At 45.6% G+C, this 251,217-nt stretch overlaps 8 protein-coding genes, 4 long non-coding RNA genes and 4 other non-coding genes across 26 annotated transcripts; 9 read left to right on the forward strand and 7 right to left on the reverse strand.

Moving 5' to 3' along the window:
- Positions 1-2,139: 2,139 nt before the first annotated feature.
- Positions 2,140-20,687, reverse strand: LOC116950635 (anoctamin-5-like). Its single transcript, XM_032968556.2, has 16 exons — positions 20,303-20,687; positions 19,453-19,560; positions 18,608-18,723; positions 18,030-18,164; positions 16,553-16,658; positions 15,746-15,806; positions 13,668-13,813; positions 12,702-12,776; positions 11,257-11,482; positions 9,894-10,060; positions 8,425-8,522; positions 7,436-7,566; positions 6,055-6,260; positions 5,148-5,353; positions 3,823-3,928; positions 2,140-2,643 (listed from the first exon to the last, which is right to left on the reverse strand). The coding sequence occupies exons 1-16, from the start codon at positions 20,564-20,566 to the stop codon at positions 2,263-2,265; spliced, it is 2,532 nt and encodes an 843-aa protein (XP_032824447.1). The 5' UTR covers positions 20,567-20,687; the 3' UTR covers positions 2,140-2,262.
- Positions 20,688-20,817: 130 nt separating this feature from the next.
- On the reverse strand, positions 20,818-25,304 carry LOC142930513 (anoctamin-5-like). The gene is made up of 4 exons (XM_076073024.1): positions 24,990-25,304; positions 24,159-24,251; positions 22,576-22,644; positions 20,818-21,487 (listed from the first exon to the last, which is right to left on the reverse strand). Exons 1-4 carry the CDS (start codon positions 25,197-25,199, stop codon positions 21,389-21,391), a joined length of 471 nt encoding a protein of 156 aa, XP_075929139.1. The 5' UTR covers positions 25,200-25,304; the 3' UTR covers positions 20,818-21,388.
- An 8,610-nt stretch (positions 25,305-33,914) lies between these two features.
- Positions 33,915-39,450, reverse strand: LOC116950637 (uncharacterized). The gene is made up of 3 exons (XR_012946450.1): positions 39,347-39,450; positions 38,025-38,130; positions 33,915-34,396 (listed from the first exon to the last, which is right to left on the reverse strand). It is a non-coding gene; the product is annotated as an uncharacterized LOC116950637 (long non-coding RNA).
- Positions 39,451-39,611: 161 nt separating this feature from the next.
- LOC142930514 (uncharacterized) lies at positions 39,612-59,969 on the forward strand. Its single transcript, XR_012946449.1, has 2 exons — positions 39,612-58,946; positions 59,338-59,969. It is a non-coding gene; the product is annotated as an uncharacterized LOC142930514 (long non-coding RNA).
- A 31,894-nt stretch (positions 59,970-91,863) lies between these two features.
- LOC116950632 (uncharacterized) lies at positions 91,864-95,683 on the reverse strand. The gene is made up of 3 exons (XR_012946451.1): positions 94,157-95,683; positions 92,679-92,784; positions 91,864-91,924 (listed from the first exon to the last, which is right to left on the reverse strand). It is a non-coding gene; the product is annotated as an uncharacterized LOC116950632 (long non-coding RNA).
- An 8,467-nt stretch (positions 95,684-104,150) lies between these two features.
- LOC116950631 (lung adenoma susceptibility protein 2) lies at positions 104,151-113,267 on the forward strand. Of its 2 annotated transcripts, none has more exons than XM_076073030.1 (8): positions 104,151-104,362; positions 106,622-107,041; positions 107,699-108,577; positions 109,066-109,201; positions 110,208-110,298; positions 111,600-111,728; positions 112,215-112,288; positions 112,638-113,267. In XM_076073030.1, the coding sequence occupies exons 2-8, from the start codon at positions 106,726-106,728 to the stop codon at positions 112,702-112,704; spliced, it is 1,692 nt and encodes a 563-aa protein (XP_075929145.1). In that variant the 5' UTR covers positions 104,151-104,362; positions 106,622-106,725; the 3' UTR covers positions 112,705-113,267. The 2 variants fall into 2 exon arrangements, with proteins under 2 accessions (XP_075929145.1, XP_075929146.1); XM_076073031.1 differs by having other exon boundaries at positions 106,625-107,041.
- Positions 113,268-115,046: 1,779 nt separating this feature from the next.
- On the reverse strand, positions 115,047-126,603 carry POLI (DNA polymerase iota). Its single transcript, XM_032968661.2, has 10 exons — positions 126,221-126,603; positions 125,648-125,839; positions 124,206-124,334; positions 122,347-122,511; positions 120,670-120,819; positions 119,678-119,914; positions 118,974-119,152; positions 118,345-118,436; positions 118,119-118,255; positions 115,047-117,828 (listed from the first exon to the last, which is right to left on the reverse strand). Exons 2-10 carry the CDS (start codon positions 125,748-125,750, stop codon positions 116,792-116,794), a joined length of 2,229 nt encoding a protein of 742 aa, XP_032824552.1. The 5' UTR covers positions 125,751-125,839; positions 126,221-126,603; the 3' UTR covers positions 115,047-116,791.
- Positions 126,604-127,836: 1,233 nt separating this feature from the next.
- Positions 127,837-144,044, forward strand: HAUS6 (HAUS augmin like complex subunit 6). 4 transcript variants are annotated; one of them, XM_032968545.2, is made up of 17 exons: positions 127,837-128,110; positions 129,031-129,126; positions 129,411-129,489; positions 129,675-129,810; positions 130,276-130,450; positions 131,412-131,534; positions 131,964-132,027; positions 132,144-132,317; positions 132,918-133,111; positions 133,230-133,341; positions 133,847-133,955; positions 134,305-134,389; positions 134,557-134,674; positions 138,017-138,133; positions 138,853-138,991; positions 139,286-140,797; positions 143,291-144,044. In XM_032968545.2, exons 1-17 carry the CDS (start codon positions 128,010-128,012, stop codon positions 143,299-143,301), a joined length of 3,345 nt encoding a protein of 1,114 aa, XP_032824436.1. In that variant the 5' UTR covers positions 127,837-128,009; the 3' UTR covers positions 143,302-144,044. The 4 variants fall into 4 exon arrangements, with proteins under 4 accessions (XP_032824436.1, XP_032824437.1, XP_032824438.1 ...); XM_032968546.2 differs by having other exon boundaries at positions 133,847-133,946; XM_032968547.2 differs by having other exon boundaries at positions 131,412-131,519.
- On the forward strand, positions 134,720-134,852 carry LOC116950859 (small Cajal body-specific RNA 8). Its single transcript, XR_004404079.1, has one exon.
- On the forward strand, positions 138,637-138,769 carry LOC116950860 (small Cajal body-specific RNA 8). Its single transcript, XR_004404080.1, has one exon.
- Positions 144,045-144,252: 208 nt separating the features above from the next.
- Positions 144,253-149,370, reverse strand: LOC116950630 (translocon-associated protein subunit beta-like). The gene is made up of 6 exons (XM_032968549.2): positions 149,257-149,370; positions 147,905-148,068; positions 147,203-147,301; positions 146,119-146,227; positions 145,317-145,394; positions 144,253-144,849 (listed from the first exon to the last, which is right to left on the reverse strand). Exons 2-6 carry the CDS (start codon positions 148,066-148,068, stop codon positions 144,739-144,741), a joined length of 561 nt encoding a protein of 186 aa, XP_032824440.1. The 5' UTR covers positions 149,257-149,370; the 3' UTR covers positions 144,253-144,738.
- Positions 149,371-150,529: 1,159 nt separating this feature from the next.
- TTC24 (tetratricopeptide repeat domain 24) lies at positions 150,530-182,157 on the forward strand. 6 transcript variants are annotated; one of them, XM_076073026.1, is made up of 16 exons: positions 150,530-154,966; positions 156,285-156,385; positions 159,857-160,049; positions 161,420-162,010; positions 163,751-163,902; positions 164,762-164,999; positions 165,590-165,802; positions 168,787-168,915; positions 169,884-170,005; positions 170,842-170,961; positions 172,088-172,164; positions 173,837-173,968; positions 174,359-174,541; positions 174,925-174,995; positions 176,805-176,937; positions 179,450-182,157. In XM_076073026.1, exons 3-16 carry the CDS (start codon positions 160,046-160,048, stop codon positions 179,559-179,561), a joined length of 2,277 nt encoding a protein of 758 aa, XP_075929141.1. In that variant the 5' UTR covers positions 150,530-154,966; positions 156,285-156,385; positions 159,857-160,045; the 3' UTR covers positions 179,562-182,157. The 6 variants fall into 6 exon arrangements, with proteins under 6 accessions (XP_075929141.1, XP_075929140.1, XP_075929143.1 ...); XM_076073025.1 differs by having other exon boundaries at positions 150,530-156,385; XM_076073028.1 differs by having other exon boundaries at positions 150,530-156,385; positions 176,811-176,937.
- A 1,147-nt stretch (positions 182,158-183,304) lies between these two features.
- Positions 183,305-205,511, forward strand: LOC116950627 (SAFB-like transcription modulator). 2 transcript variants are annotated; one of them, XM_032968544.2, is made up of 23 exons: positions 183,305-183,504; positions 185,567-185,654; positions 185,776-185,825; positions 186,297-186,494; positions 187,330-187,404; positions 187,677-187,701; positions 188,751-189,264; positions 189,859-189,899; positions 190,221-190,354; positions 190,808-190,957; positions 191,908-192,023; positions 192,398-192,594; positions 192,835-192,932; positions 194,247-194,404; positions 194,704-194,902; positions 195,748-195,872; positions 196,768-196,944; positions 198,074-198,364; positions 199,269-199,440; positions 200,473-200,621; positions 202,028-202,104; positions 203,001-203,064; positions 204,079-205,511. In XM_032968544.2, the coding sequence occupies exons 1-23, from the start codon at positions 183,361-183,363 to the stop codon at positions 204,254-204,256; spliced, it is 3,420 nt and encodes a 1,139-aa protein (XP_032824435.1). In that variant the 5' UTR covers positions 183,305-183,360; the 3' UTR covers positions 204,257-205,511. The 2 variants fall into 2 exon arrangements, with proteins under 2 accessions (XP_032824435.1, XP_032824434.1); XM_032968543.2 differs by having other exon boundaries at positions 183,306-183,504; positions 194,244-194,404.
- On the forward strand, positions 196,383-196,516 carry LOC116950861 (small nucleolar RNA SNORA42/SNORA80 family). Its single transcript, XR_004404081.1, has one exon. It is a non-coding gene; the product is annotated as a small nucleolar RNA SNORA42/SNORA80 family (small nucleolar RNA).
- On the forward strand, positions 198,881-199,014 carry LOC116950863 (small nucleolar RNA SNORA42/SNORA80 family). Its single transcript, XR_004404082.1, has one exon. It is a non-coding gene; the product is annotated as a small nucleolar RNA SNORA42/SNORA80 family (small nucleolar RNA).
- Positions 205,512-226,762: 21,251 nt separating the features above from the next.
- LOC142930515 (uncharacterized) lies at positions 226,763-231,629 on the reverse strand. The gene is made up of 2 exons (XR_012946452.1): positions 227,904-231,629; positions 226,763-227,754 (listed from the first exon to the last, which is right to left on the reverse strand). It is a non-coding gene; the product is annotated as an uncharacterized LOC142930515 (long non-coding RNA).
- Between the last annotated feature and the right edge of the window lie 19,588 nt (positions 231,630-251,217).

The raw sequence follows: 251,217 nt of genomic DNA on the forward strand, positions 1-251,217 counted from the left end.
GTTTCCTCCACTGCTGGATGAGCTACGCCGGCGCGTGCTCTTTCCGCTGCTGTAGTATCTGACGCTGCGCTCGCCGGCGACAGGTCAAGTTTTTCTTCTGCTGAGTGAGCCGAGTGGCACGCGCTCTCTTTGTTGAGGTTGTTGGCGGCTCTCTGACAGCAGGTTTCCTCCACTGCTGTATGACTCAAGTCGCACGCGCTTGGCCACTGGTTTGCTGAAGTTGTTGGCGGCTGCCCAAGCTTTTCCGCTGCTGGTTGAGCCACGTTGCACGTGCTTTCTTTGTGGAGATGCTCGAGCGCTGTCAGCACTGATTCGCTGATAGCAGTTTCTCTCCACTGCTGTATGACTCACTTTCGTTGATACATCGCGACTCAGCGATCCTCGCTACTCAGCGAGGCTCGGAGCCAGCCGCTCCATGCGACTGCTCGTCCTGTGGACGTCTTGACTCGCTGATCTGTCTTGACTCTTGACTTAACTTCACTGACTTTTTGAAAATGCGGCTGACTGTTATATTCAAAGACAATTCTCTCTGCGCAGTGGAAAAGGGGGGGCGGGGTCTGTGTGTGTGAGTTCGTGTGTGTGTGTGTACAGATGGCTCCTGCGATAACGATCTGTTTGCCCTGGCGTGAAATTCCTCTCTCGCGCTCTTCGGAAGAGACAAAGGTGGTCGGGCTTGCTTGGGATATTGTTTAAACTCTTTCGTAAGTTTGCCCGTTCGCCTCATTCCTTCTCGATAACCTTTGATGTGACTCGGTATTCCTGCTCCAAGCTTTGTTTTAACAGTAAAAGTATTAAAGGTGAAAATCATTTGATAGCGAATTAATCATTGGATAATAATTCACTGATGTGTCTGGTGGCTTGTTCTTAATTGGAGTGAGCGTTAGGATCGCTACTTTTAGCTCATTCTTGTTATTGCATTTTAAATTTGAACCGTTGTTTAAAAAAAAAATAGTTTAACCCGTGGGCGTCCTCATTTCTGGCTTGCGGGAGGGCTTCCCTCTGCTTGACCTCCCTTAGGGCACATCAAACTCTTGTTCATCTGGAGATCTTCGCAGATAGCTGCTAACATCCTCGCCTCGAGAGTTTTATTATTTCTTTATTTATTAATGGCCTGTTTATGACCGACACCTGGTTTTTTGTGTGCCTGGCTTACGGGTTTATTAATTATTTTGTTTCGTTTGTTAAAAAAAAAATCTGATATATATAACGGCAAATATTGTTAATATCAATTTTGGAAAAAGGCTCATATACAACATCTCTCACCTCCGGTATTTCTTCCGATGCGCTTTCTTAATCTCGCTTGCTGTGTGTATCGACTCTATCATTCAACAAGGGCAAATTAAAAAATTAGCTTTTTTTTCCTCCACTGCTTTACCACTATCCCTCCTGAGTCGCTACTCGGAGTTTCATCTAATGCATTTTTTGATTAGTCGCTTCCACACAGCACAAAGGCGGTAGCTATCCGAACTGTAAATTTTTCTTTCAATTTCGATAGATTCTCGAATTATTCTTGGCCAGTAGTAGCTAGTTTTGCACAGAACTGCAACATTTAAATCAACTGAGTGTCCTTGTTGGCACTTGTGTTCTGCTACAGCTGAACACGGGTGCCAAGAAATAATACATTTTTTAAATGCATGCCTATTAAGGGCAGCATACTTCTATAGGGATTACCACTGGTATGGCTATTTTAATACACAATAGGCAGGAAGGACAAGATCACAGGGCTCTCATAAAGCACATGCATAATGTACGTTGACTCGGTAATCTCCCTCCTCCCCCCCCCCCCACTTTGCGCGACAGCGCCACATATCTGGCTGTCGCCTGATGAAGCTAGTTGTAATTACTGGCAAAACGTCGTACTCCGATTGTAAATGTTGTGGCTTGGCTCTCCAAAGTACCAGTGACGAATTGGCTTGTTCTGTTTCCATGACAACCCTTACTAGTTGGCTGTGTCGAGTGGTGGCGGGTTTTAACGACACGTTTATATATGTACGTGATCCAACCCAAAAAAAACCTCTAAGGATAATATTGGGCGCGAAAGCCTACGTGTTAAACCAAAATTAAAATGTACACAAAACAAACAATAATTGCTAGTTTTCCTCATTCACATCGTGATTCGTATGAAAAGACATGAGATGATTGAGACATATAAAATCAGAAACGCATTTATTAATATATATACAGATAGTCCTTGACTGCAATGTCCTTGTCCACATGCAAACAGAGTTAGGATAGCAGCCTCCTTTAACAGTCCGAGTAGATTTATACGCTGTAGAAGACAGTTGACGAATCCTCGCTGCTTGATTCCTCCTCGGATCCCTTCAGCAGTGAGTCGTCACCAGTCTTCTCTGCCTGCTCATTCTCCATGTGGCACCGCTGGGGTGGGTGCGATACGCCAGGAGACTCCGTGTGTAGCGAGCAGCGAAGCAGGCCCATCTCTGCCTGCTCATCCTCAACGTGGAATTGAGGCGATGGCGGTGAGCTGGGGGCATCGGTGAGGAGGGTGTTACGGAGACGGCCCAGCTCTGCCTGCTGCAGAATCGTCTGTACGACGAAGCGCTCGCGGCGCATGCAGGCGCGCACATGGGATGGCGTGTCCGGGATGATGTATGCAATGCAGGCCTTCGTGAGTAATACCACGTGCTGCACACGTCCACACACAGGTAAAGGATTTTCAGTTTCAGGATTTGCATGTAAAGGGTGCTTACTAAATATAATATGGCAGCATCTCAAAGTGCTTTACATCTCAGGTCAACTATTCCGGTGACCTGCAGCCTAGGGTTGTTATATTGTTACGTCGTTTTTCCCAATTAAATTAAGTCATGAGTAATTTTTGAACATTTGGCAAATTATACCGAGGCATTTTTTTTATTACTTAATGGGTTTTTTACGTTCACTATGCAGCAGGCAACATTTATGATGTGCAGTTAATGCACCCACCGTATTCACCTGGGCAGCCGCAAATTACCGCAACAATCAGCAAACACACTCGGCCATGTCACTATACAAAGATTCCCTGTGTAGCCTTTCACAGACTGAGACAAGTGCATCTATGAAGGGTGGCACAGTGCCTGTGGAGGTGATGTGCACCTTTATCTCGCCAGTGATGATTTTCACACACTTCATCAAGTACTCATTTTAAGACAGAATCAACTTAAGGGAAGCTCAACACTGGTTCTAATATTTTCCACTGATGTTGGCTGTGGCCAGGAATATTACTCCGGTCACACAGGATTGGTAGCGCAATTCACGATCAACAACATGGATCGTCTGCTGCATGATGACAGCGTATTGTATTACCACTATTATTTGTGATCTCAGAAATACTGTACAATTGTGAGGTGTAATAGCATTACTGGCATTATCTGTAATGACCCATTGACAATGATCACGGTTTGCTCTGCTGACCTTAACAACTGCTCACAGATGAGTCTATACGATGGTGCCGTAGTGTAAGGCTTTGCACACTAGACTTGCAATCCAGAGGTCACAGGTGTGAATTGATCTTTGGTCGTGGCAGTGTAAACAATGGTGAAACTTTTTTACATTCCACTGCCTCTATCCACCTAGCAGTGTAAATGGAATATCCAGTCAATTTGTCGGCTGAGTTTGGTGCTGTTCAGTGTGGGAACTCCCACCTCTTCCCAAGACGTCTGACCAGTGTGGAAGAGCAGTTAAAATACATCTTAAGGGTCTCTTTTGAGCTCCCTATGGCAGGAGACCTTTTGCCATCAGTGATATGAGCAAAGTAATTGGAGGGCTGTACCTTTATCTTTCAATGGGTTTATGAATGTGTGTGTGTGTGTGCATGTTGATGTGTACCTGCATGGCAATGACGAAGGCCAGCTTTGCCGTCAGTACTTGCCAGTACTGCTTGGTGACGGAGTAGGCTTGGGGATGATCCGGCGGGTAGCGATAACCTGGATACCTACACACGTACAACCACAAGCACGCATGGACTATATTGAGCAAAGTTCCTCGAAAGTAGAGTTGGCACTAAATTGAAGAAGTATGGTTGTGCACAAACGGTATATGCGTTCACAGCCCTTTAAAAAATCCGCTTCTGAAAGAGGGCCTTCCCACAACGTGCAGCTTGTGGGGGCTATTTTGACCATGGTTCACGCTGGTCCGTGCCAGGTTGGTGAAGGCAGGGAGTACAGATAATAGGAGAGCAATATAGCACAACTATTAATTTTGCTGAACTACCCACTGCTGACAACCTAGCTCCACAGTCGCCTACGGCACCTGCATTGTGCATGGTGATCATCAATCTAAGCACGAACAAGGCTCAAGCCTGCTTGACTTCCGGAATCTAAGATCAGCTGTATTCGTGGTGATTTGGTCATAGTCAAGTAAGGTTATATTAATTATCGATCAATATGGTTATGTTGATTATAGTTGTGTATGCCAGCAATTCAAAAAGTTAGAGAAAAGGGTTGGTAGATCGCATCATTTTCCTAACTAACTGTGCTGTGAGTTGACCAGAAGATGGCTGTAGAGCAAGTGGTTTCATGTCTGTGTGGACCTTTAAGCTTCATTTCATTATCATGAGTTCTCCAGGACCTCTTATTGCATCCCACATGCATAAAACCACCTTAAACTGGAATCCCAATGCACGGCCTTCCTGCAAAGGGATCTTGAGACTCAATTAAGCAGTCGTGGATCGATAGATAAATAAACAACATTACTCTTTAGCAAGGTAACAATGAGCTAGAATTTATATCAATCTATTATTATATTTCTCTAAGTGGGACTTTGGTTGTGAAGCCATTCCACCCATACCCACTGCTCCCCCTCCCCTCCAATTCCCCCCCCCCCACACCCCTTTTACTGTCCCCGCCCACCACGCACACTCCTCCCCCAACCCTACCACAACCCCTTACTACCCAACTAAGCCAAACCCTGTGTCCAGGGTAAGGGGCAGGGCCTAAACAGAGGTGGGGCCTAGGGGAAGTGTGGGTCTTAAAAGGAAAGTCACGGAGTGAAAAGAGGAAGAGAACGAGCCTAATCAGGAAGGGGCGGAGCCAGGAGGACGCCACACCCAGAAGGATGTCGCATCTACCTGGACAACACACCCAGACATCAGTGCATCACATTCGCAGGGACGGCACCCCCGATAGCTGGGCATGACACTGAATGGCACAAACCTGCAGGTTGTGTGGATTGCCGGATCAAACCAGGCTGGCAGGATGTTGGGATGATTTTGCTCCTTGAAGTCGCTGATCTTGAAAATTGAAAGGCTGTCCTCCGTGTACCCATGCATTGTAGGCGAACCTGTGCCATATTCTGCTGAGTATCCATAATAATACACCAGGCGTGGGATGATGTCCGTTGTGAACGCCAAGATGCATGACTGTGGAATTAGCATACAGAGACACAGCGATAGCGGTCACTTAGCATGCAATGATTTGACCAAGGCTTCTGAACATCTCACCTTGGCAATTACATTAATTTTCACAAATACAATTTGGGGAGTTGCCGCCAGAGTGTAATGGTTAGCATATAAGGACTTGCAATCTGGCAGTCATCAGTTCAGTCTCCTGACAAAACAGTTGAAGCAATGGATCATTTTCTTCAATTTCCCCAACCTCTGTCCAATTAGCAATATAAATGGGTTCATCACTGTTTAGCGCAGGTAATGCCACATCTTACAACATGTCTGGTCATCATGGAAGAGTAGGCCAAATACCGTGTAGAGGGGTTCTCTAGAACTACCTTTAGTTGAGGCCCTTCTGCCAGCAGTGACATGAGCAAGCAATTGCAAGGCTTTACCTCTTGCGATTTTGGGAGAGAGTGGATAGGAGCGGTGGTGCAGTGATTCCTGCACTGCACTTTGAATTCAGCACACATGCAATTGACTTCCAGCTACGACTAACATCAGTGACGAGTGATACCCGAACCCCTCCTGGTCCCCCACTACACCTCTTCTCAAACCTGCCATGACCAGAATGGTGAAGTATGGTAAAAAGAACCCACACGGCTAACATGACATGTTATGTCACTCATAAGATGGGATATTCAGCGAGAAAGCGAGCGGACAATCTGGCAACTTACATTGGTGATTACGGAGAGGGTGGCAACGATACTCAGAATGTCGGCCCAGGCTCCAATTCCTCTTGCTCGCGAAACCACAGGCCTCCTCATCTTTGTTACAAGCTTCCACGCGTCGACCCGCACTTCGATGATGTTGTTGAGCAGTGCGAGCAATGGCGCAAGTGGAAATGATGCCACGAAGAGAGTGACAAACCCGAATTGGATAACTGGGGTATATTTTGAGAATGGGTAGGGGGGCAAGGATAGGATAATGAGTGAAACAGGATATAGACATACACTCTTAATGCTGTTATGCTGTGATTACTTTAAGCAAATAAAACATGTTTCAATGCATTGAATGTGTTTTAGTCAAAGGAGACCCCAAAATATGATCACATTTTCGTATCATTTGTTCACAAAATTATCGTGTCCATTACATTGGCCACTGAGATGCGACCAGCCACTACCATCTTTAATGCTCAGCTCTGGTTCATCTGGGTTTCTTTTGCAGCATTTTCCACCACTAGGTGGCTATAATAACTAGATCACATCCTGTATTGAGGACTCCATTAACCGTACCACACATTTTTAGGCATATGCACTGTGGCTGAAATGCCAACAAATCACAGCAGTTAACCACAGTGGACATGATGCACAAGAGTTTTAAATAAATAGTATGGGGGAGAAACGTCAACCCAAGCTGGCCAATGTAGCTGCATTGGTTAGCAGACAAGAGGAGCAAATATGTGCTCCTATTGTTTCTAAAACTTAACTCCGTACATATGCACATACGCGCATGCACAAAGACAATTATGTTACAGTATATACATCGATTGGTGCCTATGGCCAAATCACCCAGTATGCGTCAGATTTAATCAGATCCCAGAAGTTAAGGAGAGCTGAGCCTGGAAATAGGTTGGATGGGTGACCATGCAACAGTTCTATTGGGTAAAGTCACGTAGGTAAAAAATAAAATAACAAAAATCACGACGTTTCGGACACAACACAAGCGGCCTTCGCCTGATGAAACGTCGTGATTTTTGTTATTTTATTTTTTACCTACGTGACTTTACCCAATAGAACCAAAGAGTATGGATCCTTGCAGTCACAAAAGCTTCAAATCTAGAATACATGCAACAGTTGTTGTGGGGTTGTGAGCAGCAGAGGACAGTGCAGCAAATTACATTGTTGTATTGTACATCTAGGCTCTCACATCTGTGCTCCCTGCCTTCAACAACCCGAAGTGTGGGTAATTTCCCTCCCACAACAATGTCCGACAGATACACAGGGGCCGTACACACGTGCCTATATAGTCAAATAATACCCAATTGTGTTTTTAAAAATAATATTAATCAAGTAAAACGCGTTGACTCCGTAGAGTGATCCTCTGAGCTCATTGTACCCATCTCGAGGTATTCATCAAAGAGTCCAAGTGGGCTCTGGGGCTGTAGGTCCATGTCTTGCTCCCAGCGCGTGTAGACAGCCTCAGGCCTTAGCTTGGCCCGACGCTGGGCCCACCAATTGCTGAACCATCTGGGGAATTGTGGAGGGAGGTACGCATGTGCACACAGAGACACCCTTACACAGGTGCATATCCATTTGTTCATCAACTCTAGGTTGGCTATTTCATAGCTTTCCACTGCGTTTTCAGGTTGTATCATGTGAACATCCCAAGCACGTGGAGCGAAACGTCAAGACATGCCAAACTATGCGGTATGACACAAAACATGTCAGAGAGCTGTACAGAACAACTGCTAAAACCTAAGTAGTAGCTGTTTTTCATTTAGCCCGTTGTCAATCCACTACACTCTTTCAGTCGTGGGAGTTGCTTGTCTAATATTATGAAACTATGTACCAAGCGTCTGATCGGAATAACGCATGATACTCACGAGGTGTACTTTGTCCAGTTGACTGGTGTTCACTGCTTAGCCAGTGCACACTGCTAACAAGCTGTCGAGCCGACTTTTCGCTGAATGCGTTTTCACACAACACATTTTCATTGTAACATGGTTCTTATATTTGGGAAAACTTTTCACACAACGTGGAACGTGCCCATTATAATGTGGAATGCACACTGTTAAAACGCCGAACGCGGCCATTATAATGCGTTCCTGAGCAGTCGACGATGAAAGACTGTCTTGAGTTGCGCGGCTGAGCAGTTTGATAAAGTATGCCGAATGATACAGTAACACGGCAGCCTAGCCTGAGTTATTTATCCCACCATGGGATGACTGCAGGTTGATTTTACTGTGCAAATGTGATTAACTCAGTAATTCCTTGCTTTGCGCGTTTTTACTTCGCGCGGAAATTTTCAGGAACGCATCTACCACGTTACACGAGGAAACGCCATAATCACACTTCACAGCTATCATGTGTTCATGCAATACTTACGGGATGATGACCTCCTGAAAATTGCCAACCATCTGCTTCACTACCATGATGACAGTGAGTTGAGAAGTCAGTTCAAAGAGACAGCCGTTTGGGGGACACTGGAGGGGGGATGGGGTGGAGAATAGATTCGGGTTAAACACTGAAGATATGAAATATTGGGTAATACATATATGGATACCACACATCATTTCTAACGATCCTCTCACTTTCTCCTCTTCAGGCAATTGCATACTGCAAAAGTGACGGCTCCATAAGTTAGAGGGGAGAGTGATTAAGAATATCAATATTCTCCAGATTATAAGAAACACTTTCCCCCCTCCCCCCCATTTATTTTAAATAAAGAAAATGGTGGCGCATCTGATAATGTTTTGTTTGTTGCCCTTCCCCCACACATCCGATGCAGGCTGTGTACGGTGCAAAATAAGTTCAACACACAACATGCATACTGCAGTTGGTGTTTAGTATCAGGTGAGTTTAATTCCAGAGCATCGTTTAGTAAATATAATAATCGTAAAACATGAAATTAAGTTGGGAGAAAACACAGAGGCACTTAAATAATAAGCTGTATTCTTTATCCTTTATCTGTATTGTTTTTGAGAGGATATCAATCAATGAATCGCCCTCGTGACGATTTTCTGCAAATCTGCAGCAGGAGAAGTAGGCACCTTAATATAACACCAAATATACTCATTATAATCATCTCATGTGTCAACAAGTCTGCATTCAAACAGAAACATGAGCAACAGGTGCACATTTTGGGCAATGGACTTTCTTCCGAGCATAGAGTGACTGCAAATACTCAGGGTGACTCTGAATGGCAATTATGTAAATGTTAAACTACGTGTCATTAACACTGTCTTAATGACATTGATTTAACGTGTGCACAACGCAATGCTGCTTAATTCCATACTCCAGAATTCGTTCTTGATATCATATTACGGGGCCGTTCTCTAACACAACGTGCTCCACTGCGCCACAGTGAGTCATAGGTAGTGGCTAAACATATCCTTGAGGGGGCCTGAAATACTGTACATTTTTAAGGATGATCAAATATATAATTTTAAATAAATGGCGTTTGATAAATACGGTATATAAATGAAAATGTCCAATGAGAGACCACAAGGGTACTACTTGCAAAGTTTTGTGATAAACTAACACCCTCAAGGTAACTGGGTTACCAATTGCATCAGTCTAACACCTGTTATGCTCGTGGTCACCTCGTGCTCTCTCAAGTCTGGTTTCGAAAACTTTCTTACTCCGGAGACTGTGTTAATGCTAGAGCTTGTGACTTGGTGTGAAGACAATAAGGCCTATTAGAGTTCCAAAAGAAAGAGTCCTTATTTCGACATTTCACCAACAGCACGGTGTGAAGACAATTGTTGGGAACAATATCAACTACAAAAGTAAAACATAAAAATGATGTACAAACGGCATAGAAAACACAGGGCCAACCCCTCAGATCTACACACCTCCTCGATTCTCCATTTTCCAAAGTAAGTGTAGCTTCCGGGGAAGCCGATGAATTTCCCTTTGAAAAATGCAATGTAGAAAGACGCCGAGTAGAAGTTGACGAACTGAAATAAGAATTTCTTGAACGTCAGCCGATACTCATATTCTCCTTGCGTCTTGGGCATCTCTGTGGGTGTGATACAAAGGCACACACGGACACAAACATCAAACAGGGCAATCAGTTTTGATGTTACTTACATAGTTTCTGGCACACAGGCTACGAAAAGCCACTGATAATGATGCCGCATTGAGGAATAGCAACATTTCACAATGTGACGTGCTTTGATATCCATTAAAATGAATTTGAAGATCAAAAGTGAATTTCAAAGATGTTACTGGGGAATAAGTGACAGCGGACAAGTTGTTTACCAGGTGTTGTTCACCACATTCGCCCTGTGGAGTGTCCTTCAGTCTCCATTTGCAATTAAGCCATTGACACTGTCCGCATGATGTCTGAAAGCCAGTGCACTTGATTTTCAAATATCTTTAAGGTGTATCATAGTAATTATCATGGGCCACCTTTCAAAGGGGGTGCAGGCTTCAGCAGGATAAATTACTAATAAAGGGCTCAGTAGCAGGCAACATGAGCAACACAAGCAGATAGCTGACAGCTGACTAGAAGGTAGTAATGCAGCAGTGAGGGTCAGCCCACAATTACATTCAGTGATTCAATGGATCGAAAGGTGAAATCAGAGTGCTAAGTTGGCACCATTGAGATCCTGGGTTTAAATCCAGGCAGCGGCCTCTGGTAACATGTGTTCTCAAGTGCAGTGAATTGATGGCTTCAGGACGATTACTAATGATGACATATACATCTGTAACATACACCATTTGGTTCATCACTTAATTTGGTGAAATTCTAGTTGTGAGAATGAGCAATTTGACTGTTACGAGATTAACATTATATTCCGTAGCAGTGTGGATTGAAAAGTGCTTCCCCCTAATGTGTGAACCAGAGTTCACTTGAATGAAGGGTCTCAGAGGTAGCTCACTACTAGGGCCATTTAATGACATTGCACTGGTCTACAAGAGAACCCATTGGATGCTTCATCTCAAGACACGATTCTGATAGCCCAATCGGAATGACTGGAGGAAAAATTTAACAGAGTTCTGACAAAAACAGGCAGTAGTTGAACAAGTGACTGGATGATGCACTGATGCTGCTATTCATGGCCCCATGGTGCAAGGTTAAAATCATGATGACATTTTTACAGCGACATTATTTACCATGCACAACATTTATCCAAGCTTCAAATTTACATGTGTTCTCTGTGCCGTATAATAAAATAAACATATGCAAACCGTGATGGTGATGACACCTACCCAGATCAGTGAGGACGAGGGCCAGCTTGTCGTAACCTTTGTTGAGTAGTAATATGATTACGATGTTGAGGATGGAGGCCGTGATGGTGGTAACCATATCAGGTGTGAGTAGGGCACCGATCACCTTGATCTTGGTCACATGATTGGGGATACTCGAGGAGAGTATGCCAAAGATGGACAGGCGGTAAACAACCACACCCAAAATTGCAGCAAGAATCAGGAGGATCTGCGAGTAACACAAGAAACACAGAGGTGGGTGAGATTTACAGTCTTGTAGCTCTTTTCCACTGTATAACCAAGCCGTGAGTTAGCTGTGCCAAGCTAGCCTGGTGTGACTCAGGAGGTGCCAGTTCGTTTGTCTACTGCAGAACCAAATGACTGACAAAACGTCGTACTCAGATTGTAGATATTGTGGATTTGCTGTACTAGTAACGAATTGGCATGTTCTGTTTACGTGAACAACTTTAATAATTGGCTGTGTCGGGTGGTGGTGGGTTTCATGGCATATATTTACGCGATCTAACCCAAAAAAATATTATGAACGTGTAATGGTAACGTCACTTGGTCAAATGTAGAAAATGACGCAAGGTTATGAAAGGAATTACTATCCCTGGCCCAGCTTGACCTCGAGCCACGTTCAATGTGAGGTTGAGACCAAAAGCGACAAAGCCAAGGTGAGGCCAAGGCGGCAGCTTTTTAGGCCACAATCAGTGTCAAGGTCACTCAAGGCTGGGTGCGCTAGTATGAGGCCAGTGTCAAGGTCGGTACCTCTAAGAAAACTCCTCGGACTGAGGCCACACACTCAAGGCCAAGGAGCTGAGGACATGTTTTTCATCTGGCCTTAAGGCCGAGGACTGGTCTCGAGAAACCCAAATCGAGGTTGACAGGAGCAGGTGGATAACATGATATGGCTCATGATGTATTCATTGCCTTGGGGCACCAGTAGATATTTCAGGTGATTGGATTGACAAAGGGCTGTAAGTTATATGATTATACATGTATCTATACCCCCACTTGTAATCACTCAATGGATCACACAGGAGGAGGAACATAGATTGAGAGTGATTCTGACTGGTGGAGCAGAGTGTGGAGGTTGGGATTGGGTCAAGTAAAAATATATATGTATAACCCGTATATGAATCCACTGCTGGATGATGGCCTCGCCAAACCTGTGCAGGTTGTCAGGGTTATTTTCCCATACTTCACCATGCACACCAGTACAGGTTGGTAAAGGATGGAAGCATAAGAATGCAGTTCTCTGTTGGCCACAAGGTAGCTCTGCAGCCGCCTACAGTCCATTTTGTGCATAATGGTTACCCATTCGTGCAGTACCCAGGCTCAAAACCTGCTTCGCCTCCAAGATGAAGCACATAGCAGGTGACTTGGCCATAGCTCACTGGATCAGGAGAAGGGGTTCAATGTTGCTGTTGAGTTGGCGGACTCACCCAGAACAACACCATGATCCCGGAGAGGCAGTAACGGAACCTCAGTGTCCTCTTAGGCATATGAGGCTCCTCCTCCTGCACTCACAATGCACGGACATAGACGGAAAAGCATGTGTATATAGATTAGTCTGTAGGAGTGACAAATGTTAGTGTGAGCCGTTAAGGTTGACTGATGAACCATTATTTGTTTTCCTCACTACTAGATAAGCATGTGATGATATAAAGGAATGGATTTGATGGTTCTGATGTCTGAGAGTTGAGCTGGCAGCGCTGAGATTCATTGGTTTGAATCCAGGCAGCTGCCTCCAATTAAACCAAGTAGTAAGCCGATCAGCCTGGTCACCAATATTACATTTGTTTCTTTTCTTAATTTGGCCAAATTTCACCTTTCAGAATTAAAAAAAGATTAGTTTAACCATCATGAACATTTCTTTGTAGCAGGGCTGATGGGAAAGGGCCACCCTCTAGTGTGTGTTCACTTGAAGGGATATTAGAAGTAATTATGTAACATATGCTTGAGCAAACCTTTCCATAACATTGAGTTCCAAATGGACATTGTTTCATAACGATTCCGATAGTACAATCGGGATAATATTGGGAGGAAAACAAAATTGAGCAAAGGCCAACAAATATGTTAAAAGAAAAACTAGGAAAACAGTGAACAGTTACACATGCAACAGTACAAAACAGAGGTATGTGTCTTATTTGGTTCTTTCGGTAAAGTCACGTAGAATGAGAATAAAATAATAAATTGATAAAATAAAATAACACAATAATATTCTCACGACGTTTCGGCCACAGAATATTATTGTGTTATTTTGTTTTATCAATTTATTATTTTATTCTCATTCTACGTGACTTTACCGAAAGAACCAAAGAAGATGAATCATTGCAGTCACGAAAGCTTTAAATCGAGAGGTGTGTGTGTAATGAGGTAGTCGCCGTGGTGACGGCAGAAAGCATTACCATGGTGATGATGTTACATTTCGTGGTCGTGCAGCGAGCCAGGTACTCGGGCCGGATGGGGTCTCCCTCCTGCGCCGCTGCCGTCAGGTCCCAGCGGTACGCGAGCGATGCCTGGCGACGCTTCCAAAATTCCAGGAACACCGTGGCTGTTGCGACACACCACACGGGGAGGATTTACTTTGAAAAGTAATTTGACTATCGATTGCTCAAGGGTTCAAAAGTTACCTGATGTAGTCTGTTAAATGTAATGTTCAAAGTAACTTCATGAGTACTTTTTTTTTCTTTCATAAATACCTTTATTGGATTTTTTTGGTACATTGCCACAATTTTATCCCATACTCTTTGGTTCTATTGGTAATGTCACGTAGGTAAAAATAAAACAACAAAATCACGACGTTTCGGCCACAACACAAGTAGCCTTCTTCAGGTGAAGGAACAGAACTGTCGGCACGACAGAGCTTCAATGAACGCTGCTAAGATTCGTAGCGTCTTTTAAGCTGGGTGAGAGAAGTGAGGCACCTTGACAAAGGAGTTTACATATCAAACAGGAGAATGTAGCATTGAAATAGCTGAGGGATTAGCTTGTGACTGGTCACAGAAATAGCTATGTTAAAGTTAATTCCTCTCACACAGCTTAAAGGTCGCGGTCTGAGCTTGGCTGTGTTCACTCCAACATTGAGGTAGTTTATATTTTAGTTTGTATTAGTTTCCTATATGGTATTCATTATATAGTGTAGTGTATACCCAGTTGCTGTTAATAGCTCAGCTTATTGAAGAATATATTGAGTACATTTATTATATTGATGTAATTTAGACTTAGTTTTTCACATCGGTTTACTGTATGATAGTTGGGTAGTGCAGCCCCTTTGGCGTCCATGTACTAGGTGTCTCTGTGGATGTGTAAACTTTGACTTTAACATAGCTATTTCTGTGACCAGTCACAAGCTAATCCCTCAGCTATCTCAATGCTAAATTCTCCTGTTTGATATGTAAACTCCTTTGTCAAGGTGCCTCACTTCTCTCACCCAGCTTAAAAGATGCTACGAATCTTAGCGTTCATTGAAGCTCTGTCGTCCCGACAGTTCTGTTCCTTCACCTGAAGAAGGCTACTTGTGTTGTGGCCGAAACGTCGTGATTTTTGTTATTTTATTTTTTACCTACGTGACTTTACCGAATAGAACCAAAGAGTATGGATCCTTGCAGTCACGAACGCTTCAAATCTAGAATTTTATCCCACTTGCACTATGAGTGGCATGGCATGAGATTGAGTTTTCTTTCGGATCTATAACAGAGCAGTGCTGCTCTTCGTGTTACAAAACGTTACACAAAAGCGAATGTCACAGAGCTACCTCTGTGACCTCTGATCCACACAGTAGGGGTAGCTCTTTCCCAACTGCTTTGCCACGGAGAGGAGCGTTTGTTACGTGATAGTCAAGCTAACATTTTTATTCTCAGAGCTGGAATGTAGCCTAATTAAGTACAGAACCAAATTTAACATTATGGATGTTTTGTATTTTTTGTGCAGATATCGGTGACTGAGTTGAGACCATTATCTCACTATAATTGATAAACTGGTTTAATCGCAGGTGGCCACTTTCATTCCAACACAGAATCTCAGCGGCGGCAACGCAGCACTCTGAACTCTGAGCCACCTGGCCACTTTGTATTTTTCATGGAATCGCCTTGGGGTAGCGCATTCGTTGCTTGTTGCAGAGGTTCGTGGTTCAAATTATGTGGCTGCCCTGATTAATATTGCCAGTGTATTAATTACACAAAAAATACACACCATCTGCTTCACAGTGGACATTAACGATTATTGGTTATCATTCATAAGAGTAGGACAATGTGTGCAAGTCATGATCCAAATTTGCCCTCATTGAGCAGTGGGTTCATAATAGGACTGTCAGGATCACTGCATACGAACATTGCAAGACATGATGGTACTGTATATGGTTGTACGTATGTATGTTGAACTTCTTTAACACTGTACGTGGCCAAATGTGCTCATCATCATTGCAAACATGTTGATAATTGTCACTGTGTCTGGACAATGTGTGTCAATGCTTAGCATCACTTACCCCAAAGTCCCATGAAAACTGCGAAGAATATGGTGACCGGATTTTCATACATGTGTGAAGTCTGCAACGGCACAATCAGAGGTGTTAGTCACAATTAAATCATAACATTCACGTCTTTTCAATGTCAACAGCAGGAAAGTAACGATGCATCGATTGATTTTTAAGTTAAAATAGATTAATCACTCATGAAACATCCATTAAATTGTGGAGATGAGAATGCTCTACAATGTCTGATATTATAGCGCTATTCATGTATCAAACAAATCTGTATAAATGTGACAGAAAGAGCAAAATAAGCAATGGGCAGGTCCATGATTGTGGACATCCATTTCAGACACTTTAAAGTGAATAATCATTATTTCGGCATGACATGTCAACTAATTAGCACTGAAATTCAGATTTCAAAAATACTTTGTCCACTTGTATTGACCGTGGAGAAATACTCATGAAATACATCGTGTCGGATTTACTCAAAGTCACTTTTGCACTCCCGCTGGGATGTGACGATACATTCATTTTAATGTATTTATCAAACCATCGACTTAGTCCATTAAAATGCCCTATTTACTAAAACTATAACTACCTTCAAAATGATCACACGTGTATTATTAGTATAATAAATTCTCTAACACCCACACGAATGGCAGAATATTGTTTAGCATGATGTGCTACAATCTAGTGATCATGGTTAATGTTAATGATACAATCTCATTAACGTGAATTCGTCTTGTGATAATGATGCACAGCACCAATAACCAATAAGTATCCTTATTTAGAGGGAACATCGATGGTGTATTTGTGTGATACCTTCGCAGTCTCGCAGGTATCATTTAGCCTCCAAAAGGTGCATCTTTGGTCACACTGGGGACACATGACCAGGGATCCTCCGATGGTGTTGTTGCATATTTCTCCACTGCACACATAGACACGCACGAACATAAACACACTAATGGGCATAGTACACTTGGATGAGAAATATAATTTGCCTAAAGGACATGCTGCCTTTGAATGTGTCTTACCCTGCCTTTAAACAAAGTCAAACTAAACGATGGGTGCTAACATCGAGCATTTTCCAAAGTAAAATGTATTTCCTGATGTTTAATTATTATTTTCGTTGATATCAGTGGTGTAACATCTCTATGTATTGATTTGCAGGGGTGTTTACAGCCCTTTTATCAATCCACTGCTGGCTGAGGGCCTCCCCACACCTTGTGGGTCGTGCGGGCTATTTGGTTCTAGTCTACCACACCGGTCAGTACGGGCTGAATATGGGAAGCGAAGACTCCAGACATAGAGTACAGCAATGTATTTCCTGCACTTCCTCCCCGCTGTCCGTCATGCAGCCCCACAGAGTCTATGTGTGTAAGTCGTATTATAAGGATACGTTTCACATTTAAACATTTTGGATTTGAATATTTTTTGCTTTTGTATTTCGGATTATTTACAATTTGTAAGAATGTACAATATATTCATGTGAACAAGAGTGACGAAACCCGATGCCACGTGATACGTGTCGTCGTGAGTGACGTCACAATGGGCGATGTCATGTTTTCTGAGCAATCCAAAACAATGTTTAATTTTCCCTGGATTGTCCAAAATATTGTATCTAGGTTCGATTTTTTAAATTTACTTTTATATAAACAGAGACATTTGGAACATATACAATATATTTAATGTACTATATTTGTACTGTATATGTATATAAACTGTATAATGAGATTGTATATATGTGCATATGTACATTTAGTGGTGAAATGTTAAAGATGTGGCCCTGAAATTTCTTGCTCATGCCACTGCTGGTGGAAGGTCCTCCACTAAAGGATACTCTAGATTGCCCCTCGAGATGATATTTGGCCTACTCGTCCATAATGGCCAGACGTCTTGGACATGGTGGGAGTACCCACATTTTACCCCACCACATGTGAACTGCCAATCATCTAACCGCAGTGTCTCTGTTTATACTGCTGATCATAGGTGGGATAATTGAAGAAATCTAGCCATTATTTCAGCTGTCATGCCAGGCGATCGCACTGGAAAGCTCTAAACTGCAATTCCAGTGATATAACTATATCACCATGGCAGCATCCCATGGGATTGTATATAAGTGTATATGTATGTTCATGTGTACTGTACGTGTATATGTAGCCTTAGTAGGTGCTTGCTGATACTCATTATTCAGTCTGTATTGCCATGCAAGAGATCTCTGTGTGAGTTCTACATCTGACACATGAGTGTATGTGTGTGTTTGTATGCATTTGTCTGTATGCATGTGTCGGGCCAGTACCTAGTGATGTCACGGTCCTTGCTGAATACTCCAAAGAAAAAGGAGATCAGGCCGACGATTGCAGCGAAGATCAGCATCTTTGTGTAGAAGCCGAGCCATGCAAAATAGAGCCCCACTTGCTCCCCGAAGTATGACCTGTGCCGACAACATCACTCGCACACACAGCGCAAACATCACCAACCGCACATGGCACCAGTGGTGTAGCTATCGAATATGTAAGCAAGGACCATGTGGTGGAGGGAAATGTGAAGAGCAGGGAAGGCATGGGCAAATGCTATTCTGGAACTCCATTTCCCCAGTCGTCTGTGCTATCAACTCCCAGCTACCATTCAAGTCCAGCCTTAGGACCTTCCTGGACAGGGCACATCCCTAAGAGGTACGATGACCTGTGGTCAAGACTAAGAATGATGTGGCAGTCAAGAGAAGGAATGCATCTGAAAGGATGTGCGCCACAGAGATTTAAGTAATGAAATCAGCATGTGTGCAGGAGCTACATGGATCGTTGCATCAGGAGACTGGGAGAGATGGTGAAGGCTTGGAGAAGTCTTCATCCAGCAGTGGATAGGGCATGAACCTACCGCACAAGGTCAAGAGGCTGCTCCTTGAAAGAGCGCCCGGCTCTCGCCCACTCCCGTCGCAGCGTGTTGCGGTCGCCCAGCGTGTTCGGGTTTTTGGTGGGATGAACAGACTCACTCTGACATGGGGAACGTAATTGTTAGTCACAAACACTGCATGGACATTCACAAATTACCAGCTCCACCCCCCAAAACTCTGCCGTGGCGCTGCTGTGGTGTAATGGTGTTGCACAATGGGGAACGTAATTGTTAGTCACAAACACTGCATGGACATTCACAAATTACCAGCTCCACCCCCCAAAACTCTGCCGTGGCGCTGCTGTGGTGTAATGGTGTTGCACACTGCACTGGACTTGCAAAGTTAGAGGTCGCCCATTTGATTTCATGGGAACGACAGTTAAAACAATGACCACGTTTCTTAATCACGCTGCTTCTGCCCAGCAAGCAGTGTAAATGGGTGCACCACAGTTAGTCTATTGGTTGGTCACGTGTTGTGGGATGAAGTGTGGGTACTTCTAATTCTTCCAAAGACTTCTGTCCCACGTGAAATAGTCGGCCAAATACCGTTGAGAATGTCTCTCTAGAGGGCTCGTGGAGTCCTTTCCAATGCATGGATATTGAACTTCTTTTGCACCGTATGTAGCCAACCATGCAAATCAGTGTTGTTTAGTGAGCTGGGGAACCTGGACACCTATGCGGCGCATCTCTGTGGGACACTAATGTTAAATATGTGGTAAGCTTTAGACTATGCTGTAGCGTCCTATACAGGTGTGCAATTCAGGTGTCATAGATGGGCCTCCCGTCGGGTGTCAGTGTGCCCTCCACCCCCTTCCCCCCCAACAACTTACGTCATGTAGTGGATAGGCTGCTGTATAGCAGCCATTTTCAATCATTTGGTTGATATTTAATATGTTCGTGCTGTCTTGTGGCATGGGGCTTTGCAGCATGTAGTGGACCTGTGTGAGCACACATGACACACATGACAAACATAACATGCATGAAACATAGGACTGCGTGGGTAAGCTATTATTTACTCACTCCACTCTTAAATGTTTCCCCCTCTCCAACCACCACCAGCCTACACAGTTATAATGGGCCCATAACTCTTATTGAGTCCCTACTCGGAAGGGTCCCAGAACACCCCAAAAACTGAAGAAGATATGTACAGATTTCAGCAAGTACAATGTCCAGATTTCAAGGAGACATTTTCTGCATGCTTCCCATACACAAAGGCAATTTATTCAGAATACAAATAGTTTCAAAACCCCAAATGCCCACAATATTGGCTCGACAGGATACCTGCTCACCAGGAACCATATCAACAGTAGTCTGTCATTCTTTTGTTGTGCAAGGGAGAGTGATTGAGGGGGCGTGGTTATATAATGTGGGCAGGACTTACAAAGGGAGGGGCTGCTAGCTCACCATGTCTCCTGGTTAAGCATCCCAAAAATTTGGTAGCTTTCTCTACAGGGACACATTACCACAACCCCTAAACCATAAATCCAGGCATTCTTAATAAACCATAATGATTTACACTTCTAACCACATGTCACTCAGAGATCACAAGTTGCGATACAGAGCTAAAAACTTTAATTAAAATGATAAAAACACGACAAAACCCTATTAAATTAACATGTTTTTGCAAAAAAACCAACCCATTCTGGCATTATTCATACAGCATTATTGATACAAACGTACGATTTGGCTGCGTACGGCCGGTGGGATGAGGACGTCATGATCCTTTATAGGATAGATGTCCTGCTGCGAACGCCGGAAGGGTGCTGTGAAATAGTCTGGTTGTTTGGGCACGGCTCCCGGGTTCAGGTGGTGAATATTTCCCAGGTAGTGAAGAGGCCCACTGTCTGAGCCTGACACCTGGGGGAGGTCGCTCTCCTTGAGTGGCACCTGTTTGATTTTAAACGTATTAAACGCTTTGCCTCGAGCACATGGAATCATCATCATCAGCCAAAATCAGTCCACGAATGGTTGAAGGTCTCCCAAAGTTGTTGCAATCTATACAAGTCCTATAATACAACAAGTCCTATAATACAAGTCCTATAATACAAGTCCTATAATTAAACAAGTCCTATAATACAAGTCCTATAATACAATTCCAATAATACAACAAGTCCTATAATACAAGTCCTATAATACAACAAGTCCTATAATACAACAAGTCATATAATACAACAAGTCCTATAATTCAACAAGTCCTATAATACAACAACTCCTATAATACAACAATTAATATGCCAAAAGCCTCCACTGCATACCCCACCCACTCTTCAAGTTGTCCCACCAATACCCCCAGTCATGAGCACACGCACATGAGCCAATCTTATCTCGAAATCTCTATGATATACATCATCTTGGGCACGTTCTCTCCTTCGGCTGCCATCCCAATGTCATTTTCGGCCAGGAGACATCATCCCTTCAAGCAACGTGCCCTTCCCGAGCCCATTCACTTTTCTAAAAAAAGAGTCACTATAATGCTGCTAATATGCATATTTTTTTCAAATGTACGTTTCTCTAATCCGTTTGTATATTTACGTCTCTTGATATCTCATGTCAGTGCTACAATTATTATCTTTGGACGTCATAAATTATAATCATCACAATCATCACCCTCACCATCATACTCTGTATCACATGCATGATCATCGCAAATATCACAACCATGTATCCTCACAAACATTATTATCATCACATTCATTATCACCATCATAATCACAATCATCACCACAATCATCATCACAATCATCAGCATCATCATTACAATGATCATCAGAATCTTGCCTGGATGTGGAGAATCTCGGCATAGGTGGTGAGTGGGTTCCATGGCGCGTGTACTTTCACAAAGGTGGTGCGTCCGCTCACCGACTCCTAGTGGATGGCACGAAGTTCATTGTCAGACTATAGATGAGTGCGCTTAGTTGTTTTTGTAGACTGGAGACGTTGTTTTTAGAGGCAATACGATGTATTTGTAACTCTAAACCAGACTCCCCTTAACTCCCACTATCTAGGGAGGTACAGCCTCCGGGCTAGCGTGCCCTCACATTTAGTCAACCTGGCTCTTAGCCCTCCGGCTATCTGTGCCCTAGGGGAGGCTAACTGACCCGACCCAGCCAAGGTGCGGGTCCTAACTACTGGTCCGCGCTCGGCCCCGGCCCTTACAAAGACGTCAGGGCCCAGGGTCCCAGGGGCACCTCGAGCTGTGCTTGAGGTGCCCCTTTTATACACTTCCTGGGGACTCTCCGCCCCTGGTACCCACCCTTTCTGGAACCTTCCAGGGGGCTCTGGAAGAACCCCCCAACCCCTCACCTGGGGTCGGGGGGGGGGAGAATCCGGCCCCTCAATGGTCCGGCTCTTTCCGACCATCCCCAGCTCAGGGTGGCACCCCCTATGGGCCCGTGCCCGCAACTGCAGTTGAGTATTATACCAACGGTATAAGGTGTGCATTTCCGACGCTACATATTTATTAGACTTTCTTTGACCAGGTGAGAGCTCAAGGGAACAGGATGGTCTCATTTGCAAGAGTGTCCACGGCCGCGTGGATTTTCGAGCTTGTGTCACGTGTTGTTGGGACCTCGTGCCGATCAACGTGTGGCACAACCCAAAAGCAAATTGCATAATGTACGTGCAGTTAGCGAACACTTATTACTACAGTATAAATAGCTGGCATGCCACATTAAGGTGGAGGCGGTTTATACCCTGCAGTATAAATGGGTAAGCCACAATTAATCCATCTTAGGATTGTGCATGGTGGGGTAAAGTATGGGTATTCGCTATCTCTTTCAAGACGTCTGGCAAGCATAGAAGATTAGGCCATATACCCTCCAGCGGGGATCTTTAGCGCTCCTACTCAAGGAATGTATGCCAGCAGTGATATTATGAAGCAATCACAGTCTTACACCTTTTTATTTGTATACAGTGTCTGTCATCTATAGCAGAGAGACACGCAGGAAACTTACCTCCTTGCGTTCAATCTCGAGATCTAGCCCCATCTTCATCAGGCTTGCCTGATATTCGGTCCTCTTCTTCTGTCAAACAAAATTGACCATCTGTGTTATACATTATTCTCAGTTGTGTCACTGTGGGAGTCAAGTCAAGAGGTGAGGAAGCTTCTTGAACTCTTACAGTGAGCAGAGCCTCACATGGGAATAAATCAGATAACGACTCTGCAAAGTAGCATCACTGAACTGCTTCAGTCGGTGTCACTTCAGCAGACCTTAATAAAATAAAAATGTGCACAGCTCTTTGTCAATCAACTGTTTGAGTTCACCTTATTTGTTACAGGGATGGTCCCACTTAGCTAGTTGCTTTGCTATTTTACAAGGGAGATCCATTGTGCGTGGGTACAGTAGCAACAAAATAAACACCAAAACATCAATATTGCAGAGAATGCGTACTGGGTACTTCAGGAATATTGCACAACTAAAAAGGCATTAATGGTCACAAACTAAACACACGTGAATCTGAAAAAAGTTCAAACAATTTGAGCAAGAAGTGGCAGAAAATGTTAGGTACAGGTGCAACTAAGCTCAGTGTTTTTGTTGAATAGGGACACAAATTGGGTGGTGAAGGGAGGGAACCCAGCTGCAGATGACTGGCAATGGTATTTCAGAAACGTTGAGCAGCAATGCAGAAATAATTATACCAAATAAAGTTTTAACAAATGGGATGTTTAATAGGAGTAAGATATGTCATGCCACTGCTTAGCCTTGAACTGAATTACGCTACATTGCAGAGTTCATAGTGCAGTGCGCTAACCAGTGAACCAGCACTCCTCCATCGAGGCCTCACACAGGACTTAACAGCGCTGCTTTAAGGCAAAATCACAATAACATTGATCGGAGCTCAGAAATTAAGCAGGATGGAGCCTGCTTAATAATTGGATGGGTGGCCACCAGACCTTGCAAAGCGTTAATAGGCATTGTGATTGTGAGGTGTGGCGGGGAGATGGTAGTGCTGGGCATCACCTTTATTCCGGCATCCTCCCACACCGCGCCAAACTCCCATTCATGGTATTGGCCAAATATCTCAATGTAGGGCCCTCCTATAAGAGAATCTTGAGGCTCGCTGATTTTTTTCCTGATTAAATAATTAGCACTGTTATAATAGTTTTCCATTTGGCAGTTAGAATGTGGATATTACATATATCCTGTAAGTTATCTGTCTGGGTGTCGGTGTGTGCAATATAAAAGTGGTGTATTTATTGAGTTGGGGATGGAGTGTGATACGTAAAGATAATTGGTTGTTGTTCGCCAAAGCAGTGAGGCGTATGGTTCAGGGTGTGGATGTGCGAGTTGAGTGATGGGAGTCTAGCGTTCATTGAATAGCGTGGTCTGCAGTTGACGATACAATTTGATAAAGGATGTATACTGTGGATTTAAAGACTCGTATGGAGGTGGCAGGGTGACTCAGCGGTCAGAGAGCTGAGTTGGCACCACTGCGTCAAACCTGGGTTTCGAGGCGTGTGGTGTTGCACGTGGGGAGAGGTGATAATGCTGGGTGCAGGAAGGTGGAGCATTTTTTATAGGTTCCTCGTTCTCACCTGATTGTTGATGGCGTCCTGAGAATGAGCCTCATCATCGAACGCGAGGATGAAATCGATCCGACGGACTCCATCGCAAAAGTAGACAGTGTCCTACACGCAAACGCAAGCACACACACGAGAGATGTAATAGCGTATGCATGAAATGTATATTAATTCATACGCTCATGATACATGTAACAGGACATAAGTTAATCTGCTATTTGTATGCAAGTTGTTCATTGCTATGATGATGTGCTTGTTTACCCAGGAAAACCTCAATGAGTTAACATTTTTATTTTCAAGGAGGATCCTACCAAGTTCTGTTTTTTTGCAGTCGAGAACGAAGTTGCTCAGTTTAATTCCAATTGAATAATTTGCATGTATTTTTTCAGCATTGGTATGTTTGGCCAATACCAGTTACACTGTGTCATTTAGCTATGGGAGGAAATTAGAGCCCTGGAGAAATGTGTACACAAAGCATCCAGCCCCTGTGCATTATACAAAAAACATCAGTATTTTCCTAAGTGCATTGTGGTAATGTTATCTTAAACCACCATCAAAATAAAGTTGAGCAAATGTGACAGACTAACAGCAGCAGTGATGCAGTGATATGCAACTGTGGACCGGTGTCATCCTCATTCGGACTCATCAGCACTGTATAGTCACCAAAGCGCACCGCTGCAAAGGCTGGAAATCTATAAATGAGAAGCAGCCATGTCTACACTTTGGGGCCCATTAGTTGGCGAATACAAACAACAACTAAATCTGTAAATACCAGGAATCTCCCATCTTTAACATTAGCCAAGCTAATTTATAGGCTGTGCAAATCCACGTTGTGCCGCATCGTACCTGGGCCAGGGTAGATTGAAATGATGACGTCGAAAAGTCTTGCGGCACCGTTGAAGGTTGAGCCTCCTGCCCCTCCGCTCCCTCCTCCTCATTCATTCTCTCCACGAACTCTGCATAGGTAATGTGGGGGTAGAGGGTTCGTTGCATTAGGGACAGGGGAGGCAGGTGCAGGGATAGGAATGTCGGTAAAGAACCGCACATGGTACTCATGTGTAACGCTTTCTCATAAATGTCGACGCTGCTCCAGTGTGAGTACACCTGTGGTATAAAGTTGTATTACTATTAGGGGACTTTTACCCCATTTAATATCGTACAATTTAAGAAAAGCCGTGCCCAGCATGGTCAGACACAAATCAGGGCCAAAAATGTTATTTGGAATTTGCAAAATAATTTTTGCCCTGACAGCTTGCCAGCTTCCATTCTGCTCATTGAATACTTCCCAATTCAGCACATTGGAGAGTGATACATAATGCCTCATTTAATTTCAGTCTGAAGATACCTTTGGTGTACCTTTCAGCAAATAACCCAACTAATTCAGGACGTTCTTGCCAACTTTTATCAGTCGGGGGTGACGTTGCTAATTAAAAGATTAACAGTAATTTATCAGCAATGGGATGTTTGGCCAATGCACATTACAGTATATTGGGTTTACTCATTGTTTTTTTCGGTAAAGTCACGTATGCAGAAATACAATAAAATTATATTGAAACAAAAATATAATTTTATAATTATATTTTATTGTATTTCTACATACGTGACTTTACCGAAAAAAACAATGAGTAATTTTATGCAGTCACGAAAGCTTTAATTCTGTATTGGGTTTGTTTCTAACCTATGGGAAAACACAGAAGAATCCGTCAAAACTAGGGAGCTAAACAGGTTTGAGCCTGGATAATTATTGGATGGGTATGTCTAAGTTTTGTGAAGTAGGGTCATTGCCCAAAATGTCGCCTTTAATATGTTTATGTTTAAGGCTACAGTTATGTTCTTTGTAATTGTGCACTCCTGTCCACGCAGCAATTTCACCATATACATAAAACAGGTTGCTATAGGCTGCTGCGTTGGCGCAATGTGTGCAGCAGAGGGCAGTGCACCAAAATCCATTGATGTAATTGTACTGTACTAAATTTCGATTTAAAGCTTTCGTGACTGCAATGATTCATCTTCTTTGGTTCTTTCGGTAAAGTCACGTAGAATGAGAATAAAATAATAAATTGATAAAATAAAATAACACAATAATATTCTCACGACGTTTCGGCCACAACACAAGCGGCCTTCATCAGGTGAAGGGAGCGAGACTGTCTGGTAGGACAGCGCTGGAGTGAGAGAGCCACGTTCAGATCACGGCTTTTAAGCCGTGATCTGAACGGCGAGCGGTGGTGGTTATTAGAGGAATGCTGCTGATGGTAGTGTAATGGTTTGTTTGTTAGTTTGTTCAGCACCCGTCCTTCGTGCATATTTCATCTCAAAACGCTGCACAGTTGGTAATGCGTCCAATTTTCGCAATTCGGGAAACCTCAGGCCACGCGTGGAAGGAAGCCTGCACGGGCGCGAGCAACAATTGCCAAGTTCTGTGATCTGTCAGCAGGGGCGATACTTACTGTGTACGTAATCCTAATTGATTCATTGATGGGAGATACAGTATTGTATTCCAAACTGGTAAATTTTCACCGTGACGCCAACATACAATAAACGACGCTTGCGAATGACGTAACGGGATCTTAACGTCCACTGTGAAGCAGACGGCACGTATTTTAATGCTTAAGACAAACGGAGTATTAATCAGGGCAGTCACTGGATTCGAACCCTCGACCTCTGAGACAAGCGGTGAACGCGCTGCTGCTGCAACAAAAGCCTGCAACGCGAGCTGGATTCCCAGCCACGGCTAACATCACTGCTTTCCCTAGGTCGAATCAGTCTTAAATAAGTACCTGGTGTAATGAGTAAATATCACCATTGGGGAGACAAAGGCGGCCGGACGTGTTCTGGCCACACTACAAACCTCAGAGGTCTTAATAGGTACTCGCTAGCAGTCTTTACCACTATACGGGAGATCTGTACAGCCGTAGAGCTCCTTTAAGACCTCTGCCCATACCCAAAACACCTTAACGCTAACACAAACATTAACCCAAACTTTAACTCGAATACAGCTCTTCGTCAATCCACTACGAGAGCTTCGCCGTGACCACACAAATCATGGTGGTTATTTGACCACATTTCACCACTCTGGTTAATGTGGGTTGGTGAAGACGTATAGTATGTATAGTACAACCAATTTTGATGGACTGCCCTTTGCTGCCCACCATTTAGCCCGACACCACACTTTTAGACCTGTTATGCACTATCCTGGCTCAAACCCTGCTGAGCGTCCGATTAAAACACTGACGAGATCTCAATATTAAAAACTGGCCCAAAGCCCCGTCATAGCACAAACATTACACTTTACCTATCTCAACAAAGGTGGACTTCATGAATCTTTGGTCTAATCTCAGATCTTGTGAGTTAGAACTCGGGGGCTCCTCATGCACAGCCAGCCAAGGATAACTCCCTGCTTGAGTGACGTCACACAAAACGGGCGTGACGTCACCTAAATATGGGCGTGGTCAAAAGCGGCCCCTTCCCCCGCTCTTCCCGACCTTGCTTCCCCCCTCGCCGAGGTTACCCACATGAACAATAATAATAAATCATAGATGTGCATTATGAAAGGATCAATGATTTTTCACAAAACTGCTCCTGCACGGCCTTTTGCCAATCCACTGCTGGAGAGCCTATTGACGATCGCACGAATCGTGTTGGTTATTTGCACATACTTCACCATGCCGGTGAGTATGGGTTGGTAAAGGAGGAGCATTGACGTACAAACAAAAACCTATTTTACTAGAATGCCTTCTGCTTCCTATCATGTAGCCTGTAACACCTGGTATGTGCTATCCAGGCTCCAACCTCCTTAACGTTAGATGGAGACATCTGGCACATCCCTAGCGGTTTTGTCCACAGGCTCAACATTTAACACAAACACACATCCCTAACACTAACGTTAAACTTTACCTATCTCGACGAAGGTAGACATCGTGAATCTTTGATCTTTTCTCGAATTCAGAGTCAGAAGTCAGGAGCTCCTCGCGTGTACAGGCAGCCAACGATAAAGTCCGACCCAGAATGATGTCACCGTGACGTCAGTTAAATATGGGCGTGGCCTGAATGTGGGTGTGGCCAACAGCGGTCGCTTTCCGCCCCCCGCTGCCCCTCCCCGCAGGTTTCTCTCAACCCTCAGTGCGCATGCGCGGGCCGCGCTTCGCGGACATCGCCTTCAGTGGCCGTTGGCGACGCGGCGGTTGTGGCGGGAAAATTAATAAAAAAAACCTCTCCGAATAACCGCGACCTTTAACTACCCTCACGGATAATCCACACGGATCTCTGGACGGCAAGGCGAAGACGATCAATGGAATAATCTCCGGTGAGAGAGACGGAGAGAGATGGGCAGGCGTGAGGACGCCGCGGGTTTAAGGGCGAGCCAGGTTCAACTTTGTTGAACGCTGAGCGCAGAGTGAATGGGGTTTGCTTCACTCAGCACGCGGCTTGGACACTTCGGTGTGCAAAGTGTCGTCTGGTTGTGCCGTGTAAAGGAGGACATTCAGTAAATGTCGTTGGTTTGTTAATGGGAGTGTGTGGCACGGTAATGGACTGGGTACGACTTACAATACAAGTTCTGCTCACATTGCACGCTAAGGATTAGCACGGCGATTACTACGTGTGCAATTATTAGTAATTGTTTATGTTAAAAGTAGTATTGATTGTTAAGACAATAATGTTTAGTATTTGTAGGTGAATCATTTCAATATTGTACAGTATAGCATTGTCCTGCTGTGTGGCTCTCACGTGGCGAGCATCAGTGCAGCAATATTCAGTACGTGGTTGTAATGTACTTCTATAGCCCCCTGCCATCAGTGCAGCAATATTCAGTACGTGGTTGTAATGTACTTCTATAGCCCCCTGCCATCAGTGCAGCAATATTCAGTACGTGGTTGTAATGTACTTCTATAGCCCGCTGCCATCAGTGCAGCAATATTCAGTACGTGGTTGTAATGTACTTCTATAGCCCGCTGCCATCAGTGCAGCAATATTCAGTACGTGGTTGTAATGCAATTCTATAGCCCCCTGCCATCAGTGCAGCAATATTCAGTATGTTGTTGTAATGCACTTCTATAGCCCCTTCCCACCAGTGCAGCAATATTCAGTATGTGGTTGTAATGTACTTCTATAGCCCCCTGCCATCAGTGCAGCAATATTCAGTACGTGGTTGTAATGCACTTCTATAGCCCCCTGCCATCAGTGCAGCAATATTCAGTACGTGGTTGTAATGCACTTCTATAGCCCCCTGACATTTGTGCAGCAATATTCAGTGCATGGTTGTAATGCACTTCTATCACCCGCTGCCATCACCAAACTCACACTGACCAGCGTGGTGAAGTATGGTAAATAACCCCTACCCCTGGGAGCTGCATAGCTTGGGACAGCTGTCAGCCAGCAATGGATTTCAAAAGGAGCTGTACTCCGCACACGTTGTTATCAGAATCAGAATCAGGGTAGGGTAAGGAACTTGGAGGTTCGCTACGCATAATGTGCTCGGATAGTTTTGTATTCTGTATGTGTGTTGAATCTCTTTCGCACCGTACAAAGCCAACCGTGCTCTTCGGAGGTGCGATAATATATAAATATAAGTAGTCATACTACTGTAATACCACTTAATATTTAGCATTCATTGTATTAGTAGTACGGTAATTTTTTGATATGCAGGTGTGCATGCCAAACGTTAACCAATGTTAAATGTTAAGCCTTCTCTTTTGAATACAGTGTGTTTTAAATATGGAGTTGCCTCCAGCAATTTCTTAAATGTATATCATTCATAATGTAGTAGTAGGCAGGTAGTGCATTTGTGATATTTCAATTGTACATAGAGCTTGCAGGTGTGATGAAGGAAACCATGGGAAAGGCAGGAATTTTTGTTGAAAAAGGACAACAGCCACAGTAGCTTAAGAGACCTAACGCTGAAGCTGCTAACGCGAAGTGGTCGACACTGGCCCATGCGTTGTGACGTCGGACCCACTTTCCGCACACAGCAGCTCCTCATGGTGCCCCCCATACCAGGACCAGTGGTGACCTGGTAGCCACAGCCATTCCTCTCCCTGGCCCCATCCGGTCCGGGCATCCCAAATCGTACAAAATGTACAGCAACGGTGGTGAGACAAGCAGCCCTTCGGGCGACAGCATGGTGACGGACCTCTTCACAAGCCCCCGCGGCAGCCTGGGCAGCTCGCTGCTCCGGACCGGAAGCGGGGGCTACCGCAGCCCTGTGGTGTATGGAGATCAGTGCTACTCGTCGGCGAGCGATGTGCTTGACGCCTACATCGAGGACTTTGAGCAGAGCGGAATCTGTGCGTCACCGCCACCCAGGATACGTGCAGAGCACAGCGTTGCGCAGCATGGCGGAGCGGAGACGCGCGGAGGAGAGGAGGATGCGCAGTGTGGATGAGGGTGGGTTGCGCCTCTCACCACGCAAGGAATCGCTCCGTGGTGCTTGCGCTCGAATGGCTATCGAGTGTGCAGGCAGTGCAATGGTATCGAAGCTAGTTACTTATACTGGGTGCTTGCCAAGTATGCTATGCTATCATGAATGTAATGTTATTCCCCGAGAAAAAAAACCTTAATGAGGTCTAAAGAGACATTTTCGTGAGAGTCCCACACTGGGATGCTTGGCAAATTCCATTAATGAGTTCATTTTATGTCAGAGAAAACTATCCACAGTAAGCACACGCATATGAGAGGATAGCATAGGTCTGAACAGATAGGTCGGTGCATGCAATTCTTTCTCCTGTCATCTTCCAGCAACTTCACTGATTATCGAGTTTGTAAAGTTTGTGAAATCTAAGTGATCCTCTAACCTTTGTGTAAAAATTTGCAGATCCTAGACTGGACACATCTGAAGTTTAAACAGTAACAGCTCATGCACTGATTTATCCCATATTCTTGACTTTTTTTCACAAACTCCACAAACGGATGACATCATTAGTTACTGATGGCGCAAAGTAAGGCAACATTGCAGGATTGCCGTTCAGGGGTAAAGGAATCTAGGAGAGAGCAAATTCATTGTGTACCAGTAAAATGTCTGTGGGTCTTACATTGCAGGTGGCATGCTGCTTGTGGAGGACCTCATCTCGGGCACGTGCAGCCTCACTGCTGCGCTGCAGCGGGCGTGGCTCAGAGCCCGATGGTCAGTCTAACCACGGACCAGCTCCTCGCGGCGCCAGCTGACGGTTCCTCCATGTCCTTGCTCCGCTCGCCTGGCGCCCACCGAGGGCTCGTGGTGTCGCACAGAGGCATGTGGTCATCTCTCGGGGTCACCGCGCACAGCCTCGGCGCATCATTGGTGAGGGGCAATAAGCCAACTGAACGGTTGAGCTCAACAACGAGAAGCAACAAGGCTCTGCCGCCGTTTGTCAGCGAAGCCCAAAAAGTATTTCTTTTCTAACCAGTAGAACGTTTTGTCATACTTACGGAGTAGTAAAGCAACTAGGCGTGAGCACTTGCCGAACGGCGGCGGCTGTGCGACAAGTACCTATCCCAGGTGGTTGACAAGCCAAAAGGATGAGCTGGATGTGTCAGGGATCACAAGCATTCCTGCGCTCAGGTACCCGGCCTAGCTGCGTGACTGCGATGTGGAATCCCAGACCAGCAGCCACTAGACGGATACCAGCGCGAAGAGAGCAGTGCTGCTCAGAGCCCGCAAAGCAGACCAAAGTACCCAGAGTGGCTCAAAGATTTGGACATCTCCGGCCTTATGAATGTAGCCAACGAGGAGCCCGTGTCAGAGGACCTTAGATCCCTAGGTGTGTGTATATATATAGTCTGTATATAGCAGGTGACATTTCATATCTTTTCAGGTGCATATTCAGTATTTTCTCACAGAGACGGCCGAGCGGCCACCCATGTGGTTGTGACGTGCGATGCGTGATTCTTGATGCACAGCCTCATTGGAGGAGCTGCTGAGCAGGGCGCGCATGGCGTTGGACTCCCCCGGCTTGGAGGCCCCCTCCCCGGGCAGCTTCAACACGGACATCTTCCTAGGGGCTGATCGTCCCTGGGAAAACCCCTCCACGCCATTGTGAATTTATTTCTGACCCCCGACCCCCCCGTCCCGCGCCTGCGATTGGTGTGTCGCTCTAAAACCGACTCCAAATCCCCGCCCCGCAGCCCTTTAAACAATCTCCATTGCCCGCCCTCGGCGGCAACGCGTGTGCGAAGGACGTCATTGCCCTCTGACCCCTGACCCCCCGTTCAGTTCATGTGAGTGGTGCGCGGGGTTGTGTGAGCGGAGACGTCGCGTGTGAGTGGCTGAGAAGCGACGGATTGATTCCAGGCAGCCATGTGCCAACCCCGAGCTATGACCCACAAACAGGACCCGCGGACCCGAGGGGCTGCGGCGCGAGGAGAGGAGCCGGAGAGCGGCAGCCCTCTCCCCGCGAGCGAGGAGTCGAGTAGCGGCTGCTCTCACTCGAGCGAGGAGTGCGGAGCCCGCAGCCCTCCCGAGATCAGTCCTCCCCCGGGGGGGGGAGCCGGGGGCCCGCGTCCCCCACAACTGACAACCTGTGTACCAACTGGCCGAGCGAGAGTTTGTGTGTATTTGAGCGCAATCGTGCCAGTGTTTAGCTGTACCAGGGAGTTTGGTGCAGCAGAGTGTTTCGGTGTAGCAGGGTATCCGGATTGTGCCGGCACACTACCCTTCTATCCATAATGTCGTAGGGTGAGCTCCATTAAACGTTAACTCCGACCCCAACCTGTCAAAGCGCCTAATCTCGGAACGTGGTTCTCAACATCGTACCTCACCCATGCTACGTAGCTTTGAGACGTCCTGCTTTTACAAATGTTGATGAACTGGAGGACAAAGGTCTGGAGGACCCCACATGGAGTCTGGTTTCTCACACCTGAGCCTCCTGTGACATTTCTGGAGGCTCCTCCGGAATCTTTGTCCCATTTATTGAGTGCGGATTTGGTTTTCTTCTAGCTTCATCCCAAGATGTCATCCAGTTTGGAAATACCCGAAGGTTGTGGGAGTGGCCCCGTGCTTCAGTTTCTTTCCAACCCTCGCAATGGCCGGTTGCTCACCAGCCGGAAGTCTTTTGCTGCATACACTACGACCGAGGTGTTGAGAGCAGCCATCTCGTGGCTGGTCGGCAATGGAGATGGTATCGTCGATTAGGGGAGCGTGAGTCTGTGGCGTTGGTGGTGCTGCTGTCACGGAGGCGACACGAGTTTAGGAAATGCAGTTTTGTGGGTTTCCTGTAGGGAGCACTGAAAGATCCTCCCTTCCTCTTTCTCCACCCTTATCTCTGCTATCTCCATGTCCCCGTTCAACTCTTTCTTCGCCGCTTTCCTTGAATGTGCAGCCGCCTTTACGGCCTCCCCTCTCCCCTTCTCTCCACCTCCAACCAATCTCCGTCATAATGCACATGCATAATGTACGTTGACTCGGTAATCCCCCCCCCCCCGCCCACTTTGCGCGAGAGCGCCACAAATCTGGCTTGTCGCCTGATGAAGCTAGTTGTAATTACTGGCAAAACGTCATACTCCGATTGTAAATGTTGTAGCTTGGCTCTCCAAAGTACCAGTCACGAATTGGCTTTTGTTCTGTTTCCGTGACAACCCTTACAAGTTGGCTGTGTCGAGTGGTGGTGGGTTTAAACGACACGTTTATATATGTACGCGATCGAACCCAAAAAAGCCTCTATGGATGATATTGGGCGCGAAAGCCTACGTGTTAAACCAAAAATATATATATACAAAACAACAATCATTTCTAGTTTTCTTCATTCACATCGTGATTCGTATGAAAACACATGAGATGATTGAGACATGTTAAATCATAAACGTATTTATTAATATATACACAGATAGTCCTCGACTGCAATGTCCTTGTCCACGTGCAAACAGAGTTAGGATAGCAGCCTCCTTTAAAAGTCAGAGTAGATTTATACGCTGTAGAAGACAGTTGACGAATCCTCGCTGCTTGCTTCCTCCTCGGATCCCTTCAGCAGTGAATCGTCACCAGTCTTCTCTGCCTGCTCATTCTCCATGTGGCACCGCTGGGGTGGGTGCGATACCCCAGGAGACTCTGCATACAGCGAGCAGCGAAGCAGGCCCATCTCTGCCTGCCCATCCTCAATGTGGAATTGACGCGATGGCGGTGAGCTAGGGGCATCGGTGAGGAGGGTGTTACGGAGACGGCCCAGCTCTGCCTGCTGCAGAATCGTCTGTACGACGAAGCGCTCGCGGCGCATGCAGGCGCGCACATGGGATGGCGTGTCCGGGATGATGTATGCAATGCAGGCCTTCGTGAGTAATACCACGTACTGCACACGTCCACACACAGGTAAAGGATTTTCAGTTTCAGGATTTGCATGTAAAGGGTGCTTAGTAAATATCTCAGGTCAACTATTCCGATGACCTGCAGCCTAGGGATACGATATTGTTACGTCGTTTTTCCCAGTTAAATGAAGTCATTTGAGTAATTTTATAAAATTTGGCAAATTATACTGAGGCACTGACCCACAAAGGCCACTTTTTGGAATTATTTAATGTTTTTTTTTTACGTTCACTATGCAGCAGGCAACATTTATGATTTACAGTTAATGCACCCACCGTATTCACCTGGGCAGCCGCAAATTACCGCAACAATCAGCAAACACTTACACTCGGCCATGTAATCACTACAAAGATTCCCTGTGTAGCTTTTTACAGACTGAGACAAGTGCATCTATGAAGGGTGGCACAGTGCCTGTGGGGGTGGTGTGCACCTTTATCTCGCCAGTGATGATTTTCACACACTTCATCAAGTACTAATTTTAAGACCGAATCAACTTAAGGGAAGCACAACACTGGTTCTAATATTTTCCACTGATGTTGGCTGTGGCCAGGAATAGTACTCTGGTCACACAGGATTGGTAGCGCAGTTCACAAACAACTACGCAGCCGCTCCCCTTCCCACACGCACACATGCTTACGTGTGACAAATGTCATCAACAACATAGATCGTCTGCTGCATGATGACAGAGCGTATTGTATTACCACTATTATTTGTGATCTCAGAAATACTGTGCAATTGTGAGGTGTAATAGCATTACTGGCATTATCTGTAATGACCCATTGACAATGATCACGGTTTGCTCTGCTGACCTTAACAACTGCTCACAGATGAGTCTATACGATGGTGCCGTAGTGTAAGGCTTTGCACACTAGACTTGCAATCCAGAGGTCACAGGTGTGAATTGATCTTTGGTCGTGGCAGTGTAAACAATGGTGAAACTTTTTTACATTCCACTGCCTCTATCCACCTAGCAGTGTAAATGGAATACATTCAGTCAATTTGTCGGCTGAGTTTGGTGCTGTCCAGTGTGGGAACTCCCACCTCTTCCCAAGACGTCTGACCAGTGTGGAAGAGCAGTTAAAATACATCTTAAGGGTCTCGCTTGAACTCCATATAGCACAGGGGTCGGGAACCTTTTTGACTAAGAGAGCCATGAAAGCAAAAAATTTGGAAATTTATTTCAGTGAGAGCCATATAATATATTTTAAAAGTGAATTCAACTAAATGTCAGTATAATAAGCCTCTGAATTTATTCTTTTAAATAATGTTATAACACTCACCATTAATGCGACTTCTGGTGCTGCATGGATTTGCTGATGTCTTTGTAGTCGGGTTGGTACTTGGTGAGGTTAAGCTTCATGCAAGCGTTGAGGCTTTCATCCGTTAAACGTGATCGTAGGTTGGACTTGATGTTTTTAAGATGTGAGAATGACTGCTCACATGCATACGTAGATCCAAACATGGTCAATACAGCAATACTCACACGCTGCAGTGTGTGGTATGTGACAGGAAGCGCGTTCCAAGTTTTGAGAATCAGCTGGTCTTCGGGTTGGAGTTTTTTCATTTCTGTCCACATGTGCTTGCTCGCCAACTCCGCTTTCTGTCATGTGATTCTTTCCAAATCTTCATTCAGTGACTTGAACTTATTCACCCACATGTCTGAGGCCTTCAGGTCAGCCACTTCTGCTTCAAAATCTCTGACGGAGACACCAGGGATGTAATTCAGGTCGGCTGTGTTCAGTGAACACTCGTTTGGATGGGTGATGAACTTAAAAAGACGAGTGTGCTCACGAAATTCTCCAAAGCGTGCTTTGAAGGACTGTAGGAGACTGGATGTGCAGCCAGCTAGCTGGTGGAGATCAAGGTTTTGAATGGGCTCACTTGCTGTGCATGCATCTTTAAATTGGCTCAGTTTTTCAAAATGTAGTAAACGACCTGTTTCAAGATCCGTGATGAAAAGCTCCAGCTTGTTTTCAAAAGCAAATACAGCTTGTTGAAGGGATAACACTGTATTTCCAATGCCTTGCATTTTCACGTTGAGCTGGTTCAGATGTTCAGTCAGATCTACGAGATAGTAAAACTTGAGGAGCCACTCGGTGTCGGCTAGCTCAGGATGCCCGACGCCTTTCATTTCAAGGAAAGTCCGGATTTCGTTCAGGCAAGCCGCAAAACGGCTAAGCACCTTCCCTCTTGACAACCAACGCACATTGCTGTGCAAAAGCAGACCAGGATAGTTATTTACAACTTCATCCAGCAGTGTTTTAAACTGGCGATCATTTAAGGCTCGGGCAACAATAAAGTTGATCACACGAATGACCAGCGACATCACTTCGCCAAACGGCCTGTCACACATCTGAGCACAAAGTGCCTCCTGGTGTATAATGCAATGGAAACTTAGGATGGGTCTATTTTCATGTTCACGGAGAAGCGCCACAAATCCTTTGTTTTTCCCCACCATACACGGAGCACCATCAGTACACACTGAGAGAAGTTTATCCATAGGTAGACTTTTTTCTTGAGCGAACTCCATGAAAGACTTGAATAAATCCTCACCTCTTGTGGACCCTTTTAATGACAGAACAGCAAGACTTTCTTCGCGCAGTGTGTCACCAACAGCATATCTTGCAATCACGCTGAACTGCGACAAATGGCTCACGTCTGTTGACTCATCCAAAGCCAGAGAAAAGAACGGCGCTGCATTTATGTCCTTCACTTGCGTTTCCTCCACTTTGTTTGCCATCACGATGGTACGATCATGAACAGTTCTTGCCGACAGAGGCATGTCTTGTATCCGTTTGATTATCTTGTCTTTGTTCGGAAGATCATCAAAAAGTTCATTGGCTACATCCAGCATGAACGTTTTAGCATACTCGCCATCTGTGAATGGTTTTCCGTTCCTCACTATTGCTAAAGAACCAGCAAAGCTAGCCGAATTATAGTCACCTTGCCGGGTCCATACGCGGAGTGACTGCTGGCTAGCTTGCACCCTGCTCAGAAGCTCTTGGCACGCTTTCTTTCTGCTGTCTCCCGCAGGGTATTTTGATGCAAAGGTAGCGTGGCGCGTGTCGAAGTGCCGCTTTACATTCGACCGTTTCAACGATGTAATTTTGTCATTGCAAATTAGACACACCGCAGAACCCGCTCTCTCCACAAAGGCGAATTCTTCGGTCCATTCGTCCTGAAATGTACGATACTCGTCGTCTTTTTTTCTTTTCGCCATCTTCTTCGTCGAAGGGTTAGCTTTGAGCTAATGACCGAGCAGACGCAGTCTCAGACTGATTCAAAAGGGGGCGTTTACCTGTTTTACCCAGCAATGGCAAACGTAGGCCAGTATCATCCAATTAAAATAATGGACAATTGCTCCTGCAGCCCTGAACAGGACATGCGCAGTGAAAAATCGATGGATGGATTAAAACAAGTGAGAATATTTTGTTTTATCTGCGAGCCATATGCAATCATCAAAAGAGCCACATCTGGCTCGCGAGCCATAGGTTCCCGACCCCTGCTATAGCAGAAGCCCTTTTGCCATCAGTGACATGAGCAAGTAATTGGAGGGCTGTACCTTTATCTTTCAATGGGTTTATGAATGTGTGTGTGTGCATGTTGATGTGTACCTGCATGGCAATGACGAAGGCCAGCTTTGCCGTCAGTACTTGCCAGTACTGCTTGGTGACGGAGTAGGCTTGGGGATGATCCGGCGGGTAGCGATAACCTGGATACCTACACACGTACAAACACAAGCACGCATGGACTATATTGAGCCAAGTGCCTCGAAAGTAGAGTTGGCGCTACATTGAACAAGTATGGTTGTGCACAAACGGTATATGCGTTCACAGCCCTTTCAAAAATCAGCTTCTGAAAGAGGGCCTTCCCACAACGTGCAGCTTGTGGGGGCTATTTTGACCACAGTTCACGCTGGTCCGTGCCAGGTTGGTGAAGGCAGGGAGTACAGATAATGGGAGAGCAATATAGCACAACTGTTAATTTTGCTGAACTACTCACTGCTGACAACCTAGCTCCACAGTCGCCTACTGCACCTGCATTGTGCATGGTGATCATCAATTTAAGCACGAACAAGGCTCAAGCCTGCTTGACTTCCGGAATCTAAGATCAGCTGTTTTCGTGGTGATTTGGTCATAGTCAAGTAAGGTTATATTAAATATCGATCAATATGGTTATATTGATTATAGTTGTGTATGCCAGCAATTCAAAAACGTTAGAGAAAAGGGTTGGTAGATCGCATCAATTTCCTAACTAACTGTGCTGTGAGGTGACCAGAAGATGGTTGTAGAGCAAGTGGTTTCATGTCTGTGTGGACCTTTAAGCTTCATTTCATTATCATGGGTTCTCTAGGACCTCTTATTGCATCCCACATGCATAAAACCACCTTAAACTGGAATCCCAATGCACGGTCTTCCTGCAAAGGGATCTTGAGACTCAATTAAGCAGTCGTGGATCAATAGATAAATACATAACATTACTCTTTAGCAAGGTAACAATGAGCTAGAATTTATATCAATCTATTATATATCTCTAAGTGTGACTTTGGTTGTGAAGCCATCCCACCCATACCCACTGCTCCCCCCCCCCCTCCAATTCCCCCCCCCCCACCCCCTTTACTGTCCCCGCCCACCACGCACACTCCTCCCCCAACCCTACCACAACCCCTTACTACCCAACTAAGCCAAACCCTGTGTCCAGGGTAAGGGGCAGGGCCTAAACAGAGGTGGGGCCTAGGGGAAGTGTGGGTCTTAAAAGGAAAGTCACGGAGTGAAAAGAGGAAGAGAACGAGCCTAATCAGGAAGGGGCGGAGCCAGGAGGACGCCACACCCAGAAGGATGTCGCATCTACCTGGACAACACACTCAGAGATCAGTGCATCACATTCGCAGGGACGGCACCCCCGATAGCTGGGCATGACACTGAATGGCACAAACCTGCAGGTTGTGTGGATTGCCGGATCAAACCAGGCTGGCAGGATGTTGGGATGATTTTGCTACTTGAAGTCGGTGATCTTGAAAATTGAAAGGCTGTCCTCCGTGTACCCATGCATTGTGGGCGAACCTGTGCCATACTCTGCTGAGTATCCATAATAATACACCAGGCATGGGATGATGTCCGTTGTGAACGCCAAGATGCATGACTGTGGAATTAGCATACGGAGACACAGCGATAGCAGTCACTTAGCATGCAATGTTTTGACCAAGGCTTCTGAACATCTCACCTTGGCAATTACATTAATTTTCAGAAATACAATTTGGAGGGTTGCTGCCAGAGTGTAATGGTTACCATATAAGGACTTGCAATCTGACAGTCATCAGTTCAGTCTCCTGACACAACAGTTGAAGCAATGGATCATTTTCTTAAATCTCCCCCACCTCTGTCCAATTAGCAATACAAATGGGTTCATCACTGTTTTAGCGCAGGTAATTCCACATCTTACAACATGTCTGGTCATCATGGAAGAGGAGGCCAAATACCGTGTAGAGGGGTTCTCTAGAGCTACCTTTAGTTGAGGCCCTTCTGCCAGCAGTGGCATGAGCAAGCAATTGCAAGGCTTTACCTTTTGCGATTTTGGGAGAGAGTGGATGGGAGCGGTGGTGCAGTGATTCGTGCACTGCACTATGAATTCAACACACATGCAATTGGCTTCCAGCTACGGCTAACATCAGTGACGAGTGATACCCGAACCGCTCCTGGTCCCCCACTCCACCTCTTCTCAAACCTGCCATGACCATAATGGTGAAGTATGGTAAAAAGAACCCACACGGCTGACATGACATGTTATGTCACTCACAGAATGGGATATTGAGCGAGAAAACGAGCGGACAATCTGGCGACTTACATTGGTGATTACGGAGAGGGTGGCAACGATACTCAGAATGTCGGCCCAGGCTCCAATTCCTCTTGCTCGCGAAACCACAGGCCTCATCATCTTTGTTACGAGCTTCCACGCGTCGACCCACACTTCAATGATGTTGTTGAGCAGTGCGAGCAATGGCGCAAGTGTAAATGATGCCACGAAAAGAGTGACAAACCCGAATTGGATAACTGAGGTATATTTTGAGAAGGGGTAGGGGGGCAAGGATAGGATGATGAGTGAAACAGGATATAGACATACTCTTTGGTTCTATTCGGTAATGCTCTTATGGTGCAATTACTTTAAGTAAATAAAACATGTTTTCAATGCATTGAATGTGTTTTAGTCAAAGGAGCCCCTAAAATATGATCACATTTTTGTATCATTTGTTCAAAAAATTCTCATATCCATTACATTGGCCTCTGAGATGCAACCAGCCACTACCATCTTTAATGCTAAGCTCTGATTCACCTGGGTTTCTTTTGCAGCATTTTACACCACTAAGTGGCTTTAATGACAATATCACATCCTGTATTGAGGACTCCATTAACTGTACCACACATTTTTAGGCATATGCATTGTGGCTGAAATGCCAACAAATCACAGCAGTTAACCACAGTGGACATAATGCACAAGGGTTTTAAATATATAGTATGGGGAGAAACATCAACCCAAGCTTGACCAACATAGCTGTATTGGTTAGCAGACAAGAGGAGCAAATATGTGCTCCTATTGTTTATAAAACTTAACTCTGTACATATGCACATACGCGCATGCTCAAAGACAATTATGTTGCAGTATTTACAAAGATTGGTGCCAATGGCCAAATCACCCAATATGCGTCAGATTTAATCAGATCCCAGAAGTTAAGGAGGGCTGAGCCTGGAAATTGGTTAGATGGGTGACCATGCAACAGTTGTTGACAGCTGTGGGGTTGAAGCAGCAGAGCACAGTGCAGCAAATTACATTGTTGTATTGTACATCTAAGCTCTCACATCTGTGCTCCCTGCCTTCAACAACCCGAAGTATGGGTAATATACCACCCACAACCTGTGCGACAGATACACAAGGGGCCATACACATGTGCCTATATAGTCAAATGATACCCAATTGTGTGTTTTTTTATAATAAAGTAAAACGCGTTGACTCCGTAGTGTGATCCTCTGAGCTCATCGTACCTATCTCGAGGTATTCATCAAAGAGTCCAAGTGGACTCTGGGGCTGTAGGTCCATGTCTTGCTCCCAGCGCGTGTAGACAGCCTCAGGCCTTAGCTTGGCCCGACGCTGGGCCCACCAATTGCTGAACCATCTGGAGAATTGTGGAGGGAGGTACGCATGTGCAGACACAGATACACCCTTACACACCTGCATATTAATTCGTTCATCAACTCTAGGTTGGCTATTTCATAGCTTTCCACTGCGTTTTCAGGTTGTACCATGTGAACATCCCAAGCACGTGGAGCGAAACGTCAAGACATGCCAAACAATATGCAGTATAACACAAAACATGTCAGAGAGCTGTAAAGAACAACTGCTAAAACCTAAGTAGTAGCTGTTTTTCATTTAGCTCGTTGTCAATCCACTACACTCTTGTCAGTCATGGGAGTTGCTTGTCTAATATTATGAAACTATGTAGCAAGTGTCTGATCGGAATAACGCATGATACTCACGAGGTGAACTTTGTCCAGTTGACTGGTGTTCACTGCGTAGCCGGTGCACACTGCTAACAAGCTGTCGACCTGAGTTTTATTCCCAGGCGTGGCTAACCTCAGTGGGGAGTGGTATCTGAATCAGTTCTGCGCACTAGCTTCACCAACCCGAAATGAAGACAGTAGTGATGTATGGTCAGATAAGCCCCAGGACCCAACTGGCATGAGGCACCCCTCATTGAGCAGTGGATTGACAGCACTGTACATGTGCATGTGGGTCTGGAATGCTATTGCCAATACACTTCAACTTGAATCACTACCTATGAGATCTTCACTCAAAACTGCTCTAGAGGAGTTGTACACCCCTAGCTGCCACTGCCATTCAGTGGCCTAAAATATGGCTCTAGATTTTGGTGTTATAATTTATTTATGTAGTTTATTGTTAAAAATTCGGTCACAGTCCCTATGATCACTGTTACATTGCATTTATGGCTTTTATTTTGGTGATTTCGAAAACGTTCATTTTTTGTTTTTGGCCATGTTTTTGTTTATTGTAGTACGGAGTTAGACTGATGGCCTTAATCTTAGTTGTCTTGTGGTTGTTGTTGTTATTTGACTTGCATCTCACTGGGATTTTTGCACACAGCGTTGGTGTACGGTGCTATTTCAGGAATATTTTTATTGTTTTTTTCCTGGATTTTCTGTTTGCACAGTCACATAATCACTTTAAGATGGTTTCTTGTTCATGTTTTTTGTTTGTTGAGGTTGCACCCGATTCAAGAGCCGAATGGCTCACAGGGCTATACCAAATAAATAAACTATGATAAACTATGTACGTACTGTGCCCAAATGGTGCTAACAAGGTATGCATATACACAAAGAAGTATGATGTGCAGGTGTCTTTGTGTTTTACAGTTTGATGCCTGGCCACGGTTAAGATTAATGGTGATAATTTGAGCCAGTCCTGAGCCTCCCCTAAGTCAAATCAGCCTTAATGAGTTATTGGTGTGTTGAAGAACATCAACACTGGGGAAACAAGATGGCCGACTGTGGTGCTGTGCCATGCTGTTAGTGAGCACCCCTTTGGGTAATAACAACACTTGCTCCAACAGTCTGTGTAGGCTATATCAGGGATCTTTATCTAATGTGTTCTAGAACTGGGACGATTAGATGATTTATTGTTCAACTAAAAATTGTAATCGGCTACTTATTTCATGATTGATTACACAGGCCATGTTAAAAATGGCAATCTCCCAAATATTTTCCTTCAAGGAAGTGGGGAAAGCCCCTGAAAGCCCTGCCCAGCGTGACATGGATGGCGATGTCAGATAGCCCCACCCATTACCTCCCGTCCATTGGCATACGTGGGAACAGAGATTATCTTTTTTACAACCTTTTTCATGCTTTCCAATAATGTGAGTCATTGAACCGATAATTAATCTATCAAGTATAATCATAAATCTGGCCTGTCCTCGCTGAATGCGTTTTCACATGACACATTTTCATTGTAACATGGTTCTTCTATTTCGGAAAACTTTTCACACAACGTGGAACGTGGACATTATAATGCAGAACGCACACTGTTATAACGTCGAACGCGGCCATTATAATGCGTTCCTGAGCAGTCGACGATGAACGACTGTCTTGAGTTGCGCGGCTGAGCAGTTTAATAAAGTATGCCGAATGATACAGTAACACGGCAGCCTAGCCTGACTTATTTATCCCACCATGGGATAACTGCAGGTTGATTTTACTGTGCAAATGTGATTAACTCAGTAATTCCTTGCTTTGCGTATTTTTGCTTCACGCGGACATTTTCAGGAACGCGTCTACCGCGTTAAACGAGGAAACGCTGTAATCAGACTTCACAGCTATCATGTGTTCATGCAATACTTACGGGATGATGACCTGAAAATTGCCAACCATCTGCTTCACTACCATGATGACAGTGAGTTGAGAAGTCAGTTCAAAGAGACAGCCGTTTGGGGGACACTGGATGGGGGATGGGGTGGAGAATAGATTCGGGTTAAACACTGAAGATATTAAATATTGGGAAATACATATATGGATACCACACATCATTTCTAATGATCCTCTCACTTTCTCCTCTTCAGGCAATTTCATACTGCAAAAGTGACGGCTCCATATGTTAGAGGGGACAGTGATTAAGAATATCAATATTCTCCAAATTATAAGAAACACTTTCCCCCCTCCCCCCATTTATTTAAAATAAAGAAAATGGTGGTGCATCTGATAATGTTTCGTTTGTTTTCCTTCCACCACACATCCGATGCGCACGATTGGCTGTGTACAGTGCAAAATAAGTTCAACACACAACATGCATACTGCAGTTGGTGTTTAGTATAAGGTGAGTTTAATTCCAGAGCATCTTCTAATTGAAAAAATATCGTAAAACATGAAATTAAGTTGGTAGAAAACACAGATGCACTTCAATAAGCTGTATTCTTTATCCTTTATCTGTATTGTTTTTGAGAGGATATCAATCAATTAATCGCCCTCGTGACGATTTTCTGCAAAGCTGCAGCAGGAGAAATAAGCACCTTAATCTAACACCAAATATACTCATTATAATCATCTAATGTGTTAACAAGTCTGCCTTCAAACAGAAACATGAGCAACAGGTGCACATTTTGGGCAATGGACTTTCTTCCGAGCATAGAGTGACTGCAAATACTCAGGGTGACTCTGAATGGCAATTATGTAAATGTTAAACTACGTGTCATTAACACTGTCTTAATGACATTGATTTAACGTGGCACAACGCAATGCTGCTTATTTCCTTCCTCCAGAATTCGTTCTTGATATCATATTCAGGGGCCGTTCTCTAACACAACGTGCTCCACTGCGCCACAGCGAGTCATAGGTAGTGGCTAAACATTTCCTTGAGGGGGGCTGAAATACTGTACATTTTTTAGGATGATCAAATATATAATTTGAAATAAATGGCATTTGATAAATACGGTATATAAATGAAAATGTCCAATGAGAGACCACAAATGTACTACTTGCAAAGTATGTGATAAGTAACACCCTCAAGGTAACTGGGTTACCAATTGCATCAGTCTAACACGTGTTCTGCTCGTGGTGACCTCGTGCTCTCCAGTCTGGTTTCGAAAACTTTTTTACTCCGGAGACTGTGTTAATGCTAGAGCTGGTGACCAGGTGTGAAGATAATGAGGCCTTTTAGAGTTCCAAAAGAAAGAGTCCTTATTTCGACATTTCACCAACAGCACAGTGTGAAGACAATTGTTGGGAAAAATATCAACTACAAAAGTAAAACATGAAAATGTTGTACAAACAGCATTGAAAAGACAGGGCCAACCCCTCAGATCTACACACCTCCTCGATTCTCCATTTTCCAAAGTAAGTGTAGCTTCCGGGGAAGCCGATGAATTTCCCTTTGAAAAATGCAATGTAGAAAGACGCCGAGTAGAAGTTGACGAACTGAAATAAGAATTTCTTGAGCGTCAGCCGATACTCATATTCACCTTGCATCTTGGGCATCTCTGGGTGTGATACAAAGGCACACATGGACACAAACATCAAACAGGGCAATCAGTTTTGATGTTACATAGTTTCTGGCACACAGGCTACGAAAAGCCACTGATAATGATGCTGCATTGAGGAATAGCAACATTTCACAATGTGACGTGCTTTGATATCCATTAAAATGAATTTGAAGATCAAAAGTGAATTTCAAAGATGTTGCTGGGGAATGAGTGACAGTGGACAAGTTGTTTACCAGGTGTTGTTCACCACATTCGCCCTGTGGAGTGCCCTTCAGTCTCCATTTGCAATTAAGCCATTTACACTGTCCGTATGATGTCTGAAAGCCAGTGCACTTGATTTTCAAATATCTTTAAGGTGTATCTTAGTAATTATCATGGGTCACCTTTCAGAGGGGGTGCAGGCTTCAGCAGGATAAATTACTAATAAAGGGCTCAGTAGCGGGCAACATAAGCAACACAAGCAGATAGCTGACAGCTGAATAGAAGGTAGCAATGCTGCAGTGAGAGTCAGCCCACAATTACATTCAGTGATTCAATGGATCGAAAGGTGAAATCAGAGTGCTAAGTTGGCACCATTGAGATCCTGGGTTTAAATCCAGACAGCGGCCTCTGGTAACATGTGTTCCCAAGTGCAGTGAATTAATGGCTTCAGGACGATTACTAATGATGGCATATACATCTGTAACATACACCATTTGGTTCATCACTTAATTTGGTGAAATTCTAGTTGTGAGAATGAGCAATTTGACTGTTACGGGATTAACATTATATTCCGTAGAAGTGTGGATTGAAAAGTGCTTCCCCCTAATGTGTGAAACAGAGTTCACTTGAATGAAGGGTCTCAGAGGTAGCTCACTTCTAGGGCCATTTCATAACACAAAGGTTTGCACTGGTCTACAAGAGATCCCATTGGATACTTCATCTCAAGACACGATTCTGATAGCCCAATCAGAATAAAACTGGAGGAAAAATTTAACAGAGTTCTGACAAAAACAGGCAGTAGTTGAACAAGTGACTGGATGATGCACTGATGCTGCTATTCATGGCCCCATGGTGCAAGGTTAAAATCATGATGACATTTTTACAGAGACATTATTTACCATGCACAATATTTATCCAAGCTTCAAATTTACATGTATTCTCTGGTGGCGTATAATAAAATAAACAAGCAAACCGTCATGGTGATGACACCTACCCAGATCAGTGAGTACGAGGGCCAGCTTGTCGTAACCTTTGTTGAGTAGTAATATGATTACGATGTTGAGGATGGATGCCGTGATGGTGGTAACCATATCAGGCATGAGTAGGGCACCGATCACCTTGATCTTGGTCACATGATTGGGGATACTCGAGGAGAGTATGCCAAAGATGGACAGGTGGTAAACAACCACACCCAAAATTGCAGCAAGAATCAGGAGGAGCTGCCAGTAACACAAGAAACACAGAGGTGGGTGAGATTGACAGTCTTGTAGCTCTTTTCCACTGTATAACCGAGCCGTGAGTTAGCTTGCCGAGCTAGCCTGGTGTGGCTCAGGAGGTGCCAGTTCGTTTGTCTACTGCAGAACCAAATGACTGGCAAAACATCGTACTCAGATTGTAGATATTGTGGATTTGCTGTACTAGTAACGAATTGGCATGTTCTGTTTACGTGAACAACTTTACTAATTGGCTGTGTCGGGTGGTGGCGGGTTTAATGACATATTTACGCGATCTAACAGAAAAAAATATTATGGATGATATTGGTCGCGAAAAGCCTACGTATTAAACAGAATCTGAGCTGTTTCGCTAACATCACACACAATGAACGTGTAATGGTAACGTCACTTGGTCAATTGTAGAGAATGATGCAAGGTTATGAAAGGAATTACTATCCCTGGCCCTGCTTGACCTCGAGCCACGTTCAATGTGAGGTTGAGACCAAAAGCGACTAGGCCAAGGTGAGGCCAAGGCGGCAGCTTTTTAGGCCACAATCAGTGTCAAGGTCACTCAAGGTTGGGGGCGCTAGTATGAGGCCAGTGTCAAGGTCGGTACCTCTAAGAAAACTCCTCGGACTGAGGCCACACACTCAAGGCCAAGGAGCTGAGGACGTGTTTTTTATCTGGCCTTAAGGCTGAGGACTGGTCTCGAGAAACCCAAATCGAGGTTGACAGGAGCAGGTGGATAACATGATACGGCTCATGATGTATTAATTGCCTTGGGGAACCTAGATATTTCAGGTGATTGGATTGACAAGGGGCTGTAAGTTATATAATTATGCATGTATCTATACCCCCACTTGTAATCACTCAATGGATCACACAGGAGGAGGAACAGAGATTGAGAGCGATTCTGACTGGTGGAGCAGAGTGTGGAGGTTGGGATTGGGTCAAGTAAAAATATATATGTATAACCCGTATATGAATCCACTGCTGGATGATGGCCTCCCCAAACCTGTGCAGGTTGTCAGGGTTATTTTCCCATACTTCACCATGCACACCAGTACAGGTTGGTAAAGGGTGGAAGCATAAGAATGCAGTTCTCTGTTGGCCACAAGGTAGCTCTGCAGCAGCCTACAGTCCATTTTGTGCATGATGGTTACCCATTCGTGCAGTACCCAGGCTCAAAACCTGCTTCACCTCCAAGATGAGGCACATAGCAGGTGACTTGGCCATAGTTCACTGGATCAGGAAAAGGGGTTCAATGTTGCTGTTGAGTTGGCGGACTCACCCAGAAAAAGACCATGATCCCGGAGAGGCAGTAACGGAACCTCAGTGTCCTCTTAGGCATATGAGGCTCCTCCTCCTGCACTCACAATGCACGGACACAGACGAAAAAGCATTTGTACATAGATTAGTCTGTCGGAGTGACCAATGTTAGTGTGAGCCGTTAAGGTTTACTGATGAACCATTATTTGTTTTCCCCACTACTAGTTAAGCATGCGATGATATAAAGTAATGTATTTGATGGTTCTGATGTCTGAGAGTTGAGCTGGCAACGCAGAGATTTCTTGGTTTTAATCCAGGCAGCTGCCTCCAATAAAACCAAGTAGTAAGCCGATCAGCCTGGTCACCAATATTACATTTGTTTCTTTTCTTAATTTGGCCAAATTTCACCTTTCAGAATTTAAAAAGATTAGTTTGACCATCAAGAACATATATTTTTAGCAAGGCTGATGGGAAAGGGCCACTCTCTAGTGTGTGTTCACTTGAAGGGATCTTAGGAGTAATTACGTAACATCTGCTTGAGCAAACCTTTCCATAACATAGAGTTCCAAATGGGCATTGTTTCATAATCATGCCAATAGGACAATCGGGATAATATTGGGAGTAAAACACAATTGAGCAAAGGCCAACAAATATTTTAGAAGAAAAACTAGGAAAACAGTGAACAGTTACACATGCAACATTACAAAACAGAGGTGTGTGTGTGCAATGAGGTAGTCGCCGTGGTGACGGCAGAAAGCATTACCATGGTGATGATGTTACATTTCGTGGTCGTGCAGCGAGCCAGGTACTCGGGACGGATGGGGTCTCCCTCCTGCGCCGCTGCCGTCAGGTCCCAGCGGTACGCGAGCGATGCCTGGCGACGCTTCCAAAATTTTAGGAACACCGTGGCTGTTGCGACACACCACACGGGGAGGATTTACTTTGAAAAGTAATTTTACTATCGATTGCTCAAGGATTCAAAAGTTACCTGATGTAGTCTGTTAAATGTAATGTTCAAAGTAACTTCATTAGTACTTTTTTTTCTTTCATAAATAACTTTATTGGCTTTTTTTGGTACATTGCCACAATTTTATCCCACTTGCACTACGAGTGGCATGGCATAAGATTGAGTTTTCTTTTGGATCTATAACAGAGCAGTGCTACTCTTCGTGTTACAAAACGTTACACAAAAGCGAATGTCACAGAGCTACCTCTGTGATCTCTGATCCACACAGTAGGGGTAGCTCTATCCCAACTGCTTTGCCACGGAGAGGAGCGTTTGTTACGTGATAGTCAAGCTAACATTTTTATTCTCAGAGCTGGAATGTAGCCTAATTAAGTACAGAACCAACTTTAACATTATGGATTTTTTGTATTTATTGTGCAGATATCGGTGACTGAGTTGAGACCATCATCTCACTATAAATGATAAACTGGTTTAATCGCAGGTGGCCACTTTCATTCCAACACAGAATCTCAGCGGCGGCAACGCAGCACTCTGAACTCTGAGCCACCTGGCCACTTTATATTTTTCATGGAATCGCCTTGGGGTAGCGCATTCGTTGCTTGTTGCAGAGGTTCGTGGTTCAAATTATGTGGCTGCCCTGATTAATATTGCCGGTGTATTAATTACACAAAAAATACACACCATCTGCTTCACAGTGGACATTAAAGATTATCGGTTATCATTCGTAAGAGTAGGACAATGTGTGCAAGTTATGATCCAAATTTGCCCTCATTGAGCAGTGGGTTCATAATAGGACTGTCAGGATCACTGCATACGAACATTGCAAGACATGATGGTACTGTATATGGTTGTACGTATGTATGTTGAACTTCTTTAACACTGTACGTGGCCAAATGTGCTCATCATCATTGCAAACATGTTGATACCTGTCACTGTGTCTGGACAATGTATGTCAATGCTTAGCATCACTTACCCCAAAGTCCCATGAAAACTGCGAAGAATATGGTGACCGGATTTTCATACATGTGTGAAGTCTGCAACGGCACAATCAGAGGTGTTAGTCACAATTAAATCTTAACATTCACGTCTTTTCAATATCAACAGCAGGAAAGTAACGATGCATCGATTGATTTTTAAGTTAAAATAGATTAATCACTCATGAAACATCCATTAAATTGTGGAGATGAGAATGCTCTACAATGTCTGATATTATAGCGCTATTCATGTATCAAACAAATCTGTATAAATGTGACAGAAAGAGCAAAATAAGCAATGGGCAGGTCCATGATTGTGGACATCCATTTCAGACACTTTAAAGTGAATAATCATTATTTCGGCATGACGTCAACTAATTAGCACTGAAATTCAGATTTCAAAAATACTTTGTCCACTTGTATTGATCGTGGAGAAATACTCATGAAATACATCGAGTCGGATTTACTCAGACAAAGTCACTTTTGCACTCCCGCTGGGATGTGACGATACATTCATTTTCATGTATTTGTCAAACCATCGACTTAGTCCATTAAAATGCCCTATTTACTAAAACTATAACTAACTACCTTCAAAATGATCACACGTGTATTATTAGTATCATAAATTCTCTAACACCCACACGAATGGCAGAATAGTGTTTAGCATGATGTGCTACAATCTAGTGATCATGGTTAATGTTAATGATACAATCTCATTAACGTGAATTCGTCTTGTGATAATGATGCACAGCACCAATAACCAATAAGTATCCTTATTTAGAGGGAACATCGATGGTGTATTTGTGTGATACCTTCGCAGTCTCGCAGGTATCATTTAGCCTCCAAAAGGTGCATCTTTGGTCACACTGGGGACACATGAGCAGGGATCCTCCGATGGTGTTGCATATTTCTCCACTGCAGACATAGACACGCACGAACATAAACACACTAATGGGCATAGTACACTTGGATGAGAAATATAATTTGCCTAAAGGACATGCTGCCTTTGAATGTGTCTTACTCTCCCTTTAAACAAAGTCAAACTAAACAATGGGTGCTAATATCGAGCATTTTCCAAAGTAAAATGTATTTCCTGATGTTTAATTATTATTTTCGTTGATATCAGTGGTGTAACATCTCCATGTATTGATTTGCAGGGGTGTTTACAGCCCTTTTATCAATCCACTGCTGGCTGAGGGCCTCCCCACACCTTGTGGGTCATGGGGGCTATTTGGTTCTAGTCTACGACACTGGTCAGTACGGGCTGAATATGGGAAGCGAAGACTTCAGACATAGAGTACAGCAATGTATTTCCTGCACTTCCTTCCCGCTGTCCGTCATGCAGCCCCACAGAGTCTATGTGTGTAAGTCGTATTATAAGGATACGTTTCACATTTAAACATTTTGGATTTGAATATTTTTTGCTTTTGATTTTCGGAGTATTTACAAAGAATGTACAATATATTCATGTGAACAAGAGTGACGAAACCCGATGCCACGTGATGCGTGTCGTGAGTGACGTCACAATGGGCGATGTCATGTTTTCTGAGCAATCCAAAACAATGTTTAATTTTCCCTGGATTGTCCGAAATATTGTATCTAGGTTCGATTTTTTTTATTTAATTTTATATAAACGGAGACATTTGGAACATATACAATATATTTAATGTACTATATTTGTACTGTATATGTGTATAAACTGTATAATGAGATTGTATATATGTGCATATGTACATTTAGTGGTGAAATGTTAAAGATGTGGCCCTGAAATTTCTTGCTCATGCCACTGCTGGTGGAAGGTCCTCCACTAAAGGATACTCTAGATTGCCCCTCGAGATGATATTTGGCCTACTCGTCCATAATGGCCAGACGTCTTGGACACGGTGGGAGTACCCACATTTTACCCCACCACATGTGAACTGCCAATCATCTAACCGCAGTGTCTCTGTTTATACTGCTGAGCATAGGTGGGATAATTGAAGAAACCTAGCCATTATTTCAGCTGTCATGCCAGGCGATCGCACTGGAAAGCTCTAAACTGCAATTCCAGTGATATAACTATATCACCATGGCAGCATCCCATGGGATTGTATATAAGTGTATATGTATGTTTATGTGTACTGTACGTGTATATGTAGCCTTAGTAGGTGCTTGCCTGATACTCATTATTCAGTCTGTATTGCCATGCAAGAGATCTCTGTGTGAGTTCTACATCTGATACATGCGTGTATGTGTGTGTTTGTATGCATTTGTCTGTATGCATGTGTCGGGCCAGTACCTAGTGATGTCACGGTCCTTGCTGAATACTCCAAAGAAAAAGGAGATCAGGCCGACGATTGCAGTGAAGATCAGCATCTTTGTGTAGAAGCCGAGCCATGCAAAATAGAGCCCCACTTGCTCCCCGAAGTATGACCTGTGCCGACAACATCACTCGCACACACAGCGCAAACATCACCAACCGCACATGGCACCAGTGGTGTAGCTATCGAATATGTAAGCAAGGGCCATGTGCTGGAGGGAAATGTGAAGAGCAGGGAAGGCATGGGCAAATGCTATTCTGGAACTCCACTTCCCCAGCCTTCTGTGCTATCAACTCACAGCTAGCATTCAAGTCCAGCCTTAGGACCTTCCTGGACAGGGCACATCCCTAAGAGGTACGATGACCTGTGGTCAAGACTAAGAATGATGTGGCAGTCAAGAGAAGGAATGCATCTGAAAGGATGTGCGCCACAGAGATTTAAGTAATAAAATCAGCATGTGTGCAGGGGCTACATCGATCGTTGCATCAGGAGACTGGGAGAGATGGTGAAGGCTTGGAGAAGTCTTCATCCAGCAGTGGATAGGGCATGAACTTACCGCACAAGGTCAAGAGGCTGCTCCTTGAAAGAGCGTCCGGCTCTCGCCCACTCCCGTCGCAGCGTGTTGCGGTCGCCCAGCGTGTTCGGGTTTTTGGTGGGATGAACAGACTCACTCTGACATGGGGAACGTAATTGTTAGTCACAAACACTGCATGGACATTCACAAATTACCAGGTCCACCCCCCAAAACTCTGCCGTGGCGCTGCTGTGGTGTATTGGTGTTGAACAATGGGGAACGTAATTGTTAGTCACAAACACTGCATGGACATTCACAAATTACCAGCTCCACCCCCCAAAACTCTGCCGTGGCGCTGCTGTGGTGTAATGGTGTTGCACACTGCACTGGACTTGCAAAGTTAGAGGTCGCCCATTTGATTTCATGGGAACGACAGTTAAAACAATGACCACGTTTCTTAATCATGCTGCTTCTGCCCAGCAAGCAGTGTAAATGGGTGCACCACAGTTAGTCTATTGGTTGGTCACGTGTTGTGGGATGAAGTGTGGGTACTTCTAATTCTTCCAAAGACTTCTGTCCCACGTGAAATAGTCGGCCAAATACCCTTAAGTATGTGGTAAGCTTTAGACTATGCTGTAGCGTCCTATACAGGTGTGCAATTCAGGTGTCATACATGGGCCTCCCGTCGGGTGTCAGTGTGCCCTCCACCCCCTTCCCCCCCAACAACTTACGTCATGCAGTGGATAGGCTGCAGTATAGCAGCCATTTTCAATCATTTGGTTGATATTTAATATGTTCGTGCTGTCTTGTGGCATGGGGCTTTGCAGCATGTAGTGGACCTGTGTGAGCACACATGACACACATGACAAACATAACATGCATGAAACATAGGGCTGGGTGGGTAAGCTATTATTTACTCACTCCACTCTGAAATGTTTCCCCCTCTCCAACCACCACCAGCCTACACAGTTAAAATGGGCCCACAACTCTTATTGAGTCCCTACTCGGAAGGGTCCCAGAACACCCCAAAAACTGAAGTAGATATGTACCGATTTCAGCAAGTACAATGTCCAAATTTCAAGGAGACATTTTCTGCATGCTTCCCATACACAAAGGCAATTTATTCAGAATACAAATACTTTCAAAACCCCAAATGCCCACAATATTGGCTCGACAGGATACCTGCTCACCAGGAACCATATCAACAGTAGTCTGTCATTCTTTTGTTGTGCAGGGGAGAGTGATTGAGGGGGCGTGGTTATATAATGTGGGCAGGACTTACAAAGGGAGGGGCTGCTAGCTCACCATGTCTCCTGGTTAAGCATCCCAAAAATTTGGTAGCTTTCTCTACAGGGACACATTACCACAACCCCTAAACCATAAATCCAGGCATTCTTAATAAACCATAATGATTTACACTTCTAACCACATGTCACTCAGAGATCACAAGTTGCGATACAGAGCTAAAAACTTTTAGTGAAATAGTCTGGTTGTTTGGGCACGGCTCCCGGGTTCAGGTGGTGAATATTTCCCAGGTAGTGAAGAGGCCCACTGTCTGAGCCTGACACCTGGGGGAGGTCGCTCTCCTTGAGTGGCACCTGTTTGATTTTAAATGTATTAAACGCTTTGCCTCGAGCACATGGAATCATCATCATCAGCCAAAATCAGTCCACGAATGGTTGAAGGTCTCCCAAAGTTGTTGCAATCTATACAAGTCCTATAATACAACAAGTCCTATAATACAAGTCCTATAATACAAGTCCTATAATTAAACAAGTCCTATAATACAACAAGTCCTATAATACAACAATTTCAATAATACAAGTCCTATAATACAAGTCCTATAATACAACAAGTCCTATAATACAACAAGTCCTATAATTCAACAAGTCCTATAATACAACAAGTCTTATAATACAAGTCCTATAATACAACAATTAATATGCCAAAAGCCTCCACTACATACCCCACCCACTCTTCAAGTTGTCCCACCAATACCCCCAGTCATGAGCACACGCACATGAGCCAATCTTATCTCGCCATCTCTATGCTATACATCATCTTGGGCACGTTCTCTCCTTCGGCTGCCACTCCAATGTCATTTTCGGCCAGGATACATCATCCCTTCAAGCAACGTGCCCTTCCCGAGCCCATTCACTTTTCTAAAAAGAGTCACTATAATGCTGCTAATATGCATATTTTTTACAAATGTACGTTTCTATAATCCGTTTGTATATTTACGTCTCTTGATATCTCATGTCAGTGCTACAATTATTATCTTTGGACGTCATAAATTATAATCATCACAATCATCACCCTCACCATCATACTCTGTATCACATGCATGATCATCGCAAATATCATCACAACCATGTATCCTCACAAACATTATCATCACATTCATTATCACCATCATAATCACAATCATCACCACAATCGTCATCACAATCATCAGCATCATCATCATTACAATGATCATCAGAATCTTGCCTGGATGTGGAGAATCTCGGCATAGGTGGTGAGTGGGTTCCATGGCGCGTGTACTTTCACAAAGGTGCGTCCGCTCACCGACTCCTAGTGGACGGCACGACGTTCATTGTCAGACTCTAGATGAGTGCGTTTAGTTGTATTTATAGTGGGTTCCACGGAGACTGGAGACGTTGTCTTTAGAGGCAATACGATTTAGTTGTAACTCTAAACCAGACTCCCCTTAACTCCCACTATCTAGGGAGGTACAGCCTCCGGGCTAGCGTGCCCTCACATTTAGTCAACCTGGCTCTTAGCCCTCCGGCTATCTGTGCCCTAGGGGAGGCTAACTGACCCGACCCAGCCAAGGTGCGGGTCCTAACTACTGGTCTGCGCTCGGCCCCGGCGCTTACAAAGACGTCGAGGCCCAGGGTCCCAGGGGCACCTCGAGCTGTGCTTGAGGTGCCCCTTTTATACACTTCCTGGGGACTCTCCGCCCCTGGTACCGCCCTCTTTCTGGAACTTTCCAGGGGGCTCTGGAAGAACCCCCCAACCCCTCACCTGGGGTCGGGGGGGGGGGAGAACCCGGCCCCTCAATGGTCCGGCTCTTTCCGACCATCCCCAGCTCAGGGTGGCACCCCCTATGGGCCCGTGCCCGCAACTGCAGTTGAGTATTATACCGACGGTATAAGGTGTGCATTTCCGACGCTACATATTTATTAGACTTTCTTTGACCAGGTGAGAGCTCAAGGGAACAGGATGGTCTCATTTGCAAGAGTGTCCACGGCCGCGTGGATTTTCGAGCTTGTGTCACGTGTTGTTGGGACCTCGTGCCGATCAACGTGTGGCACAACCCAAAAGCAAATTGCATAATGTACGTACAGTTAGCGACACTTATTACTACAGTATAAATAGCTGGCATGCCACATTAAGGTGGAGGCGGTTTATACCCTGCAGTATAAATGGGTAAGCCACAATTAATCCATCTTAGGATTGTGCATGGTGGGGTAAAGTGTGGGTATTCGCTATCTCTTTCAAGACGTCTGGCAAGCATAGAAGATTAGGCCATATACCCTCCAGCGGGGATCTTTAGCGCTCCTACTCAAGGAATGTATGCCAGCAGTGATATTATAAAGCAATCACAGTCTTACGCCTTTTTATTTGTATACAGTGTCTGTCATCTATAGCAGAGAGACACGCAGGAAACTTACCTCCTTGGGTTCAATCTCGAGATCTAGCCCCATCTTCATCAGGCTTGCCTGATATTCGGTCCTCTTCTTCTGTCAAACAAAATTGACCATCTGTGTTATACATTATTCTCAGTTGTGTCACTGTGGGAGTCAAGTCAAGAGGTGAGGAAGCGTCTTGAACTCTTACAGTGAGCAGAGCCTCACATTTGAATCAATCAGAGAACGACTCTGCAAAGTAGCATCACTGAACTGCTTCAGTCGGTGTCACTTCAGCAGACCTTAATAAAATAAAAATGTGCACAGCTCTTTGTCAATCAACTGTTTGAGTTCACCTTATTTGTTACAGGGATGGTCCCACTTAGCTAGTTGCTTTGCTATTTTACAAGGGAGATCCATTGTGCGTGGGTACAGTAGCAACAAAATAAACACCAAAACATCAATATTGCAGAGAATGCGTACTGGGTACTTAAGGAATATTGCACAACTAAAAAAGGCATTAATGGTCACAAACTAAACACACGTGAATCTGATAAAAGTTCAAACAATATGAGCAAGAAGTGGCAGAAAATGTTAGGTACAGGTGCAACTAAGTTCAGTGTTTTTGTTGAATAGGGACACAAATTGGGTGGTGAAGGGAGGGAACCCAGCTGCAGATGACTGGCAATGGTATTTCAGAAACGTTGAGCAGCAATGCAGAAATAATTATACCATATAAAGTTTTAACAAATGGGATGTTTAATAGGAGTAAGATATGTCATGCCACTGCTTAGCCTTGAACTGAATTAAGCTACATTGCAGAGTTCATAGTGCAGTGCGCTAACCAGTGAACCAGCACTCCTCCATCGAGGCCTCACACAGGGCTTAACAGTGCTGCTTTAAGGCAAAATCACAATAACATTGATCGGAGCTCAGAAATTAAGCAGGATGGAGCCTGCTTAATAATTGGATGGGTGGCCACCAGACCTTGCAAAACGTTAATAGGCATTGTGATTGTGAGGTGTGGCCGGGAGATGGTAGTGCTGGGCATCGCCCTTATTCCGGCATCCTCCCACACCGCGCCAAACTCCCATTCATGGTATTGGCCAAATATCTCAATGTAGGGCCCTCTCCTGTCATCTTCCAGTAACTTCACTGATTATCGAGTTTGTAAAGTTTGTGAAATCTAAGTGATCCTCCAACCTTCGTGTAAAAATTTGCAGATCCTAGCCTGGACACATCTGAAGTTCAAACAGTAACAGCTCATGCACTGATTTATCCCATATTCTTGACTTTTTTTCACAAACTCCACAAACGGATAACATAATTAGTTACTGATGGCGAAAAGTAAGGCAACATTGCAGGATTGCCGTTCAGGGGTCAAGGAATTTAGAGGAGAGCAAATTCATTGTGTACCAGTAAAATGTCTGTGGGTCTTACATTGCAGGTGGCATGCTGCTTGTGGAGGACATCATCTCGGGCATGTGCAGCCTCACTGCTGCGCTGCAGCGGTCGTGGTTCAGAGCCCGATGTTCAGTCTAACCACGGACCAGCTCCTAGTGGCGCCAGCTGACGGTTCCTCCATGTCCTTGCTCCGCTCGCCTGGCGCCCACCGAGGTCTCGCGTTGTCGCACAGAGGCAAGCGGTCATCTCTCGGGGTCACCGCGCATAGCCTCGGCGCATCATTGGTGAGGGGCAATAAGCCAACTGAACGGTTGAGCTAAATAGCGAGAAGCAGCAAGGCTCTGCCGCCGTTAAATTTGTCAGCGAAGCCCAAAAATTATTTATTTTCTAACCAGAAGAACGTTTTGTCGTACTTACGGACCAGTGAAGCAACTAGGCATGAGCACTTGCCGAACGGCGGCGGCTGTGCAACAAGTACCTATTCCAGGTGGTTGACAAGCCAAAAGGATGAGCTGGATGTGTCAGGGATCACGAGCATTCCTGAGCTCAGGTACCCGGCCTGGCTGCGTGACTGCGATGTGGAATCCCAGACCAGCAGCCACTAGACGGATACCAGCACGAAGAGAGCAGGTGCCGCTCAGAGCTCGCAAAGCAGACCAAAGTACCCAGAGTGGCTCAAAGATTTGGACATCTCCAGCCTTACGAATGTAGCCAACGAGGAGCCCGTGTCAGAGGACCTTAGATCCCTAGGTGTGTGTATATATAGTCTGTTTATAGCAGATGACATTTGATATATTTTCAGGTACATATTCAGTCTTTTCTCACAGAGACGGCCAAGCGGCTACCCATGTGGTTGTGACATGCGATGCGTGATTCTTGATGCACAGCCTCATTGGAGGAGCTGCTGAGCAGGGCGCGCATGGCGTTGGACTCCCCCGGCTTGGAGGCCCCCTCCCCGGGCAGCTTCAACACGGACATCTTCCTAGGGGCTGATCGTCCCTGGGAAAACCCCTCCACGCCATTGTGAATTTATCTTTATATTCACACTCACGCGCAGCATAGAGGCTGCACCGCCTCTAAGTATGATGTCAGATTATGAATGTTATAAGCTAAGCAGGTAAGCCTGGTTATTACTTGGATGGGAGACTATTTGGGAATAGCATGTATTAGACATTTTGGCTGCGAGGTAACCAGGAGTTAGTAATACAGCAATGGAATCTTGAATCCATTTGCGGAGTTTTGCATTTTACTCCCTCTGTTTTCACCGGGTTCTCCGGTTTCCTCTCACATACCACTCGCTGATGAAATTTGCAAAATATCACTACCAAACCCTCCTGAGACTTGGTGAGATTGTTCTGGCTTCCACCATGATAAGTCAACCAAGTAATTTTCTCTCAATCGTGTCTCTTCTCAGGGCCGTGTACCACCTGTCGTGTCTGAAAGAGCTGGTTGACATCATCAAGAAGAACAAGGATGGCTGACTACCTGTGATGTAGAAAGCCCAAAAGCACTTTATGGCGGTGGTCGAGGTTTGTCCTCAGAAGGATATGTTCGCTTGGTCCTCCTGCTAATTAATGGTTGTTAAACATCAACGGTACTCCAGGTGCTGTGGTGTGAATCGCAATTACTTGTGAACTTGTGGGGCCCGTGGGGCACAGTAATTGCCCTGTTAACGGAAGTGCCACAACAAAGTATTGGAAAAATGTGATGAAATTCGTTCAGGGTTGGAGTTAGTGAATGGTTGCAGCAGTATTTTGCACAGCAACTCCATACAGACTCAAACGTCACTTGAAAGAGAACGGATATGTGAACAATATTTTGAGCACAACTAAACCAATTTTGGTTTTAGCCATTTTGGAAGGAGCCTACTTTATTGGGAACATACATGCTAGTATTTTTGTAGTTATAAACATTTGGGAAATCACTGTAAAAGTACATTTGCTTATTTAGATTGCACTATACCTGTATTGTAAAATTTCAGAACCTTTTACGTAATTTGTAATCAATAAACCAAAGTTGTATATTGTATGCAACCCATGACTTGGATTGTTTTTATCATGTCTTGTTTAGCATGGTTGGTTATGTACAGTGTGAAATAAATTCAACATACATTAAATATTTTCTGATATTTGAATGTTTTATATTGTACATGTCTCAGATTTATTGTAAAATAAATATACAAAGGCTTATACACATGGAATTGAAAATATTCAGCTATGATTTGTATTTCTCAAGTATTTTAAGAAAAGTCAGCGAGTCTCGTGACATGTCTTCACATTTGGGGGTGATGATTGTGTTGGATATCCAAGCATTAACCTGCTTACATTCCTAGAGTATGTAAGCTTTAAATCTAGAATATGTATGGTGAATTTGGGCATTCTGGGTGATTGGGTTTTAGACCAAACACAGGCAGATGGTTGGGGATAGATGTTTTCAAGCATCTATTAATTATTCATCGGCATGTACTATCTTACTAGGATGTAAAGTTCAAAAACATGGTTCATGAAGGGAATGGAATAAAAACTCAACTGGAATTCAATGCAAAGATCTAGCCATATGTCGTTTACTGGACACCAGGGTTGCCAAACAACACATAAAAGATGTGTATCAGGCACAGCCTCTGCATTATGAAAAAAATATCACTTCCTGAAGTGCATTTTTCTTCTCCTGTCTTAGGACACCATCAAAATAAATTAGAGCAAATGTGACTCGACTGACACAGGCAGCATTTATACTTGTGAAGTGTCCTCCTTCCAACGTGTGGTGTGTGTCGCACACACTGTCGGAGACGAGGTAGTTGCGGGAGACATCGTCTCTTTATTATCTTCTTCTTTGGTTCTTTCGGTAAAGTCACGTAGAATGAGAATAAAATAATAAATTGATAAAATAAAATAACACAATAATATTCTCACGACGTTTCGGCCACAACACAAGCGGCCTTCATCAGGTGAAGGGACGAGACTGTCTGGTAGGACAGCGCTGGAGTGAAAGAGCCACGTTTAGATCACGGTCTTTAAGCTGTGTGAGAGGAACAAAGCGCCTTGACAAAGGAATTAGCATATAATTTAGCATTGAAATGGCTGAATGATTAGCTTGTGACTGGTCACAGAAATAGTTATGTTAAAAGTTAAAGCATACACATCCGCAGAGGCACCCCTTGACAATGGAATTAGCATAGAATTTAGCATTGAAATAGCTAAGTTAAAGCATACACATCCGCAGAGGCACCCCTTGACAATGGAATTAGCATAGAATTTAGCATTGAAATAGCTGAGTGATTAGCTTGTAACTGCTCACAGAAATAGCTACGTTAAAGTCAGACCATACACATTCACCGAGGCACTTAGTACAAATCAAACAGGATAATTTAGCATTGAAATAACTAGGCGAATTTAGCATTGAAATAACTGAGTGATTAGCTAGTGACTGGTCACAGAAATGACTATGTTGAAGTCAAGGCCTACACATCTGAGCTATTCACAGTACTATATAGTGAACCAATAAAAACTAAATGTTATCAATAAACTCTATATTCTCCAATCAGCTAAGCTACCAACAATAAGTCGTTATATGTCACAATGCTATATGGCGAAAAAAATGGGTGGATTCTTACCCTCAACTTTAGCACCACGGATAGCTACGGGCCCCGTTCAGACGGACGAGTTCGTCCATGGTCGGAACAGAGGAGGGGGAGAGAGACAGCTGCGAGGCCCTAGTATACTCCATGTTGTAAAACCATACCATTAACCGTGGTGTGAGAGGTATTAAGAGGCAATGCTGGTGAAAGAGCTGTGGTCTGAAGGTCATCGTAAAAATACAATTAATTAAGAACAGAAATGATTTAAAACATCTTTCCAGTGGTTACTAAGCCAGAATCCATCTTCTCGGTTGAAATTGTCTCTGTGCTTGTATATGTGAATGGCCTCATGAACGAATCTCTCATGGTAGCCGGTTGGTTTGCAAAGAACCTCTGTCTTGGACAAGTCAATGTCATGTGAGCCCACTGAATTATAACAGTGATCTGCCACGGCAGAGGAGTTCGTCCTACCGTGTTTCAAGTCTGCTTTATGTTCGCGGATGCGGTCCGAGATATGTCTTTTGGTTTCTCCAATGTAGCTACTACCACAGAGGCACTTTAGTTTGTAAACGCCTGGGTACTGTATGTCTGGAACAGCATCTTTTACAGATGGAACTAAATCACGGATTTTTTGTACTGTGTTGAATCGGACCTGGATCTTGTGTTTATTCAGGATTTTGGAGATCTTTTTAGTGACCCCTGCAATGTAGGGTAAGGTGATGGTTTTGAGTGGCTCCACAAGAGGATCCTTCTTCATGACTGGAGTGATGGCTTTGCGGATTGTGTAGTCGGAGTAGCCATTAGCCCTGAGAGCCTGGTGTACGTGCTTGAGTTCGGATCCACACACCGAAAAGATAGATGTCAACAAAGTCGTAATTAATCGCAGTAACAGTTCCATTTCTGATGGTCTGAAATCCGTTTTAGCTAAAGGTCTAAACTTTGCTGTCACACCGAGACACTTACCGGTTAATGATATCATTGCCCATGTCGACGTTGCACTCAAGGGCTTGAGTCACATCTCTGCAGACGTAGCAAGATCTGAAATCGCTGCAACCCTCAAAAACGCTAAGTTGCCACCCAGCAACATCAGCAAAGACGAACGTTTTGAATTATCTCAATTAAAAAAGAGGGATGATATTGTCGTCCTCTCAGCCGACAAAGGCAATGCCACTGTCATCATGGACAAAACAGAATATAACAACAAAATTCAAGAACTACTCAACGATGGCAGCTATACAAAAATAAAAAGAGATCCCACCAACAGCCTGGTCACCAAAACGAACAAAATAATCTCTGATTCAACAGCATTAATTGATGAGATCAAACAGTTCTCGTTGAAACCCTCTGCTGCCAGACCACCAAGATTATATGGCCTTCCAAAGATACACAAAGAAGATACACCCCTTCGTCCCATCGTCTCTACTATCAGCTCCCCCAACTACAAACTGGCACGTTTCCTTGCTGATATACTGCGACCTTTCACTGGAAAAACACCTCTGCGGTACTAAATTCTACTCACCTGGTATCGACAATCAAAGGCATTTCCCTGTCCCCAAACGACCTGCTTGTCAGTTTTGATGTGGTGTCCTTGTTTACCAAAGTCCCGTTACCTGACACCATCGCTATCATTGAAGACCTGGTTCATCAAGGACCGCATACTGATGTACCCCCCCTGGTGAGACATTGCTTAACCAATACATACTTCACCTGGAATGGAACTTTCTACAAACAAACTGAGGCCACCCCAATGGGCTCCCCCCTATCTCCGGTTGTAGCCAACGTATTCATGGAAAAATTTGAAACTGACGCCATCCAGACTGCCACTCTACGCCCGACCTTATGGAAGAGGTACGTTGATGACACCTTTGTCATCTGGCCACATGGCCAGCCTGCTCTAGACCAATTCCGCGACCACATCAATTCCATACACCCAGCCATCAGATTTACCATGGAGGTCGAAAAAGATGGCAAACTACCCTTTTTGGATGTCTTAATTAAAAGGAGACATGATGGTTCAATAAGCCACTCTGTCTACAGGAAAGCTACCCATACAGATGCTTACTTGAAACCGGATTCCCACCACCATCCATCCCAGAAGAACTCCCTCATCAAGACTCTATACCATAGAGCCCAATGCATTTCCGACCAGGAACACATTACCAGTGAACTCAAGCACGTACACCAGGCTCTCAGGGCTAATGGCTACTCCGACTACACAATCCGCAAAGCCATCACTCCAGTCATGAAGAAGGATCCTCTTGTGGAGCCACTCAAAACCATCACCTTACCCTACATTGCAGGGGTCACTAAAAAGATCTCCAAAATCCTGAATAAACACAAGATCCAGGTCCGATTCAACACAGTACATAAAATCCGTGATTTAGTTCCATCTGTAAAAGATGCTGTTCCAGACATACAGTACCCGGGCGTTTACAAACTAAAGTGCCTCTGTGGTAGTAGCTACATTGGAGAAACCAAAAGACATATCTCGGACAGCATCCGCGAACATAAAGCAGACTTGAAACACAGTAGGACGAACTCCTCTGCCGTGGCAGATCACTGTTATGATTCAGTGGGCTCACATGACATTGACTTGTCCAAGACGGAGGTTCTTTGCAAACCAACCGGCTACCATGAGAGATTCGTTCATGAGGCCATTCACATATACAAGCACAGAGACAATTTCAACCGAGAAGATGGATTCTGGCTTAGTAACCACTGGAAAAATGTTTTAAATCATTTCTGTTCTTAATTAATTGTATTTTTACGATGACCTTCAGACCGCAGCTCTTTCGCCAGCATTGCCTCTTAATACCTCTCACACCACGGTTAATGGTATGGTTTTACAACATGGAGTATACTAGGGCCTCGCAGCTGTCTCTCTCCCCCTCCTCTGTTCCGACCATGGACGAACTCGTCCGTCTGAACGGGGCCCGTAGCTATCCGTGGTGCTAAAGTTGAGGGTAAGAATCCACCCATTTTTTCGCCATATAGCATTGTGATATATAACGACTTATTGTTGGTAGCTTAGCTGATTGGAGAAAATAGAGTTTATTGATAACATTAAGGTAATTTATATTTTAGTTTTTATTGGTTCACTATATAGTACTGTGAATAGCTCAGATGTGTAGGCCTTGACTTCAACATAGTCATTTCTGTGACCAGTCACTAGCTAATCACTCAGTTATTTCAATGCTAAATTCACCTAGTTATTTCAATGCTAAATTCTCCTGTTTGATTTGTACTAAGTGCCTCGGTGAATGTGTATGGTCTGACTTTAACGTAGCTATTTCTGTGAGCAGTTACAAGCTAATCACTCAGCTATTTCAATGCTAAATTCTATGCTAATTCCATTGTCAAGGGGTGCCTCTGCGGATGTGTATGCTTTAACTTAGCTATTTCAATGCTAAATTCTATGCTAATTCCATTGTCAAAGGGTGCCTCTGCGGATGTGTATGCTTTAACTTTTAACATAACTATTTCTGTGACCAGTCACAAGCTAATCATTCAGCCATTTCAATGCTAAATTATATGCTAATTCCTTTGTCAAGGCGCTTTGTTCCTCTCACACAGCTTAAAGACCGTGATCTGAACGTGGCTCTTTCACTCCAGCGCTGTCCTACCAGATAGTCTCGTCCCTTCACCTGATGAAGGCCGCTTGTGTTGTGGCCGAAACGTCGTGAGAATATTATTGTGTTATTTTATTTTATCAATTTATTATTTTATTCTCATTCTACGTGACTTTACCGAAAGAACCAAAGAAGATGAATCATTGCAGTCACGAAAGCTTTAAATCGAAATTCTTTATTATCTTGTTCACACCAACTCTGTCCTCATTCTCTCGACCACGTTGCCGTAGAGCCCGGCCTAGACACGACCCTGTCCGCGTTGCACTGACGGCGTCTACCGAGAAGGCCAACTACTGTCTGGCCACGCAATGATTGGGCGAATGCGGTGGCAACGACAGCGACAACGAGACGAGTCCACTCCCAGAACCGGCAGCCCAGAGCTCTCGCTCTCCGCTGCTTATATTCTACTCGGCGCGGCTTGGCTCTGCCCTAGCCACGCCTCCCTTCTCGAACCGACCAGAGGGTTCCAGCGGCTTCCCTATGAGGTCTTCCATGACTCTTGCCCCAATTCCGGCACACCTTCGTATATATGCTCAACAGCGTGTGCACAAACTTTCCACTGCAGTTGCCGCTGCTGGACAGCAGTCGGCGCTGTGTCACTACACTTGTATGAACACAACAATTACATAATCACATTAACACTTATATGTAATTGGCTGATATAGGCGCACACAACTTCTTGGGAGGCAACATTTTATTAACACCAACACATTACACTTAACAGTGTGGTAACTACTGACCTGTTCTCGCTAACACACACTGTCACTAACACAGACTCTCGGATACACAAGCGTGACCCAGCCAGATGGGCTACTGGCTGGTCCGCTGACTGGAGGCTTGACTCTTCTTAGGAGACGTCTTCACGATGCATCTTCATTCTTGACCTCGGTGTGTCCGGGCCCAACTCCGGTCATGCCTTCCTATGAGAACCCTCTCGAAGCTGCTCGGCTGTCCACGTGGCCCCCCAAGCTGCCCCCGGCCCCCACCTTGATCCGGTCACGTGTCCAGAAGGGTTCACTCAGAGTGCCACGGCCTTACACAACCTCCGTGGTCTCACTCATGTCCTCCAGATTCCCGAACCGGCCCTGACGTCATTCCCGCCTCCAGACGGGATGACGTCATGTTTGTGTTTAGTGACGCTCCCCTGCATAGTGACATCACACGTGTGCGTGTGTATCCAGTAGTGACACCGCAAGTCACTACATCACCCCCCCCCCCCCCCCCCCCCACGTAAAATTACAGCCGACTCGGCTGTGACAATACCAAAACAAAACCATGTGCCCCCAACAACATCAATAAATAACCGTAAGTAATAAATAATGCGAGAACATATGTACAACACAACTGAACACATGATAACCTATGTACGCGGCGAGAGGGACAAAGCAACCCTCAACGCCAACCCTGTGGGGGAACAACAAGGATGACACACGCTCGCAACAATAAAGAACCCAAAACGTGACACCCGCGTGGAAGTGTCATTTGAAGCGAGCGGTGCGGGAGCGAGTCCGCGTGGCCGGACTACCAGGCGAGGCCGGAGGGCGATGTGGCAACATCAACACAGGTAGGTGGCCGCGGCCACTCCGTCGGGGGCGGCAGGGCTGGCGGAGGTCCATGAGACGACCCCCACACCACCTTCAGAGGGATGTCCGGACAAGCAGCTCCTGACGACGTGGAGGGGATCACGGGCTCTGCTCCTGCGGGCAGGACCACAGAGCCAACCTGAGGGAGCACCTCAACAGGCGCATCCCCCAGCTCGCCCGGCGCACCAGACACGCGGCCCTCGGGGATTGGGGATGAATGAACGCGCCGGGGCGGAACGAACGGTTTAAGCCGCGACGGGTAAACAAACCAAGACCGACGACTGAACCGAATTTTTACACATTGAGGGCGGTCGGCCTCCACAACCTTAACCAGCCCAGACCAAGGTTTGTATGACTTCGGGGACGTCCCGACTGGCACCTGCGGGCAGTGCAGCCAGGCCCTGTCCCCAAGGACCCACTGTTTGCCCGACACCCGACGGCCCCGCAAGCGTTCGTTGTCCCCCTGCTTGGTGGTCGAATGAGCCCTGGAGGCCTTGCGCGCCTCCGAGACATGCTGAAGGGTGATTCGTATTGGATCGGGAATGACCACCTTGCCCTTAGAAGTGCTCACCTTGAGCTTAATTTCAATGGGGGGCTAGGTTCCCGGCCATACATTAGGAAGAAGGGCGAGTAGCCCGTTGAAACATGGGAGGCCATTCTGAAACCAAGCTCCGGTTAAGCCTTTCCACCATCCCATCCGTTTGTGGGTGGTAGGGCGAGGTGCGAACCTTCTCTCTGGCCGCCAAAGGGAAGCCGCTACAACACATCAGCGTTAGTGTGCTGGGTCCCTTTACAATGCGACACCCGGAAGGAGTAATCCTGGAGGATTTCCAACTAGCGCGACAACTGTCCCGAAGGCTCGTCAAAACGCAACGTGTATTGTAGGGCGGTGTGATCGGAGTGCACCTCAAAAGTCCGGCCATATAAATAGGGCCGGTACTGCTGAACAAAAAATACAATGGCGAGCAGCTCCCTCCGTCTTACACAATAATGCTGCTCGGCCAGCGAGAGCACCCTGCTCCCGTACACCACCACTCTCTCGACGCTGTCAATCACCTGCGACAAGACAGCCCCAATGCCCGTATTACTGGCATCGGTGTCCAGTATGAAGGGTAGGGATAAATCAGGGTACCGCAGGGGAGGGACGCGCACCAACCCATCCCGGAGTGCAACATAAGCGGCCTCCTCCCCGCCCCAGTAAATTTTCTGCCCCTTTGCCGTGAGAGTGTAGAGAGGCTTGGAAATGGTGGCGAACCCAGGCACAAATTGACAATAATACGAAGCGAAGCCAATAAATCTGTGGACCTCACCCACGGACGTGGAGGTGGGCCATGTGCGCACACACGCAGTTTTATCGGGATCAGTCGCGATGCCCGACTCGCTCTCAATGTGTCCGAGGTACCGTACCGATTTTTGCAACAAATGGCACTTTTGGGGCTTGAATTTTAGATTGGCCTGTCTCATCTTGAGAAAAACAGCGCACAACCTACTGAGGTGCTCCTCAAACGTACGTCCAAAGACAATGACATCATCTAGGTAAATTAGGCAGGAGTTCCACTAGAGTCCTGCCAAGACCAATTCCATTAACCTCTGGAAGGTACCCGGGGCGGAATGTAAGCCCATCGGAAGTCTGTTGAATTTGTACAGGCCTTACAGCATTCAAAAAGCTGTCTTAGGCCTGGACGAATCATCAAGAGGCGACTGCCAGAACCCAGAGTGGAGATCCAGTGTAGAAAATAATTTGGCCCCAGCCAACGCGTCCAACGAGTCATCCATACGGGGCAGGGGATAGGCGTCAGCCACCGACCCTTTATTGAGCTTGCGGAAGTCCACGCAAAAGCGCAGACTCCAGTCGTGCTTTTTCACAAGCACTACAGGGGTCACCACCGGGACTCGTGGACGGGCATTGAACATCGGCCGCCAACATTTCGTTAATAGCGAATCATACGTGTTCCTTCTCAGCCGGACTCAGCCGGTAAGGGTTTTGTTAAATAGGGGGGGAGTCCCCAGTATCAATGCGGTGGCTTAAAAGTGTGATACAACCAAGATCAAACTTCCCGTGACTGAACATGTCCCCGAATTTCAGCAGCAAAGCCCACAACACGGACCTCTGGACGTGGGAAAGGTCCCAATTCTCATTACAAAGGGCGTCCACCCACTTAGTATCGCAAGTCCGCACGTGCACGCCACCGCGCGACCCATCAAAAGTCGCAACACAGTCAGCCCCTACCCTCGCGGACGATGCGTGCGCGAGTACCGTACTCACCTGAATGACCGACGCGTCGAGCCAACATTTAAAACCTGGATAAAGGGCTGGCGGTCCCGAGACACCAAAGTATGCACCCCCACAAGCGCCATCGCTTGGGCCGCTTTATTTGCGGGCGTAAGCACGATACCCCCCTCGGTGGCATCGTGATCAAACGGCTTGTGCAACCATAGGGGGACGAGCATCTGTCCCCAGGGGGGAACCGTAAACGTGTCCATCACAAGGGCCTGCACCAACGCCCTTGGCCGTGTGACTGGGTGACGACAAGAACGCTATCTGCCTTCCCGAAGGCAACTCAAGACACCATGTTCTGTCAATATTTTTAGGGGCATCTTCCCAAGGAAGTCTGCCCCCAACAGACATGGCACCGCTAGGGATTCTGACACCAGGACAGGCCTCCGCAGCGAAATGCTGCGACAATTTGTCCCAAAATTCCCAGCGAACCACCGTTAGCAACAAAATAGGGAACGGGGATGGGACACAACAGACGGCAATGAGCCGGCAATATGTTGAAAATCAATTCCGAAATAATGGTGACGGAGGTGCCGGTTTCAACGAGGATCCGCACATCAATGCCCTGGATGGTACCGACAACCGTAGATAACCCAACGGCCGCAGCCACAACTCAATGGGCCAACTGTGACCACTAAGCGGGCCCCAAGGCCCAATTCTCCTCCGACACGACGGAACCCCCGTGCGGCGCAACCCGACGTGACGGAGAGACGACCGTGTGCGGATTGGCACGATCGTAAGATGGGTGAGGTGTGAAGGAGGGCCGCATGTGTGGTGCACCGCGACTCGCCTGGGGACCCTTAGATGTCGAAGGCGGGCGAGGAGATGAAGACGGCGGCCAAGGAAATCCTCGACGCGGCGCCCGGCACTCCACAGTGACATGTCCTGGCCACCCGCAGTTGAAGTAGACGCCGCAAGTGGAGCTCGGACGCGGAGGAACCCGCGGAGGCCGGTCGCACCATCCTCTGCGCTCAGCAAGCTCGCCGCTGGCCTTCGGCGCCGGTCAAGGTGGCGCAAGCAGGGGTGGAATCGTCCTCCTCGTATGTCTCGCCCACTGGCGTAACAGAGGCCACGAGGGTCGAGTGATTCTACAACCAGAGATGGGTTAGGATGCATTGCGCGATGACGCGGGACGTCGGGTCGTCGTTCTCGGACGCGGGCAGGGCAACGTTCAACTCTTTAGCCAGCCCCAATAACCGGTCCAACACCAGGGAGTCGACACCCGATTGCCCACGATTCAGATATGCCGCCTGAGCCAGCGACAAAAGGGCACTTCTGAAGGCGAGAGGTGACTCAGTTTCCCCCCGCCGTCGTTCCACGAATCTGTTGCGAATGGTGGACGACGAATCATACATGGTGTCCATTTCCTTGAAGGCCAACGCCAGCGTAAAGCGCCGTGCAGGCGGAATGGTGTAAAACGCCCCCAACGCGTCGTCGTCCAGACACGTGGGGAGCGCCTTCAATGCTTCCTCGTCCGTCCACCCCGCCAAGGAGCAATTCGTGGAGAACCGGCGTTTGAACGCCTCCCAATCCCCACCAGCCGCTGTGAACTCTCGGACAAAGGGGAGTCAGCGATGCAGCGCAGGGACGTCCCGCTGCGCAGCTGGTGGGTGAGGGGAAATGGCGGCCTCCACGCCCCGCAATCCCGCCAAAATGGCTGCCGCATGGTCCACCGGAGTGGCAGGAATTTCACGCGGTCAGACCGCAGCCACGGCAGCGGCGTCGCCACTCAGTCCCAGCTCGCCCGTCGACGGCTGGCCAACGTCCAGCTTGGCAACCAGCTCTGCCACGGCACCCAGCAACTCCCTGATGCGGGCGCTCATCGCCCCGCGATCGTCGGCCAGAGACGGGTCCGCCTGTCGAAGCGCACGGCGCTGCTCCACCACCGGCGGCACGTCGGCGGGGCCCTCCGGAGCTGCCATCCCTGGGGCTGTCGGCGGGATGAGAGCCCCGTCGTCGTCTTCCTCTCCAGAGAAGTGCCTTGCAGGTTGCCTACGGCATGTGGTCATAGCGCCTCAAGGTAAGTCTAACCTTAACGATTGCCTCTTCTGGCACCAAATGTAATGGGCTCAGATAGGCGCACACAACTTTTTGGGAGGCAACACTATTTATTAACACCAACACGTTACACTTAACATAGAGTGGTAACCATCGACCTGTTCTAACTAACACACATCATCACTCACTAACACAGACTCTCGGATACACAAGCGTGACCCAGTCAGGTGGGCTACTGGCTGGTCCGCTGACTGGAGACTTGACTCTTCTTAGGAGGCGTCTTCACGATGCATCTTCATTCTTCACCCAGGCAGCCTCGAGCCCCGTGACGAGGCTGCTTATATGGGCCTCGGCATGTCCGGGCCCCACCCCGGTCACGCCTTCCTTCGATAACCCTCTCGAAGCTGCTCGGTTGTCCACGTGGCCCCCCAAGGTGCCCCCAGGGCCCCCGGCCCCCACCTTGATCCGGTCACGTGTCTAGCCGGGTTCACTTAGAGTGCCATGGCCTTACACAACCTCCGTGGCCTCACCCACGGCCTCCAGATCCCCGAACCGGCCCTGACGTCATTCCCGCCTCCAGACGGGATGACGTCATGTGTGTGTTTAGACCCGCGAGGTAGTGACGCTCCCCTGCATAGTGACGTCACACGTATGCGTGTGTGTATCCAGTAGTGACACTGCAAAGTTACTTCATATACAAGAGCAGTTGTATCAATAACGATTGCACTTAATATTTGTTACGTGCAGCAGGCATTGTCAGATTTATTATAAAGCAAGTAACATGACAAAGGCATCAAATAGCAAAATACAGTATTAAGTATAACATATAATGTACTGAAGGCACTTAAACTTGATTATTTTTACAAACGACTAATGGCAACTGGTAATTACTGTCAAGACAGAACATTGACAAGTACATAAAACTGCACGATCATACTGTTCAGTCACTGTCAATGGGTTTCTTATCTTAATGAGCTTTATATAGCGCTTTTAGAAGTAGAGAACCCATGTGCATGTACAGCCCTTATGTCAATCCACTGCTGGATGAGGGCCTCCCCACACTTTGTGTGTCATGAGGGTTATTTGACCTTACTTCACCACGCTGGTTAGTGCAATGGCTGTATCATGTAGTCTGCATGCCCAGCCACCGCATGCCAAAGCTCCCCCAGGCCCTCCCAAGGCGGTCGAGCCCAACCTGTCTGGAGGACCGGCATCATAACTCGATTTGCATGATTCCTCACATTGCACACTTCTACATCATCATGGGCTGTCGCGCTTGCGTGAGTCATGGCCAGTATTTGGCTAATCCTGCTCGCCATCGAGCTCATGAGCGTTGTTACACGTTGAGGGTGGGAGATGTTGATTGTGGGGATTTCGTGCGCCGCGGTTGTCGGTTTGACCGGTTGTTTTTTGGTCTTGTTGTCATGTGTATATATTGTACAGTTGGGTTGGGTTATTTATTGTTGCCTTGTTATATTGTTGGAGCACACTTGTTGGTTGTTATGGTCAGTTAAGTCGGTTGCTTGTTTTGGGGGGAGTTAACAGCCGGGATGGCTGGACGCTGCGTGGGGGAGGGGGGGGGTGATGTAGTGACTGTACTTGTCACTGTGTGGTGCCAGGATATGCGAAGTTACGGCCGATAATGTTGTCATTGCGGGCAGATCGGGTTGCAGTACCAGCACTAGCGGTGGTTGGCTGAGCGCTGGTTAGCGCGGAGGCACTGCGAGCAGTGTGCGGTGCCGGCTCCCAGTGAGGGAGCGAGAGCGAGAGTCAGCCAGCCAGGGTTACTCTGGGGCATGATACTCTGGCTGACCTGTTGTCACGTGACCGGACGATACTGGAGGGGGGCCACCATTGGACGGGGGCCGAGGGGTGGCCACGTGGTCCCGGAGAGCTCTCGGGAACATTCGAGAAGGAGCTCGAGAAGCCTGGAAAGTGGGCGGGGCTAGGGGTGGAGCCAGCCCTAGCCCGGGAGCATATAAAGAGAGCTCCGTGAGGAGCTCGGGGTTCTTCAACTGTTGATGTTCGAAGATCCACGTCGGGGAGAAGAAGCCTCTAGCCACGCGGTCCGGGACCCAGCAGTGGTCCGGACCGGGATAGCGAACCTTGTCTAGTTCTTCCGTAGCGTGGTTAGATGGGCATTCGAGACCCGAGCATAGGTTGTGTTATGTTACGTATTGTTACGTGAATAAATAGTGTTGCTCCCAAGATAACGTCTGCGACTCAGTTGGACTCGCTACACTTGTTTCAGGAAGCCAGGCTGGGGATGCCAGTTCGCCTTTTCAGGACGCATCAATGATTGCGTGTGGCCATACAACAAATGTAAATTTCAACAGCTGTTCAATGTGGTTTCTTTGCATTGCTTACATGTCAAGTATTGGACCATGAGTAATACTTGCCAAATCAGACATTAATCATCCCCGAATAATAATGGGACTTACAATTATCCACACCTATGAAAAGGAGATGCTTTTAGGGAGCGAGGAGATAAGGAAGGAGGAGCAGAGGCGAGCAAGTACAGGAGTTGAATGGTGTAACCCAGGGTCACCGAATTCCTGCCTTAGATGTCCTGCTACTGAGTTTCCTGGGAGGAAACCGGGGACCAGTTTTGAGTGACGTATTGTTGTGGAAGTACTCATAGTCGGGCATGTGAGCCGTACTTCAGGGAACTGAGCGTGCATGTTCTGAACCCTGAGTGTTTCACTTAGAGATGAACACAGGAGAGGTAACTGAGGGCACATGGTGATTGTTGCACGGAGCAATGTGGAACAATGTGCCTATAACAAATTTCGAATAAGCGAGTGAGTAAGCAGAACTTCTATCTGGTGCTTCGAAGTAAGCCACAGCTCATTGTCCAGGGGCTTCCCTAGTCTTACGTGGTTAATTCAGCCTTAACTGTAGGTAATGTTAACACCAGGCTACCGGGGTTTGCATTGATCAACCTATAATAATATGAGGTGGCACCAGTGCGGTGCGACTCCTATCTAATACAGTTGCTACATGGGTTGGTGACTGTGATGCCGCAGCAGCGAAGCCGTGCTGCCGACACCGTGGCCGCGACGCTGCCACCTCAGAGCGACGGGACCGACGCTGCTCTTCCCTCATCACCCCCCACATGAACACACACACACCCCCACATAGGGCCCCGAGGGGAGGTCACCTGGCCGACAGGTTTTCACCCACAAGCCCTCTCATGGGACTAATCTTCATGGTTTCCTGTGGTGCGAGACAAGCTTGCACCGCGGCGCCGTGACTTTGATTGTAATTACATGGTCACGACAGGGCTGCTCATCAACCGTGGGTAGAAAAGACACACGACACACACGGGTCATCAGGCAGGTAGGGGGGCGGAGCCACGAACGGCGGGAAAACAGGGCCGGCCCTCTGATTGGTAGGACAAATGTGCTTGTGCAGCCCCACGGTCGTCCCTTTTCATGTAGAAGGTAAAATGAGAGAGCACCGGTCCGGGGAGAGTGGCAGGAATCCGAGCCACCTGATTGGCTGGGAAGGGCAGGGGATCAGCGCCGAATTCTCTTTGATGTAAAGAACAATAAAAGGCGAGATAAGGTAGGGATAAGGGAGTCGTGTTCTTCTCAAGTCAGGGATCGGAGTAGTCGCCTTGCCGGCCACTGGATCGTCTGTGAGACGAGTCTCAGCGCAGCCAGGCCCCTCTTCCACCAAGAACTTCGTGCAGCCTCGCCTCTCCACGGCTTCCAGCATATCCGAGTTGAACCGTGAGTACGCAAGAGGGAGTTGGGATTTAGCGTAAGATCCTAGGGAGTTTATTTCCAAGTAGACGAGGTAGATCGGGTTTAGACCATCGGGAGATAGGTTGGACCTGCCCTTGTGGGGGCTACCGTCCCCCGCCATCACTGAATTGTCGGGCCGTTGCCCACCGACTCCCCCGTTCCATTCATACCGCTACCCCCCGGCTGCTCTGTCAGGTCCAGACTACCGACCCCTAATGTCTCGCCCCCCTATACCTCTGCCTGGGATGTCGACCGCGTTTGCGTAGCTTAATTAGCGGCTCATACGCTTTGCGCTTGCGATGCGCTACACTGTTCAACGACGGCGTGCCACGGTGAGCGCGCTCGCAAAGTAAAACCCCGTCCTGCACGGGAATAAACAGGTGCGGCGCGCCGCCATGGGATTCCCTCCCACCCACTCTCAACGCGCTTAAGCAAAAACAAACACGCCACGATTACTTTGCTCTGATTTAACGGGCTGTTTACACAGCTGCGTATTCGCGCACGCTAGGTGCTTAATTCGCTATCTCGCTATAAGACAATCGCGGGGGGCGCGACCGCCACCCGGCCACCCCATCACACAGGTGCGCGAGCATTAAGCCCTACTGTAAACAATTGTACAGGTATGCGAGCGCTAAACGCCACCAAAACCAGACGCGTAGGCACGCGCACACTGAGCACTCCGCCTCGTTGGAAACAACCGCGCACGCACGCGAGCGCAAAGCTCTACTGTAGGCGATTGCGCAGGTACGCGAGCGCTGGGCACCACCGAAAATAGTCGTGTAGGCACGCGCGCGCTGAACAATACTGTAAACGATCGTACCGGTACGGACACCAAGCACGCTCTACTCCCTTATTCGCCGCAAACAGCCGCGTGTGCGCACGAACACAAAACACTCTCCACCCTCCTCTTCACCCTCCAAAGGACCACACGAAACAGTTTATTCCCCTACCAGTTATTTTATTTACTGCGAGCAACCCGTTAAGCTACGCGTAATTGTGTGGGTAAGTGGATGTCAGCCTATTCCCCTTGGGATCCTAGACTGTATTTCATCTGCCTATCGCTCTGCTTTCTACCCTCGATCAAATAGCCCAAACTTACCTCTCTCTCTTACTCACGTGTACTTCCACTCTGCTGCGCTGGAAGCTGTAGAAAAGCGATCAGTAGAGGGTTGAGCCTGGCTGCGCTGAAGTTCGTCACGCGGACGTCTCGAACGGCTGACTCCTCTCCTGCGTGGACCGCGATGATTATTGAAGAAGACTGTCTTGCTACCTGAATCCCCCTCCCTTTATCCCACCTACAACAAAGAAATTTCGCCGTTTCGCTCTCTTGGCCTCCTGTCCAATCAGGGGCTCGGATTTTCCCGCCCTTTCGATACCCGGATCCCAGCTCGGGTGATGTCGCTGCAGTGATCTCTCCGACGTCCGCTCTCTGTTCTCCCGCTACCAGTCCACTGACCCGTGCTTGTGCGTGCGTGGTTCCACTCGCGGTGGCACGATGGCCCTGCAACTTTAATATTAGGTCATGGCGCCGCAGTGCATGTCAGCTACAGGGGAAAGATCGCCCAATTTCCCGGCCGCAGGAAACCATGAAATTCGATCCCATTAGGGACTTCTGGAAAAAAACCTATCGGCCGGGTGACCTCCCCTCCCGGCTCTACGTGGGGCGTGTGTGCGTTCGTGCGGGGGGGGGGGGGGGAGTAGCGAGGGTGCACCGCATCGGCGTCGGCATCCATCGGTGGCGGCTTCACTGTGGTGGGCATGGCCTCGCAGAGCGGCTCTGCTGCGTCGTCCTCACGACTGTGCAGTGGGCAAAACGCGGACATCTGAGAAGGCACCGGCCCCGGGAGAGTGGCGGGAAATCCGAGGCATCGGTGGCGGCGTCGCGGCAGTGGGCACGGCTCCGCTGGAGTGGCTCCGCTGCGGCGGCACCACACCCTGCTGACTCAGACTGATTCGGGTAATAGTGGCTCACAGACACGCCGGGAATAAATCGTTAGTGATCGATAACAGCCTCGTGTGGTTTCTACGAGTGTGGGGAAAGTGCATGGTGGTGTGTTTGCGCTCGCCGTAACGCGTGTGGTCGGTGCGCGGTGTGACGGTTGAAGAAACGCCGCGCCGGAAGGACTCGGCGAGTGAGCGCTTCGTCCTGTGACCCCGGACTCCCGCCCTGCTGCGTGCGGGCTAACACCAATCCCGAATATCCGCCCCTCCAGCCCTTTAAATAAACTCCAATACAACTCCCCAATCGGCTACGCGTGTACGAGTGACGTCCCTGCCCTCTGACCCCCGACGCCCCCGTCCCGCGCGTGTGATTGGTGTGTCGCTCTAAAAAAATCCCCGCCCCACAGCCCTTTAAACAATCTGCATTGCCCGCCCTCGGCGGCAACGCGTGTGCGAAGGACGTCATTCCCTCTGACCCCTGACCCCCCGTTCAGTTCGTGTGAGTGGTGCGCGGGGTTGTGTGAGCGGAGACGTCACGTTTGAGTGGCTGAGAAGCGACGGATTGATTCCAGGCAGCCATGTGCCAGCACCGAGCTATGCCCCACAAACAGGACCCGCGAACCCGAGGGGCTGCGGCGCGAGGAGAGGAGCCGGAGAGCGGCAGCCCTCTCCCCGCGAGCGAGGAGTCGAGTAGCGGCTGCTCTCACTCGAGCGAGGAGTCCGGAGCCCGCAGCCCTCTCGAGATCAGCCTTCCCCCGGGGGGGGAGCCGGGGGCCCGCGTCTCCCACAACTGACAACCTGTGTACCAACTGGCCGAGCGAGAGTTTGTGTGTATTTGAGCGTAATCGTGCCAGTGTTTAGCTGTACCAGGGAGTTTGATGCAGCAGAGTGTTTCGGTGTAGCATGGTGTCCGGATTGTGCCGGCACACTATCCTTCTATCCGTAATGTGAGCTCCATTAAAACTTTACTCGGACCCCAACCTGTCAAAGTGCCTAATCTTGGAACGTGGTTCTCAACATCGTCCCTCACCCATGCTACGTACCTTTGAGACGTCCTGCTTTTACAAATGTTGATGATCTGGAGGGCAAAGGTCTGGAGGACCCCACATGGAGTCTGGTTTCTCACACCCGAGACTCCTGTGACATTTCTGGAGGCTTCTCTGAGATCTTTGTCCCATTTATTGAGTGCGGATTTGGCTTACTTCTGGTTCATCCCAAGACGTCATCCAGTTGGGAAATACCCGAAGGTTGTGGGAGTCACCCCGTGCTTCAGTTTATTTCCAACCCTCGCAATGGCCGGATGCTCACCAGCCGGAAGTCTTTTGCTGCATACACCACGACCGAGGTGTTGAGAGCAGCCATCTCGTGGCTGGTCGGCAATGGAGATGGTATTATCAATTAGCAGAGCGTGAATCTGTGGCGTTGGTGGTGCTGCTGTCAAGGAGGCGACACGAGTTTAGGAAATTCAGTTTTGTGGGTTTCCTGTAGGGAGCACTGAAAGATCCTCTCTTCCTCTTTCTCCACCCTTTGTCTGTTGTCTCCATGTCCCCATTCAACTCTTTCTACGCCGCTTTCCTTGAATGTGCAGCCGCCTTTACGACCTCCCCTCTCCCCTTCTCTCCACCTCCAACCCATCTCCGTCGTAATCTCCTCCCCTTTGTTCAGGCTCTTCCCTTTCTTCCTCAGTCTATGGATGGGGTTATTGTTTATCAGGCTCTTATATAAAAAATGGAGCTTATTTTAGCCTTTGAATAGGATTTTCTGTTTTCCTTCGGTAGCGTGTTGCGCACATAGGGAAGATCGAGTCACGCCACCGGTTCCCATTATCAAAATCTTTGTCAACTTGTCTCCCTCGGTAGGAATGCCTTTCCTTCTCCAGCAGGCAATTGTCTTCTCTCTCTCACCTCCGGTATTTCTTCCGATGCGCTTTATTAATCTCGCTTGCCGTGTGTATCGACTCTATCATTCAACAAGGACAAATTCAAAAATTTGCTTTTTTTTCCTCCACTGCTTTACCACTATACCTCCTGAGTGGGTACTCGGAGTTTCATCTAATGTACTATTTGATCAGTCGCTTCCACACAGCACAAAGGCGGTAGCTATCCGAACTGTAAATTTTTCCTTCAATTTCGATAGATTCTCGATTTATTCTTGGCCAGTAGTAGCTAGTTTTGCACAGAACTTCAACATTAAAATCAACTGAGTGTCCTTGTTGGCACGTGTGCTCTGCTACTGCTGAACACGGGTGCCAACAAATAAATACATTATTTAAATGCATGCCTATAAAGGGCAGCATACTTCAATAGGGATTACCATTGGTACGGCTATTTTAATACACAATAGACAGGAAGGACAAGATCAAAGGGCTCTCATAATGCACATGCATAATGTACGTTGACTCGGTAATCTCCCCCCCCCCCCCCACTTTGCGCGACAGTGTCACAAATCTGGCTGTCGCCTGATGAAGCTAGTTGTAATTACTGGCAAAACATCGTACTCCGATTGTAAATGTTGTGGCTTTGCTCTCCAAAGTACCAGTGACGAATTGGCTTGTTCTGTTTCCGTGACAACCCTTACTAGTTGGCTGTGTCGAGTGGTGGCGGGTTTTAACGACACGTTTATATACGTACGCGATCTAACCCAAAAAACACCTCTATGGATAATATTGGACCCGAAAGCCTACGTGTTAAACGAAAATTAAAAATACGTACAAAATAACAATAATTTCTTGTTTTCCTCACTCATATCGTGATTCGTATGAAAAGACATGAGATGATTGAGACATGTTAAATCATAAACTATTTATTAATATATATACAGATAGTCCTCAACTGCAATGTCCTTGTCCACGTGCAAACAGAGTTAGGATAGCAGGCTCCTTTAAAAGTCAGAGTAGATTTATACACTGTAGAAGACAGTTGACGAATCCTCGCTGCTTGATTCCTCCTCGGATCCCTTCAGCAGTGAGTCGTCACCAGTCTTCTCTGCCTGCTCATTCTCCATGTGGCACCGCTGGGGTGGGTGCGATACGCCAGGAGACTGCTTATGCAGCGAGCAGCGAAGCAGGCCCATCTCTGCCTGCTCATCCTCAACGTGGAATTGAGGCGATGGCGGTGAGCTGGGGGCATCGGTGAGGAGGGTGTTACGGAGACGGCCCAGCTCTGCCTGCTGCAGAATCGTCTGTACGACGAAGCGCTCGCGGCGCATGCTGGCGCTCACATGGGATGGCGTGTCCGGGATGATGTATGCAATGCAGGCCTTCGTGAGTAACACCAAGTGCTGCACACGTCCACACACAGGTAAAGGATTTTCAGTTTCAGGATTTGCATGTAAAGGGTGCTTACTAAATATAATAGGGCAGCATCTCAAAGTGCTTTACATCTCAGGTCAACTATTCCGGGGACCTGCAGCCTAGGGATATTATATTGTTACGTCGTTTTTCCCAATTAAATTAAGTCATTTGAGTAATTTTTGAACATTTGGCAAATTATACCGAGGCACTTTTTTTGAATTACTTAATGGGTTTTTTACGTTCACTATGCAACAGGCAACATTAATGATGTGCAGTTAATGCACCCACCGTATTCACCTGGGCAGCCGCAAATTACCGCAACAATCAGCAAACACTTACACTCGGCCATGTCACCACTACAAAGATTCCCTGTGTAGCCTTTCACAGACTGAGACAAGTGCATCTATGAAGGTTGGCACAGTGCCTGTGGGGGTGGTGTGCACCTTTATCTCGCCAGTGATGATTTTCACACACTTCATCAAGTACTCATTTTAAGACAGAATCAACTTAAGGGAAGCTCAACACTGGTTCTAATATTTTCCACTGTTGTTGGCTGTGGCCAGAAATAGTACTCTGGTCACACAGGATTGGTAGCGCAGTTCACAAACAACTACGCAGCCGCTCCCCTTCCCACACGCACACATGCTTACGTGTGATAAATTGCATCAACAACATGAATCGTCTGCTGCATGACGAAAGTGAGTATTGTATTACCACTATTATTTGTGATCTCAGAAATACTGTGCAATTGTGAGGTGTAATAGCATTACTGGCATTATCTGTAATGACCCATTGACAATGATCACGGTTTGCTCTGCTGACCTTAACAACTGCTCACAGATGAGTCTATACGATGGTGCAGTAGTGTAAGGCTTTGCACACTAGACTTGCAATCCAGAGGTCATGGGTGTTAATTGATCTTTGGTCGTGGGAGTGTAAACAATGGTGAAAGTTTTTTTACATTCCACTGCCTCTATCCACCTAGCAGTGTAAATGGAATACATCCAGTCAATTGGTCGGCTGAGTTTGGTTCTGTCCAGTGTGGGAACTCCCACATCTTCCCAAGACGTCTGACCAGTGTGGAAGAGCAGTAAAAATACATCTTAAGGGTCTCTCTTGAGCTCCCTATAGCAGGAGCCCTTTTGCCATCAGTGACATGAGCAAGTAATTGGAGGGCTGTACCTTTATCTTTCAATGGGTTTATGAATATGTGTGTGCGTGCATGTTGATGTGTACCTGCATGGCAATGACGAAGGCCAGCTTTGCCGTCAGTACTTGCCAGTACTGCTTGGTGACGGAGTAGGCTTGGGGATGATCCGGCGGGTAGCAATAACCTGGATACCTACACACATACAACCACAAGCACGCATGGACTATATTGAGCAAAGTGCCTCGAAAGTAGAGTTGGCGCTAAATTGAACAAGTATGGTTGTGCACAAACGGTATATGCGTTCACAGCCCTTTAAAAATTCCACTTCTAAAATAGGGCCTTCCCACAACGTGCAGCTTGTGGGGGCTCTTTTGACTATGGTTCACGCTGGTCCATGCCAGGTTGGTGAAGGCAGGGAGTACAGATAATGGGAGAGCAATATAGCACAACTGTTAATTTTGCTGAACTACCCACTGCTGACAACCTAGCTCCACAATCGCCTACTGCACCTGCATTGTGCGTGGTGATCATCAATCTAAGCACGAACAAGGCTCAAGCCTGCTTGACTTCCGGAATCTAAGATCAGCTGTATTCGTGGTGATTTGGTCATAGTCAAGTAAGGTTATATTAAATATCGATCAATATGGTTATATTGATTATAGTTGTGTATGCCAGCAATTCAAAAACGTTAGAGAAAAGGGCTGGTAGATCGCATCAATTTCTTAACTAACTGTGCTGAGATGACCAGAAGATGGCTGTAGAGCAAGTGGTTTCATGTCTGTGTGGACCTTTAAGCTTCATTTCATTATCATGGGTTCTCCAGGACCTCTTATTGCATCCCACATGCATAAGACCACCTTAAACTGGAATCCCAATGCACGGTCTTCCTGCAAAGGGATCTTGAGACTCAATTAAGCAGTCGTGGATCGATAGATAAATAAATAACATTACTCTTTAGCGAGGTAACAATGAGCTAGAATTTATATCAATCTATTATTATATTTCTCTAAGTGGGACTTTGGTTGTGAAGCCATCCCACCCGTACCCACTGCTCCCCCCCTCCAATTCCCCCCCCCACCCCCTTTACTGTCCCCACCCACCATGCACACTCCTCCCCCAACCCTACCACAACCCCTTACTACCCAACTAAGCCAAACCCTGTGTCCAGGGTAAGGGGCAGGGCCTAAACAGAGGTGGGGCCTAGCGGAAGTGTGGGTCTTAAAAGGAAATTCACGGAGTGAAAAGAGGAAGAGAACGAGCCTAATCAGGAAGGGGCAGAGCCAGGAGGACGCCACACCCAGAAGGATGTCGCATCTACCTGGACAACACACCCAGACATCAGTGCATCACATTCGCAGGGACGGCACCCCCGATAGCTGGGCATGACAATGAATGGCACAAACCTGCAGGTTGTGTGGATTGCCGGATCAAACCAGGCTGGCAGGATGTTGGGATAATTTTGCTCCTTGAAGTCGCTGATCTTGAAAATTGAAAGGCTGTCCTCCGTGTACCCATGCATTGTAGGTGAACCTGTGCCATACTCTGCTGAGTATCCATAATAATACACCAAGCGTGGGATGATGTCCGTTGTGAACGCCAAGATGCATGACTGTGGAATTAGCATACGGAGGCACAGCGATAGCGGTCACTTAGCATGCAATGATTTGACCAAGGCTTCTGAACATCTCACCTTGGCAATTACATTAATTTTCACAAATACAATTTGGGGGTTGCTGCCAGAGTGAAATGGTTACCATATAAGGACTTGCAATCTGGCAGTCGTCAGTTAAGTCTCCTGACACAACAGTTGAAGCAATGGATCATTTTCTTAAATCTCCCCCACCTCTGTCCAATTAGCAATATAAATGGGTTCATCACTGTTTTAGCGCAGGTAATTCCACATCTTACAACATGTCTGGTCATCATGGAAGAGTAGGCCAAATACCGTGTAGAGGGGTTCTCTAGAGCTACCTTTAGTTGAGGCCCTTCTGCCAGCAGTGACATGAGCAAGCAATTGCAAGGCTTTACCTTTTTGCGATTTTGGGAGAGAGTGGATAGGAGCGGTGGTACAGTGATTCGTGCACTGCACTTTGAATTCAGCACACATGCAATTGACTTCCAGCTACGACTAACATCAGTGACGAGTGATACCCGAACCGCTCCTGGTCCCCCACTACACCTCTTCTCAAACCTGCCATGACCAGAATGGTGAAGTATGGTAAAAAGAACCCACACGGCTAACATGACATGTTATGTCACTCATAAGATGGGATATTGAGCGAGAAAGCGAGTAGACAATCTGGCGACTTACATTGGTGATTACAGAGAGGGTGGCAACGATACTCAGAATGTCGGCCCAGGCTCCAATTCCTCTTGCTCGCGAAACCACAGGCCTCCTCATCTTTGTTACGAGCTTCCACGCGTCGACCCGCACTTCGATGATGTTGTTGAGCAGTGCGAGCAATGGCGCAAGTGGAAATGATGCCACGAAGAGAGTGACAAACCCGAATTGGATAACTGGGGTATATTTTGAGAATGGGTAGGGGGGCAAGGATAGGATAATGTGAAACAGGATATAGACATACACTCTTAATGCTGTTATGTTGTGATTACTTTAAGCAAACAAAACATGTTTTCAATGCATTGAATGTGTTTTAGTCAAAGGAGACCCCAAAATATGATCACATTTTCGCGTCATTTGTTCACAAAATTATCGTGTCCATTACATTGGCCGCTGAGATGCGACCAGCCACTACCATCTTTAATGCTCAGCTCTGGTTCACCTGGGTTTCTTTGCACCATTTCCACCACTAGGTGGCTATAATAACTAGATCACATCCTGTATTGAGGACTCCATTAACCGTACCACACATTTTTAGGCATATGCACTGTGGCTGAAATGCCAACAAATCACAGCAGTTAACCACAGTGGACATGATGCACAAGAGTTTTAAATAAATAGTAAGGGGGAGAAACGTCAACCCAAGCTGACCAATGTAGCTGCATTGGTTAGCAGACAAGAGGAGCAAATATGTGCTCCTATTGTTTCTAAAACTTAACTCCGTACATATGCACATACGCGCATGCTCAAAGACAATTGTGTTACATAATATCCATAGATTGGTGCCTATGGCCAAATCACCCAGTACGCATCAGATTTAATCAGATCCCAGAAGTTAAGTAGAGCTGAGCCTGAAAATTGGTTGGATGGGTGACCATGCAATAGTTATTGTGGGGTTGTGAGCAGCACAGGACAGTGCAGCAAATTACATTGTTGTATTGTACATCTAAGCTCTTACATCTGTGCTCCCTGCCTTCAACAACCCGAAGTGTGGGTAATTTCCCTCCCACAACAATGTCCGACAGATACACAGGGGCCGTACACACGTGCCTATATAGTCAAATGATACCCAATTGTGTGTTTTTTTATAATAAAGTAAAACGCGTTGACTCCGTAGTGTGATCGTCTGAGCTCATTGTACCCATCTCGAGGTATTCATCAAAGAGTCCAAGTGGGCTCTGGGGCTGTAGGTCCATGTCTTGCTCCCAGCGCGTGTAGACAGCCTCAGGCCTTAGCTTGGCCCGACGCTGGGCCCACCAATTGCTGAACCATCTGGGGAATTGTGGAGGGAGGTACGCATGTGCAGACACAGAGACACCCTTACACACGTGCATATCCATTTGTTCATCAACTCTAGGTTTGCTATTTCATAGCTTTCCACTGCGTTTTCAGGTTGTATCATGTGAATATCCCAAGCACGTGGAGCGAAACGTCAAGACATGCCAAACAATATGCGGTATGACACAAAACATGTCAGAGAGCTGTACAAAACAACTGCTAAAACCTAAGTAGTAGCTGTTTTTCATTTAGCCCGTTGTCAATCCACTACACTCTTTCAGTCATGGGAGTTGCTTGTCTAATATTATGAAACTATGTACGAAGCGTCTGATCGGAATATCGCATGATACTAACGAGGTGAACTTTGTCCACTTGACTGGTGTTCACTGCTTAACCAGTGCACACTGCTAACAAGCTGTCGACCCGAGTTTTCGCTGAATGCGTTTTCACACAACACATTTTCATTGTAACATGGTTCTTATATTTGCGAAAACTTTTCACACAACGTGGAACGTGTCCATTATAATGTGGAATGCACACTGTTAAAACGTCGAACGCGGCCATTATAATGCGTTCCTGAGCAGTCGACGATGAACGACTGTCTTGAGTTGCGCGGCTGAGCAGTTTGATAAAGTATGCCGAATGATACAGTAACACGGCAGCCTAGCCTGAGTTATTTATCCCACCATGGGATGACTGCTGGTTGATTTTACTGTGCAAATGTGATTAACTCAGTAATTCCTTGCTTTGCGCGTTTTTACTTCACGCGGGAATTTTCAGGAACGCATCTACCGCGTGACACGAGGAAACGCCGTAATCAGACTTCACAGCTATCATGTGTTCATGCGATACTTACGGGATGATGACCTCCTGAAAATTGCCAACCATCTGCTTCACTACCATGATGACAGTGAGTTTAGAAGTCAGTTCAAAGAGACAGCCGTTTGGGGGACACTGGAGGGGGGATGGGGTGGAGAATAGATTCAGGTTAAACACTGAAGATATGAAATATTGGGTAATACATGTATGGATACCACACATCATTTCTAATTATCCTCTCACATTCTTCTCTTCAGTCAATTGCACACTGCAAAAGTGACGGCTCCATATGTTAGAGGGGACAGTGATTAAGAATATCAATATTCTCCAGATTATAAGAAACACTTTCCCCCTCCCCCTCATGTATTTTAAATAAAGAAAATGGTGGCGCATCTGATGTTTTGTTTGTTGTCCTTCCCCCACACATCCGATGCAGGCTGTGTACGGTGCAAAATAAGTTCAACACACAACATGAAAACTGCAGTTGGTGTTTAGTATCAGGTGAGTTTAATTCCAGAGCATCGTCTAGTAAATATAATAATCGTAAAACATGAAATTAAGTTGGTAGAAAACACAGAGGCACTTAAATAATAAGCTGTATTCTTTATCCTTTATCTGTATTGTTTTTGAGAGGATATCAATCAATGAATCGCCCTCGTGACGATTTTCTGCAAATCTGCAGCAGGAGAAGTAGGCACCTTAATATAACACCAAATATACTTATAATCATCTCATGTGTCAATAAGTCTGCCTTCAAACAGAAACATGAGCAACAGGTGCACATTTTGGGCAATGGACTTTCTTCTGAGCATAGAGTGACTGCAAATACTCAGGGTGACTGAATAGCAATTATGTAAATGTTAAACTACGTGTCATTAACACTGTCTTAATGACATTGATTTAACGTGTGCACAACGCAATGCTGCTTAATTCCTTACTCCAAAATTCGTTCTTGATATCATATTACGGGGCCGTTCTCTAACACAACGTGCTCCACTGCGCCACAGTGAGTCATAGGTAGTGGCTAAACATATCCTTGAGGGGGGCTGAAATACTGTACATTTTTAAGGATGATCAAATATATAATTTTAAATAAATGGCGTTTGATAAATACGGTATATAAATGAAAATGTCCAATGAGAGACCACAAGGGTACTACTTGCAAAGTATGTGATAAACTAACACCCTCAAGGTAACTGGGTTACCAATTGCATCAGTCTAACACGTGTTCTGCTCGTGGTGACCTCATGCTCTCTCAAGTCTGGTTTCGAAAACTTTTTTATTCCGGAGACTGTGTTAATGCTAGAGCTGGTGACCAGGTATGAAGACAATGAGGCCTTTTAGGGTTCCAAAAGAAAGAGTCCTTATTTCGACATTTCACCAAATGCACGGTGTGAAGACAATTGTTGGGAAAAATATCAACTACAAAAGTAAAACATAAAAATGTTGTACAAACAGCATAGAAAAGACAGGAACAACCCCTCAGATCTACACACCTCCTCGATTCTCCATTTTCCAAAGTAAGTGTAGCTTCCGGGGAAGCCGATGAATTTCCCTTTGAAAAATGCAATGTAGAAAGACGCAGAGTAGAAGTTGACGAACTGAAATAAGAATTTCTTGAACGTCAGCCGATACTCATATTCTCCTTGCGTCTTGGGCATCTCTGTGGGTGTGATACAAAGGCACACATGGACACAAACATCAAACAGGGCAATCAGTTTTGATGTTACTTACATAGTTTCTGGCACACAGGCTACGAAAAGCCACTGATAATGATGCCGCATTGAGGAATAGCAACATTTCACAATGTGACGTGCTTTGATATCCATTAAAATGAATTTGAAGATCAAAGGTGAATTTCAAAGATGTTGCTGGGGAATGAGTGACAGTGGACAAGTTGTTTACCAGGTGTTGTTCACCACATTCGCCCTGTGGAGTGTCCTTCAGTCTCCATTTGCAATTAAGCCATTTACACTCTCCGTATGATGTCTGAAAGCCAGTGCACTTGATTTCCAAATATCTTTAAGGTGTATCTTAGTAATATTCATGGGTCACCTTTCAGAGGGGGTGCAGGCTTCAGCAGGATAAATTACTAATAAAGGGCTCAGTAGCAGGCAACATGAGCAACACAAGCAGATAGCTGACAGCTGACTAGAAGGTAGCAATGCAGCAGTGAGGGTCAGCCCACAATTACATTTAGTGATTCAATGGATCGAGAGGTGAAATCAGAGTGCTAAGTTGGCACCATTGAGATCCTCGGTTTAAATCCAGGCAGCGGCATCTGGTAACATGTGTTCTCAAGTGCAGTGAATTGATGGCTTCAGGACGATTACTAATGATGGCATATACATCTGTAACATACACCATTTGGTTCATCACTTAATTTGGTGAAATTCTAGTTGTGAGAATGAGCAATTTGACTGTTACGGGATTAACATTATATTCCGTAGCAGTGTGGATTGAAAAGTGCTTCCCCCTAATGTGTGAACGAGAGTTCACTTGAATGAAGGGTCTCAGAAGTAGCTCACTTCTACGGCTATTTCATAACATTAAGGCTTGCACTGGTCTACAAGAGATCCCATTGGATACTTCATCTCAAGACACGATGCTGATAGCCCAATCGGAATGAACCTGGAGGAAAAATTTAACAGAGTTCTGACAAAAACAGGCAGTAGTTGAACAAGTGAATGGATGATGCACTGATGCTGCTATTCATGGCCCCATGGTGCAAGGTTAAAATCATGATGACATTTTTACAGCGACATTATTTACCATGCACAACATTTATCCAAGCTTCAAATTTACATGTGTTCTCTGGTGGCGTATAATAAAATAAACATATGCAAACCGTGATGGTGATGACACCTACCCAGATCAGTGAGGACGAGGGCCATCTTGTCGTAACCTTTGTTGAGTAATAATATGATTACGATGTTGAGGATGGAGGCCGTGATGGTGGTAACCATATCAGGCGTGAGTAGGGCACCGATCACCTTGATCTTGGTCACATGATTGGGGATACTCGAGGAGAGTATGCCAAAGATGGACAGGCGGTAAACAACCACACCCAAAATTGCAGCAAGAATCAGGAGGATCTGCCAGTAACACAAGAAACACAGAGGTGGGTGAGATTGACAGTCTTGTAGCTCTTTTCCACTCTATAACCAAGCCGTGAGTTAGCTGTGCCGAGCTAGCCTGGTGTGGCTCAGGAGGTGCCAGTTCGTTTGTCTACTGCAGAACCAAATGACTGGCAAAACGTCGTACTCAGATTGTAGATATTGTGGATTTGCTATACTAGTAACGAATTGGCATGTTCTGTTTACGTGAACAACTTTACTAATTGGCTGTGTCGAGTGGTGGCGGGTTTAATGGCATATATTTACGCGATCTAACCCAAAAAAAATATTATGGATGATATTGGTCACGAAAAGCCTACATGTTAAACAGAACCTGAGCTGTTTCGCTAACATCACACACAATGAACGTGTAATGGTAACGTCCCTTGGTTAATTGTAGAAAACGATGCAAGGTTATGAAAGGAATTACTATCCCTGACCCTGCTTGACCTCGAGCCAGGTTCAGATGTAAGGTTGAGACCAAAAGCCACAAGGCCAAGGTAAGGCCAAGGCGGCAGCTTTTTAGGCCACAATCAGTGTCAAGGTCACTCAAGGTTGGGTGCGCTAGTATGAAGCCAGTGTCAAGGTCGGTACCTCTAACAAAACTCCTCGGACTGAGGCCACACACCCAAGGCCAAGGAGCTGAGGACATGTTTTTTATCTGGCCTTAAGGCCCAGGACTGGTCTCGAGAAACCCAAATCAAGGTTGACAGGAGCAGGTGGATAACATGATACGGCTCATGATGTATTCATTGCCTTGGGCCACCTGTAGATATTTCAGGTGATTGGATTGACAAAGGGCTGTAAGTTATATAATTATGCATGTATCTATACCCCCACTTGTAATCACTCAATGGATCACACAGGAGGACGAACATAGTTTGAGAGCGATTCTGACTGGTGGAGCAGAGTGTGGAGGTTGGGATTGGGTCAAGTAAAAATATATATGTATAACCCGTATATGAATCCACTGCTGGATGATGGCCTCCCCAAACCTGTGCAGGTTGTCAGGGTTATTTTCCCATACTTTACCATGCACACCAGTACAGGTTGGTAAAGGATGGAAGCATAAGAATGCAGTTCTCTGTTGGCCACAAGGTAGCTCTGCAGCAGCCTACAGTCCATTTTGTGCATGATGGTTACCCATTCGTGCAGTACTCAGGCTCAAAAACCTGCTTCGCCTCCAAGATGAGGCACATAGCAGGTGACTTGGCCATAGCTCACTGGATCAGAAGAAGGGGTTCAATGTTGCTGTTGAGTTGGCGGACTCACCCAGAACAACACCATGATCCCGGAGAGGCAGTAACGGAACCTCAGTATCTTATTAGGCATATGAGGCTCCTCCTCCTGCACTCACAATGCACGTACACAGACGGAAAAGCATTTGTATATAGATTAGTCTGTCGGAGTGACCAATGTTAGTGTGAGCCGTTAAGGTTGACTGATGAACTATTATTTGTTTTCCCCACTACTAGTTAAACATGCGATGATATAAAGGAATGGATTTGATGGTCCTGATGTCTGAGAGTTGAGCTGGCAGCGCTGAGATTTCTTGGTTTAATCCAGGCAGCTGCCTCCAATAAAACCAAGTAGTAAGCCGATCAGCCTGGTCACCAATATTACATTTGTTTCTTTTCTTAATTTGGACAAATTTCACCTTCCAGAATTAAAAAATATGAGTTTGACCATCATGAACATTTCTTTGTAGCAGGGCTGATGGGAAAGGGCCACCCTCTAGTGTGTGTTCACTTGAAGGGATGTTAGAAGTAATTATGTAACATCTGCTTCAGCAAACCTTTCCATAACATAGAGTTCCAAATGGACATTGTTTCATAACGATGCCGATAGGACAATCGGGATAATTTTGGGAGGAAAACACAATTGACCAAAGGCCAACAAATATGTTAGAAGAAAAACTAGGAAAACAGTGAACAGTTACACATGCAACAGTACAAAACAGAGGTGTGTGTGTGCAATGAGGTAGTCGCCGTGGTTACAGCAGAAAGCATTACCATGGTGATGATGTTACATTTCGTGGTCGTGCAGCGAGCCAGGTACTCGGGACGGATGGGGTCTCCCTCCTGCGCCGCTGCCGTCAGGTCCCAGCGGTACGCGAGCGATGCCTGGCGACGCTTCCAAAATTCCAGGAACACCGTGGCTGTTGCGACACACCACACGGGGAGGATTTACTTTGAAAAGTAATTTGACTATCGATTGCTCAAGGGTTCAAAAGTTACCTGATGTAGTCTGTTAAATGTAATGTTCAAAGTAACTTCATTAGTACTTTTTTTTCTTTCATAAATAACTTTATTGGCTTTTTTTGGTACATTGCCACAATTTTATCCCACTTGCACTACGATTGGCATGGCATAAGATTGAGTTTTCTTTTGGATCTATAACAGAGCAGTGCTACTCTTCGTGTTACAAAACGTTACACAAAAGCGAATGTCACAGAGCTACCTCTGTGATCTCTGATCCACACAGTAGGGGTAGCTCTATCCCAACTGCTTTGCCACGGAGAGGAGCGTTTGTTACGTGATAGTCAAGCTAACATTTTTATTCTCAGAGCTGGAATGTAGCCTAATTAAGTACAGAACCAACTTTAACATTATGGATTTTTTGTATTTATTGTGCAGATATCGGTGACTGAGTTGAGACCATCATCTCACTATACTTGATAAACTGGTTTAATCGCAGGTGGCCACTTTCATTCCAACACAGAATCTCAGCGGCGGCAACGCAGCACTCTGAACTCTGAGCCACCTGGCCACTTTATATTTTTCATGGAATCGCCTTGGGGTAGCGCATTCGTTGCTTGTTGCAGAGGTTCGTGGTTCAAATTATGTGGCTGCCCTGATTAATATTGCCGGTGTATTAATTACACAAAAAATACACACCATCTGCTTCACAGTGGACATTAAAGATTATCGGTTATCATTCGTAAGAGTAGGACAATGTGTGCAAGTTATGATCCAAATTTGCCCTCATTGAGCAGTGGGTTCATAATAGGACTGTCAGGATCACTGCATACGAACATTGCAAGACATGATGGTACTGTATATGGTTGTACGTATGTATGTTGAACTTCTTTAACACTGTACGTGGCCAAATGTGCTCATCATCATTGCAAACATGTTGATACCTGTCACTGTGTCTGGACAATGTATGTCAATGCTTAGCATCACTTACCCCAAAGTCCCATGAAAACTGCGAAGAATATGGTGACCGGATTTTCATACATGTGTGAAGTCTGCAACGGCACAATCAGAGGTGTTAGTCACAATTAAATCTTAACATTCACGTCTTTTCAATATCAACAGCAGGAAAGTAACGATGCATCGATTGATTTTTAAGTTAAAATAGATTAATCACTCATGAAACATCCATTAAATTGTGGAGATGAGAATGTGCTACAATGTCTGATATTATAGCGCTATTCATGTATCAAACAAATCTGTATAAATGTGACAGAAAGAGCAAAATAAGCAATGGGCAGGTCCATGATTGTGGACATCCATTTCAGACACTTTAAAGTGAATAATCATTATTTCGGCATGACATGTCAACTAATTAGCACTGAAATTCAGATTTCAAAAATACTTTGTCCACTTGTATTGATCGTGGAGAAATACTCATGAAATACATCGAGTCGGATTTACTCAGACAAAGTCACTTTTGCACTCCCGCTGGGATGTGACGATACATTCATTTTCATGTATTTGTCAAACCATCGACTTAGTCCATTAAAATGCCCTATTTACTAAAACTATAACTAACTACCTTCAAAATGATCACACGTGTATTATTAGTATCATAAATTCTCTAACACCCACACGAATGGCAGAATAGTGTTTAGCATGATGTGCTACAATCTAGTGATCATGGTTAATGTTAATGATACAATCTCATTAACGTGAATTCGTCTTGTGATAATGATGCACAGCACCAATAACCAATAAGTATCCTTATTTAGAGGGAACATCGATGGTGTATTTGTGTGATACCTTCGCAGTCTCGCAGGTATCATTTAGCCTCCAAAAGGTGCATCTTTGGTCACACTGGGGACACATGAGCAGGGATCCTCCGATGGTGTTGTTGCATATTTCTCCACTGCACACATAGACACGCACGAACATAAACACACTAATGGGCATAGTACACTTGGATGAGAAATATAATTTGCCTAAAGGACATGCTGCCTTTGAATGTGTCTTACTCTCCCTTTAAACAAAGTCAAACTAAACAATGGGTGCTAATATCGAGCATTTTCCAAAGTAAAATGTATTTCCTGATGTTGAATTATTATTTTCGTTGATATCAGTGGTGTAACATCTCCATGTATTGATTTGCAGGGGTGTTTACAGCCCTTTTATCAATCCACTGCTGGCTGAGGGCCTCCCCACACCTTGTGGGTCGTGGGGGCTATTTGGTTCTAGTCTACCACACCGGTCAGTACGGGCTGAATATGGGAAGCGAAGACTCCAGACATAGAGTACAGCAATGTATTTCCTGCACTTCCTACCCGCTGTCCGTCATGCAGCCCCACAGAGTCTATGTGTGTAAGTCGTATTATAAGGATCCGTTTCACATTTAAACATTTTGGATTTGAATATGTTTTGCTTTTGATTTTCGGATTATTTACAATTTGTAAGAATGTACAATATATTCATGTGAACAAGAGTGACGAAACCCGATGCCACGTGATACGTGTCGTCGTGAGTGACGTCACAATGGGCGATGTCATGTTTTCTGAGCAATCCAAAACAATGTTTAATTTTCCCTGGATTGTCCGAAATATTGTATCTAGGTTCGATTTTTTTTATTTACTTTTATATAAACAGAGACATTTGGAACATATACAATATATTTAATGTACTATATTTGTACTGTATATGTATATAAACTGTATAATGAGATTGTATATATGTGCATATGTACATTTAGTGGTGAAATGTTAAAGATGTGGCCCTGAAATTGCTTGCTCATGCCACTGCTGGTGGAAGGTCCTCCACTAAAGGATACTCTAGATTGCCCCTCGAGATGATATTTGGCCTACTCGTCCATAATGGCCAGACGTCTTGGACACGGTGGGAGTACCCACATTTTACCCCACCACATGTGAACTGCCAATCATCTAACCGCAGTGTCTCTGTTTATACTGCTGAGCATAGGTGGGATAATTGAAGAAACCTAGCCATTATTTCAGCTGTCATGCCAGGCGATCGCACTGGAAAGCTCTAAACTGCAATTCCAGTGATATAACTATATCACCATGGCAGCATCCCATGGGATTGTATATAAGTGTATATGTATGTTTATGTGTACTGTACGTGTATATGTAGCCTTAGTAGGTGCTTGCCTGATACTCATTATTCAGTCTGTATTGCCATGCAAGAGATCTCTGTGTGAGTTCTACATCTGATACATGCGTGTATGTGTGTGTTTGTATGCATTTGTCTGTATGCATGTGTCGGGCCAGTACCTAGTAATGTCACGGTCCTTGCTGAATACTCCAAAGAAAAAGGAGATCAGGCCGACGATTGCAGCGAAGATCAGCATCTTTGTGTAGAAGCCGAGCCATGCAAAATAGAACCCCACTTGCTCCCCGAAGTATGACCTGTGCCGACAACATCACTCGCACACACAGCGCAAACATCACCAACCGCACATGGCACCAGTGGTGTAGCTATCGAATATGTAAGCAAGGACCATGTGCTGGAGGGAAATGTGAAGAGCAGGGAAGGCATGGGCAAATGCTATTCTGGAACTCCACTTCCCCAGCCTTCTGTGCTATCAACTCACAGCTAGCATTCAAGTCCAGCCTTAGGACCTTCCTGGACAGGGCACATCCCTAAGAGGTACGATGACCTGTGGTCAAGACTAAGAATGATGTGGTAGTCAAGAGAAGGAATGCATCTGAGAGGATGTGCGCCACAGAGATTTAAGTAATGAAATCAGCATGTGTGCAGGGGCTACATCGATCGTTGCATCAGGAGACTGGGAGAGATGGTGAAGGCTTGGAGAAGTCTTCATCCAGCAGTGGATAGGGCATGAACTTACCGCACAAGGTCAAGAGGCTGCTCCTTGAAAGAGCGTCCGGCTCTCGCCCACTCCCGTCGCAGCGTGTTACGGTCGCCCAGCGTGTTCGGGTTTTTGGTGGGATGAACAGACTCACTCTGACATGGGGAACGTAATTGTTAGTCACAAACACTGCATGGACATTCACAAATTACCAGGTCCACCCCCCAAAACTCTGCCGTGGCGCTGCTGTGGTGTATTGGTGTTGCACAATGGGGAACGTAATTGTTAGTCACAAACACTGCATGGACATTCACAAATTACCAGCTCCACCCCCCAAAACTCTGCCGTGGCGCTGCTGTGGTGTAATGGTGTTGCACACTGCACTGGACTTGCAAAGTTAGAGGTCGCCCATTTGATTTCATGGGAACGACAGTTAAAACAATGACCACGTTTCTTAATCATGCTGCTTCTGCCCAGTAAGCAGTGTAAATGGGTGCACCACAGTTAGTCTATTGGTTGGTCACGTGTTGTGGGATGAAGTGTGGGTACTTCTAATTCTTCCAAAGACTTCTGTCCCACGTGAAATAGTCGGCCAAATACCCTTGAGAATGTCTCTCTAGAGGGCTCGTGGAGTCCTTTCCAATGCATGGATATTGAACTTTTTTTGCACCGTATGTAGCCAACTATGCAAATCAGAGTTGTGTTTAGTGAGCTGGGGAACCTGGACACCTATGCGGCGCATCTCTGTGGGACACTAATGTTAAGTATGTGGTAAGCTTTAGATTATGCTGTAGCGTCCTATACAGGTGTGCAATTCAGGTGTCATACATGGGCCTCCCGTCGGGTGTCAGTGTGCCCTCCACCCCCTTCCCTCCCAACAACTTACGTCATGCAGTGGATAGGCTGCAGTATAGCAGCCATTTTCAATCATTTGGTTGATATTTAATATGTTCGTGCTGTCTTGTGGCATGGGGCTTTGCAGCATGTAGTGGACCTGTGTGAGCACACATGACACACATGACAAACATAACATGCATGAAACATAGGGCTGGGTGGGTAAGCTATTATTTACTCACTCCACTCTGAAATGTTTCCCCCTCTCCAACCACCACCAGCCTACACAGTTAAAATGGGCCCACAACTCTTATTGAGTCCCTACTCGGAAGGGTCCCAGAACACCCCAAAAACTGAAGTAGATATGTACCGATTTCAGCAAGTACAATGTCCAAATTTCAAGGAGACATTTTCTGCATGCTTCCCATACACAAAGGCAATTTATTCAGAATACAAATACTTTCAAAACCCCAAATGCCCACAATATTGGCTCGACAGGATACCTGCTCACCAGGAACCATATCAACAGTAGTCTGTTATTCTTTTGTTGTGCAGGGGAGAGTGATTGAGGGGGCGTGGTTATATAATGTGGGCAGGACTTACAAAGGGAGGGGCTGCTAGCTCACCATGTCTCCTGGTTAAGCATCCCAAAAATTTGGTAGCTTTCTCTACAGGGACACATTACCACAACCCCTAAACCATAAATCCAGGCATTCTTAATAAACCATAATAATTTACACTTCTAACCACATGTCACTCAGAGATCACAAGTTGCGATACAGAGCTAAAAACTTTAATCAAAATGATAAAAACACGACAAAACCCTATTAAATTAACATGTTTTGCAAAAAAAACACCCCATTCTGGCATTATTCATACAGCATTATTGATACAAACGTACGATTTGGCTGCGTACGGCCGGTGGGATGAGGACGTCATGATTCTTTATAGGATAGATGTCCTGCTGCGAACGCCGGAAGGGTGCCGTGAAATAGTCCGGTTGTTTGGGCACGGCTCCCGGGTTCAGGTGGTGAATATTTCCCAGGTAGTGAAGAGGCCCACTGTCTGAGCCTGACACCTGGGGGAGGTCGCTCTCCTTGAGTGGCACCTGTTTGATTTTAAATGTATTAAACGCTTTGCCTCGAGCACATGGAATCATCATCATCAGCCAAAATCAGTCCACGAATGGTTGAAGGTCTCCCAAAGTTGTTGCAATCTGTACAAGTCCTATAATACAACAAGTCCTATAATACAAGTCCTATAATACAAGTCCTATAATTAAACAAGTCCTATAATACAACAAGTCCTATAATACAACAATTCCGATAATACAAGTCCTATAATACAAGTCCTATAATCCAACAAGTCCTATAATACAACAAGTCCTATAATTCAACAAGTCCTATAATACAACAAGTCTTATAATACAAGTCCTATAATACAACAATTAATATGCCAAAAGCCTCCACTACATACCCCACCCACTTTTCAAGTTGTCCCACCAATACCCCCAGTCATGAGCACACGCACATGAGCCAATCTTATCTCGCCATCTCTATGATATACATCATCTTGGGCACGTTCTCTCCTTCGGCTGCCACTCCAATGTCATTTTCGGCCAGGATACATCATCCCTTCAAGCAACGTGCCCTTCCCGAGCCCATTCACTTTTCTAAAAAGAGTCACTATAATGCTGCTAATATGCATATTTTTTACAAATGTACGTTTCTCTAATCCGTTTGTATATTTACGTCTCTTGATATCTCATGTCAGTGCTACAATTATTATCTTTGGACGTCATAAATTATAATCATCACAATCATCACCCTCACCATCATACTCTGTATAACATGCATGATCATCGCAAATATCACAACCATGTATCCTCACAAACATTATTATCATCACATTCATTATCACCATCATAATCACAATCATCACCACAATCATCATCACAATCATCAGTATCATCATCATTACAATGATCATCAGAATCTTGCCTGGATGTGGAGAATCTCGGCATAGGTGGTGAGTGGGTTCCATGGCGCGTGCACTTTGACAAAGGTGGTGCGTCCGCTCACCGACTCCTAGTGGACGGCACGAAGTTCATTGTCAGACTCTAGATGAGTGCGTTTAGTTGTATTTATAGTGGGTTCCACGGAGACTGGAGACGTTGTCTTTAGAGGCAATACGATTTAGTTGTAACTCTAAACCAGACTCCCCTTAACTCCCACTATCTAGGGAGGTACAGCCTCCGGGCTAGCGTGCCCTCACATTTAGTCAACCTGGCTCTTAGCCCTCCGGCTATCTGTGCCCTAGGGGAGGCTAACTGACCCGACCCAGCCAAGGTGCGGGTCCTAACTACTGGTCCGCGCTCGGCCCCGGCGCTTACAAAGACGTCGGGGCCCAGGGTCCCAGGGGCACCTCGAGCTGTGCTTGAGGTGCCCCTTTTATACACTTCCTGGGGACTCTCCGCCCCTGGTACCGCCCTCTTTCTGGAACTTTCCAGGGGGCTCTGGAAGAACCCCCCAACCCCTCACCTGGGGTCGGGGGGGGAGAACCCGGCCCCTCAATGGTCCGGCTCTTTCCGACCATCCCCAGCTCAGGGTGGCACCCCCTATGGGCCCGTGCCCGCAACTGCAGTTGAGTATTATACCGACGGTATAAGGTGTGCATTTCCGACGCTACATATTTATTAGACTTTCTTTGACCAGGTGAGAGCTCAAGGGAACAGGATGGTCTCATTTGCAAGAGTGTCCACGGCCGCGTGGATTTTCGAGCTTGTGTCACGTGTTGTTGGGACCTCGTGCCGATCAACGTGTGGCACAACCCAAAAGCAAATTGCATAATGTACGTACAGTTAGGGACACTTATTACTACAGTATAAATAACTGGCATGCCACATTAAGGTGGAGGCGGTTTATACCCTGCAGTATAAATGGGTAAGCCACAATCCATCTTAGGATTGTGCATGGTGGGGTAAAGTGTGGGTATTCGCTATCTCTTTCAAGACGTCTGGCAAGCATAGAAGATTAGGCCATATACCCTCCAGCGGGGATCTTTAGCGCTCCTACTCAAGGAATGTATGCCAGCAGTGATATTATGAAGCAATCACAGTCTTACGCCTTTTTATTTGTATACAGTGTCTGTCATCTATAGCAGAGAGACACGCAGGAAACTTACCTCCTTGGGTTCAATCTCGAGATCTAGCCCCATCTTCATCAGGCTTGCCTGATATTCGGTCCTCTTCTTCTGTCAAACAAAATTGACCATCTGTGTTATACATTATTCTCAGTTGTGTCACTGTGGGAGTCAAGTCAAGAGGTGAGGAAGCGTCTTGAACTCTTACAGTGAGCAGAGCCTCACATGGGAATCAATCAGAGAACGACTCTGCAAAGTAGCATCACTGAACTGCTTCAGTCGGTGTCACTTCAGCAGACCTTAATAAAATAAAAATGTGCACAGCTCTTTGTCAATCAACTGTTTGAGTTCACCTTATTTGTTACAGGGATGGTCCCACTTAGCTAGTTGCTTTGCTATTTTACAAGGGAGATCCATTGTGCGTGGGTACAGTAGCAACAAAATAAACACCAAAACATCAATATTGTAGAGAATGCGTACTGGGTACTTCAGGAATATTGCACAACTAAAAAAGGCATTAATGGTCACAAACTAAACACACGTGAATCTGAAAAAGTTCAAACAATATGAGCAAGAAGTGGCAGAAAATGTTAGGTACAGGTGCAACTAAGCTCAGTGTTTTTGTTGAATAGGGACACAAATTGGGTGGTGAAGGGAGGGAACCCAGCTGCAGATGACTGGCAATGGTATTTCAGAAACGTTGAGCAGCAATGCAGAAATAATTATACCATATAAAGTTTTAACAAATGGGATGTTTAATAGGAGTAAGATATGTCATGCCACTGCTTAGCCTTGAACTGAATTAAGCTACATTGCAGAGTTCATAGTGCAGTGCGCTAACCAGTGAACCAGCACTCCTCCATCGAGGCCTCACACAGGACTTAACAGTGCTGCTTTAAGGAAAAATCACAATAACATTGATCGGAGCTCAGAAATTAAGCAGGATGGAGCCTGCTTAATAATTGGATGGGTGGCCACCAGACCTTGCAAAACGTTAATAGGCATTGTGATTGTGAGGTGTGGCCAGGAGATGGTAGTGCTGGGCATCGCCCTTATTCCGGCATCCTCCCACACCGCGCCAAACTCCCATTCATGGTATTGGCCAAATATCTCAATGTAGGGCCCTCCTATAAGATAATCTTGAGGCTCGCTGATTTTTTAACTGATTAAATAATTAGCACTGTTATAATAGTTTTCCATTTGGCAGTTAGAATGTGGATATTACATATATCCTGTAAGTTATCTGTCTGGGTGTCGGTGTGTGCAATAAAAAAGTGGTGTATTTATTGAGTTGAGGATGGAGTGTGATACGTAAAGATAATTGGTTGTTGTTCACCAAAGCAGTGAGGCGTTTGGTTCAGGGTGTGGATGTGCGAGTAGAGTGATGGGAGTCTAGCGTTCATTGAATAGCGTGGTCTGCAGTTGACGATACAATTTGATAAAAGATGTATACTGTGGATTTAAAGACTCGTATGGAGGTGGCAGGGTGACTCAGCGGTCAGAGAGCTGAGTTGGCACCACTGCGTCAAACCTGGGTTTCGAGGCGTGTGGTGTTGCACGTGGGGAGGGGTGATAATGCTGGGTGCAGGAAGGTGGAGCATTATTTGTAGGTTCCTCGTTCTCACCTGATTGTTGATGGCGTCCTGAGAATGGACCTCATCATCGAACGCGAGGATGAAATCGATCCGACGGACTCCATCGTAAAAGTAGACAGTGTCCTACACGCAAACGCAAGCACACACACGAATATGAGAGGTGTAATAGCGTATGCATGAAATGTATATTAATTCATACGCTCATGATACATGTAACAGGACATAAGTTAATCTGCTATTTGTATGCAAGTTGTTCATTGCTATGATGATGTGCTTGTTTACCCAGGAAAACCTCAATGAGTTAACATTTTTATTTTCAAGGAGGGTCCTACCAAGTTCTGTTTTTTTGCAGTCGAGAACGAAGTTGCTCAGTTTAATTCCAATTGAATCATTTGCATGTATTTTTTCAGCATTGGTATGATTGGCCAATACCAGTTACACTGTGTCATTTAGCTATGGGAGGAAATTAGAGACCTGGAGAAATGTGTACACAAAGCATCCAGCCCCTGTGCATTATACAAAAAACATCAGTATTTTCCTAAGTGCATTGTGGTAATGTTATCTTAAACCACCATCAAAATAAAGTTGAGCAAATGTGATAGACTAACAGCAGCAGTGATGCAGTGATATGCAACTGTGGACCGGTGTCATCCTCATTCGGACTCATCAGCACTGTATAGTCACCAAAGCGCACTGCTGCAAAGGCTGGAAATCTATAAATGAGGAGCAGCCATGTGTACACTTTGGGGCCCATTAGTTGGCGAATGCAAACAACAACTAAATCTGTAAATACCAGGAATCTCCCATCTTTGACATTAGCCAAGCTTATTTATAGGCTGTGCAAATCCACGTTGTGCCGCATCGTACCTGGGCCAGGGTAGATTGATATGATGACGTCTAAAAGTCTTGCGGCACCGTTGAAGGTTGAGCCTCCTGCCCCTTCGCTCCCTCCTCCTCATTCATTCTCTCCACGAACTCTGCATAGGTAATGTGGGGGTAGAGGGTTCGTTGCATTAGGGACAGGGGAGGCAGGTGCAGGGATGGGAATGTCGGTAAAGAACCGCACATGGTACTCATGTGTAACGCTTTCTCATAAATGTCGACGCTGCTCGAGTGTGAGTACACCTGTGGTATTAAGTTGTATTACTATTAGGGGACTTTTACCCCATTTAATATCGTACACTTTAAGCAAAGCCGTGCCCAGCATGGTCAGACACAAATCAGGGCCAAAAATATTATTTGGAATTTGCAAAATAATTTTAGCCCTGACAGCTTGCCGGCTTCCATTCTGCTCATTAAATACTTCCCAATTCAGCACATTGGAGAGTGATACATAATGCCTCATTTAATTTCAGTCTGAAGATACCTTTGGTGTACCTTTCAGCAAATGACCCAACTAATTCAGGACGTTCTTGCCAACTTTTATCAGTCGGGGGTGACGTTGCTAATTTAAAAGATTAACAGTAATTTATCAGCAATGGGATGTTTGGCCAATGCACATGTATTGGGTTTACTCATTGTTTTTTCGGTAAAGTCACGTATGTAGAAGTACAATAAAATTATATTGAAACTAAAATATAATTTTATAATTATATTTTGTGGTATTTCTACATGTGACTTTACCGAAAAAAACAATGAGTAATTTTATGCAGTCACGAAAAGTTTAATTCTGTATTGGTTTTGTTTCTAACCTATGGGAAAACACAGAAGAATCCGTCAAAACTTGGGAGCTAAGCAGGTTTGAGCCTGGATAATTATTGGATGGGTATGTCTAATTTTTGTGATGTAGGGTCATTGCCCAAAATGTCGCCTTTAATGTTTATGTTTAAGGCTACAGTTATGTTCTTTGTAATTGTGCACTCCTGTCCACGCAGCAATTTCACCATATACATAAAACAGGTTGCTATAGGCTGCTGCGCTGATGCAATGTGTGCAGCAGAGGGCAGTGCACCAAAATCCATTGATGTAATTGTACTGTACTACTTCCCACCTTCACCAAACCCGGCGAGCGGCGGTGGTTATTAGAGGGATGCTGCTGATGGTAGTGTAATGTTTTTTTTGTTAGTTTGTTTAGCACCCGTCCTTCGTGCATATTTCATCTCAAAACGCTGCACAGTTGGTAATGCGTCCAATTTTCGCAATTGGGGAAACCTCAGGCCACGCGTGGAAGGAAGCCTGCACGGGCGCGAGCAACAATTGCCAAGTTCTGTGATCTGTCAGCAGGGGCGATACTTCCTGTGTACGTAATCGTAATTGATTAATTGATGGGCGATACAGTATTGTATTCCAAACAGGCAAATTTTGACCGTGACGCCAACATACAATAAACGACGCTTGCGAATGACGCAACGGGATCTTAACGTCCACTGTGAAGCAGAAGGCACGTATTTTAATGCTTAAGACAAACGGAGTATTAATCAGGGCAGTCACTGGATTCGAACCCTGGACCTCTGAGACAAGCGGTGAACGCGCTGATGCTGCAACAAAAGCCTGCAACGCGAACTGGATTCCCAGCCACGGCTAACATCACTGCTTTCCCTAGGTCGACTCAGCCTTAAATAAGTACCTGGTGTAACGAGTAAATATCACCATTGGGGAGACAAAGGCGGCCGGACGTGTTCTGGCCACACTACAAACCTCAGAGGTCTTAATAGTACTCACTAGCAGTCTTTACGACTATACGGGAGATCTATACAGCCGTAGAGCTCCTTTAAGATCTCTGCCCATACCCAAAACACCTTAACGCTAACACCAACATTAACCCAAACTTTAACTCGAATACAGCGCTTCGTCAATCCACTGCGAGAGCTTCCCTGTGACCACACAGATCATGGTGGTTATTTGACCACATTTCACCACTCTGGTTAATGTGGGTTAGTGAAGACCTATAGTATGTATAGTACAACCAATTTTGATGGACTGCCCTTTGCTGCCCACCATGTAGCCCGACACCACATTTTTAGACCTGGTATGCACTATCCTGCCTCAAACCCTGCTGAGCGTCCGATTAAAACACTGACGAGATCTCAATATTAAAAACTGGCCCAAAGCCCCATCATAGCACGAACATTACACTTTACCTATCTCAACAAAGGTGGACTTCATGAATCTTTGGTCTAATCTCAGATCTTGTGAGTTAGAACTCGGGGGCTCCTCATGCACAGCCAGCCAAGGATAACTCCCCGCTTGAGTGACGTCACAGCAAACGGGCGTGACGTTACCTAAATATGGGCGTGGTCAAAAGCGGCCCCTTCTCCCCCTCTTCCCGACCTTGCTTCCCCCCTCGCCGAGGTTACCCACATGAACAATAATAATAAATCATAGATGTACATTATGAAAGGATCAATGATTTTTCACAAAACTGCTCCTGCACGGCCTTTTGCCAATCCACTGCTGGAGAGCCTATTGACAATCGCACAAATCGTCTTGGTTATTTGCACATACTTCACCATGCCGGTGAGTATGGGTTGGTAAAGGAAAAGGAGGAGCATTGACGTACAAACAAAAACCTATTTTACTAGAATGCCTTCTGCTTCCTATCATGTAGCCTGTAACACCTGGTATGCACTATCCAGGCTCCAACCTCCTTAACGTTAGATGGAGACATCTGGCACATCCCCAGCAGTTTTGTCTACAGGCTCAACATTTAACACAAACACACCTCCCTAACACTAACGTTAAACTTTACCTATCTCGACTAAGGTAGACATCGTGAATCTTTGATCTTTTCTCGAATTCAGAGTCAGAAGTCAGGAGCTCCTCGCGTGCACAGGCAGCCAACGATAAAGTCCGACCAGAATGATGTCACCGTGACGTCAGTTAAATATGGGCGTGGCCTGAATGTGGGTGTGGCCAACAGCGGCGGCTTCCCCGCCCCCCGCTGCCCCTCCCCGCAGGTTTCTCTCAACCCTCAGTGCGCATGCGCGGGCCGCGCGTCTCGGACATCGCCTTCAGCGGCCGTTGGCGACGCGGCGGTTGTGGCGGGAAAATTAATAAAAAAAACTTCTCCGAATAACCGCGACCTTTAACTACCCTCACGGATAATCCACACGGATCTCTGGACGGCAAGGCGAAGACGATCAATGGAATAATCTCCGGTGAGAGAGACGGAGAGAGATGGGCAGGCGTGAGGACGCCGCGGGTTAAAGGGCGAGCCAGGTTCAACTTTGTTGAGCGCAGAGTGAATGGGGTTTGCTTCACTCAGCACGCGGCTTGGACACTTCGGTGTGCAAAGTGTCGTCTGGTTGTGCCGTGTAAAGGAGGACATTCAGTAAATGTCGTTGGTTTGTTAATGGGAGTGTGTGGCACGGTAATGGACTGGGTACGACTTACAATACAAGTTCTGCTCACATTGCACGCTAAGGGTTAGCACGGCGATTACTACGTGTGCATTTATTAGTTATTGTTTATGTTAAAAGTAGTATTGATTGTTAAGACAATAATGGTTAGTATTTGTTGGTGAATCATTTCAATATTGTACAGTATAGCATTGTCCTGCTGTGTGGCTCTCACGTGGCGAGCATCAGTGCAGCAATATTCAGTACGTGGTTGTAATGTACTTCTATAACCCCCTGCCACCAGTGCAGCAATATTCAGTACGTGGTTGTAATGTACTTCTATAACCCCCTGCCACCAGTTCAGCAATATTCAGTACGTGGTTGTAATGTACTTCTATAGCCCCCTGCCACCAGTGCAGCAATATTCAGTACGTGGTTGTAATGTACTTCTATAACCCCCTGCCACCAGTTCAGCAATATTCAGTACGTGGTTGTAATGTACTTCTATAGCCCCCTGCCATCAGTGCAGCAATATTCAGTACGTGGTTGTAATGTACTTCTATAGCCCCCTGCCACCAGTGCAGCAATATTCAGTGCATGGTTGTAATGTACTTCTATAGCCCCCTGCCATCAGTGCAGCAATATTCAGTACGTGGTTGTAATGTACTTCTATAGCCCCCTGCCATCAGTGCAGCAATATTCAGTACGTGGTTGTAATGTACTTCTATAGCCCCCTGCCATCAGTGCAGAAATATTCAGTACGTGGTTGTAATGTACTTCTATAGCCCCCTGCCATCAGTGCAGCAATATTCAGTACGTGGTTGTAATGTACTTCTATACCCCCCTGCCACCAGTGCAGCAATATTCAGTACGTGGTTGTAATGTACTTCTATAGCCCCCTGCCACCAGTGCAGCAATATTCAGTGCATGGTTGTAATGTACTTCTATAGCCCCCTGCCATCAGTGCAGCAATATTCAGTACGTGGTTGTAATGTACTTCTATAGCCCCCTGCCATCAGTGCAGAAATATTCAGTACGTGGTTGTAATGTACTTCTATAGCCCCCTGCCATCAGTGCAGCAATATTCAGTACGTGGTTGTAATGTACTTCTATAGCCCCCTGCCATCAGTGCAGCAATATTCAGTACGTGGTTGTAATGTACTTCTATAGCCCCCTGCCATCAGTGCAGAAATATTCAGTGCATGGTTGTAATGTACTTCTATAGCCCCCTGCAATCAGTGCAGCAATATTCAGTACGTGGTTGTAATGTACTTCTATACCCCCCTGCCACCAGTGCAGCAATATTCAGTACGTGGTTGTAATGTACTTCTATAGCCCCCTGCCATAAGTGCAGCAATATTCAGTACGTGGTTGTAATGCACTTCTATAGCCCCCTGCCATCACCAAACTCACACTGACCAGCGTGGTGAAGTATGGTAAATAACCCCTCCCCCTTGGAGCTGCACAGCATGGGACAGCTGTCAGCCAGAAATGGATTTAAAAAGGAGCTGTACTCCGCACATGTTATTATTCAGGGTAGGGTAAGGAACTTGGAGGTTCAGTACGCATAATGTGCTCGGAAAGTATTGTATTCTGTATGTGTGTTGAACCTCTTTCGTACCGTACCAAGCCCACCGTGCTCTTCGGAGGTGCGATAATATATAAATATAAGTAGTCATACTACTGTAATACCACTATTAATATTTAGCATTCATTGTGTTAGTAGTACGGTAATTTGTTGATATGCAGGTGTGCATGCCAAACGTTAACCAATGTTAAATATTAAGCCTTCTCTTTTGAATACATAGTGTTTTAAATATGGAGTTGTCTCCAGCTAATTCTTAAATGTATATCATTCATAATGTAGTAGTAGGCAGGTAGTGCATTTGTGAGATTTCAATTGTACATAGAGCTTGCAGGTGTGATGATGGAAACCATGGGAAAGGCAGAATTTTTTGTTGAAAAAAGGACAACAGCCACAGTAGCTTAAGAGACCTAACGCTGATGCTGCTAACGCGAAGTGGTCGACACTGGCCCATGCGATCGCGTTGTGACGTCGGACCCACTTTATGCATTCAGCAGCTCGTCATGGTGCCCCCCATACCAGGACCAGTGGTGACCTGGTAGCCACAGCCATTCCTCTCCCTGGCCCCATCCGGTCCGGGAATCCCAAATCGTACAAAATGTACAGCAACGGTGGTGAGACAAGCAGCCCTTCGGGCGACAGCACGGTGACGGACCTCTTCACAAGCCCCCGCGGCAGCCTGGGCAGCTCGCTGCTCCGGACCGGAAGCGGGGGCTACCGCAGCCCTGTGGTGTACGGAGAGCGGTGCTACTCGTCGGCGAGCGATGCGCTGGACGCCTACATCGAGGACTTTGAGCAGAGCGGAATCTGTGCGTCACCGCCACCCAGGAAGCTGTACGTGCAGAGCACAGCGCCACGCAGCATGGCGGAGCGGAGACGCGCAGAGGAGAGGAGGATGCGCAGTGTGGATGAGGGTGGGTTGCGCCTCTCACCACGCGAGGAATCGCTCCGTGGTGCTTGCGCTCGAGTGGCTATCGAGTGTGCAGGCAGTGCAATGGTATCGAAGCTGGTTACTTATACTGGGTGCTTGCCAAGTATGCTATGCTATAATGAATGTAATGTAATTCCCCGAGAAAAAAAAAACCCTTAATGAGGTCTAAAGAGACATTTTCGTGAGAGTCCCACACTGGGATGCTTTGCAAATTCCATTAATGAGTTCATTTCATGTCAGAGAAAACTATCCACAGTAAGCACACGCATATGAGAGGATAGCATAGGTCTGAACAGATAGGTCCATGCATGCATTTTTTTTCTCCTGTCATCTTCCAGCGACTTCACTGATTATCGAGTTTTTAAAGTTTGTGAAATCTAAGTGATCCTCCAACCTTTGTGTCAAAATTTGTAGATCCTAGACTGCACACATATCTGAAGTTTAAACAGTAACAGCTCATGCACTGATTTAGCCCATATTCTTGACTTTTTTTCACAAACTCCACAAACGGATAACGTAATTAGTTACTGATGGCGCAAAGTAAGGCAACATTGCAGGATTGCCTTTCAGGGGTCAAGGAATCTAGGGGAGGGCAAATTCATTGTGTACCAGTAAAATGTCTATGGGTCTTACGTTGCAGGTGGCACGCTGCTTGTGGAAGACCTCATCTCGGGCACGTGCAGCCTCAATGCCACGCTGCGCTGCAGCGGTCGTGGCTCAGAGCCCGACGGTCAGAGTCTAACCACGGACCAGCTCCTAGCAGCGCCAGCTGACGGTTCCTCCATGTCCTTGCTCCGCTCGCACAGAAACAAGCGGTCATCTCTCGGGGTCACCGCACACAGCCTCGGCGCATCATTGGTGAGGGGCAATAAGCCAACTGAACGGTTGACCTCAACATCGAGAAGCAACAAGGCTCTGACGCCGTTAAGTTTGTCGGCGAAGCCCAAAAAGACTTTATTTTCTAACCAGAAGAACGTTTTGTCGTACTTACGGAGCAGTGAAGAAACGAGGCGTGAGCGCTTGCCGAGCGGTGGCGGCGGCTGTGCGACAAGTACCTATCCCAGGTGGTTGACGAGCCAAAAGGATGAGCTGGATGTGTCCGGGATCACGAGCATTCCTGAGCTCAGGTACCCAGCCTGGCTGCGTGACTGCGATGTGGACTCCCAGACCAGCAGCCACGAGACGGATACCAGCACGAAGAGAGCAGGTGCCACTCAGAACCCGCAAAGCAGACCAAAGTACCCAGAGTGGCTCAAGGATTTGGACATCTCCGGCCTGACGAATGTAGCCAACAAGGAGCCTGTGTCAGAGGACCTTAGATCCCTGGCTCGCAGTCACGAGCGACATATCAAGGCCCTCGTGAGCGACGCTGTCGCGGAAGCATTTGGTTTGGCGGAAGACGCATCGACTGTCGATGATGAGGGAGAGCTCACAGTGCGGAGCGTCAGGGAGAACCCAGCGCTGCTGGAGCTGTTCCAGGCCAACTCGGCACAAAACAGTAAACCACTAACGGAAACGGGTGAGTGCAAAGGAAGATGGTATTTACTGTGTTATACCATTAGCACAATAAATTTGTATATCAACTTATCATTATTTTACAAACATTTAAATGATCATTGGTAATCAATATGAATGGTAAAAATAAACAATTTACATCCCTTTGTTAATCCACTGCCGTACTGGTCAGCGTGGGTTGTTGAAGGTGAGCCCAGGACCCGTTCACCTATCACTCGCTACTGACATTGGCTCTGACCTGAAATCAATCTCAGATTACCAGGTCCTTAGCACAATGCATATATCACCCTGCCACTGCATCCACCGATATACACATACATTTTAAACAAAGTAGAAACCAAGCATGCGTATGTGTGTGTGTATATATATAGTCTGTATATAGCAGATGACATTTCATATCTTTTTAGGTACATATTCAGTCTTTTCTTACAGAGACGGCCGAGTGGCCACCCATGTGGTTGTGACGTGCGATGCGTGATTCTTAATGCACAGCCTCATTGGAGGAGCTGCTGAGCAGGGCGCGCATGGCATTGGACTCCTCCGGCTTGGAGGCCCCCTCCCCGGGCAGCGTCAACACGGACATCTTCCTCGGGGCTGATCGTCCCTGGGAAAACCCCTCCACGCCATTGTGAATTTATCTTTATATTCACACTCACGCACAGCATAGAGGCTGCACTGCCTCTAAGTATGATGTCAGATTTTGAATGTTATAAGCTAAGCAGGTAAGCTTGGTTATTACTTGGATGGGAGACGATTTGGGAATAGTATATATTATAGATTTTGGCTGCTAGGTAACCAGGAGTTAGTAATACAGCAATGGAATCTTGAATCTATTTGCGGAGTTTTGCATTTTACTTCCTCTGTTTTCACCGGGTTCTCTGGTTTCCTCTCGCATACCACTCGCTGATGAAATTTGCAAAATATCACTGCCAAACCCTCCTGAGATTTGGTGAGATTTTTCTGGCTTCCACCATGATAAGTCAATTCCACCCTTAGATAAGGGCTGCCGATGGAGATGAACCCATGCTCATTCGAGCAGGGATCCACTTTAATTGGACTCATCCATGGAAAATGTTCAACCAGGAAAAACTCCTGTGAGATGAAAAATCCTGTTTTCACAGGTATTTTGGAGCATTTGACAGAGAACGCGGCTGTAACAGATACAATTACACAATAATTACAACACTGTTAAATCACAGAATAAACAAAACATTCACATTTGTAATGCTCTAAGCCAAGAATCCCCAAACTGCCACCGACTGCTGCGAGACACGTATCAATCCACCTGCCCCATTGATTTGTCACAATTCGAGGTTGCGATTCATTCCATAATTTTTTTTACTTTGTGGTGAATGCAGTCACTGCAGGGGTTATATGAACCCGTTATATATAACATATACGAATAAAAAATATCCATTACGCAACTTGATACAATTGCCGTGAGCATGCGAATCTATTTTATTCAATTAAGTGATGCATTGTGTTATGCATGTATTACATATTTACCGTTCGATGCATATAATGTATTGACCTAAGTTGCTTTTTATTGAAGAGAATTGCCAGATGTGGCACAGTGGCTATAGAAGAATGAATGGTGCGTGAGCTCATGCTTTGCCAGTGTGTTCTCTCGGCAGTAAATTACCGGTCCATGTCCATTACGCTGACGACCCTGGCGAGGAGGGATTAGCATCGGCAGCTACCAGCTCTGACTCCAAGAGCATGAAGGTAGAGAACAACAGCATTCATTGGTGATTTTAGGAAATTAATCAAGAAAAAAAGCGATAGAGGGTTTTATTTAGCAGTTATGTACCTAAGCAGTGTGCTTGGGGCTGTCTGATGTGCGCCCGAAGCTTTATTATTGAGAAAAAAAGTTCAAGTAACAATCGTGTGCCTCATACCATTGTAGCATTCTAGTGACATCACTGTGATGACACTTACGTATATTTCACTCTGAACTCAATGCTCTGGTATCATACCAGTGCCTGACCCTGATTTTATAGATTTTTCTCAAAGGGTGCCTCGATAGGCCAGGTCTACAAAGTGAGGTTTTATATTTCTCTCTTATTCACAGTTTTATCCCAGTTGTGCTGTGGGCGTCCTGTCTTGAAATGAAGTATCCTTTAAAATATCTTGGAGGGCATTGCAACCTGTCGTGCTAGAGAACGGCACATGGAAGTGAATGGATAACCCTTCAAATTGTCTGGTCCACACAGTAGAGGGGAGCACTTTCATGGCAGTCCTTTAGTCATCCACTCTGCCACATGAGAGTAATTTTCATTGCAAGATAATCAAACTAATATTGTCATTCGCAGAGCTCTATTATTCATATCTGGATTCGAATTAACGAGGTCCATTTAGTAAAACTACACAAACTCTCTCTTGAAGCCCTCTTATGGCTAACAAACCTCGACATTGTTACATTGCTTTTATAGCTTTATTTTGGTGATTTCGAAAACTATTTGGTTTAGCCATATTTGTTTGTTGTAGTACAGAGTTAGACTGATAACTTTAATCTAAATTGTCTTATGGTTGTTTTTGTTTGACTTGCATCCCACTGGTATTTTTGCACACAGCATTGATATACGGTGCTTTTTCTGGAAGACTTTGCTGCTTTGACTGGATTTTTCTGTTTGCGCGTAGTCACTTTAAGATGTTTCCTGTTCATGTTTTTGTTTGTTGCGGTTGCACCCAATTCAAGAGCCGAATGGCTCACAGGGCTATACCAAATAAATAAAACTGAAACTGAATTTAGCTCCTAAACATATTGCTGTTTTATCCAAATATATGCTGAACATATTTTACTTGATGGGTTTTTTTGTGCAGTCATTGGTGACCGGGAAATACCGCAAACTTACTACACTTTAAAACCCACTAATCAGAGGTGATTGTTTGGATTTGAACCCAGGGTCTCCGCAGTGCCAGTTCAGAGCTCTGATCTCTGAGCCACCCAGCCACCTCCCCCAATAAACGAGATGTTTATTTGGTTGTGCCTTTAAGAAAACTGCTTTTGATGAATGCCGAGACAGGTTGAAACCACTGGCCTGACCGGGAGGCTCCACCCGGGCCCTGTGGAGGCATTGAAACAAATGCTGTTCAGGCTGCAGAGCGTGCAGCTGGGGACACCTGCAGAGGACACTGGCAGTGCTGGCACGCAGGTAAGTTCAAACGTTCTCCACCGCTATTGAAGAGGTCCCACAACCACACAATCTATCGTATCCATGTTGCGGTAAACTCATAGCAGCCCTTTCGTCATTGTCGGATGAGGGCCTACCTACACCATGCAGGTTGTGAAAGTTATTTAACCACACCTCACCATGCTGGTCAATGTGGCTTGTGGAAGGCAGGGAGCATTGATGCAGGAGTATCAAAGTACAGTAAAACATTTGATTTTTCTGCACTGCCCTCTCCTGCCCACCACATAGCACAGTGGCAGTCTATAACTACCTATTTTGCATAGTGGTCACCCAGCAGAGCTTAACTTCAGAAATTTTACAAGATCAGGCTAATTCTGGGTGACTTAGTTGTAGGTCTATGACAATACAGTATGGGACAGAAAGTAATGTATTGCACACGTAGCCAATGCTGATGAGTATTGTGCAGGTTGCTCTGAACCTTTTTACATTCCCGTTTTACTTTCCCAGATTATGGATGAGGCAGCATCTCAAGTTGACTTGCCTGAGTTTGAGTCAGTACCAGGTGGAATGTCTCTGCAAAGGTATTGTGTTCACGTTTCACTTTAAGCCAAACATTTGACTTGCAGCTTAATTTTCTTAAATCAGTATTGAAAATTAGATACTCTAATGGCTATTGTGATTGCATTTGTTGAGTTATGACCTGTTCCACAGATAAAATGTTTCTTACTGGCAAGTCGGTTCCTTATTTAAAATGTATACTGCATTCTTGTGTTATTTATTGTCAAATATTCTAACACCACTGCTAGACTTCCTTTTGTCAGACATCCTCTGTGCATCTCATAATCCACCCAGCACATTATGTTAGCAGCAAACATGTATTCTGGCTGGTGAACCAAGTCATTTTCTCTCAATAATCGTGTCCCTTCTCAGGGCCCTGTACCACCTGTCGCGTCTGAAAGAGCTGGTTGACACCATCAAGAAGAACAAGGATGGTTGACTACCCGTGATGTAGAAAGCCCAAAAGCATTTTATGGCGGTGGTCGAGGTTTATCCTTAGAAGGATACGTTCGCTTGGTCCTCCTGCTAATTCATGGTTGTTAAACATCAACGGTACTCCAGGTTCTGTGGTGTGAATCGCAATTACTTGTGAACTTGTGGGGCCCATGGGGCACAGTAATTGTCCTGTTAAAGGAAGTGCCACAACAAAGTATTGGAAAAATGTGATGAAGTTCGTTTAGGGTTGGAGTTAGTGAATGGTTCTAGCAGTATTTTGCACAGAAACGCCATACAGACTCAAACGTCACTTGAAAGAACGGATATGTGAACAATATTGTGAGTACAACTAAACCAATTGTGGTGTTAGCCATTTTGTAAGGAGCCTACTTTATTGGGAACATACATGCTAGTATTTGTGTAGTTATAAACATTTGGGAAATCACTGTAAAAGTACATTTGCTTATTTAGATTGCACTATACCTGTATTGTAAAATTTCAGAACCTTTTACGTAATTTGTAATCAATAAACCAAAGTTGTATATTGTATGCAACCCATGACTTGGATTGTTTTTATCATGTCTTGTTTAGCATGGTTGGTTATGTACAGTGTGAAAGAAATTCAACATACCTTAAATATTTTCTGATATTTGAATGTTTTATATTGTACATGTATATTTATTTTACAATAAATCTGAGACAAAGGCTTATACACATGGAAATGAAAATATTCAGCTATGATTTGTATTTCTCACGTATTTCAAGGAAAGTCGGCGAGTCTCGTGACATGTCTTCACATTTGGGGGTGACGATTGCGATGGATATCCAAGCATTAACCTGCTTACATTCCTCGAGTATGGTGAATTTGGGCATTCTGGGTGATTGGGTTTTAGGCCAAACACAGGCAGATGGTTGGGATTAGATGTTTTCAAGCATCTATAAATTATTCATCGGCATGTACTATCTTACTATGATGTAAAGTTCAAAAACATGGTTGTTCATGAAGGGAGTGGAATAAAAACTCAACCGTGCACAAGTATGGAGGAATTTTGATTTAAAGCTTTCGTGAATGCAGTAATTCATATTCTTAGTTCTTTCGGTAAAGTCACGAAGGGAAACAACAAAGACGACCGTTTGTGTTATGGTCGAAACGTCGTGAGAATTTTTATTGTTTTATATATATTTTATTATTTTGTTGTTTCCCTTCAACGTGACTTTACCGAAAGAACTAAGAATATGAATAAGTATGGAGGAATTAATACTTGGAATTCAATGCAAAGATCTGGCCATATGGCGTTTACTGGGCACCAGGGTTGCCAAACAACACATGAAAGATGTGTATCAGGCACAGCCTCTGCATTATGAAAAAAATATCACTTCCTGAAGAAGTGCATTTTGCTTCTCCTGTCTTAGGTCACCATCAAAATAAATGAGAGCAAATGTGACTCGACTGACAGGCAGCATTTATATTTGTGTAGTGTCCTTCCGGCGTGTGTGTGTGGGGAGCGATAGCGCGCTGCGCTATGAACCTGGCGACCCGGGTTCGATTCCCGCTCACGGACAACACCAGTGACGATTATTTGAACCGGTCCTGGGACTCCCCTAGGTCGACTTAGCCTCAAAATGAGTACCTGGTGTGGTGTGTAAACATCGCCACTAGAGAGACAAAGGCGGTCGGGCGTGGTGCTGGCCACCCACCCGCTTGTGTACCCCGGCCTTGATAAGTGCTCGCTAACAGCACTTGCCCCTACAGTCTGTTAAGGCTATATGGGGGATCTATGGTGTGCGTCGCACACACTGTCGGAGACGAGGTAGTTGCGGGAGGCATCGTCTCTCTTTATTATCTTGTTCACATCAACTCCGGCTGCCTCTTGACCACGCTGCCGTAGAGCCCGGCCTAGACACGACCCTGTCCGTGTTGCACCGACGGCGTCGACTGAGATGGCCAACTCCTGTGGCCACACAATGATCGGGCGAAGGCGGTGGCAACGACAGCGACGACGAGACGAGTCCACTCCCAGAACCAGAAGCCCGGAGCTCTCGCTCTCCGCTGCTTATATTCTACTCGGCGCGGCTTGGCTCCGCTCTTGCTGCGCCTCCCTCCTCGAACCCACCAGAGGGTTCCAGAGGCCTCCCTATGAGGTCTTCCGTGACTCTTGCCCCAATTCCTCTGCCCGGCCGGCACACCCGTATATATGCTCAACGGTGTGTGCACAAACTGTCCACCGCAGTTGCCGCTGCTGGACAGCAGTTGGCGCTGTGTCACTACACTTGTATCAACACAATTACATAATCACATTTACACTTATACAAGAGCAGTTGTATGAAGAACGATTGCACTTAATGTTGGTTATGTGCAGCAGGCATTGTCAGATTTATTATAAAGCAAGTAACATGACAAAGGCATCAAATAGCAAAAATACAGTATTAAGTATAACATAAAGTACTGAAGGCACTTAAACTTGATTATTTTTACAAACGACTAATGGCAACTGGTAATTACAGGCAAGACAGAACAGTGACAAGTACATAAAACTGCACGATCATACTGTTGAGTCACTGTCAATGGGTTTCTTAGCCTAATGAGCTTTACTCTTTGGTTATTTTATTTTTCTACCTCTGTGATTTTACCGAAATAACCAGAGTATGGATTGCTGCAGTCACAAACACTTCAAATAAAGATTAATGAGCTTTATATAGCGCTTTTAGAAGTAGAGAACCCATGTGCATGTACAGCCCTTTTGTCAATCCACTGCTGGATGAGGGCTTCCCCACACCATGTGTGTCATGAGGGTTATTTGACTTGACTTCAGCACGCTGGTTAGTGCGATGGCTGTATCATGTCGTCCGCATGCCCAGCCACCACATGCCCAAGCAGCTTCCGTTTGGCTGAACTGAGGCAGCTAAACGTAAAGGTGTCAAGATCGACGTCTGGAGCAGGCTCGTGAAAGGTGCTCCTGGGCAGCTGGATCAGCGCGGGTGGTGCATCTGTCAACCCATGGAACCTGGGTCTGTCCCGTGTCCTGCCAGAAAGCCTTTGACATCACGTGGCATGAAGGTGCACCTAGTCTGGCAAAAGCGCCATGGTGATGCCACTGCCACTTAGTGGCGATTGCGGTTGTTAGTAAAGGTCGGGAGCATGGCTGTTGAACCATAGTACAGTATAATGGATTTTGCTGCGGTGCCATCTGCTAATTCCACATTCAATTAGGCATTGGAAATCCAATCTTGATTTGAAGCTTTCGTGACTGCAGGAATCCATACTCTTTGGATCTTTCGGTAAAGTCACGTAGGTATAAAATAAAATAAATCACGTTTCGGGCGCAACACAAGCGTCCGTCATCAGGTGGGAAAGCATGGCCTGCTGCTGATGCAGCATGCTGATGCAGCATGCTGATGCATGGCTTGCTGCTGATGCATGGCCTGCTGCTGATGCAGCATGCATCAGCAGCATGGCTTGCTGCTGATGCATGGCCTGCTGCTGATGCAGCATGCATCAGCAGCAGGCCTTGCTTTCCCACCTGATGACGGACGCTTGTGTTGCACCCGAAACGTCGTGATTTATTTTATTTTATACCTACGTGACTTTACCGAAAGAACCAAAAAGTATTGAAAATCCACTTTATGGCTGTAATCAGTCCTGGTATCGACTGCCTTGGTTGGCAAGACATCTCTGGGAAGTTTTTGTATGTTTCTCTTGCCATAATTTAAACTAAGCCTTCAATATTTGCAATATTTTCTCTGAGACATCACAGAATTTGCAAAACGTAAAGAGGACGTGGCTGATTGGGCAGTGTCATGAGATCATCATAGCCAGTGTTGTTGACGGCACCAAATTTTGCAATTAATCTCTTGCCAGATACCTCAACTTTTATACAATATACCCCCAACATTTATAGTCCATTCTTAAAGTATCCCATTATCTGGCTTCAGTTTTCTCTATGGTTGCCTACCTCTTGATATCCATTCCAGTGCTAGACAATGTGATTAACTTGATACGCACACATAAACTCTATAGTCACAGTGTAGTATTTACAAGCCAAGCATGCACAGACCTAGCCATAACACGTGCCGGGTTTAACACGGACAACTCATGCCCTTTTAAAATATTTCAGAATGCCCTGCGGGCTCTGCAAGCCGCCCACTATCGCTGCTCCTGTCTCACCACTCTTTTGACAACCGGGTTGCGTGGAAATAGCCGGACCCCTCCATGATGCAAACAGCTCCTCCTGCAGCTCGGCGGGAAGCTGGGTGAATACCTGTGGGTCCACGTCTGCAGGCAGCGAGCTCAACTCCAGGAGTTCCACTGCACGTGACCGCTCAGACGGACTGCGTGCTTCACTATCAGACAGTTCATGAGATTCCCCAGTGTGTTGATCGTTTGTGGATGAAACTGCCAAAACACTGCGGGTACTCATCGCGACTCCAAATGTAGTTTCTGCAATTGTTAAGTCTTTGTCTGAGCCCAAATGCTCCGTTTCGAAATTTATGTCAGCTGTGCTTGCTGCCATGTTAGGTAAATTTACTCTTTTGGCAGTCACGTCCAACTGCTGTGCTGTTTGTGCGTCGTTTGTGCTGCTTTCTGAGACAGAACGCTGCAAGTCGGCGAGGACTTCTCTCCGTATGTTGGACGGCAGGGCGTGGAAGACGCTTGCGTCTATCTCGGGAGGGAGGTCCGGCTCACTGACCTGGGTGTTCGCTGCAGTGCTGGCCTTTGTTGGGGTGGATGAAGAAGTCCAAGCTGCTCCTGCCGCTCTACTCGCAGAGCTCTCTTGAAAGATATCACGTAGAGTCTTTTGCCTTTTGTTGGGTCGACTGTGACCAGAAGTTTTGGGCACACGATTATGAGTTCTCTTCACCCGAGGTTCGTCATCTTTTTGTGCAAGACTAACTGCAGGAACACGGAGCTTTACATCACTAGTAGATGCAGCCTGACTGAGGCTGTTTACTCCTGAGGTGAAGAAATCTCCGATGGATTTACTACAAACGGACTTGATTGCTGCCGCACCCAGCTTGGAGAAGCAGATGTTCAAGAGAGTCAGGTGGAATGGCTTTGCCACATCAATCATCTTGTGGAAAAGCTTAATCAGCACTTCCAGAAGGGGCTCTATAACTTCCAAGACATCTCCTAATTGAAGAACATCAAGGGAAAACATTGTGCGTTTTAGTGTTTGTTTCACTCTTAAACTTTACTTTTTACTTTCCAGAATGAAGAACCATGTTAGCTCCCATGAAGATATGAGATATCCCTTTTGCAAGCAAGGTCTGGGTACAAACTATACAAGGAAACATTTTTATTATTTTTTCTATTTTGGACAAGTTTATAATTTGAGGTGTGCTAAAGAAGCAGCACCCCCATGGGTGAGCGAGTGAACTCATGCAAATGGATTTTAGCGGTGAGCAGAAACAGTTTGTCACCTGCGTGGAAGCGGAGGAAGAGGTGGGCCGGTACGGGACACTGGCGGCTCTCTCGGATGAAGTAGCGCTCAATCCCCGGTGTGAAGCGGCGGAGGCTGAGCCTGACCGTCCCAGGAACGCGCCCATCCTTCCGTAGCCTGGAAAGACAACTGCCCATCAGTGTTTGCCAAGTGGCACCATGTACCAATTTGTAAATGTTCTACGATTTTACAATTTTTTTAGTGACCTTGGCAGCAGGTTGCCTAGAAGCTCTCTCATCTTTTCCACAACCTCCTCCTTTGTGGAGGCCTTTTGGAAGGAGTCCTCATCGCTCAAAGACTGGAACGAAGCAAGAACATTGGCAATGACCAAAAGGTTGTTGACAGTGACGAATGAACAGTTATTAAAATAAATGTAACACCAACAAGAGAACAGATAGGTTTAAGTACTTATTCTAAGCTCATGGTGGATGCTCTAGTTGTGAAACTCATTTAGAGGCCCAAATATAAAAGCGCAAATTTATTATGTACGTATATTGAACTTCTTTTGCACCATATGTACGTAGCCAACTGTGCTAATCGAAGGTGCGGGAAATGGTGTATGCAATGCCCGACTGTACAATGCCAAATTAAATGTTGGAAAAACCAGTGGCATAGTTGTCAATTGTACAAGTGCAGCAACTGCACCTCAGCCCATGGGTTTGAAGCCCATGTGCTCTGACTACTAATAACGGAAGGCAGAGAGAAGCCCTGTTGCATTCCTTGCACCAGCACCCATATCACCCATGCTACATTAATGGTAAAAAGGTGTCAAGCCATATGCATCGTCACAAACTAAACAACGACAATGAATGCTGCTGATGATTTAATATTGCACCTGTGGGGGACCAGTGGGCAGCACAGGAGAGTTGTCCTCCCCACAGCTGAGATTCTTCACAAAGGTGGCTGTGGAGGAGCCCAGCGCTTTCTCCAGCACCTCGACGGGACATGAGCGTAGCGCCTCCATGCTGCCGACACCCATAGCTTCCAGCTTCTGACTGGTTCTGTAGCCAATGCCTGTCGGGAATCCCGCACACGTCGCGTGCATATAGCAGCTGGCACGTTATCACCATCAGTGCAGAAGAGCCAGATACTTGTGAAGTGATAAGCGATATAAAATTCAAAACACCGTGGCACAGTGCATTCTCTTAACATGTGTCCACGTTCACATTCACTGGTATATGATTATTTTCAGTTTTCAAGTGTGCATTTACGAATAGAGGATATCAGAAAATTATTCTGACGGTGTAAAAACAATGTCAGGTGTTCCAAAAAGTTATAAGGTTTAACGGTTCGAAATATTTGTGACGTAGGAATTTGTCCTTTCCATGCTGACCAGGACATTGCGCAACACAGCTTCACCACAACGTCCGATAATCAACCAGCTAAGCCACATTGTATCATGTCATTCCAAAGCCCTTTAAACTGTGATGGCGGTGTCTCTCCAATTTGTGACCAATGTAAAGGATAACAAAGCATTTATTTCATTACACAAAGCAAACCCGGCTCTCTCTGCTTTCGACCAATGATGCATTCCCCAACCTGTCAGCTGCTTGGGGTGGGTGAGGTGCCCGAGGAGGCTTGCCATGCCCTCGGGCAGCAGGACGGTCTGCTGGTTCGGCTTGTGTGCCGACCCTACCAACTTGGCCGCCAGCTTGTTGTGGGCGATCCCCGCACAGCTCGTCAGGCCCAGCCCGGACAAGAGGCAACCCCGTATCTCGGCTGCCAGCACTGAGCCCATGGCCAGCTGCACGTGGTGGGGAATGCTCGCGTCCAGGCCTGGGTCAGTAGGGAATCGAGCCAGAGATAAATTCACTCACTTCTCTCTGTCTTAGCTGTTCAAGGTCAAGTTTTAATATTGTTTAACCAGGTCCGACTGCAAAAGACCAGGCCAGTCTCACGTGCAAGAGTGATCTGGGTCACCAAAATTAAAAAAGCAAAACAAAATAATGTGCAGCAACGAAGCAAATAGAAATCAGAGCTAAAAATATATCTTTTACCATCTAACTACTCAACAAAGGTCTCACCCAATGCCGACCACTCTTCATGCTCCCTTACCACCACTTTATATATACTTTAACTTATATAATTTATCTATTTTATGTATTTATATTTAGTTATTTTATTAATACAAAACTCCTACCGTGTTTTGTATTGTTTGTTGTTGTAACTTTCTGGCCGGCCCTACTGGACATCTGTGAAAAAGAGCTTCATAACTCATCAGATATGTCCATGGTAAATAAAGATTCTGATTCTAATTCGAAATCCAGTGCACATCTCTCTTTCTCTTGCCTTCAATTTGGCTTCCATTCTATTGTTAATATTGCCCATCTGGCATCTGATATGTGAGCTAGATTCCCTTTTCACTTTGTAGAATGCATCAGTTAGACTTGTCTTATCGCTCAAAATTTTCATTTGAAAGATATGGCTTAGGTGAACAAATGTCACGATTCGCTTTCATCCATTACAAGTTAGGTTGAATAAAGTAGTGCCATCATTGCTGGTAGAAGAGGGGGGGGGGGGGGTGGGCTCACTCAAGTCATCGTAGACGTGTCCCTCCACTCGGGGGGGCTCCTGGCAGGTCGCCCCTCGTCCCAGCCGCCTGTGCACCAGCTCAGTGACGTCCACGTAATTCTCATCGAATCCCAGCCTTTCCACCAGCGGGCTGAAGCGCTCCAGCAGCTCTGGGGAGACCGACGGGTATGGTCACATGGTTCGTAACTCTTCGATCGTCCAAGGTCTGTTTACAAAGTTCCTGAAGATTGGGAGAGATGAAAACAAGTACCGAATACACACGGACTAATATGGATGGATAATTAGCATCAGCCATGGTCAATCCAGTAATGGATGAAGGATTCCCCAACCCGCCGCCATCTCTCATGACCCTGCAATATAATAATCCATCTAGCACCTGCACATGAACTAATTTTATCGCTCCATCTATCATGGATAATGAAATCAGACTTCTAAGTGCCTGAGGATGAGTTTCAGGCTGCATTACTATTCAGGGACTATATGTAACCATACTTCACCACGCTGGTCAGTGCGGGTTTGTGGAGCTTGCCTGACAACAGGAACACATCACTCACATTTAGGTGGGTGGAAAGCATTTAAAATTTTTACGAAACTATTTTTTATTTTACCAGGTAAGGCCCACTGATCTATATAGCTCTTTTTCAAAAGCTACCTGGCAACAAATGATGGCCCAATGAAGTGGCTTATCATGTGGAAATTTATAACAGCCAAATAAATGCATGTGTCTAAATGTGGAGGGAAAAAACGGAGAATCTGGAGTGAAATCCACGCGACCACAGACAGAACATGCAAAGACTTGATTTGAAGCTTTCGTGACTGCAGGAATTACTCTTTGGTTTTTTCGGTAAAGTCACGTATAAATAAGAAATAATCAAATAACAATAGTGTACGACGTTTCGGTTGCAACACAAGCAGCCATCATCAGGTACAGAAGAGCTAAATTTAGGAGAGAGGGGAAACACATAACCTCAGATGTATATACAGACACCCAAGTAGGGGGAACTGACACAGATACAACAGGGGACACAGAGAGAGAAGCATACCAGACAAACAGGGTTTAGCAAAATTTTTGGAACCATGTAAAGCAACACAGACGGTCGGTCCAAACACAATTATGCGTTGTGTTTGGACCGACCGTCTGTGTTGCTTTACATGGTTCCAAAAATTTTGCTAAACCCTGTTTGTCTGGTATGCTTCTCTCTCTGTGTCCCCTGTTGTATCTGTGTCAGTTCCCCCTACTTGGGTGTCTGTATATACATCTGAGGTTATGTGTTTCTCCTCTCTCCTAAATTTAGCTCTTCTGTACCTGATGATGGCTGCTTGTGTTGCAACCGAAACGTCGTACGCTATTATGTTATTTTATTATTTCTTATTTATACGTGACTTTACCGAAAAAAACAAAGAGTAGAACATGCAAACTCCAAATATACAGGCATCATGGTCGGGATCTAACCCACGACCTCCTGTATACTTGGCGAGGGAGTTAACATCTCACCAGCGCAGTGCCACTCTCGCCACTGCGGCGAGGGGAAGACCGAACTCATGGTGAGTGGAGTAGCTTCGTCATTAAGATCACATATACTCTGCACTGAGTAATGAGCAACAGGGAGAGAATATACACAGAGGAGATTGGAGTTGGGGCAGTGTTGCATCTCCTTGCTGGTGATGACGCTCACCCGTCACCTGGTAGGACATCTCACGGTAGTGCGTGAGGTCCTCTCCGCTCACCAGCACCAGCCCGGGGCACTTCATCTGTGCCGCCTTCACGCTCATCATCTTGCAGACACCCATCGCCCGCGCCACATAGTTACACGTCACCAGCAGGTACTTCTGCTGGATCCCTGATGAGCAAGGAACAAGATATTTATTATGTTCTATTTATGTACTTCGCCTGTATATCCTGGGGTATCATGACTATGAGTTTAATTGATGCTTAAATGTGGAAAAATACTTTAAAATCAGTCAGGTGTGCTACCACAGGGTGCTGTAGTCATGTCACTGGATTCGCGTTTTTCAAAACGCAGGGCATAAAATCACAGTGCTGTCATTAGACACACAGTGATGTCACTGTGTGTGTAATGATGTGCATGACCGTCATTTTCAAAAATCAGTTTTTATCAATAATACTTACTGTTCATGTTAGACAGCTGAGGGCATATAAGACAACAGCTATTTGTCTTTTGGGCTGCACCTTACACTAAGCATGCTGACATGTTGGGTGCAGCAATGGCAGGCAACTTCCGAGTTCCTGTGGACTGGAATACAGCCCATCTCCCCGCATTCCCCAGCACTCGTGTAGATGGTGTCGCAGACTGATGTAACGCGTGTCGGACAGTTATTGGCAATTCCATTCCGCAATAGAGATGTGCTACCGATTTTTGGATTAATCTAGAAAATGTGAAAATCAGGCGTAATATTACATAATTTCTGTGCTTTTGTAGTGACATCCCAGATTCTTTGGTTCTATTCGGTAAAGTCACATGGGTAAAAAATAAAACAACAAAAATCACGACGTTTCGGCCACAACACAAGTGGCCTTCATCAGGTGAAGGGACCAGACTGTCTCGAGGACAGCGCTGGAGTGAACACAGTCAAGCTCAGACCGCGACCTTTAAGCACGGCATACAATGTGCTCACATCGCGGACATCACGTATGTAGCAACATCGTGAATGTCGCTGATTAATGCCATCTCTAGCGAGGCACGGCATGCGATGCATTGTCATCACGGACACCCCCGTAGGTGGGTGTAGTCACAGCCCTAGAGGGGGCTCGGTGAGCGCTGGGATAGCAAAGTGACACCACGAGTGGCGTGCAGTGCTGCGTCCTACCGGAGGGAGTGTAAGAGTGTCAGCCATGGGATGAGGTTACCCTGGGCCATGGCACTCTGGTTGACCCTGGAAGGCACGTGACGGGTAAGATCTACACAGGGGCCCCAGGCAGGGGCTAGGGGGTGGTCACGTGTCGGGGGAGAGATCCTACGGGAAGGGTCGAGAAATGACAAGAGGTTTCTCGAAGGTAATCGTGGCCAAGGGCGGGGCCAGCCACGACCCGGGAGCATATAAACCGGGTCCCCACAGGGACCGGGGTGCTGCGTTGGTGGCATCATCCGAAGAGCTACGATCTACGTCCAAGAGAAGAGTCACCAACACGTGGACGATGAACCAAGCCAGGGTCCTGTCCGTTGTAGCTACTCAGAGTAACTAGCGTAGTTAGCCTGTTGGTCCCCCACCATAGGTTATCTGGTGAAGGGGCAGTAACCCCTTTGTGTTAATGTGTTGGTGTAAAAAGATATGTGTTGCCTCCAAGAAGTACGTTTGTGACTCAGTTGAATCCACTACACTTTTACCACGAAGTGATGTCCCATGGCATGGGGTGACGTCACCATTATGAGCATGTAGACATCTTACATTAGTGATTTCGATGATTTAGAATACATCCGGAAATGATCCCAAATTGTCCTGAATGATCAGAAAATCTGAATCGTCTGTTTAATTCAAAACTCATCCCTATTCTCTATACTGGTGAAAAACCCACCGAGTGGTTTGTCTCTCAGTTCTGGATTCCGGATCATTTCCACTTGGGCATAGAAGCAATCCATGTCCACGTGGATGATGACTCTACTTCCTAAGTTGGTGGCCATGGATCTCGGGAGAGACTTTGCACCTGTGAGCAGAGAATGACAAAGGCAAGCAAATCAAACACATTTATCAATTTCACTGCCTTAACATGAAAAGTATATAATAGACAACGTTTTGGGCAATTGGAATCATCACACATTTACGTGATACCGTTGACTTTCACAGAACGGTACTCAATTTATTGGCCGTATAAAGATAACGAGTAGAGTGGACCTTCTGAACTATTCAAATGCTCTGCCCGTTTGCACAAATGAACATGACATAAGATGTAACGTGTACTATGAAGGACCATTACCCGATAAACAATGCACATCATGTTTTCCTTTAAGCCCAGTTATTGTGCTTGAACACCACTGCCAACGCTTCATCATAAAATAATGTTTACTTATGCAATTTGTACTTATTTTATTTTATAAATGTATCTATTTTAGTCACTTGCTTACCTTTTCTCTATTATGCACTCCTATCGTGTTTTGTATTGTTTAGTGTTGTAACTTGCTGACCCGCTCCTACTGGGCTACTGTGAAAAAGGGCTTATCTCCTCGGAAACCTCCAGTCTGAATAAAGATTCTGATTTCGATTTAAAGCTTTCGTGACTGCAAGGATTCATCTTCTTTGGTTCTTTCGGTAAAGTCACGTAGAATGAGAATAAAATAATAAAATAAGACATTTTATTCTCATTCTACGTGACTTTACCGAATGAACCAAAGAAGAAAAAAAATATTCTGATGTCTGGCCAAACCATTACTTATATTATTTTTTAAAGCAGTGTTATTGACAAATGTGTCGAGTTTTATTTTGTTATTAGTGCTTGCACACCAATTCTAACGCAGTATTGCCAAACAATTGTAAAGGTGCCATAAATGATCTACCTAATTCGGAGTGCAGGGCAACTTTTCACGGCAGGTGATTTATGTAACCTGCTTACAAATTGTGATCACAAGACACTGCAAGAATTGAAAGTGGCAGAAACCTCGAAAAGGTAGGTAAGTGGGTAGGCAGGCAGGGAGGTATGCAGGTAGGAAGTCTATGGAGATAGATTAAGATGCAACCTATTCATGTGCCCACATATAACGCATGCAATGACTAGCATGGTTGGTTATGTACGGTGCGAAAGAAGTTCAACATACATACAGCCGTACTCCAGGCCGCTCAAAACTGTGTAACGTAATTTGTATTTACCCAGTAGGGTAGCGCATTTGAATTACATTCGGGTCGACTCGACCCACCGCATCTACATGGCCCGCTAAAACGAGCACCACTTTGTGGGAAAGTTTAACAGTAGTTGGTCCCTACGGATGACCGGTGCCCGTCGCGGGAACGTGGAAGTCATCATACGTGGGGTGTTGGTGATGTTTTCTCTCCACTCCGCCTCGTCCTCCGAGGTGCCCCCCCACTCCTGCCCGTCACACGGCACCCCGAGCTCCCCGCCGTGGTTCATCACGGCCAGAGTTTGCAGGGGGTGGCCCAAAAGACGCGACCGCCAGCCCACTCTGCGTGTTCTAAAGTTGGCCTTCACTGCTCCAGCGACTTGGGCGAGAAATGCGATGCGTTATATTATAACAGCGTTACAACATTAGCGCACGGATATTACTATTACTCAGGTTTAGTTCGGATAATTGATACAAATTGGATGTTCGCTGTGATGCAGACGCAGAGTAGTAGTCTAATTCCTGTACGATATATGCAAACAGACGTAAGCAGGTATTTAAGAATCCCACTTTAGACGCTTTGAAAAGCAAACAACAACAGGAATAGTCATCGCTAGTTGCCCGTATCGGAGATCGAACCCGTGTGACCGAGCTGGGCGGCTTGAGCCATTTGCTTAAAGACAACAGTAGCACACAAAAAAACTGTGCCAAATCTTCCCGAACCCTCTAAGCGTGGATTTCTACCAACAAGAGCATCTACCAATTTCTGAAGACGTCAAAGGGAGACGGACGGTAGAGGTATTCTGGAAGACGGTAGAATCTTCCTGAATATTTTAATAAATAACACGAGGCTAATACTATTCGGTTCTTTCGGTAAAGTCACGTAGTTATAAATAAAATAGAACAAATCACGACGTTTCGATCGCAACACAAGCGGTCGTCATCAGGCAAAGGAGTCAGCCTCTAAAGGCAAACTGTTTATAAAGGTTTGGGGATGGGCGTAGCCCAAATGTATCAACAACACCAGGAGCACGGGCGGTGCACGAGTGTCAATGCAGCAACAATGCCAATGTAGCAACAATCTCAATGTAGCAACAATGCCAATGTAGCAGCAATGCCAATGCAGCAACAATGCCAATGCAGCAGCAATGCCAATGTAGCAGCAATGCCATTGCAGCAACAATGCCAATGTAGCAGCAATGCCAATGCAGCAACAATGCCAATGTAGCAGCAATGCCAATGTAGCAACAATTTCAATGCAGCAGCCATGCCAATCAGCAGCAATGCCAATGCAGCAACAATGCCAATGTAGCAGCCAAGCCAATTAGCAACAATGCCAATGTAGCAGCAATGCCAATGCAACAACGATGCCAATGCAGCAGCAATGCCAATGTAGCAGCAATGCCAATGCAGCAACAATGCCAATGCAGCAGCAATGCCAATGCAACAACAATGCCAATGCAGCAGCAATGCCAATGTAGCAGCAATGCCAATGTAGCAGCAATGCCAATGTAGCAACAATGCCAATGCAGCAGCAATGCCAATGCAGCAGCAATGCAAATGTAGCAGCAATGGCAATGTAGCAGCATTGCCAATGCAGCAACAATGCCAATGTAGCAGCAATGCCAATGCAGCAGCAATGCCAATGCAGCAGCAATGCCAATGTAGCAGCATTGCCAATGCAGCAACAATGCCAATGCAGCAGCAATGCCAATGCAGCAGCAATGCCAATGTAGCAGACGATTGCTTGTGTTGCGATCAAAACGTCGTGATCTATTATTTGCTACGTGACTTGACCAAAAGACCCAAAGAGAATGAATTCCTGCAGTCACGAAAGCTTTTAATCAAGATAAATAACACTGTGTAACAAAAAAAATGTTCCTGGGTAGTAAGTGTTATTTCCTCATTGGTTATGCCTCAAACGTACATAAAATTGCTATTATTCCGCACAAACTTTGCTTCTGTGACCAGGACAGTGATATTTTGAAATTTACCTATTTTCAATGAGAAAACGCGGTGCGCATTTGTGTCATTCCTTCACATTAAGTCCTGGTCACAAAAGCAAAGTTTCTGGGGAATAAGAGTCATTTTATATACTTTTTGGGCAAAAGCAATAAAAAAAATACCACTTAGTACCCAAAATTGTGTTACATCGTGTAACCATTGTCTATCAATTCCGGAAGATGACAACAAAACTGACGGTAGACATCTTCCGGAAGATCTGCCCCCCACGACTTCTGGAAGCACGCGGCGAGAGAGGCGGGATGGAGAGCAACCCCCCTCGACTGGGGACGTCACCACGCTCATCCAATGGAAGACGCCGTTACAAACCGGCCCGCCCCCCCCCCTTTCCCGCTCTCGTCATAAAAGGGCGTGGCGTCCGTGAGGCACGACGCGATTGGCTGAGCACCTTTACCCGCTCGGAATGGCGCCTTTTTTTGTGCGGAACTTAAAACCCGTGAGGAAAGAGGCAGAGTGGCGGTAGAAGTCGTCGCAAGAGTCGACGTTTCGCGACGAGCATCGTGCGCGTGTACGAAAGAACTTCAGCGATGGCGGAGTGCGACCTGGGGGGGAAAGGCGCCCGCATTTGGTCGATGCTGTTGCTGCTGGGATGGGAGGCGCCGCCCGGCCTCCGCGTCTCAATGGGGCCGTGAGTGGAGGGCCGCTAACTTTTATTTTTAAGTGATAATGATCACTGTTATAAGTCGCGCTATTGATGAATGTGAATTATTTCATGATTAAACGATCGCCGTGGTATTCGAGTTGTTAGGCGATTAGGAGAGTTTATCGGTGTGTTAAATACGTCAAGACTTCTAGGATATCGTACTTAACGAGTTCACACAAATATTGGCGTCTTTAGATGCTGGCGGTAAGATAATTGAGTTGGGCTCGCGTTTAATAAAAACTCCTATGGACTTATTTAATGCGTATTTATTAAAGATCAATGCCAATTGCCCAGCGTCGTATATACTCTGTACAGTACTCAAGATTGTTACGTGGGGTTCTACCATACAGTGGATATTGTTTTACAAGTTAACCACTGAGAATGTTTCTTATTGAGCAGGGATGGTATACACATGCGCCTCACTTTCCATGACTATACAACGGTTTCTATATTTTAACATAAGAATTACTTCTTAACATACAGTACAAATTGTCAAGCGTCGCAATACGAGTCCATCTGAAGTGCATAGTGGTTGTGTCAGTAGAATAGACAAGTTGGGGGGAAGAGGCTGATAAAATATAAAATATAACAGTTTCGGAAGGAGTCTCATATGGCAAGGTGGTGATGGTATTGTGTGATGATGACTTGGCACGACTGGACAAATATTCGAGTGACCTGAAGGATGTTTTATAAGTCGATGGTGTGTTCCGTTCCATGTTGTATTATCTGCACCCTGTTGTACAGTCATTATCAGTAATTTTTGTTGTGTAAAAAAACAGTACAGTAATGTGTACGGTAATTGATGTAGGTTTACACGGCTCTATGTACAGTACAGTATGAGCATTTATCAGACTGGTTTTATGTCAAGGTTTACTCACTTGCGCATGTTTATTGTCTTCAACCAGGGACATGTTTGTGAAGCCGAACAAATGTGCCTTTGAGAACATTACATATTTTCTATTTTGTAAGCTGAATCCAGTGCTAGCCAAGGAGCGATTCAGGTAAGGTCGGTTTTTTTCTGCGCCCACGCTTAATTTATATCATAGTCATATATCAACAATTATGTGCGATGAAGAAGAAACGTTGCCTGGCACATCACCTATGTTTTATGTTAAGGCCACAATGTTGATGTACGAGTTTTTTTAATTCAACAATTAATTAATTTAATGATTGTGATATCAGATGCAGGTAAAATACCTGTTCCTCAGTGCCTAGCCTGCTGTAATAAACTTAAATGGGTAACTGTTTTATTTTAGTCTGCTTTTTCATTTTTTATTTTATTCAGACTGTGCATGCCTATTGTCGACAAAAAAATGGAGCAGATGTTTCGCAAAACATGCAGCTTTTGGCTTCGAGATGTATCGGTAAGTCTTTACTGTCTACCAATCTCACGGAAGTAAAATCTGCTATATAAAGTGAATGATGAGTCCATTTTTATGTAATACTGTAGTCTTAATTACTAAAATGACTCTATACAACGGATTGTAATTAATTTTTTTCCAGCAAAGTTTAGCAGTGTTTGTGGTTTTGCTTGTATGTTCTCTGACAGGAAGAAAAGCAGAGCTGTGGATTTCCACAGATTCAGCACTCCTTGTTTATTTCTCCTGGGGGAAACCTGTTTATAAACGTCATGTACCATTTCTGCATTTACGTCTTGGAGAAACAGATTTTAAAATTTAAAAATGGTAAGCATGATAAAGTTTGTCAAACATTCTTTTTTTTACCTGAGTGTTAAAAAAATGCAATGTGGAGAAAAGGCAGAACACTTAAAAAGGTTTCCATGGATGGTCTCACAAAGTCACTTGCTGTTCTGATATTTCCTGGCCACCTTAAAGCACAGTGTATTTTTTAGAGTTCCACAAATCTGCATAACTTGGCAATTTTTGAGAAAATTCTAAAACAAAAATGGTTAATTTGTCGATTAGGAATAGCAAGAAGAATGCACATTCTTGGTTCTTTCGGTAAAGTCACCACATAGAAGGGAAACAATAAAATAATAAAAATATAAAACAATTCCCACGACGTTTCGACTGCAACACAAGCAATCTTCATCAGGTGTGAAAACCATAGCAAGAAAATTAAAAAAGTGGCCTGTTTTTTTGAATGCACATGCCAACAGTTGCATGGTACTTGATATTTGTGGCGTGCAGTGGACGAGTATCGGTCGCGCATGATCCCACCAGCGTCACTAAAGCCCAGGCTGAATGGCATGGAGGATGTGGTGGCCGAGAGGCTGATTGCCGACACGGCACTGCTGCGGAAAAAGACGCTGCAGCGCGTGCACCGCATGCAGGTGGACATAGAGGAGTCGTGGAACAATAACAGGTGAGCACTGCTGCCTCCGAAGTGGCTCTGTGAGCTCCTCGAGGCTTGTCGCCTTGAATGAGGGAGGGAAAAAAAGCCAAAGTTTTGCAAAAGCTCTGTTCTCCGGAATGCTCTATTAGCTGGTGTCTGTCAGACGGCAATACAAAAATCTTCCTTTGCATGTCCGGAAAAATTCCGACAGCCATCTGGCATCTTGCCGTCTGCTTATCATAGATCTGTTCGTTATGGAGCTTCAGGACGCAACCGATTGGTGGCACTTGCGGTAGTCTGTACATACAGCACTGTACTTTGTATACTGTACTCTAAACGGCCCCACTGCTTCTCTACAATCAACTTGGAATGCTTTCCAACTGGCTGGTGAGTACCTCTGTAAAACAGTATCTTTTATCTTGTATCATGGTTAAAATTTAGGCTTTATTTCTTTCTTGAAAAGTTTGTACTTGCAAAATTTGGTGAACCACAAGTATAACCGGAATATTTTATTTAACTGGTACCCTCCATTCTCCATGGATGCCGGATAACAGAGCTGCTAAAAATATATATGGGGTGCTTGTCTTTCCCTAATCCATCAGTAGTAATCCCCATGTCTATGGTGAGCAGGAGTCTGTAGGATAACCTTTGATTTCCCACACAGATGTTTTAGAAAACCTTAGGATTATGGTTATGAGTTGGCCCCCATAAATATTTGAACATGCAAAACTTATGATTGTGAGGTACTCTAATAACACTGACGATTGTGTTAAATATATCCAGTTGCCATCTCTCAATCATTTTTGAACAATTTATTACCTTCATAGTTTCCAGTTTGGGACTTGCATTTTAGGAACCAATTTATGTGACTAGTCTGAGCGTAAGCCTTTAAAAATAATTGTATTGTTGAACGGCTACTGTCCTCATGAGTGATTTTATAATTGAGTGTAAAGAATAGCTCTGATTAATGTTATCCTTGAATGTTCTCCAGATCACTGGACAAAGAATGCAAGGAGCTCACAGTCCAAATACAAAAGCAGGAGAAGAAAATGGCTGGTGCAGTGAAGGATTGTGGCTACGTATTGGCGAATGAAGAAGGGTGCGCAAATTTCACGTAACTATTTACAATTTAAAGTATTGTTTTATTCACTGCAGCGGTATATGCAGTCTTTTGCAAAGTGATACCGACACGTAGCAAGCCTTTTTTTTCTTGGTAAAGATGGTAGCCAGATTGGGAGTGGTTATTTGTGAAGGACTCTATACACATTGTTGAGTGGTATAAAAATGTGTCGGGATGTACGCTCATTTTTTCAAATTGCATTTTATTATATTTGGTAACAAAACAAAGTACACTGTTAGTATTGTGGTCTGTGTGGTGCAGTGTTGCAAATCAATCTTTTACTTTACAAAACGAGGTTGCGTTTCTCCTGTTTACAAAGGTGCTGCCTGATATCAGTGTATATAGATAAGGTTTGTATACATAATTTCAGACTTGTAAACAAGCAAAGCTTTTTTTACATTGACTTTTGCATGCTCTCGTTAGGGATGCTGCAGTGGAAGAGTGCTTGGCTCGTAAAACCGAAGAGAACAAGATGATGTTGAAAGAGGTTGGAAACAAGCAATTGTTCACCAGCATAAGTTTGTGTTACCAATTTTCTGATGATATTGACTGATAACGATGCACCATTTGATAATTGTATCCCACCCATAATCTGAAATGTAGGTACGTGCCATGTGGGCTACATTGGAGGGGACATTAAAGGCACTTGAGCCCAGTGTGGAGGCAGTGGACGCCGTGTTGAGTGGAGAGGCTGATCGCTACCAGCTGGACGGAGCCGCGGTTGACGTGAAGATTCCACGAATGCTGCTCGCACTTTGTGAGAAGGAGATAAAGCGGGTATGACGACGGCAGTGATGTTGACTGTTTAGTTTTCTTCGCCAGGAGTACACTTCCATGTAAAAATACGGTTTAGTCTGGCGGGCGGTCATTGATATAGTGGTTTACTTATTCTATTTATGGCTTAAATTCCAGATTTGTTATTGGAAAGTAAAATAATAAGTTAACTTTAAGACATAAAATAGCTGAGGTAAGCAATGAACTTTTTCCAAGTGCAGCATTTTGAATCGGTTAGCTGTATAATGCCCTTGATTTATAAAAGTAAGCCTCGCTGAGTCTCAAGACATAAATTGGGATTTTTGTCTAATTCCATTAAGGAATGAAACCAGAGCACACAACACATTCAAGGGATTAACAAGCAAGGTCTACACAGATGTATTCAAAAATCCACTCTCTATAGCCAGCTTGGTCACCTTATGGTCCAGCTGATTTAGGAATTTAACCAATCTCTAATCCTCTAACTGTTGCCTCCCAGCAGCAGATTTACAGGTGCATGCTACCTCCAGTATAACCAGTGCATTGTCTATCGGCATAACAAATATTTTGTCCATATTGGTTGACTGCCTGACTTTTGCCATGGTGCGGTGCTCCTTTCTGCAGCAGCGTGTGCACAACGTGTTTGTGGCTGGGCGGCTCGACATGTTGAGCGTCCTACAGCTGCACAGGCTGGCGCTGCGCCACTACATGGACGAGCTGCGCATTATGGGGCTTCCTGACCTAACAATTGCTGCCCGTGACCTTTACAGCCAGGCTGCATCCCTGGCTACTTGCCTGGCGGAGATGCAGACACTCCGGTGAGTGAACGAGCATGGGGCTGATGTGATTTTGAGTTTGTTCACGCAGAGTGGGTGATCGTGAAAGGGCTGTTTGGTAGCATGGTCGTGAAGGAATGGTGTTCTCATGTTCACACAGAATTACAATAGCCGGAGGGGTTCTCCCAGACTTGAATAAGGCCGTGGCGGAACTGGACACTCGTTGGCAAGAAAAGAAAAACAAAGGATTTAACCCCCTCATCATACAACCGGTAGGATCAGTTGGTAAAACCTCAATGCCAGATTATTTAAATGACCATCTCTAATTGAAAAATTTAAACATTTTTAATTTTCAATGTTTTTAATTTTTGTATGTCTGATATTCTTAAATCAAGTTGTGGAAACCATATACAATCTGTATAATGACGAGCAATGATCCTGTAACTCGTCTTTCACTCCAATACAAGCTACTTTGCCCTGTCATCAATACTCCAATTTTAGCTCATTGGCTATGTACGGTGCAAAATAAGGTCAAGATGCGTACATAAATACTGTGCTGCCATTCCATTGCAAATATCAGACCTGTTTAATTCCCAATGCTGCACAGAATTTCGGATTAGAAGTACATTCTGCCATGTTTTTTGTAGGGACCACTGTCGATGATAATGCAAGGGCTGTAACTCCCATTTTGTTCTTGATAAAATGCAAAGATAGTTTTCTCATACTTCCCTGTTTATATTGCCAAGAGATCTCTTGTTAACTTGAGATTCTCCACAGGCGTTTACTTTGCTTCCGGCATTTCCACCTTTGTCGCTTGAGCTGCTGGAGGAAGACTCTGATGAGAATGTGCCTTCTCTCTTCCCGTACCCACGGATGGGTGAGAGGGGTGGGGTTAACTTCCATTATCACTTCCTGTTCCATGTCTTGCTCAAGATTACCTTTTGACAATTGTTAGCAGTCTAAAATTTACGGTACTGATTTTCATGGCCCCGTTAAGTTATCAATGAATTTGGTTGCATAGAGGTATCTTGATGAGGCACCTCGCATGAAAACCATTGGACAAATAAAGACATTTTGTTGATAAACCATTTTCTGTGCAATGTAACACAGGTTCATCTGTTGCTGTATGGTGGTTCTTGCAACTGCAGCATATGTACATTTGTGACACTTCAAAAATGTGATTTGAACGTTAACTTCCTACTGAAGTACTTAACACATTGACACATGTTTTCTAGAAAAACAAATTCATTTATCTGCCAAGGCTGGATCGCTTCAGGCAGAGGTCGATTTGCCTATGTCATCAGGCTTGAAAACCCCCAGGTGAGAATATTAAATAATTGACAAATAGTTGTAATATCGTTAAGTAGTTTCTCCAACTTTTAACCCACTGACTGCATTTATCCAATTTTTATTTTATTTTATAAATGTCTATTTTTAGACTCTTGGACTGTATTTGCATTCCTTTGTTTTGTATTTTTTGTTATTAGGTCTCACTATCCAAGCCATCTCAACCAAACGGAGAGTTCTGAAGGAGACGGTTCACGGGCTTCTCAACAAGGCCTACGTCATAAACCTAATGCTACAATGACTGCACCAGCAGAGAAGGTCAGTTTTTGAGATAATGATTTGTTATCCTACACACCAAAACTTAGGGAGGCATGATACATGTCCAGTCGGCCAGTCAGTGCCTGGATGTCACTTTGCCTCCCTATATAAAACCTGCCTTCTGATGAGCGAACCAAATGGAGAGAAATTGGCACGTACAGATACGGGGCAGACAGAATGAATATTAGTAACTCTCCTTTTGCCCGTCCAAGGACGGGTGTATTTCAGTAAATCTTAAACTTGCAAGCAAAAAGCAGACCGGCATGATATTCATTGCATCAATTTGTAAGGTCGCGGTGAATAACTTATTTCATTTAAAGGTTATAATCCCCTTGTTCATCATGACGTCCTTTTTACTTCCGTCTCAATAGCGTTACGGAGATTGCATGACGTGAGGGTTCTGCCTTTGTAGTGAGAGTTGTAAGTTGACGCTGAGGAGGGGGGAGGAGGCGCCTCGCCCCCCCCCCCCATGTGGAGTGACGTCACCCGCTAATTAATGGGGGGGCGGTGTCCATTTGGAAGACCTCACCTTCATGATTATTAATGAGGGGGGCTGGCCGACGTGGAGTGATGTCGTCATGTGCGGGACAGACATTCTTGGCTCATAGTAGTAAATTCAAGATCCGTTTTGAATTTTGCCAAAGAAGCTTTCCAGCGACCTTTGTTTTTTACTCATTTTGGTTAGCTAGGCTTAGCTTGTGGGCTTACCAAAACTGACTGAGACAAGCGGGCTGTGCGGGAAAGAGGCGCGGACGGAAGTGGTAAATAAAATAATGGGGGCGGGCCACACGCGGACTCGCCGCTCTCACCTCCTGCTGTGCGGCCCGGTTGCTAACAGGCCACGGACCGGTACCGGTTCGCGGCACGGGGGTTGGGGACCCCTGCTTTAGAACACAAGACTACTGAAATCATTGCAAATTCATTCCAAAGGCCGAGCAATACCAAATTCAGCCAAGGGCGTCTAAACTAGGGCTGAACGATTTGGGGGAAATATCTAATTGCGATTTTTCTGACAGATTGCGATTTTGATTTGCGATCAAAAATGTTAAGTCAGGCTTCAGTTCAATATTCAGTGTAATAGATTTAAAACGTGATGGAGCATTACCACATGATACCATCAAAATATGAACTGCTCTGTATTTTATTGCAAGGATGAGAACTTAAAATATATTAATTGCTTCCAACATGTATTTATTTAAAAAATGTAATTGAAATCGAACAGTTGTTAAGTTAAAGCTATAATAATAAATTTTACAATTCCAATAAAAAAGTAATAGGAATTTTCAAATCGCAAAAAATCTCAGCCTTTGCGATTTGCTAATCGCATTGTTTCAAATTGCGATTTCGATTTCAAATAGAATTATTCAGCCCCACTCTAAACCACCTAGACTGTAAGGGCTACCAAAGATTCATGAAATCGGTATCCCATTGAGACCCATAGTAAGTACAATAGACTGCCACATATAAATGATCAAAATATGTCACTAAACAAATATAGCCCTACATCTGTAGGACATTTTCATTCATAAGAATTTCAGAACGTCTTGAGAATGTGATTTAAAGATATTCGACATAACCCTAATATTTGGGTGGGGCTTTGTAATTTCTCTTTACTAAGGTTCCAATTAATTAAATTACTCTGGTCAGCTAGTTTTGCAATATCTTTTGGTAAACCTGCCTTACTCATTGTCTAAATAACACTTCTTCTTGACTTAAAGCTTTCGTGACTGCAGGAATTCATATTCTTTAGGTCTTTCGGTAAAGTCGTGTAGATAGGTTGAAAGAAAATAATAAACGACAACATTTCGATCGCAACACAAGCGATCGTCATCAGGAGAAAAAATGATCCCTGTCGTTGTGATCGAAACGTCGTAGTTTTTTGTTATTTTCTTTCAACCTATCTACGTGACTTTACCGAAAGACCCAAAGAATATAACACTTCTTTATGTAGAGGTGATTTCTCCTTTGTCTCCTACTATTGTGAATCTGTCCATGGACAACTTTGAAGCAAGAGGACTTGCTTCAAGTAAACTAAAAGCATCTTTTGGGCTAGATATGTGGATGACACTTTGGTTGTCTGGCCACATGGTAAAGATACGTCAACACTTTCTAAATCCTCTCAATTCGAAAAACCCAGCCATCCAATTCACCATGGAAATGGAGGTAAATGACACACTCCCATTCCTGGATATTTTGGTCGGACGCGGCCTAAATGCTAAAATAACACTGCGTTTACCGAAAGGAAATGCACACTGATGCCTATCTCAATGCAGATTCGCAATTATCACCCCGCACAGAAATCCTCTCAAGACGCTCGGACATCGGGCTAAAACGTGTCAGATGGTGAAAGTCTGAGGAGAGAGATTAAAAATGTTAAAGAAGCGCTATGATTACATGGTTACAATAATACTCAAATGAACAGAGCATTGAATGCCAAACCGAGATCAAACAGCAATACTGCTGAAAACGATCAGGTTATTAAAACAATTTAAATACTATTTTGCGGGAGTAATTGGCTACAGTTTTGGAGAAACAATCGGTAAGATTTGGCGGTACACAACATAAAAAAATGAGTATTATGTACTAAAGATGAAATGCCTAAGTTATCAACAGAAGGTGTGTATCGGATAATTGCTTATGTGGCAGAGGCTATATTGGACAGACAGGATGTAACAGCATAACACTAAAAGAACACCAAGGAAATATTAAATGCTCTCAAACACAACTTCTGGCAGTGCCTACGGGGGAATACAAATATTTTTTGAGGTGGGGGTTGACAATTCTTGACAATTTTTGACAATCCTTTAGATCAAATATTTACCCCCACTTTCTATTACTTTTTGATTCAGGACTTCTGCAAGCTTGTTATAATTTTGTTAATGGACAAACAGAACGCCTGGCTTTCACAATAGCTTAGCGTTTGTATGTATATGTTATGTTTTTAAGAGAAGGCAAGTTTTGAAATATATTTTTGCCAGGTACTTCCTGCTAGTCTGTTATATAATTACAATAACCCCCCTCCTCTGATCTCTGCACCTGATGGGTTCAGTGATGTCATCTTGCTTTATTTAAGACTGGAAGCCGGTGGATTGCTTCACTGTTCTGGCAAATAGCACTATGATGCTAGATCAAATTTACATGCGAACTGTCATATTCAAATTGTAAATGTTGTGGATTTATTCTCCAACACGCTGGTGGGCTTGAAGTAGTAACTAAATGGCACGTTGTTTACGTGACAAACCTTACTGGCTGTGTCGGGTGGTAGAGGGTTATGACACTTATACTAACGCGATCTAACCCAAAAACCTTTATTATGAATAACATTTGTGTTTTTGAATACAGAGGACTCGGAAGGGAGAGACCAGGTTGAGGAGGCCAGCATGGAAGTCGCAAGCAAAGGACTTTAACCTGGAAGCAAAAACTGCTATGGAGCGGGCACATGACAAACTGGCAGAGCAGGTGTGGATATTGGTGGAAAATCATCCATTGACATTCTTGTCATCCAGCAGCAAACACTAATCATCTGTTTTAAAGCCCTGAGCCAGTGGTGGAAATTACACATTCCTATGGCAAGAGTAATTCTATCCATTGGACAATGACTTAACTTCCCCACAGTGGTATTACTGTTATTGAGCATGGAGGGATGATAGCCTGAATCAGCCCCCAACCAACGTTTTTTACTCGCAACTTGCAATTTGTGAGCCACTCACATTACCATCTGAGCCACCCGGTCAGATAGTGAACACAAGTAAATATGTGGCAATCTGTGTGATCCATAGACAAAAGTTAGTGGTTACATAATTATTTGTTAGTCATTATGGTTATACTTATAAGATGAGATGTAGAAAGTTGTCTGGTCTGCTGAGATGTTGCCAAAAGTTGTCTGGGGGAGGGAATTGGTGTAAATCATTAATTAATATCGTTGACACCCAGCTGTGAAAATTGATTAAATAAAAATACTTTGGGAAGCATGATATATGTCCAGTCGGCCAGTCAGTGCCTGGATGTCACTTTGCCTCCCTATATAAAACCTGCCTTCTGATGAGCGAACCAAATGGAGAGAAATTGGCACGTACAGATACGGGGCAGACAGATTGCGAAGTGGATACTCCGTTTGTTTCTGTGTGGTACCCTTTTGAGATCTTACCTAAAATTGTCTTCTCTGGTTTGAATTTTAGATTGCAGAAGCAGTGACACTCGGGATGGTCGGAGATGGTGCGTGCTTTGCACTAGAGGGGGCGGAGGATCCAGCCACTGCTATGCTTAGCAATCCATTCATCATCAAGTCGGAGCTGCAGAGGACACCTGTCCAAATGGGTATGAGTGGGATGCCCGCAGAGATTAATCTGGCTTAAGTTAATCTTCGAAAGCTAATTGAATGATTTACCCCGTGTTTTTTTTATTTCCACAGTTTATAGAGCAGGTAAATCACGTGCAGTTTAGAAGTAAACAACATCTGTGTATTGATTACAGTTCATTTGTCTTATTTTAAATGCTGTGTGTACAATTGTTTGGAATTCATAGTCCTAGTTGTGACCTGATATATTCAAAATGAAAGTGCAAGAAGTGTTATTTTGGAGATGTGTTTTATTCACCAGTCTTTTACTTTAGTTTCAGATGTGAGGGCTACGTGGAGGGAAGACACTGATGGACAGCTCTTGGATGAGACACCAGATAGTTTTACGGATGCTGATGGAAACAAACTGGCACCAATCTCTGACAAGAAATCGGACAATTCCTTATTTGAGTTGGGACAAGAAGGCGACCAACACACAGCTTTTCCTGTGTCTCGTGTTTGGGGTCCCCAACCTCTGAACGCCTACAGGGCAAATACAACGGAATCAAAAAGGATCAGTGCCTCAGATAGGGACGCTGTAGTAAATGGGAATGGCAGCCTCTTACCAAGAGGAGATTTATCAATGCAGCCTAAAAAAGAGCAGCCTCTTAATATTCCCTTGAATAAGATGGATGATGGCATTGGATCGTTAAGAGATTACCAGAACGTTTTGGAATGTGTAAATTTTTTGCAGGAAAAGTCAAGTTTAGACTGGGAACACAACCGGCCTGCAAATGCTGTGGGAAACCAGGCTTCAACAAAACATGCGGAATATTTCGGCGAGCATGCAGCACAGGAGCACCATATGATCAAACCTTCCCACTCAGAGAAAAAGGATTGCAATGATTCAAATGAAATGTATTTTATGAGCCCATTTACCACTACGGCAGATCGTTTAAAGAGATTGTTTCAGAAGCCAGTTGATAAGAGTGTGGACTATTCACCAATTCGGTCGCCGCTGTTAATGTCCCAAACCCCATTCCCAGCTTTGTTTTCAGAATATGCTGGCAACAACGCCAGTTTTTCTCCACAGTTAATGAAGTTTACTGATACAATTACACTGGCCAAATTACCTCTTGAAAGTCAAGAATCAATGCTGAAAAGCAACTTGCTGGACTTAAGCTTAGACTTGGTGAAGCCAGAGTTGGTGAAGCCAGAGATGGACAGGCAAGTTTTACCCGAAGTTTCAAACCAGCCAGAGGCTGATGGCTGTACAAAAACCTCCACCGCCTCGTTTAATTCATCTGATAATTGGCCAAATCGATGGCCGCATCTGGGGAAAGAGAAGTACGAAATTGATGATGCTGCCCAGTTTGGAATCCTCAACGAGACGATGCCTGTGCTGGGAGACAGCCACAGCTCCCCAGGTTCGCTGTGTGCCGAGGACAGCATGGAGGACAACAGTGCAATGGTGGCAGCGGCAGAGCATCCTTGGTGTCCAGACAATGGTGGTCATGATAGGTGGCAAGATGACACGCGATTGCTCTTGAAAGATTTCACTTCCAAACAGGTGCCAGCAATCAGTGGTAAAAAGGCAATCGCTGATGAAATGGAGGCTGTAAATGAGCCGAGAGAGTCCGAGCTTGACGAAAAATCTAGTAAGAAGGCCTTTTGTCTGGACGACGACTTCCTCAATTCATTTGCACTGGATAACGAAGAGATGGTGCACGGAGGTCGACTGTCCCTGGAGCTGGCAATAACACCCAACCTTTTAGACCAGTTGGACCTGGACTTCCCACTCCCACAAATTTACTTGGACCGCTTTGCAGGGAGAAAAGTCATGCCCGGTAAGCTCTGCCCATAATCCCAACTTGAATGGTTGTGACTAGAACAGATCTGTCAGGAGCTGCTCCCTCTTCTGTTCTTGCATATGACTGTTCAGCAACTAATTGCCTATTCCATGGTCTGCTAGCCACAAGAGGGCTTCAGGGGACTATAATGTTGCTCTTCCTCCATTTGAAGGAGTACTGACATCTTACTATGTGGTCCAAAGTTGGGTTGCATGGCCACAGTGGCACTGTGGCTTTTCTTTAATTTTCCATTGAAGGATGTGTGCAGCGGCCTGTTGATGTTTTAATGTGGTTGATAGTACACCAGTGTTTTCAAAGAATGTCAAAAGCCAGAAGGTGCGATGTTTGGGTCTTGAATTAGGTGTTTATTTTGGCCATCATTGATCCACTAGTCGCCAGCGTTATTCTGGATCTGGAAGAGATTCTAGGATTTTGACAGTGATCCCAGAAGGGGAATAGGCACTTGAGACAATGTTAAGTTAAATTTTTGATGTCTTAGTCGATGGGTAGCTTGTCGTTGGCAAGAACTTGTAATCCTGCATGCAATTTGCATGGGAGATGAAATGTTCTCGAGAGGTATGTTATCAGCATATATGAATTTGTGAGGTGTACATGGCAGGTCACTTATGTATGTTAAATAATCACGTGCCATTACTGATCTTTGACGGAGACCATTGTTCATAATTCAATTGCAGCTGTTTACCAGCGATGTAGAGTTTGTCCTTAACGCAGTAGTGCCATGTTAACCAAAAATGCGTTATAGTGAAAACAATTTCACCATAAATAATGTAACGATATAGTTTGGCGAGATACGATGTATACACAATTGACGGGGCAAATAATTGTGTACCGCTGCGTTACTGTATCGTTCCGAATAACATACCGTTCAGCTGCACAGCTCTGAAAAGTAGTTCGTTGTCGACTGCTCAAACTGTTTATAATGGGTGTGTTCTGTGCCCAAACGTGTGTTCCGCATTGTGTGGAAAATGTTCCCCAATGGAAGAACCATGTTATAGCACAAACGCATTGTGTGAACACGCGAGGACTTTAACACGTAGGCTTTCACGACCAATATTATTCATAATAAAGGTTTTTGGGTTAGATCGCGTTTATTTATAAATGTGTCGTAACCCTCCACCACCCGACATGGCCAATCAGCAAAAAGAATTGTCACGTTGACAAAAGACAAATAGTTCACTACTTTAGCCCACTGGTGTGTTGAAGAGTGAATCCACAACATTTACAGTTTGATTACCACGTTTCAACACACCGGTGGGCTAAAGTAGTGAACTATTTGTCTTTTGTCAACGTGACACTTTTTTGCTGATTGGCCGTGTCGGGTGGTGGAGGGTTACGACACATTTATAAATAACGCGATCTAACCCAAAAACCTTTATTATGAACGCGAGGACTTGCTGTAATCTGAACATATGGTTTTGAGCATCGTGTCGATTAGGTGTGTACAGTAGAAGGCCATCTGATTTTTGCCAACTTCATTAGTGCATGACGCTAAACGGAGTCATAGGCAGCAGAGTTCAATCGTTGCTGTGACAATTTTCTGTTGATGCTGGAAATCAGTTTCTAATGAAGGTGGTGAAGGCAACGATTTGTTCGCACCAGCTATGGCCAGTTGCAAATCTGGCTTGTTGGGGAGGCAGTTGAACATCGATAATGTAGTAAAGTCTGGCAAGCAAAGCCCATTCTATCGGCATGGAGGTGGAGGACGAGGGATAATTTGCCCCTGCAGCTGCAGATTTCCAGGTTTTTAAGATGGTGATGACTTTGGCTTTCTTCCCTACCTTTGGGATTTTGCCTCTGAGCCTCCTGAGACATGCGGCTGCGTAGCACATTTAACAGAAAGATTTAACAACTTTTAAAAGTAATTCTGCCTGCCACATTGAATTTACTTCCTTGCGCTAGGTTTCATTGTTGCAATGTTTATGCCCAACATTTTTCACACTTGACATGTCCTCGGTCTCCTCTTGTTAGGTTATCCCATTGGTTAACCTTTGGGTGCAACTACAATGTCTTGATAACTTGCCCTCCATCCTGCACGTGCCCCACCCATCAGCATTTTCCTCATCGCATAACAACTCTTCTCTTCCACACTTTCATGAGTTTGATACTTCCATGAAAGACCCATCATCCTCTCTACCGTTATAGGTCCATAAACCTTTTCTAGTTGCTTTGTTGAAGGGCCAGCACTGTCCCACACTAACACAGTAAAATATAGTGCAGTGCATTTACATAATCCTATTTGAGACAAATGTGACCATTCATAATTACTTTGAATGTTAAATTTCGATTTAAAGCTTTCGTGACTGCAGGGATTCATCTTCTTGGTTCTTTCGGTAAAGTCACGTAAAATGGAAATAAAACAAAAATGAAACATTTATTATTTTATTTCCATTTTACGCGACTTTACTTTGAATATTTGGACATTACCATTTTACCTTTTTTATAGACTGCTTCGTTCTTTTGTCTTTTCAGAGGGTGATTAAGCAATCAAGCCTCTGGGAAGTGAAACATTCAACTGTGTACCAGGCAACTAATGAGTAGCCAACACATTACATAATTTTATTGCTCACTGTATGTACAACGTGCAAATTTACATGTTGCCCGTGTTAGAACAAAGCTAACGTAGTACTTATTGTTCTTATCTGTACTTAAAGTGGTCTTCTCCATATATATAAAAGGCAAATTTGTGAATGTCTGTTCAAAATGTTTAGCGTACTTCCCGACATGCAGCAAACTGGAAATTTGCCATGTGGGTGCTTTCCAGACTGTACACCATGCAAAAATTATAAAAATAGACTTTTGTATTTATTTGGGGGGGGGAGCTCAATAATGCATATTTATTTTGCACAGCAAGCGAGCTGACGTAAAATCTGTCACGTTACCCACGCATGTGGAAGCTTAACGCATTGCAGTGCAGTTTTTTAGCGCGCTGCACTATGAACCCGACGACCCGAGTTCGATTCCCGCTCATGGCCACCACCGGTGGCGATTATTTGAACCGGTCCTGGGCCTCCCCTAGGTCGACTCGGCCTCAAACGAGTAACTGGTGTGGTTTGTGAATATTGCCCCTGGGAGACAAAGGCCCGTGGTGAATCCAAGTCCCGGGCGAAACCGGGTAGTACAGCTAGTATGTAATCATTTTTTGCAATTATCTGAATGTTTAGACTGTTAAATATAATTCAAACGTTCAATGTTTAACATTTTTAGAAATAAATTTACGAACTAATTTTGAGTGGTGGCTCCTTACAAATGCTATCACATCACATAAGCATTCAAAATAACTGACTTAATGACATGTTAAGTCGGCCCTTAGAATATATTTGTTAAACCCACACGTGTATAAATAGCATGTAGACTTAGTAAATATTTTTCTAGCAAGCATTGTTTTTCATGTTTTTTTATAATTTGTACATTTAAAGCAGAAAGCACACAGGTTGTATTCAATGAGGAAGTTTTTTAATTGAATCAAATGCAATAACAGTACTGCTTTTCAGTGACTTGCGTTACATCAAACAAATTTACAACATGATACAGGTGCAAATCACAATTATGGTGGCATTTCGACTATTTCAGAAAGTTGTGCCCTCATGTGGGTTTCACCTGAGCTTGTAAGCCCAGTAAAAATATAAAGGGTAATGTATTTAGCATGTAAACTTTATGCTAAATTGATACAAATGTGCTATGTTAAATAACTGAATTATTGAACACAATAGTCATTGCAAACTTTTATTTTTGGGTAACTATCATAAAGAGTATTTTCACTTCTCAATTGTTTCTCATAAAAATTAATCGTTGGAAATAAACAATCCAGTGTTTACTGCCTGGAACATCACTTACATTAAAAAAAATTACTGCATAGTTAGAAAATCCCAACACCCTTCCATAGTTTGATGTCTGACCAAAGTTTGAGTAAGGCTGTACTAGTTTTTCTTCGACTTGAGGGCATCATATTTCCTCTTGCTGGAGTACCACAGCAGCAGTGGAATGCCGATGGAGGGCAGCGTCATCACTCCAAATGCTGCCCAGTCCAGCTGTGGGAGAGATTAAAGTCACCACAAACTCTGTATAACCAGATAAGCATGACCAAGTGGAGTAGCCTAAAATGTGTCAAATGAAAGTACACACCAATTCTGGCACTCAGTCTTACTAAAGCATGTTTAAATATTTAACTGCACATGTTCGTACCTCCTGGGCACATTCCTGGTGAATTGTTCAATCTCAAAAGCTAAGCATTCTTTTGGTTAGATAAGTACTTGTAACGCATAATGGTTGCACATCCATGTCTTATAGGTGGTGCGTTTTCCTTGTCTGTTCCCTGCCTGCAACCAACATTGACCAATAGGGTGAAGTAAGGTCCAACAACCACCACACCGCATTGGGTGGTGCTGATCCAGGAGACTGACAAAAGAGCTGTCGGTATTTCCAAAATTATTGTTAAGTCACAAGATTCCAATTTTACAAAATGAGGTGGAGGGGATCTGTTGCAGTGCAAACATACATAGTGAGGAGAGAACTTGCGATCGTATTCCTTCTGAGCCAAAATTCCCCCCTCGCCAGGTGCACTTGTATGGCCGATCTGCAACACGGACATGGTTTGTATTTCAATAGCACAACCAACAGCCATCGCTGAGCAACACAATACTTTAGGCATATCAATGACACCTTAATCATGAAAGCCCAATCTTGATTTGAAGCTTTCATAACTGCAGGAATCCATACTGAAAGCCCAGTTGCAATTTATAACAAGCGTTCGCCAGTGGTGTACAATACATCCATGCATTTAATTACATTAAAACATTTAACGTGTGGTGCTGCATGAACTGACCGAGACTTGTGTTAGTCCTTCGTTGCGTCATCCCCTTGGCCTTGTTGGCCCTGCGCTGGGAGAGGGCAGTGTTGCTCTCTCCCCTCACCCACTTCCAATTTTACCACATTCCCTAATGCTGTCATGTGATGCATTTGCATTTACACACTTTGTAAATTGTAATTCTACTGCAACCAACTCGATTATCCGTGGTAATGGTGGGGGGGGGGGCTGATCAAACAAACGGATAATGAAAACGATCTATAATTCAGGCTAAAAATATTGCTTACCTATTGAATCTACATTTAAGGTAGGATCTCGTCTGTTTCAAGAAATCTGTTTCCTTGTGGACGTTTGTACTCTGGTCGGCACCAAGTCACGTGCCCCCAACAAGTGAAGGGCACAAAATAAACTAGCAAGCCCATGAACATGTTTTGCAAGCACGCAATCCGAATATGCCCACAGCTTCACGAGAGTAAACGATTGAGCCACTCACCACCACCTCAGCGCCCTCCTGTGGCAGGTAAGAAAGCGTGGCGGATGAGAAGTTGAAGAGGCCCGGCACAAGTGGCCGCAGCACAACGGAGTGCGACACGTTACTCCCCCTGCAGGCAGCTGTTAAAGAAGCTCCCTTTCGCTGCTTAACGTTGGTGACCACTGCAAGTTGAATCCATTATCAACTTATACCATGTTTTTATGGGACATAACCAGTTTCAACTCAAGTTGCAATCAAAGCAGCACGTTTCCATGTTATATATTTTTTAAGTTGCCTGCAAATTTAGGCTGTAGCCTGATTTTTTTTTTTACAAGCCGATCTTGAATCACTGTCTGGCCTGACATGTATTTTGCAAAACAATGTCAATTACTGATGTGGCTGGCAGGATCATTTAATTTTGCATGGAACAATTGTCAGCAACTCTATCTTGACCTTTCATTGATTTTTTTTGGGAAGGTGTTCTAAAGTGTTTTTGGGTAAAATATGGCCAACTGAAGTAACTTAATTCATGGAACTTTATTAGTCAATTCTGGGTTTTATGAAGCCAAAGTCAAGTCTAATTGGGTTATGGAAACCAGGCATGCTGCTCACTCACATTGCTGCATTTAAAGGATAATTCGCGTCACAAATTACATTTGTTTTGCAGATAAGTATGTGGGCTGCATGTCCTAGGCTGTCAGACCAGTTTCAGAAAACAAGACTTATAATCGGTGCTATTATAGCATTCTCATGACCTATGATGTGGATGCTACAAGAATGTGATAGTGGCATGCCAGGAAGTTTCTTATAAGTCTCTTTTCACTGCTTAACAAAACCTTAGACTCTATGGACAGCTTTGACACGCAGCCTATGTCTATATATATGCAAGATAAGGAATAATTTTAGGAAGCGGTTCGTGCAAGGCACTCCATGCCCAGTGATCAGATTGATTCCCAGCCACGGCTAACATCAGTGGTGAGATATCTGAAACTGTTCCTGGGCCCACTTCAATTCAACCTGCACTGTCAAGAATGCTAAAATGTTCAAATAACTTCCATGACTGAACATTTTTTTTAACACTGCAGTGTGCGTGAGCGGAGGATACGGGGCGATCCTCTCCCACTTTACGTTGAGCATCCCTGAGACGATACCAAACTGCTCGGGGTGGAAGGCGTCATCATTCAGCTCCACATCCAGGGCAGCACTAGAATGGCGACATTGACAACAGTGAACCGTATAAAGCAGGGGAGGGAAAAACATTCACGAGGGCTGAATAGCACTTGCAAATACCTTTGGACAATGCACTCACATTAGAAACTTATTAGGCCAAAAATATTCCTCTAGTATCCGATTAGTGGCGAAGATGCTTGCATTTCTGGATAACTCATTTGTGGGCCATTTCTGAGTGATAGATCTCTCAGATTCCCCACTTATGGTTAAACAGAAGACAACTTAAAACACAGCTGTTGTGGCAACCTGATAGGAAGTGTCCCAGGCTATCCAATGGGAATTTGAAGCTTCATTAATGAGAAACTGCTTGAAAGTTATGGTGACAATGGAGTATTCTAGTTTTATTATCCCCTAACAAATCAATGCATCCACAAAACGAGCGCTATAACGGAGCACTTGTTTGATTTTACGATACTTTTTCATTGATTAAAGGATTTGAGCTTGTGGACAGCCCAGAACGTAACCGATATCTACGGTTTTTTGGGTTGCATCCTTTTATAAACTTTCACATGTGCATGCCCATACTCCAACGCAACAAGGGCAATTGGGTTCCCACAAGGGTGGTCCAAGACCTCACCTGGAGCCCACATTGTAGATGTTGTATTGCACCGTAAGGTCCTGCCCCTCCACCGCGTACTTGTTGAGGAGGCTCTTGGAGGCGAGTAGCCTCGCCCCCTCGTCAGTGCGTACCGTGCCACTCACCGCCAGGGCCACCAGCAGCAGCAGAGCTAACCGCGCCATCTGCGGGTACACGCACAACAGCATCGCTGAAAGCGACTGAAATAATTTTAAAAGGTGAGATTGGTCTGTTCGGTTACAATTAAATCGGTCCATTTTATGAACCGGTGAAAGTCCTTCCGAGTCCACAGGCTCTTCTAAAAAAAATTAATAAATAAATACACTTTAAAAATAAATACATTTATGCAAACCGACACACCTGAAGACGACCGTTTGTGTTATGGTCGAAACGTGAGAATTTTTATTTTATATATATTTTATTGTTTCCCTTCAACGTGACTTTACCGAAAGAACTAAGAATATCTTCTAAAATTGTTTAAACGTAAATTAAACTGATCTGTTCGTTCATGCAGAGACCATCAGATACCAGGATGTAATTCGAATGTACAGCAACGGTTTCTACCTGTAGTCTGATGACCACTGGTGGTCTGGAAGACCGTGCATTGAGAAGTGGACAGTGGAACTGCAGATGTTACAATTTAGATAGGTAAATTTTCTAAATAACTGATGCATGGTGGTCCGCGAAAAATGTTTTATTGTTGATAGTTTTCCGCGGATCCAGAAACGTTGGGAAGCACTGGTCTTGACACCCGCGGATACCAGTTTCGGTTATGTAAAGACCCCATCAGCGACTTATGCCATTCGATTACCACCTAAACACCTCGTCACAAACCAATCTACTTCTATTGTCTAGACTCCATTTGACACCCGTCTGCCACTTATATCCAGGGACCCTATGACGGCTCTACAATGAGGGTCATTGCCCGAAATTTCACCTATTTAATACATAGAGCGCAGCATTATTCACCAATTCCTACCGTGACCCTGCTGTCAGGATACGATCACACCAGGGTGCAATCGACTCTTATGGAGGTCACTTGCACAGATGTCAATCTCCACCTCGCCGGTGTCGCAGCGTGAGCGAATTCGTTAAGCACAAACGCCTTTCAACAACGAATCAATTAACATTCAACTCAATTAGTACGGCAGTCGATGCACCAAACATTCTCCATTCAAACTCTCGACTAGTCAGGCCCTCGTAGGCGGACAATGGGGGAAATTAACTTTCCTGAAGACGCGGGCCGCCTATTACCGGTACGCATTAGTAAAAGTCAAACGTGGAGTAATTGGCTTTGAGCAGCTGAATGGTGGAATGTTTATTTGTGATCTGCTTGGCGGTGAGGAACTCACGTTGTTGAGCAGCCTCGCTGTTGGAACGGGAAGTGGCAACCGGGGAGGAAGAGGGGCCGCGCGGGTCGTGACGTCATCGGCTAAACTGGATGAATGACGTCACGCGTCGGTTTGACGTCATGTATTTTTATATTCTTGGTTCTTTCGGTAAAGTCGCGTAGAAGGGAAACAAAAAAAATAATAAAATATATATAAAACAATAAAAATTCTCACGACGTTTCGACCATAACAAACGGTCGTCATCAGGTGTGTCGGTTTGCATAAATTTATTTATTTTCAAACGGTGTATTTATTTATTTATAAAAAACCGTCAGCGCCACGCGCAGCGATTTGGCAGTTTATTTAGAAGCACGAGTACATCTATGTTCATCTTCTTTGGTTCTTTCGGTAAAGTCACGTAGAATGAGAATAAAATAATAAATTGATAAAATAAAATAACAGAATAATATTCTCACGACGTTTCGGCCACAACACAAGCGGCCTTCATCAGGTGAAGGGAGCGAGACTGTCTGGTAGGACCGCGCTGGAGTGAGAGAGCCACGTTCAGATCACGGCTTTTAAGCTGTGTGAGAGGAACAAAGCGCCTTGACGAAGGAATTAGCATAAAATTTAGCATTGAAAAGGCTGAATGATTAGCTTGTGACTGGTCACAGAAATAGCTATGTTAAAAGTTAAAGCATACACATCCGCAGAGGCACCCATTGTTAAAAGGAATTAGCATAGAATTTAGCATTGAAATAGCTAAATTAAGACATTCGCTTGTAACTGCTACAGAAATAGTTACGTTGAAGTCAGAGCATACACATTCACCGAGGCACTTAGTACAAATCAAAACAGGAGAATTTAGCATTGAAATAACTAGGCGAATTTAGCATTGAAATAACTGGGTGATTTGCTAGTGACTGGTCACAGAAATGACTATACATCTGAGCTATTCACAGTACTATATAGTGAACCAATAAAAACTAAAATATAAATTACCTTCATGTTATCAATAAACTCTATATTCTCCAATCAGCTAAGCTACCAACCATAAGTCGTTATATATCACAATGCTATATGGCGAAAAAATGGGTGGATTCTTACCCTCAAATTTCCGTACCACGGATAGCTACGGGCCCCGTTCACGAGTTCGTCCATGGTCGGAACAGAGGAGGGGGAGAGAGACAGCTGCGAAGCCCTAGTATACTCCATGTTGTAAACCATACCATTAACCGTGGTGTGAGAGGTATTAAGAGGCAATGCTGGCGAAAGAGCTGCGGTCTGAAGGTCATCGTAAAATTACAATTAATTAAGAACAGAAATGATTTAACACATCTTTCCAGTGGTTACTAAGCCTGAATCCATCTTCTCGGTTGAAATTGTCTCTGTGCTTGTATATGTGAATGGCCTCATGAACGAATCTCTCATGGTAGCCAGTTGGTTTGCAAAGAACCTCCGTCTTGGAGAAGTCAATGTCATGTGAGCCCACTGAATTGTAACAGTGATCTGCCACGGCAGAGGAGTTCGTCTTACCGTGTTTCAAGTCTGCTTTATGTTCGCGGATGCGGTCCGAGATATGTCTTTTGGTTTCTCCAATGTAGCTACTACCACAGAGGCACTTTAGTTTGTAAACACCCAGGTACTGTATATCTGGAAGAGCATCTTTTACAGATGGAACTAAATCACGGATTTTGTGTACTGTGTTGAATCGGACCTGGATCTTGTGTTTATTCAGGATTTTGGAGATATTTTTAGTGACCCCTGCAATGTAGGGTAAGGTGATGGTTTTGAGTGGCTCCACATGACTGGAGTGATGGCTTTGCAGATTGTGTAGTCGGAGTAGCCATTAGCCCTGAGAGCCTGGTGTACGTGCTTGAGTTCACTGGTAATGTGTTCCTGGTCGGAAATGCATTGGGCTCTATGGTATAGAGTCTTGATGAGGCAGTTCACTGTTACAATTCAGTGGGCTCACATGACATTGACTTCTCCAAGACGGAGGTTCTTTGCAAACCAACTGGCTACCATGAGAGATTCGTTCATGAGGCCATTCACATATACAAGCACAGAGACAATTTCAACCGAGAAGATGGATTCAGGCTTAGTAACCACTGGAAAGATGTGTTAAATCATTTCTGTTCTTAATTAATTGTAATTTTACGATGACCTTCAGACCGCAGCTCTTTCGCCAGCATTGCCTCTTAATACCTCTCACACCACGGTTAATGGTATGGTTTACAACAGGGGTCGGGAACCTATGGCTCGCGAGCCAGATGTGGCTCTTTTGATGATTGCATATGGCTCGCAGATAAAACAAAATATTCTCACTTGTTTTAATCCATCCATCGATTTTTCACTGCGCATGTCCTGTTCAGGGCTGCAGGAGCAATTGTCCATTATTTTAATTGGATGATACTGGCCTACGTTTGCCGTTGCTGGGTAAAACAGGTAAACGCCCCCTTTTGAATCAGTCTGAGACTGCGTCTGCTCGGTCATTAGCTCAAAGCTAACCCTTCGACGAAGAAGATGGCGAAAAGAAAAAAAGACGACGAGTATCGTACATTTCAGGACGAATGGACCGAAGAATTCGCCTTTGTGGAGAGAGCGGGTTCTGCGGTGTGTCTAATTTGCAATGACAAAATTACATCGTTGAAACGGTCGAATGTAAAGCGGCACTTCGACACGCGCCACGCTACCTTTGCATCAAAATACCCTGCGGGAGACAGCAGAAAGAAAGCGTGCCAAGAGCTTCTGAGCAGGGTGCAAGCTAGCCAGCAGCAACTCCGCGTATGGACCCGGCAAGGTGACTATAATTCGGCTAGCTTTGCTGGTTCTTTAGCAATAGTGAGGAACGGAAAACCATTCACAGATGGCGAGTATGCTAAAACGTTCATGCTGGATGTAGCCAATGAACTTTTTGATGATCTTCCGAACAAAGACAAGATAATCAAACGGATACAAGACATGCCTCTGTCGGCAAGAACTGTTCATGATCGTACCATCGTGATGGCAAACAAAGTGGAGGAAACGCAAGTGAAGGACATAAATGCAGCGCCGTTCTTTTCTCTGGCTTTGGATGAGTCAACAGACGTGAGCCATTTGTCGCAGTTCAGCGTGATTGCAAGATATGCTGTTGGTGACACACTGCGCGAAGAAAGTCTTGCTGTTCTGCCATTAAAAGGGTCCACAAGAGGTGAGGATTTATTCAAGTCTTTCATGGAGTTTGCTCAAGAAAAAAGTCTACCTATGGATAAACTTCTCTCAGTGTGTACTGATGGTGCTCCGTGTATGGTGGGGAAAAACAAAGGATTTGTGGCGCTTCTCCGTGAACATGAAAATAGACCCATCCTAAGTTTCCATTGCATTATACACCAGGAGGCACTTTGTGCTCAGATGTGTGACAGGCAGTTTGGCGAAGTGATGTCGCTGGTCATTCGTGTGATCAACTTTATTGTTGCCCGAGCCTTAAATGATCGCCAGTTTAAAACACTGCTGGATGAAGTTGTAAATAACTATCCTGGTCTGCTTTTGCACAGCAATGTGCGTTGGTTGTCAAGAGGGAAGGTGCTTAGCCGTTTTGCGGCTTGCCTGAACGAAATCCGGACTTTCCTTGAAATGAAAGGCGTCGGGCATCCTGAGCTAGCCGACACCGAGTGGCTCCTCAAGTTTTACTATCTCGTAAATCTGACTGAACATCTGAACCAGCTCAACGTGAAAATGCAAGGCATTGGAAATACAGTGTTATCCCTTCAACAAGCTGTATTTGCTTTTGAAAACAAGCTGGAGCTTTTCATCACGGATCTTGAAACAGGTCGTTTACTACATTTTGAAAAACTGAGCCAATTTAAAGATGCATGCACAGCAAGTGAGCCCATTCAAAACCTTGATCTCCACCAGCTAGCTGGCTGCACATCCAGTCTCCTACAGTCCTTCAAAGCACGCTTTGGAGAATTTCGTGAGCACACTCGTCTTTTTAAGTTCATCACCCATCCAAACGAGTGTTCACTGAACACAGCCGACCTGAATTACATCCCTGGTGTCTCCGTCAGAGATTTTGAAGCAGAAGTGGCTGACCTGAAGGCCTCAGACATGTGGGTGAATAAGTTCAAGTCACTGAATGAAGATTTGGAAAGAATCACACGACAGAAAGCGGAGTTGGCGAGCAAGCACATGTGGACAGAAATGAAAAAACTCCAACCCGAAGACCAGCTGATTCTCAAAACTTGGAACGCGCTTCCTGTCACATACCACACACTGCAGCGTGTGAGTATTGCTGTATTGACCATGTTTGGATCTACGTATGCATGTGAGCAGTCATTCTCACATCTTAAAAACATCAAGTCCAACCTACGATCACGTTTAACGGATGAAAGCCTCAACGCTTGCATGAAGCTTAACCTCACCAAGTACCAACCCGACTACAAAGACATCAGCAAATCCATGCAGCACCAGAAGTCGCATTAATGGTGAGTGTTATAACAACATTATTTAAAAGAATAAATTCAGAGGCTTATTATACTGACATTTAGTTGAATTCACTTTTAAAATATATTATATGGCTCTCACTGAAATAAATTTCCAAATTTTTTGCTTTCATGGCTCTCTTAGTCAAAAAGGTTCCCGACCCCTGGTTTACAACATGGAGTATACTAGGGCTTCGCAGCTGTCTCTCTCCCCCTCCTCTGTTCCGACCATGGACGAACTCGTGAACGGGGCCCGTAGCTATCCGTGGTACGGAAATTTGAGGGTAAGAATCCACCCATTTTTTCGCCATATAGCATTGTGATATATAACGACTTATGGTTGGTAGCTTAGCTGATTGGAGAATATAGAGTTTATTGATAACATGAAGGTAATTTATATTTTAGTTTTTATTGGTTCACTATATAGTACTGTGAATAGCTCAGATGTATAGTCATTTCTGTGACCAGTCACTAGCAAATCACCCAGTTATTTCAATGCTAAATTCGCCTAGTTATTTCAATGCTAAATTCTCCTGTTTTGATTTGTACTAAGTGCCTCGGTGAATGTGTATGCTCTGACTTCAACGTAACTATTTCTGTAGCAGTTACAAGCGAATGCCTTAATTTAGCTATTTCAATCCTAAATTCTATGCTAATTCCTTTTAACAATGGGTGCCTCTGCGGATGTGTATGCTTTAACTTTTAACATAGCTATTTCTGTGACCAGTCACAAGCTAATCATTCAGCCTTTTCAATGCTAAATTTTATGCTAATTCCTTCGTCAAGACTCTTTGTTCCTCTCACACAGCTTAAAAGCCGCGATCTGAACGTGGCTCTCTCACTCCAGCGCTGTCCTACCAGACAGTCTCGCTCCCTTCACCTGATGAAGGCCGCTTGTGTTGTGGCCGAAACGTCGTGAGAATATTATTCTGTTATTTTATTTTATCAATTTATTATTTTATTCTCATTCTACGTGACTTTACCGAAAGAACCAAAGAAGATGAATCATTGCAGTCACGAAAGCTTTAAATCGAAATCCATCTATATTCTTAGTTCTTTCGGTAAAGTCACGTTGAAGGGAAACAAAAAAATAATATTTTATTATTTAAATATTTTATTATTTGTTGTTTCCCTTCAACGTGACTTTACCGAAAGAACTAAGAATATGAATTACTGCAGTCACGAAAGCTTTAAATCAAGAGTCCATCTATGTTCTGAAAAGAGGAGGGGGGAGACGACAAATTAATGTATGCTGTCTGAAAGCCACTGTAAGCGTGAACAATCAAGACCTGAAATGGTTTATCAAATCTTTCCAATGATTGCTAAGCCAGAATCCATCTTCTCGGTTGAAATTGTCTCTGTGCTTGTATATGTGGATAGCCTCATGAACGAATCTCTCATGGTAGCCAGATGGCTTACAAAGAACCTCTCTCTTTGAAAAGTCAATGTCATGTGAGCCTACTGAATTATAACAATGATCTGCCACGGCCGAGGTGTTGGTCCTACCGTGTTTAAGGTCTGCTTTGTGTTCACGAATGCGGTCCGAGACATGGCGTTTGGTTTCTCCAATGTAACTACTACCACAGAGGCAACTTAGCTTGTAGACACCCAGGGTACTGTATGTCCGGAATCACATCTTTTACAGACGGAACCAGATCACGGATTTTATGTATTGTGTTGAATCGGACCTGGATCTTGTATTTTAACAACGGATTTAAAATAGATTTTAAATATTTGTAGATTAAGTGCCGTGGAGAATAAAGCGTAACAAATTACACAAGCAGACAATTCGTTCCCTTCACGACTCGTCCCTCCGCGTACATTTTTTTTACACATCCATCAGCCACACGGCCTTCCGTGTTGACTGGTGGTGCACAAATGTCATAATAGAGTCCTGTAAACCCAACTCGTATAAACACCTCAACGCATTCACACAATAACCCTGCCTTCGGTGAATATACTGTATACATGTCTACATGTACACATTTCTAGAATTCGATAAACGCGTTCACGTATGTACAGTACTGTATGTTGAACTTCTTTAGCACCGTACGCAGCCAACCATGCTGATCGCAAGGCAATTGAGAGACGTGAGGCCTCCATCCAGCAGTGGATAGAGATCACGACTGATTATTAATCGTTATCCCTGTATATTCCCATGAGGAGCTGCCACAGCGATTCGATTTCCCGGCGCGGCAGTTGAAACGACGATCCGCACCACCCACCTCTCGTGGCTCGACACCGTGCTGTTTTAAAGAGGTTCACGGCGGTCGATCTTTAACGTGTGGTGGGGTAAAGTGTGGGTACCCCCCCCCCCACCTCCTGCGACACGTGTGAACAACGTGGAAGAGTAGACCAAATCCTGTCTAGGGCTGCCGCAAGTGGAGGCCCCTTGCCCCAGCAGTGAGATATGTCAAGGCTGCACATTTGTCTGTACACGTTCATTAACAACCTTCGTTTGGGATGTAAAATAAAATGAGTACAGTACAACATTTAAGAGTTTAGCGTAGCTGCGCTGCGATCACGGGGATCCCGCTCACGGCCAACACCAGTGACGACTGTCGAAGCCGGTGCTGTCTCCCCTAGGTCGACTCGGCCTCAAATGAGTGCTTGGTGTGGTGTGTAAACATCGCCACTGGGGAAGACAAAGGCGGCCGGGCGTGGTGCTGCCGTGCCGACCTTCACAGGTGCTGCTCGCTAACAGCACTTGCCCCAACAGTCTGTTCGGGCTACACGGGCGACCTTTGTCGATGGGAAGTTCTAATAAATGCTTGAAAGTGACTCCACAACGGCGTCTCTGAAGTGGAGAATTAAAAAGTGTGAGGCCACACCTCTGGGAATTCACCCGATTTACCCCAAAATGTTACTTTAAATAGTTGTTTTTAACTCTCTAATACCTGTGTTTCCAATTATTAGCTGTATAGCTGCTGGAATAGAGCGGTCTGGATTCTGTGCTGTATCTTTCAAGACACACAAAGATGAATGTACAATAATGATGTCCTTGATGATTTTCATCTCTGGATGATACCATTCCCATCTGCACAGAGACACTGGGGTAGATTGATTTGTGAAATAATTCTCAGCATTAATTGCGACTGAATTTATTTCCCCACAAATGTAAACATAAAAACATTCACATTCTTGGTTCTTTCGGTAAAGTCACGTAGAAGGGAAACAATAAAATAATACAAATATAAAACAATACAATTATTGCTGTGGTTTTCACACCTGATGATGATTGCTTGTGTTGCAGTCGAAACGTCGTGATAATTTTATTGTTTTATATTTTTATTGTTTCCCTTCTACGTGACTTTACCGAAAGAACCGAGAATATGAATCCCTGCAGTCACGAAAGCTTTAAATCAAAAAATAAAAACAGTTTTTTTTACGAAAGCATTGTTCAAGATAGCAGTCATTTTTAGTCTGCTGATGGTCGGCGATGCGTCAATCGACTCATCTCGACGAGCTGTACACGATGCACTATTAAAAGTTGAATTTTTCGTTAGCGGATTTTTTAATGCTAATGTTTGGCATTTCGACATCGCGAAGTAGCACTGATTTCGGATTGATTGATACCACAGTCGCGGAGTTAAGTACAGCCCTGGAAAAAAATGTCCCAGAAATCAAACGCATTCCTGCAGAGGGAGCTGGTAGGAACGTTGGTTTGCTCGGTCAATGGCCAGGGTCAACGACGGCACCACGTGGTGGATTCCGCAAATATACCGGATTGTGAGGGCGGGCACAAGCCGGCGTGAGTAGATGAAACGTTGAGTTTTATAAGGGCACCACGGGGTGACCAGCCCCTCCCCACCCAGCCCCACCCCCCCACCCAACCCCTCCCAGCCCCACCCTCCCCACCCAGCCCCGCCCCTCCCCACCCTCCCCACCCAGCCCCTCCCCACCCAGCCCCACCCTCCCCTCCCTACCCAGCCCCTCCCCACCCTCCCCTCCCCACCCAGCCCCACCCAGCCCCTCTCCACCCAGCCCCACCCCTCCCATTTTTGGATGCACGACGGACGGACACAATAATCCCCTGTGGGCTGGTAGTGTAACCAGGAGGTTCCTACCAGTAATATTTAATTGCCTCAGCCATTTTGTATTATTTGGTACCCCGGGGACATCGCCATGAGGATCATATGTTCAATCATATATATTTTAAGAGAATTATAAAGTTATGTTAAATTCAGAGGCTGATTTGATAAAGTGCACTACATACAGATTCATAAAATCCATGGGCGCTGGTTCACTTGCATGCAACACTTTACCACGGTGTAATTGGAAAATCTAATTAATTGTAATACTTTTTCATATAGATAGGCTTCCTCCTGTCATAGGAATGTTGAACGTATACTACTAGTCACTGAAACTCGCGATGATGAATCGATGTAAATATGACATCCTCTGTACATTCTTGACCTAACCGTGTTATACTTTTTCCTACCTCATGTGTCGTAACTTGATACCCTTAGCCTAAGCAATAAGTTAACCTCAGCACATTGCTTTCAGTTGAAGTGAACAATTTGGTGACGCTGCTTGCGTTGGCAGTGGTGCACAAGCATGATTGACAACAGCTAAAACTCAACAAGTTCGACAATAACACTGTGGTCTTAAAAAAAAATCGTTATATGATAGGAGAGGGTTCAGGCAATGGCCCTTCACAGCATAGAATGAGGTCATTTGAATAAATTATTGAACATATCAGCACTGCTCTATTCGCTTGGTTAGATGCAATGAGCGTACCGCATTTATAATTTTGGAAGGTTGCAGGATGGGGAGGAGGAGATGGGTGACATCAGGGATGAGGTTGCAGCGTGAAAGTGGAACTGCCCAAGGAACGATGGAGGGAAGGAGTGGGGCATCGTGCCCGCACGGGCCGCGTTCACAAGGAGCCTGTGGCAACAGCGCAGAGACTCACTACTCATCCAGCAGTGGGGCGAACATGACTCACCACCATGGAGGGTATCCAATACACTCCAACTACCGTTTTGGTAGTGCTGTAGAAGCGTTGCTGTAATTGCTGTATGAACAACCACGTTTTAGCAATGGCTCTTCTCCTGTAAAAAGGGTAATGGTCAGTAATATTAGCTTATTCTCGTTCAGTTATAACCGGAGAGGCAGTGTTTCTTGTTGATTATGATTAATGAAAGGTGATAAAAGCTCTAACATTGGGGGGGGACAGGAGGGGGCTGAGCGCCCCCCCCCCCCCATTGCTTAAGGTTCAGACTGCCATCACATGTTTATAGTCAAGTAAAAAATGGTGGTACTGCACTATTTTGTATATACGAGCCAAACCTCATATGTATAGAGGGTGAGAATTAGAGCATACTGTGCTATACAGATCATATTGTTACTCGTTCTGTCTCCAGTTTATATTTGCTTCAGGCTGACCATTGGCTGGGTCATGCCCCCCCTTCCGCCCTGAGGGTTTTTTTGTGTCTCCTCCTGCCCCAATTTAAGTAAGCTCACACGACAAGATTGAGTGATGAAGAGTAATTGTGTGAGTGAGTGAGCGCCTGTAACCATCACTGGTCACTTGTACAATACAACTCAAGTTTGAATATCCCTTCATTTCCTGTCTAAGTCGATGTAAAGTAAGTCCACCTACTCAAGGTGTGTTATACAGCTAGCAGGGTCTTGTACATTAGCCTCAAGAGGCCTGAATGTGTACAGATCCTTTCTTCAGGTGAAGTGCGCAATATCTCTCCTTGTGGCAAGGCCGGAGTGGCCTGTTCACTTGTGGTCGGTCAGAATACCACTTCACAAAGCACGCACGCCCGTTGCCACGTTATCAATAATGTACGCCGTCCAACCCGGGGCATTCCTCTCTGAAAACCAAAGCTCGCGTAAATAATTTACGGGGTAGCGGAAATAAAGAAAGGAAGCAAGAAAATAAAACACGCGATCGTACTTCGTGGAATTCCACCGACACTTTGACTAAACTCCCCCCCCACCCCAAAAAAAAAACAACCCTCCCGTCTGTCCGGGCGCGTTCCAGAGCGTGACACATAACACCCGCTTTGTGCCCCATCGCAGGTGACCACGAACGTTCTCAGCTGCCTGGTTCCTGCGTGCGCTTCGTGGCACTGCGGCGCTGACGATGTCTCCCGTTACGCTGACACGCCCGGCCCCACAGAGTGTTGTGTTTCGATATTCCCTAGCAATGACGGCCCCCCCATGGTCCCCTGACCACGGGGACGCTTGGAGACAAAACATTGCCCTGGAAGGCGGCCGCGTGTGAGCACCATCTGCAGAGTCGACAATGGCATCGAGAGGGCAGGTGCGTGCGTGTGCGCTCCAGCAATAGCCCCCGAGGCGTCTGCTCGCCCGCCCGTCTGCCCAGCCACACCATGGGTGAGTTCGATGTTGATGCTCAGTGTCGCGTTATGCGTGGGTTTTGCTCAGTTCCACCATCCGTGAGATGAATACTTCATCCGTGTTATTTTCTGTAGAGTATTTTTTGCGTGGCCTTGCTAAATCCCTGCCACTCACGGGTAAAAATGTCACTTTTGTTGCTCAATATGTAGCCTCACCAAAACTCTCATAATCATCAGCCATTTTCTATCCACTGTTAGATAAAGGCCTACCATCTCTCACGGTCCAGTGCTGCTACCCTCCATACCGCTCCCACAAATTAACTGATCTCATTACTCAATCTCCTCTGTGGTCGCATCCTCTCCTTTGGCTGCCATTTCGTCTCACCTGCCTCGTCAATCGACGACCATTCTGCCTAGCGATGTTACCTGTCCAAACCTCTTTACTCTTCTCGGTTGTTCGTATCATGTCTCCGATTTGTTTGTTTCCTGAACCAGGAAATCATTAGAAAGAAAAACTTTACTCCCGTTACCTGATGATAATGCAACCGGCTCACTCGGGCAAACGTAATCTTAGATGCGCGCCATGTGTCGCTAAGTTGAAGTCAGTGTCATTGTCTTCTCAGGTTCCCCTACTTGAGTTTTTCGTGTTATATATTTTTGTTTCCTCTTTTGTGGGGCAAAGAGGCCTTGATTGCCTTGTAGGCTTGAGCAGTGGTACTGGATAGGGGCACCCATGTCAGTCAGGCACCCGGCAATAATTTTCATTGAACTTTCAAAGTGTAAATGTGATTTGCGTTTGTCTGCGGGTGTGTGGGTGTGTACCTAACTCATGATTGCAGGTTGTGAGCACGAGTGGTCGGTGGATAAGTCAAAACTAAATGACAAACAGCTCCATGCACTGCGTGGGCCATTGTAAATCAAACACACTTTGTTTTTACACAACACTGAATAAAAATGACCTTTATTGAAAGCAAATTACATATCTAAAAGCTCTTAATTTAGCACAGCTATCAACATTGGAAAACAATCTTAGACTGGCAATGGTGGCATTTGTGATATTATTGATGAAATGACGACGCTGTGGCTGCTGCTGCTTGCTCATGATAATGAATTTCAACAGTGGTAATATTAGTGCTGTTGATGGCAATACTCAAGATGACTTTGGTCTGCTACACCTTTTGTATGGCGTGGAGTTTATCAGTAACGTTTATTATCGTGTGTTCATGTCGAGGTTGGTGATCCGGTGGATGGCTTCAGGAGTAGCTTAGTTAATATTTTAAATGTTGCTGGCGAATATTCGAAGTGGGCATGAGTGTACTATGTAGTCCATAATTTGAAATTGGTGACTGCGGTCACACTGTGGGCTATTCATACGGTAATGGTCATCTGTTGACATGTCCCAAACAGACTCCCACGAAGTCAGGGACTCGGTGGAGCCGACGGATCGGACCTCGCACTCAGACACGACACCGCAAACTGCCAGCACCTCCTCCCCAAAGCGGCCACACCACAGCCCCTCTCCAGACCAACGTGAAACCTCTTTATATGGAGAGGAGAGCACAGAGGGCATCTCTATGCACAGCAGAGAGACACAGCTCAACGGTGCTTTGCATCCGGCTCAGAGCACCAGTAGCAAGAAGCACGTCAAGTTCGATGCCGAGTCCGTGCAGAACGGCCGCGTCCGCCGCAAGAAGGACGCCGGTGGTGATGACACTCCCAAACCTCCGGCCCCTCCGCAGCACGGCAACGGCACGGGCGGAGAAGGGGATGGCGAGGCGCAAAGGGCGGTGAACCGGCTCACGCAGCGGGCCAGCTCAGAGATGGCAGACGGCAAACCCGAGCGCGCCCTGGCCTCCTTCCGCAAGGCGTACGAGCGCTCAGGACAGCTCGCCGAGCCGGTGGCGAGGGCTGCGTGCGCCTTCAACCTGGGCGCGGCGTACGTGGCCGCAGACCAGGCTGACAAGGGCCTGCAGTACCTGCTGGAGGCCCAGGCGGCAGGTGAGGCTCGCAACGTCGGAGACCGCTGATGGAATTCACTCCCCTCAGTGACCGCTTCGTTGTATTTACTTTTATGCTTTCCAACCAAGTTTGAGAGTGTTTTTTTATGTGTTTGTTATGTCCATCCTTTCCATCCGTAACGGTCAATGCCTCCACCGTTGAGAAGGCAGCCATCGACTGAATGGTCTAGTAAAAGAGTTAGTGCCTGATTTATGTGTGGGTATAAAGGCTGTTTTCACCAGTATACGAGAATCATGCCCATAAAGTTTAGTACTTGAGCTGAAGTTCATCTGGCTGTATATTCATCATTTATTGATTTAGGTGGCCAAGTTTCTCAGGGGCTTGATACCACATTCAGAGCGCTTGGCTGACACTGCAGAGATACTTTGATCGAATTTGGGTTGGTGCCACCTGAACCCATACCCTAGCAGTATTCTCAAGTATAATGAGCTGAAGGTCTTACCAATTAAAACATTTATAGACAGCACAAAAAGGCATAATATTCAATTTGAGTTGAACAAGGTAGAATCACTGCTCACTGTGACAATTCTGTATTTGTTTCTTGACATGATACACCGATGGCATAATTGGAACATTATCGAGATAATGATTTGTCAATTTCTGAAATGAAGACCAGAAACAAATGTAAAGTGTTGGGCCTTCCCAACACTTCATGGCAAAATTCACTCTCACACGTAGGCTTTTGCAAGCAATATTGTTCAGAAAAGTTTTTGGTTAGATCGCGTAATTATAAATGTGTTCACAATTCTGGCAATTTGCCTGATGAAGCTGGTTGTAATCACCATCAAAACCTCGTACTCAAATTGTAAATGTTGTGGGTTTACTCTCCAAAACACTGGTGTGCTGCAGTAGTAACTAATTGGCACGTTTTGTTCACGTGACAAACCTTACTAATTCGCTGTGTCAGATGGAGGTGGGTTAACAACACATTTATATTGACGCGGTCTAACCCAAAAACCTTTATTATGAAGAACTCACTCTGACAAGTCAGTGACCAAATCTGCACAATCTCATGATAAGAATGGTATTTTTTCCCAGATGCCACATTGCATTGTAAGAATCTTTTTCAGAAAGGCCTGGCTTTGAGATATTCTGCCAATTCCTTTAGGAAGTGGTTTGTGTGTGGGAGGAAATCAGAGCAACCAGACAAAACCCACACATGGAAGACAATAACACTAAAAAGTTTACAAGGACGGGCTCAAATACCCACTTGCTGTACTGCCGTCTACATTACAATAATATCTTGGCACCTCAGCTTAATTTGGGGTGCCAAGGTGGCGAGATGTTAACTACCTCACTTGGTATGCAGGAGGTCGTCGGTGCGATCCCAACCCTGACGCCTTTTTATATTTCGTATTTGCATGTTCTCCCTGTGGTCCCGTGGATTTTTCTCCGGGTTCCTCTGGTTTTTCCCTCCACATTTAGAGACGTGCTTTTAGACTATTTGACTGCTATAATTTTTCACATGATACGCTATCATTTGTGGCCATGCTGCTTCTGAAAAAGAACTATGTAGCTCAGTGTGCTTTACCGGGTAAAATAAAACGCAGTTTCGTTTTTAGTTTAATTCGCTGGGAAGTTTCACAAACTTTTGTGATCCTCCAAAACCCTCGCCTCCAAAAGCACCGGATCATGGGCGTGTACCACCACCACCCGTGGATCTCAGTCGATGGTTGCCGCGTTCCTCCCTGTGCATGCACCCCTCGTGTCCTGCGGAAGGGTCCCAGGACCGAGACCAGCGCGGGGACCTACTCTTCAACCTGGGCGTCGCGTACGAGGCGCTGCACGACCCTGCCAGCGCCGCACGCTGCTACGAGGACGCGCTGGCCCAGTACCGAGCCGACCAAATGGGAGGCCAGGCCGACGCACAGGTACGCGACCGCTCGCGAGGGTTTGCCACCTGTCCTGGTTTTTCCAGAATCGTCCTCTTCTGAGATCTGTCTTCTCAGGAGCATTCAGAGTCGGGGTGTTTTGCAGTTGCATAATGATAACACACCACTCAAGACGATGCATTGACGTGTTGTTCTTCGCTCTGCCCGAATTGCAATATTTTCTGCCCTGTATGATACGTCCCAGGTTTTTGTAGTGCAGAGGTTTGCAACCCTCATGCTCGTGGGGACTATCAAACCCTCAGTCATCTCCATACGAAGACCCAGGCAGAGTCGAGATTATTTGGCTGCTATAAATTTCCACGTGACAAACCACTTCATTGAGCTATCATTTGTGGTCAGATCTCTTCTGAGAAAAGAGCTACATAGGTCAGTGAGCAACATCTGGTAAAATAAAACAATTGTTTAGTTTAGCAACACCGTATGTACAGTTATTTTGTCAATCCACCGATGGATTTGGTCCTCCCCATGCCATGGAGATTCTGGGTGGTTTATTTGACCATACTTTACCAGTGCAAGTTGGTCACAAAGTGGCAAGACAAGTAAACATACGTGAGTGAGAATCGCCTAAAAGTGGCACCGTCGTAATCTCTGTACACGACAGTGGTGGATCCAATGGGGGGGGATTCACCCCTGCCCCCTTATGTCACAAAACATTGGTATTTTATTTATATTAACCACAGAAAATACGTTGGGTTAATAAAATATATTTTTAGGCTGGAACCTGGTTTCAAACATTAAAATTTTGTGGAGCCCCCCACAACCTCCCCTCCTCCCTCCCTGGGAAGTTCTCAGACTCACCTCTGGTACTCAGGCGCTCGGGCACCGTTGTCTGCTGCAGGTGAAGCTGGGTCAGTGCTGCATGCAGCAGGGCGAGGAGGCGCGGGCGGCCGACTGGTTCCTGGCGGCGGGACGGAGTTACCGCTGCGCGGGCCGGGCCGACCAGGCGGCCGAGGCGCTGTGCGAGGCCGGCGCGGCCCTGCTCCGCTCGCCCGCCACCGCTGGCACCGCCGCGGTGTCCGTGCTGGAGGAGTGCCGCTCCGCCTGTGTTCACGTCCGTGACAACGACGCGCTGTTGGGTGAGCCACGATGCCGTAGCGGCTGCGATTGGCGCCTCCCTGGTGCTGTCGAGAAAAAAAATATATCGGCTGCTTACCGAAAAATATTGCTGCCCACAATTTATATATTTTTCAATTTCAGTCAACGATGACTATAAGTGGATGTAAATCACCAAACCTGATGATAGCTACGATTACTACCCTCCAGGGACCGAGGCGCTACTATTATGAGATTAAATTAATGAGTCTAAATGAAGATGCAGACTTAAATAATTTAGGAACGTTATTAGACTGCAGTGCGCTTTAGAAGACTACAATAATTATTGGCTACAATTATATACAGATTTACTGAGTTTACTGATTGTCTGCCCGGATAATATTGGGGGAATTCCCCACCCCACAGCAAAATGTAATAACTAAGAGCATTTGGCTAACGTTTGATTGCTTTAGTCAATTCAACTTAGAGAATGACTCCACTAAAATTCCATAGGTTGTCACCAACTAGACCAAGACTGTGACTAAAACTAAATATTGTGACTAAATTAACACATCTCTAGCCTGCCCCCCCTCACCCCCCACCAACCCTCCGGTATCCCAATTCCCTCCGCCAGCGCGTCTCTACAATGAGCTGGGCCTCAGCTTCTCGCAGCTGCAGCTCTTCCCGGCCGCCGTCGACTGCTTTGAGCGGGCGCTGCCACTGAGCGAGGGCGTGGCGGACGCGGCCCGCCGGGCGGCCGTGCTGCAAAACATGGGGGCCGTGCGCAACTCCCAGGGGCAGTTCCAGCTGGCTCTCGCCTTCCACCGGCAGGCCGCTTCGCTGCACGGTACACGCCGCGGTGGCCCCGCGGTTCCAGATGACGTTTGATTTATTGTGTGACGATTTTGACGCGTCTGGTATTTTTTTTCACCGTTCTCATTCTCTCTAATCTGGGCATTTCCGGCACTGCTTTATCCTGGCTCCAATCATATTTCCCTTCACGCTCATCCTCGGTCTCCTTCAATCACCCCTGCACCCTTCCTTCACCCGTCACAGCAGGTGTTCCCCAAGGCCCTGTCTTGGACCCCCTTCTCTTCTCTCTCTACATCTCCCCTCTCGAAACACTTGTCTCTCCTCCTTTAACTTCTCCCGCCATTTCTTCGCTGACGACATCCAAATATTCTTATTTTCTCCACTTTCACTCCGGACCTCTCTTCTCGCATTTCAGCCTCTCTAACCGCCCTTCAGTCTTGAGTGTCGTTCCACTTGTTTGCCATCAACCCTTCTAAAACCTAGGTTCTCCTTTTCCTCGCTGCTCTTTCCCCTCCACCCACCCGCACCATCACCTTCCCACCCTTCTCACTCACCCCTGTCCTCTTCCCGCAACCTTGGTGACCTCTTCGACTCCTCCCTTTCCCTCGTCTCTCACATCTCCGCCATCCCCGCACCTGTAGTTTCCACCTTGTAAGCATTCGCAAAATAGTCCTCTCATCACTCAGTCCAACGCCAAACTACTAATACACTCGCTCATCTTCCCTCGGTTAGACTACTGTAACACTCTCCTACTCGGTCGTCCAGCCTATGCGTTCATTCCACTACAAAATATCTAAATGCGTCAGCACGTTTCATTTACAACCTGCCACACTGCTCCCGCACCTCCGCCCTTCTTATAGAAATGCACTGGCTCCCCATCTAGCCCCACCGTACCTTACTTCCCTTGTCTCGTTTTATGTCCTCTCCTGCCCACTCCGCTCTCAATCTCTCCCAGCACTCCTAACCATTCCCTTCTCTCCTTGTGCGCAATCTCGTTTCCGCTCCTTTTCCCTACTGGAACAAACTTCCCCTCCACATTAAGTTTTTGCAGTTTCAGTTTTCAGTTGATTTATTTTGGTATAGCCCTGTGAGCTATTCGGCTCTTGAATCGGGTGCAACCACAACAAACAAACAAAAAACACGAACAAGAAAACATCTTAAAGTGACTATGTGTTGACTGTGCAAACAGAAATTCCATGAAAAAAAACAGCAATATATTCCTAAAAAAAGCACCGTACACCAACGCTGTGTGCAAAAGATCCCAGTGGGATGCAAGTCAAATAACAACAACCACAAGGAAACTTAGATTAAGGCCATCAGTCTAACTCCGTACTACAACAAAACACTTTGAAACACACGGCGTGTATCTTACAGCGAAGCAAGCACCCTTTCTGTCCAGTTTCCGCTCCTCCCTCAAGACCCACCTCTTCTCCCTGGCCTATCCTTACCCCCATCCCGAGGTACCCCGTAATTCCCGTACTCACTCACCTCCCTCCCCATATCCCATCCATATTCACCGTATCACTTTTAGCTCCCCTCATTGTACCAATGATAACCCTTGTAAAGCGCCTTGGATAAAAGCACTATATAAATATAAGATAAGATAGTGTAACGCTATCACGAAAATGCTGTATCGCAGAGGTAATCTTGCAGTAGTGTCACAGTCAAGGGCGATGTAATGCAACATCCCAAATGAGTAATTTGCGGTTACTCTGTTTTAATTGGCAAATTTGGAACACGATATCCGCGTAGAATGGCTTATTCATTTAGAATTACATCGCAGGATCTTTAACAGCGACTTTGAAGCACTCGGCGTGTATCTTACAGCGAATGCTCGTGCAGTATTAACCAGGGCAGCTTTTCTTATTTAAACAGCGAACTGCTGCAACTAGCGGCAAACGCAGTACTGCTGGGCCACATCACCGCCCCCGTAAAATAAGCTGCATACATGGGCGTTTAACACTATGTAAAATGAACACGCAATAACAGTAATGTGCCCTGCGATTTCACTGAACGGTTTGGATTCGCACTCGCGATGAGGGAGCAGCTACATGGTTAAAGTAACATTAAACTGTAAGCCTAATGAAAAAATATGGTAAATCGTTATTCTTAAATATAAGGCGTTTTTATTTTGATTCATTAGCTTATGATACATGCATTGTAGTTCACAAATTTCTGCAGCACAAAATGTATTTTTTAAGTATTGATATAAATAATTTGCTAATATTTATGTTTCTATGCATGTATGAATATCTAGATAAACCATCCTAGACCACTCCACCAAATTAAATGAATGAGTAATTTGAAAGATTTTGTTTAATTGTTTATGCAAACAGATTCGACATTACAAACAAATGTAAGTTTATCCAAATTCCTTGGCGTATTGGGCCCTTGCCCTGCTTATCCACTTTACTAATTACATTAGCCTGGTGCATAACGTGAGACCAGTATCCCAATTCAAAATCATATAATGGATAGGCATTAGGCATTGGGTAGGTGTGTGGGTGGGCAGTGCTGTTGAAGGTCAAGTGAATGTCAAGTCACTCCGTCCATAGGAAATTCTGCCCACTAGCGGTGTAACATGTCATGTCCACAATTTAACAAGAGTGGCACGTTCGAACTTGTCCTGGGTCTCCCCTATATGGACACAGCCTTAAATGAGTGCCTTGTGCACTTTGTAAACATCAGCACTGGGAAGACAAAGGCGTGGTTCTTGCCACACACCCACACTCTCCACACCCCTTGTGCACCCTGCCAAATTTAATGTACACATACAGCCCTTTTGTCATTCCACTGCTGGATGAGGTTCTCCCCACGACGTGCGTGTCATGGGGGTTATTTGTTCATACTTTACCTCCTGCAGCCAGACTTAATCATCAGTCCTCGATTACAGCGCTTGTGCAACAGTCTGTACTGTGCGGCAGTATGGGGGGCTAAGCCTTTGTATGCGAGCGTTTGCACTTGTCCCCAAAAGTCTGTTGGGGGGGATCTTTGCCTTGCGCATGTTGGACGATGCAGGTGAGCTCCAGAACCGCAACGCCCAGGGCCAGTGCTTCTGTAACCTGGCGTTCGCGTGCAGCCAGCTCGGGGACCACGAGGCCGCGGCGGAGAACTACCTCCACGCTCTGCAGGCGTTCCGCGACACAGGTAAACCCAGCCCGCAGCGACCACCGTGCCACCCCCACTCTGCACCCCCCTTGTCATCCCACACAGCTGCCTTGTGCCAGCCCACGTGAAGCTGCGCCATCCCACACTGCCTCCTCGTGCCATTCTACACAGTGCTGCGTCATTCCGCATATAATGCCCATGACATTTCACGCAGCGTCCATGGGCCATCTCGCACAGCATCTCCGTGTCATCCCACACAGGAAGCCCATGCCATCCCACACAGCATATCTGTGTCATCCCCCCCCCCCCCACACAGCGCCGTGACATTACCTCCACCATCAACCAGTGTCAATTGAGTCCGAATTATTTATTTTAGTCTTTGTCTCATCGACGACAACCTGTGAAATATTAGTCAAGTCTCAATCTGTGGATTTCATGGAGTTATTCTGCTCGTTTCGTCCACTCAGGAAATATTTTTAGTACAAATTTATAGTACAAATTACCATGTCTGGTCCCGGTTGCTCAGTGCACGGCTGTCTATATTAATGTCACTAAATTATCTTAATCTTCGTCTTTATTCAGACTTGCTCGTTCCGTTCCATCATAGCCAGTCGCGCCTAGGCCTTTGGTGGAGCAGTAGTTGTAGCCACTATCGTGCTTGGCCATTTTCGTCCACTCAAGGTCAAATATTGTAAACGATTATATTCTCCAGGAATAGAGCTAGAGTCTGTCGCCAGGGAAAGGGAGGTCTGGACCGCCCTATTCAACATGTTACAGCTGCGACCCTCACCAGCATTAGCGGATTGAGAGACGAACGAACGAACTATATTTTCATCACTTCTTTTTCTTTCGTATGGCCGATGTAGATGCAGAGACACAACTACTATTTCACATTCAGGTGGTTTAGCCTGATTTTCATCACAAAGTTGAATCAATAAACTTAATGCTGCTATAAATACACACCCTGTGCTGGCTTCTGACGATAATGACACTGCTGCCCTTCGCAGGGGACGTGCACGGCCAGTGGCAGGCCAACGAGGGCCTCGGGGCGGCCAAGTTCCGGCTGGGGGACCCGGAGAAGGCCGTCTCCTGCTACAAGCAAGCACTGGCACTGCTCAGCCAGGACAAGGTGCGTCCGGGCAGCCAGCCAGGCCCCTTTGTCTGGCTTTGAGCACAAGAGCACAGCTCCTTGGGGAAATCTTCTTCTGTTATAAATGAAGTGTAAAAAATATACGACCTAAAAGTGTCCCGTTATGAAACTATTGTAAAGGTATCGTGCAGTAGGTAGTATTGGAACTGTAAGCCAGAATATTAACTCAAAGCCCTCAGTGGATTCACAAATGGCTTAAGATTTACATGACAAGCCACTAAACAAGTATGGTTTTAAAGGGGGGCTGAAGAAAATGTGTGGGGGAGAAAAGTAGATAAACAATCATTGTCTTGATTGAACGATCAATGTGTAGAGGAGTGAAATATGTGGTGCGCACAGTTAACCGAGGGCAACTGAGGGCAACAGGTGTGCGTGTGCAACGTTAGGTTTGCACCGACAAACTGCCAGTAATTAAGGGAAGCAACAGAGGTCGAGCAAGTGCACGTGCTGCGACCGGAGATTGCTGTCAAAGAGGTTAATTGATGGGCCAACAGGCATTAACCTGGTGAGAGCTAAAGAGACGCACAGGAGGTTTCGGTTAATTAGCAGAGTGATATAAAGTTGTGTGCGTGAGCGGAGAGGGGGTTGTTGCTGGGAACCAAGAGTGAAGACATCTCACTGCTGCCGCTCCAGGGGCAGCGGTGGAGATGTAGAGCTGCTGTGTGCGAAGCTGCTGTGTGCGGAGACGCTGTGTGCGATGACGCTTAGTGCGGAGCCGAACACACTACACATATCTTATACAAAACAACACCATCTCTGCTTTTTTTCAGAACAGTTCTTGATGGAACCTTACAAATGCCTCCTTGCCTCTCCAGGTAGCGGCTGGGGATGCCCAGGAGAGGATTGTGGGTAAACTTACGGATGCCATTCAGTACAGAGTGAGCATCTCGAAAGCCATGGGACAGCAGATGGGATACGTGCTATCCCCCTCCGCGGTGCGTACACCACATGCACCCTCGCTCACGTCATACAGGAGCAGCCGCAGAAGCCTCCGGAATGTTTTACGAACTGGAACCTAGTTTTAACAATGCTCTCAACCTTGCCTGATCCATCAGCTCGGGAATACCGAACATGTGACCAAAATTACCGTTTACGACAACAACCGCCGTTTGCCGCTAAGTAGCGGTGACGTCACGACGGCGCTTGTGCCATGCTCGGTGAACTTCGATGCCACGTAAAGTTTACGGCCACATATATACACGCAATGTGGTACTTCCCTGCTCTTTGTGAGCAGCACACCTTTGCGTGCTGTTGAATGTATTTGTTTCCTGCCATCATGCAGTTCCCTGTTGTGATGGGTGTTTTCATCATTGATAAAGAGAGTTGGATTGGAAAAACTGAGAGAGTTGTACCATGGAGCTCACTGTTAGTTCCATGCAATAGTGTGGTTTTACATCAGAGGTGGGACACAAAGTTATTGATGGCCAAATAGGACTCTCAAATACTCAATACTTTCGTCAATTACATTGACCCTTCTTCACATGAAGAAGGTACAATTTCCAAAATGTTGCCTGTTGTATAAACTGTACATGTATTTTATATTTTATGGCAATGTTATTGCTGCATTTCTTGAGTCTTTATTTCCCTACTTATGCATCACTCCCAACGCAGTATAATTTTTTATTTCTCAAATGCTGTACCTTTGGAGGGTCATACATTAACACAAACCCAATTCCCTTCTGTCACTGCAAGAAGTCCTGACAATTACAGGAGCACACTAAAATTATAGACAGTAATTCTAGGTCAAAAAATTTCCCCTTCTAGTACCTGATTAGTGCGGCTACCACATTTGCAGTAATGAATATGTACACTTTATGGGCCATTTCGAAGATGTAGGTCTCACGTGACCATGAACCGTATTTAATAAGTTAATAGACATTGGTTCCCTACTTCTGCTGTCCGGTCGCCTTCCAAAAAATAAATCCTTACAAGTTTGATTGGATTATAGCCATACCAGGGGCAGAGAGATAGAACGATAAACAAGCAGGGGTGATAGAAGTTGCTATTCTAACGCTAACGCTTGCGGATATCAAAATGCTGCTTGTATTTTGGGTCGCGCAGGTGAGACAAGAGATGACCCAGTCGCACACCTACCTCATGCCTTACGGGTACCACCTCCAACGGGCGCAGCCAATAAGGTACGGACACCGCGTTTACGGTTATGACAAAGCTTCTTGGCGGCATCGCTCATGTTTCGTCCGTTGAGGGGTTACATAAGGGTTCAAATGTCAATGTGCGATGCCCATCTTGTGCTGTGGTCAATCTGTGCTTCACCAACAGCCGCCACCTACTTCCACACTACATGAATATTTTGCATAGAATAAGCTCACTGGTAAAATCTATGTTAAGTATGGTATGACCCGGAATGTACCCAATCTCGTTAGATGTCGGAAGCTAAGCAGATTTGTGCCTGTTTGGTTCGGGTGGCCACCACGTGCAAACAGGTAGTCATAGAGGTTGCGTGCTGTGTGGGCGGTAATAGAGGACAGAACAGCAAAATATGTCCTTAAGCTATACATATGTAGAATAGTACTTCTTGACACCAAGGAGGATTGTCGAACCAGACGGAGACAAGGATTCTTACTTAAGGCTGCTTGCCGTTTATTCACTCATACACACTCTGTCCATTGTACTCTCACTGCTTGTTTCCACTCTCTGAACTCGACGCTTACACCCGTTATGGCGCACATCAGAACTCTGTCCTTTACACGGACATCCCTTCATTATCTATGCCCGGTATGGGTCCCCTTTGTCAACCCCCTCGTCTGGCCTGGGCGGGGGATCACCCAACACCGCCCGGCAACAAGGTGAGACCTCTACATCTCGAGCCTTCTTCGGCAGCGGCTGGGCTGTCGTCCACGCAGGCTGTCGTTCCTCTCTCTCTCCCAACGATGGTGACCTCACTCTCCCAACGGCGACCCAGAGCTCACGCACACTCCTGCTCATATATCCCTCCTCATTCTGAGTCCGCACGTGCCCCCACTTAGGCTGCCGTCTCCATGGCGCCCCTCGCACTAGCTAATCCTTATCATCACCCCCATCTCCAATCTCTACGGCGCCAACCCCGTGTTCCCACGCACACACCTGTTCGCCCCCAATTGCCCCCACTCACAGAGAGACTTGCGCAAGGTTGCATCCTGCATTCCCTTGCACGACCTTTCCACAAACTCACACTTTCCCGTGCTCGTCTCTCGTGGTGCTCCTCCACTGGCGGTGCCAGTTGGGGGGGGGGGGGTGGCACATGCCCCCCCCCCCAATGATCCGATCGAAATCCCTAATTTCGATCGGATCATTTGGGTTTATTAGTAATAAATCGGCATTTTGCGATCCCCACTGCAACTGTGTAGCATATTATTACGTGCCAGATGCTAGGACAATAATCAGAGTCCATAATTGGCGATAAGTAACGGCAAAGCAGTTATAAGTGACTCACAGAATTGTGCGCAGTTGCGTATACAGTCCACGACTTCCCTGAAGGCATACCTTCAGCGAGCGCGATGCCGATCACACAACGCGGTTCAAATTCGACCCTCGATCGATGGCTGCGCCATCGCCGCACACGCGTCAAATAAAAAGCAAGGGACAAGTCCTTACTTACTAACAACACCTCTATGATTTTTCATTGCTAGAGGGGTTGCCCCCCCCCTACCTGAAAATGCTGGCTCCGCCATTGTGCTCCTCTACACATATATAAATACCTCCTAGGACAAATGCATATTGGAACACGTTACAACTTTCGTGCATATGCATGATTTTTCTGAACTTGTTAGATTAATTCCCATTGTGCCTCAACCTCTCCCTCGCCAGCAGTGAAGGAGGCGGGCGTGGTGTGGTGCATGTGGATGAGCTGCGAGCCGTGGGGTCGGTGGGCAGACACCCTCAGGGCCCTGAGGATGATCCCACAAACAGGACGGCCCCTACCCGAGTCTTCCCTGGCACACAGTGAGCAATGTTATCAAGCCTAATATTTCTAAGTTACTCATGAATAAATTATAATACTGCAACTATCATACTATGTGCTAAAGCATAGTATTATTGGGGTGGATTGGTGGCACAGTGCAGCACACTGCACTATAAACTCGGCAATCTGTATCTGATCCTCACCCGTGTTGCAAGTGATATCTGAACGGGTTTTTGGTGGCCCCTTCACCAACCGGCACTCATCAATGCGGAGAAGTATAGTCAAACAGCTCCCATGATCGACACAGCATGGAGAGGCCTTCATCCAACAGTGGATTGATGCATTACAATTTGCTATTATTGCACACAGACGTTTTAATCTGCAATTCAAACAAATATGAATGTATTTGTCATATGACTGACTGATTACAGCAGAGGCGCTGTTGGTGTGGGGGGTGAACTCCACCAGGGCCTACGGTATGGCCCGGCAGGGCCCGTCCAGAGGCTCCTCATGCATCAGCCACCCCACAGTGGCCTGCAGAGGCAGCTCCCAAGGGCTGCTCCTGAGAATGGACATCACGCCCGCCCAGCCACCACCTCCCACCTACCTTCCAGGTCACTGTCTCCACATGCCCCATGTCTCCTGCTCCTGCCACCATCAGGGCTTAATTTCTCACTGAATATTTTCCGAGTTCCTGGTAAACCTGGAGGTGGCATGTGACTATTAGCTACAGCTATGGCAATAGATATAATGGATGTGATGTGTTAGCCGACACGGACACACCCAGATTAATTTAAGCCCTTGCCACGATGTTTCCCTGAGACCTGCATTGTGAAACTGAGCCTCAGTACCATTGCTTGTTTATCTTATCGGGATTTTGTAAAATGTAAAAGAATATAATTTCAAACACGATGCCCCATGGCTGGGTAGTATTCTCAATTTAAATGACAAATGCTATACATCGTTCATCCATTTTATTTAAATCTTGTCTCCACAGCTCCTTAAATGACACCTACCTGGTCCCTGACCCTGCCACACTGTTTCATCAGGCATCCAGGCCACAGGCAGGTGAGTCTATGTCTCCACCAGCAGTACATTTCATGCCACCTTCACCAATCGACCAAAATGGCCAGTATTGACTCGAAGATGTTTGATTTGTATTTTGATTTAAAGCTTTCGTGACTGCAGTAATTCATATTCTTAGTTCTTTCGGTAAAGTCACGTTGAAGGGAAACAACAAAATAGTAAAATATATATAAAACAATAAAAATTCTCACTACGTTTCGACCATAACACAAACGGTCGTCTTCAGGTGTGTTGGTTTGCATCAAATGCACCGTTTAAAAATAAATGTATGCAAACCAATACACCTGAAGACGACCGTTTGTGTTATGGTCGAAACGTCGTGAGAATTTTTATTGTTTTATATATATTTTATTATTTTGTTGTTTCCCTTCAACGTGACTTTACCGAAAGAACTAAGAATATGTTTGATTTGTGTTTCATTAGCGGTGTCATCAGTTGAATGGCTGGGACATCCTTAGCTCCCTCTGTTTTCTGCAACTAGAATTTGGTTATTCTTGACGTGGTGAACTAAAGTTAAAGAATCATTGGTTAATTCAATAAGTTTCAGCTGTTCTCTTAAACCCTCCAGTGATGCCCCTATGCGAGCATTTACACGTTTTAAAATGGAATAGCTCATTCTCCTCTCCTGCCCCCACAGTCTGGAACTTCCTCCCTCCAGCTGCCCAAATTATCGACTCCCTACCCCTGTTCAAGTCCATGCTCAAGACCTGACTTTTTTCATCTGCTTAATACGAACTGTCTCTATGTACACAACAGGGACATGCGGTCAGGGGAGGAAGGGGAGGCAGAGCCTCACCTGTTATACTCCAATGACAATAGCTGTTTTCGAAAAGCAAAAAATTATAAAATAAAAATTAAGATTTTTCCACTGATCTGTGTTATGTCTTTTCTGTATGATTCAAATCATTTTTATAGTAAAAATTTCCAAATTTGCGGAGCTCCGCTGCAAATACAGGGAGACGAGAGGTGAGGCAGCGATGAGCTCAGCCTCCCCTCTGATTGCGCAACCCCTCAGAAACTGAATGGAGCGCGGGCAATAACCGCGTGCCTGTTACTATCTCTCTGTAATGATTGGAATCATACAGAAATTACATTTATAACACAGATCAGTGGAAAAAAATCTACATTTTATTTTCGTAACAGCTATTTTCATTGGAGTATGACAGGTGAGGCTCTGCCTCCGCTGCCGCCCCTGACCGCACGTCCCTGGTACACAAAATGATCCTTATTGCGGTACCCCGTTGTACCAAATAATAAAAAATGGCTGAGGCAATTAAATATTTTCTTTCTGGGACACTATTTTTTCCAGGGGTGTTACTTAACTCCGCGACTGGGGTACCAATCAATCCGAAATCAGTGCCACACTCCGCGATGTCGAAACGCAGTGAGGACGGTTGCGCTGAAACACTGAACGCTCGTATGCACCATAGTGCATCGTGTACAGCTCGTCGAGATACATCGATTGCCGCATCGCCGACCATCAACAATGACTGCATCACGGATATTATGCGAGAGCCGGGGTACTATGGTACCCCGGGGTACTGCCATAAGGTTCATATGCCCATCACATTGTATTATTATTGTAAATCATGGGAACTTTAACACAATTTCCACTACAGATGGATTGGATGCTTCTTGTCTGTTGTTGAGACTGATCGTACAAAAAAGATGATCGGTAGAGTAAACTAAAGCAACCCAATTCTTCACGACAAAATGCACAAGCAGACATCTTTCTTGGGTGATTAGCAGCAATGCTGCGCGTCCCGCCGTGTGTGTGATGGTTGGGCCTAGCAACAGGCTCGTCGTGGGGTACGGAAGAGCCCCCCTACTCCACCATCCGGTCCCAGCAGATGGCAGGGCCAACAGAGAGGCCACCGGGGCCAGAGAGAGGCTTGACCGAGGACCCCATCAACCGTGAGGATCGGTGAGTGGGATAGTGTCCACTGTGGTGGCTGATTTGACTGGGTGGCATGCTCGCCTACCAAGCCAAAGTTTACACAAATTCACGATTGGGTCGATTCCCAATCAGCTGCCTGGAAATGTTTTAAAATTATTACAAAATCATGCTACCTGGTGTGTTAAAAACCCATGCTTTACATTGCTCCAGTGCCAATCATTGCATTTTACTGCTCCACATATAACATAACTGTTTAACACGTAGGCTTTCGCGACCAATATCGTCCACCACCACCCGACACAGCCAACTAGTAAGGGTTGTCACTTAAACAGAACATGCCAATTCGTCACTAGTAGAGCACACCAGTGTGTTGGAGAGCCAAGCCACAACATTTACAATCTGGGTATGACGTTTCACCAGTAATTACAACTAGCTTCATCAGGTGACAGCCAGATTTGTGGAGAAGTCTAACTGTTTCGTTCCTTATAAAGAAGCATAGATGTGGTGACTACGCTTCTGCGCTCTTGTGCCAAGTGGGGGGGGGGGGATTACTGAGTTAACCTATATTATGTATGTGGAATATGCGAGCCCTTTCATCTCGTCCTTCCTGTCTATTGTGTATATTAAAGTAGCCCTACCAACGGAAATCCCTATTGAAGTATGCTGCCTTTCATAGGCATGCATTTGAATAATGTATTGTTTGATGATTCGCTTCCACGCAGCACTAAGACGGTAGCTATCCGAACAGTTAAATTATTTTTATTTCTTTCAATTTCGATAGATTCTCGAATTAGTCTTGGCCAGTAGTAGCTAGTTTTGCACATAACTTCAATATTATCAAAATCAATTGAGTGTCCTTGTTGGCACGCGTGTTCTGCTACTGCTGATAGTTGTATTTGCGAAAATTTAATATTTCTCTGATGGTCTTTTAGTCTCGTGCTGATCATTCATCCTGTTTGCCCAACATAACATTTACCACACGTGCGGTCAGTCCTGTACACACCTTCTGTTGACAGCTTTGTACCGTGCCAAATCTGACTCCGATGTTTTGTTTTTCCAAACATCTGGCTAGTTTCTCAGTTACTCCCGCAATGTACGGTATTTTGATCATTATCAAATTCACTCAAATGATTTTGATAATGTTGAAGTTCTGTGCAAAACTAGCTACTACTAATTAGACTTATTAGAGAATCTATCGAAATTGAAAGATGTAGAAATTATTTTAACCTTTCGGATAGCGACCGCCTAAGTGCTGCGTGGAAGCGAATCATCAAAAAATACATTTGTAGTCTATTTAACGGAGACACACACTTGAACTTGGAGACAACACGTTTATTCTACAACCCCAACAGGGTAACTACATAACGCACAATGATAGTTAACGAGACCCCAACAGGGTAACTACTTAACCGGGTCGGGGCCAGTAACGTACTGCCTGACCCACAATGCCGTACGTGATGACCGAAGATCGAGGAGACGTAGCACAGTGGGTTGATTCCAGAAGACAGCCACGATCACTCTCGGGACTTCCTTGTTATGCTCCCAAGTGTGGCCTTGCTCCGTCTTTGGCCACGCCCCCTTCTGGCTCTTGCCAGAAGGTTCTCGACCAAGCATCACGTGTCCCTCGAGCCCCCTTTTGGGACCCCTCGCTACCCTGTCCCGGTCATGTGCCCTCGCGAGTCCACCCAGACTGTCACATCCTTACTTGCCCTCTCTCAGACTGTCACCAGAACTATGCCCCCGAGGGCCCGCTTCCATGCCATACCCACTCTGGTGCCAGAGAGAGGCTCAGACGTACAGTTCCACTCTTGTGACAGTAGCTGGCGCGAAACACCATAGTGACTCCATTTATGTCACTACACATTATTTAAATGCATGCCTATAAAGGACAGCATACTTCAATAGGGATTACCGTTTGTTCGGCTATTTTAATCCACACAATGGACAGGAAGGACAAGATCAAAGGGCTCGCAGAATGCACATGCATAATGTACGTTGACTCAGTAATCCCCGCCCCCCCCCACTTGGCGCAAGAGCGTAGAAGCGTGGTCACCACATCTACGCCTCTATATAAGGAACAAAACAGTTAGACTTCATTAGACTTCTCCACAAATCTGGCTGTCGCCTGAAGCTAGTTGTAATTACTGGCGAAATGTCATACTCAGATTGTAAATGTTGTGGCTTGGCTCTCCAACACACTAGTGACGAATTGGCATGTTCTATTGACGTGACAACCCTTACTAGTTGGCTGTGTCAGGTGGTGGCGGGTTTTAACGACATTTTTATATATTTACGCGATCTAACCCAAAAAAATCTCTATTATGAACATAACTGTTATTATTTTTTTAAATTCTTGTATTTCAATTATTTTGCCTTGAGGAAATTATTTTGTTTTTATATGTCATATTTCTTAGTGTTGGGCATTCATTTAATTGTAATTGTTTATAAGGCATTCTGAATCGCCTCGTTCACGTGAAGTGCGCTTTAAAAAATAAAGGTTCACTGAATTGATCACCGCTGCCGTCACGTCTGTGCATAGCGACAGAAGGCCGTCCGGGAGTAGCGGACATTCTGGCAGCTCGGGTCGGATGTCGGGCGGAGAACTCCACACCGGCCGCCGCCGCCGCTCCCGCATGTGCCTCCTCATGTGAGGCCCTGCAGCAGCGCTGGCTCCCCTGGTTGCCCACGCGGTGTCGCAGGAAGCTCACGAGAACAGTGATGTAGCAGCCTGATGCGCCGATGACGAGAGGGCATGTGGCCAAAGATGGTTTGACTCATCATAAACACATCGTGCTGCCCTGAGCCAATGTATTTTTGCTGGAACCAGATCGCAGCAGGTGATCTGATAATGGGAGTGATTCAACTTGGAGGCCACTTATAAGCAAAGGGAGTTGACTGCAGCCCATTTAATTTTGCCTCATAGCGAATCTGAGTCAGTCCTTGTTTCCGAAATGTACTACTATAATGAGCCAAGAATGTCTGTGTGTCCCGTGCGTGACGTCACTCCACGTCGGCCAGCCCCCCTCATTAATACTCATGAACAGGTGGCGTCCTCCACATGGACCCCCACCCCCTCATTAATAATCATGAGCGGGTGATGTCACTCGACAAAGTAGCCCCTTCTCATTAATAATCATGAGCGGGTGACGTCACTCAACATGGGGGGGGGGCGAGGCGCCTCCTCCCCCCTCCTCAGCATCAACTTACAACCCTCACTACAAAGGCAGAACCCTCAGGTCACGCGATCTCCGTAACGCTATTGAGACATAGAAGTAAAAAGGACGTCATGATGAACAAGGGATTATAATGTTAAAATGAAATAAGTCTGTGTCACCGCGGCCTTACAAATTGTACACGAATTGATGCAATGAATATCACGTCGCGGTCTGATTTTCGCTTGCAAGTTTCAGATTTACTGAAATACACCTGTCCTTGAACGGGCAAAAGGCTAGTTATTGAAGAAAGTCTGACTGTGCTTGCAAGCACAAAGCTGGTATCTCAGTTTGAACTGAGCTGGCAATTTGCCGCTCTTTGCCAGCGATTACACAGCGATGGTGCTGACCCCGGCACCTAAATATCAAACATAGTCAACAGCTGCAATTGTAAATATTTACACCAATGTGTGTCAAATATCTTCCATTGAGCTTGGATGCGTAGAGTGTTCACCAATGCAATACACTTCCATTCGGGGTTGTACAGCATCTAAATGCGACTGCATCTTTGGACGATGTACAGAAACTGGACATATATATTTTATATAGAGGGGCAGTCAGTCATAGGTAGAGGAAAAACGGAAGGTCTGGAGCCTGGACTTGAAAAGGCGCAGGGAGTCGACAGCACAGGTGACTGGGGGAAAGAAGTTCTCAACAATGGCGGCTAAAAAGGAGAATGACCAAGTTAAACCGCACAAAAAAATAAAAAAATAAATTTAAAACACATACCTATAGACATCAATTACTTTATTCAAGTGGTGTGTATAAGTGATCCTTATGGCGGTACGCCGGAGAACTAAATAATACAAAATGGCCGAGGCAATTAAATATTTTATTTCAGGGACACTATTTTTTTTCCAGTGGTGTTACTTAACTCCGTCGTCGTCGTCACACGGCGTCACAAAAAGTGAGACCCCCCTCAAATATGACGTCACAAAGCTCTGTTCCCCCCCCCCCCCAAAAAACATTTCCATTTTGAAAATAAAACATGCTTCAAATCGCTTTAAACTATTGCCATTGTAGTGCGTATTTAATGTGGCGCTGCACTGATGCTGTAGGAGTGTTGTTATAACAATTCTACATTTATTTAAAGCTGCGCATTTTGATGTGACGTCACATTACTCAAACCCCCCCCCCCTCGTCACACATCGTCACAAATGTCTGACCCATCCCCCTAGGTGCGTGACGTCATTTATGGACGGACCCTTTCCACTTGCGGCTCTTTGGCTGTCCCTTTGCGGGCAGCCGTTTAAAATAAAAACCTTAAATATCAAAGCATAATTTAACGTAAGAATGTGTTCAATGTGGCGGGGAATGGGTCACTATCGAATGTCTTGGCGACAAAATGTATTGTTAAAGAATAACTTGAGAGGGGGAAAAACACTCAATAGACGCAGTTCATTCCATCACCGATGTTTCATTAAGAATTTGTTAGTGATCAGCTTTATACCAGCTGCTGTGTTTGTGTAAAAGCAGCTCTGCGTGTGACAGGGTTATCGAACTATTTTAGTAAAATACAAATGGCCCTTCTTATTTGAAAGGTTGCCGACCCCTACTCTGACCAGACATGGGTTTTACAGTTTAACACGTAGGCTTTCGCGACCAATATTATTCATAATAAAGGTTTCTGGGTTAGATTGCGAATTGCCCGACGTTTCGCTGGTAATTACATTCAGCATCAACGGGAAATTCGCCCGATGATGCTGGATGTAATTACGAATTGCCCGATGATGCTGGATGTAATTACCAGCGAAACGTCGTACTACTCAAACTGTAAATGTTGTGGATTCACTCTTCAACAACACACCGGTGGGCTAAAGTAGTGAACTATTTGTCTTTTGTCAACGTGACATTTTTTGCTGATTGGCCGTGTCGGGTGGTGGAGGGTTACGACACATTTATAAATAACGCGATCTAACCCAAAAACCTTTATTATGAATGGGTTTTACATTGTACGAGGTGTCCAAAATATCGGTACATTTATCACAACGTCCCACTATGTTGTATCAATAAAGTGTTCTCTGTTTCCTGACAACAGCTTCACAGAGTCTCAAGGATACTTCATAACATGCCTAAGGATATTTGGGCAATGCCCCCTTTTAGTGTATTTCTGCAACTTGAAGGAAACATTAGGCTTTGAGATAACTCTCACAATATCAGGAAACATCGCTCTCAAATTAATCTCAGTGGGCTTGTTTACGCGCTTTTTCCATCCTTTGGTTCTATTTTATTTTTTCAACGTTCAGGTTTGTTTTAGCCATACGTCCTAGCCAAGGCCATAGCCATGGAGTCAACATTGGGGGTGGGGGGCCCAAATCTTCCAGGGGGTCTGGGGGTCTCCCCCAGAACAAAAACATCTCAATTTGAAAACTAATTTCCTACCTAAAATAAAAATGTCACTAATACATGGAATGGACTTTTTTTTTTACACAATGTCTAATAGTGTATTGTATGACATTGTTGTTTTATTTTTTTACATTGTTTCATTTTATGTAATGGCAGAGATTAGGGATTCATTAAGTACAACCATAACCACAATCGCATGAACATAAATCTATGCATTGTTATATGAAGACAATTTCAGATATTGTGGCCAAGGTTTAGCAAGTTGTTTTTATTTACATAGCATCGTAATTTTATTTTTATAAATATTGGGGCGGGGGGGGGCATTTTGAGCATATATATTATAATTACGGCTTTGGTCCTAGCACAACCAAAATAAAACGAAGAGCCGTTCTATTCGAATTCCTTCAAACAAGCTGAACATTTAAAGAGCTGCAATATTGGCACGTGGTGAATTCCAGACGAGGATCCTTCACGTCACGAAGCAGTCCTTGAAAGAAACGCACGCGTTTCTTTCAAGTTTACAATCAATGTATACGGCTCCGTAGCCGTATACATTGATTGTAAACTTTGTTATTGACGAAGTTGTTCAATGCTTTGACCAATCAATTGCTTCGTCTTAAGAGTGGGGGGGGGTGTTGTAATTGTAACAACAGGGCCCACATGCAATGTGGCGCGAACAGAAATCACCACACGCGGAATCTATAGCGGCGGTTTTGTTTGACGATTCAGAGTCGACAACGCCCACGTTCTTCTAATAGATGGAGATTGACACCACCCACCGGGAGGGGGGGTAGGCCTCGATCCGGCCACGCGAATCGACGAAGCAAAAATCGAGAAATATGAAAGCCGAATCGATTCCATCGTGCACCCGCCATTTCGCGAGACGGCGGTAATGGCGAGCGAGGAGGTCGCGGTGGCGGTGAGTGAGACGAAGCGAATCGGCGACCTTCGCGTCGTCGACCTCAAGTCCGAGTTAAAGAAGAGGAACTTGGACGTAAGCGGCGTGAAGAGCGTGCTGGTGGACCGGCTCAGGAAGGTGCGCAGCCCCGGTTTTTGGCGATGATGGCGGACGCGGGAATGTTGAGGCCTAGACGAACGGGCTTCAACCGACGGCCCAATTAACGCGCGTGCCGCGTTTGACCACTAACTTGTGCGATTGTGATCACACTTATTACACACATTAATGTTGCTTTATTTGTCGGCGTGGCCGTGGTATCTTGTAATGCCTTTGTCCTGGATTATAGCTTTGAGGTGGAGGCCACGCTGTTGAGTGAATGGGTTCACGTTGAGGAAGTAAGACTTATTTTCCAATAAACTTTTATGTTTATTTTGCTATTGAACTCGTATTGTTGCCGTGTGTGTGTGTTGGACTGCATTATTACGCCGATGAGCGGTGGCTTTGCATTGAGGCGGTCGCAATTCTGCACGTGTTGGCGGGAACGGCCCGGGCTATGCCAACTTCAACTAAAACCAAACGCCAGTCATACACGAGGAGTCCCGAATAGCTATTGATCATTCTGAGTTCATGGAAAATATACTTGAGCACAAAAGTGCTCAGAATGGGGACTTAAAGCTTTCGTGACTGCAGGAATGAATAAAGTCACGTCGTAGATAAAACAATAATAAAAATAACGTGACTACCGAAAGATCCACAGAATATGGGGACGCAGTGTTTTGCGCATGGGTTCGATTTCTGGCCACGGTTAACATCAGTAGCGAGTGTGGGTCTGAACCGGTCTCTACCCTCAACCCCTTTACCAACCCGCACTGATCAGCAAGGTTAAACACATTATTTGGTGACGCTGCTGCGTTGGCAGTGGTGTGCGAGCACAAACAAATTCTAAACAGATTTGTCAAGAACACTGGCCTTGAAAAGGGGATGTTGCGGGCTATATGACCTTTCATCACAGCACGTGTGCTGCCCGAAAGCCCGCACTCTGAAGGGCCATTGCCCAAAACACATGTTGCTGTGAAAAAGGTTAATTGCCTGAAACATCACCTAGTATATTTTTTTAATTCAGTTTAATTCACGAATGAGTTTTTTTTTGTTTATCAGCCTGGAGAAATTGACGTGGCGTGGGGGTGTCTTAATCCAACAGTGGATTCACACGGTTGTAAATTGTATATGTACTTTATTGTATATGTACTTACGGTATATAATCAGCACTACCTCCGCTATGTCGAACTTGAGAATCACAATCTTTTTTTAGACTGGAGGAATCTGATGAACCATACAACTCTTTCACAGATGCCCAGTATTTCACAACTTGGTTCGTACAGACCAGCTTGGCTGCCGATATGGTCCGTTTCACGACGTAAAAACATTTAATATATAAGGCCATTGACATGGCCCTTCTGAGCCCATGTTTTCCATCTACTGTATCTGCATTTAACAGTGCACTATCTGCTGAGTCTCAACTGCTGAGTCTCAGCAGATAGTGGCCTGTTAAATGAATGTACCTGGATTGTATTTCAAGCAGGAGCATTACACAAACGAAGTGGCGTAATTGAGTGTAATAAAGCAACATGGCACAACTTATTTACAGTCACCAACTGGAATATAGACCCTCGTTTTTCAAAATTGGTTAATTTAAATCACAAGCATAGTCGCAGTCACCCAGCAAGGTAAACCTCATCGTTGTTACCTTCCGCAGGTTGGTGAAATTAGCACCATCAACTGATTCTACGCTGCTGTATAGGAAGTGAAATAAAAGCTAGTTTGATAATGGTTGCTGATTGCCAACCCACCCAAAATACAGTACACTCGATCTGGTCAGATCTAGGAGGCTTTGGGTTAAGTCTGGATAGTGGTTGGATCGTCAACCACCATGCATGAAACAGGTGTTAGTAGCTTCTGTGGGGTTACGTTGTGGGCATCATAGTGCAGTGCATTAAAATACAATGTACGTTACTGTGCTTACATATTACCTACCCTTATCAACCAACACCAGTGTCCAGGGGTGTGGGCTTCATTGTGTATGAATATGAGCATGGATATTTATGTTTAACTTATTTTGCAACCGTGATAATCAGAGGTGTGGAATATAACGTTATTTCTGACAGTGACTAGGCTATCAACTGATGGCTTTGTTTTCTAGGCGGTGGAGGAGGAGGGCGGAAACCCTGAGGCGCTGCAAATCCCTGTGGAGGTGTCGCTGAAAAAGCCACACAAGAGGACTCCTAAAAGTGAGGGCTTTCAATAACACACCTCCAGTGCATTCTGTTTTGTTGTGGATAGCCCTTGGCAGATAATTTGATAATTGGTCTAGTGTTTTTTAAATAACATTCTTGTTTTTAATATTCACAGACAAAAAGTCTGACGAAGAAGGGTCTGTTGAAGATGCCAATGACACAAATGTAAGTGTATATGATTTAACCATCAAGTCTAAACTCTGTGGTCCATACTTTTTTCAACAAAGTCTTTCTGTTCATCAATGTATTACGATCCTATGATAAAAAAATATATTACATGAGCTGAATTAATGAGCGCCTTAATTGATTCAGATCTGTAGTTCTGTTCGAGTTTTATTAGTTGTTCACTGGAACTTTTAAGAGTTGACCTTGGTATTAATGCTGAAGGTTACTCTACTGCACAGGCATGCTTTGGCATACAATTTGAACACTAGTGGCACCTTTATGTAGTATGTTGGCTTCCAGTGTGGTGGTCTTTACGCATGATGAACAAGACAGACAGTGTGCACTTTGTATGTCAATGCCACATGGTCCCCTTTTAAAATAACCTTCAGTGTGGTACTTTGTGAGTGATAAAATGATTAAAATTGATGTGGGTATTCAATGATAATTATTTTATTCTGTGCTCTGTCCCAGGAGGATACAGAGATGGCGGCCGACAACACCGGGTACTGGGACGCACAGGAGGAAGGCGACGAGGAGCCCGGCAAAGTTGAAACCAACATGACTGACAGCGAGGACAAGATCATTAGCGCTGACGAAGTCGAAATGATGGAAATGGAGAATGCTGCAGAGCAAGCAGCTAATAGTGAGAGGGCAGAGGCGATGGTGGAGGTAAGATGTTGAACCATTTACTCTTCTCTTGCCCTATCTCTGGTTTGAACGTGCCTGTATATGTTTTTCCTACAATCAAGTCACCTGGAATGTGCCTGATTACATCAAATTTCAAGAGGCTGAGGAGGGTTGAGCCTACATGGTGCTCTGATGGGTAACCACTGTACATAATCAAGTTTCCATAGGACTGCAGGATCATGTGGTGGGCAGTGCATAAAAACATGTAATCTACTGCTCTATGCATTTCGAACTTTTTTCGCACCATATGTAGCCAACCGTGCTAATCGGAGGTGCAGGGAAAGGACAACGAACTAAACACTAAAAAGCAGTTTCATATCTACACTCCTATTCGCACTGACCAGCATCCTAATAAGTATGGTGCGGGGAGACCTTCATCCAGAAAAGGGTTGACAAAAGGGAAATATTAGTCCATGTAGATTTTTAATGGATTAATTACTCTCTTGCACTTGTTTGCGAGACCGTATATAATGATGAGGCTGGTTGTAGCTTACATATCTTAAGATTTATAGACATTTTATGTAATGTATCTTTAGGCCAATGGAATGAATGAGACAGCATATATGAGACAACACTGATAAACAATATGAATGAGACAGTAAGAGGGATACAATAACAGATTCTTGAATGGAATTGTAAGCCCAAATTGTGGAAATGTTTTAATCACGAAGGTATGGGGAAGATTAGTCAATATTCCTATTCAATAATTATTTTCTGTGTCAGTTGTTGGGGCAGATGCAGCACAGAATATTTTGGGAGTGGTTCAAGTGTGTTGGAACCGGCTCTGTGTTTTGTGTGCTTTGTTTTTCTTCTGCAGGACTCCTTAGATGTGGAGGTGTCGGCTGAAAATTCGGCCCTTGAAGAAGATAAAGATGAAGTCACTGATGGAGATGTAAGTGTTAATATTTCACTGCTGTTGAATTTAATTAATCGGATTTGCATCAACTGCCGTTAGACATTCCTTGTGTAGTGTGGAGAAACATCTGCTTCTAAATTTTATGTTCAGAGCTGTCAGATATTATGCTATCTCAACATATTTTGGAGAGAAATTTGTAAGCCCTTCAGTTTATATTTTATGAAAAAGTGAATTGTTTGATTTGTGATTTCAGGAATTTATCTGAATTTTAAATATTGATTTAAAATTATGAATTCTCTATCACACAGATGACGCTGACTGATGCTACATCAGGTAAAGTAATTTCCGGTTCCTTTCTAAATGTAGTGTCTGGCCCAAATAACTGTAAAGTGGTTATTGAAAATGAAGATTGGAAAGCTTCCTGAGGTTACCAAAGCAGATTTTTATATATATATAAAAGATATGCCCTTTTAAGCCTATGGCCTGGTATTTGCCCCTTTTAAGCCGATGGCCCGGTATATGCCCTTTTAAACATTTGGCCCGATATAGTAGTAATTTATCACTACGACATGCTTTGGTAACCTAATAATATCAGGGATAGGGTTTTAAAGGCTGATTATGGTTAAATGGTTCAATAGCATCGTCACCACCAGCGTTATGAAATGGAGGAGCCCAAGCATACGTGACCTCGTCTGCCGGCCATTGGAGAAAACGCCAAGAACCTCGAGCAAGAACCACGGAGCAACTATGTCTCGCCACCATCGTCTCCTCTGCCATGGCAACAAAACGGGGACGATGTTGGACGAGACGGGGGCGACGCTTCGTTACAGAAAATCCCACCTGAAACGGAGGGAAACGACTCCACACAAGATTGTAACGGACCAAGCCAGAGTTTTACAAGAAGATTGCCCTGCTGTGCGAGGCGTGGAGAGTGGCAAGCAACTGAGAACATTGTCGAGGGACTGATGCGGAGTGGACACTTTGGACCATCCCATCGACCAACTTTGAGACTTGGCTGTGGGTGAAGTCCATCCAGATAAAACGAAAACTTCCATTGAGTCTAAGATATTATGATCGATTGTTTCTAGCCACATTTTTAACTGCATTTTTCCCCACCTCTGTTCTTGTTTTAAAAAAAGAAATTGGACTTCACTCTTGAATTCCCAAGTATAGAATCTCTTCCAGCACATTTACTCCAGTCAGTTTTGTTTGTGTTACACTGGGTAACCTGTCCTTTTATTGAAAGATCAGAAGCTTTCTCCAATCTTCATTTGCAGACTAGTCACTGTTAAAAGGTGTTCTCATGCACTGTTGTTACTGTAGACTTGATGCCAGACCTTGTGTTTTGTATGAATTAAACTTTGTTGTATTTAATCTCTCAGACAAGGAGAATGTAGAGGGGTTGTGTGAGGGAGGGTTAAGCTCCCTTCCGGCTGGGGAAGGTGAGGTCTCTGCGCAAGACGTCCTGGATATGAACGCCCCTCGCCCCGAAGCGGAAGAGGACAACATCTCGGTCACGGTGCAGGCCGAAGACGCCCTCACGCTTGACGTGGACGGGGACCTACTGCTCGAAGCACCGAAAAAGGATTCTGTGGGTGCCCACGGCTCATCAGGGAGAGGGGCAGCCTCTACAAAAAGCACCAACAGCGGAAGTTCCAGTGGCTCCACCAAAGCTACCGACGGTGCGACCTCAAAGCAGGAGGGGCACGAGTCGGCGGAGAAGGCGGCCAAGGAGGGAGCTGCCGCTAACGGGAAGAAGGAGGAGGGAGCATCCTCCGACGCCAGCAAGTCGGACGGCAAGGAGGATGGCAAGAAGCCTGGCAGCACCCCTGACAAATCAAAGGAGGCAGCAAAGAAGGGTGCTTCCTCATCAGGCACTAGTGATCAAGCCAAGAGGTTTGTTTCCTACACATGCCTTGCTCTTGTCTTATGTCTTTAATTTATGTAAATCCCAAGTACGTGTGGGCCACGGTAAAACGTCCGTCACTTTCGTTTGAACCTCTTATTTTTTCCCCTCTTTTAATTTTTTTTCATCTGGTAACAATCAGCTCCCCCGTCGTTGATTATCATCGGATGCGTTACGCGTTGGGAATCGGCCGATTGAAGCTGGTGAGCTGCAGTGCTGGTGCTGCTGCTGCTGCTGCTTCATCTGTCCCTAAGTGGAGGCTCCGGGGGCGGACCACGCGGTACAGAAACAGCAGTCAGGAATCCGGGTGCCTGTGGGAAGATGTTCGTCAAGGGAGTAGCGGTAAAGAAACGGCAGTCGGGAGTCCGGGTGCGCTGGGAAGATGGCCGTCACGAGAGTACGGGATGGTGGCACGTGGCTGGTGTGATCGTCACCTGAAGATAACTAGCCTCTAGCAGTTTGAGTGAAAAGTCAAAGCGTCTCTCATCACCTCTGTCTTGTATTTTGTCCTTTTGGTGTTAAGTGCTGTGAAGGTGTTGCTGCTTTTGCAATCCATGATTTATTACCTTATCTGTTTGCATCAGCTCCTCCAAGGATGGCAAGGGAGCAAGCAAAGATGACAAAGGTGGGTTGTGTGGGAAGGTTTTTTTTTTATGCAGTTGGGTCTTTGCCAGTTGTTCACATTTGAAAATGTAATTTTTTACGCCCTGGCACCAAGAAAATGTCAACATGGGGTATTTAGTAAAATGCACACCTCGCAAAAAAATGTGGCACACATGAGATAACCAAATTGTGACGTGCTTTCCAAACTAATCATCGGGGTTTTAAAGGGCATGTCGGCAACTCCTTGTTCCATAGCGTCTAACCTCTGGGAGTAAAAACAAACGACATTGCTGCAGCTGTTTCGATGTCTCACGGGAATTGGCGGTGGTCGACGTGCACTTAGGCCGAAGCGGTGCGTCAGGAGGCAGTGGTGGTGGCAACAGTGGTAGTGTCTCCGGCAAGAACCTGTGGGTGAGCAGCCTCTCTTCATCCACCAAGGCCACGGATCTCAAGAATGCCTTCAGCAAGTATGGCAAGGTGAGCCACCTGATGCTGCTCGGTTAACTGCTTCCTGGTTTGTTTCACGACACTTTGTAACTCCACTGCTGGGTAAAGGCCTCACCATGTGTCCAGTCGTGGGGGTTTTTTGATCATATATTGCCAATGCCGGTCATTGCGGCTTCGTGAAGAGAGCACGGGGGCTGGTCCAGATATCGCTGGCCACTGATGTTAGCCATGGTAGTATATCTAACTCGGGTCATTGGGTTCACAGTGAGGTGTGCTAACGAGTGCACCGCTGCTTTTTAGCCCTTCTGGTATGGTTTTTAGCACGAGAAATAAACTACGTTAATCTGTCCTGCGTATTGGTGTTAACCCAGAAATTACTTGATTGCGTCCAAGTTTTGGTTTCAGTACAGAAAAGTCCTTGGTCATCTGATTTGGGCTCTGTTGTGAGTGCACTAACGAGTTATACTTGTCGCACGCACACAGGTTATTGGCGCCAAGATTGTGACGAATGCACGCAGTCCGGGCGCCCGTTGCTACGGGTTTGTCACGATGGCCACCGTGGAGGAAGCCACCAAGTGCATCAGCCACCTCCATCGCACAGAGCTGCACGGGCGCATGATTTCTGTGGAGCGGGTATGTGCATGGGTGCTCGTCCAACTATCACATTTATGGCAGTGGTGGGGAACCTTATTCTTACGAAGGGCCAAATAGGATTCGTATTCTTTCGGTAAAGTCACGTAGATAGGTTCTAAGAAGACGTTTCGATTGCAACACAAGTGGTCATCTTTTTTATTTTATTTTCTTTAATAATGACCTGTTGCGATCGAAACGTCGTTTTTTTTAACCTATCTCCGTGACTGTACCGAAAGACCCAAGAATATGAATTCCTGCAGTCACGAAATAGGGACACAAATTAGTACACGTGAAATTTTGCTCATGGGAGGACTGTACGTTGCGCAGAACTGCTTGAAAGACAACAGGAAGATTTGAGCAATGCGCAAAAAGAATTAAAAAATGTCAACTGCTTGAACATTCCTTTTACTCCTTTAGTGTGGCTAGGATATTTGCAGTGATGCAAAAATATAATTCATACATTTTTATAAGTGGTAGTCATATCACCATGGGCCATAAGTAATTAAGTCTAGTGCCCTGTCCAACCTGCTGTCAATATGTTCTCCCACCTCTGCTTTTGGCTCTTACTAACTTTAGCCTTTAAATAATACTTTAGTTGCACACATTGTACTCTACGTTGAATAAATACTGAGGCACCCACAATACCAGGTCAAGTGAGAGGAGTGCACCTGACTGGCCACATGCCATGTAAATCACAATATGTTTTGGGTGACTTTAAGATTTTAAATACTTTGACCATAATTGATGTCAGATTAGATCTCATTAATGTGGTAGACATTTTACACTTGAAGGAAGCTTTGTGCAGTTGAATAACGATCTTCAAAAACTTAAGAATTTTCCCCACACATTCTGTTAAGTTCTGTAGTTCGCTACAAGTAATCTGACTTGCAGTAATACTAATATTACAACATTTCAGCTGTAAACTGCAGTAATTGTTTTCTTTATAAAAGGCAAAGAACGATCCGGCCAGCAAGAAAGCGAGTGACAAGAAAGAGGTGGAAGCAAAGAAGGATGGAAAAGCAAGCTCTTCTGGCGATCGAAAATCCACCGAGACGAAACTGCACCAGTAAGCATGAAGTCGGCACACACCCGTGCAGCCAGCAACTCTTATCCAATCCTTAAAATGGACCTTTAATTTTCAAGGGTTTTTATTTCCACTGCTTCTAGAGTAGGCATAGCCACGTATATAATATTGATACGCCTAGGGCAGTTTTTAAATGAATACTTGTCCTTTCGACTTGTATGCGTGTTATTCTAAGTCAGAGATATTGTTCATTGCCAGGTGTGCTTTTTTCCAAGCATATTGATCCATGTCAATTGACTTGAATAATGCGCACGGTTTTTGTAAAAGTAGACTGAACAGCTTTTAACATTAATCAGGTAAGCATTATTTGTAACAATATAAATGCGGTCCATAATCCAGAGACCCCTCTTGACTAGGTCTTCCAGCACGGGCAAAAAGGAGGAAAAGAAGGATGACAAGAAGGTGGTTGAGAAGAAAGAAACCAAGGAGAGCAGCTCAAGCTCTTCGGCTAAGAAACCAGAGGAGAAGAAAGATGACAAGGATGGCAAGAAGGAGGAAAAGGAAGATAAAAAATCCAGCAGCAGCACCACCAAAAAGCCAGACGACAAAAAAGGTGAGTGGGATGGCCTCTTATTAGACTGGCCACTAGACGAGCCATCCATATTGCATTGTGCTAGTCACGGAACGGACAATCGTTAAAATTGAGAACTTTTGAAGTATAATAAACGTATTCCAGTGTGTGGTTGTGCTGACACTAAACATAAAAAGTGAAAGTAATTTCATGAATCTTCAAGTTCACGTTGCTGTTTGAGTCAAGTTTTTAATGGGTGTTTTATCATTTATGTTTTTACAGGTGGAAAGAGCGCCGACCGAACTGTGGTCATGGATAAATCAAAAGGCGAGCCTGTGGTGTGCGTGAAGACCACAAGCAAGGACAAGGAAAAAGACAAGGTGAAGTAACTCAAATTGGTTCCGTATTATTTCACAAAGCAATAAACCCTTCCAATAAAAGGGATAAAAATAGACATGTTATGTATGGCACTTGTAGTAAAGACTGACATTTGAAAGCGAATGTTTAATGTCGCCTGAAACGCAGTGGAGCACTCGCCACCACGTTGACGAGATGTTAACGACCGCGCCTGGTATACAGGAGGTCGTGGGTTAAAACCCAACCCTTGACGCCTGTATATTTGTAGTTGGCGTCTTCTCCTAGTGATCTTTTTTTTCAGGTCCTCCGGATAGACACATGTTTTAGAGTTTGGCTGCGATAAATTTCCACATGATAAGCCACTTCGTTGAGCTATCATTTGTGACCAGGTCACTTCTGAAAAAGAGCTATGTAGCTTCGTGGGCCTGACCTGGTAAAATAAAAAAAAACAGTTTAGTTTAATTGCAGAATTTGCTAAATAGTCACCAATTAATACATTAATTGGGTTGTTTTCTCTTACTGCCAAATTTCAATTTTGCTTTTGACGTCATTGGATAAAGAATACATTTGGAAATCTCAAAGTAATCAACTGTCAGACGTTGGCCTAATTGATGTAGATATTTTTCACAGCATTTCTTCCAAGAATCATCCTCGTGGCCATTTATTCTTTCTCATATACGCTGCCAAGAGACTGTTGTACTACAGGCAAACCAATATTTTTGATTGTCATTCGCCAAATCAAGTGTAAATCCAAATATTAATGTTTCTTGTGCAGTCAAATTCACTCCGCTTAAGATTTCAGCTTAATCATTGGCAGCTGCATGGATGGAAACCCACCGCACTGATCTGTCGAGCCACTTGAAATTTGTGTTTGAAACCCTTTCAGTAAAATCTCCAAAAATACCAGTGTCCCCCGCTTGTACAACACGGCGCATTCCTGGAAACCCCGTCAGAAACAGTAGAAACATCACTTGCCAATGATTTTTTTTCCTTTTATCAGCAATATTTAATATGGTTTAATTGGCAAAAATCCACAGCAACACAGAAGAATAACAAAAGCTCCATGCCAAGTCACTCTGGAAACCAGGCTGACTGTTCAAATGTTTTCGGTGTCATCTCGGTAGATACGTCGTATATCGATTTATGGTGGCATTGTATATACGTGGTGAATGTGGATTGTCGTAAATCTGACGTCGTAAACCGGAGATCGCCTGTGAAAGTTACCTGTAATTATGTACATGCCTTAGGAGCACTGTGAACTTGCTGTTTAACAGTAGTATACCAAGTTTGGTGGAAGTTGGTTTAAACAGGGTGTTAAAAACGCTTGTGCCCAGAAGTCCACAACCAAGTCTGATGACAAGAAGAGCAGCAGCAATGTAAAGGCCGAACCCAAGAGCTCCACCAAGTCGGACGTGCTGTCCTTCGAGAAAATCCGCGAGGAGAGGGAGCGTGAACGGAAACGACAGAACGAGAGGGATGCCCGGGAGAAAATCAGGTCAGCGCAGCGCACTGTCAATGAACGCACCGCTGTATGTAGCGCTAAGCGGTGCATGTGTCGTTATGGCAGTGCACGTGGGCTCGTTGGCAAGGGGTCTCAGACGACTGTCAGGGGTATGTGGCTGGTTGTAGGAAATGGGCTTTTATTTCAGATTTTTTTTTGGTTATGTTCAACTTTGAGATTTAACTCCTACACTTGTATTTTACTTCATCGAAGCAAATTAATGCGGGCTTTTATTTCATCCAAGGGAGGTGAGGAATAAAACCATAGCCTACCGTTGTCACCACTGCATTCAGGGAGCGACAGAAGGAACTCAAGGAGCTCAAGGAGCTCAAGGAACGTCAGGAGATGAAACGCATTCGCGTGCTGCGGGAGCGCGAGGAACGGGAGCAGCTGCAGCGCGAGCGTGAGCGCCTACAGATGGAGCGCCTCCGGTTGGAGAAGGAGCGGCAGGAGCGCGAGCGCCTAGAGCGACAGCGCGTGCGCATCGAGCAGGTGACTGTGCTCCCCTCTCATCCCTTCTACAAAGACAGATCCCCCGTATAGCCATCCCCCTACATGCACGCACACACGCGCATTTCAAGCAGGTGCCCACTCTCATCCCTCTACTCCCATACTTGTGTATCAATTTTCCCAACCTGACAAAACCACCACTCCATTTCAGTGGATTATTGTTACTTGTCCATGTCTGGAACTATCACCTGATAGTCTGCACTGCTCACTCACTACCTCTTTAAGTCCAAGCTCAAGATAATTCTCTGTCCTAATTACTCCCACTGCACACTGTCTCCGATCATTCTCCAATATGTGTTCTTTCACCAGAAGTGGGTTTTCCCAAGGTTGCATGCATGTATATTTGTGCAGCAATGTTTGAGTATTCTCACCTCTTGTGTAGGTTTTCCCCAGGCACTGCAGTTTTTTGCCATGTGCAAAACACTGATTTAAAAACCATAGTACAAACTGAATCTTGAGACTCGCTGAGGCTTTCCTGGGTAAAAGAAGAGTTAATGTTAAAACAGATGACTCCATTGGATGGAGGCAGCGTTGGGCGGTGCATCTGGGCTATCCGACTAAGTAATCGATTACGCCCCAACGATCAGTTTGATTACTCGGCTAATTAAATAACATGAAAGAATTCTAGGATGAAAAGTCTCACCTCTACTCATTTGTTGCTGGACATGTGGGAACAGTTCATGGTTTGCTGCCTTCGGGAGGCACTAGAAGCCTGAATAACTGAGTTGATTACAACTTTCAGTCAAACATGTGACTTGATGGACAAATCACCCCAGCTTTATTGGGGAGTGACTGATGATGTGTGTGTTTCCTGCTGTCATTGACAGGAGCGCTGCAAGGAGCAGGAGCGCATTGCTCGAATGCGTGAGGAGCTACGGCGCCAGCAAGAGAAATTGCGCTTGGAGCAGGAGCGGCGCGCATCGCTTAAGCGCACGTACGACGTCGATAACAGGTGCGCGTGTGTGCATGTGTATTCCTGCCCATAACACACACATCTGTTTTGTGACGATCTGCCAGGGCGGTGGGTCTCTGATGTTTCACGTCGCCTCGAAAGTGTACCCAGCCTGGCCCAAGCGCTGTGGTGACATTACCGTCACATCTTACGTAAACTACACAGTGCTGTTCAATACATGCAATCAAATGTCTGATTCTATTTACCCACATTAAGCTCCTGGAGGAATGTTATCCATGTGTATTGCATTCAATTTCAAGTAAAACTCATTTTACTGTTGGTAGTGGTGTGTTTACAATTACAGACCGTAAACACCTAGCCACAGATATGGGCATTGTCTTATAACTTAAAAAAACTTGGTTGGCCAAACTACTTTACAGATGTGTGGGTAGGTGGGTTGTACTCGTGCACAAAAGACCGAATAATTATGGTGGTGGATGTCCAGGAGAGCTGGACCTGTCAGCCTCCCTTGGTGTGTGCTACCGCTCGATGCATTAGTGTGGGGTTAGAGCATGGTCAGATTTATAGGGGGATCTTCTGTGTGGTCCTTCTGTAGTGTACTCCATGCTAGAGAAACCAATCACCTCGAACCATTGTCATGCCTCATAACCATAGGCTTGTTCACTGAAGTAGGTGAGACAATGTGATAATAGACTGATCATATTGGGGGGGGAAATGCAATAGGCATTATGACCTTAAGGAAAAACAACACAAAAAACAAATCCTGCTTAACTTGTTTTATACCTAGGTCAGGCATCATTGGCAAAGCCATCTTTGTGCCAATGGTATATATTTTTTTTACATAATTTATATTTGCTCTGCCCTTGGCCGTTTGCCATATTCTTCCAACCGGCGTAACGCGGTTTCATGTTCTCGCCGCTGCGGGTGGATGCAGGCGTGACGATTCTTACTGGGGTGAACCCAAGCGCCTGGCCTTGGACAGCGACGCGCGCTACGGGCAGAGCCTCTTGCAACGCGGGGACACGACGGCCAACCGCTTCAACGACTACGACCACCGCGAGCGCGGAAAGTTCCCCGACCAGCGGCTCTTGCCTGCCATCGGGATAGAAAGGTGAGGGTCGCTTCTGCTAAAGCGCTATATATAATATTTAAGGTAATTTTCAAAATAATGGTGGAAACCAACATTGTTTTGGTTAGAATTTTATGTTAAAATCTTGTGAGGAGTTTGGTCATATGTTGAGCAAAACAACTTGAGAGGTGTGATCATCCTTTTTTTAAAGTAAATTGCACAATCTCACTTTAAATATTTGCATTGTCTTCAGAGTGATTTGATGCTTGTGCACATTTTAAGCCTAACTTTTAAGTCTGCCTGAGTACGATTTGCGCCGGCACCGAAAGTACCGCTTCGCAAACATTTACACGCATCGGTGGTTGCTATGGATTACCTAATCGCTGCCCCAGCCAGTAAACAATGTTGATGCAACGCGGCTGTCTTCGTTGCATGAAGCCTCTGCAATTCGGCTTCCGTGATGTCATCACTCTGTGCACGGCCGGATTGAAGTATATTTATGTAATTTGTTTTATTTTAGTGTGATTTTGTGTGTATTTATGCAAGTGTGAGAGCATGTGTGTCATGTTTCGAGTGAAAGAGCGTTTTTTGTTTGTCATGTGCCATATTGGCCTTAATATAGGTGCTCGCTAACAGTATTGAAAGGCTGTATGAGAGCTGTCTGTGGTGCTTGTGTCTCTGCGTGTGTATTTGTGATGTGTCTCTGCATGTGTGTGATCGTGTATGTCTTGTGTGCACTTGTCTGCCGTGTCGGCCTTCATAAGTGAACAGCACTTTCTCCATGGGTGTGTAGACATGAGTCATGATGGACTCAAGGCTGCTCTTTACCGCACCTACGATATGATGTAAATTTACACATTCTCCTTGCATACATCCCATAGGGAATTGGAAATGGTACATATCTTTGCGCACGCAATTTATAGAATTTATTAAGCCGTTCGATACCCAGGCCCCTGATCATTATCTTTTGTTTTGCTGTACATTCCACCATAGAAACAGTATCTTAAGTTCATGTGTACTACTTACATTCATTGGTGTTCAATTGTGCTCATTAACAATGTCACTTGTTTTAAGTTTGTGTGGGGTGCATTTCCAAGTAATTCATTATATTTTTTATGTAAAGCTGATGAAAGCAAACAATGACGTTTTGATGCACTCTTTTTTAATTCAGGCGCCTGGAGCCGTACGACCGCCGGCCCGACTACCAGTCTGGCCGCAGCCGCGACGATGGTGCCATATTCACGCCAAGCCGTCTGAACGGGCCCCAGGCGGGGCGGCGTGATGACGTTCGGGAGACGCGCGACCGCGACGATCGCCGTATGGACATACCCCGGGACCGGCCGACGCTGGGAAAACCCCGTGACGTTGCGGCACGCGGCCACAGCCCTCGGCGCGACTCCCCCCGCCGTGGGACCACCCGCGACGACTGGAAGTCCGAGCGCACGGTCATAACTGACCGCAGGTCCGTCTTCATCTAGCTTACGTGTACTTGGCCGAGCCAGACCGCAGCGTCGAAGTGTGCAGTGTTCAGTGGGCTCAGTTTCCCATTCGCTCTCCTGAGGGAAATCCTCCTTCGCAATATGCATCGGTCTCCAACTGTCCGCGTGCACAGATTTGGTGAACCCGGATGCTCCATATAGCCTCGTTGACCTCGCCATGATCTTGTGCAAAACGGATCAATAGAGCCCATGAACGGTGAAGCTGCAATGCGAAACCTGGTTGACAGGTGGTTGGGGTCATTAATGAGAAAATGTTCTATAATTTTACGAGGCCCATTATGCTTTCCACTGAGATGTTGAGAAGTTGTGGAGTTGAAGCTCACTAATTAGGGTGTTGTGATGCAAGTTCAGAATGGAGTGGGATTAACAGATCAGAATTTGATGGCATTTTTACATTTGGCTTAGCTGTGGTTTCTTCATGTCAGGTGTATGGAGAAGAAAAGTTCGACACAGAAGCCTGATTTATTTCTGTATCTTTGGCATGGCCAGATTTATGGGGGCACCTCCTATGGTCCTTTCATAGTGTACTCCATGCCAGATCAGCCAACCACCTCAAACCATTGACAAGCCTTCTTAACCATAGGCTTGGTTCACTGATGTAGGTGGGACAAAATTAGTCAACTTGAGGCCTTGATTCAAAAATCGAAGGCAAGGAAAATGTAATTTAATTGAAAATATAAATACCATAAAATGTCACCACTAAGATTAAGCAGGGATACATATAAAGTTGTACACTGTGTTATATATTTCACATGATATGTGGTCAGTGAAGAGGGCAGCTCCACATACCTGTTGTAAATCCTGTGCAACATCCGCAGGTGGGCATGCTCGCTCACAGTGTTGCTCTCGTCGTTGTGCGTACGGCAGGGACGTCATACGGGATACACGCGACGCCGACCGGGTACGGCTGGATCGCGGTCGCGAGCCGGATGGACACGTGCGCAGCCTTCTCCCGAGTGGAGCCGGCAGCTCTTCCTACGGGGGCCGCGAACCCATGCGCAGCGGTGGCGGCGTTATCGGCGACCGAGGGAACCTGCCGGTGCGTCTTTTTGGCATGTGCACGTAGCGGTGCAATTTCACGAGCCTGCTGTGTCATCCTTGCTTGGTGCTATGCAACCCAAGTGCTTCGGTGTCGTGTTAAAGCATGGCCAGATTTACGGGGGATCTACTGTGGTCCTTCCATAGTGTACTCCATGCAAGAGCAATTAACCACCTCGAACCATTGTCGGGCCTCGTAACCATAGGCTTGTTCACTGAAGTAGGTGGGACAATGTTATAAGGCACTGTTGATGGTGAAATTGGTCATTTTATAATGGGCATTGTGGATGTGCAACACATGAAATAAATCGTTGTAGTGAAGTACCTAGGCCAAGTGTCAGTCAGGGGGCTGTTCAGTGCAACTTTGAACCTTTAACAAAATGGACTGATGCTAGTTAAGCAAGCCATTTGATAATGCTATTCACAACAGAGGGCTATTGATGTAGGTGGGACACTTGCAGAACTAAACAGTTTGTATTTTTATAGATGGGCTGACTGATGGCCTTGCCCAGGAATATTTAGTGAACATAAGTTTGTATGGTGAGCTGCAGAGTTGCACTGGTTTACCAAGTGTGTTTTAACTAAAATTAGTTCATTATTTTATTGTACTCGTCAATGTTGCCTCTAAGATTACCACCTAAAATCATGAATTCCACTGGAATAGTAAAATCAGCTTTTGTCCAAAAAGAGTAATGCAGAAGTAAACATTGAGCACTCAAGAAATGTGCTGCATTCATTCACAGCTGCCACCCCTAATCCACAGAATATAACCTAGTTTTACCTTGTGACAAATATTCCTGTCATTGGCAGAGCAGGTGGGAAAGTGCTGCCATCTACTGTGTGAACAGGTGACGTGAAGGGATCTCGGAGGTAGCTCTATCTGCTTCTGGGAGAGATCCGAATCGATACGTCATCTCATTACATGACATTGGTAGCACAATGGGTAAAAGTATTAGGTGGATTTTTTAAACATTTTAAAAGCCCTATTTAGTATTTTTGGCCTCGAGTGAGCTGTGGTGTTCCTGTTGTGCAGCACTTTGGAGAGGACCGGCGCAACGTGTTGGAGCGCACAAGCCGCGACACTTGGACCTCCACCCTCTCCCAGCCCAGCGGCTACGGGCAGGACATCCAGCGCCTGGGGAGTGACTCGCGTTCCACAGGATTCCTGTCGCAGCAGACAAGGTATTCAACGCAAAATAGGAATACGAGAGCCTGAATCTGCGTGACTGCCGTCGATATGTTATTGGTACAGTAAAACTTCTGAATCGAACTCTGATAGCTGGGTGCATCGTCAGCCTGCGCTAAACAGCATGGTGATATACGATCAAACAATTCTCATGACGGACAAAGCACTGACAAGGGGCTGTGCATTTTTACAATGTATTCAGGGCGTAAAACGGATCTTGCGTGCATTGACAATTTTTTTTTCTACGTTGGCTAAATGTCACGAATCTGTCGAACCAAACAAGGTTGTGATTAAATTTTGATTTAAAGCTTTCGTGACTGCAGTAATTCATATTCTTAGTTTTTTCGGTAAAGTCACGTTGAAGGGAAACAACAAAATAATAAAATATATATAAAACAATAAAAAAATTCTCACGACGTTTCGACCATAACTCAAACGGTCGTCTTCAGACGACCGTTTGAGTTATGGTCGAAACTCAAACGGTCATCCTCATTGTTTTATATATATTTTATTATTTTGTTGTTTCCCTTCAACGTGACTTTACCGAAAAAACTAAGAATAAGGTTGTGATTATCAAGTTAGAAGATTCTACTCCTGTGAAATGTTATTAATTGGTTAATTATAAATATAAATGTGTTATGACCTTCCTGTTCTCTAATTGAGAGAACAGGAAGGTCTCGACTTGTTATTACCAATATTGGTACCTACCAAAAACCACTTGTGTTCAAAATGCTTGATGTAACATCTGTTTTCTCATGGAGAGGTTTCTCCCATTAGCACTAATGCACAGGGCTTAGCTCTGATACATAATAATCCCCTAATGGTCTCGTGGTGCATGCATCCTTGTGACTTGCTCACAAAGAGAGCAGTGTCACTCTGCAGTGTTCTTGAATAGAGGTTTGTCAGTGGTTGTCTTGGTGCTCACAGCTGTTGGGTTCAAACATACAAAACACGAGAGGCCACACCCAACTTAAAAACGACTGCAGTTTTGTAGAAGTACAAAAAAATCTGTGGCTTGCCACATAGCAGCCGGCACCCTTTGAAACGGTTTCTGCGGCAACTTATCTTAATGCTTGGAGTTATTTCAAGTAATAGATTTCAGACTTGTATAATAATTCGTGGTCTATATTGTTATCTGTCCAGACTGATCATTTTTGCTAATATGAAAAGACTTGAGACAAAAGAATAAGGCTTGTGCAACGTGTGAAGCCTAATTTGTGAAGGGGTTTTTTTTTAAAATCCTTCTGGTTTGTTTAACCGTACCATGTCCAGTGTTTCCTCATCGCCTACATTCTCTTTTATCATTGTTGCTGCTGAAAAACCCTAAGAGGCGCTTTGAAGCACTGGGCTGTGGCTCACGGGGCACTCGGCAGGACTGATGCACCCACTGTTTTTGCTGCAGGGACAGTCGAGACTGGGGCGTGGGGGACCACGGCCGTAAGATGGACAGCCACTCGGACAGGACATGGCAAGTTAAAGGTAAATAACTTTCTTTTGCACACATTTATTGCATTGTACAGCACTACAAATTGATTTCTTCAATAAAATTTGTAATTAGAGAGGCAGTAGCTTCATGTTAAAGTGCATAGTTGATTAAATAAAGTAGTCTATGGTGTTTATTATCCAAGTGCAGCAGAAATTCCATCATCCATGTTGATATAGGGGGACCGTATCATGGTTCCTATAATCCATGGTGCACTGCGGAGGTTATACAAATTCTCAAAATATGCCAGCGCAGTGTGCCATGAATTACGTGATGTATGTATGTTGAACTTCTTTCATACTGTGTTGCCAGCTGTGCTAATCAGAGGTGCAATTTCCTGTGCAAGAAAAATGCGGCACGTGACTAGCGCTCCATTAATCTGCGGTAAATTCTCATTTGGTTCAAGACCCAAATGGTGCAAATCTGCCGTATTGGTTTATGTTAAGGTGTTTCTTTGCATTTTTTACTTGACATCCAAGTCAAAAACATGAAAATATCCCTTTTTACTAATCAAATCAACTCACCTATGTTGACAAAAAGCCCAAAAATTGGCACAATAAAATCCTACCACCACTCTCTACAGCTCTGTCCATTTCTCCGGTTTGCAGCTCTGCTAAGCATTCTCGGTCTACCGCGGATTACAGAAGCCAACTGATATTGTATCGCAGATTTTTTTTATTCATGCTGTATTGCACTTTATAGATGCATGTACCACAAGATTAACAAATCAAATTAACGTACAATTGTAATTATATCTTTAAATGTTTTAATTCATAAAGCTGTAAACAGATTTCTTAACGTTTTTTCATCTGAATTCGTTTTGAATAGGTGCATCCGTTGTACACTCGGAACCACGAATTGAGACATTTTGTGTCTGCGTTGTGCCATCCAGGAGATGGCAGGACCCTTGGACAGTCAATTCAAACGCACGTCATGCCCCGGGGACCTTCGAGCGGGTATGAATCCCTCTGATAATGCAAGCAGCGAATCTCCCAGCATCCTGGATGCATGAGCTGTGCTTGCATGCATGCAGAGATTTTCTTTAGACAACACTTTGTGCTTTGCTGCGTTATGAACCCGGTGACCTGCGTTCGATTCCCACTATAATGGCCAACATCGGTGACGAATATCTAAACCGGTCCCAGGCCTTGCCAAAGGCAATTCGGCCTTAATTTAGTACCAGTATGGTGTGTAAACATCAGCACTGGGTGGATCAAAGTGGCCATGGTTCCAGGCACCCATCCCCTCGGATGCCATGTTGGCCTTCATAGGTGGTCGCTAACAGCACTTGCCCCAATGGTTTGTTACGGCTATTAGGATGGATATTGTTTTTGAGCAAAATGTTGTGTTGGCCGAGTACTTGAATAGGTACATGAATGCATTCTTAGTTTGATGTATAATTGACTTTAATGCATGCACTGCAAAACATAGGCTGGCCCATTCAATTAGAGAATCAAAAATGTGTTTTCACATTTTAGTTGTGTACACATGCTCGGGTGTACAATAATCTCCATTTAAACGCATAGGTGCAAATTCTGCGTTCAATGGTGGACAACGGATTTTGTGAATGAGAGTTCACCATAATGCACACATTAAGCATAAGTGCCAGCAACGAGGCCTGCAACGGGGAGGGGGGCAGCACTATCAAACGATACGCATCATCTCAGTTGGTGTCGTGGATAGTGAATTTAGAGCTGCTGGTGTCTTGGGGCCACGGCTGAGGTGTGTCGGGCATGAGTGTTCTTTGACCATACTTGCTTGACTATGATGGGTGCCCGCTATCCAGTACATGTTCATGTCAAGCCATTGGCCCCGTTGGAGGTCAATATTCTACGTGGAATTTTAATGTAACGAGGCGAAGTAATTTAAAGCTACAGGCAATGTTGTTAATCGGTGAGCGTTACACGGCATTGTTGATTGTTTTCAATGATAACCTGCGCGCACATCTCGCCGCGTCTTTGTGTCAGCAGGAGCTACTTGACGAGCAGCGGCCAGCAGGGCTCAGCCAACCTCCTTGGCCGGACGGTGCAGTTGGCAACCAGCCTGGCAGCGGCAGGGGGTGGCTTCAGTAGCACCGACAGGTTGCACCGGCCCAGTGGGGACTTGCGCTTTGATCCATACAAGAGCGGGACTGTCAGGCGCTACTGACAGACTGGCCGACGGTATACTGTATTGCTAGATCCTACTAATTTGTACATTCATTGATGAGAATTTGGACATTTTTCATTTATTATTTGCAGTGTGGACATGCCAATTGTGCGTTGGCTTCCTTTCCCTAGAGATAGTGCTTTTAATATTCGCCGCTTATGATTTTAAGTTTTGGCACAAAGCTTTGTAATTCATTTTCTTTGGGTCTTTCGGTGAAGCCACGTAAATAGAAAAGTAATACAAATATCACGACGTTTCGATCGCAACACAAGCAATCGTCATCAGGTGAAAAAATATAGTGGGAGATCTGCTGAGGCAGGATGTTATATAGGTTTGAGATGGGTGTAGCCCAAGGATAAGTGGACGGGGCTAGAGATGGAATTTGCGTGTAAATGTAAGATAGGAGAGCTGATGTACCTCCACGACGACGAAGCTGTGGAGGTGGCCATTGTATTGAGAGATTAGCATGTCACTGTAAGAGAACCACCGCAACGGTGGCTGTGTTTGTGAGACATTTAGCCTGTTAAAAAACGAGAGCCACTGCCACATCAAGGGAAAGGAGCAGTGGTGGCTGTGTTAGTGAGACATTTAGCCTGTTAATGTAAAGATATTTAACCTGGTAATGTAACTAGTGAGTCAGAAATAACTGCTAACATCGGCAGGTAGGATGGAAACATCACATCCAGTTATGACTTAAACTGGTGACTAACATCCTTCTAATGATTGCTCAGTTTGTACCCATCTTCTCGGTTGAAATTTTGTCTGTGTTTATATATCTGGGTGGCTTCATGAACGAATCTTTGTTGATAGCCAGTGGGTTTGTAGAGTACCTTCGTCTTGGAAAAAATAATTTCGTGTGTGCCCACAGCGTTTAAACAATGATCAGCCATGGCCGAGGTATTGGTACTACCGTGTTTCAGATCTGCCTTATGTTCACGAACACAGTCCGAGATGTGTTGCTTAGTTATTATTTTTCTATCTACGTGGCTTTACCAAAAGACCCAAAGAATATTAATTCCTGCAGTTACGAAAGCTTTAAGTCAAGACTTTGTAATTCAGTTTTGAGCGCAATGTAATTCAGGTGTTCGTTAAATTAACTTTCTGTAATTGCATTGGCTTGACCATTACACTTATTGTACAGCCATACACAACTCATTAACCACAATTAAACTAAGCTTTTATCCTTCATTCTAGCATACACATGTAACGTTGCTAGTTGTACAATCATTGAATTAAACATTGAGACTTTTGTGTACATTGTTGTGTACTACATTGTCTGTTTATTCAAACAAACTTAAATAGCTTTAAAAATATCTCGCTCAAAGGGGAAATGTGTTTTCAATTGCTTTCCTGAATCTGTTGCTGTTCCCAGCTGTTAGGTGTGGCTTAGATAGATTTAGGCGGAGCAAAATCACAGACATTGCTGATGCCTTGCCAGCAGGCGGTGTTAACGCCGAGCCAGGCACAGCCCATCTTATCGCCAGCGCTTATTCGGCATTCAAAACTTAGTAATAGGGTTTTTCCCCTTTTTTCTGGCAACAAAACTGAAACCTTTGAGCTGTACGCCTTTTTGCGTCATCTGGTCGAGCACCAATTGGGTCGAGGCTCAAAAAAAAGCCGTCCCTTGGTGTGGACCAATCAGTTTCAAGGACAATGCATATATTATCATAGTATGTTTTTTGTTTGCATTTTGACTGCAGGTATTGTGGTTAATGCAGACATGAATCCTTGTAAAAAAAAGGTTTCGGTTTTGTTTCCAGAAAAAAGGGGAAAAACCCTATTATTACATTTTGGTACTGTCAAATGAGGTTTAATGATGTACATTCAAAACTTATTGAAACCCGGCATCTCGTCTCTCATTTCTCGCCAGCAGAACAGCGAGGGATATGTTATGTTTCGGACATCGTGAAGGGCAAATTTAGCGGATACATATATTGGCCTATGAAAACCTTTAAAAATCAATTACCATAAATGCATAAATAAACTATTGAATACATTAAAATTAATACAAAAAAATGTTTCAAATATTTTATAAATTAATTTACTTCATCTCATCACTTTAGCTCCCATCACTGTCATCACTTTCTCTTGATGCAGTCGTGTAGAGTTACAGATGCGATTCGCGGATAGCCAAAATCACGGTTAGCAAATTAATAACGAGGGAATACTGTCCTACCATTTAAAAAAAAATATGTTTTCAATTTTCTGCTTATAACTTAACCAGACTTATTACAAGGGTGAGCAAGGTACCAAAAGTTATTAAATGAAGCTTTGGTTTTTTGAGAGCGCATCAGAGTGGGCAAAAATATCAGCGAACACCACCTTGCTACTACCTGCAAGTCGGGTAAAGAAAAGGTATTTGACAGAAGACCACAGTGCAACAGTGCACAAGGTCGAAGAGCGTAGTGATTGTACATCGTCCATCTCGGCGAATGAACGACAATTGCCGATACGGACAGCGAGATGGAATAAAAGGTGCCGTAGTTTTTTTTTTACTGAATGTTCGGCCGTTGGGGGTTTTTCGTCCAGCTTTTTACGTATTCTCATTGCATGATGTGGTTGAGCTATGTGACGTGGATGCAAGTCGTGATGGTTGTGCCCAGAACAAGAGGAGCATTGACATGCGACTTTACCAGTGTGGAGAATTTGTTTTGAGCAATTTTTCCACCTGGACAGTGTGCAAGCTTTCTGCCACAACTTATCTGTGACCAACGTGTTGGTTTAAAGAGATAGGGAGTGGAAACCTTAATCTTATTGAAGTTGTAATCGTTGAGAGGCATGGCCATTGTGTTTTCCCATGTCGGGCATGATTGTAACAGGTAGTACGCATGCCCAACACCATAGAGTATCGTATGTTTTGATTTTAAACAATATTTTAGTTGCACTTAATTCCATTTGGCTGGAGTTGGTATTTGGTAGCACGTGAGGTGGCATTTGTTGCCAATTTTTCTGTCAGGCCAATAAAATGTCATTGTGAGACGCTTTGCATATCAGTAGACTCGATGGTTTAACGTTTTATTCCAATTGTGCTTTTGATGGCTCGGCCCAGAACTTGCAGGAAGCAATGTGCACCACCTTGTGTTGTAGAGCATCTCCAGGAGATGATAGCGCAGAACGTTGAGGTTGCTTCAATAGTAATCTACATAAAATAAAAATCACCCATAATGTTTTTTGGGTTAGATCACGTAAAAAAAAACCTCATGGATGACATTGGTCGCGAAAGTCTACGTGTTAAACCCAAAGAAAAATCACACCGTGTGTATATTCAGTATTCGAAGCCAAAATCCTGAACAAAAATCTCGTTAAGTACAAAAGCAAATCGGATATGATTGGGTTTTCAAGTGGTAATTGGTGACCATGCTGAGCATCACTCGCGACTCTTGAGAACCCGATTTAATCACGTACGGCTGGCTGGATTCAAATTCGGGAATCTCGACAGCAACGACTCGGCACGCCCCTGAGAAGCAAAGTGGATGAGCCCTGTATTTGGTGGGATGGTCACAGATTTACTGACGTAAGCCGGAGACGTGCGCCGTTCTTCCACTAATTACTCACCTTTTTTAGATGCCCGATGTGTCTAATTAATGATTGACGCGGAGAGATAGCGTACCTCTACTTAACACGAGCTGATGGTGTGAAATGTTACAAAGCCTTAATTAGACCTGTTTGTACCAGAATAGCCCCCCCCCCCCGCCAACTTGATAGCAACGCTGGTGGGTGATGTTGATAATTAAGGGCTGCATTCGAGCCCTCCGACTACTGTGGAAACTTCCGAGATGTGTCTCATTGGTGGTCTTGAAAGCAGTAAAGCAACTAGCGCAATCGTAGAACAACCCAAATAACGTTTTAGGCCTTCAATAAAGAGCTTATCCGACACCACCACAAGGGTGCAATTATGCATCAGCCGTGCAAATTACAGCTGTGCTCAAAAGTTTTGTTGACCAAGCCATCTTAAATTGTGAAACTAATTTCGGGATGAATAACATTGTGTAAGTATACTTGCCAATTCTACAGTTTTAACAATAGGCTGCTGGTTTTGTCAATTATTTTACCACATCGATTTTAAATGATAATATAGATACTATAGTCACCCAGGAATGTCCTTAATGCTCGTGACGTCACTCCACATCGAGCAGTCCCCCGATCGCAACACAAGCGGTCGTCCTGATGACGACCGCTTGTGTTGTGATCGAAACGTAGTTTTTTTTACCTATATACGTGACTTTACCGAAAGACCCAAAGAATATGAATTCCTGCAGTCACGACAGCTTCAAGTCAAGGTTATGTCCTCCACATGGACCCCCCCCCCCTCATTAATAATCATGAGCAGGTGACGCCACTCCACATGGAGCACCCTCCCCCCTCATTAATAATCATGAGCAGGTGACGTCACTCCACATCAAACAGCCCCCCTCAATAATAAGGTGACATCCTCCAAATGGACACCCCCCCCCTTCATAATTAGTGGCTGACGTCATTCCACATGGGGGGGGGGCGAGGCGCCTCCCCCCTCCTCGGCGTCAACTCGCAACCCTCACTACAAAGGCAGAACCCTCACGTCACGTGATCTCCGTAACGCTGTTGTTGAGACATCAAAGTAAAAAGGACGTCATGATGAACAGGGATTATAACCTTAAAATGAAATAAGTCTGTGTCACCGCGCCCTTACAAATTGCACACGAATTGAAGCAATGAATATCACGTTGCAGTCTGCTTTTCGCTTGCAAGTTTCAGATTTACTGCAATACACCCGTCCTTGGACGGGCAAAAGGCTAGTTTTAGATAGTTTAGTACGTTGTGGTGTTTTTGTGTCCATTGTTTCATGGGGTTTAGATCAAACTACATTTGGGAACCTGATTTGTATTGCGGGTAAGCATAAACCACCCGCCCATTGCCACGAATCAGGCCGCATTCATTCAAATGTATTGGATTTGTTTTTAACTGCCAAATCTTCAGCCGCATACAATCGCATTCGCTTACTCGGCGACTTGTACAGATCTTGACTCTTAATACCTCTCACACCACGGTTAATGGTATGGTTTACAACATGGAGTATAATAGCGCCTCGCAGCTGTCTCTCTCCCCCTCTGTTCCGACCATGGATGAACTCGTCCGTCTGAACGGGGCCCGTAGCTATCCGTGTTGCTAAAGTTGAGGCTTAAAGGTCGTGATCTGAACGTGGCTTTTTCACTCCAGCGCTGTCCTACCAGACAGTCTCGTCCCTTCACCTGATGAAGGCCGCTTGTGTTGTGGCCGAAACGTCGTGAGAATATTGTTATTTTATGAATTTATTATTTTATTCTCATTCTACGTGACTTTACCGAAAGAACCAAAGAAGATTGTACAGATCTATTCATCTGTGTTAAAAGCGTTTGCATGTTCTATTACAATCTAAAACGGTAAAAATATATGTGGCAGTGTTACTGGAGAACCCTGCTTAATGGGAGCTAAACAGTAACAAACTAACTAATTTGCATTGTATGTAGCCCTAATTGATCCCATTTTTCAAAATTATGAAGGTTAATATTGATTGGCTGCCCTGCAGTAATCAACTATGGAGGCCACTAGATCGTCCTGAATTCCACGGTCACCAAGTCCCCTGGGGGCACTATACTTGGCTCTTAGTTTTAGCACTGAGGCAGTGGTACGTTTTTGTCGCACGAGGTGTTGGCCTCTCCTCCGGTCGGCGAGTGCTCAGAGACCGCCCGTGAAGTCCTCCTGGCTCACCCGCTCGCTGAGACAGGGCCACCACATTCAATTTCAACCGTGAGCCCCTGGGGAAAACTGGCCTTCACAAATGAGGAAGTGAACATAGCATCTCGTCAAACGGGGACTCCTAGGATTGCCATCTGTCTGGGTTTGACCCGAACAGTTTGGGAATTCGCACCCATGTGCAGGTGGCAGGAATTCATATGTTCTGAGATCTGGTACAGGTATTGTGCTCAACTTGATTGTAGGATACTGCACAGTGGTTTTTGACAGACTGTCTGGGTTTTGTCTGTGGAAAAAGTGGCATCCCTAGTTACTCCACTGGCCCTTCTTGACCATAGTTCCCCAATCTTCCATTGCAAAAAGGACCTGGTTGGTGATTTAGGTGTTTGCGATCAGCGCAGGGAGTGTGGAAGTTGGGGGGGGTGCCGATTATCTGAACCGGCCTTAGGTCTCCGCTAGGTGGACTCGGCCTCAAACGAGTGCCTTGTGCGGTGGGTTAAACATCGCCACTCGGGAGACAATGTGGTGCCACGACCATGGAGAAACCCCGCGAGCGCCGCGATTACCCCCTACCCCCCCCCCCCCCCCCGAGCACACACGCAGCACACACACGAAGTGTCCCGGCGGGGGGCCGCCTGGCACAATGGGTTTTCATCCGAAGGGCCCCCTATGTGGGAAGTCCCGCGATTTCCAGGTGCATAGAGAGAATGGGCCGAAAAATTAGGTAACAATGCTCCCTGTAGGTTCAGAAAAACGTTTGAAAATCACAGGTAGGCGCATGATTAACAGTGCAGGATAACGTAACCCTGGATGGGTTTTTTCGAAATCAAGGGGCATAAAAAGGGGAACCCGAAACGGTTCAAGTGAGTTTTCAGCCGCTAAGACCGACTCCCTGCCGTCCTGTCTCCTCAAGCCGATCGCAGCATCCATGCGATGCCAGCGAGTGCTGCTACGAGGTAGTGATAAGCAAGGTTTTTTTCGTCATCCTCCAACTCTTACAGCATCCGTACCACGAAGTGAGTACAGCTGCAAGGTACGTGATAGGGCATGTGAGTGTTTGCGGAATTGGATAGTCATAGGAGTTTTGCACCGCGAATAAAAACGTTAGCACAGAGCATCGGCGCAGCGTTGTGACCGAGTGTGCGTGGAGCGACTCCGCCGACGCGCGCGTGTTTGCGCAGCCGTTTCAGAGCGAGTCTTAGTGCGGGTGCGGCGTAGCGGATCACCACCCGTCGGCGCGCGTGTTCGCGCAGTCGCTGTAGTGTTAACTGTGGGGGCGTGCGAATATTAGGGTATAACCACCGCCCGCAGGCACGCGCGCATATTCGCGCAGCCGCTTTAGCGCTAGTTTTTGTGCGGGCGCGGATTAGGATATAACCGGCCGCAGGCGCGCGCGTATTCACTGTGGGGCGTGCGCATAGTCGAGTATAATCACCAGCGGGAGCGCGCGCGTGCTCGGCGCCGCATGAGCATTAGGGGTGGTGTGCGCGGGCGTGTGTGGAGTAACCCCGTGCGGCGGTGAGCCAGCCATTCAGCGATGTCCCTCAGAGGGGGCGCTAACGCGGGGGGGGGGGGGGGGCGATCACCCGGTCAGCGGGGGCCCGGCGGGGGCCGATCAACGCGGTGGACGAGGGAGTGGAAGTGGCGGATGTCGCGCCCCACCTGCCCGGTGAAGGCGGTGGGGTGGGCGCCGGCCCCCACAACGACGGTGGTCGGGCGTGGTGCTGGCCACCCACCTCCTGCTCCGTGCCGACCTTAATAGGTGCTCGCGAACAGCACTTGCCTCAACAGTCCTTTAAGGCTACACGGGGGATCTTTGTATTTTTGGAGAGGGGGTTTTATTTTTCTGCTGTGGTGCCCAGGGATACAGATATAGTCCCTTGCATACAATAGCACGCCGATTTGCCAATCGCCAATAATTTCAGTGAATCTGGCCCATTCTATAATCTGAATGGGACCTCGTGTGGCTATAAGTGAAAATCGCTACCGTTTTTCAGAGCTCCCTTCAGGCAAAGGGTTCTCATTAAATTCCCGATTTCCGTTTTGGCAAAGAAAATAAAGGTTTATTGTGTGTGTGTGGGTGAGAATTCTCAGGCTGGCTTTGCTTTTAAGGTCGTAAGTGATATATGCCTTTTGGACATTTATTGCTGCGTGTAATGTGATTACGGTGCTTCGTAATTAGGTGGCGTATTTGTGTGTTTGTTCTAGCGCCAGCTTCGTAGGTGAATGACTGCGGCGCAGCCAACGCGGGGTGCGGTGTAAGACACGCGTGTGCGGAAAAGTACGGGGCGGGCCCACGGCGGTACCCGCGAATTTGTCATCGTCGAGGGCAAGCCACCATATGCTGCTGTGAGGCCCCCTCGATATCGCTTCACGTGGCCCTTGGCGACTTCCTATGCCTCGCACCCCCCAAAGTTCAAGATCGTTTTCCACGCGGTTTAGCTCTCCGATGCGACTTTGGGTTGTACCGCGTGGTGCTCAGCTCGGTGCCCGACGTTTCGCTGCACGTGCTGGGTTTTCCATAGTTGCTGCAGAAGCCTCCCCGCACACGGGAGCTATATTGGGTTGTTTATTTAAATTAAAGCTCAACCCAAACGCCAATATGCCCTCGTGCTAATTATTTGGTGATGCTGCTGCTACGTTGGCAGTGGTACACAAGCACAGATAGCAAAAAACCACCTCAACACGTTCGTCAATAGCACTCAGAATCTGTATTTAACATCTTTATCTAGCACTGCCTTGAGAACAAGTGTATAATAGGCGACGTTTCGAGCAATGGCCCTGATTCACAGTACATAGAGAGGCCAGATAGGAATCGTGGACAGTTGGAGACAACACCTTATCTACTTTGAAGTTTGATTTTTTTTTAAATACCTTTAGATATATTTCTCTATTAATAGTGTTTACACAATCCATTCAGTGATGCATTCCTGGATTCGCTTCGCCTTTCAATATAATTCTAATTTTCATAATGCACTTGTATGTACAGTACGCATGTTGAACTTCTTTCACACCGTACGTAGCCACCCGTGCTAACGGAGCTTCATGCGAACAAATCGAGTAGCGCCACCGCGATGCCGCTGCCTTACCCCTCTTCCAAGTCTAGACTCGAGACATTTTCACTGTTGCCCGTGGCTGACCGCATCTCTAATCAAATAAATGTGCCCATTGTTTCTGTGCAGGAGCGTCTTAGATGCGCCTCTCCAGTACCGTGGAGTAGATGACATTGTATTTTATCGGCACATTCCACCATGGCATCGATGCGGTGTCGTAAATTGAGCACTGTTATAAATTGCCTCGCAAAGATTTTTAAGTAAATTTTTTTTTTTATGATTGCACGCTTTTATTTAACTCGCTTGTCTGTTGTTGTATCCTCAAATCTTGTGACTGAATTTTAACCCACTTCACAATGTGGTATCGACTGCAAACTTGGTATACTTATGTCATACTGATGGCAATACTATTTTATATCATTAAAAATAAAACAAATATTTTTAAACATTATTTTTTATATCTTATGTTTCGGCTTGGCTCTAATTGTCCACGCTCAACTCACGTTGGCTGTAAACCATCACGGCCCCTTCCTTACGTCGTGGCAAGCTTCGGGGCCGCTTCCTGGAGTCGTGGAGTTTTTCCATTACTAGCACGGTACATTTCATTAATGCGTGTTTAAAAAAAAGTAGTTTTAAAATATTACTTGTTTCTCAGTACACGAAGCTTCATACTGGAGTCGCCTAAACAGACTGTTGGGGCAAGCGCTGTTAGCGAGCACCTATGAAGGCCGACGCGGTACACGAGGGGGTGGGTGACCAGCACCACGCCCGACCGCCTTTGTCTCCCCGGTTGCGATGTTTACACACTGCACCAGCTACTCAGGGGCCGTCCATAAATGACGTCACGCGATTTTGGACGATTTTTGACCCCCCCCCCCCCATCGTCACACAGCGTCACAAAAAGTCAGACCCCCCCCCTCAAATATGACGTCACAAAGCTCTGCCCCCCCCAAATAAAACATGCTTCAAATCGCTTTAAACTATTGTCATTGTAGTGCGTATTTAATGTGGCGCTGCACTCTGATGTTGTAGGAGAGTTGTTATAACAATTAGTGTTGTTATAACAATTCTATATTTATTTAAAGTGGTGCATTTTGATGTGACGTCACATTTCTCAAACCCCCACCCCCCTCGTCACAAATGTCTGACCCCCTCCCCTCCTAGGTGCGTGACGTCATTTATGGACGGCCCATTATTTGAGGCTGAGTTGACCTAGGGGAGGCCCAGGACCGGTTAAAATAATCATCACCGGTGTCGGCCCATGAGCGAGGAATCGAACTCGGGCCGCCGTGCCCATAGCGCCCCGCGCGGTCACCGCTGGATGACCACTCCCAACACACACCACGTGTACGCAGTACGCACGTACGGTTAGAATGTTTCGTTAGGATTGTGTAAATCGTTGCAGTATAAACTGGCCACCGCCTCTGATGATCATACAGCATGTATAATGGAGGAACAAATTGAACAATTGAGCCGTAATGTGTACGGTCTCGTGAGATCTCTCGACATTCTAATTGCTTTAATGGGTGGCCGACGTACGGAACGGGTGCTGTGCGCCGCTGCGTGGCTTCGAGGCGAGCAGCAGAGGACAGTGCAGCAGCAAGGACAAATCCGCTGTTGTACTGCACTTCCCAGCTCTCGCTCCACGTCTATGCTCCCCGCCTTCACCCAACCCTCACCGAGCAGCGTGGCGATGTCTCGTTCAATCGCCTCCACGGCGTCACGGCGTGGGAGAGACCGGCCCTCACCCAGCGGTGGTTCGACAAAGAGGGCTGCACATTTGTGCACGATGTCTCCGCTCCCTTAGGGGCCGTACATAAATGACGTCACGCGATTTTGGACGATTTTTTACACCCCCCCCCCCTTCGTCACACGGCGTCACAAAAAGTGAGAACCCCCCCCTCAAATATGACGTCACAAAGCTCTGCCCCCCCCCCCCCCCCAAAAGCATGTTTCCATTTTGAAAATAAAACACGCTTCAAATCGCTTCAAACTATTGTCACTGTAGTGCGTATTTAATGTGGCGCTGCACTCTGATTTTGTAGGAGAAAACATTTATCAAAAAGTCTATTTAGTTAAGTAGAACGTGTTGTCTATATTTATTTAAAGTTGTGCATTTTGATGTGACGTCACATTTTTCACCCCCCCCCCCTCCGTCATACATCGTCACAAATGTCTGACCCCTCCCCCCCCCCCAGGTGCGTGACGTCATTTATGGACGGCCCCTTAGGGTTTAAACGGCCGGAGGTTGTCACGCGGCAGTGGTCAAGGCAATGGCACTGAGGCTGTTTGTTTTATTTGAAGAAGAAAAATGCCTTGAGATGATGGCGCTGTGGAATTCAAGGGATGCTGTGGGTGACGTGCGGTGGCTTGCACGGGCACGCGAGCGGAGTGGGTGCCGTTCTCTTGTGGCTGCCGCATGCACACCGCTCACCTCTTTTATGGACAGCTCGTCTCAATAGTGCGGGCTCAGGGATAGAACGCATCAGGGAGGTCATCGTCTTGTGGATTGATCGCTCTTGTTCATCTCAATGCGTTTGTAGATTTTTTTTAAAAACAATTCTTTGAACGCGAAAAGAATAACTCTTAACCGTTCAAACAGAATCAGAATCTTCATTTATTCTGGAGGAATTCGATGAGCTATGAAGCTCTTTTTCACAAAATGTCCAGTAAGGGGCTGGTCAGCATCAACGCGAGTTGTGCTCCAAGCCATTGAAGAAGGCACAGGCCTCGCCACGCAGCCTCGGCTGCACCCGCCTCATCATCATCATCATAAATAACGTGTGCATTGATGTCTGGAATCCACGCGTCATCCGCCACACTCAGCCCGCTCCCACGCCGTGCGTCTAATGGGGTTGCGGTTACACAGCAATGGTGGAGCAGTATCCAGGACATGATGAGAGTTGCATTTGTTGTTCTTGTTCATTTATGTACTGTGTCCGGTTGTAGCCAATATTTTCATGTAAAGATTTGAGACGGACGCCATACAGGCATCCACTCTACGCCCGTCCTTGTAGAAGAGGTACATGTATGGCACGTTTGTCATCTGGCCACATGGTCGACCGGCTCTAAACCAATTCCTCAACCACATCAATTCCATACACCCAGGCATCAAATTCACCATGGAGGTAGAAAAGGATGGCATGCTACTCTTCTTGGATGTCTTAATCAAAAAGAGACCAGATGGCTCAATGAGCCACTGTCTACAGGAAAGTAACCCATACTGACGCCTACCTAAAACCTGATTCCCACCACCATCCATCCCAGAAAAATTCCCTCATCAAAACGCTACACCATAGAGCTCAATGTATACCTGACCATGAACACCGAACCAGTGAACTCAAACACGTACACCAAACTCTCAAGGCCAATGGATATTCTGACTACACAATCGGCAAAGCCATCACCCCAACCGTGAGGAAGGAGCCATCTCAGGATCCAATCAAAACCATCACCCTGTCAGATATAGCAGGAGTAACCAAAAATATTTCCAAAATCATGAACAAAGACAAGATCCAGGTCCGATTTAACACAGTACATAAAATTCGTGATCTGATCCCATCTGTGAAGGACAAAATTTCTGACATGCAATATCCTGGCATCTACAAACTAACTGTATCTGCGGCAGCAGTTACACTGGGGAAACTAAACGACATGTTTCGGACCGTGTTCGTGAAGATAAGGCAGATTTGAAACATGGTAGGACCAATACTTCTGCCGTGGCTGATCATTATTTTAATGCTGCTTTCTCACACGAAATTGATTTCTCGAAGACGATGGTATTTTGCAAGCCAACAAAGATTCGTTCATGAAGCTATCCATATGTAATGACAGGGTGACACCTGCTGGCATGAAAGGGTGACACCTGCTGGCCTGGGAAGGGATTCACGGGTACGGGCACAGAAGTAGCAACCAATCAGGGAAGGAGGTGTATCTGGGGCAAAGGTCACAGGTGGGGTTAGCCGAGATACTCCGGGAACCTGCTTGAAGGTTCCAGAGGCGGGGCCTAGCCACGCCTGGTGGGATATAAGGGGGAGCGGACCCGGAGCTCGGGGCTCGTGTGCGGGGTCCTGGGTCCTGGCTGCGTCGCTGTTCACCGACATCTCTCTCTGTCGTCCGGCCACGTGGAAGATCTCCTGCGGGGTTTCCATCGCTGGCATTGTCACGCCGTCAGTCAGCGGCGTGGCCGGGTGAGGGCGAGGGGACCACACCGAGTGATCGGCTGTGTGTAGCCAGTAGAGACGTTAATATCGAGTGTTGTGCTCAGTGTAAGGAAGAATAAGTGTTGGCCTGTGTTGTGCCCAATGTGAGTAATAAAAGAAGAAGCACCCTCTACACGACGTGTCGCGGAAGTCGCTCATTACACTTATATACAGACACAGACACAATTTCAACCGAGAGGAAGGTTATCGACTCAGCAATCATTGGAAAGATGTCATCAACCACATTGGGTCATGACTTGACTTGTATTTTCTTGTCAATAAACCTCCACTCTCAGCATTGTGGTGTGTGGAGCGGGGTGCAGTGATTTATTGGCGGCCCTTTGCTGCAATGGCATTGCTGCATTGGCATTGTTGCTGCATTGGCATTGTTACCCCGCCCATGTTGATGCTGCTGATACACTTGGGCTACGCCCATCTCCAAACCTTTATAAACAGTTTGCCTTTAGAGGCTTACCCCTTTTCCTGATGACGACCGCTTGTGTTGCGATCGAAATGTTGTAATATTTTGATTCACTTTATTTATTATTATTTCTATCTACGTGACTTTACCGAAAGAACCAAAGAATATGAATTCCTGCAGTCACGTAAGTTTTAAATCAAAATTTGGTCAGCAGGAGGCCGTGGGTTCGATCCCAGACTCTGACGATGCCTGCTGCTGTATATTTAGAGTCTGCGTGTTCTCTCTCCCTATGGTGGCGTGGATTTTTCTCTGGGTCTTCTCGATTTGCTTGCCCCCCCCCCCCCCCCCACCGTCAGCATTTAGAAAAAAAACGCGTTTCGATAATTTGGCTAACTATACATTTCCACGTGATGATATCAGCCACTATCATCTGTGACCAGGTCGCCTCTGAAAAAGACAATAGCTAAGTGGGCTTTACTTGGTAAATAACATCGTGAAAACAAACTGTAATATAATTAATTATTAATTTCGAATTCTAGTCTCCGTTATCAAGTGCAGTGTAGTAAAACAGCCGAAGTTTTTCTCTTTTTTAAACATCCATTTCTCATCCAATATTTGAATCTACACCATGCTGCCCTTCACGATGAGTGAAGGCTACTGCTGCTGTCCATATTCTGTTGTTGCAAATCTCCAGGCACAAGTGTGAGCGAGAAGACTTCGCCAATTGCTGGCATCTGGCCATGACGAAGGATGTTGGATTAATGGAGTCACAGAATGCGTGTCTTTGTGTCTGTAGCCCACATTCCCAGCCACCGCATGCCCAAGTACCTTCTGTTTGGCCGGAGAGTGGGGGCTAAACAGGACGCTACTGGGCAGTTGGAGGCAGTTGCCTCAAATAAATAACGGAGGGCAGAGGAGCGACACTCACAACAAGCAAGGCGCCAGGTGGCTAAAATACAGCGAGGTAGCACAGGAGGTAGCATGCACAACTGGTGCATCTGGCAGTATTCTCAGTAAACCAATGGCATATGGGTACGTCCCGTAACCTGCCAGTAGCAAGCCAACCATCATCTCAGCATTAATCTACAATATTTTGCCCCCTAAGTGTTGGGCACTAGACCCCGTTGATGCACTGTGTTTCACCGCTAACGGCGGCTCATTGGGTATCATTGGTCGGATGACGGCTGAGGTGTGCATCACTGATGTTAAATTGTCGGGACATATTCTTGTTTCTACATCCCTGGCAGTTCCATGTTTACTGGATAGGATGCCCTTAAACATTTGTATTGACCGTAGCTGCTTGGAATTGCCATCCAGCTGTCGTATAGCATTTTTGCCTTCCCTCATCCGGTTGTGCACGGCCAACGCTACGGTGCAAACTTGCGCGCCAGACGGTGAGAATCCCTCCCTCCTTCTAATAATGTCAGTCGTGGACTGACTTTGATAGACCTTAGGTTCTTAACGCTGGGTTGGACACGACGGTCATCCAGGAGGGTATTGTGTTGGCTTATGCGTCGCCGGCGCATCTGGAAGGGGGCGTCATTGGGAATGTGGGTGCTGCGTCTTGCACACGACAACCCCGGGACGTGGTTGAAGGTTGGATCGACAAACTATGTGCTGAGAGTGGCGCTTTGTCTGCAGACCAGATGGGGAAGCTACGGGAGCTCTTGCGTGAATTTTCGGATATTTCTAGCAAGGGGAAATTTCATAATGGGTGCACATACGGGTGATGTGGCCCCTATCCGACAGAACTCCTACAGGCTGAGCCCGGCAGAAAAAGAACAAGTTCGGCCACGTGTTGGTGCCTCTTCAGACGTAGGACGTGGAGCTTCCAGCTTGTAGAACGAAGCGACCCCGGTCCCTCTCAGAGACCCACCTTATATCCTCCTGGGTCAGGGCCAGCTCCGCCCTTGGCCCCGCCCACCTTCGCGAGCATTCTAGCTCCCTCTCAATCCCTCTCGAGAGCTCTCCCCAGACACGTGATCATCCCCTCGCCTCCCCCCTACCCCCCACCTGTGGACCTGTGGGCCTCTCTGTGGACACTCCGGATCACGTGCCTACGGGGTTAACCAGAGTGCCATGGCCCGGGGCAACCCTGCCCCTGGGCTGACACTCTCCCACTCCCCCTTGTGGGAGCCCGCACTACACGCTAAACGTGGTGCCCGCGCGATCCCAGTGCTCACCACGGCCCTCCCGGGCCGGCACCACACAGTGACATCCCCGATGTCACTACATATGTGTAGTGTTGTAGATTCAGGAGACGTCGGAGACGGTTCTTGGAGGCAACACTATTTGTTAAAACACCTCGCTCGGCAGTACAGTGCCAGTACACTCAGGGTTACTGTCCTCCTACAGCTACTGCCTGGGGAGGTACTGCCTCTGCGCTAACGTGCCCTAACACAGGGCTACAGTCAGGGTACTCCTACACCACTGTCTAGGGAGGTACTGCCTCCGGGCTAACGTGTCCTAACACAGGGCTACACTCAGGGTCCTCCTACACCACTGTCTAGGGAGGTACTGCCTCCGGGCTAACGTGCCCTAACACAGGGCTACACTCAGGGTCCTCCTACACCACTGTCTAGGGAGGGTACTGCCTCTGGGCTAACGTGCCCTAACACAGGGCTACAGTCAGGGTACTCCTACACCACTGTCTAGGGAGGTACTGCCTCTGCGCCAACGTGCCCTAACACAGGGCTACACTCAGAGTCCTCCTACACCACTGTCTAGGGAGGTACTGCCTCTGCGCTAACATGCCCTAACACAGGGCTACACTCAGGGTCCTCCTACACCACTGTCTGGGGAGGTACTGCCTCCGGGCTAACGTGCCCTAACACAGGACTACACTCAGGGCTACACCACTGTCTAGGGAGGTACTGCCTCCGGGCTAACATGCCCTAACACAGGACTACACTCAGAGTCCTCCTACACCACTGTCTAGGGAGGTACTGCCTCCGGGCTAACGTGCCCTAACACAGGACTATTCTCAGGGTCCTCCGGCTATGGGTGCCTAGGGGGAGGCTGTTCTAACTCGCCCTAGCCAGGGTGCAAGTTCCGACCACTGACCCACTGGACCCGGCCCTTACAAGGACGTCGGGGCCAGGGGTTCCCAGGGTCTCACCGCTGAGCCGCACAATGTCCCGGCCCTGACAAGGACAGCGGAGCTAGGGGTCTCAGGGTCCTATCTAGCTGGTCTTCGGCTTCTGTCTTCGACTGGTCCCCAGCCTGTAGAGAGGTCCGCCTTTTATCCACCCCCCACCGAGGGGCGGGGTCCCAGGGGATCCTAGGACACCCCGCAGCCCCCACCCGTTGGGATTGGCCCCGGGGGATCCCAGGACACCCCACAGCCCCCTCCCCCCGGGAAGGGCCTCGGGGGATCCCAGGACACCCCACAGCCCATTTACGCCCCTACATATGTATTGAGGTTTTTTAAAAATATATATTCTCCAGGATTCTAAAAATATTCTGATCAAATTACTGTATTCATATAGGAGCACAAATATAAACGTTCGATCAATTCTAAATTAACCATTTCAGTCGTCTGTATTCATTACTCCCACCTCTGCGGTGTCACTATCTATCTACTATTATGAAATGCCTTCCGAAGTTCTTCCGCTGATTCAATCCAACTCAATGTTTATTTGTTACACGGGAAATGCCGTTTAGCCAGTTAACCACAGCAGCCACGAACAATCGAGTGATTGTTGGAGTGGAAAGGTGCCCAGCCAGAAGCCAGCCAGGACACTCAAGGCATCGATTATGTATGATGATGATACAGTATGTGAAATATAATTGGTTAATGTGACCCCAGCAATCACTGTAGACACTATATGCATAAAATAAACTGTATATATTTTCTGGACAGACTGCATTTCATGCCAGCTGGCGTTAATGCGATGTTATTGATTTTTTTAAAACAGATCTCGATGAAAAATGTATGCGGCCGTGGCTGCGAAGTGCTCGCTTCGGAAGCGCACTTTGCAATGTAATATGTTATGCTCTCGCTGTGTGTCAGAGACGTGACAGGTCTGTCTCCCGTCTCCACAGGACAAAGGCTAAGGTTGTGACACGGGTGGCTGAAGAAGCAGTCATGGACCCAGTCAGGGAGCTACCGACGTTGATGTAATTACATATCGCTTACATGCAACGGAATGGATGTCAATGAAACGAAATTAGTGAAACATCGATTTACGGTGGCGTATTAACAGGGATTGGTTAAGCTCCTAACATTTGAATCACCCTTGGCAACATAACACCACCCATCTGGCCATCCGAGCTGCCTTCAATTTGCATGCTCACACTGTTGCTGGAAATCTCAGCAACAGCACGGATTACTGAAAGCAGCTAATTTCGCCGTGTTTTTTACTTTTGCTGGGTGGCGGCGGTAACATTTTACGCGATGGGCGTTGTTTTCGGTCCGTGAATTTGGATCGCAGTTCACTTCAAGTTTCCAGTTGATTTTATCTGAGCAGGCGAGAACCCGAGAGATCAGGATGAGTCTCATTCGGAAGAGTGTGCTAGGTGCATTGCTCTGCCAGTAGTGGGGCGATGATTGCTTCCGCTGTGTGTGCTGTATAATCCCAATTGAGTAATTTGCGGGTATTTTTTTATTTGACGAAATTAGTAATTTGACGCCGGCACACAACGGCCTACTCTTTCGAATGACGTCGGGGGGGGGGCGGTGGGGGGGATATTTCCGTCCACTGCAAAGCGCACGGTGCGTATTATAACTGCGGCGATTACATGCGCAGTGATAACCAGGGCGGCCGCCGGGCTCGAACTGCGGACGTCCGCAACGAGTGGCCAACGCGTCACCGCTGGACCGCGTCGCTGGGGGAACCTGCGTCTGGCGAAAGGACGCCACGTGACAGGGAAACAAACGGATCCTCTACGGACCGGTCCACCGACTTCGGCCATCGGGTTTGCCCGCTCCTGTTGGGCTGGCATCAGGTCTGGTAATTGCTACACTAAAAACTATTTTTTTTATTTTACCAGATAAGGCCCACTGAGCTGAATATCCCTTTTTTTTTTAGAAGCCATCTGGCTATCACAAATGATAGCTCAACGAAGTGGCTCGTCACGTGGAAATGTTTCGCAACCAAATGCTCTAACAGCATTGATGATTCTAAATGTGGAGGAAAAAAAACCCCCGGAGGATCCGGAGAAAAATCCACGCCCCCACGGGGAGAACAAACAAACACACGACCTCATGCACACCAGGCGAGGTAGTTAACATCTCGCCACCTGCGGTGCCCTTGTTGCCCAGCGCCGTCAGCCCATGGTCTTGCCCCACCCTATCTTGCGTCTCTCATCTCTTTACTACTCTGTCCCGTCCTACGCTCCCAATCTCCACTGCCCCCATCTTTTTCACCTTCTCCCTTCTTGCGCCCCTTCACTGGAACCAAATTCCCACTGCATATAAAAAAAATCTTCACTAGAAACCGGCTTCCGTTCCTCCCTTAAAACAACCCCCCATCTCATCTCCTCGAGCTCATCCTACGACTGCTACTCCCTGCCCCCCCCCCCCCAGCTACGACCAGACCTGCTTGAGCCCCGATCACTACCACCACGCCAACCCCTATAACTTCACATCTCCCACCTGTCAACCTGTCACCATAACTACATCATCACCACTTGAGCAACAACCCCACTCTTTATTATCTCAACCACTATCATCTTAGGGGCCGTCCATAAATGACGTCACGCGATTTTTGACGATTTTTCACCCCCCGCCCCCCCCCATCGTCACACGGCGTCACAAAAAGTCAGAGCCCCCCCCCTCAAATATGACGTCACAAAGCTCTGCCCCCCCTCCCCCAAAAAACATATTTCCATTTTGAAAATAAAACATGCTTCAAATCGCTTTAAACTATTGTCATTGTAGTGCGTATTTAATGTGCCGCTGCACTCTGTTGTAGGAGAAAACATTTGTTAAAAAGTCTATTTAATTAAGTAGAACGTGTTGTTTATATTTATTTAAAGTTGCGCATTTTGATGTGACGTCACATTTCTCAATACCCTCCACCCCCTCGTCACACATGAGGCTGAGTCGACCTAGGGGAGGCCCAGGACCAGTTCAAATAATCGTCACTGGTGGTGGCCATGAGCAGGAATCGAACTCGGATCACTGGGTTCGTAGCGCAGCGCGCTCACCACTACACTACCGCTCCCTCCACAGACACAACAACCGCCATTCGCCACTAAGTGGCGGTGACGTCACCACGACGCTTGTGCCAGGCTATGTGCACCCTGAGGCCACGTGAAGTGTCGAACGCCCGCTGGCAGGAGGTCACGGGGCAGACCCAGCAGGTGCCACGGGTCGACTGACTGAGATGACTGGCTGATGCACCACCTGTGCCCCCTACTGTGCCAACCTGCTGTGCTTTAGCCACCCGGCGCTCCGCTCGTTGTTGTGAGCGTCGCTCCTCCGCCCTCCGTTGTTGTTGGAGGGCGACTGCCTCCAACTGCCCAGCAGCGTCCTTCACGAGCCTCCTCCACAGAGGCCGATCTTGACACCGCTGGTACCAGTCATCGGCAAGTCCACTCAGCTCCACGTCCTCCTGTACCACATCACTCCATCTCTTCTCTAGCCCGTGCCGCGCCCATTTAGCCCCCTCGATCCGGCCGAACAAAAACTGTTTCGGCATGCGGTGGCTGGGCATGCGGGCTACATGACCCAGCCAACGCAGCCTTGCCCGCCGGAGGAGCTCACCGATGGGACCTTGCCCAGATCTTTCAAGGATTTGTGAGCTCCTCACACAATCCAGCCTGATTAAACCCAGGATGGATCGTAGGCAGGCCAGCCTAAATGTTTCTAACCGGCGAAGATGTTCCACACACACAAACAGACACACACACAGCACGCTCACCACTACACTACCGCTCCCCCCACACACACGCGCGCGTCCATAGGTACACATACACGCGCTTGCTGCAGACACACACACAACTTTCAGGGTGCGTACGGCAGTAAACGACTGAAATAATAAACCAATGCTGCGTGAAGAACGCCTTAGACCTGCAACACATTTGTATGGCACTTTACACGCGTAGGGTTGGGGGGGGGATGCGTGACGTCACCAGGCACACTGCGCTACGCTTTCGCATGCGGGTGACGTCACAGCTCACTTGCCGTGCAAAATATCTGCATTATTACGCCCCCCCCCCCAAAAAAAAAATATACAAAAGTCGATTTTTATAATGTTTGCATGGTGTACAGTCTGGAAAGTACCTACATGGCAAATTTCAAGTTTGTTGCATGTCGGGAAGTACGCTAAACATTTTGAACAGACACACATTCACAAATTTCCCTTTTACATACATAAATTATTAAACCTATGCTAATTACGGCACCATTATTAACTACTATAATCACCCAGAAATGTCTGTCCGTCCCGCGCGTGACGTCACTCCACATGCGGCACCCCCCCCCGCGTGACGTCACTCCACATGAGGCCCACCCCCCTCATTAATATTTATGAGTGGGCGGATTTTTACACTTCCGCAGAGGAAGGTCGAGCTGAATTAAATAATGTATTACTCAAAGTCGCTTCAAATATGACGTTTTTGTACACAAAGTTACGGTGAAAAATAAATCTACGCAACATCCGTGCGTGACGTCACTGCAAAAGAGCCCCCCCCTTCATTAATATTCATGCCCGCGTGGAAATTTACACTAACGCACAAGAAGGTCGCGCACTCCACATGCCGCACCCCTCCCCTCATTAATAATCATGAGCGGGTGACATCACTCCACATGCCGCACCCCTCCACAATAACCATGAGGGGTGACGTCACTCCACATGCCGCACCCCTCCACAATAATCATGAGCGGGTGACGTTACTCCACATGCCGCACCACTCCCCAATAACAATTAGCGGGTGACGTCACTCCACATGGGGCAACCCCCCCCCCCCCTTCATTAATAATCATGAGCCGAACAATTTTTCTCTTGAATATTTCAGATTTACTGCAATATACACACCCGTCCTTGGACGGGCAAAACAGCGAGTGTTGCAAATAATGAGACATATGTTCAAAGTACATGTAATATTTTTTTATTTAAAGCTTTCGTGACTGCAAGGATTCATCTTCTTTGGTTCTTTCGGTAAAATCACGTAGAATGAGAATAAAACAATAAAGTAATAAAAAAATTAACTAAAATAACACAATAAAACGTCGTCAGAATTTTATTGTGTTATTTTATTTTATTAATTTATTATTTTATTCTCATTCTACGTGACTTTACCGAAATAACCAAATAAGATACATGTAATATGTTGGAGAAAATTCAACATTTAGGACTAAAAAAGCAACCGATATAATTTCATAGACGCGACTGCTGCGTTGGCAGTGGCGCACAAACACAGTTCACCAAAAGACTCCACACATTAGTAAGTAAAGCCGTGTGGCCTCAATAGAACAAAAAGCATAGGGGACGTTTCAGGCAATGGCCCTTTCTGAAACTACCTTACAAACCTATGTTGCTATGACGTAGGGCCACTGTCAGAAACGTCGCCTATTGTATATTTGAAGGCCACACACGCGTCGTGTTATTGACGAATACTTTGAGGCTTTGGTGAATTTATGATTTAGGTCGGTGTCGTGATGCTCCCCCCCTCTCTCCCTGCCGCCTCCTCCCCCTCTCACCCCATCTCGGTTCACGCCACGTTCATCCCCCCCCCCCCCACGCCACGCCACTCGGCGGCAGAGTCTGGATCATTCTCATTGATTCCCGTTTCAGTTTGAACGACATTGCCCTGCAGCGCGTCGGCTTGTTTAGACGGGGGGGGGGGGGGGGGGGGCACAGTTCACGTTGTGAGCTAGCACGTTTGGCTACGTACGCTGAACGTAATGAGTAATCATCATATTCAGATTTGCCTTTGCCAGTCCTGCATTCTTGCTCGAGCTCTCCACGCCTCCGTTTATATTTTGCACCAACATTTTTTTGGACTTTGTACTCCAACATTTAGAAGGGGATCCTTCAGAAGTGGGGCGGAGGAGGGGTGGGGGGTGGGTTGGGGGGCTCATCCCCCTTCAGCCCCCAATGTTACTGCGCCGTTTCCCTCTCGTCCCGAGACCCTGCACGTACACGATTAAAAATAGAAACCAACAAACATGTTACATATTCATATTGTTTTATTTAGTTTCATAGTTTATTTATTGGGTATAGCCCTGTGAGCCATTCGGCTCTTGCATCGGGTGCAACCTCAACAAACAAAAAACATGAACAAGAAAACATCTTAAAGTGATCATGTCACTGCAAACAGAAAATCCAGGGAAAAAAACATCACAATATTCCTGAAATAGCACCGTACACCACCAACGCTGTGTGCAAAAATCCCAGTGGGATGCAAGTCAAATAACAACAACAACAGCCACAAGACAACGAAGATTAAGGCCATCGGTCTAACTCCGTACTACAATAAACAAAAACATGGCCAAAAACAAAAAAAAGTTTTCCAAATCAACAAAATAAAAGCCATAAATGCAATGTAACAGTGATCATAGGGAATGTGACCGAATTTTTAACAAATAAACTACATAAATAAATTATAACACCAAAATCTAGAGCCATATTTTAGGCCACTGAATTTAACAGCGTCATTCATGGAAATTGCATCTCAATACCGTCGTAGAATTCATGACGCGTGCAGAGGGCGGCTGGAACCGGCGATACCAACAATTGTCCAAGCCCTTTGGTCCTGTGTAGGGATGTTTGATGTTCGGCCAACTCCACTCTTAACGAGTGCTTATAACGCGTGGAAGGAAACCGGAGCACAGTAGCCGGAGAAACCCCACGGCGTGCAAATGGGGTTGTAACACTCAACCCGCTACAGATGGAAATGTATCCACCTGCTGCATAGCCTGGCAAGTCAGCCAGCAGATGACCACCTCGACGCTCACGGGTTAGGGGAGGGAGCTTCACGAGTTCGTGTGATCAGCCACCCCTCGCCTCCCCACGGTGGTGGATGACAGCGAGCCAGCCGTCATCATTGGCGGCTCTTGCGGAAGATTTCTTGGCCGGGTCCCGCGTGCTCATTCCGTGGCTCTTGTCGACAAAAAAAAAACCCTCTCGCTCGCCGTCTGCGGCTTTGGTGGCCCAAATCGGTCTGTCACCGGCGAAAAAAAAAGAGAGCGGTAAGTAGCAGGGTAAATAAAAAAAAACCGTTCTCAAAATTTACGAGAGAAATACATCAGCGGGATGCGTGAACGTTCCTCGTGGCAGCAGCAGCAGCATTGTAACTCTTCTGCCACTCACCGCACGCGTGTGTCCTCCACGTGTGTGGTGGCAGAGTAGCAACAGCGGAGTGTTGTGATGCAGCAACTTGCAGCAGAGGTTTGTGTTCGTGGACAATTGCCCATGCCTCGCCCATCTCCTATCACGCTAGCTTTTCTCCTACCTCTCTCATCTCATCCCACTCTACTCTCCTCCACGGTCTCTTTGCTCCAGCAAGCAAGGCCTTTGTTAATCCCCCCACCCTCCCCCCCAGTCAAACTTTTCTCAGCAGCTCGGTCGCTTCTTCTCTTCTGTCTGCAACTCACATGGTCTGCAACTCACTTCCCCCAGCCGTTAGTGTTGGTGACTCGCTGCCCCCCACGCAAGTCAATAACTTCCTCTTTTTGGATCTATAATTGTGTTCTAGAAACATTTGTACATGTTGTCCTTCCCCCACGCACGGTTGGCTACGGACGGTGCGAACGAAGTTCAACATACAGCACGTCGAACAACAAACACCACGTGGTACAACTCGACAACACACGTATGTATGTTGAACTTCTTTTGCACGGTACGTAGCTAACCGTGCAAATCGGACAGGGCAATAGTCAACTTCCTCTTTCCGCTGCATTTGCGACTGTCGCAATAATACTCTCTGTAAGCGACGAGAATACCCTATCATAAATCACCATCTCTGTCCCAAAGCGCATCCGCACAAACCGTGGCAGATGCGGATACTTGATGCCCAAACGGAACATTTAAAACTCTCCGGTAGTGTGCGAATGTGTTCACCCAGAACAGACCGTACAACATATAATGATGCAATGCCCGATCCACAAATATGAAAAAGACATCACAGCCACACACACTCTGCTACTCCTGGCTTGACCACCTGAATGTGAAATTGTAGTTGTTAATTTGCATCTATATCAGCCATACGAAAGAATAATCTCTGCTCCACCCCACTTGCACCAAACCCGCACCGAGCAGCGTGGTGAAGCGTGGGTTAACAACCTCCAGAACCCGCACGCGGTGGGAGCGGCGGGGCATCATCCAGCAGTAGATTGAGACAAACATGTCGTGTCCGGCCCATGTGGCATAAACACGGCCATGACTCGGGATCTTGGCTAAGCGGTAGCGGGCAGTAACGTCCCTTTGTGCTCACGTCGCCACCGACTGCAGGAAGCCCCCCTACCCCTACCGCTCCTCGTGCCCCCCACCGCCCCATCCTAATTCACGTGACCTGCGCGGACGGTTCAATCGATCGCTGCCGAAAAGACCCGGGGGGGATTGCGTGGCGCGTCGCTCTGCATCCGTGAGACCCGAGGTGATGCCCCCCCCCCACCACGGCCCCCCTCGGCCTGGGTGAACCCAAACGAAATTGGCAGCAGCGGCAGCGGCGGTGGCGGCAGCCTTCACGCCGGCAGATTTACGCGCGACTTATTGGCAGTTAACTTTGATCGTCCCTTTTATCATGGGGACGCACGCTGGCACTTAAATTATCGTCAGGAAAGAGCTGCCGAGTGGATTTTCTTTTTCACCCCTCGCAAGCCACCCCGCGGCGTTGGCTCCCCGTGCAAGCAGCCGCGCTCCCTCGCCTCCTCTTGACGCACGCCACTCGAATCTCGATTCAGAAAAGCCCTCTGGGCGAACTGTCGCCTCTTACGTTCTACCGTTTTATTTGAAGCTTTGCTTGCGTTTCGTCGTCCCTCTTGCCCCGCTGCGTCTCGGCACACGCTGGCCAACGGGGGCTTGCGCGTTTTACCGAGTAGGTTCAAGAATAAGAACGCCGCTGCCCTTACGGACGACGCGAATATACGGCCGTGCATGAAACGGGTTGATTTCCACAGAGCGGCTCTTCCGTGGGCTGCGGTCTCGTGCCGCTAGATTTGTTCGACGAGCGTTGGGTGACACAAATGACTTGCACACGCGGCGATGGGACACTCACAGAAGAATGATCCCGCGAGCACCCCCTAGTACTTTCGCAACACACATGGTGCAATAATGAATGCGTGCATGTAGAGTGATTGTGTACCGTGGGAGTGCGTGCTATATTTGTTACACAAGTGTGTGTGTGTGTGTGCATCTGATAGAGTAGCGGCTTGCGTGCTCCGCTATGGACCTGGCGGTCCGCGTTCGATTCCCGCTCACGGCCAATACCAGTGACGATTCAGATAATCGCCTAAATGAGTATCTGGTGTGATGTATAAACATCGTCATTGGGGAGACAAAGGCGGACGGGCGTGGTGCTGGTCGCCCACCTCCTCGTAGTGCCGTGCCGGCCTTCATAGGTGCTCGCTTACAGCACTTGCCCCAAATTTAGCAACACGCGTTTAGAGTATTTGGCTGCTATACATTTCCACTTGATAAGCCACTTGTTTGAGCTATCATTTGTGGCGAGGTCGCTTCTGCCTAAGAGCTATATAGCTCAGTGGGTCTTACCTGGTAAAATAATAGTTTAATAATAAAAACAAATAAGGCTATGTGGGGGATATTTGTCTTTGTGCACCTTGCAGAAGAACAATAAAGAGTCGTCTTGCACGTCAAGAAGAACAATAGAGAGTCGTCTTGCACGTCAAGAAGAACAATAGAGAGTCGTCTTGCACGTCAAGAAGAACAATAGAGAGTCGTCTTGCACGTGAAGAAGAACAATAGAGAGTCGTTTGCACGTGAAGAACAACAATAGAGAGTCGTCTTGCACGTCAAGAAGAACAATAGAGAGTCGTCTTGCACGTCAAGAAGAACAATAGAGAGTCGTCTTGCACGTCAAGAAGAACAATAGAGAGTCGTCTTGCACGTCAAGAAGAACAATAGAGAGTCGTCTTGCACGTGAAGAAGAACAATAGAGAGTCGTCTTGCACGTGAAGAAGAACAATAGAGAGTCGTCTTGCACGTCAAGAAGAACAATAGAGAGTCGTCTTGCACGTCAAGAAGAACAATAGAGAGTCGTCTTGCACGTCAAGAAGAACAATAGAGAGTCGTCTTGCACGTCAAGAAGAACAATATAGAGTCATCTTGCACGTGAAGAAGAACAATAGATAGTCGTCTTGCAGGTCAAGAAGGACAATAGACAGTCGTGTTGCACGTCAAGAAGAACAATAGAGAGTCGTCTTGCACGTCAAGAAGAACAATAGAGAGTCGTCTTGCACGTCAAGAAGAACAATAGAGAGTCGTCTTGCACGTGAAGAAGAACAATAGAGAGTCGTCTTGCACGTGAAGAACAACAATAGAGAGTCGTCTTGCACGTCAAGAAGAACAATAGAGAGTCGTCTTGCACGTCAAGAAGAACAATAGAGAGTCGTCTTGCACGTCAAGAAGAACAATAGAGAGTCGTCTTGCACGTCAAGAAGAACAATAGAGAGTCGTCTTGCACGTGAAGAAGAACAATAGAGAGTCGTCTTGCACGTGAAGAAGAACAATAGAGAGTCGTCTTGCACGTCAAGAAGAACAATAGAGAGTCGTCTTGCACGTCAAGAAGAACAATAGAGAGTCGTCTTGCACGTCAAGAAGAACAATAGAGAGTCGTCTTGCACGTCAAGAAGAACAATATAGAGTCATCTTGCACGTGAAGAAGAACAATAGATAGTCGTCTTGCAGGTCAAGAAGGACAATAGACAGTCGTGTTGCACGTCAAGAAGAACAATAGAGAGTCGTCTTGCACGTCAAGAAGAACAATAGAGAGTCGTCTTGCACGTCAAGAAGAACAATAGAGAGTCGTCTTGCACGTCAAGAAGAACAATAGAGAGTCGTCTTGCACGTCAAGAAGAACAATAGAGAGTCATCTTACACGTCAAGAAAAACAATAGACAGTCGTCTCGCACGTCAAGAAGAACAATAGAGTTGTCTTGCACGTCAAGAAGAACAATAGAGAGTCGTCTTGCATGTCAAGAAGAACAATAGAGAGTCGTCTTGCACGTCAAGAAGAACAATAGAGAGTCGTCTTGCACGTCAAGAAGAACAATAGAGAGTCGACTTGCACCTCAAGAAGAACAATAGAGAGTCGTATTGCATGTCAAGAAGAACAATAGATAGTCGTCTTGCACGTCAAGAAGAACAATAGAGAGTCGTCTTGCACATCTAGAAGAACAATAGAGATTCGTCTTGCACGTCAAGAAGAACAATAGAGAGTCGTCTTGCACGTCAAGAAGAACAATAGAGAGTCGTCTTGCACGTCAAGAAGAACAATAGAGAGTCGTCTTGCATGTCAAGAAGAACAATAGAGAGTCGTCTTGCACGTCAAGAAGAACAATAGAGAGTCGTCTTGCACGTCAAGAAGAACAATAGAGAGTCGTCTTGCATGTCAAGAAGAACAATAGAGAGTCGTCTTGCATGTCAAGAAGAACAATAGAGAGTCGTCTTGCTCGTCAAGAAGAACAATAGAGAGTCGTCTTGCACGTCAAGAAGAACAATAGAGAGTCGTCTTGCACGTCAAGAAGAACAATAGAGAGTCGTCTTGCACGTCAAGAAGAACAATAGAGAGTCATCTTGCACGTCAAGAAGAACAATAGAGAGTCGTCTTGCACGTCAAGAAGAACAATAGAGAGTCGTCTTGCATGTCAAGAAGAACAATAGAGAGTCGTCTTGCATGTCAAGAAGAACAATAGAGAGTCGTCTTGCTCGTCAAGAAGAACAATAGAGAGTCGTCTTGCACGTCAAGAAGAACAATAGAGAGTCGTCTTGCACGTCAAGAAGAACAATAGAGAGTCGTCTTGCACGTCAAGAAGAACAATAGAGAGTCGTCTTGCACGTCAAGAAGAACAATATAGAGTCATCTTGCACGTGAAGAAGAACAATAGATAGTTGTCTTGCAGGTCAAGAAGGACAATAGACAGTCGTGTTGCACGTCAAGAAGAACAATAGAGAGTCGTCTTGCACGTCAAGAAGAACAATAGAGAGTCGTCTTGCACGTCAAGAAGAACAATAGAGAGTCGTCTTGCACGTCAAGAAGAACAATAGAGAGTCGTCTTGCACATCAAGAAGAACAATAGAGAGTCATCTTACACGTCAAGAAGAACAAAAGAAAGTCGTCTCGCACGTCAAGAAGAACAATAGAGTTGTCTAGCACGTCAAGAAGAACAATAGAGAGTCGTCTTGCATGTCAAGAAGAACAATAGAGAGTCGTCTTGCACGTCAAGAAGAACAATAGAGAGTGGTCTTGCATGTCAAGAAGAACAATAGAGAGTCGTCTTGCACGTCAAGAAGAACAATAGAGAGTCGTCTTGCACCTCAAGAAGAACAATAGAGAGTCGTCTTGCAACAATAGAGAGTCGTCTTGCATGTCAAGAAGAACAATAGAGAGTCGTTTGCACGTCAAGAAGAACAATAGAGAGTCGTCTTGCACGTCAAGAAGAACAATAGAGAGTCGACTTGCACATCAAGAAGAACAATAGAGAGTCGTCTTGCATGTCAAGAAGAACAATAGATAGTCGTCTTGCACGTCAAGAAGAACAATAGAGAGTCGTCTTGCACATCTAGAAGAACAATAGAGATTCGTCTTGCACGTCAAGAAGAACAATAGAGAGTCGTCTTGCACGTCAAGAAGAACAATAGAGAGTCGTCTTGCACGTCAAGAAGAACAATAGAGAGTCGTCTTGCATGTCAAGAAGAACAATAGAGAGTCGTCTTGCACGTCAAGAAGAACAATAGAGAGTCGTCTTGCACGTCAAGAAGAACAATAGAGAGTCGTCTTGCACGTCAAGAAGAACAATAGAGAGTCGTCTTGCACGTCAAGAAGAACAATAGAGAGTCGTCTTGCACGTCAAGAAGAACAATAGAGAGTCGTCTTGCACGTCAAGAAGAACAATAGAGAGTCGTCTTGCACGTCAAGAAGAACAATAGAGAGTCGTCTTGCACGTGAAGAAGAACAATAGAGAGTCGTCTTGCACGTGAAGAAGAACAATAGAGAGTCGTCTTGCACGTCAAGAAGAACAATAGAGAGTCGTCTTGCACGTCAAGAAGAACAATAGAGAGTCGTCTTGCACGTCAAGAAGAACAATAGAGAGTCGTCTTGCACGTCAAGAAGAACAATATAGAGTCATCTTGCACGTGAAGAAGAACAATAGATAGTCGTCTTGCAGGTCAAGAAGGACAATAGACAGTCGTGTTGCACGTCAAGAAGAACAATAGAGAGTCGTCTTGCACGTCAAGAAGAACAATAGAGAGTCGTCTTGCACGTCAAGAAGAACAATAGAGAGTCGTCTTGCACGTCAAGAAGAACAATAGAGAGTCGTCTTGCACGTCAAGAAGAACAATAGAGAGTCGTCTTGCACGTGAAGAAGAACAATAGAGAGTCGTCTTGCACGTGAAGAAGAACAATAGAGAGTCGTCTTGCACGTCAAGAAGAACAATAGAGAGTCGTCTTGCACGTCAAGAAGAACAATAGAGAGTCGTCTTGCACGTCAAGAAGAACAATAGAGAGTCGTCTTGCACGTCAAGAAGAACAATATAGAGTCATCTTGCACGTGAAGAAGAACAATAGATAGTCGTCTTGCAGGTCAAGAAGGACAATAGACAGTCGTGTTGCACGTCAAGAAGAACAATAGAGAGTCGTCTTGCACGTCAAGAAGAACAATAGAGAGTCGTCTTGCACGTCAAGAAGAACAATAGAGAGTCGTCTTGCACGTCAAGAAGAACAATAGAGAGTCGTCTTGCACGTCAAGAAGAACAATAGAGAGTCATCTTACACGTCAAGAAAAACAATAGACAGTCGTCTCGCACGTCAAGAAGAACAATAGAGTTGTCTTGCACGTCAAGAAGAACAATAGAGAGTCGTCTTGCATGTCAAGAAGAACAATAGAGAGTCGTCTTGCACGTCAAGAAGAACAATAGAGAGTCGTCTTGCATGTCAAGAAGAACAATAGAGAGTCGTCTTGAACGTCAAGAAGAACAATAGAGAGTCGTCTTGCACCTCATGAAGAACAATAGAGAGTCGTCTTGCAACAATAGAGAGTCGTCTTGCATGTCAAGAAGAACAATAGAGAGTCGTTTGCACGTCAAGAAGAACAATAGAGAGTCGTCTTGCACGTAAAGAAGAACAATAGAGAGTCGACTTGCACCTCAAGAAGAACAATATAGGGTCGTCTTGCATGTCAAGAAGAACAATAGATAGTCGTCTTGCACGTCAAGAAGAACAATAGAGAGTCGTCTTGCACATCTAGAAGAACAATAGAGATTCGTCTTGCACGTCAAGAAGAACAATAGAGAGTCGTCTTGCACGTCAAGAAGAACAATAGAGAGTCGTCTTGCATTTCAAGAAGAACAATAGAGAGTCGTCTTGCACGTCAAGAAGAACAATAGAGAGTCGTCTTGCACGTCAAGAAGAACAATAGAGAGTCGTCTTGCACGTCAAGAAGAACAATATAGAGTCATCTTGCACGTGAAGAAGAACAATAGATAGTCGTCTTGCAGGTCAAGAAGGACAATAGACAGTCGTGTTGCACATCAAGAAGAACAATAGAGAGTCTTCTTGCACGTCAAGAAGAACAATAGAGAGTCGTCTTGCACGTCAAGAAGAACAATAGAGAGTCGTCTTGCACGTAAAGAAGAACAATAGAGAGTCGTCTTGCATGTCAAGAAGAACAATAGAGAGTCGTTTTGTACGTCAAGAAGAACAATAGAGAGTCGTCTTGCATGTCAAGAAGAACAATAGAGAGTCGTCTTGCACGTCAAGAAGAACAATAGAGAGTCGTCTTGCACGTCAAGAAGAACAATAGAGAGTCGTCTTGCACGTCAAGAAGAACAATAGAGAGTCGTCTTGCATGTCAAGAAGAACAATAGAGAGTCGTCTTGCACGTCAAGAAGAACAATAGAGAGTCGTCTTGCACGTCAAGAAGAACCATAGAGAGTCGTCTTGCATGTCAAGAAGAACAATAGAGAATCGTCTTGCATGTCAAGAAGAACAATAGAGAGTCGTCTTGCACGTCAAGAAGAACAATAGAGAGTCGTCTTGCATGTCAAGAAGAACAATAGAGAGTCGTCTTGCATGTCAAGAAGAACAATAGAGAGTCATCTTGCACCTCAAGAAGAACAATAGAGAGTCGTCTTGCACGTGAAGAAGAATAATAGAGAGTCGTCTTGCATGTCAAGAAGAACAATAGAGAGTTGTCTTGCACGTCAAGAAGAACAATAGAGAGTCGTCTTGCACGTCAAGAAGAACAATAGAGAGTTGTCTTGCACCTCAAGAAGAACAATAGAGAGTCGTCTTGCAAGTCAAGAAGAACAATAGATAGTCATCTTGCACGTCAAGAAGAACAATAGAGAGTCGTCTTTCACGTCTAGAAGAACAATAGAGATTCGTCTTGCACGTCAAGAAGAACAATAGAGAGTCGTCTTGCATGTCAAGAAGAACAATAGAGAGTCGTCTTGCACGTCAAGAAGAACAATAGAGAGTCGTCTTGCACGTCAAGAAGAACAATAGTCGTCTTGCACGTCAAGAAGAGCAGTAGAGAGTCGTCTTGCACGTCAAGAAGAACAATAGAGAGTCGTCTTGCACGTCAAGAAGAACCATAGAGAGTCGTCTTGCATGTCAAGAAGAACAATAGAGAATCGTCTTGCATGTCAAGAAGAACAATAGAGAGTCGTCTTGCACGTCAAGAAGAACAATAGAGAGTCGTCTTGCATGTCAAGAAGAACAATAGAGAGTCGTCTTGCATGTCAAGAAGAACAATAGGGAGTCGTCTTGCACCTCAAGAAGAACAATAGAGAGTCGTCTTGCACGTGAAGAAGAGTAATAGAGAGTCGTCTTGCATGTCAAGAAGAACAATAGAGAGTTGTCTTGCACGTCAAGAAGAACAATAGAGAGTCGTCTTGCACGTCAAGAAGAACAATAGAGAGTTGTCTTGCACCTCAAGAAGAACAATAGAGAGTCGTCTTGCAAGTCAAGAAGAACAATAGATAGTCATCTTGCACGTCAAGAAGAACAATAGAGAGTCGTCTTTCACGTCTAGAAGAACAATAGAGATTCGTCTTGCACGTCAAGAAGAACAATAGAGAGTCGTCTTGCATGTCAAGAAGAACAATAGAGAGTCGTCTTGCACGTCAAGAAGAAAAATAGAGAGTCGTCTTGCACGTCAAGAAGAACAATAGTCTTCTTGCACGTCAAGAAGAGCAGTAGAGAGTCGTCTTGCACGTCAAGAAGAGCAATAGAGAGTCGTCTTGCATGTCAAGAAGAACAATAGAGAGTTGTCGTGCATGTCAAGAAGAACAATAGAGAGTCGTCTTGCATGTCAATAAGAACAATAGAGAGTCGTCTTGCACGTCAAGAAGAACAATAGAGAGTCGTCTTGCACGTCAAGAAGAACAATAGAGAGTCGTCTTGCACGTCAAGAAGAACAATAGAGAGTCGTCTTGCACGTCAAGAAGAACAATAGAGAGTCGTCTTGCACGTCAAGAAGAACAATTGAGAGTCGTCTTGCACGTCAAGAAGAACAATAGAGAGTCGTCTTGCACGTCAAGAAGAACAATAGAGATTCGTCTTGCATGTCAAGAAGAACAATAGAGAGTCGTCTTGCACGTCAAGAAGAACAATAGAGAGTCGTCTTGCACGTCAAGAAAAACAATAGAGAGTCGTGTTGCATGTCAAGAAGAACAATAGAGAGTCGTCTTGCATGTCAAGAAGAACAATAGAGAGTCGTCTTGCATGTCAAGAAGAACAATAGACAGTCGTGTTGCACGTCAAGAAGAACAATAGTCATCTTGCACGTCAAGAAGAACAATAAAGAGTCGTCTTGCACGTCAAGAAGAACAATAGAGAGTCGTCTCGCACGTCAAAAAGAACAATAGAGTCGTCTTCCACGTCAAGAAGAACAATAGAGAGTCGTCTTGCATGTCAAGAAGAACAATAGAGAGTCGTCTTGCACGTCAAGAAGAACAATAGAGAGTCGTCTTTTACGTCAAGAAGAACAATAGAGAGTCGTCTTGTACGTCAAGAAGAACAATAGAGAGTCGTCTTGCATGTCAAGAAGAACAATGGAGAGTCGTCTTGCACGGCAAGAAGAACAATAGAGAGTCGTCTTGCACGTCAAGAAGAACAATAGAGAGTCGTCTTGCACGTCAAGAAGACCAATAGAGAGTCGTCTTGCATGACAAGAAGAACAATAGAGAGTCGTCTTGCACGTCAAGAAGAACAATAGAGAGTCGTCTTGCACGTCAAGAAGAACAATAGAGAGTCGTGTTGCATGTCAAGAAGAACAATAGAGAGTCGTCTTGCACGTCAAGAAGAACAATAGACAGTCGTGTTGCACGTCAAGAAGAACAATGGTCGTCTTGCACGTCAAGAAGAATAATAAAGAGTCGTCTTGCACGTCAAGAAGAACAATAGAGAGTCGTCTTGCACGTCAAGAAGCACAATAGAGAGTCGTCTTGCACGTCAAGAAGAACAATAGAAAGTCGTCTCGCACGTCAAGAAGAACAATAGAGTAGTCTTGCACGTCAAGAAGAGCAATAGAGAGTCGTCTTGCATGTCAAGAAGAACAATAGAGAGTCGTCTTGCACGTCAAGAAGAACAATAGAGAGTCGTCTTGCATGTCAAGAAGAACAATAGAGCGTCATCTTGCATGTCAAGAAGAACAACAGAGAGTCGTCTTGCACCTCAAGAAGAACAATAGAGAGTCGTCTTGCACGTGAAGAAGAACAATAGAGAGTCGTCTTTCATGTCAAGAAGAACAATAGAGAGTCGTCTTGCACGTCAAGAAGAACAATAGAGAGTCGTCTTGCATGTCAAGAAGAACAATAGAGAGTCGTCTTGCATGTCAAGAAGAACAATAGAGAGTCGTCTTGCACGTCAAGAAGAACAATAGAGAATCGTCTTGCACCTCAAGAAGAACAATAGAGAGTCGTCTTGCATGTCAAGAAGAACAATAGATAGTCGTCTTGCACGTCAAGAAGAACAATAGAGAGTCGTCTTGCACGTCTAGAAGAACAATAGAGATTCGTCTTGCACGTCAAGAAGAACAATAGAGAGTCGTCTTGCATGTCAAGAAGAACAATAGAGAGTCGTCTTGCACGTCAAGAAGAACAATAGAGAGTCGTCTTGCACGTCAAGAAGAACAATAGCCGTCTTGCACGTCAAGAAGAACAGTAGAGAGTCGTCTTGCACGTCAAGAAGAACAATAGAGAGTCGTCTTGCATGTCAAGAAGAACAATAGAGAGTCGTCTTGCATGTCAAGAAGAACAATAGAGAGTCGTCTTGCACGTCAAGAAGAACAATAGAGAGTCGTTTGCACGTCAAGAAGAACAATAGTCGTCTTGCACGTCAAGAAGAACAATAGAGAGTTGTCTTGCACGTCAAGAAGAACAATAGAGAGTCGTCTTGCATGTCAAGAAGAACAATAGAGAGTCGTCTTGCACGTCAAGAAGAACAATAGAGAGTCGTCTTACATGTCAAGAAGAACAATAGAGAGTCGTCTTGCACGTCAAGAAGAGCAATAGAGAGTCGTCTTGCACGTCAAGAAGACCAATAGAGAGTTGTCTTGCACCTCAAGAAGAACAATAGAGAGTCGTCTTGCATGTCAAGAAGAACAATAGAGAGTCGTCTTGCACGTCAAGAAGAACAATAGAGAGTCGTCTTGCACGTCTAGAAGAACAATAGAGAGTCGTCTTGCACGTCAAGAAGAACAATAGAGAGTCGTCTTGCATGTCAAGAAGAACAATAGAGAGTCGTCTTGCACGTTAAGAAGAACAATAGAGAGTCGTCTTGCACGTCAAGAAGAACAGTAGTCGTCTTGCACGTCAAGAAGAACAATAGAGAGTCGTCTTGCACGTCAAGAAGAACAATAGAGAGTCGTCTTGCATGTCAAGAAGAACAATAGAGAGTCGTCTTGCATGTCAAGAAGAACAATAGAGAGTCGTCTTTCACGTCTAGAAGAACAATAGAGATTCGTCTTGCACGTCAAGAACAACAATAGAGAGTCGTCTTGCATGTCAAGAAGAACAATAGAGAGTCGTCTTGCACGTCAAGAAGAACAATAGAGAGTCGTCTTGCACGTTAAGAAGAACAATAGTCGTCTTGCACGTCAAGAAGAACAATAGAGAGTCGTCTTGCACGTCAAGAAGAACAATAGAGAGTCGTCTTGCATGTCAAGAAGAACAATAGAGAGTCGTCTTGCATGTCAAGAAGAACAATAGAGAGTCGTCTTGCATGTCAAGCAACCTGCCATCCGGCTCTGCTCTGAAGCGGTGGATCCGGGGAGCAGAAAAAAATGTATTGAATAGTTGTATTTATTAACATAGAGCTCTAATTAAAACGCTTGAAAATATAAACAATAGGGGACATTTCAGGCAATTGTCCTTCACCATAGCACAGAAGGGCCATTGTCTGACAAGCTGCTAATTTTATATTTCTTATTTTCAAGGCCGTGTCGTTGAGGAATGTTGGGTTTTTGCCTGCGTGTGTTTGTGTGTGACTGTGCTTGTACACCACTGCAAACGCAGCAGAAGCAGCGCCTAATAATTGGCATGTATGGAGAATACACTGTCTTCTGTTTCAGCTCAGGGCCATTCATTGCTGTACGCGTGCACAAGGGAGACCCGCTGAGCAGCATTGCGTTTCACATCTTGCGCAACGGCATTTGACCTTACAAGTTCTTCGCCGCTTTTAAACAAACTCCGGTCGAGGAATAAACCTCAAACGCATGGCGGTACGGTGCACACGCAGCTGTTATTCAGCTCCCGAAGAAGCTCCCAGCAATGTGGAGCGAAATGTCTGACATCGCGCAGAACGATACGCGGTACGAACCCCAGCACACAGCAGAGAAGTCAATCAGAGAGCGGCTTTTTTTTTACAAGAAGCATTCCACAAGCTGGCAAAAGTAGAGCAGTAAGTCTCAATAATTTGTTAGCTACCGCTGTACCCCCTTCCCTTGTTGAATTTAGTTTGAAGCGAGTACCCCAACCATTGGGTCTGATAGAGAAAAAAATGTATGAATTAATGAACATCAATATTTTAACCGATTGTCCATTTTTTTTTATTTATGTCAAGATTCATACATGATTATTCACATTTATAAATCACATCACGTACCCTTTTGGGCAATGCCACGTACCCCCAGGGCTCCGCGTATCCCCGGTTGAGAACCACTGAGGTAGGAAGGTCGAGACGTTGCATTGACGTGGTGAGACAGACCCCGATGGAGAGAAGCGTCCACCACGGAGATGGAGCGATAGCACCATTTCGCGTGCCGTGCCAGGTGGATTGTTGCATCGCCAGACCATGAGAGGTGGGGGTCGAAGCGTGGGGAGGCCCTCATCCAGCAGTGGATTGCTCATGGATAACGATGAGGATGATGGAACACACCCTAGTCTTTTCTTTGGGACCTTTTTGCCAGTATCGAAATGATGAAATAATACGAATAGACTCTACCCTTTTGGGCAAAAAAACAGGTGTTAAGATGTTCAAACTTGCAATGCCTTTGGACTGTTTGCTTTTTGGCATTCTCTGCTCTAACACTGGTTGGGACAAGGCCCTAACGAAGGGTGCTGACTCTGGTATAGGTAAATCCGCTTCAAAGGCAATGCGTACATTATCAGAGCGTGTTTGTTTGCATGTTTTGCCACAAGCGCGTGTGGTTAATGCAAACTTGACGCCTTGCAATAGGTATCTATATGGCGTTGGACCATCTTAACACCTGTTTTATTGCCAGAACGGGTAAATGTGCAGTCGTGCAATGGCTTGCTCATGTCTCTGCTGGCGGAAGTCTCCACTAGAGAGAGCTCTAGGCAGCCTCCTCCCCACCAAAATTGGGTATTTGGCCTACTCTTCCACTCTGGCTAGTACGTCTTGGAAGAAGTTGGAGTACCCACACTTAACCTCACCGTACCCATGGTGGTTAGCCCAGTGTATGCACTGCACTGTTTGGTGAACAGAGTGGGTGGGCGGGTGGGGGGGGGCAAGGGGATTTGTGCAACTCTCCCTATCGGTTCAACTGCAGAGAGATCGAATTGAACCGGCTTCCTCTGGATCGCAACCCCAGCGCGCTGACCCATCACGTCACTTTGGCAGCATTCCGTTATCGGTGTGCTGTGCGTGTAGTGAACCCGTATCACTACGCCAAGGAGTACACCCACTTGCTAGGTAAGTGGATGAGCAAACTAAAGACAAAGATTCCCCGTGTAGCCTTAACACACCGTCGGGGCAAGTGCTGTTAGCCGGCACCTATGAAGGCCGGCACGGCACACGAGGGGGTTGGGTGGCCAGCACCACACCAGGCCCCCTTTGTCTCCCCAGTGGCGATGTATTTACACACCGCACCAGGCACTCCTTTGAGGCTGAGCCGACCTAGGGGAGGAGGCCCAGGACAGGTTCGGGTAATCGAATTCGGTTCGCTGGGTTCGCGGCGCAGGGCGCTAACCGCTGCACTACCACCACGCAAACGCTCGCTCCACCGACCTGCCCAGCAGCATTCCACGACAAACCTCTCGTTCGCTGTCTGTATGTGCAGAATTCGTTAATGATCTGTGCAATAACGCGGGCGAATTCCTCGGGGCATTTCGTGCGGCGCTTTGCACGAGCAGTGGGTAGAAGGCGGTCCACAAACAACGAAGCGCACACCGCCCTGTCCCGTGGGGTATTCATTTCTCACGGGGTATTTTCCGTGAGATTCCGGCAGAGACGGCAGTAGAGTCACCTTGCTAGTAGCCACGTCCATAGCGAGAGGGGCTACAGGATGTAGTGTACCCGGTGCGGATATATTTTCCGGTTCGCCGACTGAAATATAGCCCTGGTCACATTGACAAACCTCACTCATTGGCTGTGTCGGGTGGTGGCGAGTATAACGACACTTTTAGATATTTACGCGATCTAACCCCCCCCAAAAAAAACCTGTATTACGGATGATCTTGGTCGCGAAAGCCGACGTGTTAACATTCATGGTTCTGTCCTGCGGGAGAAAGGACAATTATTTAATGGTCGCTGCAGCGAGTGGCTTTGTGAGGCTGTTAGCGGTAATGTATTCTTACGTAACGTAGCACGTATGTATATACGCTGTCAGTGTGAATATTATGACTGTCGTTGGTGTGGATTTGTCTCTGACGGCATGTGAACGATGTCACCAGCCCTCTCTCCCTGCCTCCAATCCCGCGATGTAAACGAGACGTAGAGGCTGTCGCGTGTTTTTGGATGCTCGTGGGGGACAACACGCGCAGACGCGATGACACAAACTCGCTTGCTTCATGGCACAATACAAAGACCCCCCTCCCCAACCCCCCCGTATAGCCTTGACAGACTGTCGTGCCAAGTGCGAGCACACGAGGGGGTGGGTGGCCTGCACCACGCCCGGTCCGCTTTTATGTCCCCGGTGACGATGTTTACACGTCGCACCAGCTACTCATTTCAGACTAAGTCTACCTAGGGGAGGCCCAGGACCGGTTCAGATAATTGTCACTGGTGTTGACCCGTGAGCGGGAATCGAACTCAGGTGTCAGGGTTTGTAGCGCTACGCGCTAACTGCTGCACTACCGCTCCCCACACTCTCACACAGACGCACACACTACAATCACCCCCCACATAACATAACACTGCCCACGTGTATTGTCATATTCACACATAGAATCCATCAGCATACATCATTTATTACATTGTTATACTCTGCTCATACTCTTGTGTATTTTGAAAATTACATTTCACTGGACCCTGGCACACAGAGCTAAATGCACGCACACACATTTACCCACACATAATACTCCATAATGTATCTGCATTAGCATAATTATATATACACTGCACAATCATTCATTATTCATTATATCATACTCTGCTGATATTCTTGTGTAGTATTATTATTACTTCCCATTAAGCCCAGGTACACATGCGCACACTCTGACATAGACGCACACGAAACAATTAGCCCACATAAACACTCCCATGATCCGCATTAGCATGATTGCAGTTATACTGCACGAGCATGCATAATTCATAATATTAAACACCGACCAGCACCACCTAGCCAGTGAGTTGGAGCACATACACCAAGCACTCAGGATGAACGGAAAGTCGGACCGTACAATCCGCAAAGCTGTCTCCCCAGCCATGCGAAGACAACCTTCTGAGGATCCAACCAAAACCATCACTTTACCGTACATAGCAGGGGTTACCAAAAAGATTTCCAAAATCTTAAACAAATACAAGATCCAGGTTCGTTTCAACACAGTACGCAAAATCCGTGATTTAATCCCATCTGTAATGGATGTGATTCCTGACATGCAACACCCTGGTGTCTACAAACTGAGTTGTGGTTGCGGCAGCAGTTACATTGGGGAAACGAAACGACATGTCTCGGACCGCGTTCGTGAACACAAGGCAGATCTCACATTAACATCACTAGCCCCGGCCACTTCTTTATGACCCTTGGGCTACACCCATTTCAAACCTTTTCAAACAGTCTGCCTCAGCAGGAGACCATGCTTTCCCACCTGATGACGGACGCTTATGTTGCGCCCGAAACGTCGTGATTTATTTTTATTTTATACCTACGTGACTTTACCGAAAGAACCAAAGAGTATCGATAATGTTTTGGTACATACACTTGTTCTGTGTGTGTACCACACAGTACATACGCACACAGAAGTGGGGAGCGGTGGTGTCGCGGTTTAAAAGGGGCCGTCCATAAATGACGTCACGCACCTAGGGGGGGGGGGGGTCAGACATTTGTGACCATGTGTGACGAGGGGGGGGGGGTGAGGAATGTGACGTCACGTCAAAATGTGCAACTTTAAATAAATATACAATCGTTATAACACTAATTTTGAGTAATTTTCATTATTAACTATTTGATTATTTTAATTTACTAAGGCCACCTTTTATTTATTCCATGAAGGAGCATTTTGCTTCTCCATGGGAGAATGGAGAAGCATACATTTTGATTTTTTTTTAATGATTGTTATTAAGTATTTTGATTCTGATGATTCTACCAGGGCTTTTCATTGTGGAATGAATATTTGATTGTTATAATGATACTCTCCATTTTGCTTCATTCCACTACAAAGTTTCAAGTATAGTTATAATTACTTTTAATATTTTATAATTATAAGATAATTTCAATATAATTTTCTGAACATCTGCAGTTTTAGTTAGACGTTGAATATTTTCAAGTGAATTGTATGCTAAATTTCAGCTTTCCAACGCCTCCTTTTGAATACGTGTTTTCTCCTACAACATCAGAGTGCAGCGCCACATTAAATACGCACTACAATGACAATAGTTTAAAGCGATTTGAAGCGCGTTTTATTTTCAAAATGGAAATATGGTTGGGGGGGGGGCAGAGCTTTGTGACGTCATATTTGAGGGGGGGGGGTCTGACTTTTTGTGACGCCGAGTAACGAGGGGGGGGTCAAAAATCGTCCAAAATCGCGTGACGTCATTTATGGACGGCCCCTTAGCGCGCTGCGCTGTGAACCCGGCGGCCCAAGTTCGATTTACACTCACGCCCAACATCAGTGACGATTATCTGAATCGGTCCTAGGCCTCCCCTAGGTCGACTCAGACTCAAATGAGTACCTGGTGTGATTTGTAAACATCAGCAATGGGGAGACAAAGGCGGCCGGGCGTGGTTCTGGCAACCCACCCCCTCGTGTGCCGTTTCAGTCTTCATAGGTACTCGCTAACAGCGCTTGCCCCAACAGTCTGTAAAGGCTATACGTGATATCTTGGTCTTTGTAAGCAATTTCACAGTACAGTTAGTTATGGACTTGCAGGCAATGGATTAGGGGTTCGATATTGACGAACGAGCGTTGTGGTTTAAATGGTTAGGACGGTACCATCTCGTAGTGTGTGAGCGGGGTTGCGATTAAGGACCCTGGATTTCCTTCTGCCAACTGTTCCCGCCGATAAAATAACGGGAGCTGTTCCAGACGCACTGTGTGAGTGTGTGACTGTGTGTATGTGTGTGTCTATGCGTGGGTCACATCAACATTATTAACTCGCGCCGCGTTTCCAAGAAGTGGACGTTGCTTCGTTACGAATCCCGTCTTCATCACTCTCCTCTCGTCTTCTTTCTGCCGTGCGGCTGCTGATGTAGATGGAGAGCAACAACTACAATTTCACATTCAGGTGGTCAAGACAGATAACCGCGTCAGGAGCAGCGGAGAATGCATCGCTGTGACGTCTCCTTCGTATTTGTGGATCGGGCATTGCGTCGTTTATACGCTCGTACGGTCTGTTGTTGATGACCACAGTTACACACTACCGAAGAGTTTATTTTTCATTTGTGCATCAGGTTTCCGCATCTACTGCCATGGTTTGTGCAGTGGATGCGGTTTAGAGTGGACCACGAGCTTCGTGGAAGAGCGAACCCAGGGATCTTTTCTGTTGGGTCTTAGTGTAGCACGTGGCCTGCAATCCAGCACAGTGGAGGCAGCGTGGGTTGCTGGATCACACACACACACAAATATTGAGAAACTCCCTTCCCGTGGGCGTCGAGGAGGTATCATGCCCTGGCTCGCCATGAGAAGGGTAGTACAGCAAGTGGACGAATCGCCATCTGTTTCCATCTGTACAGGGATTGAGTGTTGCCCCCTCGCGCAAGGCGTGGGTTTTATCCGAGCGCTCCGCTTTCCTCCCGCTTGTATAATAAATAATAATTAGCTGAAAACATCTTCGAATGAAATCCCAATGCCGTAACCTTCTGAAAAAAGTCTCACGACTCAATATGGCAAGCCTGAATAAATACGTAAATTATTATACTTGATTAGAGTGTGACACGGCAGGCCCAGAGAGTAGCAGCTGGCATTCGTACGAGTCGAGATTGTGCAGCGACACGCGCAGCAGAGAACCAGAGGTCTCATAAAAAAATGTTCACGTTGCGAGCGACATCAAGGGGGTGGAAGGGGGTCAGGGGGCGATTCAGTGCCCAAATCTTGAATTTCTCACTCGTAGAAGCCCTCCCCTTGCTACTCATGGACGCGTGACTGGTCCTCGTGAGTCAGGTCAGCCTCCTCTGTTGGGCGTTGGGCTGGTGAATATCAAAGCGAGGTGTTGCTCAAACCCCGAGGATGTTTAAATGTTCCTTCTCGATTTGCTCGCTGGCTGTTGGGTGTGGTTACTGTGACTGTAACAGGTTAGTGGTGGTGGTCATGCTGTTGCTGCTGCTGTTGCCCCCGGCTGTTACACGTCTGGGACCAACAACCGTTACACAATTGTGGTGGCCACGTTTCCGCTGTTAGCTACGGGGCTTCATTGCTCACTGAAACATTTTCCTTTTCTTGAGTGTTATTTCCTTTGTGGGGGAGTGCTATACTCTACAAGTGAAGCCTACTGTGTCGTCAGCGATGGGGAAACAACGAAGGCAGGCAGGGATGTGACTTCTTGTGTGCTTATGAGTCTTAATAGGCACTCACAGTACATTCTGTACAGTAATTCGTCATTCGGATGAATCACGTCAGATATAATCCCACCAGCATGGTATACATTCCAACCACCAAATATATCGCAGCGCTGCCATTCTGATCCCAGAGATGTTTGAGATGGCATTGTCTTGAAAGTAAAATACTACGTTTCTTGAATAGTTTTTATTCTTATTAAACGGGGGAATTGCAAGAGGGAGTGTCGGTAACAAGATATAAACTCTTACGGTATGTGGCAGTTGTGGGACATTCAAAACAATGGGGTGGATTAACGTAAAGGTTATGGGTGAGGGTTACATGTTCTCCCAAAGATTAGGGTTACATGTTCTCCCAAAGATTAGGGTTAAATGTTCTCCCAAGGATGAGGGTTAGATGTCCTCCTAAGTACTGACGGCAAGCCTATCAGCTGGGAATTATAATGTATCTGAGGACAATGAGTGCCTCGGGGGGAGCTCTATCTTGTGACACGGGATATAATGTGGGATCTGTGTTGTTGTTTTTTTATCGTGGGATTCGTGCTGCTGCTGCTGCTCGTGTAATCAACAGCGACATATTTCCTGTTCAAGGTGTCTTGTGCTATCGTTGTATTGTATCGCCTATCGGCAGGGTCGGATCGGTTAATCGACGGCTATTTGATGAACCCGTCACGGGCCACGGTCGCGACTGGTTTCAAGATGAATGTTTGTTCTTTTTTTTTCGCTTTGACGTCGCGGTAAATGTTAGCGCCTCTCTGATGTGTCCGTACGTGACGGACACATCATCGACAACATCGTGTGTGAGGCCCGTGATTAAGATGCATGGCAAACTTAAGAGTCGATATCAATAACTGGACGCATCGTGGTGTGTGCTGCTGCTGACGCCGTGTTGCAGGGGTTAGTTTGGGGTTTTGCCGTAGAGATGCTGGCTGGAGGTAATTCCCATGAATGAAGTCACATTACTTCCTAGGCAAAGACAACGATACCCCGTATAGCCTTTACCAACATGTTGGGGCAAGTGTCGGTTAGCGAGCACCTCTGAAGGACATCACGGCACACACGAGAGGGGAGTGGGGTGGCCAGCACCACGCCCGGCCGCCTTTGTCTCCCCAGTGACGATGTTTACACACAGCACCAGGTACTCATTTCTAGAGCAGTGAACACACACACACACAAGCAATGTTTTTTTGTATCGGTTTTTTTTTGTTGTTGTATAGCTGTGAAAGAAAGAGAGATTGATAGCTCATCGGAATCCTCTTGCAGTCTTAATAAAGGATCTGATATAAAGTGTTTATATTGCACGTACGTTACACAGTATTCATTACCGGCGTTTGCTGATGTGTCGGGCATTTCTGCTGCATGTAAGATGAGTTTATGAGGACATTATAGTCAGCCTCTGTGTTTATGTTTGTGTTGTGACAGGATGGGACGCGCTCGATTCCCCGTTAAGGGGCCGTCCATAAATGACGTCACGCACCTGGGGGGGGGTCAGACATTTGTGACGAGGGGGGGTATTGAGAAATGTGACGTCATATCGAAATGCGCAACTTTAAATAAATATAGACAACACGTTCTACTTAATTAAATAGACTTTTTAATACATGTTTTCTCCTACAACATCAAGAGTGCAGCGCCACATTAAATACGCACTACAATGACAATAGTTTAAAGAGATTTGAAGCATGTTTTATTTTTTTGGGGGGGAGGAGGGGGGCAGAGCTTTGTGACGTCATATTTGAGGGGGGGGGGTTCTGACTTTTTGTGACGCCGTGTGACCAAGGGGGGGGGGCAAAATCGTCTAAAATCGCGTGACGTCATTTATGGACGGACCCGTACACAAATGCGTGCGTCCTAGTGGTATGAGGTCACGTGCGAGTCGGCATACTGGATGAGTGGATGAGTGTGGATGTACAGGATGTCGGTGTACGAGATGCGCGTAGCTGCTGAGCAATTCGAGTGTACTGTAGCTTGATAGGGTTACGGTTAATGTTTAACTTTATACAACGCTTGTCAATATTTAATGTCAGGGGAAGAGGCAGTCACTCGCTCGCTCGCTCGCTGGCACAAATGAGTATTACTCGCTGGGATGCTCGCACAGATTTATAAATTGAAGACTCCACATGGCATGCGTGTCTTGTGCAAGTAGACCTTGGCATGTGAGGTCGTGGGGTCAGGGGGTTTGGCCACCCCCTATCATGAGTACAGCGATACGCCTCCTCGTCCCACGTTGATGTGGGGTAAATATTGGCGGATTTTTCTAGCTGTGCCCCTTAAGATAACTCCCGATATCCGCACGGGTTACCTGCGGATAAATGCGTACAATCGGATGAATTCGTCACCATTACCAAATTATCTTGTCCGCTAAGAGATGCGGATGACGAGATGAGTTTGACTTTTCCGGGAGACAAAATTAAAGCGACGAAGCAAACAGGAGCCAGTGCATAAACAACTGTGCGCATATGTAAATCGCAGTGAGTCAGTATGTATAGAAGTACGGTGTATGGGTGTTTAGCCCATGTCAAGCCACTACTGGACGAAGGTCTCCCCCATGCCGCACTGGTAATGGGGGATTGTTTGACTATATATTCTTTGGTTCTTTGGGGTCGTCCATAAATGACGTCACGCGATTTTGGACGATTTTTGACTCCCCCCCACCCCCTCGTCACACGGCGTCATAAAAAGTCAGACCCCCCCTCAAATATGACGTCACAAAGCTCTGCCCCCCCCCAAAACCATGTTTCCATTTTGAAAATAAAACACGCTTCAAATCGCTCTACACTATTGTCATTGTAGTGCGTATTTAAATGTGGCGCTGCACTCTGATTTTGTAGGAGAAAACATTTATTAAAAAGTCAATTTAATTAAGTGTTGTCTATATTTATTTAAATTGCGCATTTTGATGTGACGTCACAATTCTCAACCCCCCCCCCCCCCCTCGTCACACATCGTCACAAATGTCTGACCCCCCCCTCCCTCCCAGGTGCGTGACGTCATTTATGGACGGCCCCTTTCGATAAAGTCACGTAGATAGAAAAATAATAAAGTGAGTAAAAAAATAACGAAAATAAAAACCACAACGTTTCGATCGCATCAGCGGTCGTCGTTGTGATGACTTCTTTAATTTTCTATCTACGTGACTTTACCGAAAGAATGAAAGAATATTAATTCCTGCAGTCACCAAAGTTTTAAGTCAAAATGTTTGACTATACTTCACCACACCGGTCAATGCAGGTTGGTAGAGAGGGGAGGGGCAGTACTAGTTCACAAAGCCCTTGCCAATTGAGACAGCCCTGACCAGGAATTGAACTCAGGTCTTGATTTAAAGCTTTCGTGACTGCAGTAATTCATATTCTTAGCTCTTTCGGTAAAGTCACGTTGAAGGGAAACAATAAAATAATAAAATATATATGAAAAATATATATAAAACAATAAAAAAAATTATCACGACGTTTCGACCATAACACAAACGGTCGTCATCAGGTGTGTCGGTTTGCATTAAATAAATGCATTAATTAATTAAATTAATGAATTTATTTGCATTAATTAATGCAAATTAAATTAATGCATTAATTTAATGCAAATTAATTTAATGCAAACCGACACACCTGATGACGACCGTTTGTGTTATGGTCGAAACGTCGTGAGAATTTTTATTGTTTTATATATATATTTTATTATTTTATTGTTTCCCTTCAACGTGACTTTACCGAAAGAGCTAAGAATATGAACTCAGGTCGTCGCTTAGTTCATAGCGCAGTACCGACCCCCTCGTGTGCCGTGCCGGCCTTCGTAAGCGCTCGCTAACAGCACTTGCCCCAACAGTCTGTGAAGGCTACACGGGGGTCCTTTGTCTCATAGTGTCAGGCAAAAAAACAACCCCCAATCTCCTCGTGGTGTCAGACGGTAACGCTGTGGTGGCCGGCTGATTACACTCGTGGCATGCTGACATCCTCTGGCCTCGTCCGAGGGGTTGGTGGTTTTACCCCTCCGCCTTACAATTAAATTCCAAAGGTGCACGTAATAAAACAAAAAAAAAACACGGATATGTG

Source organism: Petromyzon marinus, chromosome 40 (genome assembly GCF_048934315.1).
Source record: "Petromyzon marinus isolate PM22_M1 ecotype Great Lakes invasive population chromosome 40, UKy_Petmar_22M1.pri1.0, whole genome shotgun sequence".
In the NCBI taxonomy this organism is placed as follows: Eukaryota; Metazoa; Chordata; class Hyperoartia; order Petromyzontiformes; family Petromyzontidae; genus Petromyzon; species Petromyzon marinus.

What these genes read in the sequence shown, in the direction of transcription:
- LOC116950635 (XM_032968556.2), bottom strand. Translation starts at nt 20,566, where the DNA reads ATGATGATGATTCCATGTGCTCGAGGCAAAGCGTTTAATACGTTTAAA. An exon ending in AATGTAACATCATCACCATG is followed by an intron (nt 12,777 to 13,667) that starts GTAATGCTTTCT and finishes TTGTGAGTGCAG; the next exon opens with GAGGAGGAGCCTCATATGCC. An exon ending in CCCTCTCCGTAATCACCAAT is followed by an intron (nt 5,354 to 6,054) that starts GTAAGTTGCCAG and finishes CTAATTCCACAG; the next exon opens with TCATGCATCTTGGCGTTCAC.
- LOC142930513 (XM_076073024.1), bottom strand. Translation starts at nt 25,199, where the DNA reads ATGAGTACCATGTGCGGTTCTTTACCGACATTCCTATCCCTGCACCTG. An exon ending in AGGACGCCATCAACAATCAG is followed by an intron (nt 22,645 to 24,158) that starts GTGAGAACGAGG and finishes TTTGTTTGACAG; the next exon opens with AAGAAGAGGACCGAATATCA. An exon ending in TCGAGATTGAACGCAAGGAG is followed by an intron (nt 21,488 to 22,575) that starts GTAAGTTTCCTG and finishes GCCATCCACTAG; the next exon opens with GAGTCGGTGAGCGGACGCAC.
- LOC116950631 (XM_076073030.1), top strand. Translation starts at nt 106,726, where the DNA reads ATGTACAGCAACGGTGGTGAGACAAGCAGCCCTTCGGGCGACAGCACG. An exon ending in GATGCGCAGTGTGGATGAGG is followed by an intron (nt 107,042 to 107,698) that starts GTGGGTTGCGCC and finishes CTTACGTTGCAG; the next exon opens with GTGGCACGCTGCTTGTGGAA. An exon ending in CTGACTCCAAGAGCATGAAG is followed by an intron (nt 110,299 to 111,599) that starts GTAGAGAACAAC and finishes ATGCCGAGACAG; the next exon opens with GTTGAAACCACTGGCCTGAC.
- POLI (XM_032968661.2), bottom strand. Translation starts at nt 125,750, where the DNA reads ATGAACCACGGCGGGGAGCTCGGGGTGCCGTGTGACGGGCAGGAGTGG. An exon ending in ACACGTCTACGATGACTTGA is followed by an intron (nt 119,915 to 120,669) that starts GTGAGCCCACCC and finishes CTACTGACCCAG; the next exon opens with GCCTGGACGCGAGCATTCCC. An exon ending in CTTCCTCCGCTTCCACGCAG is followed by an intron (nt 117,829 to 118,118) that starts GTGACAAACTGT and finishes TTCTTCAATTAG; the next exon opens with GAGATGTCTTGGAAGTTATA.
- HAUS6 (XM_032968545.2), top strand. Translation starts at nt 128,010, where the DNA reads ATGGCGGAGTGCGACCTGGGGGGGAAAGGCGCCCGCATTTGGTCGATG. An exon ending in CTAGCCAAGGAGCGATTCAG is followed by an intron (nt 129,127 to 129,410) that starts GTAAGGTCGGTT and finishes TATTTTATTCAG; the next exon opens with ACTGTGCATGCCTATTGTCG. An exon ending in CCCACGGATGGGTGAGAGGG is followed by an intron (nt 133,956 to 134,304) that starts GTGGGGTTAACT and finishes CATGTTTTCTAG; the next exon opens with AAAAACAAATTCATTTATCT.
- LOC116950630 (XM_032968549.2), bottom strand. Translation starts at nt 148,068, where the DNA reads ATGGCGCGGTTAGCTCTGCTGCTGCTGGTGGCCCTGGCGGTGAGTGGC. An exon ending in AAGTGGGAGAGGATCGCCCC is followed by an intron (nt 146,228 to 147,202) that starts GTATCCTCCGCT and finishes AGCTGCCTGCAG; the next exon opens with GGGGAGTAACGTGTCGCACT. An exon ending in GCAAGTTCTCTCCTCACTAT is followed by an intron (nt 144,850 to 145,316) that starts GTATGTTTGCAC and finishes TCTCTCCCACAG; the next exon opens with CTGGACTGGGCAGCATTTGG.
- TTC24 (XM_076073025.1), top strand. An exon ending in GAGGCCAGGCCGACGCACAG is followed by an intron (nt 163,903 to 164,761) that starts GTACGCGACCGC and finishes TGTCTGCTGCAG; the next exon opens with GTGAAGCTGGGTCAGTGCTG. An exon ending in GGCATCCAGGCCACAGGCAG is followed by an intron (nt 174,996 to 176,804) that starts GTGAGTCTATGT and finishes GGTTGGGCCTAG; the next exon opens with CAACAGGCTCGTCGTGGGGT.
- LOC116950627 (XM_032968543.2), top strand. Translation starts at nt 183,361, where the DNA reads ATGGCGAGCGAGGAGGTCGCGGTGGCGGTGAGTGAGACGAAGCGAATC. An exon ending in ACCGAGACGAAACTGCACCA is followed by an intron (nt 192,024 to 192,397) that starts GTAAGCATGAAG and finishes CCTCTTGACTAG; the next exon opens with GTCTTCCAGCACGGGCAAAA. An exon ending in ACGGTCATAACTGACCGCAG is followed by an intron (nt 198,365 to 199,268) that starts GTCCGTCTTCAT and finishes TGCGTACGGCAG; the next exon opens with GGACGTCATACGGGATACAC.